Consider the following 288,358-nt stretch of genomic DNA (forward strand, 5'->3'; position numbering starts at 1 on the left):
GATTCACCAGATGCAGAAAACTCAATTCCTGTGAGAGAGAGAGTTAAACTCTCCATGTTAAACTTGCTTTGTGTTAGTTCTTCAGAGCATTTGGGGCAAGATATTTAATCAGATTGTCTCTCCCAGTTTAACCTGTGTAAAATAGCCCCCACTTCTCTCTTATTGGCCCTGCTAAGTGTCACACGTTTAACGTGACAAAATTTGCATTTCGAGAATTTTCCTGCAAAGTGAAATGGGACAGATTCGCTCATCACTGGTAAAAATACCATAAAATCAAGATAGATGTTTAATTAAGAATTTGAAAAATGAAACTTGTTCTGCTTGGGAGTTCCATGGGCCCAGTGTGGCTCTCACCTGTCCTGTCTTCTGTAACTGAGCCCGTCCCCTCCACTCTCTTCACATAACTTCTCAACTGAAGACTGAGGTTAGAAGGCTTCACATCCAACATGGAGCAGCCGGACTGATTCAGCTGAGGGAGAGAAACTGGATTAAGGACAAGTTGTATTTCCCTGTAAGCCATATACAGGCTGGTCTGCTAAAACTGCCAACAATGTGACCTTTTCAAGTTTTTCCCTCAGGGACCATAAATATATTTTCCTAAGGGTAATATTGAGCATTTTCAACCCCAGTAGGTTTGTGTCTGTATTTAAGGGGGAGTAAAGTATATTGGGGTGATGGTTTCAATGGTGCAGGAAGGGCCAGAAGTAGTGATGGGCGAAATGTTTCGCCAGGCATGGATTCGCCGCAAATTTCTGTGTCTTGCCATTGGCGGATTGTTTTGCAAAATGGATGAGAAAATTTGCCGTAGAAAAATTTGGCGTGTGTCCAAAAATTGTTGCCCGCGTCAAAAGAATTGTCGTGGGCGTTAAAATAATCGTTGTGCATCAAAAGAATTGTCGCGGATAACAATTATTTTTTGATGTGCGTCATTTTCGCCATTTCTCAAATCTTTTGAAAGATTTGCGAATTTTTCGGGGACAGATTCGCTCATCACTAGCCAGAGGGTCAGTGCGGCCAATGTCATGGCAAAGATCTCAGATCCCAAATACTTCAGGGTACTGAGTTAAATAAGAGGAGCACTGCCCTTGGCAGGAACATTAGGCCCCTAACTTGATAAGAGCAACCATCCTCCAACTATGAGAAAACTACAGTTAGGGGCATAAGAAGAGGTCCTGATGGCCCCAACAGAAATATGTTTCTCGGTCACATACCCCACATGCAACATGACTAGGCCATAACATGGGAACCCCTCTGGGTGTGCCAATAATTATTACAAATGCTTCTTATTTTCAAATTCCCATGAAGACAACGCTAGGGTCCATCAAACTAGCTTCACTTTCTGGCCTAACACCAGAACTTACTGGTCATAAGTGTCTCCAACATCCCCTGACCCCCTGACTAGAACATATTCTTTCCATATAATATAATAATATAATAATATATATAATATAATAACATCCGCTGCATGTTTCCTCACCTTCCCACTGAAATCAGCACACAGATCTTGTTGCCGTACCCACCATGAGTATCTGTAAAACTTCCCGCACACCTTGACCTTATAGGTTCCCTGCACTGGTTTCCCATAAGTGTACCTGCAGGAAGAAACACAAAACCCTTTCACAATAAAGTCCAACTATCCTTTTAAAAGAATGCATAAATATCTCAATATCTAGGAAACAGACTCCTTGTGAATTTTGCATCCAGATATTACTCATACCTTGGCACTGCCCCTATCTTACTAGAAGTCATTAACTTTAAATATGGCAAGAGCTTGAATTGGGTGGGGCTACTTGTGGCGCTGCCCATAAATATTCCAGTTATTAAATCAGGTCTGGTTTCATTTAAAACTGGACTTTCTCTAGTAGAGGTTAGTAGGGGATGCTGGGAATGTCCTATAGGCTAATTCTGATGAAAATTAGGATACATGGTGTCCCAGGTACCAGTGGAAAAAGAGTGAGTGACTGTGAAGACAATAGTTCTCATTCTTCTTTGCATTATATCCATGGCTTTCTTTCCCCAGCCACACTTAGGCGGACACTTTATTACTGTATATACAGTATATTGTTAGTAAGCTTGAATACAGTTTAGGGCGGTTTCTGCAAAGGAAGCAAACTATGTTGAATTTCCCAGCTGTGAGTGTATTGGGCAATCCAAGAATTTCCCCAGATCTCACCTGGCACAGATCTTAACAGGGATTGGTCAGAGTTAAATGCAATAACTCTTGGGAGTTGAGTGTGACCTCAAATCTGGGCAGAACTGTGGAAATAAATGGTATAACCGTGAGAATAAAGTAAAATTGTATGTGAGATAAGGTTGGGCTGGTCCTTACCGTATTCTTCCACACTGAAGCCATGGACAGTGTCCTTTACACGAATGGAATATTCTCCTAATGAGGGCTCGGAAGAGAGGGGCAGTGAGAGCTCAGCGATTCCTTGCTGGAGACTCACGTTCAGCCACTGGCCAATACGGTTCTTCCCTGGGTCCTTGAGGGAACAGCAAATCATCATTCATCTCTAGTCTTTGTAGAAGCCACTTTCATGTAGCACCTCATTCATGTAAGGGCAGTGTCTACTGTAACGTACGTCTACTAACTGGCCCCAACGTCTGGTCTCACTGCAAACATGGAACTCGGACAAGAGATGATCATCTCCAGCACCATGAGTGGGGCACGTGTTTACCTGAGAACCTCAACTAGGGTCATATTTATTGATTATAATAAATTATTTTAATTTAAATTATTCATATATTAAAATCAGTCATTTCTCCTGACCTTTTCCTTAGGTAAATTTTAATTTCTCTGGCATTTACCATTGTTGGCCTTGATTACTAGGAGTGAGAAGGTGCAGAGTTCAAAAACCACTGCAATTTTTTGCGTTTCTTCCTACAATCCAGTGTTTTCAAGTTTCTAGTATTTTTGCTCCAAGAGAGCTAGGGGCAAATTGTGTGTGGGTTGGTGCAGTATCAATATGGGCGCCACTTGGATGTATTGTGTGGGTTCTTGTACATGAACTGTAGCTATCATCCATACAAAACATGCCCCAAAATGCAGGCAGGGAAAAGCTGATCCGCTTCCATCCTTCTTACAAGTGCGCTCATACATGGAATGGACTACAGGAAGGGAATGTACAAATATGAATCTTCACACCCAAATTCCCTCCTTGTGTGCTCACAGGCTGACAATGTGTCTGTCCTTGTAAGGATCTGGATCTGCAGCCAGATATACAGCCCTATGTGCCACTAGCCCAGTATGTATTGTATTGTGCATACCTGTAATGTGATGGCTGGCAACTGCAAGAAAGAGAAAAAAAAGAGCATATTACAATTATTCTTCAATAACTAATATTTCCAGTGTTTTTGTGACCTGCACAGTCTGTGACTCACTGTTACCTGTACTGCCTGCCCCTCCCACTATTACCTGCACTGCCTGCCCCTCCCACTATTACCTGCACTGCCTGCCCCTCCCACTATTACCTGCACTGCCTGCCCCTCCCACTATTACCTGCACTGCCTGCCCCTCCCACTATTACCTGCACTGCCCTGCCCCTCCCCACTATTACCTGCACTGCCTGCCCCTCCCACTATTACCTGTACTGCCTGCCACTCCCACTATTACCTGTACTGCCTGCCCCTCCCACTATTACCTGCACTGCCTGCCCCTCCCACTATTACCTGCACTGCCTGCCCCTCCCACTATTACCTGCACTGTCTGCCCCTCCCACTATTACCTGCACTGCCTGCCCCTCCCACTATTACCTGCACTGCCTGCCCCTCCCACTATAACCTGCACTGCCTGCCTCTCCCACTATTACCTGCACTGCCTACCCCTCCCACTATTACCTGCACTGCCTGCCCCTCCCACTATTACCTGCACTGCCTGCCCCTCCCACTATTACCTGCACTGCCTGCCCCCACTACTATGTGCACTGCCTGCCCTCCCACTAAAACCTGCACTGCCTGCCCCTCCCACTATAACCTGCACTGCCTGCCCCTCCCACTATTACCTGTACTGCCTGCCACTCCACTATTACCTACACTGCCTGCCACTCCCACTATTACCTGCACTGCCTGCCACTCCCACTATTACCTGCACTGCCTGCCACTCCCACTATTACCTGCACTGCCTGCCACTCCCACTATTACCTGCACTGCCTGCCACTCCCACTATTACCTGCACTGCCTGCCACTCCCACTATTACCTGCACTGGCCTGCCACTCCCACTATTACCTGCACTGCCTGCCAATCCCACTATTACCTGCACTGCCTGCCACTCCCACTATTACCTGCACTGCCTGCCACTCCCACTATTACCTCTTTGAGTGCAGTTGTTACCGGATCTTTAGGTCACTATTAATCCTGTTCTTACCAGACTTTTTCCTGGTTGGAGGTTTTCTTTAAGGGAAACCACTCGGAATCTCACTGCAAAGAAAATGTCAAAATAAATCTCTGCCCACATTTCTTTTATGTCATTTTGTCTTGTGTTTGGGATCAGTTTCCTCCTAAAGATGAATTTCCATCCAAGCTTCACATTTGTTGAATTGAACTTGGTTCCATCAAACGACAACAAAATGGCCGCATTGCCGCTGGCTCCCTTGTGCTTTGTGCAGTAGTTGCAGTTACAACAGACAAAGATGGAGTTAGAAAATGTGTGTTTTATCATTTCCAACTACCTATTAACCTGTTGTATTCATGATAGTTACCCTTTAGCTCACTCTGCTCACAAAATGCAGATCATAGCGAGTATGAAGTTATATAGAGATCCGCCATATTGCACCGTGCCAATAGATGGGTAAGATATTGGGCCAACTCTGAGCCCAGAAGCCTTTTCAGAGATAATATTTTGTGACATTTAGAATGAAAGTGACCTGTTGTGACTCTTGGCTAGAATGTCCATGGATTTCATATCCATTAAGAAGGCTGTTATGTCCTGTTGGAATCTTATGAAGCAAAGGAATTGTAGTGAAACCAAATTTACCGGTAACCGTGCCTGGATACATGAAGTGGGCACCATATTGAGTGTGTGATTGGTGGACAAGGGTAAGAGAGAATCAGATAAATACAAAGACAATATTTAGTTACTCATGGCTATGTATTCCAGTAAGCCCAACAATAGTCTGTAGGAATCTCCCCCCATGGTAGGTTACCTGTCTGGCCTGGTTTGTATACAGCTTTGTCCGTCTGAACAAAAACACTGGTTCTTGCTCTCTTCACCAGAACTTTACTGCTGTTGCTTATTGTCTCCCCTCCACTCTCAATGGCAACCTGCATGGTGGCCACTTCTTCATTCCCATCAGAGGGAGGCGGCACCTGAATTAGACAAATGGGATTAAATTGCTGTTATTATTAAACTTTCTATACTAAATCCCATCTTCTAGAAAGATAACGAGAGGTTAAAAGTATCAGGCGCATTTAGGAAGCAAGTGCAAAGGGAAAGTTGCACAATTTGGATGCATTTGGCCAAAAATACGTAACAAAGGGGAAAGACTGGACCCTGAACCACATATTTATGGAGGGGATTGTCTATGCCAACCACAGACAAGATTGGCATTGGCAAAAATTCAAGATTTTACCCTCAGCATTAATGGTCATGAAGAGACACAGTACAGTACCTGTACTTGATCCCAACTAAGATATAATTACCCCTTATTGGGGGCAAAACAGCCCTATTGGGTTTATTTAATGGTTAAATGATTCCCTTTTCTCTGTAATAATAAACAGTACCTGTACTTGATCCCAACTAAGATATAATTACCCCTTATTGGGGGCAGAACAGCCCTATTGGGTTTATTTAATGGTTAAATGATTCCCTTTTCTCTGTAATAATAAAACAGTACCTGTACTTGATCCCAACTAAGATATAATTACCCCTTATTGGGGGCAAAACAGCCCTATTGGGTTTATTTAATGGTTAAATGATTCCCTTTTCTCTGTAATAATAAAACAGTACCTGTACTTGATCCCAACTAAGATATAATTACCCCTTATTGGGGGCAGAACAGCCCTATTGGGTTTATTTAATGGTTAAATGATTCCCTTTTCTCTGTAATAATAAAAGAGTACCTGTACTTGATCCCAACTAAGATATAATTACCCCTTATTGGGGGCAGAACAGCCCTATTGGGTTTATTTAATGGTTAAATGATTCCCTTTTCTCTGTAATAATAAAACAGTACCTGTACTTGATCCCAACTAAGATATAATTACCCCTTATTGGGGCAGAACAGCCCTATTGGGTTTAATTTTTGTTTACATTTTTTAGTAGACAAGATATAGAGATCCAAATTACAAAAAGAAACCTTTTCAAAAGCCTGAGAATTCTGGATAATAGGTCCCATACCGGTATAAAGTTACCTTAAGATTTACTAAACCAAAAATAAAGACCAGGGGCACTACTCTAGTTTTAAAATACACATAGAGCCTGGAAAGCCCCCAAAAAAGGTGGTGCTTAGGTCACAACATAAAAAATAGCAAAACACAAATATTTGCCTCTAAAATAAACCAAAAAGAGCCCCTATTACCAAAGCATTTCCACATATAAAGATTCTGTGACACAGTTTAGTGAACTGGTATTTACTTTCCTGTAGTGAGGGTTCATAACTGATTCACTAAATGCCTCTTCCAAAGAACACACTTCAAAAATATTTACCCCTGAGTGCCCCCTGATCCTCACCCACGTAGTAAGAGATGGACAAACAGACATTTGCACAACTTCTGGCTCTTTATCAAGTGAAAAATATACCAAAATCTTCTGTACAAAGCAAATGTTCAGGATGAGCAAAAGACTGATTGCAAGATGCCTATAATGGGCCGACGCTGTAGCGCTGTTACAGGGAGCCCCCAATGATGGCTTTAATCATAAATCACAGATCATTTAGCCCCGACAGGCAGGACACACAGATGCAGCCGGCAAGTTTTCACATTCTGTCTCACCATGTCCAGACACCATTTTTTGAGTGTTAAATCCTGCCATTAGATGGTGCTAGAGTGCAAAGACTTGCCAGCAAAACAGAATAGATAACGCCATAGACTCTGCGCCACCTGGTTGTGAATTTTGTTCCTCCCCTGTGTTAACTGGAAAAGACATAACTTGCCGACATGGTAAAGGGGCTTGGCTGCATCTGTACCTCGTTCTGGCACAGCAACACATGCACCAAGGACTGGGGAAGTGTAAAGGCTAACTAAAGCTGGTGTCATGGACTTTGCTTTGCAGTATATGGGCTGCCATTCCATGCAGAGTACCTCAAATGTAACACAGCTGAAGTAGGATTTCTGCTCTGATGCCTTCTCCAGCACCGTTGTGTTACGTTTGCCCATCTCCAGGGTGATCTGTATCCTGCTGCCTCCATCTGCCCCCTCCAGGTGCACACAGGCTTGTTCCGAATGGGGGGAGACCATCTCTGAGGGGAAGATGACTGCATATTGCCTGTGGGAGGGTCAGAAGTTATAGGGATTCTGTCAGGATTTTATGGGGCACTTTTTATTTCTAAATGACACTGTTACACAGCAAATAATTCCCTCTGCCATTAAACCTTTTATTCTTGTACCAACAAATGTATTTGTAGCTGCAATATTGGTGTGTAGGCGCCATCTCAGTGCCTTGTGCCTGAGTCTGAGCTTTCAGCCAGCGCTACACATTAGAACTGCTTTCAGCTAACCTATTGTTTCTCCTACTCCCATGTAACTGGAGGAGTCCCAAGCCGGACTTTGATTTCTTACTATTGAGTGCTATTCTGATACCTACTGGGAGCTGCTATCTTGCTCCCTTCCCATTGTTCTGCTGATTGGCTGCTGGGGGTGAGGGGGGGATATCACTCCAACTTGCATCGCAGCAGTAAAGTGAGACTGAAGTTTATCAGAGCACAGGTCACATGAAGAATATGGCTAGCCCCATGGGAAAAACAGATTACAATGCAGGATTCTGCCGGAGAAGCTCTATTAACTGATGGGTTTCCCATGAGCCCCTTCTCCCTCAGGTACAGTGCACACAAAGCATCATTACATATACATACAGTACCCAGATACAGACTAACAGTGCAGAAAGGTGCAATACATTGTATATCACATTGGGAACCAAAGAGCCATTTACAACACAAGACATGCAGTTTTGTTCCATACACTACAGACTCATAGCCAACTCCATAGAGATACTCACAGCTTTGCCCCCAGTGCCCCAGAGAGCTGCAGCAGGAGGAGCCCCACATGGAGGGCCCTTAGCAGCATTGTGTCTGTAGCTCCGTGCTGTCTGTCCTTCTGGGCCCCCAAACGGCACCGTTCTACTTAAACACCCAGCCCACCCACGTTCCAACACAACTCACTGTCACACACAGGGTGAGCAATGACTGCAGAATGGGAAGCGAGTGTTGGACTGGCCGGGTCAAGGTAATGAGTGGGGACATGGGGGGGGGGAGCGGCCAAAATAAACAGAGCTGTGTTATTGCCCTCCTTGTGTACTAAAGGTATCTGTGCAGCACAATAAGCTGGTACAGGTATGGGATCTCTTATCCGAAAATCCGTTATCCAGAAAGTTCCGAATTACGGAAAGACCATCTCCCATAGACTCCATTATAAGCAAATAATTCTAATTTTAAAAAATGATTCCCTTTTCTCTGTAATAATAAAACAGTACCTGTACTTGATCCCAACTAAGATATAATTACCCCTTATTGGGGGCAGAACAGCCCTATTGGGTTTATTTAATGGTTAAATGATTCCCTTTTCTCTGTAATAATAAAACAGTACCTGTACTTGATCCCAACTAAGATATAATTACCCCTTATTGGGGGCAGAACAGCCCTATTGGGTTTATTTAATGGTTAAATGATTCCCTTTTCTCTGTAATAATAAAACAGTACCTGTACTTGATCCCAACTAAGATATAATTACCCCTTATTGGGGCAGAACAGCCCTATTGGGTTTATTTAATGGTTAAATGATTCCCTTTTCTCTGTAATAATAAAACAGTACCTGTACTTGATCCCAACTAAGATATAATTACCCCTTATTGGGGGCAGAACAGCCCTATTGGGTTTATTTAATGGTTAAATGATTCCCTTTTCTCTGTAATAATAAAACAGTACCTGTACTTGATCCCAACTAAGATATAATTACCCCTTATTGGGGGCAGAACAGCCCTATTGGGTTTATTTAATGGTTAAATGATTCCCTTTTCTCTGTAATAATAAAACAGTACCTGTACTTGATCCCAACTAAGATATAATTACCCCTTATTGGGGGCAGAACAGCCCTATTGGGTTTATTTAATGGTTAAATGATTCCCTTTTCTCTGTAATAATAAAACAGTACCTGTACTTGATCCCAACTAAGATATAATGAATCCTTACTGGAGGCAAAAAAATCCAACTGGATTTATTCAATATTTACATGATTTTTAGCAAATTTAAGTTATGGAGATCCAAATTACGGAAAGATCCCTTATCCAGAAAACCCTAGGTCCTGAGCATTCTGGATAACAGGTCCCATACCTGTACTAACTAGGGAGAATAGGCACAAGATAAGGATTTTACACAATAATCAGTTCATATAATCTGTAGATAAAGTGAGGGAATAGGGAATAGTGCCTTCCTCCATCTGCAAAGCCTCCCCTCCCTCTAGGGAAAGTAAATAGGAAATCATTTTCCCACCAGGCATTTCCCAGCGGCGGATTTCTTTGCAAAACTGTGGCAAGAAGCATTCTTGACACCGATAAGGGGTAATTATATCTTAGTTGGGATCAAGTACAGGTACTGTTTTATTATTACAGAGAAAAGGGAATCATTTAACCATTAAATAAACCCAATAGGGCTGTTCTGCCCCAATAAGGGGTAATTATATCTTAGTTGGGATCAAGTACAGGTACTGTTTTATTATTACAGAGAAAAGGGAATCATTTAACCATGAAATAAACCCAATAGGGCTGTTCTGCCCCAATAAGGGGTAATTATATCTTAGTTGGGATCAAGTACAGGTACTGTTTTATTATTACAGAGAAAAGGGAATCATTTAACCATGAAATAAACCCAATAGGGCTGTTCTGCCCCCAATAAGGGGTAATTATATCTTAGTTGGGATCAAGTACAGGTACTGTTTTATTATTACAGAGAAAAGGGAATCATTTAACCATGAAATAAACCCAATAGGGCTGTTCTGCCCCAATAAGGGGTAATTATATCTTAGTTGGGATCAAGTACAGGTACTGTTTTATTATTACAGAGAAAAGGGAATCATTTAACCATGAAATAAACCCAATAGGGCTGTTCTGCCCCAATAAGGGGTAATTATATCTTAGTTGGGATCAAGTACAGGTACTGTTTTATTATTACAGAGAAAAAGGGAATGATTTTTAGAAATTGGAATTATTTCCTTAAAATGGAGTCTGTGGGAGATGGCCTTTCCATACTTCTGGTTAATGGGTTTCCGGATAAAGGATCTCAAACCTGTACAACATTTGTGGTGCTTTCTTTGTTTTGTGTCATAACCGTGCTGCTAGTCATTAACCAGAGCCATTAGTAATCACAGGCCCATACTATTAAAGGAAAACTATACCCCCATATAAAATATATTGCATAAACAGCTCATATGTAAAACCCCGCTTCATCTAAATAAACCATTTTCATATAAATATACTTGTTTAGCAGTATGTGCCATTGGGTAATCCTAAATAGGAAACTGCCATTTTAAGTACTAAGGGCCGCCCCCTGGGATCATAGGAGTCACAGTGCACACAAACAAGCCAAGGCACACATACATGCTAGGCCCCATCAGCCAATGAATGGGCAGAGTTCTGCCTTTTGCCCCCACACTACTTCCTGTTACAGTTAGAGCTGCATCACTTCCTGTCAGCTGATCTCTGAGGGGGCACACAGCCCATCACTAAATGGCGGCTCAAGGGAAAGGATGTAAAAGGGCAATATTTACTGATATATATATTCCAGTTTGGGGAGATTCTTTAATAGGCCACTTAACATAATATAAACTGTCTGTTGGTTACGTATTCATTCTGTTACTAAAGCAGCAAGACCCAGTGGCGACCGTCGGCATACATTGGGTTTGTACCCACTTATAGTAAAAGAGACAGATGTTTCTATTGATGACCACAAGAGAGCGCTGTATATTAAGGGATTTAAACATTTGCATTTGTGATGCTGATGTTTTAAAGGAGAAGGAAAGTCACAATGACAAAGTGTTCGGCACCCCCAGTGATTGTTATTGCTCACCTTAAACCCCGGTCGGGTGTGTGCAACAGAGTGGGGGGTGCCTAACATTTGGTACCCCCAGTGATTTTTACCTTTCCTTCTCCTTTACCCAGGTCTTGTTACCCATAGCAACCAAGCTGATGACCAGTAAATGCTACCTGCTCACTGGCTGCTGTAACAATACTTAAATATTTTAATTTATTTGTAAAATTATTGCCCCCATGAGTGCAAACAAGGATTACAGATTAAAAATGGGATCAGGGGGCTCTGCTTAAAAGAGATTACAATTTAAAGGGCATATATTACAGAGCAGTACCAGTCAACATGTCTGTCGTCCAACCTCGGGTCAATAAGTCCAATTTGGTCTTCAAAAGTGCCCAATTTGTTTTTGTCCCTCAGAAAGATTACATTGGATACCCATATTGTAAACTGCTTATCAGGAGCAAATAGCCCTCAGCATTAAGGATGAAGACACACAGAGCTACTAGTAGCAGCTACATGTCATGGCTACAGAAGCAGACGATGCTGATCATTTACGGATAATTGTCCCTACGTGTGTTTAGCAGAGGCAATTCTCAGTGTTGTCTATGGCAGGGGATTTTCTGGTCTGATGATATATTTTTTTAAGGTATACATAATAGATCTTCTGAGCAAAGTCCTGAAGGTATCCATAATAGATCTTCTGAGCAAAGTTCCTTCTGTCTCACTAGAATGAGATGATATTTCTCAGTAGACCCCAATGTAGTTCACAATCCGGGTACAGATGCCCTATGATGACAATTAGACAAAATCTAGGGTCTACAGCAGTGATCTCCAACCACAAGAGAGCGCTGGGATGTTGCTCCCAGTGGCCTCAAAGCAGGGGATTATTTTTGAATTATGGAAATTTGGTTGCATAAATCCCAAGATGTACTGCCAAACAGAGCCTCGTGTAGGCTGCCAGTCCACATAGGGGCTACCAAATCACAAATCAGAGCCCCTATTTATAACTCCAGGAACATGTTTCATGCTTGTGTTGCTCTTCAACGCTTTTTACATTTAAATGTGGCTCACAGGTAAAAAAGGTTGGGGATCCCTGGTCTAGAGGACCCTGGTACATGACAATTCCTAGAGGTGTGTGAAGCCAATGTCCCACTCTGACCGACAAACAGAAGCTGCACACATACAAATAAGCACTCTTGGTTGCATTCATTCATAATATCCTAATAATGAATCTGCCATAAACATTGACATTCTCCACCACTGTGAGAAGCACATTTTGATGTCTGTATAGGGTTCAATCAGACCAGTGCATAAAGCCATGGATAGTGTCCTCATACTATGGCTTTATACAGTCTCCTGTGGCTCTCAGGCTACTTGGGTAACAAAAAAGGGCAACGATACAATCATTTGGCATCATGAACACATGAAGAGATCCTTTAGGTTAGGTATCCCCAACCTTTTTTTACTCATGGACCACAATTAAATATAAAAAGAGTTGGTGAGCAACACAGGCATGTAAAGGGTTCATAGGAGTGCAAAATATGGGCTGTGATTGCCCCTATGTGGACTAATAATATTGAGGAGGCTCTGTTTGGCAGAACACCCAAGACTTATGCAACCAAAACTTGCCTCCGAGCCAGGAATTCAAAAATAACAACCTGCTTTGAGACCACTTGGAGCAACATCCAATGGGTTAGTGAGCAACATGGTGCTCGCAAGCTACTGGTTGGGGGATCACTGCTTTAAGTGTGGGTCCATTTTTATCTTGGCTTATAGGTATTGCAGACATGGAATGAATTTCTTCTAGTTGTGCTGCTCCTCAACCCTATGGTACTTGTGCTGCTCCTCAACCCTATGGTACTTGTGCTGCTCCTCAACCCTATGGTACTTGTGCCGCTTCTCAACCCTATGGTACTTGTGCTGCTCTTCAACCCTATGGTACTTGTGCCGCTTCTCAACCCTATGGTACTTGTGCTGCTCTTCAACCCTATGGAACGTGTGCTGCTCCTCAACCCTATGGTACTTGTGCTGCTCCACAACCCTATGGCACTTGTGCTGCTCCTCAACCCTATGGTACTTGTGCTGCTCCTCAACCCTATGGTACTTGTGCTGCTCCTCAACCCTATGGCACTTATGCTGCTCTTCAACCCATTGGTACTTGTGTTGCTCCTCAACCCTATGGTACTTGTGCTGCTCCTCAACCCTGATAGAGGTTAAGGTACTTGTGCTGCTCTTCAACCCTATGGTACTTGTGTTGCTCCTCAACCCTATGGTACTTGTGCTGCTCCTCAACCTATGGTACTTGTGCTGCTCCTCAACCCTATGGTACTTGTGTTGCTCCTCAACCCTATGGTACTTGTGCTGCTCCTCAACCCTATGGTACTTGTGCTGCTCCTCAACCCTATGGTACTTGTGCTGCTCCTCAACCCTATGGTACTTGTGCTGCTCTTCAACCCTATGGTACTTCTGCTGCTCTTCAACTCCTCTAGTGTAAATGAACAAACACACACAGAAAAAATGTTTACCAACATCATACAAGGTTACTAGTATTAGTGTGTATCATAATGTGTTGACCCGAGGCTTTGGTCACTGTTTTTTGCCTTCAACTACAAGAATATGGAGCTACTACTATGGAACACATGGAGCTACTTCATAGCAGCTACTTGTTGTGGCTACTAAACTCCAGAAAATCCCCTGCCATAGAAAATACTGAGAATTGCCTCTGCTAAACACACGTAGAGACAGTTATAAGTTAATGATCAGCATTGTCTGTTTTAGTAGCTATGACATGTAGCTGCTTCTAGTAGCTCCATGTGTCTTCGCCCTAAAGCGCATAATGTGAGTATAATAGAGAGTCAATACATGGTGATGTTCATGGATTGTCATTGGTGACGTGAATGGAGAAATAGTTCCTTCCAAACATTTCCCAGCACTCACCCTACCCACACACCAAAGTCACTGCCCATTTTCTTGTTTATAAGCACAGCAAGAGGTTAATTAACAAAGTGGAAAGCCTTCATCACCCTAGCTCACTTACAGGTGTCCAAACAAACAGTGTTTCTCACAATGCAGATGAAGTTTGTTCATGGCCCAAGGCTTGTTGTGACAGTAACTCCTTAGTTAATCCAAGTACAACACCTGTGTGGCAGCAACTGTTATTGGTTTCCATTGTTTTGGCCTCCAGCTGCTCTCATTGGCTTCTTACTGTTTTATTGCCAGGACCTTTCCTGGGAATCACGGTGATGATCCCAGTCCCAGTTTGTAGACTGTTATGTTTTTGGGTAAGACTCCCCCACGTGCCCCTATTGCAATGGGGAACAGACATGTTGGGGAAGCACTGGCAGAACAACATTGTTTTGTTAGTATTTGGGGTTAAAAGAATGAAAGTTAAAGACTTGTTGATGGGAAGGGACATGATGCTACACATGGAACCAACCCAACTCAAGGCGGCATTTGATGCAATACTGTAGGAGTATCATTGAGAAATCTACAGATATCCGATGAGTCAGAACCAGTAGGATGAACATGTGGTTTCAGTCATGACCATGTGGCATCAACATATTAAGAACAAAATGATACATCTGATTTAAAAGACCTGACTAAGCCTGACTCTTAGTTTGGGTTTAAACATAGTTACTGCACTCTGCATGCACATCTTTTTTTAAGGGTTTCATACTTCAAAATTGTGATTTATTTACATATAAACATAGTAACATAGTAAGTTAGGTTGAAAAAAGACACAAGTCCATCAAGTTCAAACTTATTTTTCTATATACAGTATAACCTGCCTAACTGCTAGTTGATCCAGAGAAAGGCAAAAACCCCATCTGAAGCCTCATTAATTTGTCTGACTACAAGATGTCAATGGGACCAGTCCCTGAATCAGCTTCTACTAAGAGCTATCGCCCCTACCCCTGTATTCTCTCACTTGCTAAATACCACCCAACCCTTAACTTTCCCCATAACTGAGACTTTCCATGCCCTTTACCAGATTAGTTGCCCTTCTCTGGACCCTCTCTAACTCAATAATGTCCTCTTTGAGCACTGGAGACCAAAACTGAACAGCATATTCTAGATGGGGCCTTACCAGCACTCTATAAAGGGGAAGAATAACCCCCCTCCTGTGAATCTATACCCCTTTTAATACAGCTCAATACCCTGTTTGCCCTACAGCTGCTGCCTGGCATTGCTTGCTACAGCCAAGTTTATTATCTACAAGGCTCCAAGGTCCTTCTGCTTTATTGAGCTGCCTAGTTCAGTCCCATTAAGGGTATAAGTGGGGGCATATCTTTACATCCCAGGTGCATGACCTTACATTTATCCACATTAAACCTCATCTGCCACTTAGCCGCCCAGATTGCCAGTTTGTCCTGCTGCACATACTTTATGTGAAAATATGGAAATTGGTAGTGATTTCCTGCTGATTCCTCCATACTCCTGGGCGGCCCACCGGCCTCTGAGTCTTTCTTTTATGTCCCAACTTGGGTTTGATTGATTGATATGCAGGACTTTATAGAAATAGGAAGCTAAAAGATAATTACATTTGATATTATGAGTTCAATATGCCTTATCTGGATAGTTTTAACCATCATTTAGCACCATCTTCTTTATTTCATGCTTAAGAACATTTTATTGGTCCAATTGTCTGTTTTTTTAAATAAACTTGCCCCACATAGTGATAAATGGTTGGTGACAAGTGGTTGTTCCCCTTCATTGACCTTTATGTTAGATCCTTTCTCTATAGTATAACTGACATTGGACTGTAGTTGATCTCTAACTGAAGTGACTACCATTGGTGTGTAAGGGTAAATCACTGGTTAGTGCAAAAATGAGGGGGTCTGAACCCCCAACCTTCACAATCACTCAGCACTAGGCCTACATTATCTGGGCCAATCTAGCTGTGCTTCCCACCTCTGTGGTCCAATGTCTTGTTCTTGTTATATGGACACTGGGCCAAACAAAGGAGTATTCTGTTGGTCAGTACATATATAGGGGCTTGAGGTTCTTTCTCTCCTCAACTTTAGAAAACACCCCATGATGCAGAGAATTAAACCATATTAACTATTCCTGCTTTGAAAAAAAAATACTTTTAGACACTCATGTTTGGACCCTTGGCAGGACAACCTGTGATCTTTGGTGCCCAACTGGACTGTCTGCAAGGGGATCCCATATCAACACCAAGGGGGAACTGGAATGTGTATCAGGAGTCAGATACATACAGCTGGGAAGTATTTCCAACACACAGTTTGTGTTCACTTTTTCAGAGAGGGGAAACTTTGCAGGTTGAGGTTTGTGCACTTTATCTACAGATTATTATCTTGTGTCTATTCTCCCTAGTTGTAAGGGTTAATCTCTTTAACTCCGTCTGTGCTTCTCTGCACTATATCTAAGCAGTCACGAACCGGTTCGATTGAATCTGTGCGTCGGCGAAACATCTGATATCGTCTGCGCATGTGCGCTGATCAGGGAACTTGTACAAACGATACAACCAGTATGTGTATTGCAAACAAGTTCAAATTTATTTTGTTTTGAAATTACTTATATAGTAGATAGAAAAACACATCCCAATATGCTTACGTATCATGGGTGGGTACATATGCCTTGCAATTATTAGTAGAAATACAGAAATTATTTAATTAGCTGCTGAAGCTTTATTATGATCTCTTAGCCTTGAATATTAGCTGAGATAATCAAGGCCGGAGCAACTTGGACAAGGAACAAGATAATGAGGATAATCATAACAACTGAAGTAATACATACACAGGTCTTCATGATTCAAAACAAAATTGTGTAAATTCAGCATTTAGCAATTTAAACCCTATCACTAGTTAGTACCAGCTTATTGCTGCTGCACAGAAACCTTTAGTACACAAGGAGGGCAATAACACAGCTCTGTTTATTTTGGCCGCTCCCCCCCCCCATGGCCCCACTCATTACCTTGACCCGGCCAGTCCAACACTCGCTTCCCATTCTGCAGTCATTGCTCACCCTGTGTGTGACAGTGAGTTGTGTTGGAACGTGGGTGGGCTGGGTGTTTAAGTAGAACGGTGCCGTTTGGGGGCCCAGAAGGACAGACAGCACGGAGCTACAGACACAATGCTGCTAAGGGCCCTCCATGTGGGGCTCCTCCTGCTGCAGCTCTCTGGGGCACTGGGGGCAAAGCTGTGAGTATCTCTATGGAGTTGGCTATGAGTCTGTAGTGTATGGAACAAAACTGCATGTCTTGTGTTGTAAATGGCTCTTTGGTTCCCTTTAGCCCTTCTCCCTCAACCATGATGGTTTCTGTGCATTTGTTTCATTTGACCTGAGTACTTGTCTCTCATTGTGCGATTTTCCCTTTAGTTGCCTTCAAGGGGCTGACGTTTAGTATGATATAGACATTGATATTGTGAGACAGTTTGTAATTGTCTATGAAGATTCTCATTCATCCAGGTCATTATATACAGTACAGGTTTGGGAACCCTTTTTCGGAGACCCATTCTCCAGAAAGTTCCAAATATCTTCCATTAGACTGTGTTATAAGCAAATAATTCAATTTTTAAAAATAATTTCCCTTTTCTCTGTAATAATAAAACAGTACCTGTACTTGATCCCAACTAAGATATAATTACCCCTTATTGGGGCAGAACAGCCCTATTGGGTTTATTTAATGGTTAAATGATTCCCTTTTCTCTGTAATAATAAAACAGTACCTGTACTTGATCCCAACTAAGATATAATTACCCCTTATTGGGGCAGAACAGCCCTATTGGGTTTATTTAATGGTTAAATGACTCCCTTTTCTCTGTAATAATAAAACAGTACCTGTACTTGATCCCAACTAAGATATAATTACCCCTTATTGGGGCAGAACAACCCTATTGGGTTTATTTCATGGTTAAATGATTCCCTTTTCTCTGTAATAATAAAACAGTATCTGTACTTGATCCCAACTAAGATATAATTACCCCTTATTGGGGGCAGAACAGCCCTATTGGGTTTATTTCATGGTTAAATGATTCCCTTTTCTCTGTAATAATAAAACAGTACCTGTACTTGATCCCAACTAAGATATAATTACCCCTTATTGGGGCAGAACAGCCCTATTGGGTTTATTTCATGGTTAAATGATTCCCTTTTCTCTGTAATAATAAAACAGTACCTGTACTTGATCCCAACTAAGATATAATTACCCCTTATTGGGGCAGAACAGCCCTATTGGGTTTATTTAATGGTTAAATGATTCCCTTTTCTCTGTAATAATAAAACAGTACCTGTACTTGATCCCAACTAAGATATAATTACCCCTTATTGGGGGCAGAACAATCCTACTGTGTTTATTTAATATGTAAATCATATTTTAGTAGAAACCCAGGTCCCGAGAATTCTGGATAACAGAATCCCATACCTGTAACTAGTAGAATTAAGTCTAAAACAACTAGACTTTTCTGAGTTTTCTTGAAAACATTTTGCCACTCACAGTGCCTAGACCTAAATACGCCCCTGCTCCTGGTGAGTGAAATGACCCTGGAGTTCTGGGAAAACGTTGCACTGTGGGGGGAAAAACATGGCGATTGCACCCAATGTTGCATTTTGCTGCACTTGCAGTCGTAAATAGCCTGTGTATGTATGTATATATAATTATGCACTTTGTGCCCCTTCTCCTAAGTGTTCAACTACATTAACTTCTGACCCTCCCACAGGCAATATGCAGTCATCTTCCCCTCAGAGATGGTCTACCCCCAATCTGAACAAGCCTGTGTGCACCTGGAGGGGGCAGATGGAGGCAGCAGGATACACATCACCCTACAGATGGGCAAACATAACACAACGGTGTTGGAGAAGACATCACAGCAGAAATCCTACTTCAGATGCATTACATTTGAGGTACTCTGCATGGCTATATGATATAGACAATATACAACCCATACACTGCATAGTGGGGCAGAAGGGGCAGGTTCAACACCTACAAACACAGCCCCACTCTCTTTTCCTGGTGGGCTACATCTCAGTGTGTCCCAGAGGTCTCAATAAAGCCATGTACTTAAATGTAACCAATCCTTGCCAGATATTTTAGGGCTCCATTCATTCTAAGTGACACCAATGGAAGCCATCAGTGAGCCTTCAGTGATGTTGTAGAACTGGGCATTTTCTCTGGTATACTTGGCACCTTGTCTTCACACATGCAAAAATAGGTCTTGACAATACATGTTCTTTATCAGTTGTTCTGAACGCCAGATTGCCACACCAACAGGAGGAGAATAGTCTAGTCCGACCGACCGACCAGGAGTTATTTCATGTATGATTAAAGGAATACTGTCAGGGGAAAACATGTTTTTTTCAAAACCCATCAGTTAATAGAGCTTCTACAGCAGAATCCTGCATTGTAATCTGTTTTTCCCATGGGGCTAGCCATATTCTTCATTTCCCAGGGTGCCACAGCCATGTGACCTGTGCTCTGATAAACTTCAGTCACACTTTACTGCTGCGCTGCAAGTTGGAGTGATATCCCCCCCCCCCCTCACCCCCAGCAGCCGATCAGCAGAACAATGGGAAGGGAGCAAGATAGCAGCTCCCAGTAGGTATCAGAATAGCACTCAATAGTAAGAAATCCAAGTCCGGCTTGGGACTCCTCCAGTTACATGGGAGTAGGAGAAACAATAGGTTAGCTGAAAGCAGTTCTAATGTGTAGCGCTGGCTCCTTCTGAAAGCTCAGACTCAGGCACACTTTACTGCTGCGCTGCAAGTTGGAGTGATATCCCCCCCCCTCCCAGCAGCCGATCAGCAGAACAATGGGAAGGGAGCAAGATAGCAGCTCCCAGTAGGTATCAGAATAGCACTCAATAGTAAGAAATCCAAGTCCGGCTTGGGACTCCTCCAGTTACATGGGAGTAGGAGAAACAATAGGTTAGCTGAAAGCAGTTCTAATGTGTAGCGCTGGCTGAAAGCTCAGACTCAGGCACACTTTACTGCTGTGCTGCAAGTTGGAGTGATATCCCCCCCCCCTCCCAGCAGCCGATCAGCAGAACAATGGGAAGGGAGCAAGATAGCAGCTCCCAGTAGGTATCAGAATAGCACTCAATAGTAAGAAATCCAAGTCCGGCTTGGGACTCCTCCAGTTACATGGGAGTAGGAGAAACAATAGGTTAGCTGAAAGCAGTTCTAATGTGTAGCGCTGGCTGAAAGCTCAGACTCAGGCACACTTTACTGCTGTGCTGCAAGTTGGAGTGATATCCCCCCCCTCCCAGCAGCCGATCAGCAGAACAATGGGAAGGGAGCAAGATAGCAGCTCCCAGTAGGTATCAGAATAGCACTCAATAGTAAGAAATCCAAGTCCGGCTTGGGACTCCTCCAGTTACATGGGAGTAGGAGAAACAATAGGTTAGCTGAAAGCAGTTCTAATGTGTAGCGCTGGCTGAAAGCTCAGACTCAGGCACACTTTACTGCTGCACTGCAAGTTGGAGTGATTCCCCCCCCCCTCACCCCCAGCAGCCGATCAGCAGAACAATGGGAAGGGAGCAAGATAGCGGCTCCCAATAGGTATCAGAATAGCACTCAATAGTAAGAAATCCAAGTCCGGCTTGGGACTCCTCCAGTTACATGGGAGTAGGAGAAACAATAGGTTAGCTGAAAGCAGTTCTAATGTGTAGCGCTGGCTGAAAGCTCAGACTCAGGCACAAGGCACTGAGATGGCGCCTACACACCAATATTACAGCTACAAATACATTTGTTGGTTCAAGAATAAAAGGTTAAATGGCAGAGGGAATTATTTGCTGTGTAACAGTGTCATTTAGAGATAAAAAGTAGCCTATAAATATCATGGCAGTGTCCCATTTGAATTCATTGTCGGGGGCTTTCTCTCCCAGTACTGCCACTCAGGTTACAGACATCTTGCAATCAACTGTGTGCCCATTACTAAACACAATATGCCAGCTATTATGCAAATGTCTGTTTGTACATCTCTTACTACATATTTAAAGATCAGGGGCACTAATGGGTAAATAGTTTTGAAATGTGTTCTTTGGAGCATTTAGTAAATCAGTTATGAAGTCCTCACTACAGGAAAGTAAATACCAGTTCAGTTCAAACAATCCAGTGACATCCAGTGAAATCTCTTCTCCAGCTGAACTTTTAGTATGTTACAGAATGGCCAGTTCTAAACACACCTTTTCAATCGGTCCTCACTATTTTTTTTTTTTTATAGATTTTTAAACTATTTGCCTTCTTCTTCTTACTCTTAGCAGCTTTCAAATGGGGGTCACTGACCCCGGCAGCAAAAACACTATTGCTCTGTGAGGCTCCAGTTTTATTGTTATTGTTTCTTTTTATACCTTCTTTTTCTATTCAGGCCTCTCCTATTAATTTAAACCCTTTCATTTAAATGGTTGCTAAGGTAACTTGGATCCTAGCAACCAGATAGCTGCTGAAATTCCAAACTGCAGAGCTGATGAACAAAAAGTGAAATAACCAAAAAAAATACAAATAATATCAAATGAAGACCAATTGCAATAATACTCTCTACATCTTACTAACAGTTAACTCAAAAGTGAACAACCCCTTTAATAGATGTGTTTCTTTTGATAGAGGACTCAGTGCAGCGTTTCTGTGAGTGCTTATGGCTGTATTTACATAGACCTTTCTGATAAAGCTTATTGAGTTTTTTACCTTTAGTATAGAACAATATAATAATGACATTTGTCCAATACAGGTGCCGCCTCCCCACTAATGGGAATGAAGAAGTGGCCACCATGCAGGTTTCCATTGAGAGTGGAGGGGAGACAATAAGCAACAAGCCGTAGAGTTCTGGTGAAGAGAGCGAGAACCAGTCTTTTTGTTCAGACGGACAAAGCTGTATACAAACCAGGCCAGACAGGTAACCTACCATGGGGGGAGCTTCCTACAGACTATTGTTGGGCTTACTGGAATACATAGCCATAAGAAACCTCAGGCCACATTCATATTATGCCCCATTGGATGTAAAGATGGCCCAGTAACATCTATATTCCCTAAGGATAAGGGCAATATGGTGGACCTCTATACAACTTAATGCACCCTATGCTGGATATACTGCGAGTAGAGTTTCTTAAATGGTAACTACCATGAATACAGCTATTTATAACTAGTCTAGTTGCAATGTGACATTTTGTTTTGGTTAAAATGGGATCGCTTTCAATGCCAAACCATAATATACACCATACCTGCAGTGAAGTATAGTGGTAGTGTCATAATGCTGTGGGGCAGCTTCTCATCAGGGACTGGGCATGATGACCAAGATGACCAAGATCAGCAAGATGATCACCATGATGATGGTCCATGATGATCATAATCCATCTCCTTGATCACCACGATGATCATCTTGGTCATCCTCAAGATGGCACAAGTATGGATGGTCCAAAAATCCCAGTAAAAACACTTATTTCAGGCTTTGAAATAAAAAAAAGATCCAGAAGAACAAACCTTTACTTTACAATTCATTATTCAGTATTACAAAAGAATTCAATACGGACCTTTATACTTTTGCAAGGTTCTGTATATAAGAAATATGGAGCCGTCACTATATTAATTTGACATTTTCTTATTTCTTCCAGTGAGATTTCGAGTGGTTTCCCTTAAAGAAAACCTGCAACCAGAAGAAAGTCAGGTAAGAACAGGGTTAAGAGAATATAATATATACAAGAATATAATGTAACAGACAGAGTTATAGACATTAGAGGAAACAGCAGAAAGCTCTCAAAGCAAGAGGTATTGGGTACATGAGTCTGAACCAGCAGTGACTTACATAGATGTCTAACCCAAGTGAAAAGATCTTTTTTTTTTAATGCTCTTCTTTTTTGTCTTTATTACAGGTGCCAACCATTGAATTACAGGTATGTATAAAGCTATAAATATACCGTGAATCAGTAGCCATTGTCTGATGGGGGAAGGTTCCTGTGAATTTCTGGAACTGAATAATGAACTGTAGAAGGTTTTTAGTCTCAACAGTGAAAAGTAAAAGATAAGTCTGAAGGTGTAACTGTTTAGAGAGATCCCCAACCAGAGGTTTAGGGGCAACATGTTGCTCACAATTTCTTTTGCCGTTGCTCCCAGTGGCCTCAAAGTAGGAGCCATTTTAAAATTTCTGGCTTGGAGACAAGTTATGGAAGCACAGACACAGTTTTACTCCAAGCAGAGCCCACTGCAGGCCAGCTGCCCACATGGGGCTACCAAATAGCCAATCACAGCTCTTATTTGGCATTTTCAAATAACTTTTTTCATGCTTGTGTTGCTCCCCAACATTATTTGCATGTGGCTTGCAAGTAAAAACGATTGGGGATCCCTGCTTTAGATTATATTTATCATATAGTGAAACAGATCTCTTCACTGTCCTGCAATACTGGGAAATACCCCTGCACTGTTGGTAGAAACATGACCAATTGCCAATTTGTGACCTTGGCCATTTGGAGGACTTTCATGGCACTGAAGATCATTATCTTGTGCCCATCTTTGAAGTGAGACCAGGCTTTGTGGCCAGTTAGTAGACGTACGTTACAGTAGACACTGCCCTTACATGAATGAGGTGCTACATGAAAGTGGCTTCTACAAAGACTAGAGATGAATGATGATTTGCTGTTCCTTCAAGGACCCAGGGAAGAACCGTATTGGCCAGTGGCTGAACGTGAGTCTCCAGCAAGGAATCGCTGAGCTCTCACTGCCCCTCTCTTCCGAGCCCTCATTAGGAGAATATTCCATTCGTGTAAAGGACACTGTCCATGGCTTCAGTGTGGAAGAATACGGTAAGGACCAGCCCAACCTTATCCCAAATATAATTGTACTTTATTCTCACATTTATTAATTTATTTCCGCAGTTCTGCCCAGATTTGAGGTCACTCTCCAACTCCCCAGAGTGGTTGCTGTTAAACAGTAAACAATTCGCTGTTAACATCTGTGCCAGGTAAGTTCTGGGGAGATTCTTGTCCAATAGTCACAACTGGGAAATTCAGTAGATTTTACTTCGTTTACTGCAACTGCCCTAAAATGTTAACGTTTCTCTGTAGAGTATGTGCTAGCAAAGGTGCAATTGGCACAAGGTAGCAATGTGTAGCAGCTGGACTGGGCACAACATAAAGCTGATGGGTACTATTTGGCACCCATAAAGGTACATATGACTGCAAAGGTAAATGAGCCACGTTGTCTTCACAGACACCAGTTCCACTAGTACCTGGGACAATAGTCACCCCAGTTTCCATCTAAATTAGCCTATGGGCCATTCCCCCCAATTTGGGAATGTCTACAAGTATAACATATACAGTATAAGCCCCCTTTTAATTGAAACTGGGACTTGATCTGATTTACATTGTTTGCCAACTTTGTTATCTTTTTTTTTTATTTTTAATAAGCCCTAGCCCTGTTTAAAGATCATGACTTCAGATATTTGGATTCAAAATTCAGAGGGAGGAAATATTCCTGGATTTCGGCATTCTTGGAAAGGACTGTGGGACTTTATTAAAGAAGGTTTTTGTGTCCCCCTCCTGCAGGTATACTTATGGGAAACCAGTGCAGGGAACCTATAAGGTCAATGTGTGCCGGAAGCATTACAGCTACAGAACCATGGTTGCCAGTGACCAAGGGAGAGATCTTTGTGCCGATTTCAGTGGAACGGTGAGGAGACGTAGTGGAATTATTGTTAAACCATAGTTCTAGGTACTAATAACATTTGTATGTGTAGGATTCTCATACAGTCCCCACCAGTATCTCTATATCATGGATATCGATTGGTTTGTTGAACCCTAGCAACCAGACAGCTGCTGAACAGAAAGCTAAATAATTCAATAAACACAAATAATCGATTGCAAACTGTGTCAGAATTCATTTAAGGGCGAACAACCCCTTTAATTCAGTTTCTGCCCTTCAGCTGAGTCAGTCCGGTTGCTCCACCTTGGATGTGCAGTCTTCTACCTACAATCTTCTATTAAGCGAATGGCAGTTGAACCTGGAGGGGACTGGCTCAGTTCTAGAAGATGGGACAGGTGAGAACCACACAAGGTGCATGGAACTCCCAGGTAAAGATGGGGCGCAGGCTGTACAGGTGCATTCTTAGTGCTCATATGGGACTTGCAGTCCCACTGCCCTCTCTACCCTGAGTGACTGATGGAAAATCCAGCATTTAAGACGGCAGCTTGTTGTCCTCTTGGAACATTATATTGTATTCTTTCACTACTTCTCAAGAGCAAGAGAAGAGGCTAAATTCTTTGAATGTCATGCCAAATTGGTGACATTTGGCCAGTAATCCCCAACCAGTGGCTCGGGGGCAACATGTTGCCCCCAACCCCTCGGATGTTGCTCCCAGTGGCTTCAAAGCAGGTGCTTATTTTTGAATTCCTGGCTTGGAGGCAAGTTTTGGTTGCAAAAAAACAGGTGTACTGCCAAACAGAGCCTTCTGTAGGCTGCCAGTCCAAATAGGGGACTACAAATAGCCAATCACAGCCCTTATTTTGCACCCCAAATACGGGTGTTGCTCCCCAGCTCTCTTTACAATTGAATATGGCTTACGGGTAATAAAGGTCGGGGACCCCTGCACTTGGCAGAACTGAGAAGGAAGAGTTAATTTAACATAGGGTTTAATTGGGAGAGACAATCTGGTTTAATGTCTTCTCTAAAATGTGCCAAATGCGCCAAAAAAACCCAACAAGGAGCAATTTAGAGTCAAGTTTATTGAGCAACTCGATATTGTTTGGCCACAGGTCTCAAATTGTGCTTCTCTCTCACAGGAATTGAGATTTCTGCATCTGGTAGATCCCAGATTTCAAGCCAACTCACCACTGTGACCTTCCTGGATGCTGACGATACTTACAAGCCTGGAATCTCATATATTGGCACCGTAAGACTTTTATTGCACTAATTATTATTATAACATTTCGCTGCAGCTAAAATGTACAGGTGTTTTTCAGAATATTCTCTAATCCCTAATCCCTCAATTGTGGATACTAAAAGGAGGGTTACTTAGAAGTGGGCAGGTTTTCAGGCAGAATGGGATGTATCAGGGCATTTTTCAGCAAACCTAACTTTCCATCTTGCCCTCCCTGCAGGTGAAGGTTGTAGATGCCAGTGACACCCCATCCACCAAACAGTGTATCTGACCAGTTTAGATGGAATGGTGAACCAGACCTTGGAGACAGATGAGAATGGACTTGCTCCCTTCAAAACTAAGAGAACACAGCAGAGTGGAAGGTTAAGGTGTCCCTGACGGTATGTACAATGCCATGGGAATGTAATGCAGCTCTGTTTGGGAAGAAAATTACAAGCTACATTTTTTATCATCATCATCATTTATATATGTTTTGATACATTAAACAGAACTTTGCATGCTGCCCGACCAACAGCAAGTGCTGGGAGTTGTATCTGTACAAGACCTGACCTGATATAGATGTTACTGTAGTCATCTTGACCTACTGTGTCCATCTTGCCGTTCTTTACCAGCTGTCCCACAATTTCTTAATTCACAACTGCTGGCTTGCAAGACCCACTATGTAGGAGGCTACAGGCAGTCATTCCTATTGAAATCTGGATCTTCTAAGACAGCTTAAGACTCTGCTCCAAGAGGAGCTTACAATCTAATTTGCCTAGAAGAGCAACTCTCAAACATCACACTGTGGTCAGTTTAATTAGGAACCAATCAATATGCCAGTGCAGTTTTGGACTGGGGAGGAAGCTGTTTAAAAAACATGCTCTACATCTGAAAGGTAATATCTCCAAGATCAAACTGCTCATATTCCCACCTAAACCTGGACCCCAACCTCCATCCAATATTACATAACCCTGCATCCTATTTTTTTCAAGTCAGGTGCCTAGGTGTCACCTTAGACCCCTCATTACTTTCCCAGTCCACATTGGGTCCCCGACCAGGACAAGCTTGTTTATTATACCCTTGTTTGTACATCTTCCATAGCACTGTGTACATCTGAGGTGCTATAAAAATAGATGAATACAAATACAATCTAATACAATACAAAAGTGGGGGGAACATAATGACTCAACATACCCAACATACCCAAATCTCCCAGTTTACCATGAATTCGCCCACTATTTCTTGCTTGTGCCAACTAGAATAGGAGAAGAACTACAGAAGAACTGCCCTAATTGCTATTATCAATGGAAAAATAAAAAATAAAGACCAAATTCAAATTTTCCTATGCTACTGTCTACATATTGTCTACATATCAGACCCAGTGGCCAAGCGTAATAAGGAAGGGGGATTGTTATTATTATTATTATTATTAACATGCATCTATATGATAAAAACATTACAGTATTTATATCTGTAGACATGAATATTTCCCATACTCTATGGCACTATGTCCTACACCTATAACACTGTGAAAAATAGGATATGCTTTTGTTGTATTGACTTAGCTGTGTTTTTACTTTGTTCCTTCCACAGGCCAAGATACAAAAAAGAAGAGCCTTTAAGAAAGTATCAATATGGTGTCATAAACCCATCACATGGGTCAGCGTTTCTTACAATCAGCCGCTTTCATTCCCTCAGCACAGTTTCCTAAAACTTTACGCCCAGAAGGGGGAGCTTCTCTGTGAAGGGCAACAAGAAGTCCGGGTGGAATATCTTATCAAGCGCACTGTGCTGGAAGAGGGGGCAAAGCACTTGGAGTTACACTACTTGGTAAAGAGCACTGTTGTGGTATTGTCACTAACACACAGGCAGATCAACTTGGACAATAAATTCCTAAATATGTTGTTCTGGATAGACATGAGTTTATTGGATACATTTTCTGTCTACAGATCTCAGAAGGGTTCCAGGGGCTGGTGTTAGATGAGTTCTTAGCCACTCGCAGTGCATGGTTTGTAAGGAATTAGGAGTCTTCAATCTCTGGTGGCTTCAGTTGGTCATTTTGCCCCAAGACCAATTAATAGATCAAGCGGTCAATGTGGTCCTCTTTAATTTGACACAAAACACTATTGTTATATGGCCCAAAATTTGGTACTATACAAAGGCAAGTAAGCCTGTGTACACGACTGATTATATTTTTCACATATCAAATGGGTTACTTGTGGGTTACTGATTATCCCAGATGGTTTGGGTGCCATCATGGAATAGGAATGTGTTGCTGATAGTTAGCTTTATGTCTAATTAAACATACCTTTGTACCAATGATGGATGTGGAGTTTAGAAAATTACACCATACTTGTTCCCATAGATGTAGTAGATGTCTCCATTTTCTCCAGACCAAAGAGAAATGATTATGTATAGACTCTCAGAGGTGTAATATGGCGTAAACTGGATGGGGACTTCATTATCTTCTCCTCATTCAGGGAACTGCCTCTCAGGCTGTACTGATACAACTGGACTGCGCGACACTCCATTCTTCTCAAATGAGGAAAAGTGCATGGTTACAAGTCCCATCAATCCCGAAAATCAGTTGTTTTCTAACTAGAGTAGAACTCTAATTTTTATGTTTTCTTGGAAATTGATGCCCGTTGTTGTCCCAATACCATTCAGACAAGCTGCATTTTCTTTCCCGGATTTAACATGGGAAACGTAAATTTGCGGTTCTACTGGATTTTTTGTGGTTTACAACACTGGTTTAATAATGAAAAAAATTGTTTATTAATTGGATCACTAAACAGATGGTTCAGGTTCACATCATGAAGTGATGGAGGGTTTGTAGTCATTTTTGTCTAAAGTCTGTAGGCTTCACATTTCTCCTTTTATTCCCACTTATTCATTTTAGTACTGCTCAGAAGAACACATTTCTATAACCAAGTTTATTATGTATTTTTCAGACAGTTTCTAAAGGGGCCATAAAGGATTGTGACTTTTTGGAAGTTTCCAATAAATAATGGAAGATGAAGGTGAGAGTGGTTTTTTTTTACAAAACCCCCACCAATTAAATACCTATTGTGTGTATGTAGGAAACTGTGGTAGCTGGTAGAGTTAGAAAATACCTACTCAGGTTAGTCTTTAGCCTTTCTTCCTGTTTGCCTTTCAGACCCTAACTATTCCCTATACCCTGCCTGTTATAGGCCATATAGAGCTTATGGGCAGCATTAAGCTCTGAATCCAAGAATTACTGAAGCTGTTTTCTTCCCTACCCTTCTTCTTTCTTCCCATTCCTCACAGTCCTGAGGGGTGAGGTCTCCATCAAAGCTCGATCTCAGCGCCGACGTCTCTCCGACTCTTCGAGTTCTTACCTACATTTTACTCCCTGGTGGAGATATGCCGGCAGATCAGCAACGTTCAAAGCTACAAAGGTGTTTTAGGAACAAGGTGAGTTATTATTTGTAAAAACATGGCTGTGTCAGTTATTCAGCCATTACTCCAAGAAATATCTAAGGTAGCAAATGAAGCTTTTACAAAATATCTCACTTTAATTTGGGGGTCTTCAGGTGTATCATGGAGAACAGATTTGCTTTCTCCTCAAATTTTACCCCAAGTGGACATCACGTTGGGCATCTCAGTCACTATGACCCACTACTTTATTGAAGCTTAAACTTCACTTCTGTTGTAATCACTTTACTTTAGATCAGCATTTTTCAACCACTGTTCCGTGGCACACTAGTGTGCCGCGAGATGTTGCCTGGTGTGCCGTAGGCAGGGCCGCAATTTTTACTTTAAAAAAAAAATCCGGGCCCTGTCATTGGTTTGCGCCCCGTGTGTACGGGTGACGTCAGTACGCACGGGGCGCAACGTTATAAAAGGGCCTGTGTGCGGTCGCGTGTAGGCAGAAGTGCAGAGGCGGCGCGCGTGAGGGGAAGATGCTGCTGAAGCCGCCCGAAGAGTAAAATGCTGCTGGGCACCAATGTATTAAGGGGGCCACGGGCACACTGACTTATGGGGGCCACTGCTGCTGGGCACCAATGTACTAGGGGGCTGGCTCTTGGCACCAATGTACTAGGGGGGCACTGCTGCTGGGCACCAATGTACTAGGGGGGCATGCTCTTGGCACCAATGTACTAGGGGGGGCACTGCTGCTGGGCACCAATGTACTAGGGGGGCACTGCTCTTGGCACCAATGTACTAGGGGGCACTGCTGCTGGGCACCAGTGTACTAGGGGGGCACTGCTCTTGGCACCATGTACTAGGGGGGCACTGCTGCTGGGCACCAATTACTAGGGGGCACTGCTCTTGGCACCAATGTACTAGGGGGGGCACTGCTGCTGGGCACCAATGTACTAGGGGGCACTGCTCTTGGCACCAATGTACTAGGGGGGCACTGCTGCTGGGCACCAGTGTACTAGGGGGGGCACTGCTGCTGGGCACAGAGTTACATTTTTTAAACATTTTCTAATGGTGGTGTGCCTCGTGATTTTTTTTCATGAAACAAGTGTGTCTTTGCCCAAAAAAGGTTAAAAAACACTGCTTTAGATAAACTCACTGCTCAATGTAATGTTGGAATATTAGAGCAATCTGAGATTTTACTGGTGTCAGATGTACAGAGTGGAACCATTTCTGTGTTAGACTCTGGGACTGGCACTGGGATATCCAAATGGAGACTGAAATATAAACAGTGATGTTGATAGCCTTTCAAACTAGCCTGCACATAGGCCTGCAACAAGGGCTATCAACTTATAAATCAGACCATTTGGTATTGCAATGCTAAGGAAGCATCGTTACATGATGTAAGCTGGTAACAAAAACCAACTCCAGTTAGTTTCCAGAAAAGTATAAATAAAAATAGAAGTGGCCATTATGATTTGAATGAGTCATGGGGGCAATGGGCAAATAACACTGGCAGGTTAGTAGACCTAACAATGGCTCTGGAGATAAGCAGATACCTCAGAGCTGGGATTTATCAGAGGTACAGAAGAAAAGTGGTTAAAAAATTACATTTGGAAAGAAAATGGTAAGGAGTTCAACAAAATGAAGATCAAAATGAAGATAAGATCTTTATGGCCATGAGTTGGAGAAGTGCGCTTGAACTTGGCAGTGAGCAGGTCTTGTGTAAGTCATGTAGGAGTGTGGAGTTTGTGGCGTGTGGTGGGCATGACTGAATCAGTAGGTGCTCCATCACAGTAAATGGTTATACGCCGGCCGCTCTTGTAGCATGGAGGCTGTAGGGAGCAGAAGAGAGGTCAGGTGACAGTATAGGGGTGATAACTGCAGTTTTAATAGGGAGGAAAATTGTTCATTTAGAGTGGATAGTGATTAGCTGGACAAGGTTAAATATGAATGATTTGTCCCCCTGCCCAGGTATCAGTTGGCTTCTCCCCAGATGAAGTTCTCCCAGGAGCTGATGTTTCCCTACAAGTCCAGGCAGCCGCCGGGTCCCTGTGTGGCCTGAGAGTGGTGGATCAGAGTGTGGTGTTAATGAAACCTGACAAAGAACTGACGGCCAATAAGGTAAGATGTATTCTTATCTTTAGCTTGCAACAGTACAACTGTAGGCCTATATTGGCCCAAAATGTACTTTACCAGCTAGTGATGGTAGTACATGGGTCACTCTGGTCTCCTTTAAATGGAGGAGGAAGGGAGAGGGTGTTGGAAACATTCTCAGTAATAATGTAAATAGGATGCCAGAGGTTCATCCTGAACATAAAAGGTCTATTTCCTAACACAACGGGGTTGTACTCACTGATCTTTTTGAGGTGGGATTGGGGTCAGATACAATAAAGACACAACTTAGCAATATGACCACTGCGGAGACACTTGGATTAAGATACACCTTTAGGTTTCCAGCTTGTGGTCTGGATCCCCTCCAGTGGAATTGTTCAGGTACTAAATTCTAAGTCTGAATTCCTACAGCACTGTGGTCCTTCAATCTATGCCAGTTATGCCTAAGGGAGAGCTACCTACATCTATCAATCCTTAGGTGGAGCACAAGCTTGCACTCACTATCCTTTGTTCCTAGAACTTACCTTGACAAATCTAGTCCTATATCTGACTGAACTATTCAATTACATGTGACGTGATTACATGTGACGTGCAAGCTTTAGTGCACTCAGGCTTTCTGCAATATACTTACCACCAGATTTTATTTTTATGTACTTACCACTAGATTTTATGTACAGTGGTACCTAACCCCCCCCCCCCCCCCCCCAACAGTGGAAATTGTAACAGATACCGCAGATCCAATTATTAAAAGTACATTAACATTGGTGTTAAAAACAAACGAAAAATAAAATATATATAATAGAGTTTGGTCATTTCCCTATGGGACCAAACTGCAAATGATATCCTTATAATATCCCTATATTTTACAATAGGGGGTACTTTATTCACTATATATTATAAGGAACTCCTCGGGGGCTTATAATATCCTTATATTTTACAATAGGGGGTACTTTATTCACTATATAATACAAAAAAGCCATGAATATCCTGTAAATTATATTCTTGTACATGGGGCTTAGTGATGTCATCAGTTATACACCCCCAAACCTAACAGACCCTGCCCACTATTAGAGAGTGGGGGTGTCTAAGCAAAACAGGGAGTGGCTGGATGGCAGGAATGCACAATGCTGTATAGCATCCCACTTAGCAATGGCAAATAAATACCCCAGAATTCTTTACAACTTTCAAGTCACCAAAGTCAGACTGCAACAGTAGGGGACAATGGCCTGTAACCTGCCTGTGTTTCCTTGTTTTTCAGATTCATGATCTCTTCCCCTCCCGTGATTTTGGGTATTATGATTATCGGATTCAGGAATATGATGATCACTGTCCGTTCTTTCCTTATTGGCGACCTTGGAACCGATTTTTCAAACGTTCTATTCAACCGTGGCATATTCCAGAGGAACGTGATGTCTACAGTCTCTTCAAGGTACCAGGCTTAGCACATAGATATATTTATATATATGACAGAGAATTACTATTGGCCGCTAACTGTGCACCTTTTAACCATAGAAAATGCGGATAAAAATAATCACCAACGCTGACATTAAGAAACCTGTGGAGTGTCAACATTATGATTTTAGGGGGCCAGGGCTTCCGGGGATGCCAGGGATACCAGGAGACCGCAGAGTTGGTAAGGCCATTTCACTCTCTACATCATAACTTTAACTCAAAGGTGAACAACCCCTTTAAGATCACTATTAGAGAAAATACCAGCGGCCATCTTAGTTGAGAGCAACTGTACATAAATTATACTAGCGCCCTCAAGTGGGGGGGAGGGCAGACAAGACTCATCAACAGCACAGATGCTGCTTCATTACATGCATTGCCAAAATCAGGGCACTGTACAACCCAATATTTCTTTATATAACTTTTGTTTTCTCTACCTGAGCTAAGCTTTCCTATCACTGTCACTCTCATTGAAACAACAAATACGTGGCCCCCAGGCACCCCAGACAGAAGTGCTGTAAAAGTCAGTGAGCCTTTAAAGTGCAGGGCAATTGAGCCTGCCATAAAGCACAACAGGACTGCTGTGTTCTCTCCACAATGTGGATACAGTCCTGGGGCAACGCATTTAGTAACTGTAAACATCTGAGGAGTAGAATAATGAATATCGTTTAAAGGGGACATATTCTGTAAAAAACAATATTGTGTGAATGAATTGTACTTATATAAACATAGAATAATAGTAGTGTTTTGGGCTGATTTATTGAAAATTTCTCCAAAAACCCCACTGGCCCCGCCCATCTGTTCCACTTCCTGCTGCCTCCTTTCCCACGTTGTGCAGGGGGGCCAGCGGCACTCAGTGCTTCTGGCAGGGACCATTAGGACACGCCCACCCCTCATTTGAAACACAGACAGGGACCTGAGAGGATCTATAGGGAGCTCCAATAAAGGGGCCATTTTTACCGATAGGGTTAATGTTTAGCCCAAAGTGAATCCAGCACCGGATATTATTCATAATTTCCTACAGGATTAGAGGGTTTATGCATTTATCCTATATGTCTCCTTTCACAACCATAAAGCATTTGTTTATTCCCTTCCCTGTGCAGTAATGGCTTCTCCTAGTATTGAGAGGGACGTCATGGTAGGGGCAGCTATGCCAGACACGATCCAACAACCAGAGCCGGAGGCGGCTGAAATTATCCGAACGTACTTCCCAGAGACGTGGATATGGGAGCTGGCGCCTGTGGGGTGAGTGCCATGGGATAAAGGGAATAAATGAAGGAATGATGGGGTACGGGAGGGAAATGAGATAAAGTAGACTTATATGGTGGAAAACATGAAGCTTTATATAATGTCGATTTCCTCATTGTTTATTTTAACTTTTTCTTCCGAACCCCGTGACTCTCTTTTTCCTCTTCTCCCACCACCTGCTTTCATCCATACCCTCATTTCCTTGCGATTTTTCCTCCGTTTGTTACACCACCCTCCTCAAGTCACCACCTGTTGTTCTGATTTGCCGCCCATAGTATCACTGCACCATTTCGCTTAATGGCGCCCCATTATCTCTCTATTACTGGATCAGCACCTGTGCATTACAGAATGTGCCAATATGGTAGTAGGGATGTCCAAGACCTTCCATGGCAGTGGCCAATGGGTGAGCATTTGAGTGAACAAAAAAGACATTTGCACCCCTAGTGGTGTTTCCCCATGGAAGTTGCTGCCCTAGGCTCTGGCCCACAGGTAACTCTATGGCAATACATTTCTGCCTCTGATAATCTAGCTCTTTATTTCCTCCTTCCCTTTCGGTCTCCTCCATCCTTTCCTTTTCCTCTTCATCCTTTTCAAAAGATATTCAACCAACCCTAAACATTACAGATACACAAAAACATCTTCCTATCAGTCTACACCCCAGAACTAAATCTAAAAGATCTTCAGGTTGGAGTTACGGTTTATGGGTAGGAGTTTGATTGTTGGCATGTCCTGGTCATTATATATGGATTTAATATGAATTTGTGCAAAGAAAGTAATATATTTATATATTTACTTGATATTTATATGGTGCAACTTTCTATGGTTTCTCCATATATTTTTAAATTTTTATAAACCTTATGGGATTTGAGCATCAGACTCATGATCTCTAGGATTTCGTTTATTTCTCTGTAACATCTTCCTCTCCCTCAGTGAGTCGGGTAGAGCCGAGGTCCATCACTCAGCCCCAGACACCATCACCGAGTGGAATGCAGGAGCTTTCTGTATGGGACCCAGTGGGTTTGGCATCTCCCCACCAACCTCCCTTCGAGCCTTCCAGCCCTTCTTTGTGGAGCTCACTCTGCCATACTCTGTGGTGCGAGGGGAGTCATTCACTCTCAAGGCCTCTGTGTTTAACTACCTCAAGCAGTGTATAAAGGTGACTGCCAAACATCTAATTTTTATAAGGATTATGTTTGTGAAGTTCTCATTCATCCAAGTCATGTTAATTGAGAAAAGCCAGTTGGATGACTGGTCTTCAAGAAAAACACAGCAAGTTCAGTTCTTATCTGCCTTTTCTTTCCAAGTTTTTTTGCGATCACCATGTTTGGCCACATAACTTCTGGTCCCAGGCTCCCCGGCAATGACCATCACACATGAGTGTGTACAGAGGCAGCCAGGCCGAGATTGACATTCACTACACATGCTTATGAAGGCCTTAAGCCTTTAAATAACAATGATCCATATGTTTTTGGTGCCTACACACTTTCCATGGACATTACTCCTATAGTCAAGGAACAAATGCACACTTTCAACTGCCCATTTATTTTAAACAGACATGTAACTTTTATTTGATAAATTTGTCTTCTTTTTTTGAGTTACTACAGACTGACAGTACCATGGGAATATTTTCTAATGATTTCTAATAATTCTTTTAGCCTCTAATAGACTTATGTATAATACCCTTTAATGTAATTAATTTACAATAAATCACAGCATAAAATCGGACCTGGTGGAAATCCTTCAGGAATCCCCATTTAAAATGTTGTAAATCTGCCTCACAATCATGTGTGCGATCTCTTAACAAACATCTTAAATACTTTCCCCACTTCAGATGTCAGACTTGCAGGGCTATAATTTCAGATAGAGAACATTGGATGTGCTTATTTATTCAACCAGGTCACTTGTTTACAATAATGTTGTAGTTGATGCTTTTGGATCACATGCTGATATCATTCAGCGGAAATTAAACTGATCTCTTTCTTGCAGGTTCAGACCACCCTGCTACCTTCACAAGAGTTAGAGCTGGAACCATGTGCCGACTGTCAGTATAGCAGCTGTCTCTGCGCAGAGGAAAGCAAGACCTTCTACTGGAACCTTAAAGCCTCCAACCTGGGTGAGATATGGCTCAGGGGCGCCGCATGTGCCATCCCACCGGCGACTTACATTTTCGCCGGTGGGATGGCAGGTGAAGGCAACGCGGGGAGATTAGTCACCCGCGAATAGGGAGTTTTGCCACGGGTGACTAATCTCCCCATGTGCCAGAGCCCTAAAGCCTCCAACCTGGGTGAGATATGGCTCAGGAGCTCTCACACACACATATATAGAACCTTAAAGCCTCCAACCTGGGTGAGATACGGCTCAGGGGCTCTCACACACATATATATATAGAACCTTAAAGCCTCCAACCTGGGTGAGATATGGCTCAAGAGCTCTCACACACACATATATAGAACCTTAAAGCCTCCAACCTGGGTGAGATATGGCTCAGGGGCTCTCACACACATATATATAGAACCTTAAAGCCTCCAACCTGGGTGAGATATGGCTCACGGGCTCTCACACACACATATTTAGAACCTTAAAGCCTCCAACCTGGGTGAGATATGGCTCAGGAGCTCACACACACATATATAGAACCTTAAAGCCTCCAACCTGGGTGAGATATGGCTCAGGAGCTCTCACACACACATATTTAGAACCTTAAAGCCTCCAACCTGGGTGAGATATGGCTCAGGAGCTCTCACACACACACATATTTAGAACCTTAAAGCCTCCAACCTGGGTGAGATATGGCTCAGGAGCTCACACACACATATATACTGTACATATAAGAAACATAAATGAATTCAAGTCTTAATACTGATGAACAGTAAAAAAATTAGGATGTGGTTGTCTAATTTCTATGAAAATGCCAGCAGAATAACCCATATGCTGGAAGATTAAGTGATGTTGAAAGGTGAATGAGGCCTTAAATCAAACAAAAAGTCTCAGTAGAAGAAAGTGAGATGATAAGGAAAGTCACAAACAGCGCCAGTCACAAAACAAAGGTCACTAAAGTTAATTTATTATACTCTGGTACAACATGTGTTCACCTGAGAAAGGGAAAATGTTGTGCCAACTGTTTAAGTTATAATAAAACAAAAACCATGTATTAAACATTGCAAAGTATAAGTCTACTGAGCTATTGCCTCTTTGGTCTTGGTTATGGAACCTGAACCAGGTAGCTGTAAAATTAACATGGCCTCAAATTGTAAGCAGTAATGACAGTGCTAATCCCAAAAGGTCAGTCTAACTTATGGCCCGTCTGGTGTTGTTAAATTGATGTAACACAAAGGTGGCCATACATGTTATGATCTGCTCGTTTGGCGAGGTTGCCAATATTGGTTGGGAAGGCCTGTTGGAGGGCCCCATATATGGGCAGATAAGGTGCTGAATTGGTCTGAAGGAGTCGAATTGGCAGCTTTAATCTGTTGCCATATTGTCCATCTCTTTCTTGTTCTGCTTGACCTGCAGTTCCCAACAAAATTAGCTCTGCATGGTCCCTCAATGTGCATGGGCTGCTTTTGCAGGGCTAAGTCTTCTCAGTATGTATCTGTATATGGTTTTGATGACAATAAAACCAAATCTGAGACACTGGGAGGGGTAAATGTGGAACTGGTTCTCTTCTTGCAGAATGCCCCTGTTACACTGCTTATCTCTCTGCCTTCCCTTCCCTTATTCTCTAAACCATCTCATTATATTTCCTCTCAATGTCACCAGGGGAGGTGAATGTGACGGTAAAGACCGAGGCTCTGGATACTCAGGACTTGTGCAATAATGAATTCCCTATTGTCCCCAAGCAGGGGAGGTCAGACACTGTGGTTAAGCCACTACTGGTTCAGGTACGGCTCCTGGGGGGCTCTGGGTTCTGGAATGATCCTAAGATGTACAACCAAAATGTCGTTTTTTGTAGCACCTGCTACACCTGAAAATTGATAAATAAACTGTTTATGGTGTATTTTATAAATGATGTAAACCCAACATATTTAAGTTTTTAGATAATTTTTATATCTATATTTTAACTGATTAATATATATGTATCGGCAGCCGGGGGGAGTCCTGATAGAGAAATCTCACAGCTCTCTGCTCTGCTGCCAAGCTGGAGAAGGTAAGTTGTTCATTGGATGAATATGCATCTCCCATATGCCAACCCCCACTGCTTCGGACCTGTCACCAAGGAGAGGGTGGGAGACAATGAGCCTTGTGGGCCTAGGAACACCCACTGTTTAAATCTGGGCCTGGTTGATAATTGCTATATGTGCATGGGAGGCCTGGTCTCCATTTTCCTGAATATACAATATTTCTGTGATGTTTTGTTCCAGATCATCCTAAAACAGAGGAGATATCTCTTAAGGTTCCTGAAAATATTCTGAAGGATTCAGAAAGAGCATATGCGACAGTCCTAGGTAAGAGTCCCCTCTACATTTCTCTAACAGTTTCAAAGTCCTCAAATTGTGGGGCTCCAGGTGGGGGTACAGAGCAGAGGCTAAAATGCAATCCTTGATACACCTAGAAGCCCATCTTGATTAACGAGCGGGAACTTTCAGGTAAATAGTTATATGCTGATCTAGATATTCTTGAAACTTTGGTTGTAACAGTTTTTATATATCTGAAACATTTTTATGAGCTAATTTGGACCTAATGCAATGTTGGACCTCACAGTGGGGGCTTGAACCAAAAGTGCCCCCAAATCAGTGGTGTTAAAGCTTTAGTGGTCTCAAAGAGGCACTTTATGTTTTCAAGAGGTTGCGAAAAAAACAAAGGATAAACTGGGCATACACTGCCAATTTGAACACTCCAATGTGAGATGAGAACCAATTGGCTATTGTATGGGGCCAAATCAATTGGCTGGCTATCTGGCCATTAACCTGTCCCTTATCTATCAGGGAAGCTTAAATGTCCCATTGGGTGAGGACTTCTTTTTGGAATTTTATTTAAAAAAGACTAGAACTTCAGTAACCCGTGGGAGAAAAAAACAGGTAAGTGTTGATCTTGTCAAGCACCTGTTGGATTCTCATCTGTTTCCTACAGGAGACCTGATGGGAACAGCCATGCAGAACCTGGGCCGGCTTCTGGCCATGCCATATGGATGTGGGGAGCAGAACATGGCCCTCTTTGCCCCCAATATCTTCATTCTTCAGTATCTGACAAAGACTCGCCAACTGACCCCGGAGGTCCAGAGCAAAGCCAAAGGATTCCTTGAAAGCGGTGAGGGATTTTGTTTTTCCCAGTTTATTTCAATTCCCACAATTCCCTGTTCTCTAGCCCTGTTTGTCTTTACTATCTTAATTAAGTCCTAGTTATATTTCTTAGTTTATTGTGTTTTATTAAATTATTTACTATATTTAAGGAAAGATGTTTAGTGATGGGTGGATTTTTTCGCCAGGCAAGGATTTGCAGCGAAATTTCACATTTTACCACTGGTGAATTGTTTTGCAAAACTTCAGTGAAATTTTGGCACAAAAATCTGCGGTCGCATCAAAAAAAAGACGCATTAGCCCAAAAAAGTAGCGTGCAACAAAAAAAAGTTTTGCGACGCCCGCGTTTAGGGAATTTTTCATACTTTCGCGAATTTGTCAGTGAAGTGAAACGGGACAGATCTGCTCATCACTAAAGATTTTACCTGTAAGAGTCAAAGTTCACTCTATTGAGCAGGGTCTCTAGTTTTTTCTTCAAAAAAAGGGAACATTTCTTACTAGTATCTTACTAGTATCATTAGAGCTAATGTATAATTATTTATATTGGATTATGAAACTTGTTCCTGCTCAGGGTACCAGAGGCAGCTGACATACAAACGCAATGACGGCTCATACAGCGCATTTGGACAGAGGGACAAAGAAGGAAACACATGGTGAGTACTTGAACCAACTTGAAGGACACAATCCTCATACAGTCTGTACATATCGTGGTAAGAAGATATTGCCTTGTTCATTGCCCTTTCATTTTATACTGGTGGGGGAGTTTAAGCAAAAATATTACATCTGCAGATATAACGCCAGCCATTAACTTTTACAGGTTGGAATCTACTCTAGGTAGCTTCTTCATGCCCATATTTTTACCATAAAAGATATTTATGAATTCATATTAAGGTTCATGAACATGTATCATGAATGGTATCAATAGTTCTATGGTCCATCTTCTGAATCCTAACTGCTTCCCCTTTGTGTTTTCTATGATTTTATTCTCCCCGCACAGGCTGACTGCATTTGTAGTGAACTCCTTCAGCAAGGCTCGTCCCTACATCTTCATAGATGAAAGCCACCTCAACCATTCATTCTCTTGGCTGAGGGACAATCGTAATGAGAACGGCTGCTTCCGGAGTGTGGGGAGACTCTTCAATAACGCTTTGAAGGTACTTCAGCCATGATACACCTGCCAGTAACAAGTGTTATAGTGTTGGCCTCTGTGCCGGTATCACTGGTACCAACACCATGTGTGTGTGTTACAGGGAGGAATAGATGATGAAACCTCTCTCTCTACTTATGTAACAATGGCTTTGCTGGAAGCTGGGGTATCTGTACAGGTAAGTGGTCCAGATGCAGGAAGTTATTCCCAAGTTATTGCCTAGTCCCTACAAGGTGCTCCATGGCTATGGTGTCTCTCTGCTCTATATATTGGCATAATTATATCATTTATCTCTGCACAGGCAATGAACAAACATCCTGTTAACCCTGTCTCTTCCTATAGGACCCAGTGGTGGCAGATGCTTTATCCTGCCTGAGGAAGGCTGCCAAAGATGTGAGCAGTGTGTACACCCAGGCTCTACTGGCCTACACTTTTACTCTGAGTAAAGATATTGAACTCAGGGAGATGCTACTGGCTAAACTGGAGGAGAAGGCTGTGAGGAATGGTATGTAGCATCTCTTACCTCTATATATTTCAGAACAACTGTGGTATTTTTAGAGTGCACCAATGGGCCATCAAATTTTGATATACTCAGCAAACTTTATACATCACGCTGTATTAAGTTCTGTGCTGGTGGGGTAAAACAGGCCACTTACACCAGGCTCTGCATTCTTCTGTGTCAGCACCAGCCATGCGCTTCTAATGTATTTAATACCCCCTGCCTTGTAAGTGTCAAGAGAAGCCCAAAAACAAGTTGTCTTCACAGTAAGGACTACAGCGGAGCTTTGTAAAAATGTCATTTATGTGGCATAAATGTAAAGAAGATCGACAATGGACGAGTATCTAAGTGATATTCCTGGGGTGGCCTAATTAACTGCAGACAAAAGAGATTCAGCCAAATCTGTTAATCCAAAAATAATAATGAAGAAGGGGGCAAAATTGTGTACACAAAACCCTATGAAATGGGCCACTCCCACCCCTTCCCTCTGCCTTTCCAATGAAGCCCAGTCCATCCAAGTGCTAGCGAGGGATGGAATCATCTCCTAAAAAACAGCACACAGACTCATAATCTTCTGATCTTTAGTTCCTAAAGGTCTATCCTCGGGACCATCTAGAGTGGCTATTTGCAGCCCCTACAGGAATTCTACCAGTTCTTCTTATGAGATTCAGAATTCACAGTTGGAAGGAAACATACTGTGATGGGACCAATATAAAGCTTTTCTAGTGGGGCACTTTAGGATCATTACATGCTAATATGAGTTGCATCTCATGTGCACCTCATGAGAAGGAAATGGGCTGACTTTAGAAAAAATCGATTAAGCACTAGAACTTAGCAGCTTGCAACCTGTAGTAATGGGAGACCAAGCTCATATATCATTGTTATTTTACAGTCCTACAAATAATAAACTGATTCAGAACTGTACTAGAAGGCAGTGTATGAACATTTCTTGACCCCCTACCTGCACCCACTCTGAAACAAGGAAAATGAGGCAGGAGAAGAGGGTGAGGAGCAGAATTGAAAGGAGACGCAAATGACTGGACAGACTAGAGCCAACTTGCAGATAATTCAGGCTGCGTTATGCTGTGGGGGGTTGTTAGATGGTTATGGGCAGGTCAAGTTTTTGAAAACTACTGTGTCCTGCTGAGAAGAAAGAACAGAATGTGCAAGGACAGCAATAGTTATAATGGCTGCAGTATTATATATTCTGCACTTGGAGGCTTAGGTGGCACTTGATATCATGTAAAAATTCTAGTGAGGACCACAGCACAATCCAAGATTTTAGGTTGGCCTTTGTTTGCATGTAGGCTATATATATATATATATATGTATATATATATATATACCCCTTTAATGTTGCGCCATTTCTCTACCTTTAAATTCTGACAATGATGGTTCCCTTTTCTATCCACAGAAGGACAGTTACACTGGGAGAGGAAACCTGCCACAGTGCCCTCTGCCCTCCCATACTGGTACCGGGCTCCCTCAGCCGAGGTGGAGTTAACCTCCTATGTGCTGCTGGCCCATCTCTCTGGCCCCAACAAGGACCTGGGCAAAGCTTCTGAGATAGTCAACTGGCTGAGCAAGCAGCAAAATCCTTATGGGGGGTTCTCTTCTACTCAGGTAATTGTGGAAAGCACCAATTGAGTGTAATGATACCTGCAGTTATAGAAGCACAGGAGAGACCTCTTCCACACACCCTAGCACTCCAAAACACTTTTGCCCGGTGCTCACTGCTGGGGGGATCGGCACCCACCCAAAAACTAATTGTAGAAACAAAAAGCAAATGGCACTCAGAGCTGCAAATAAGGGAATAAACACTTTAAAAAGTTTATTGCGGTGATGCAACGTTTCGGGGCAAAGTGACCCCTTTTTCAACCTGCAGTTATAGGCAATTGGATTACTTCTATTATTTCTGTTACATTTCATCACACTTATTTACATCTCACATTAATTTAAACACTACATTCGATTATAGTCCAGTGCAAAAATGCATTATTCATCATTCGTAAAAATGTTTCTTAATGTTCCCAATACCCATATTCAGATTCTACCACTGATTTATCTCAGTTGTCTTCATTCCTAAATAAATCCTTCAACTTTGTGTCTTTGTGTGTGTGACTTTCATCATCAGCTCTTTCAAATCAGGCAACTTGTGTTTTGTTTTTTTATTATCTACACCTCTATCTATCAGGACACGGTTGTAGCTCTACAGGCTCTTGCTAAGTATGGTGAGGCCACATTCACTGACAAGGGAGATGTCACAGCCACAGTTACTTCCAAGACTGGGTTCCATCAACAGTTCCATGTGGATCAGACTAACCGGCTCCTGCTACAGAAAGCCTCACTGCCAGATATCCCTGGGGAGTACTCTCTGTCAGCCACTGGGAGCGGCTGTGTGTATGTACAGGTGAGGGGACACTCACTCTTTTAAGGTGGCCATACACTGTAAGATCTGCTTGTTTGGCTAGGTTGCCAAGTGAGAAGATCTCTCCTGATATGCCCACCAATGGGTGGGTGATGTCAGGCTAATTTGAATGTTTGGCAGGCATAGGTACTGTCAGATTGAGCCGATGCAGTCCTCGATCTGATGGAAAAATCAAACCTGCCCAATAGAAATCTGGCCAATTTCTGGCCAGATGCCAGACGAAAAAGGCCCATCAGTGGTGCTCAAACATGGGCAGATAAGTTGTTGAATCAGTCTTAAGGACCGATAGCAGCTGAAATCGGCCCATGCATGCCCACCTTTACTATTCCTCAATCTGATAGATTGATTCCCAGTCTGATTTAGTCTCTTGTTCTTGTCCCACAGACTGTCCTGAGATACAACATTCCCCCACCTAGAAGTGATGCCACCTTCTCAGTACGAGTGGAGACAGAACCAGACAAATGTCCTCAAGATCAACTAAAAGTGCTGAAGATAAGCATGACTGCCCAGTGAGTATTCTTTTTTTATTGATATTTGTAAACTCCCTTAAAAAGGAACAAAAAAACATGGTTTCCTTGGAAACAATCTTAGAATGAAACATCCCTCAGATATGAGAATACCCTTCTTTTTATTAGACAAGAAAGGACTTACATTACCTAGTACCACAGTTGGCCATTACTATATTTCTAATGCTACATACGCCATGTGATGCACTAATATATGGTGTAAATCAGTGCTCTGTGTCCAGCTGTTCCTATTTATTGCCTACCCATACCCATGTCCTGCCTACTGTTTAGATAGAGAAGAGGTTGTTGGACCTTCACCTGAATACGGCCAATTATTACCATTTAATGTCTTTACTGTAACTGACCTTAATATGACGTTTCATGCAGATATACAGGATCTCGGGAGAAATCCAACATGGCGGTGATCGAGTGTAAGATGCTCTCTGGATTTATCCCAGTGAAGAGCTCAGTCAGAGAAGTGAGTCCCAGTTCTCTGAAGCCCATTTGGTAGTCCTATTTGGGTGGGCAGATTGTGTGTCTGTGTACGAATGTTTGTGAGGACAGGGGGGCTGAAATGTAACAATAGGGCTGAGATATATCCATGAAGGTAGTCAGCATGGATTATCAGTGATTTCCCATTGTGTGTGTGTGGTTTTTTTAACTGTGCTCTTTCACAGCTGGAGAAGAGCAAAACCATAAAGCGGAGTGAGATTCTGACAGAAAAGGTGACATTATACTTAGATGAGGTGAGTGACTTTAGAGTTTTTCTTTTCTAATCTTACATCTCTACACTCAAATCAATTGAAAATACCGCACTTCCAGATATAGGAGGATTAAAACCCTCCTAAATGTGTTGCACAACACAGCAGAGCATCACTTGCCTACAAACCTACAGCCTCCATTATATTATTTCCATGGTTTGTGTTTGTTTGTTTTTTTAAATCTTGCCCCATCACAAAGTTTTCAACAAGTGGATCTCTCCCAGGGCAGAGCTACATGGGGCAACACTTGGACTCTGTGTCATAGTAGGGGTGAGATTTGTAGTGTTCAGGACATATGTGTCTGCCATGCAGGTATGTCAGTGGATTATTATACAATTCACGGCTTCCAGAACCATCTCATAACCATAAAAAAAGCTTTATTGTAGAACGGGAATAGTCACTGGCAATTAATACTTGGTGTCCTGTCTCTTTTTAGATCATGTGTTCATAGTCCCAGCATGGCATAACTTGGATGGGGTTATCATATTGTACCTACAGGGATCATAAACAATGATATTTACCCACAGTTACTGGTCTTCCCCACCATTCTGATGTAATTGTGGCCCGTGTATCCGCTTGCACACCCCTCACTCGTTCATTATTCCATAGGCTAAAGATTCAGCCAATAGGGGCACTAGGAACACTAGTGTAAGAGCAACAGGGTATAGTGCATAGGAAGCAAAGGTGCAAACACAAGCTAAATATCATTTAATGGGCACAAATTGATTCCCATAAATACACCCGCAAGCTATGCCTACCATAAATCAGCCTTAAAGCTTATAGAAAATCCTCTCCAAACAAGGAACTTAAAGAAGATTTAAAAAATTACAGAACTCAAGCAGTTCTCTCAACATCTCCAAGGGTTTTTTGTTGTTGTTCTACTTTTCTACACTCTTCCTTTACACCTTTCAATCAGGTAGACTCAAGAATAAAATATGCTGTTATCTTTTATAATTCAATTTGCAATGTGAGATGTTGGTGTCTCCCTCACTCTCCCCCAGCTGGGACATGAGCCGCTCCATCTCTCCTTCATGGTGGAACAAGACATTGTGGTGAAGAACCTAAAGCCGGCCACGGTGAAGGTCTATGATTATTATGACACAGGTAAGAGCAGTGATCCCCAACAAGTTGCTCACCACCCCCTTTGATGTTGCTCCCAGTGGCTCCAAAGTAGGTGCCTATTTTCAATTTTTTGGCTTGGAGACAAGTTTTGGAAGCACAGTGACCAGATTTACTCCAAGCAGAGGCTCCTGCAGGCCACCAGTCCCCATGGGGCTTCTAAATAGCCAATCACAGCCCTTATTTGTCACCCCCAAAGAACATCTGTCATGCTTGTGTGGCTTACCAACACTTTTAACATCTGAGTGTGGTTCACAAGTTAAAAAAAGTTGGGGTTCCCTGGGTAAGAGGCTTCTCAGGGACTGAAACTAAACCCCAACCGTAACATATATGTTATGGATTTGCAAAGTTCACAAGGAAAACTAGATCATTATCACACCTTTGTATTGCCGCAGTAGGGTAAAGGTGGCCATACACTATAAGATTTGCTTGTTTGGGTGAGGTCACTAAATGAGGGGATCGGGGGCTTTGAGTTGCAGAAGTGAGGTGTTCCACCAATGAGCCGATGCACTCCTCGATCTGACGGGAAAATTAGATCTGCCCAATCGACATCTGGCAAATTTTCCTCCAGGTATCGGTTGGGTAGGCCTGCCGGACAACCCCATATACAGGCAAATAAGCTACCGAATCAGTTTGAAGGACCCAAATTGGCATCTTAAATCTGCCAATGTATGGCCACTTTTAAACAATGGGCAGAGATCTGTCAAACTAACAATTGCCCCCGCTCCTATGACTGATGTGGGTTGGACTGAGATAACTTGCTGGCAAAGTCAAGATTTTGAGTAGTGATGAGCAAACTGTGCTGGAAATTTTGTTAAAAACTAAAAAATTGTTTAATAGTTAAAGGGGGTTTTCACCTTTAAATTAACTAGACCTATTGGTCTTCATTTTTATTATTTGGGGGTTTTGAGTTATTTATCTTTTTGTTTAGGCAGCTCTCCAGTTTGGACTTTCAGCAGCAAGCTCGTTGCTAGGGTCCAATTTAACCTAAAAACCAGAAAATGGTTTGAGAGACAGGAATATAAATAGAGGAGGGTCTAAATAGAAAGATAAGGAATAAAAAGTAACAATAACAACAAAACTGGAGCCTCACAGAGCAATAGGTTTTGGCTGCCGGGGTCAGTGACCCCCATTTGAAAGCTGCAAAGAGTCAGAAGAAGGCAAAAAATTCAAAAACTATAACAAATAAATAATGCAGACCAGTTAAAAACTTGCTAAGAATAGACCATTCAATAACATACTAAAAGTTAACCTAAAGGTGAAAAACTCCTTTTAAAAACCCATATAAATCTTACTATGAGCAAGTACATGTATAGGATCCATTATCCGGAACCAGTTATCCAGAAGGCCAGAAAACCCCAGGTCCCGAGCGTTCTGGATAACAGGTCCCATACCTGTACTCCCCTTTCCCATTCGTTGGCTCAGCCATTCAAGCTTGGGTTAATTGCAAATGAAACAATGATACGGCTCACTGATATATCATTGCAGAAGGGCAGTACCGGCTCACACTCTTTCATGGATTTTGTAACTGTTATACATTATTGGTTTTTGAATGATCTTTTAACCTAAGTTCGATTGTTGAATTTTGAACTATTAGACAGACACAGGGATATGGCCCAATGATAGCGGGAATTGGCCGGCAGGATAAGTACCTGTATAAGGCGAAATTTTAAAAACTAATGACAGTGACAGATCATGAATTAAATAGTATTTTTTCACATTTCTCATCCCACTGACTCCACTGTTAGACTGTAAGCTCTTTGGGGCAGGGACCCCCCCTCCATCCTATGTCTCTTACCACAAAGCACATCATCTCTGTATATTTATATTGATTCATTACACTGTGACTCCCTCGTATATACTGTTACTGTATTGTAAAACTGTACAGCACTGTGTATACTAATAGCATTATATTAATTACCCCACATCCCTGCTGTTTCAGAAGAAGAGGCAGTTGCCGAGTACAACTCCCCCTGCGGCTCCGGTAAGAACCCCCTGCCGATGGCATTTATGTATTTGTGTATTTAGTGGCATTTATGTACCAACAGAGCAGCCATTAATCTATCTATCTGTATTAGGCTCCCTATAGATCCTCCCCAGTGCCTGTGATACAGATGATTGGTGAGGGGATTGGTTATCACCCTGTGATTGGCCCTGTATGCCCCATTTAGAGGTTGCACCTTGTTCACTACTTGTTCATTGAGTTATTTTCCTTTTAACAAAAAATTGTATTTTTATTTGGTCTCCTTATCCTCCAGAAAGGAATCCCACCATTTCTTAACTATCACCCCCCCCCCCCCCCATAGTAATAATAGTTGTGTATACTGTATTTTTGTACTTCCCTCCCCTGTCCCCTTCCAGCCCTCTCTAATAACTTTCTCTCTCTCTCAGTCCATTCATCTCTCACATTTATCAATATTTTCCCCTCATCTTATTTCCCTACATTTATTTTCCAACCTATTGTCCCTTTTCCACTTTTACTCCCACTCGTTCACCAATGTAATGTTAAAATTTAGACTTTTTGACAGGAACAGTAAGACCAAAAATAGAACGTTTTAAGTAATGAAAATATAATATATAGGTATTTGGATCTGTTTTATCCGAAAACCCATCATCCAGATAGCTCTGAATTATGGGAAGACCACCTCCCATAGACTCCATTTTGGTCAAATAATTCTAATTTTAAAAAGCAATTTCCCTTTTCTCTGTAATAATAAAACAGTACCTGTACTTGATCCCAACTAAGATATAATTACCCCTTATTGGGGCAGAACAGCCCTATTGGGTTTATTTAATGGTTAAATGATTCCCTTTTCTCTGTAATAATAAAACAGTACCTGTACTTGATCCCAACTAAGATATAATTACCCCTTATTGGGGGCAGAACAGCCCTATTGGGTTTATTTAATGGTTAAATGATTCCCTTTTCTCTGTAATAATAAAACAGTACCTGTACTTGATCCCAACTAAGATATAATTACCCCTTATTGGGGCAGAACAGCCCTATTGGGTTTATTTCATGGTTAAATGATTCCCTTTTCTCTGTAATAATAAAACAGTACCTGTACTTGATCCCAACTAAGATATAATTACCCCTTATTGGGGGCAGAACAGCCCTATTGGGTTTATTTCATGGTTAAATGATTCCCGTTTCTCTGTAATAATAAAACAGTACCTGTACTTGATCCCAACTAAGATATAATTACCCCTTATTGGGGCAGAACAGCCCTATTGGGTTTATTTAATGGTTAAATGATTCCCTTTTCTCTGTAATAATAAAACAGAAATTTGTACTTGATCCCAAATAAGATATAATTACCCCTTATTGGGGCAGAACAGCCCTATTGGGTTTATTTAATGGTTAAATGATTCCCTTTTCTCTGTAATAATAAAACAGTATCTGTACTTGATCCCAACTAAGATATAATTACCCCTTATTGGGGGCAGAACAGCCCTATTGGGTTTATTTAATGGTTAAATGATTCCCTTTTCTCTGTAATAATAAAACAGTACCTGTACTTGATCCCAACTAAGATATAATTACCCCTTATTGGGGGCAGAACAGCCCTATTGGGTTTATTTCATGGTTAAATGATTCCCTTTTCTCTGTAATAATAAAACAGTACCTGTACTTGATCCCAACTAAGATATAATTACCCCTTATTGGGGGCAGAACAATCCTATTGGGTTTTATTCATTTTTAAATTATTTTTTAGTAGCCATAAGGTATAGATATCCATTTTACAGAAAGATCCCTTATCCAAAAAAACTCAAGTCCTGAGCATTTTAGATAACAGGTCCCATACCTGCATGCTGTTGCCCTGCACTGATCTGTTTCTGTGCTGAAACACCACTATAGCTGATATAAACCAACTGCTATTCTGCAATGGAGGAAAATGAAATAGGGCTAAATGGAACAGGTTCAATAGCAGAAAAGCTCTGTAGAACACCATTATATTCTACAGATCTGCTATCTGCTCTGTAACCTGAGCTTTTTCTCCTGTAAATGGCTGCCCCCATGGCTATTCAGCAGCTGATTTATACACAATTATATATCTATTGTAGTGTTTCTGAAGCAAATAAATCAGCTTGTACCAGTGCAGGGCAGCAGTACATTGTATTTTATTTGATGTAAAACACTTTCATCTTTTTGATGTTACTGTTCTTTTAAAGTCATGAGTGCAAAATAACTCATCGTTCTGAGATTTCTTCATGACAATTTTGACTTTTTGAAATTATCATTTCAAAAATATGTCGGACTAGCTCTTTATTTCCCTATCAGTGTTTATGACTGGTCATCTTCTAAATGTTCTTTTCCGGCCCAGCCCGGCCCCTGGGAGTCAGCCCAGTAACCTATAGCTGTATGGGCAGTATCTGTCTCACTCACCCAGGCTCTGTTTCTCCCTAGATGGAGACAAAGGCAACGCAAAATGAGATCTCTACAGGCAGATGCATGAGTGGAACAAAAACGTTACAATATATTTGCAAATCATGAAATTAAATATTTTTGTCGCTTTCTATCTGTGTCCCTTTTATTTTCTTGAGAGTGAGGATTTATACAGAACTAAAGCTCAGCACTGAATATTCAGTTCTTACAATATATCAGAGCTGGCGCACAGCAACCTGGGACGCTGCCCCTGGGGTGGGGCAAATGATCAGTCTCTCAGATGAGGCGGCACTCTTACAATTTGTTGGAGCTGTAAGATATAGACATTAGCTTTTCCCACATCTCCCTCTATAGGGGCTGAGGTCCCCACCATTGACAAAGGTTCTCAGCAGACTGGATGCTTAGGTATGAATGATCACTTCTGATCTGGTCAGATCTCTCGCTGACCAATTAGATACAGCAATTCACTCAATTTCGATAAAATTAAACCTGACGACGATCACTGAACCTGATCCTACAAAATTCCACCTCCATATACCTCTGTTGACATAGGAGATCAGGGTCTGATCTAAGGGTAGGCAGAAGAGGCATGTGCCTAGGGGGCAAAACTGGGGGGGCACTAGGCATGCAACTCTTGTCTGCCTACTCCTAGACCAGGCCCTTCAGTTCCTCTCATAAATCCTGTGGCCCCACTCCCTGCTGATCCCTCTATTCACAAGTGTGTGCATAAGCGCTTATGATAGGGGGGCGGGGAAGGTTGTATAAATGACTATTGACTGGTCCATCCCTTAGATCAGGGGCTCCTCTATGGGTTAAACTGGGTCGATCCCCTACATACTGTAAGTTTGCAGTAAGAGGTTGACTTTGTTCTTATCTCAATCAGGGGTTACTGATCTTAGCCAAGGGGCTGTGCTCCAGGTGCTGAGGTATGAATGGTAGCAGGCACTGGGGGCAGAACTGAGAATAGGCTTGAAAGTGACTTGGAGTGTGAGGGGGTGGTTGGTGCTGGGGTGATTTTAATATATGTGACACTGGATGACACCAGACCTAACTGAGCTGCATAATTTACTTACAAATGAAATCCCACTAATTTAGACCAGGGACTGGGATCTACCAGCCGAGGTACTAATTGGCTGCAGGCTATGGGAAGTGCACTGGGAATAGCTCCTAGGAGATTACGGTATAGAGGGGAGAGGGCTGGAGCGGTGTTAAGGATGGCAGTATATTGTAACAAGTGGGACCAAAACTGCACATACATATTTATAGAGTGTGGTATAGAGAATATATATATATATATATATAGCTTGCACTGGGTAAGAAGAGAGATGAGGGTTATATAGTGATCGGGTTAAACCCTTCATTTTCACCCTTTTATATCTATAAAGACAAACTCCTTACCTGCAGGGGAGGAACTAGAAAGTAGGAACACACATGGTAGACTTCCTTCAGGTAGCTTCTAAAGATAGACGGATATGTGGAATACAGACTTTCACTTGTCTTCTTTCTCCCCAAACATAATGCAGAGGACATTGTCTTTTCAGCTTGCTTAAGAGCCCTGGATAGGTAAAGAGATGACAGTTATAGAGTGGCCTTGTTCAACTCTTAATTTTTCAATTTTTTGTATCTATAAAGACAAATTCCTTACCTGCAGGGGAGGAAACAGACAGGTGTTACTTGTTAGAGTTGCATGAATGGATGTGTGAAGAGTTCTGAAACTGCCGGGGTACAGATGTTAGAACAGCATTGTATGTAGCAGACAGATGATGTCGAAGGCCCCCACCTCTGTTTTGGGATGGTTTCTACACTTTAACCTGAATAGCCTCTTTCACACCTCTTTCAAACCAGCGGTCTTCAACTGCTCTCTTGGAGAGCAGTTGCTTTGTCTCCCCAATGTAAAGGTCTGTGCACTCCTCGCTGCACTGGACTGCGTATACAACATTTTTGTTTTTCTTTTGGTGTTGGATCCTTTGGCTGTACAAGTTTTTGTCTCAGTGTGTTGCTAGATTTGAAAAACACAGGGATGTGGTGTTTATTGAAAATTCTCCTGTTTAAAAGTGCAACCCAGTGTATTCCCTGTAAAATAAGATAAATACTTTATTAGTAGGAGAAACTGCCTTTTATTACTTACAGTTCTAGATAATAGAAATGTTTGTGCCTCTATTGCACAGAGACAGCTGGTACCTGAAATCACAGACCTCCCCATCATTTGGGGTGATTATAAGAATGACAAGAGGGGTTCTTACAGAGGCTCATAACAAGTGTATATCTTGGACTTTTACACCCACACAATTTTTCTAGTAGTAGTCTTTTTTGTAGAAATGTATCAACATTTGGTGTGTTTGATACTTTAGCATGACAATAAAGATATTTAGTTATGGAACTCAGGCCCATAAAAAAAAAAGCTTGCACACATTTAGAGCAGTCCCCTTTGGTGTTGGCAGCTTCCAAGTGAATTTTGATTATATTAATAATCTGCCCTCTTGCTTAGGTAGGTACTAACATTGTCGGGCCTAAGTCTGACCCAACCAGCACTCAACTGTACTTACAGTCAGACCTACAATGGCTCCTCTAGTAACGGCTAGACATAGCAAGACAACTAAAATATGAACCTACCTTAAAGAAAGGACTTCTCATGACTTCCTCAGCATCTTGTTGGCTTGACCCAAGGTGGTTTTGGGGCTCTTTGCACAACTACAAAAAATGATCATTGGTTATGCACATCAGTATAAAGATAATCAGAATATAAACACACAATGAGCAGAGTGCATGTCACTCATTGCTATGGCCACATACGTTTCTTATAATCAACTTGGTGTCTTCATCTAGACCATCTGGATACACTACATCTTCATTGACAATTTTCTTGATTGTTGTCTCTCTAAGTTTTGCTCCAAATGGTGTCTGTAAATGGGAAAATGTGTTTGTTTCGGAAGCCACTGGAGTAATGGAACCCATTTAATATGAAGATGTCTAAGCGGTCCCAATTTAACATAACATATTTACATAGAAATAGAAATGGTCACTGTGAGAATGGTAAGAACAATTTCAACCAGGTAAAGCTGTGTCCCAGCACCACTCCCTGCCTGATCATGAGCATTCTGTAAATAATGATTCCCATGGACCACCAGTCCACTGCTCTAGTATAGGAATCATTTCTGAATATCTCTGGCGCCATATAAGCTATAAAGTTCCGCACTTGCCTCCAGTCCTGTCCATGTAACCAATAATCATTAATTAGCTGTATATTATGTACCCCTGAGTTAACGGTACATGCACCAACAGTGGCCCATAAAGTACTAAACTGATCCCGTATATCAGTGCTGTCCAACTGGCGGCCCCTCTGTGTGGCCCCCCACCTGTCTGGCTGCTTTGATGGCTTACTCTTGTGTAAGCATTAAATGGTATCAGTACTGTGATTAACTGCCCCCCTGCATGGTTCCACCTCAGATTCAGGCTGCAATCAGGCTGTATTGTTTAAATATGTAATCCCCTGTGTTGTTCACACCTTTTAATTTCTGCATTGTTCCCCCCCTGCAGTGTTCACACCTCAGGCTCAGGCTGTAATCACTCCCATTGTTCCCCTGTTCACACCTCAGGAGCAGTAGAAACCCACAAATAATCCCTGCACACTACAAAAAGAACATATACTGAGGTGGTACTGCAATTATAAAGTTTTTTAATATATAGTTATTGTGCAGACTGTAGGAGCAGTGCCAGCATTGTGTCACTGTAGGTTGCCTGTGTGTGCCATACACACAGGCAGCATAGGGCAAGCAGAGTATGGCACACACAGGCAGGGTAGGGAAGGCAGAGTATGGCAGGTTTTTGCTGTACTACAACCATTAATATGGGTATGGTCATGTGATAACATGGGTGTGGTTTCAAGTGGGTGCAGTTTCAAAAAGGGGAGTGGTCAAAACTGGCTTCCATTATCAGCCCTCCACCACGCAGGTCGGAAAAATTCTGGCCCTCGGTACAACAGAAGTTGGACAGCACTGCCGTATATTATCATATGAGAAAATTTTACCTTCTTTACAGAGGCCAAAGTCTGCTATTTTTGCATATCCTTGGCCATCCAGCAGTATGTTCTATGGCTTTAAATCTCTGTTTTAAGAGAAGTAAATATTTATATAAATTATTTGATTATAACACAGGCTGGGCATGATGGCTAATCTCTTACAAGGTAGAGTGTAACCAGCCCTCTAGAGACATCAGTTATTACTAAAACCAAGGATAAATGCCCTACTTACCTGTGAACAACGTTATAATCAGGCAGGAATTTCAGTCCTAGGACTGAGCAGGCCGAGTAGAAACTACAGAGAGTTGAAAAGAGAAAACTCCGTTTTTACTTTATGAACACAGGGTTATACATCTATATGGCAACACCAATGCTTACAGATAATTACAGCAGCAGAAAAAAGAAAACATTTGTACACATTTGTAGTGCACTAATAGTGCTACAATAGCAATTCCATAGTCAGAGTCATATTCCAGTGGGAATAAAGCGCCACCCATGCCGTGTCTATTAATTAGCCAATACTAATAATACCATTTAGGTGCATTGGTCAGGAATAAGGATATCACCCATGTGACCCTCCCTAAAAGCCCAGTAGCACTTACATAGTTCTCTCCAGGGATATCCCTCATCTCAGCTGGAATGCCAAGTCCCCTCCTTCTGCATATTCCATCACAAAACAGATGTGATGGCCAGTGTTAAAAAAGAGGTGAATAGAGACACAACAAAATCATTTTTTTTCGCCAGCAGGAGAATGCACTGCTCTGAGAGAACACTGGGAAATAACACCATCAAAAAGTCATGCAATGAAAAATATAAAGTAAATACATTTATATTGTAATGTGTCTGCACATGTATTGTCATTGTAATTTAAGTAAATGACTCTTCTCATACAACATTGAAAATTTTACTGGGGCTACAACTAAGGAAGTTTAATTCAAAAACAGTATAGTTCTGTTTAACCCACTTCCTTAATCCATGGAAGGTGTTCAGTTCATTCTTCTTTATTAATATATATATATATCCAGATACAGAAGCCTATTATTAGACCCTGTCCTAATATCTCACCAATGCTTTCTCAGCAGCAGCCTCTTGAACATTGTCTTCTCCATCCTGTGGCTTTTCCTCCTCCTTCTGACTCTTCGGGATCACAGACCTAAGAATGGATCCATCTGGGGAAGGATCAGCAGGAATTGCTAGAAATGCAACAAAAATAAGAGAACAATTTTTTATTAAAACAAATATCACACCACCCTATATATATATATATATATATATATATATATATATATATATATTTATTTATTTTATATGAAGTTTAGGCATGGCATCAGTGTTGATCATGATGTTAATGGTTATGGGCACCTTTAGAACTCAGTAAGTACATACAATACAACTAATTATTTAATAAATCTATCTGGAGGAGTCTGGACTTCTTTCTCTTCCATGTTATCCTTTGCCTTTGGGATTGACTCATTATCTGAGACCTGAAGGAGAAGATAGATAGCACTTGATTGGTTTTCGGCAGAACAACAGTGATGTGTATTTTATTCATAAATTAGTTAGTACAACAAATGCTGCCAATATATTGTACTTACTCTAAAGGCCCTAATGGGAGCAACACACCAATTAAACAAATTGAGTGCTTTCTCTCATTTTCTATCTCACTGGGCTTCTCTCCATGCAAGTCCATATCATGGGAAGTATCTGAATAAAAATGATACTCAGTTATAGGTGGGCTTGCAATAGTAATCACTATCACTAGTGGCTTGGGTCCTCTGATCGGTCATTGAACAGTATATAATTGGTGGAATAGTCACTAAATTAATTATCCATTTACTCTAGTTCAGATTATAGGACTTGAAGCTCTTTTTATCTTTTGGAGGTACAACTTGATACCCACATTTGACTCCCCAAAAAAGAGAAGTCTATTCCAGGTTTGGTTATGGCTACTCCTTGACTACTGATGTTTTCCTATTAGTTATATTGCCAAACGAACACCAGGTATAATCATCAAAAATTAGAAAATAAAGGATGATATTTGTAAGCAAGTTATTAAATACTGTACCTGAAAATTGCTGGTCTTCAGAAGCCCATGCTTCATGGGGTCTAAAATTATCTTCTTTGTCTGTACTACCCCACGTGGCAATAAGGTCCTGTAAACGCAAAATGTTAAAAGACATTTAGCATTTTGTACTATAAAATATAAAGCTTATGAAATACAGTCAGTATTATAAAAGACAAAGACACTGAATGCAATGTATATACATCAATAACATCAATATATATAGTCTCAATACTGCTTTGTGAGAATTCCATCCTTTCTCCAATTCCTACAGGCACATCAGCTCTGTCGTTGGCAATGGAATCCTCTTGTTCTTTTAAAAGACTTAGGTCCTTCACAAACCCATGCTTCAAGGGGGGGTTTGATAACCTATTATGGCCTCCTTGACAACAAGCTCAGCCCACTTGGCAACAATGTGCTGTAAATGTAAAATTTTAAAACACATTTAGCATTTTCTATAACTATGAAATATAAAACAGCTGAAATACAGTCAATATTATATTCCCCCCTCCCCCTGAACAAAACCTGCCCTTATTCTGAGTAGGCAATAACTGGGCCCAAACATAGACCATCGTTCTGTGTTTTTCTAAACAGAATGGAAAGCAGATTTGTTGGATTATGGGATGCAGTCTGGCAATGCAGGAGAATATGAATGGGAGTGAATTCTGGAAGCTGAATGTTATGGGTTATGAAGCTCAAAGAAGCATCAGGAGCCAATTGGCTCTCTGGGCGCTTCTTTCTGTCTATTTCATCAGGCTTCAGCACCGGCTGTGCCATGGGGAAATCTCCATCGCTTAAGTAAGAAGCAAGGTCATATTTATACAATACCTTTTTCCCCTTGGCAACTAAAATTACCGCTGGCACAGGTCCTGCAAAAATATAAAAGAAAATACTGTATATTATTTACTAAGAACATTTTATTCAACTGTTTCCTTCAAGGTTAATTAAAAGAAATCACACTTTAATGTCCCTATTACTTGGCGAATGGAGCACCCCAAGACATATAAAGAATCAGAGTTTGATGACCCCAAAAACATGGAACCACAAAACCCCTTTTTTCAGCCCTGAGAAGTCTTCAAAAAGGGCCCCACTAAGTCTGAAATGTTGCCTTTCTGTGGAATGCTTTTGGGCTAAAGTTCCCAGATGGCATGTTACACTTGTCTATGGGATACCAACTTTGCCTTTAATTTTGGGCAAGGTTTAATATTTACAGTTCCCTTTAAGATAAAGTGTAATGTGTAAATCCACAGCACTGGGCAAAGGGCACTCATAAACGCATGCACTAATTGTACCGTGCTGTGGAATATGTTGGTGCTTTAAAAAATATGTTTTGAGAAAAAGAAGAAAAAAAAGTAATTGGTATCTCTTTAATACTGCACCTTTGGGTTCTTCGGCTTCTTTCACGTGTATTAAAGTAACACACGGCCTTGTACAAATCTTCTTGGGAATAATAAGTTCGTCGCTTTTGGACTCCTGAGGAAACATAATAACGTACCAGATATTACTATGGATTTCATAAATACATTAAGATTGGGGGGCTGATTTATTAAGGTATTGAGGTTTGGGATTGGGGTATAGTTTATCACAATTGTTTTGATAAACAATACACCTACAACACTGCCCTGTTCTACACATCCCTACAATTCCCCTATCCCTCCCATGAACCCCTTAAAGCTTTATATCCTGGATAAAACTCATACAGGATGTAGAATGAGTGGTTGTATTATATGGATCTCATATGTCTAATGATTTATTTTTTAGTCTCTACTAGGATACAGATATTCTGATCATTTGTACCCACCAACATCACAATCATTTCAGAATAATGAACACTAGAATCAACAACAGTCATATTCTCTGATTCCTCCAATTCTGACTCTTGAGCATTTTGAATTACAGATTCTAGGGGGCAAAACTGGGGGGGGCACTAGGCATGCAACTCTTGTCTGCCTACTCCTAGACCAGGCCCTTCAGTTCCTCTCATAAATCCTGTGGCCCCACTCCCTGCTGATCCCTCTATTCACAAGTGTGTGCATAAGCGCTTATGATAGGGGGGCGGAGAAGGTTGTATAAATGACTATTGACTGGTCCATCCCTTAGATCAAGGGCTCCTCTATGGGTTAAACTGGGTCGATCCCCTACATACTGTAAGTTTGCAGTAAGAGGTTGACTTTGTTCTTATCTCAATCAGGGGTTACTGATCTTAGCCTAGGGGCTGTGCTCCAGGTGCTGAGGTATGAATGGTAGCAGGCACTGGGGCAAAACTGAGAATAGGCTTGAAAGTGACTTGGAGTGTGAGGGGGTGGTTGGTGCTGGGGTGATTTTAATATATGTGACACTGGATGACACCAGACCTAACTGAGCTGCATAAATTACTTACAAATGAAATCCCACTAATTTAGACCAGGGACTGGGATCTACCAGCCGAGGTACTAATTGGCTGCAGGCTATGGGAAGTGCACTGGGAATAGCTCCTAGGAGATTACGGTATAGAGGGGAGAGGGCTGGAGCGGTGTTAAGGATGGCAGTATATTGTGTGGGACCAAAACTGCACATACATATTTATAGAGTGTGGTATAGAGAATATATATATATATATATATATAGCTTGCCCTGGGTAAGAAGAGAGATGAGGGTTATATAGTGATCGGGTTAAACCCTTCATTTTCACCCTTTTATATCTATAAAGACAAACTCCTTACCTGCAGGGGAGGAACTAGAAAGTAGGAACACACATGGTAGACTTCCTTCAGGTAGCTTCTAAAGATAGACGGATATGTGGAATACAGACTTTCACTTGTCTTCTTTCTCCCCAAACGTAATGCAGAGGACATTGTCTTTTCAGCTTGCTTAAGAGCCCTGGATAGGTAAAGAGATGACAGTTATAGAGTGGCCTTGTTCAACTCTTAATTTTTCAATTTTTTGTATCTATAAAGACAAATTCCTTACCTGCAGGGGAGGAAACAGACAGGTGTTACTGTTTGAGTTGCATGAATGGATGTGTGAAGAGTTCTGAAACTGCCGGGGTACAGATGTTAGAACAGCATTGTATGTAGCAGACTGATGATGTCGAAGGCCCCCACCTCTGTTTTGGGATGGTTTCTACACTTTAACCTGAATAGCCTCTTTCACACCTCTTTCAAACCAGCGGTCTTCTTTGTCGGTCTTGGAGAGCAGTTGCTTTGTCTCCCCAATGTAAAGGTCTGTGCACTCCTCGCTGCACTGGACTGCGTATACAACATTTTTGTTTTTCTTTTGGTGTTGGATCCTTTGGGTGTACAAGTTTTTGTCTCAGTGTGTTGCTAGATTCGAAAAACAGGGATGTGGTGTTTATTGAAAATTCTCCTGTTTAAAAGTGCAACCCAGTGTATTCCCTGTAAAATAAGATAAATACTTTATTAGTAGGAGAAACTGCCTTTTATTACTTACAGTTCTAGATAATAGAAATGTTTGTGCCTCTATTGCACAGAGACAGCTGGTACCTGAAATCACAGACCTCCCCATCATTTGGGGTGATTATAAGAATGACAAGAGGGGTTCTTACAGAGGCTCATAACAAGTGTATATCTTGGACTTTTACACCCACACAATTTTTCTAGTAGTAGTCTTTTTTGTAGAAATGTATCAACATTTGGTGTGTTTGATACTTTAGCACGACAATAAAGATATTTAGTTATGGAACTCAGGCCCATAAAAAAAAAAGCTTGCACACATTTAGAGCAGTCCCCTTTGGTGTTGGCAGCTTCCAAGTGAATTTTGATTATATTAATAATCTGCCCTCTTGCTTAGGTAGGTACTAACATTGTCGGGCCTAAGTCTGACCCAACCAGCACTCAACTGTACTTACAGTCAGACCTACAATGGCTCCTCTAGTAACGGCTAGACATAGCAAGACAACTAAAATATGAACCTACCTTAAAGAAAGGACTTCTCATGACTTCCTCAGCATCTTGTTGGCTTGACCCAAGGTGGTTTTGGGGCTCTTTGCACAACTACAAAAAATGATCATTGGTTATGCACATCAGTATAAAGATAATCAGAATATAAACACACAATGAGCAGAGTGCATGTCACTCATTGCTATGGCCACATACGTTTCTTATAATCAACTTGGTGTCTTCATCTAGACCATCTGGATACACTACATCCTCATTGACAATTTTCTTGATTGTTGTCTCTCTAAGTTTTGCTCCAAATGGTGTCTGTAAATGGGAAAATGTGTTTGTTTAGGAAGCCACTGGAGTAATGGAACCCATTTAATATGAAGATGTCTAAGCGGTCCCAATTTAACATAACATATTTACATAGAAATAGAAATGGTCACTGTGAGAATGGTAAGAACAATTTCAACCAGGTAAAGCTGTGTCCCAGCACCACTCCCTGCCTGATCATGAGCATTCTGTAAATAATGATTCCCATGGACCACCAGTCCACTGCTCTAGTATAGGAATCATTTCTGAATATCTCTGGCGCCATATAAGCTAAAGTTCCGCACTTGCCTCCAGTCCTGTCCATGTAACCAATAATCCTTAATTAGCTGTATATTATGTACCCCTGAGTTAACGGTACATGCACCAACAGTGGCCCATAAAGTACTAAACTGATCCCGTATATCAGTGCTGTCCAACTGGCGGCCCCTCTGTGTGGCCCCCCACCTGTCTGGCTGCTTTGATGGCTTACTCTTGTGTAAGCATTAAATGGTATCAGTACTGTGATTAACTGCCCCCCCTGCATGGTTCCACCTCAGATTCAGGCTGTAATCAGGCTGTATTGTTTAAAAAGTAATCCCCTGTGTTGTTCACACCTTTTAATTTCTGCATTGTTCCCCCCCTGCAGTGTTCACACCTCAGGCTCAGGCTGTAATCACTCCCATTGTTCCCCTGTTCACACCTCAGGAGCAGTAGAAACCCACAAATAATCCCTGCACACTACAAAAAGAACATATACTGAGGTGGTACTGCAATTATAAAGTTTTTTAATATATAGTTATTGTGCAGACTGTAGGAGCAGTGCCAGCATTGTGTCACTGTAGGTTGCCTGTGTGTGCCATACACACAGGCAGCATAGGGCAAGCAGAGTATGGCACACACAGGCAGGGTAGGGAAGGCGGAGTATGGCACACACAGGCAGAGTATGGCACACACAGGCCAAGTATGGCACAAACCAGCCAAGAATGGCAAACACATTGAAAGTATGGCACACGCAGGCAGGGTAGGGAAGGCAGAGTATGGAACACACAGGCAGGGTAGGGCAGGCAGAGTATGGCACACACAGGCCAAGTATGGCACAAACCAGCCAAGTATGGCACACAGGCAGGCAGAGTATGGCAGGTTTTTGCTGTACTACAACCATTAATATGGGTATGGTCATGTGATAACATAGGTGTGGTTTCAAGTGGGTGCGGTTTCAAAAAGGGGAGTGGTCAAAACTGGCTTCCATTATCGGCCCTCCACCACGCAGGTCGGAAAAATTCCGGCCCTCGGTACAACAGAAGTTGGACAGCACTGCCGTATATTATCATATGAGAAAATCTTACCTTCTTTACAGAGGCCAAAGTCTGCTATTTTTGCATATCCTTGGCCATCCAGCAGTATGTTCTATGGCTTTAAATCTCTGTTTTAAGAGAAGTAAATATTTATATAAATTATTTGATTATAACACAGGCTGGGCATGATGGTTAATCTCTTACAAGGTAGAGTGTAACCAGCCCTCTAGAGACATCAGTTATTACTAAAACCAAGGATAAATGCCCTACTTACCTGTGAACAATGTTATAATCAGGCAGGAATTTCAGTCCTAGGACTGAGCAGGCCGAGTAGAAACTACAGAGAGTTGAAAAGAGAAAACTCCGTTTTTACTTTATGAACACAGGGTTATACATCTATATGGCAACACCAATGCTTACAGATAATTACAGCAGCAGAAAAAAGAAAACATTTGTACACATTTGTAGTGCACTAATAGTGCTACAATAGCAATTCCATAGTCAGTAGCACTTTTTTTAGCCCTGAGAAAGTCTTCAAAAAGTGCCCCACTAAGCCTGACATGTTGCCTTTCTGTGGAATGCTTTTGGGCTAAAGTTCCCAGATGGCATGTTACACTTGTCTATGGGATACCAACTTTGCCTTTAATTTTGGGCAAGGTTTAATATTTATAGTTCCCTTTAAGATAAAGTGTAATGTGTAAATCTACAGCACTGGGCAAAGGGCAGTCATAAACGCATGCACTAATTGTACAGTGCTGCGGAATATGTTGGTGCTTTAAAAATATGTGTTGAGAAAAAGAAGAAAAAAAGTTCATTGGTATCTCTTTAATACGTCACATGACTCACTAAAACTTTTTATTTACCGTATATACTCGAGTATAAGCCGAGTTTTTCAGGCCAAAAAAATTTGCTGAAAAAATATATACAGTAGTCATCACTGCGCGCTCCCACCTCCACCCCCCGCATCATGCGCGGCACGAATGAATGCGGCGCGGGACGTCTTCATGCGCGCGCCAGTGTTCCGGTACTTTGAAGCTGTGGGGTAAGCAGTAACAGCCTGAGTATACCATGCGCACGGGATGCGCGCACTACACCATTAAGGGTCATTCAGTCTGCGATTGATCTCTAATGGCGTCCATTATTCAAGCGAAAATCACTTCTGCTTCTGCTGAACGATGCCTGCTGCTGATCCAGACTCTGCCAAATCCTCCACGGACACCGATCCTAAACAAGAAACAAGTAAGAATGAATCTATGTGTCAGCATATGGCTAAAAGGGGGCCTAGCCTAAATTCATTTCAGCCCTATTTGGGCTTCATTCACACTAACTTGGCAGGCTTTATTACAGTTCTTCCTTCGTGGAAGCAGCTATAATCATATCATCTGCAACTTCTCTGCTGTGTTTTGATAAAAGTCCTGGGTAAATTCAGATTGTTCGTCAATATTTGATTCCCTTTTGTGATACATGGCTTCCAAGAAGATTTTGGACATTTTGTACGCATCATGTACCGCTTTCTGGTACGTCTTTAAAAACTCAATAAAATCCTTGGACACACAGTCAGTTTCCAAGCATAGGGCGGCTCAGAGAAGGGCTTGGGGATTTTGCGTCTTTTATATCTTTCTTTTGGAGGCTTTTAGTGGATGCGGTAAATCATTTTTTCACTGTAGTTACTTTTCTGGTCTTTTCATTGGATTTCTTTTCTTCAAACTTTGAAAACGTAAGAGATTGTGGCCCTGCCTGGGCTCCCTGGCCGCTGGCATATGCCTCCTCTTCTTCACATTGTAGGCGTTCTGCAAGTTCCCGGTCATCCTGGATTTGCTTCTGCCGAGCTTTCTGGTTACACTCCAACTTCTGACACCATGTGGCAGATTTACAAATCCACGAATTCGAATCCCGAATGGGAAAAATTCGGATTGGAAACGAAAATTTCTGAAGATCGCAAATATTGCGAAAATGCTTACGAAAAAATCTTATTAGTCACGATAATATCGTACTGGCGATCCGAAAGTCACAAAATTTTCGTACCGAACCATTGTAAGCAGCGGTAATACCTTTCGAAATACCTTACGAAAAAGTCGTGCGGTATACGAAAAAGTCATGCGGTGTACGAAAAAGTCGTGCGATGTACGAAAAAGTCATGCGTGTACGAAAAAGTCTGAAGCATGTGGGTAAGACAGTGAACCAGATCACAGGCACGCGCAGGAACTGGTCTTGTAGAGAATAACTTTTACTAAAGGTTAACACAGCAACATATAACAGTACACTGCAAAATGGCGGCTCTTAGACTTCCACACACACAGTACAGGAACAGGAAGAAGAGAGCATGTGACCAGCTGCTGTCCCAAGCTTAAGGTGACAGCGTAATATATTACAGTAAACAAACAAGGACAAACCCCTGTAGTATCCCATTAAGCTGCCAAGCAATGCCCTCCTCTTTAAGCAATGCCAGGCAGCAGCTGTAGGGCAAACAAGGCTTTGAGCTGTATAAGGGGCATAGATTCACGGGTGGGGGGGTTATTCTTCCCCTTTACAGAGCGCTGGTAAGGCCCCATCTAGAATACGCCGGGCAGTTTTGGCCTCCAGTGCTCAAATGGGACATTACTGAGTTAAAGAGGGTCCAGAGAAGGGCAACTAAGCTGGTAAAGGGTATGGAAAGTCTCAGTTATGAAGAGACTGGCTAAGTTAGGGTTGTAGAAGAGGTGCTTAAGGGGTGGATATGATAACTACACTGAATGTATAAATATATAAGGGGATCATATAATAATCTCTCTAATGTTTTATTTACCAGTGCTGTGAAGTTGTGGGATTTTCTCCCTGAATCAGTGGTACTGGCTGATACATTAGATAGGTACAAGAAGGGGCTGGATGGCTTTTTCGCAAGTGAGGGAATACAGGGTTATGGGAGATAGCTCTCAGTACAAGTGAGGGAATACAGGGGTATGGGAGATAGCTCTCAGTACAAGTGAGGGAATACAGGGGTAGGGGGGATAGCTCTCAGTACAAGTGAGGGAATACAGGGGTAGGGGAGATAGCTCTCAGTACAAGTGAGGGAATACAGGGGTAGGGGAGATAGCTCTCAGTACAAGTGAGGGAATACAGGGTTATGGGAGATAGCTCTCAGTACAAGTGAGGGAATACAGGGGTAGGGGGGATAGCTCTCAGTACAAGTGAGGGAATACAGGGGTAGGGGGGATAGCTCTCAGTACAAGTGAGGGAATACAGGGGTAGGGGGATAGCTCTCAGTACAAGTGAGGGAATACAGGGGTATGGGAGATAGCTCTTAGTACAAGTTGATCCAGGGGTTGGTCCAATTGCCATTTGGAGTCAGGAAGGAATTTTTTCCCCTCTGTGGCAAATTAGAGAGGCCTCAGATGGGGTTTTTTGCCTTCCTCTGGATCAACTAGCAGTTAGGCAGGTAATATAGAGGCCTTATGGTTGAACTTGATGGACATATGTCTTTTTTTTTTTCAACCTAACTTACTATGTTAAAATAAATATATATATATATTATTATTATTTTTATTAGCCAATTTGTAGGGAAGCTTTTATTGTGAGTTTGTCTGGGATGTTACAATTCGTTGCGCTTATCCATACTGAGTTAACTGACAGGAAAGTATTTCCTCTGTGATGTATGATTTTTACTTTTGTATAAAGTGTGTTTTTCCTGCTTTTCCATTGTGATTAAGTGCACTTGCGCACAAAACGCGTCAGGCGTGGTGCAAATTAAGCTAAGTTTTTAATCAGTAGCCTATTAGATGTTGGTGCAGAAAAGCCGGCTAGTGGTTAAAGCCTAATGATTGCACACAGGAGCCTGTTTGTGTCTGCACAACATTATGTACATTGGGTGACTCTCCTTTCTGTTAGTTTATTACTGTCACAATCTGGAATTCTGGCACTAAAAAGAGAACTCTTGTCCTCAGCCAGCTGTGGCTAGACCATGCCCATGTCTGTTCCCGAGGGTATAAGGCTCAGGGGGCAGAGCAGAACCCAGCAGTATGGTGGAGGTGCATGAAGGACACACCATGAAGGTTCTTCTGATCTCAGTCTGTCTGTCCATCCTGGACTTTGGCGCTGCAGAACCATCACAAGCGTAAGGAGTTCTTTTAGTTTTAGTCACTAAAGTGACTCCAGACACAGGGGTTTATTAAGGAGGCAGAGATTATCAGTGCATCTGAGCCTCTGTCATTTTTAGGGAGTCTAGGAGGTATAACTATTCAGCACTGGTGACCATGCCATGTACAGAGTAAGCAGGTTTTTATGGTTTATACTGTTAAACAATAGTGAAAGGTGGTGTTTTTATAAATTGCAGCTAATGATGTCCATTTTCCTGGGTGTTTGGTAATTTAGTTGTGCCCACCTTGGTGCTTGAGACATGAGGTGTGTGTTGTGGTACCAGGTGTTAATACACAGCCATGTCCCAGCCATGTGCCATCCCACCCACTGCATGCACCAGTTGATCATTTTCCAATTCCGTGGATTGCACCACAAAACAAAGTTCTCCAACTATTTGCACTTATTTATAACATGTGCCCTTGTGTGTATGTCCCCCTCTGAACTTAAATGGGGCAATGATAAATATTGTAATTGAGTTTATTTACATCAAATGCTCTTTACCCTTAGGCTGCCTTACAAACCTGTATGAGCCGCCTCTGCCTGGGTACTGGGGATCGGCAAGCCCTTAGTAAGTAGGCAGAGATTGGCTTGTTGGTGGTGGAACAGGAGGATGTGTTGGCAGCAAGAACTACCTCTTCCTTGAGACCAGTGAATACCAGGCTATCTGTGCAGCAAGGGGTCGCCGACCCTAGCAACCAGCCAGACACTGCGCCTGCTCTCTGCTAAGCAGCCGATATTGAATGCTAAATTTCTAAAACATTAAATAAACAATTACATTGAATTTCATTTGAATATTTAAAAAGGAATAAAGAAAAACAGTGAAAACACATTATTGCAAATAAAAGCTCTGAGGGCTCTGGAGACTTCTGGAAGTTGGCTTTAGCACCTTTAGCAGAAATGCCCCCACGCACCTTGCACCATGCACCGCAGCAGTGATCAATGACCCCAAGGTTCTTGGTTAGTTTCATCATACAACCCGGGGTGCAGCCCATAGATCATAGCATGGGGAATGTAGTTTCTATAGCAATCAGCAGAATGGCTCAATGTTCTAAATAATCAGTAACAAATTAATTAATATGTACATCTCATTCCCAGAATGGAAAACACATATGTAGCTGGTCATAGGCAGACTGGTCATTGTGTGGGTACAAGTGGCTCCTGGGTAGAGATGCCCCTTAGGTTTCCATTGGTGCCATACAGTCCCACTCGCACAGCTCACACTCATTCCCCAGACTGCCCTGGGTCTATGTGCAGAGACATATAGTTATACTGTGGGGCACACACTGGGTACTGTTGTGTTACTGACCCTCCTGTGATTGTGTTGTGCCCACGCAGCCATTTTATGATCACAGTTCCAGCTCAGCTCATTCACCCCTCCAAGGAAGAAGCCTGCGTTACCTTACTCCAGCTCAAGGGGGCAGTGTCTCTCAGGATGGAGCTGCACAGGAATGACCATCACCAAGTGGTGGCTGATGACAAGATAACGACTGAGAGTTTTAGCCACTGTTACCCCTTTCAGGTGAGTACTTACCCTCCAATTAAAATCCTGCCACTTTCTCAGTGACCCACAACATATGCCTTTCTGTAAAATGTTATCCTTAACTTTGTGTATATTTATGTTTATGAATTTGTAACATGTAAATATTCAGCAATGGCTATGCTCTTAGGGTGAAGGCAATGTATACATTTAAATCACTTATGGGAGTGCCCTGTTGTTTGAGATGCAATTTGAATGTCCTCCTTGTAGACTCCATGTCTATGCCCTGAAATCATCCATTATTGTTCTAGTCTCACTCACTTCTTGAGTTACAAACCCACTGCAGCTCCCCCTACAAGCCCCCATTAGTATCTTGCAGAGCCACCCACTGCTTAGACTCACTGCTGCTCCCCCCAAAAGTCGCTATTAGTGTCCTCCAGACCCACCCACTGCTTAACTTACAGACTCACTGCTTCTCCTGTTCAAGTCCTTTTTCCTACTTGAGCTAGACCACCTACCCAAGCTCTGCACAAGAGTCTTAAATTTAGATGCACAGCTTAACTCTCCAATTGTATAGCATCTAATTAAAACAAGGACACATAATAATCTAAGTATCTTCTAGAAATGGCATCATTATGCAGTAAACACTCCAGTGCCTCCCAATACAAACAGAAATAGCGTAAAGCATGGGTTTCCTGTCTAGGACAGTAGAGACAACTGACCAAAATCTCTGAATATCTTCAGTTTCAGTCAACAAAACAAATCATTGGAGTTAATGAGTAATTAGAGATGACGTCACAAGTCTGTGTTGCCTGTTTAGAAATGCAAGACTCTCTGAAGTAGGATATATTATGTTGCACGATATTAAGCCAAATGCACCAATGTGGCTGTGTAAGATGAACGGATTAACCTACAGCAGGGATTCTCAACCTTTTATACCCGTGAGCCACATTTATATGGATAAAGTGTTGGGGAGCAACACAAACATGAAAAAAGTTCCTGGAGGTGCCAATGAGAACTATAATTGCCTATTTTATAGCCCCTACGTGGACTGGCAGCCTATAGAAGGCTCTGTTTGGCAATTACACTGGGTTTTATGCAATCAACACTTGCCTCCAATCTAGAAATTCAAAAATAAGCACCTGCTATGAGGCCACTGGGAGCAACATCCAAGGGGTTGGGGAGCAACATGTTGCCCCCGAGCCAATGGTTGGGGAAAACTGCCCTACAGCTTATGCCTCAACCGATCATGATCCTGGGCAAGACATGCCAAATTCATGGTGACTCCATTGCAGACAGCAGAGAATGCTGCCCAATGTGCTGTAGAGTGTAGAATACTGTCCTTTCACTAAAATAGACAGTACTATAGTCATGGAGAACCTTATGAGATCCACCTTTATGCCTACATATCTTGGCAGGTCCCTGCTGCAGAAGAAGACAAAGAGGTATGGCTCTTCCATGTATCAGCAGAAGGAGACAATATTATCATCAATCAGACAAAGAAGCTTCTCATAATGGGGGAAATGTACATCACCATCATCCAGACGGACAAACCGATGTACAAGCCCGGCCAGATAGGTACGATTTTATATAGCAAAAGGATTTTAGAGAGGGAACATAGAGTATGGCATTACTTATAGCAGACCAATGGTACTTTTCATAAAATTATTTCTGCATATGGGCAATAGAGAATTAACATGTGGAGCATCTTGTCCTCTCTGCTTTTAAAAACTCTACAAAGCAGAACCGATTGGCCTCTGTGAAAATCATCTAAAAACCTTGTAGCCAACACTTTTAAGGTATTCAGAAAGGGCATTGGAGAGCAAGGAGAAAGTTCACGGTGCACACTGATACAATTATCCAGGGCTCAGCCTTTTACTTGGACACAACTCAAATTTGCTAACCTTGCAAGAAAAAACAGCAGCACTATTCGGATTTCAGATTTAAGGGGTACAACCCTATTGTACACCTGACGAAGAGGTGTTTATTGGCAAAAAAAATGAAAGTAATGGAGTTGTACCCCTTACAAGAAATCTAAATGATGCAGTTTCTGCTTATAGGAATACTGTCATGGGAAAACATTTTTTTTTCAAAATGCACCATTTCACATGGGGCTAGCCATATTCTTTATTTCCCAGGGTGCCACAGCCATGTGACCTGTGATAAAGCTCTGATAAACTTCACTCACACTTTACTGTCAGCAGAACAATGGGAAGGGAGCAAGATAGCCGCTCCCAGTAGGTATCGGAATAGCACTCAATAGTAAGAAATCCAAGTCAGGCTTGGGACTCCTCCGGTTACATGGGAGTAGGAGAAACAATAGGTTAGCTGAAAGCAGTTCTAATGTGTAGCGCCGGCTCCTTCTGAAAGCTCAGACTCAGGCACACTTTACTGCTGCGCTGCAAGTTGGAGTGATATTCCCCCCCCCCCTCACCCCCAGCAGCCGATCAGCAGAACAATGGGAAGGGAGCAAGATAGCAGCTCCCAGTAGGTATCAGAATAGCACTCAATAGTAAGAAATCCAAGTCCGGCTTGGGACTCCTCCAGTTACATGGGAGTAGGAGAAACAATAGGTTAGCTGAAAGCAGTTCTAATGTGTAGCGCTGGCTGAAAGCTCAGACTCAGGCACAAGGCACTGAGATGGCGCCTACACACCAATATTACAGCTACAAATACATTTGTTGGTACAAGAATAAAAGGTTAAATGGCAGAGGGAATTATTTGCTGTGTAACAGTGTCATTTAGAGATAAATACAGTCCCCCATAAATATCATTGCAGTATCCCTTTAAGAGGAGAGCAACGTCAGCCCTTTGAGCTTGGATTACTAACACTTTGGCAAGCAAAATACCCCCGTGTACCCCCCAGAGGCTGTAGATACCAACACAACATACAAACCAATAGAGCATGAACAGCAGCAGGAGAGAACAATTCCTAGTGTTTCCATACTATCTTGTAGCTTGGTAGAAATTCAAATTTTTCATTTTATTATATTATTCCAGTGAATTTTCGAGTGGTGACTCTGGATAAGGATTTTCATGCTAAAGACAATAAGGTGATTTTTCTTTTGCCTTTATATTTCAGCACAAGGAAAATTTAAGATAAATCTTTATAATTTCTGGCTAAAACAAATGAGATCTTGGAGAAAATGGTATAACTAAGAGGGAGAAAAAAATACATGGGGATGAGGCTTGAATGGCCACTCCAGTACTGAGTATCAGAGAGATTCCTTGGCATATACTCACTTACTGGGGGGTTCAATATATGTTGAACTCTTTTGGTATGAAAATATTATCCTGATTTAAATGGAATAAAACTCTAGGAAGAGAGCTTAGATAATATAACTGGTATACCCCAAGAGATCACTTGGTATAGCCAGGGCTCCATCTCATAATCACAAAAAAGAGGACCATGTCATAAATTTAAGAACATTTGCACCAGATGAGGTATCCAACCCCTATCAACCAGCTATTTGCTTTCAAACAGGTAACAGTAAATGCTACTCCCTGATTGGCTGATATAGGTTAGTCGGTGCCAAGACTTTAATTACATTGCGCCATTATGGGATGCAAGGCAATAGTGTAGGGACACTGTACTGTATGTAAGAACACAATGCAAACTAGATGCCAATTATAAAAGTGAAGATGTCTAGGGGTGTAGGACAGTATCAAAGCTCAGTGTTTATCAGACTCTTCCCGTGATTAATATGAATAATGTGGGTTTATTGAGCTTGCCTGGTGCTTCTGTATTAATGTAATGTATAGTAACACCTTGCTCATATAATATCTTCCTCTCTTGCAGTACCCATTGGTGGAGCTGCTGGTAAGATACAACATATTTTGAGGCTCTCTGTTGACCATGAAGTGCATGATTTCCCAGTGGGTAACAACTCTCCACCTGTGCTACTGCACAATGGCCAATCAGTTTTTCAAAAAGCAACCCACCCCAGTATTTAGTTTTATCCCACCCAAAGTGTATTCTGATGTCCTTCTTCTGCAAAAACCTACAAACCCATAGACCACCCCCATTGTTCCTTCTGCTACAGTGCACAAATATTGTTTTCCATTAACAGGACCCAAATGGCAACCGTATTGGCCAATGGTTGGATGTGGCTCCCACCCAGGGAATCGCAGACTTTTCATTTCGCTTAGCAGAAGAGGTGGAGCTGGGACGGTACAAGATCAATATCCCTTCCACTGAACGTTCAAGCCAAAGCTTTATTGTGGCAGAATATGGTAGGTTGGATTTCAACTAGACAGGGGGAAAGGAGGCTTAAACATAGGAAGGGGAGAGCAGGGAGGCAGCTCCAGTCCAGGTGGGTAAAGAAAACAATTCAGCAGCCAAAATGAGGGAACAGTTCAGCAAGTTCAAAAACATTGCGAGAAAAATCTCCCAAAATCTAAAGAAGGCTTAGCAAATATAATTTACAAATTACAATTTTTATATGTTTTTTGAGGTATTCCATTTCCAATGCAGTTTCTCCTTCAGGACAACATATTTTCCTCTCAGACTGGTGGCTTGGTCAATAGGTTGTTACAGTGGAAAATTTGTTAGGTTGTTAGAGCAGCGATTTGGAATAGGCAACAACCCAGTTGTTTGCAGCAGGAAAAACATTTAGAGATCATACAAATTATTTAATATTTGAGAAAAAAATCTACAGTGGAGGAAATAATTATTTGACCCCTCACTGATTTTGTAAGTTTGTCCAATGACAAAGAAATGAAAAGTCTCAGAACAGTATCATTTCAATGGTAGGTTTATTTTAACAGTGGCAGATAGCACATCAAAAGGAAAATCGAAAAAATAACTTTAAATAAAAGATAGCAACTGATTTGCATTTCATTGAGTGAAATAAGTTTTTGAACCCCTACCAACCATTAAGAGTTCTGGCTCCCACAGAGTGGTTAGACACTTCTACTCAATTAGTCAACCTCATTAAGGACACCTGTCTTAACTAGTCACCTGTATAAAAGACACCTGTCCACAGAATCAATCAATCAAGCAGACTCCAAACTCTCCAACATGGGAAAGACCAAAGAGCTGTCCAAGGATGTCAGAGACAAAATTGTAGACCTGCACAAGGCTGGAATGGGCTACAAAACCATTAGCAAGAAGCTGGGAGAGAAGGTGACAACTGTTGGTGCGATTGTTCGAAAATGGAAGGAGCACAAAATGACCATCAATCGACCTCGCTCTGGGGCTCCACGCAAGATCTCACCTCGTGGGGTGTCAATGATTCTGAGAAAGGTGAAAAGCATTCTAGAACTACACGGGAGGAGTTAATTAATGACCTCAAATTAGCAGGGACCACAGTCACCAAGAAAACCATTGGAAACACATTACACCGCAATGGATTAAAATCCTGCAGGGCTCGCAAGGTCCCCCTGCTCAAGAAGGCACATGTGCAGGCCTGAAGTTTGCCAATGAACACCTGAATGATTCTGTGAGTGACTGGGAGAAGGTGCTGTGGTCTGATGAGACCAAAATAGAGCTCTTTGGCATTAACTCAACTCGCTGTGTTTGGAGGAAGAAAAATGCTGCCTATGACCCCCAAAACACCGTCCCCACCGTCAAGCATGGGGGTGGAAACATTTTGCTTTGGGGGTGTTTTTCTGCTAAGGGCACAGGACAACTTATTCGCATTAACGGGAAAATGGACGGAGCCATGTATCGTGAAATCCTGAACGACAACCTCCTTCCCTCTGCCAGGAAACTGAAAATGGGTGGTGGATGGGTGTTCCAGCACGACAATGACCCAAAACATACAGCAAAGGCAACAAAGGAGTGGCTCAAGAAGAAGCACATTAAGGTCATGGAGTGGCCTAGTCAGTCTCCGGACCTTAATCCAATAGAAAACCTATGGAGGGAGCTCAAGCTCAGAGTTGCACAGAGACAGAAACCTTAGGGATTTAGAGATGATCTGCAAAGAGGAGTGGGACCAACATTCCTCCTAAAATGTGCGCAAACTTGCTCATCAATTACAAGAAACGTTTGGCCTCTGTGCTTGCAAACAAGGGGTTTTCCACTAAGTATTAAGTCTTTTTTTGTTAGAGGGTTCAAAAACTTATTTCACTCAATGAAATGCAAATCAGTTGCTATCTTTTATTTAAAGTTATTTTTTCCATTTTCCTTTTGATGTGCTATCTGCCACTGTTAAACCTACCATTGAAATGACAAACTTACAAAATCAGTGAGGGGTCAAATAATTATTTCCTCCACTATATATGTATATGTATGAAAAAAGACATACGTCCATCAAGTTCAAAATTAAAGCCCATATATATCCTGACTAGTTGATCCAGAGGAAGGCAAAAAACCCCATCTGAAGCCTCTAATTTGCCGCAGAGGGGAAAAATTTCCTTCCTGACTCGAAGATGGCAACCGGACCAGGTTTTGGATCAACTTGTACCAAGAGCTATCCCCCATATCCCTGTATTCCCTCACTTGCTTAAAGGAACAGTAACACCAAAAAATGAAAGTGTATAAAAATAATTAATATATTATATACTATTGCTCTGCACTGGTAAAAGTTGTGTGTTTTCTTCATAAACACTACTACAGTTTATATAAATACCCTGCTGTGTAGCCATGGGGGCAGCCATTTAAATTGAAAAAAGGAGAAAAGGCACAGGTTACTAAGCAGATAACAGATAAGTAGCATAGATTCCCATTGTATTCTACAGAGTTATCTGTTATCTTCTTATGTAACCTGTGCCTTTTCTCCTTTTTTCAATTTAAATGGCTGCCCCCATGGCTACACAACAGCTATTTCTATTAACTACAGTAGTCTTTCTGAAGCAAACACACAACTTTTACCAGTGCAGGGCAACATTACATTATATTTTAATTATTTTAAAGCATTTTTATTTTTTAGTGTTACTGTTCCTTTAATACCCACCCAACCCTTTCTTGTACCTATCTAATGTATCAGCCAGTACCACTGATTCAGGGGGGGATCCCACAACTTCCCAGCTCCCCCTGTAACTCCCCTTCCTTGTACCTATCTAATGTATCAGCCAGTACCACTGATTCAGGGGGGGATCCCACAACTTCCCAGCTCCCCCTGTAACTACCCTTCCTTGTACCTATCTAATGTATCAGCCAGTACCACTGATTCGGGGGGGGGATCCCACAACTTCCCAGCTCCCCCTGTAACTCCCCTTCCTTGTACCTATCTAATGTATCAGCCAGTACCACTGATTCAGGGGGGGATCCCACAACTTCCCAGCTCCCCCCTGTAACTCCCCTTCCTTGTACCTATCTAATGTATCAGCCAGTACCACTGATTCAGGGGGGGATCCCACAACTTCCCAGCTCCCCCTGTAACTCCCCTTCCTTGTACCTATCTAATGTATCAGCCAGTACCACTGATTCAGGGGGGGGGGGAATCCCACAACTTCCCAGCCCCCCTGTAACTCCCCTTCCTTGTACCTATCTAATGTATCAGCCAGTACCACTGATTCAGGGGGGGGATCCCACAACTTCCCAGCTCCCCCTGTAACTCCCCTTCCTTGTACCTATCTAATGTATCAGCCAGTACCACTGATTCAGGGGGGGGATCCCACAACTTCCCAGCTCCCCCTGTAACTCCCCTTCCTTGTACCTATCTAATGTATCAGCTAGTACCACTGATTTGGGGGGGGGATTCGGGGGGGAATTCCACAACTTCACAGCTCTTACAATAAAAAAATCCTTTCCAAATATATAAACAGAACCTCCCTTCTCCTAAACGGAGTGGGTGCCCTCGTGTCCATTGGAAGGACTTACTGGTGAATAAAGCATTAGAGAGGGTATTATATGACAAATGTATTGAACATACTCCTTAACAGGACACAGGCCTTGTAATCTGGTAAAATATGAACTGATAGTTGAGAGAGCTGAAACCAGCCAGTAGCCAAAACAACCCAATAATGGGCCAGATTCAATTCAGTGAGAAAAAGTTATCTTATGGTTTATCATGTGAAAACTTATGGACGAGATTCAATTCAAGGAGAGAAAACTTTTTTCCTAATTCAGTTCCAGTTTTTTTCCCATAGACTTCAATAGAGTAAACCGCAAGATAATTTGTTCTGAACACAATTGCATCTCAAATTAAATCTTATCCATGAGTTTTCATGTGATAAACCATGGCTCCCATGAGATAAACTTTTTCTCACTAAGTTGAATTTGGCCCAATGTTGGGATTTCTCATCGCAAACTAACAACGTGAGGAGGAATCTATGAAAGATTTGAGGGCTTATTTTCAAGGCCCCACGCTGTGTGCAAAGTGCAAAAAAAGCTGATTATACAGGAGATTTGGCTTTTCAATGCATAGTTTCCTGCCAATACCCTTTTCTTTTTATCCTCTGGATATACCATATGGATGTATAATATTATGCAATATGATCAAAAAGTGTTTCATGGCTCCACCATATTCCTTCATCTCAGAAGCCCTCTCTGTACTCCCTAGCAAGCAACTCATTGCCAATATTTGTCTTTTACAGTGCTTAAAAGATTTAACGTTGATATCCATATGCCAGACAAAGTCACTCCGAATGATGATTCCTTCCATTTGGAAGTCTGTGGCAGGTTGGTACATCCCGTTTTGTACAGCATTATCAGGGCTTCCACTTGTTGACACATGGTACTACCAGCTTCTCGTGGGAACACAAAGGGGCACATTTACTAAGCAATTTTGAGATAAAGTTGAATTTTTTTCTTACTTCTAAATAATTTCAAGATTTAGGAATAGGTTTTCACTAGAACTCAATTTTTTCATTATTGTTCCCTGAAAAAATCGAGTTTTTCGAAAGTAACTCCCATAATTTGTGATTTATTAATGTTTAGTTAAGTTTTTTTTTTCAACAACCAATTCAGCAGGTTTGACCTATCGAGTAACATTGAGTCCTATGGAGACTTAGGGGCTGATTTACTAATCCACGAATCTGAATGGGAAAAATTCGGATTGGAAAACGAACATTTCGCGACTTTTTCGTATTTTTTGCGACTTTTTCGTAGCCATTATGACTTTCGTGAATTGTCGCAACTTTTTCATAGCCATTACAAATTTCATGAATTGTTGCGACTTTTTCATAGCCATTACGACTTTCGCGAATTGTCGCGACTTTTTCGTATTGAGCGCTCGAAAAAGTCGCAAAATACCGATCATTACGAAAAAAACGCATTTGGACGCTTTCCGGATGTTCTTGGATTATTAGATGTGCCCCTAAGAATAGTAGAGGAATAGAATAGTCACTGACAGCCTGTCCTTGAGCTTTCAATGGGAATCCCTCATTGTTTTCAATTTCACTCAGCTTCAAGGGGAAGTTAATCCCCTCATTGTTTTCTATTTCACACGTTTTCAAGGGGAAATGAATCCCATCATTGTTTTCTTTTTCAGCCAGTTTCAAGTGAAACTTAAACACACTATTGTTTTCCAAGAATGAGCGCCAATGCTCCCAAAATGGCTTGGGAAAAATATAAAGAATTCTAGTAAATGTGCTCCAATTTATTATCACCATCAACATTTGGTCTACATGACATATCTCTGATTAAGCCTTTTTTGCTTGGTACACCTGGTAATGCCATCCAACCGAAGCAGAAGGGACACACCATTGTAAATCTTTTTTTGTATTTTTGCAGTTACACCTACGGGAAACCAGTGCAGGGCATTATGAAAATCGCATTATATCTTATGGATATTCCATGGTGGATGGTATATTATGATAGGGTTGACCCAGAAATGACTGAGGAGCTTGGGACCGCGCAGGAAATCCATGTATGTACAGCTCTGGATAAATATCTCATCCCAATGAGCCACAGTGCCTTTTTCTGACAATTAATTTCAGAAGGAACCCCTCCAACTTTAAAAATAAGAAAAACCTTATAAGACCATCTGTTAATGAGAAGAATGTAGATCAGTGATCCCCAACCAGTGGCTCGGGGGAACATGTTGCTCCCCAACCCCTTAGATGTTGCTCTCAGTGCCCCCAAACCAGGGAGTTATGTTTGAATTCCTGACTTGGGGGCAAGTTTAGGTTGAATAAAAACAAGATTTCCTACCAAAAACCAAAAGCCCCTGTAAGCTGATAGTGTGCATAGAGGCTGCCCAATAGCCAATCGCAGCCCTTATTTGGCACCTCCATGAACTTTTATGGTGCTTGTGTTGCTCTCCAAGACTTTTTACATTTGACTGTGGCTCCCGAGTAAGAAAGGTTGGGGGCCCCTCATGTAGACTAAGATGTCATTGTTTTGAACGTATCAGAGCATGTGTTGGGGTGTCAAGGGTTACTTGTAACTTGCGGTGTAAATTGCCTCCATCCCAAGCATTAGGCTCCACAAAGAACCCAGTAAAATGGTACAAATTAGTAAGTTACTGACTAGTCCTGAGTTTCAATATTTTCATACTCAGTGCCCATGTTGTTCAGCTAATTGCCTTTTATAATTTTAAAACACCTAAACAAATCCTGACCACTGTACTGTCAAACTAATGGTATTTTTTACATAAATAACCATATGCTTTCTAGAAAAGATGAAGAATTTTTGACAGCGCAGGGGGTGATTTATTAAGGTTCGAATTTGGATTCATTGACATGAAATATTAATTCTAAAGTATTCATTTATTCAGTTTCCTGTCATTCAATAGTATTAGTAATGGTAAAAGACTAGGGGATTTTGTCCCTGAAATTGTCACTGCACTTTTTTGCTCACTTCTCTTCCACTCTTTTGCTTTACAGACAGACGACCAGGGAAATCGACCTTCGTCCTTTCAATGTCTCATCGAACCCCAGAGTGAAAATAATGGTTCTTGCATCATTGACAGAAGAAAAGACTGGTAGGTGTATGTACTGTGTACTACAGGACCCATTTACTAAAGTTTTTTTTTTATCATGAATTGTGTTTTTATTGCAAAAATGTGTGGGGGGTTGTTTTAATGAAAACCATGAAAAATTTGTGATTTATTAAATGACTAATTCACGAACAAAAAAACCCTCATGCCGAAGGAGCTGTAGAATGGGGGCTGTCCTAGGCTAATGGTGGTTGGAGAGATTTTCATGGTTTTGGGTTTTTTCATGAATTGTGGTTTTATTGCAAAAATTTGTGGGGGGCGGGTTGTATTAAAGAAAAACCATAAAAAATGTGTGATTTCTTAAATAACAAATCTGCAAACAAAAAAAAGCCCTCAAAACTTTAAATGTTGTTGAGGTCATATAGAAGTCAATGGGAGCTCTTCTAGGCAAATGGTGGTTTGAGTGGTTTTCTTGGTTTATTCATTCTTCTGAATATGGTTTTTTTCATGGAATTTGTGGTTACCGAGGATTCTTTTTGTAACTTTAGTCGTACATGGTTTTTCAAAACATTTTGATAAATCATTCGGCATCTGTAGTTTTAGAGAAGATGAGTTTATTCATTCTTTTAAAAACCTCTAAAACCACTAAAATTCAAATTTTGATAAATGGGCCTCTATATGTAATGCTCTGGTGAGGATTTGGCTCACCAACACCTCTGCTCTGCTTGCTGACTATTGGGCACGTTTATATATTTTTTTATACCGTACACACACAAATAAACTCACCAACTCCCTGATGTCTCCCTTCAGGTCATAAAGAGCTTGGATTCCATTTCCTCCAGTTCATAGTCCTTGAAAATGTAGAATTTGTTAATCTTGATACCTACTATCAGAAAGGCATCCCCTTTACTGGTATGGTGAGTGAGACAAGACTGTGGGCAGACAGTTGTAGGTGAAAATTCACTGTAAATTCATACAAAGACTTCAGATGTACAGTACATGATATGGAGAGTTGTAGATCATCAGGACAGTTCATGATTTTGGAATACACAATTGGCAGGGCTTACCAAAGAAAAAGGGTCATGGGCAGATCTGAACTTGACTTTCTTAGTCCTTAGCAAGTATTATGGGAATGCTGTGCTGATATGAAATACACATAAAAAAAGAGAGAAACCATAGGCCAACCTCAGCTTGATACCAGGAATGTCCAGTCAACCTGCTGACTAGTTTAGTTATAGTTAGAAGGCTGCTGACTGGCAAGTAATGTTATCTTTCAGCCAATTATTGATGTTACAAACCAGCAAAAATATAAGATATAACTCTATAGGAGAAAATACTCCTACCACAGTGATTGCAAAACATGACAAATCATAAGGCTATGTGCCAGGTTAGTCCAAAACACCGGTCAATGGTCAAAACATGCTCAAAACACCATGATTTGTCACATTTTGTTAAGATAGTTATTTTTCTTTCTTAGATGAAGGTTTTCAACTTAAAAAAGGATCCCATGCGGAATGAAAAGGTCTACCTCGTGGTGAATGTGGATGAAGTGGACACCAACATAACGCTGGTGACAGATGAGAATGGAATGGCACGGTTTAGTCTCGACACTTCCGATTGGAACGATATGGTCTCACTGACGGTACGAATGTCACTGAAATAAATATCCCAGGATGGGTTTCTTTACTATAAGGTTATTTTTATCCCATTGTGTGTGTTATATATAGGGATGCACCGAATCCACTTCAGATTCGGCCAAACCCCCAAATCCTTCGTAAAGGATTCAGCCTTTTTCAAATTTTTAAATTCCACACATTGTCACAAAAAGTAACGTGATTTTTAGGATTCGCATTTGGTTCGGCCAGGACCATGAATTCGGCCGAATCCAAATCCTGCCGAAAAAGGGCGAATCTTGACCTAATCCCGGATTCAGTGCATCCCTAGTTATAAACCATTCATGAATGAAGGTTGAAATCATACAGGAGGACTTTCCAGCAGTAATCATAAGCGGAAGGAGGTTGCCCAAAATGGGCTAATAGTGCACTTATGAAAAGCAAAACATCAATAAGTGTCAGGACCTACTTGAGCCAGAAATGTTATACCTTGTATGGCTGAGAGTCTATGGACTTTTAAAGGGGTAGTTCACCTTTATCCTGCCCAGACAGAGGGAAAGGTGAGGGGTACATACAGAATGACTAACAGCAGATGTATCCTGCCCAGACAGAGGGAAAGGTGAGGGGCACATACAGAATGACTAACAGCAGATGTATCCTGCCCAGACAGAGGGAAAGGTGAGGGGCACATACAGAATGACTAACAGCAGATGTATCCTGCCCAGACAGAGGGAAAGGTAAGGGGCACATGCAGAATGACTAACAGCACAGGTATCCTGCCCAGACAGAGGGAAAGGTGAGGGGTACATACAGAATGACTAACAGCAGAGGTATCCTGCCCAGACAGAGAGTAATGTAAGGGGTACATACAGAATAAATAACCACAGATGTATCCTGATCGGAGTGATGGAGTGGTACATACTGTAAGAAATGAGTAACCGTAGCTGTGTAGTATAAGAGATCTCAGGGGTTGGTTCATAAGTTTGTTCTCTTGTTTTTCTGTCCAGGGGAGAATTTCATTTGAAGAAGGAGCAGGTTATTTCAGGGCGTTACAGTGGCTCTTCCCATTCTACTCTGAGAGTAACAGCTTTCTGAAAGTACAAACTGTTGCAGAAGATTTGCTATGTTCCACCAAGCAGTCGGTGTCAGTCGAGTACACGATTGATAAAAACGAACTGGACCCTGAATCAGATCACCTCTCTTTCTTCTACATTGTAAGTCTGTGCTCTCTCCCACTTGCCTTCTGAAAATCTGCTCAGATGGAATTATAGGCAATTAATTGATCTAATCAATGGGAAAAAAGAATATAAGAATACATTATCTGTATGGCTTTTACATTCACCGTATGTGCATATGCAGTTAGAGATTTCTTGAGGATGTTTGTGGTCCCTTCTGACCCTCCCCAATGCTCCAATTCACAAAGTCTTAGGCCTCAGTTTCCTTGTTAGAAGAGTTGTCCATCATTAAGGTAGACAGCACATTTAGCAACCAATCGGCCAATAGCTTGTTCTGTAAGTTAGAAGCTAAAAGCATTGGTTGATGCAATGGTGCAATGTTTGTTGGCCCCACAGTCGCAGGCCCTTTCCAAATGAGAAATGAGTCTTTGAAGCCAAATTAAACCTCTTTGCCATACAGAGTAGACCCAGGGTGGTCATTGCTGGGCAACAGTTATTAACCCCACTCTTTTGTAACCCATAGTAATGCCACTGTTATATTTTGCCATGTAAAAAGCAACAGCTTTAAGGGCTTGAAGGTCTGCACTGAAAAAAATTTTAATGTCCCCCTTGTTCTACAGCTTATGTCTAAAGGAACAATAATTACTGCCAAAGAACATAAAGTGGATGTGAAGAATCTGCCAAGTGGCCCCAGTAAGTATAAGTGGCATAAGAGTTATTGGCATGAACTGGAGAATAGATAAAATGCCCAACACCCAAAAGCAGATGGGGCAGATGTTATGGCAACTTCTACTACTTCTACAGTAGTAAGTGAAGTTGCACTGAGTGACCACTAAGAATAATATCAGCAACTTTTAACTGGTGGAGACCTGATTAGTCTCTTGGTCTGTTGAATTGTTTAAGTCTACACTCTAATATCGCTGCTGCCATCTTGATGGTAACCATTGCCAATGCTTGAAGTGTGAAGCAATTTCTAATATGTCCAGCTGCATCTGTGGTTCAGTGTTTGATGTCTTCTAGAAGACACCATGGAAGCAGCTGTGACTTTTTCAATCAGTATGACCATGAAAGAAAAACCATCCTGGATTTACTGCTCTCCCAGAGCAGATGTTAATATGCAGGTAAGGTGCTGATAACATCTACAATTGTTGCCTTGTCTTTCTCATTTGTTTAGCCTGTTCCTGTCTCTCTAGTTCTGCAGGGCTCCTTCAACGTCACATTCTTGGTCACCATGAATCTGGTACCTGTAGCAACCCTGCTGGTCTACGCTATATTCCCAGATGGAGAGGTTGCAGCCGACAGAGTGAGATACAATGTCCCAATCTGCTTTGACAACAAGGTAAGAGCCAAACAAGGGAAATCCACTGTTGGCAAGTGTATAGTAGGGGATAGAGCAGAAGGTGCAGAGGGGGCAATTCCTGAGGATAAAAACAGTAGGGTAAGAAAGTGACCCTAGAGGGTCCCAGGGTCTTCTGTTCCAACACCTGATGTTTTCTTCTGTGCCTTCATATCTGCACTAAAGAACAGAAGAGAGAATAAGTCAGAGGATATCCCTGGCATGGTAACAGAAGGGAAGAAGATGAGAGTCTGGAAGTTAAGAAGCCACTATATAAGTTCCAGCACTACTCATTTATAATATGAAAAGAAAAACAAAAGCAAACATTGACATGTAATTTTTGATTTCCCGTCAGGTTCAATTGGAATTTAGAGAAAATAATGTCCATCCTGGTGGAAATGTGAACCTGGATGTGAAAGCAGATGCGGGGTCCTTGTGCTCTGTTCGTTCTGTGGATAAAGGACTTTTACTCCATCAGGAACACAAAACAAATAAAATGGGCTCAGATATTGTAAGTCCCCTTTTGTACGCACCAGGGCAAGACTCGGAGGGACCATTGCTCATCAGTGGTTGTCGAACACTTTCAGTTCTAACACTACTTAAAGGTCCAGCCTTTGAACAGGGTCTCCCTTAGCTTGATAGATGGGTACAGATGTAGGAACATTTTCATGTGTATTAGCCCTTCATTTACTGCATGCAAGTTACTTAAACTATATTTCCACCAGTTCTGTTGATTTTATGGTGGGAGATATACAACTAATTTCTGTCCTTATCTTTGCAGCTGAGATTTTATGGGCGCGGCTTTCCCTATACTATAGAGGACTTTGAGCCTTATCCTTGCTTAGAGGATGTACCAGTCCCACCAAATCGAGCCAAGCGATCCCTAAAGAGAGCTCCATGGTACCAGAGTGAAGCGGACGTGTACAGCTTGTTTAAGGTATGGAGCTGCTTATGTCTGTACTGGCGCCTCCTACAGGCTGTGGAAGTAGTGCGAGACTAAGTCCATGAAATAAAGCAGCGATTAATGATCTGTGTTAGAACAGGAGACATAGAGTCATTTCTGAACCCAAGTTAAACTGAAAATATGCTGAAATGGATGTAAAACTGAACATACATTGCTGTTCGCTACTTAGCAACTTGCAGAGAGTGCCAATGTGCCTGTGCCAATGTGCCTGTGCCAATGTGCCTGTGCCAATGTGCCTGTCTAGAATTTTCAGCAACCTTAAATTCCAAACTATTTCCGCCATTCGCCTTACAGTTGTTGTAGGGTTATTCCAAACTATTTCCGCCATTCGCCTTACAGTTGTTGTAGGGTTTCTCGAGATCTGTGGTGGTGAATTCATTTGAATCAGACAGCTCTGTGGATTAAGGATGTTTCCTTATCAAATTTGACACCTGGTTTAGACTGATTTCCTGATGGACCCTGCCGGCCTACAGATTCTGAATCTCCCCCTCATCTCCCTGCTTTTCCTCCACTATGCTTACCAGCCTTGGCAAGGGTTCTTCATCCGATTCTGAGGAACCATCCTACTTGCCTTTCTTAACAGGCTCACTCTTCCAGCAGTTGTTATTATTGGTCTAAATAGTTCCACATTGGCAAAATACATGTGCTCCTTGGCTACACTGACTGAATGTACACAGTTTTCTTCCCTTTTTTTGCTTATGGAACCTACTAGTGGCTTCTGATTGGCCAAGGGATCTTCTTGATAACATTATACATCTTCTAACTGTCCGAACAGCCTATTGATGAACTGTATGCAACTGGGTACACATGGCAGAAGCACGGGCCTAACGATAAGTCCTGGGTTCAATGACTGGTATTTTTGCATGACTCCAACTGCACTTTCAGGATGTAAATGACCCTCATGGATTCCAACACTCACCCCCCATGCTTTCTAGATATCTCCATTGAAGTTCATTTGCCACCGAGCAAAATGTTTTCTTCTATGGCTTTTACCTTCCTTTTGTTTCTTCCTTCTATTCCTTCTGTAAATTGTTATTTTAGGCTTTAATACCATTTTTTATATAATGCCAAGAATAACTGAATTAATACAAAAATATATTTAAAGGAAAACTAGTTTATATTATGTTAAGTGACCTATTAAAGAATCTCCCCAAACTGGAATATATCAGTAAATATTGCCCTTTTACATCCTTTCCCTTGAGCCGCCATTTAGTGATGGGCTGTGTGTTCCCTCAGAGATCAGCTGACAGGAAGTGATGTAGCTCTAACTGTAACAGGAAGTAGTGTGGGAGCAAAAGGCAGAACTCTGTCCATTCATTGGCTGATGGGGCCTAGCATGTATGTGTGCCTTGGCTTGTTTGTGTGCACTGTGACTCCTATGATCCCAGGGGGCGGCCCTTAGTACTTAAAATGGCAGTTTTCTATTTAGGATTACCCAATGGCACATACTGCTAAACAAGTATATTTATATGAAAATAGTTTATTTAGATGAAGCGGGGTTTTATATATGAGCTTGTTTTTGCAATATATTTTTGCTAGGTAGGGCTATTCCCTAGCAATCATGCTCCCCCTCTGGGGTAGAAAACCCACGCTTTACCCTGGGCCGGATGAGTGTATCAGACAGTCACGCGCTTCATGGTGTCACTGTCTGTCCCAAACAGAGCAGCAGCTTAAAGGTCTTTACGAACACCAGGATCCGAAAGCCGGTGACATGCGAACTCCCGGAATATACCAGAAGGTTTTCTATAAAGGATGGAGTGGGTGCTGCCGACAGAAAGCTAGGTATGCCAGTTACTTCTGTCTATTTCATTAAAGCACCACCCTTACGTGCCACCCGTAGAAACGGGGAGATAAGCATACACTGTGTGCCATCATCTTCCCAACAAGGAAACCCGACCCAACTAGTTCTGTAAATGTCATGGGACCATGGGGGTTGCTTTACTAACAGTGCAGTAACCCATAGCAACTGTCTTTGATTAGTCTACTTTAGGTAGACTGGAAACACATTTCTGATTGGCTGATATGCGTTACCGCACTGGGGAAAATTTGCAAAGTCCTACGGTGTCTTCCAGCACAAATGAAAGAGTTCTTATCTAAATATATGTGTATATGTAATGTGAATTACAGCATATTTACATGATTCCATGACACAGATTCTCCAGGTACAGCGCCAGCATCTAAAGAGCATCCAGTGAGGAAGTTCTTCCCAGAGACATGGCTGTACGACCTGGTGTCTGTAGGGTAAGGATATGTCTGGCATGGAAGCCAACAGTTCAGCATATGTGCCCTGGGGATGGTACTGGTATATGTACTGATTGGGCTTCTGTAGGCTGCTGTGTATATGTACTGATTGGGCTTCTGTAGGATGCTGTGTATATGTACTGATTGGGCTTCTGTAGGCTGCTGTGTATATGTACTGATTGGGCTTCTGTAGGCTGCTGTGTAGATGTACTGATTGGGCCCAGTCACTAGTTGCTCATCAGTGGGAACAGTGTAAGTCAGAGCCCCGTCTGATGCATTGTTTAATGAGTTATTTTCATTTCAGCCCACAAGGGAAGAAATCGTTGAACCTGACCGCCCCGCACAGTATCACCGAGTGGGTGACGGATGCTTTCTGCGTGGGGAACTCAGGTTTCGGAGAGGTCCATGACATAAAGATGAAGACGTTCCAACCTTACTTCATTGACCTCCTCTTGCCTTACTCTGTGGTACAGAAAGAGCACTTCACCCTCACTGCTTTGGTCTACAACTACCTGAATCATTGTGTGTTGGTAAGTACGGGGGTACGGCAAGGGGGTCTGGAGAGACAAGTACGGGGGTACGGCAGGGGGGTCTGTCGAGACAAGTACGGGGGTACGGCAGGGGGGTCTGGAGAGACAAGTACGGGGGTACGACAGGGGGGTCTGGAGAGACAAGTACGGGGGTACGGCAGGGGGGTCTGGAGAGACAAGTACAGGGGTATAGCAGGGGAGTCTGGAGAGACAAGTACGGGGGTACGGCAGGGGAGTCTGGAGAGACAAGTACAGGGGTACAGCAGGGGAGTCTGGAGAGACAAGTACAGGGGTACAGCAGGGGAGTCTGGAGAGATAAGTACAGGGGTACAGCAGGGGAGTCTGGAGAGACTAGTAGGGGGGTACAGCAGGGGGGTCTGGAGAGATAAGTACAGGGGTACACCAGGGGAGTCTGGAGAGATAAGTACAGGGGTACAGCAGGGGAGTCTGGAGAGACTAGTAGGGGGGTACAGCAGGGGGGTCTGGAGAGATAAGTACAGGGGTACACCAGGGGAGTCTGGAGAGATAAGTACAGGGGTACAGCAGGGGAGTCTGGAGAGACTAGTAGGGGGGTACAGCAGGGGAGTCTGGAGAGACTAGTAGGGGGGTACAGCAGGGGAGTCTGGAGAGACTAGTAGGGGGGTACGCCCGGGGGTTCTGGAGAGACAATGACAGGCGGACTTAGATGTTGTAGGTTTTCATTCTCCATGGAGTGTTCTAGTCTCCTTTCATGACTATGTATCATGGGCTGCGTCCTCTTTACATTATCTCATACACAACTAACTATAGAGATTTGAGGGGGAGATGCAAAAGCACTTGAAGTGCCGCACCCAGCCAATAGGCCTCCCCTTACACTGCCCTTTTATAGTCAATTAATTCACTGAGATGAACTGAAAAGTGGTTATGAATTTGGTAGAAACTGTTTTGTTGGAGGAGGTTGGAGGAAATATTAACCCAGAAACTTATCCCTTTCTGGTTTTCAAGATATTAGCAGTCTTTTAATTGCCAGTATAATAAATTTGAGAAACAACAAACGCTCACTGTTCATTCTGACCGACTACAGACAGCTGAAAATGAATTTTGCAAGACAAATCTGTTTGGAAATTAAAGTAGAGTGAGCAGAGACAGAGCAACGTCACAAGAGGTTCCTTTCTCACCAAATTCATTTTCAGCCGACTGTACAAGAACTGGGCAACACCATCTTTGTGTACCAGGATACCCTAAATAGGGCTGCTACCTTCTGTCTTCTGCAACTCCAGGTGGGGGGCGGGGAGGCGACTCCAAGGGGACAGGGTGGTGGTTGACGTTGAGGGTGGGGTCAGTGATGTCAGGGGTGGGATTATGAAGTGGTAAACTGATTAGCCAATTGCCACTTCCTAATTGGGATAACCAGGCAGGAAGTTTTGACCTGGACAGCCTGGTGAAAACCATGCAACCCTAACCCTAAATAATATGGAATAGTAGAGCAGGGTCTATGCGCGCTCATATTCTTTTTATGCCACCCAACTGACTTGATTCTTCACCACATCAGACCTTCTGTAATACATTAAACTCAAAGGGACAATTTAAGCAGCAAATAAATTCTGGCATAAGTCCTGGTATACAGCTTGGTGGCTGCCATGATGCTGGAATTCTAGGGGGGAAGCACTGCAAGGTGCATGGTGAGAATTACTTTATTTTCCCACCACAAGGGGCGCTGTTGTTTTCACTAGGAAAGATTTTGGTTCTTTTCCTGCTTTCCTGCGCTAACAGGTCGAGGTGGCTCTGACCATTCCTCCTGAATTCGGCGAGCCGCGCACTGATATTGAGAAATCTGCCTGCATTTGTGGCCAAGAGACCGCCAGCTTTACTTGGAATATCACGGCTTCAAAACTGGGTACAGTACATACTGGGGTGTGTTTATAAAGTGGAGTAAACAAAAACAGAAAGCCTGAAGCCCTTCTAGAACTTTCCCATTTCGTCTGCCCCTGTATTAGTTTGCTCATAGCCTGTACAGAGAGATACCATAAAACTATGGCACATAGGGATTCCCCTGTACTAAGCACAATTCAGCAGGAACAGCCCCCTAAGTTTGCTCATAGCCTGTACAGAGAGATACCATAAAACTATGGCACATAGGGATTCCCCTGTACTAAGCACAATTCAGCAGGAACAGCCCCCAAGGTTGCTCATAGCCTGTACAGAGAGATACCATAAAACTATGGCACATAGGGATTCCCCAGTACTAAGCACAATTCAGCAGGAACAGCCCCCTAAGTTTGCTCATAGCCTGTACAGAGAGATACCATAAAACTATGGCACATAGGGATTCCCCTGTACTAAGCACAATTCAGCAGGAACAGCCCCCTAAGTTTGCTCATAGCCTGTACAGAGAGATACCATAAAACTATGGCACATAGGGATTCCCCTGTACTAAGCACAATTCAGCAGGAACAGCCCCCTAAGTTTGCTCATAGCCTGTACAGAGAGATACCATAAAACTATGGCACATAGGGATTCCCCTGTACTAAGCACAATTCAGCAGGAACAGCACCCTAAGTTTGCTCATAGCCTGTACAGAGAGATACCATAAAACTATGGCACATAGGGATTCCCCTGTACTAAGCACAATTCAGCAGGAATTTCACCTTTAAGTATGCTTAGATACTATAAAAGTCCATACAGGACCATCCCCATCACCCAGTTCACACACCAAGGGCTCGCTGAGAGCTGCAATTACAGGAGGCCCATGACATTTCAGAGAAAATGAAGATAATCATCTGAATGGTTGCCATGGGTGACTAGACCTCGGCAAAGTTTTTTTTATTACAGCTGGGGGTTTATTTCTTCAGGTACCATTCCCTTCAAGGTGACCAGTAGAGCTCTGCATGTAGAAGGAGACTGCTCTGACGTTGTTCTCGATCCAGAAACAAAATTCAAACATGATGCCGTACAAAAGACCATCTTAGTGAAGGTAAGTAAAGACTCTGACAGGTCTAAGAGGGGAGGTTAATCTAGAAATAAAAAGTGGGGAAGCCAGGGTGGCCTTGTTTTCTTTGATTTCTGCCTTTCGTAATCCAACCTGTGGTCAACAAGAACATCTCCCAGCATCTAATGATAACCCAATGTTGTGCCAGATTCTGATGTCTGCAATCTTCCTTTATGTGGGAGGGACTAGAGCCAACCTGTAGCCAATCAGGTCATTTTGTACGCTGACAATTTAACCAACTGCGATAGCAGCAGCCACAAAGCAGACATCTAACCATACATGTGACTTGTTTATTGCAGCCCTCGGGGGTTGAAGTGTTTAAAACACACACGTCTCTCCTCTGCCCAACAGGTAATTATAAACCTTGTTTATATCATGTTGGTTAAGTCTATGCACAAAACGCGTGTCAAGGCTTGTCATCTCGGGGAACTTAATTCCACAGGGTTTCTTCATATATTTTCTCTGATACAGAAGTAGTTCATGCTGGTATCAGTAAGCGGCAGCTGTAGTTCAATATAAAATAGAGATTTCCCATAAACAGACCCCATATTGATTCTTTCTCTTTATTTTGCACTATTTCCAAGAACCTGTCAGTATCAGGGAAGCAAAATAATTGTCCGCAGTTCCTTGTCGATCTTGGTGGTGGTCCCATAAGGACTTGGCCCAGATACGTTCCATTACATTACATTAAAAATCATGATTCATTTTCTTATATTTTTTGTTTATCTATAATCTAACACAATTGCACTTGCAATCTATTCCATTCATTTGTAAGGAACAACAAGAAAAATTGATTCAATTAGTTCAGATAACAAATTCATGGGGCATTAGACCCAACAAGTGTCTTGTTCATTTCCAACAGGAGACAGCGTGAGAGATGAAGTATCCCTGGTGCTTCCAGATAACGTAGTGGAAGGCTCGGGACATGCACACATCACTGTGCTAGGTTCTAGAGCTTAGGAAACTGAGAAAGACGTGTGGTACTAAAAGCTACGATTGGCAAATTGTGTATGAAATTTGGAAAAATGCGTTATGGGCCCAGGACAGTGCCGCCAGTGGTCTCTTTTTGGCCACATACATTAAAATGACCCCTTATACACAACTCTGTGGGCAAAGCATTGGTTTGGTTGAACCCAACATTTTTCGCACTTCACTGTATGTCGCGTGTGCAGGTGTTGTCATTTATAGGCCCACAAAGGAATCGGGGTTCTCTTTGTGTTCCATGTCACACCCACATAGGTTTGCAACAACTAAATAAAATGCAAAGGGTGTAGGAGGCAGCCAACTCCATACGTGTGTGACACAATGAAGGCCAAGAACAATCTCTATAGAAAAGAATCAACCGGAGAGCCTTCCGTTGAAGCACAACTTGGTACGGTTATTAGCACAGCACAACATGTTTTGGAACACGCTGGTACTTCCTCAGGTGCCAGAACAAACTCTATCATCTTTCTACATTGGCCTCGATCACACAACCACATTTATTCAGGTAGACTTGAAATCAGTATTCTGCCGGATTCTGTTGATGTCTCTGAGTGTGTAGTCTTGTCAGAGAGACCATAGATCCAGCATTTTGTTGCGATTATTAATTATGTGCCTTATTACTATGTATATTTAATAGGTGATGTTTTGGGCAACACCATCTCTAATCTGGGAGATCTTCTGCAATTGCCTTATGGATGTGGAGAGCAGAATATGGCACAGTTTGCTCCAAATGTCTATGTTCTAGAGTATCTGCAGAGCGCTAAGGCACTAACACCTGAAATAAAGGACAAGGTTCTGAATTACTTGACTACAGGTAGGTGGATGTTGGCAATGTACTACCCTGAGTAAATGGGTAAGGATCTATAAAGGGGGTATAAAGAGGGTCTGGTCATTACCTGGGTCAATCATCCCTTACAGGGTACCAGCGGCAGCTGATGTTTAAGCATGATAATGGCGCCTACAGTGCATTTGGAAAGAAAGATGAAGAGGGCAACACATGGTAAGTATGTTCTCCTCTAAGATCTGAACAATAAAAGTGTTTTGGCATTCGTTCCCTGTCAAGGCAAATCTTTTTGGTTGTTCTTCAACATTAGTCTATGTTCCACATGAGCTATGTAACTCTCTGCTTATTATTCCCCGTAGAGATAACATTGGAGAGGGCCCGGTGAGAGGAACCAGTTCTATCTCTCATAGTCCCACAGTGTGAACACCCCCACACACACAATTTGCCCTCTCCATATAGACCTGTTAGTAGTGCCCCCTTGGGGTGGAGCACTTCAGTGTTAAGAAGGAAACATCCTGGAGGTAAAAGAGGTTGAGGGTTGGGGAGGGGGGGTTGATCTAAGAACAAACAGACTTCTAGAACAGCTCTTAACTTTTTTAAAAAGAACTTTTAGTCATTCAGAGGAACTGAGCAAACACAAAAAGAAATGGCTACTAGTAAGTACATGTACATTTCATGACCGGTAATAAGAGCTTTTGTTCTTATTTAAGTTTCATTGTCCTTTAAAGGAGAAGGAAAGGTTAAAAACTAAGAAAGCTTTATCAGAAAGGTCTATGTAAATACAGCCATAAGCACTCACAGTAATGCTGCACTGAGTCCTCTATCAAAAGAAACACAGGACATTCAGTGCATTAAGCTGCTAAGCAATGCCCTCCTCTTTAAGCAATGCCAGGCAGCGGCTGTAGGGCAAACAAGGTTTTGAGCTGTAGTAAATGGGGCATAGATTCCCGGGAGGGGGGGTTATTCTTCCCCTTTACAGAGCGCTGGTAAGGCCCCATCTAGAATATGCTTTTGGTCTCCAGTGCTCAAACGGGACATTATTGAGTTAGAGAGGGTCCAGAGAAGGGCAACTAAGCTGGTAAAGGGCACGGAAAGTCTCAGTTATGGGGAAAGACTGGCCAAGTTGGGTCTGTTTACACTGGAGAAGAGGCGCTTAAGAGGTGACATGATAACTATATATAAATATATAAAGGGATCATATAATAACCTCTCTAATGTTTTATTTACCAGTAGGTCCTTCCAACGGGCACGAGGGCACCCACTCCGTTTAGAAGAAGGGAGGTTCCATTTAAACATTCGGAAAGGATTTTTTACAGTGAGAGCTGTGAGGTTGTGGGATTCCCTCCCCGAATCAGTCGTACTGGCTGATACATTATATAACTTTATATAGGGGCTGGATGGATTCTTAGCAAGTGAGGGAATACAGGGGTATGGGGGATAGCTCTCAGTACAAGTGAGGGAATACAGGGGTAGGGGGATAGCTCTCAGTACAAGTGAGGGAATACAGGGGTATGGGGATAGCTCTCAGTACAAGTGAGGGAATACAGGGGTAGGGGGGATAGCTCTCAGTACAAGTGAGGGAATACAGGGGTAGGGGAGATAGCTCTCAGTACAAGTGAGGGAATACAGGGGTAGGGGGGATAGCTCTCAGTACAAGTGAGGGAATACAGGGGTATGGGAGATAGCTCTCAGTACAAGTGAGGGAATACAGGGGTAGGGGGGATAGCTCTCAGTACAAGTGAGGGAATACAGGGGTATGGGAGATAGCTCTCAGTACAAGTGAGGGAATACAGGGGGGGCCGTAAGGGGAAGGGAGGGATAGCTCTCAGTACAAGTGAGGGAATACAGGGGTATGGGAGATAGCTCTCAGTACAAGTGAGGGAATACAGGGGTAGGGGGGATAGCTCTCAGTACAAGTGAGGGAATACAGGGGTATGGGGGATAGCTCTCAGTACAAGTGAGGGAATACAGGGGTATGGGAGATAGCTCTCAGTACAAGTGAGGGAATACAGGGGTAGGGGGATAGCTCTCAGTACAAGTGAGGGAATACAGGGTATGGGGAGATAGCTCTCAGTACAAGTGAGGGAATACAGGGGTATGGGGAGATAGCTCTCAGTACAAGTGAGGGAATACAGGGGTAGGGGGGATAGCTCTCAGTACAAGTGAGGGAATACAGGGGTAGGGGAGATAGCTCTCAGTACAAAGTGAGGGAATACAGGGGTAGGGAGATAGCTCTCAGTACAAGTGAGGGAATACAGGGGTAGGGGAGATAGCTCTCAGTACAAGTGAGGGAATACAGGGGTAGGGAGATAGCTCTCAGTACAAGTGAGGGAATACAGGGGTAGGGGGGATAGCTCTCAGTACAAGTGAGGGAATACAGGGGTAGGGGAGATAGCTCTCAGTACAAGTGAGGAATACAGGGGTAGGGAGATAGCTCTCAGTACAAGTGAGGGAATACAGGGGTAGGGGGATAGCTCTCAGTACAAGTGAGGAATACAGGGGTATGGGGGATAGCTCTCAGTACAAGTGAGGGAATACAGGAGTAGGGGGGATAGCTCTCAGTACAAGTGAGGGAATACACGGGTAGGGGAGATAGCTCTCAGTACAAGTGATGGAATACAGGGGTAGGGGAGATAGCTCTCAGTACAAGTGAGGGAATACAGGGGTAGGGGAGATAGCTCTCAGTACAAGTGAGGGAATACAGGGGTAGGGGAGATAGCTCTCAGTACAAGTGAGGGAATACAGGGGTAGGGGGATAGCTCTCAGTACAAGTGAGGGAATACAGGGGTAGGGGAGATAGCTCTCAGTACAAGTGAGGGAATACAGGGGTAGGGGAGATAGCTCTCAGTACAAGTGAGGGAATACAGGGGTAGGGGGGATAGCTCTCAGTACAAGTGAGGGAATACAGGGTTATGGGAGATAGCTCTCAGTACAAGTTGCCCCAGGGACTGGTCCGATTGCCATCTTGGAGTCAGGAAGGAATTTTTTCCCCTCTGCGGCAAATTAGAGAGGCTTCAGATGGGGTTTTTTGCCTTCCTCTGGATCAACTAGTAGTTAGGCAGGTTATATATAGGCATTATGGTTGAACTTGATGGACGTATGTCTTTTTTCAACCCAACTTACTATGTTACTATGTTAAACATTGTCTGTTTCTGTAGCCACGACAAGTAGCTGCTACTAGTAGCTCTGTGTGGCTTCACCCATATACATAGAGTACCTCATACCTGTTTTAACACCTATATTAGTGCTGGGGGTAATAATACACAAAGAATTAGCATTTACCTGTACAAATATACAGTATTAAGAGACAGGGTCGGACTGGGCCGCCGGGACACGAGTTAAATTACACACACTCGGGTGAAGACGTCGGGTGGGGGGCGCTGCGAGGGGGCCCCTCCGGGGGGGGTTGAGAGACTTAGGGGACGCAGCCGGCGGAGGCACCTGCAGGGCGCCTGGGGCGGGAGCCCCGGTGGGCCCTTCACCCCCCAGTCCAACCCTGTTAAGAGATGAAAATGGCAGGTATATGTTTGTAAAAGGAACGACCCCGGGGGGGAATTCTGTGAGGGAATCCCTTCCCCTTCCTCCCCTGCAAGTTCCTGATAAGGAGAGGTTGGTGTTTTTGTATGATTCTCTATTCGCTTATCTAATGGCTCTCCCTGTATCTGCTGCTTTCTCTGTTCAAAATTACCTCACAAACCATGTAAGCAGCTCCTCCCCTCACACAGGGAGCCCCTCCCCTAACTCCCAGGCTCCCTTGCAACAATTTCCTTTCAAAATAAAAACTCTGTGTAACCTCTATTTCAGCTCAATAGCTGCCTTCCCCGACTAGTACTAGTAGAACATGGGTTACACTGTACTCTCTCACCCAGAATGGGCCTTCGCTAAGTGGAAGAGGAAGGGGAGGGGGTTGTGCAACTACACCTCTCTTGCTGCTATGCAGAAAAATAAAAACAGAGGGCGCCAGAGTGGTTCTGGTACAGGCTACACCTGCCTGTATCTAATGCCTCATTCACAGGGCCCTGTTCCCTGCCTATAAACTAAATATTAATGTTGGTACCATCAGATTCTCCTAAATGAGCCCATACGTTATCTCTAAATTGTGGGGGAAAAAATTGTCCTATTTTTGGACTGAAATCCAAACTAACTAAAAGCCTGTTTATGGCGAAACGTGGGTGACAGCCGGTGTGGCCTAACTCCTCAGTATAACAGGGCAAACCCCTGCCAGTACCGGTCTTCACCGACGCCCTTTTGGGGCCCCGGAACTTTCTGCTGCGGAACCTGCACACGTCAGAGTAAGGGCCTGGAGAAACAAAAAAGCATTGCGTTTGGTCAGTTTAACCAATTGTTTTCCGATACCCTCAACATAAAAAAAACGTCTGGTACTGTTGGCAACTAGAAAAACCGTTTAGGAACCTGACGCCACCATTAAAAAAATAGCCTATAAATTAAATATTAATGTTGGCACCATCAGATTCTCCTAAACTAACCCATACGTTATACCTAAATTGTGAAAAAAAAATTGTCCTTGTCTTCCACGTAAAACACTGGACTGGAATTCAAAAAGTCTGTTTATGGCGAACTGTGGGTGACAGTCGGTGTGGCCCTAACTCCTCAGTATAACAGGGCAAACCCCTGCCAGTACCGGTCTTCACCGACGCCCTTTTGGGGCCCCGGAACTAGCTCTGCCCTAACTGCCTTACACCCCTATAGTGGTACTGGGGCTACAGCTGCCCCTATCTAATGCCCCATTAGGGCCCCTGCCCCGGGCTCCCAGCACCCACCCAGCCTGTTCCTTAGTCTGAAGCAAACAGGAAGCTGCCACTCCTTTCCCAGAGCTATAGCAAAGTGAGGCAGGAAGTGGTCACATCCCTGCTAGCCAATAGCACACATACGTACATGAACCCACTTAGATACATTCCCTTCTGCCCAGCGACTAAGGGAACTGAACCTGTAGGGATTTAAAGCCATAGGGGCCATTTAACCCTACGGGTCCCTACATTTGCTTTACTTCTGTTGGTCAAAATGGGAGGCAGTAAAGCTTGTGCCCATAACAGATATAAAGATACAGAGAAGTCAGTGCGCCCCATGCTAGTAGTGATAAATAAATATAACTGAGGCAAAGTGCAAACAGGCCAAACCCCTGTAGGGTCCCACTAACAACACTGCTCCAATCACTTTGTAGGAAATGTGTAATTTCCCCGCACTCTGTGTTATCTATTCTCCATCCAGTTCTATCCAACCGCAATATTCCTTCATTAAACTAACGAAGGGGCGGGACATGCCAGGCACAGAAGCCGGAAGAGGCAGCCGGCAGTGTAAGGGTGCGGGTGGGGAGGGCGAGCGGAACCCAAACCCACCCGCAAGTGATGTGCTGAGGCCCAAATCTGCCAGCCATACATCACTAATAGAAACATAGATAGATAGATAGGTAGATAGATGATAGATAGATAGATAGATAGATAGATAGATAGATAGATGATTGATTGATAGATAGATAGATAGATGATTGATAGATAGATATATAGATAGATAGATAGATAGATAGATAGATAGATAGATAGATGAAAGATAGATAGATAGGTAGATAGATAGGTAGATAGATAGATAGGTAGATAGATAGGTAGATAGATGATCGATAGATAGATAGATAGAGAGATAGATAGATAGATAGATAGTAGACAGATAGATAGATAAATAGATAGATAGAGAGATAGATAGATGATAGATAGATAGATAGATAGATGATAGATAGATGATAGATAGATAGATGATAGATAGATAGATAGATAGATAGATAGATAGATAGATAGATAGATAGACAGATAGATGATAGATAGATAGATAGATAGATAGATAGATAGACAGATAGATGATAGATAGATAGATAGATAGATAGATAGATAGATAGATGATAGATAGATAGACAGATAGATAATAGATAGATAGATAGATAGATAGATAGATAGTAAGTAGACAGATAGATAGATAGATAGATAGATAGATGATAGATAGATAGATAGATAGATAGATAGACAGATAGATAATAGATAGATAGATAGATAGTTGACAGATAGATAGATAGATGATAGATAGATAAATAGACAGATAGATGATAGATAGATAGATAGATAGATAGATAGTAGACAGATAGATGATAGATAGATAGATAATAGATAGATAGATAGATAGATAGATAGATAGATAGATAGTAGACAGATAGATAGATAGATAGATAAATAGATAGATAGAGAGATAGATGATAGATAGATAGATAATAGATAGATAGATAGATAGATAGATAGATATAGATAGATAGATAGATAGATAGATAGATAGATATATAGATAGAGATAGATAGATGATAGATAGATAATAGATAGATAGATGATAGATAGATAGATAGATATAGATAGATAGATAGATAAATAGATAGAGATAGATAGATGATAGATAGATAGATAGATAGATAATAGATAGATAATAGATAGATAGATAGATAGATAGATAGATAGATAGATATGGATAGAGATAGATAGATAGATAGATAGATAATAGATAGATAATAGATAGATAGATAAATAATAGATAGATAGATAGATAATAGATAGATAGATAGATAATAGATAGACAGATAGATAGATAGATAGATAGATAGATAGATAGATATGGATAGAGATAGATAGATAGATAGATAATAGATAGATAGATGATAAATAGATAGATAGATGATAGATAGATAAAAAAAAATGTAGGGACCCGTAGGGTTAAATGGCCCCTATGGCTTTAAATCCCTACAGGTTCAGTTCCCTTAGTCGCTGGGCAGAAGGGAATGTATCTGAGTGAGTTCATGTACGTATGTGTGCTATTGGCTAGCAGGGATGTGACCACTTCCTGCCTCACTTTGCTATAGCACTGGGGAAGGAGCGGCACCTTCCTGTTTGCTTCAGACTAAGGAACAGGCTGGGTGGGTGCTGGGAGCCCGGGGCAGGGGCCCTAATGGGGCATTAGATAGGGGCAGCTGTAGCCCCAGTACCACTATAGGGGTGTAAGGCAGTTAGGGCAGAGCTAGTTGATAGGGAATCAGGATAGAGAATTCCCTGAGGGATCCACTATGGGGTGCGGCGTGGGGGAAGTGAGATTCCTGCCAGTCTGTACTCAGGGGAGTGTCAGTCTGTATTACACTCTCTGGCGCCCTCTGTTTTTATTTTTCTGTAAGGCAGGAGGAGAGGTGTAGTTGCACAACCCCCTCACCTTCCTCTGCCACTTAGCGAAGGCCCATTCTGGGTGAGAGGTACAGTGTAACCCATGTTCTACTGGTACCAGTCCGGGAAGGCAGCTATTGAGCTGAAATAGAGGTTACAGTGCTTTGAAGTTCCTCATATTTTTGTGCAAACAAGGGGCAGAGCAAAGGCAAAATTGACTAAAACTAATCCTTTACTCTTCGTTCCTTCTGGTCCTTACTCTGATGTGTGCAGGTTCCCTGTCAGTTCCGGAGCAGAAAGTTCCGGGGCCCCAAAAGGGCGTCGGTGAAGACCGTACTGGCAGGGGTTTGCCCTGTTATACTGAGGAGTTAGGGCCACACCGACTGTCACCCATGGTTCGCCATAAACAGGCTTTTTAAATTCCAGTCCAGTGTTTTATGTGGAAGAAAAGGATAATATTTTTTTTTCAACGGCAATATTCCTTCATTAAACTAACGAAGGGGCGGGACATGCCAGGTACAGAAGCAGGAAGAGGCAGCCGGCAGTGTAAGGGTGCGGGTGGGGAGGGCGAGCGGAACCCAAACCCACCCGCAAGTGATGTGCTGAGGCCCAAATCTGCCCAACCGGGTTAACCCGCGGGTCCCTCCGTTATCGGGCCAGCCATACATCACTAATAGAAACATAGATAGATAGATAGATGATAGATAGATGATAGATAAATATAGATAGATAGATGATAGATAGATAATAGATAGATAATCGACATAGATGATAGATAGATGATAGATAGATAGATGATAGATAGATAGATGATTGATAGATAGATAATAGATAGATAATCGACATAGATGATAGATAGATAGATAGATAGATAATAGATAATCAACATTGATAGATAGATGATAGATAATAGATAGATAGAGATAGATAGATAGATAATAGATAGATAATCGACATAGATGATAGATAGATAGATAATAGATAGATAATCGACATAGATGATAGATAGATAGATAGATAATAGATAGATAGATAGATAGATGATAGATAGATAGATAGATGATAGTAGACAGATAGATTTTTTTTCTTACATTCAAAGTTTGTATTTGTCCAACCAGCAACAACATATAACCTGTTCATTGGCAACAATTGCCCTGTTTTATATGAGGAGGGTGTGGGGTTTCCACCCAGCCGGTATCTGTTCTGCCCAGCAGGCAGGCCACTAACTAGAATTACACATTTACCGGCCATGTACTCATTGGCAACCCTCCCTATAAATCCCTCCCTGAGTTCATTTGCAATTGGTCTTCACTTTTGAATTTTTTTTTTTTTTTACTAATTTAGCATTTTGTTCAACTGTTTTCCAGTTTGGATTTACAGCAGCTATATGGTTGCTAGGGTCCAATTTACCATAGCAACCAGGCAGTGGTTTGAATGAGGAATATGCATAGGGGAGGGCCTGAATAAAAAAGATAAGGAATAAAAAGTAACAATAACAATAAAACTGGAGCCTCACAGAGCAATAGGGTTTGGCTGCCGGGGTCAGTGACCCCCATTTGAAAGCAGCAAAGTGTTAGTAGTGAAGTAGGCAAACTATAAGAAATAAAAAAAATGAAGACCAATTGAAAAGTTGCTAAGTATTAGCCATTCTATAACATACTAAAGGTTAACTTAAACCTAATGTAAAACAATGTACTGGGGATTGCTAGCTAGGGAACAGGCCCACCCCGGCCATAGACTCTGCACATATAGGGCTGCGCCAGAGAGACAAACAGACTGTGTGAGTGGGCGGAGCCCTGAGTAAAGGCCACAGTCACTCACCCACATATCATTGACCCACACAGTGAGCCAGAGATACACAGCAGCCTTTACTGATCATTAGTAACAGACATGTATCTACTTCTATTTGTATCTGCAAACCACATGACTCCTCTCTTACTATGTTATAAAATGGCCAATTCTAAGCAGCTTTTCAATTGGTCTTCACTTTTTATTGTTTTTTTTTTAATTATTTGCCTTCTTCTTCTTCTGACTCTTTGCAGCTTTCAAATGGGGGTCACTGACCCCGGCAGCCAAACCCTATTGCTCTGTGAGGCTCCAGTTTTATTGTTACTGTTACTTTTTATTCCTTATCTTTCTATGCAACCCCTTTCCTATTCATATACCAGTCACTCTCTAAAACCACTCCCTGGTTGCCAAGGTAAATTGTAGCCTAGCAACCAGAAATTCCAAACTGGAGAACTGCGGAACAAAAAGTAAAATAATTAAGAAAACTAATCTTAACTAAACTAATCATATGAAATGAAGACCAATTGCAAATTGTCTCAGAATAGCACTCGCTACACTCAGTTGTAAGCCCTTATCAGTTATAGTCATTTACTATTCAATACGTTCTCAGAATCCAAGTCCCCGTGTTGCCGAGTTGCGCAGATCACATGACCGCCATCACACATTACCACCTCCGGGACTTTACCATACATGTGCCTTCCTCCTTCACAACCGCAAGCAGAACATCTCATTCGGCATAATGAGTCGTTTAGTTCCAGGCACTAATTAAATGAAGGGAACTGCACACAGGCCAGTAGTATATAGGCCACTGTTAATAGGGGGATACAGCCCCCAGTACCAAAGGGCATGTTAAATAAACTACCTTACGCGTTTCGTACTCCCAAGGTACGTAATCAAAGCCAGTAATCCATCATTGAAATAGTGTTTGATGTGTTACAGCAGAGGTGGCCAAAACGTTGATCGCCGTCCACCAGTCGATCCCCTGTGGACTTCTGGTGGACCACGTCTAAGCCGGGAAGTGCGGTGCAAATTTCACACTAATGCGCACACACTAGAGGGTTTGTCGGTGGCCAATTCACCTACCTGTGTTTTTACAATGTGAGAGAAAACCCATGTAAATGCAGGAACAATATGTAAGGAACAATATGTAAGTATGAGTAAATCTAGAGCAAGTGGATATGCTGAATAATCAAAGAAGACATTTCACTACTCATCCGAGCAGCTTCTTCAGTCCAACTGGCTGGTATGGGAAGCCCTCAGCATATGTACTCTTCCACTAACCCAATCACAATGGCACACTGGGCCATTCTGAAGAGTTACAAAGTGCCATTGTGATGGATTAGTGGAAGAGTACATATGCTGAGGACTTCCCATACCAGCCAGTTGGACTGAAGAAGCTGCTCGGATGAGTAGTGAAATGTCTTCAATGATTACTTACCAAGTCCACTTGCTCTAGGTTAAAGGTGGCCATACACGGCTGATTGTAGCTGCCTTAGACAGATTCAGCAGCTACATGTAGGGGCACAGACGACGGGCCTGCCCGACCGACATCTGGCCTGAAATCGGGGAGATATCAATCGGGCAGGTTAGAAAATTTAGTCGGATCAGGGACTGCATCAACAAACCGACTGCACCTATTACCGGGGCTCTAATTCAATCATTTGGCCCCAGAGCCAAACGACCGAATTAGCCTAAATTTACCCGATATTGCCCACCCGTAGATGGGGATATCGGGAGAAGTTACGCTCACTTGGTGACCTCGCTAAGCGAGCGGATCTTAACGTGTATGGGGACCTTTACTTATACTAGATATACCATGACCTACATGAATATAAATCTTTCCTAGTCAATATACCAAGTCCATGTTTTGGTCAGAATCAATCCCATACCCCAAGTGGTACGTGCACTTATGCTTCTCTGGCGAGTGGTGGCCCTTTCCTGTGTCCATGACCTGAAATGCTCTTTATCTGTAGTAAATCATATCTGTGAGACCCCAACATCGCCCCCGGACAGGGGCCTGTTGTGTTTGTGTAACATTATGTACATTGGGTGATTCTCCTTTCTGTTAGTTTATTACTGTCGCAATCTGGAATTCTGGCACTAAAGAGAGAACTCTTGTCCTCCCTAGACCAGTCCCATTCCCTAGACCATGCCCACGTCTGTTCCCGAGGGTATAAGGCTCAGGGGGCAGAGCAGAACCCAGCAGTACGGTGGAGGTGCATGAAGGACACACCATGAAGGTTCTTCTGATCTCAGTCTGTCTGTCCATCCTGGACTTTGGCGCTGCAGAACCACCACAAGCGTAAGGAGTTCTGGGGTTTATTATAGGGGTTGTCCACCTTTCAGTTAGCTTTTACCATGATGTAGAGAGTAATATTCTGAGACAGTTTGCAATTGGTCTTCATTTTTTATTATTTGTACTTTTTTAGTTATTTCACTTTTGTTCAGCAGCTCTCCAGTTTGGAGTTTCAGCAGCTATCTGGTTGCTAGGCTCTGTATTATCTTAGCAACCAGGGAGTGGTTTGTATGGGAGACTGGTATATGAACAGGAGAGAACCTAAGTTGAAAAAAAGGTATAAAAAGTAACAATCACAATAAAACTGGAGCCTCACAGAGCAATAGCTTTTTAGCTGCTGGGGTCAGTGACCCCCATTTAAAAGCTGGAGAAGAAGAAGGCAAATAATTAAAAAACTGTAAGAAATAAATAATGAAGACCAGTTAAAAGTTAAAAGGTTGCTTAGAATTGGCCATTCTATAACATACTAACAGTTAACGTAAGGGTAAACCCCCCCATTGATCGCTTTCGAGTTGGAAATATTGCACCATGAAAGTTCTCCAACATTTTGCACTTTGCACTTATTTATTACATGTGCCTTATAATTCCCTTGTGTGCACACCCACCTCTGAACTTAAATGGGGCAATGATAAATATTGTAATTGAGTTTATTTGCTTTAAATGCTCTTTACCCTTAGACTGCCTTACAAACCTGTATGAGCCGCCTCTGCCTGGGTACTGGGGATCGGCAAGCCCTTAGTAAGTAGGCAGAGATTGGCTTGTTGGTGGTGGAACAGGAGGATGTATTGGCAGCAAGGACTCCCTATTCCTCGAGATCAGAGAATACCAGGCTATCTGTGCAGCAAGGGGTCGCCGACCCTAGCAACCAGCCAGACACTGCACCTGCTATCTGCTAATCAGCCGATATTGAATGCTAAATTACAAAACCATGAAACAGATAAATTACACTGAATTATAACATTTGAAATGGTACTAATGAATAAAGGGAAATGGTAAAAACACTATTGCATTTAATAACCTTGTGTTGAACGGAGGCCCCCAGGCACCGCAGCGCTGATCAGTGACCCCAAGGTGCCTGGTTTCCATCGTACAACCCATAGATCATAGCATGGGGAATGTAGTATCTACAGTAATCAGCAGAATTGCTCAGTTTTGTAAATAATCAGCAACAAATTTATTCTTTTGTACATTTCATTTCCACCCGTGTATGAATGGGAAACATGTATGTAGCTGGTCATATGCAGACTAATAACAGCCTCAGTACAAGTGGCTTCTGGGTAGAGATGCCCCTTAGGTTTCCATTGGTGCCATACAGTCCCACTCGCACAGCTCACACTCATTCCCCAGACTGCCCTGGGTCTATGTGCAGAGACATATAGTTATACAGTGGGGCACACACTGGGTACTGTTGTGTTACTGACCCTCTTGTGATTGTGTTGTGCCCACGCAGCCATTTTATGATCACAGTTCCAGCTCAGCTCATTCACCCCTCCAAGGAGGAAGCCTGCGTTACCTTACTCCAGCTCAAGGGGGCAGTGTCTCTCAGGATGGAGCTGCACAGGGATGACCATCACCAAGTGGTGGCTGATGACAAGATAACGACTGAGAGTTTTACCCACTGTTACCCCTTTAAGGTGAGTACTTACCCTCTAATTAAACTCCTGCCGCTTTCTCAGTGACCCACAAACAATTTCTGCTTTAGGTCTGATTTCAAGCAATCCTTTCTATATATTTCTGTTTATGTTGACTCCATATCCTTGCCCTGTAATCAGCCACTGCTTGAGTTACTGGGGGTCATTTATAAATGCACGAGTGGTTGATTCTTCAGCGAGTACTCGCGCCAATAAGTAATGCGCTCGAGGAAGATGATGCGCCCTGTGATGTCATCGTTGGCGCTAAAATTCAAATGTTTAATCCCCTGCGCCCAGTGATTCAGTGCCCGTATAGTCATAGTTCCTGGGTGTGTTTTGTTACTGATTCTGTTACCGACCTGCCTGTTACTGAGCTTGTTTGAACTCTGCCTGGACTGACCAATTGCCTGCAACTTGACCTTGCTTGTATTCTACCCCACCAACTCCTGCTGTTTCCCCCTGCCTTCCCCTTGGCTACGAATTGGCCCCTTTGCTTGCCCAGAACCCTCGTCCTGTTCCTCTCACATTAAGACCTGGCGGCATCTGAGTAGCTGAGGGCTCCTCCCGAAGCCAAAGGCGGTTGCTATAGGCAGAAGAGCGAGCTGAGACCGGGATCTTGACATTGGTTCTGGGTTTACGGTGCCAGTCGTGACACTACCATTAGTGTGTTCTAGACCCACCCACTGCTTGAGTTACAGACTCACTGCTTCTCCCCCTGCAAGTCACCATTAGTGTGTTCTAGACCCACCCACTGCTTGAGTTACAGACTCACTGCTTCTCCCCCTGCAAGTCACCATTAGTATCTTCCAGACCCACCCACTGCTTGAGTTACAGACTCACTGCTTCTCCCCCTGCAAGTCACCATTAGTGTGTTCTAGACCCACCCACTGCTTGAGTTACAGACTCACTGCTTCTCCCCCTGCAAGTCACCATTAGTATCTTCCAGACCCACCCACTGCTTGCGTTACAGACTCACTGCTTCTCCCCCTGCAAGTCACCATTAGTGTGTTCTAGACCCACCCACTGCTTGAGTTACAGACTCACTGCTTCTCCCCCTGCAAGTCACCATTAGTATCTTCCAGACCCACCCACTGCTTGAGTTACAGACTCACTGCTTCTCCCCCTGCAAGTCACCATTAGTATCTTCCAGACCCACCCACTGCTTGAGTTACAGACTCACTGTTGCTCCCCCTACAAGTCACCATTAGTATCTTCCAGACCCACCCACTGCTTGCGTTACAGACTCACTGTTGCTCCCCCTACAAGTCACCATTAGTATCTTCCAGACCCACCCACTGCTTGAGTTACAGACTCACTGCTGCTCCACCAAAATCTCTGAATAGCTTAACTTTCAGTCAGTAGGACAAATCATTTGAGATAATGACCCATTAGAGACAGCTTCACAATTTGTACTGCCCCCTAGAGTATTTTCTAACCAGTGTTGCCCATAGAAAAGATAAATGCATGTTGCACCATGTTAAGCCAAATGCACTAAAAAGCCTGCCCCATCTGTAATTGTGGCTGTGTAGGATGATTGCCCTACAGCTTATGGCTTTGACACGTGACAACAACCAACCTAGTTTGAGTTTTAGCATCAACTGATCATGATCCTGGGCAAGTTACTGTAAAAACTCTTTGTGACTCCATTGCTTCTCAGATATTATTCTTTCTTAATAAACTCGCTAAACATAATCTAGCTATCTAGCTATGGTCATGGAGAACCTCATGAGATCCACCTTTGTGCCTACATATCTTGGCAGGTCCCTGCTGCAGAAGAAGACAGGGAGGTATGGCTCTTCCATGTATCAGCAGAAGGAGACAATATTAACATCAATCAGACAAAGAAGGTTCTCATAATGGAGCAAATGTATGTCACCCTCATCCAGACGGACAAACCGATGTACAAGCCCGGCCAGATAGGTACGATTTTATATAGCAAAACAGAGGAAGAGGGATCTCATAGCATTATGTATAGAAGAACAATGACACAATGAAAATGTTTCTGACCACATATGGGCAATAAAAATATGGAGGAGGTAAGGGTGTGCTGGGTGAACTTACCTTTGGGGCAATTTGTCCACTGTGCTTGTAATAGTTTTTAAAGGGGCAGTTCAACTTCTTGTATGATGTAGAGACTACCATTCTGAGACAATTTGCAATTGGTCTTCATTATTTATTATTTGCGGGTTTTGAGGTATTTAGTTTCTTGTTGAGTAGCTCTTTAGTTTGCGTCTTCGACAGCTATCTGGTTGCTAGGGTCCAATTTAACCTAGCAACCAGGCAGTGGTTTGAAAGGTAGACAGGGATATAAGTAGTGGAGGGTAGGAAGGTCTAAATAGAAAGATAAAGTAACAATAACAATACAATTGGAGCCTCACAGAGGATTGTTTTTTGGTTGCCGGGGTCAGTGACCCCCATTTGAAAGTTGGAAAGAGTCAAAAGAGAAAGGTATAATAACTTAAAAACTATAACAAATAAATAATGAAGACCAATTGAAAACTCGCTAAGAACATGCCATTCTATAATGTACTTAAAGTTATCTGAAGGTGAACCACCCCATTATACACCTGATGAAGCCCAACCTGCTTGACGAAGGGTGCGTTGAATGAGTCGTTTTTCATTTTATTATGTCTTTCCAGTGAATTTCCGAGTGGTGACTCTGGGTAAGGATTTTCACGCTCAAGACGATAAGGTGATTTTTCTTTTGCCTTTATATTTCAGCACGGGGAATAGATATGATGAATCCTTATCGTTCTGCTTAGGGGCTTGAGGTTGAGATGTTGGAGACCAAAAGACAGAAAGAGTTACATTGGGCAGCAAATAAACCAATAAAAAAGGGATAAGGCTTTACCGACCACTCTACTACTACAGAGGTTTCCAATGATACCTTGGGATATACTCTTACTGGGGGGGGGGGGGCTCTATATATGTCCAACTCTTGTGGTGTGAAAATATAATCCTGATATAAATAGAATAAAACTCTAGGAAGAGAGCTTAGATAATATAACTGGTATACCCCAAGAGATCACTTGGTATAGCCAGGGCTCCATCTCATAATCCCAAAAAAGGGGGTAATGTAAAGAAAAAAACATTTAAACAAGTTGGGGTATCCAACCCCAACCAACCAGTTATTTGCTTTCAAACAGGTGACAGTAAATGCTACTTACTGATTGGCTGATATAGGTTAGTTGGCGCCAACTTCATAACATTAATTACATTGTACCATTATGGGATATAAGGCAATCGGGTAACAAGACTGTAAGTAAGAACTCAATGTTTCAGGGTTCAGTGAAGACCAAGGAAGGTCTGTAGTAGGGCCCAGTTATGGAGGTGAAAGATGTTTAGGGGTGTAGGGCAGTATGAAAGCTCAGGGTTTATCAGACTCTCCCTGTGATTAACATGAATAACGCAGGTTTATTGTGTTTGCTGGTGCTTCTGTATTAATGTAATGTATAGTAACACCTTGCTCATATAATATCTTCCTCTCTTGCAGTACCCATTGGTGGAGCTGCTGGTAAGAACCACAAACGTCTTCTACCTATTCATTACTAGGGAGCCCCGTCCCTCTCTCTCCCTGTCTATCTGTCTGTCTATTTTGGAAAATATCAACAATCTATAGAATGTAATGCCTGGGGATTATATCGGGGGATTATATAGAGCAGGGCCCGGGGGTTACACCCGCGTGGGGGGGGAGGGAGCCAGTGTATGGAACCCAGGGCCCGGGGGATTACACCCGCGTGGGGGGAGCCAGTGTATGGCATTCAGGCCCTGAGGGATTAGACTGGTGGGGAGGGGAAAGTAGGTGTATGGAACACAGGGCCCAGGGGGTTAACACCAGTGGGGGGTGAAGCCGGTGTATGTCATGACAGGCCCCGAGGGATTACACCTGCAGGGGGGAAGTCGGTGTATGGAACGTAGGGCCCAGGGACTATATCAAAGGACAGTCAGTATATAGAATGCAGTGCCCGGGGATTATATCGGGGGACAATCAGTATATAGAATGCAGTGCCTGGGGATTATATCAGGGGACAGTCAGTATATAGAATGCAGTGCCCGGGGATTATATCGGGGGACAGTCAGTATATAGAATGCAGTGCCTGGGGATTATATCGGGGGACAGTCAGTATATAGAATGCAGTGCCTGGGGATTATATCGGGGGACAGTCAGTATATAGAATGCAGTGCCTGGGGACTATATCGGGGGACAGTCAGTATATAGAATGCAGTGCCTGGGGACTATATCGGGGGACAGTCAGTATATAGAATGCAGTGCCCGGGGATTATATCGGGGGACAGTCAGTATATAGAATGCAATGCCCGGGGATTATATCGGGGACAGTCAGTATATAAAATGCAGTGCCTGGGGATTATATCGGGGACAGTCAGTATATAGAATGCAGTGCCCGGGGATTATATCGGGGGACAGTCAGTATATAGAATGCAGTGCCCGGGGATTATATCGGGGGACAGTCAGTATATAGAATGCAGTGCCCGGGGATTATATCGGGGGACAGTCAGTATATAGAATGCAGTGCCCGGGGATTATATCGGCGGACAGTCAAGTGATTGACGTGTGATTTTCCAATTCCAATGCTTAACTTGGCAATTCTTTTGTGCCAAAAAGATATTTTGAGGCTCTCTTTCAGCCATGAAGTGTAAGATTCCCCAGTGGGTAACAACTACATGTGCCCTTACAGTAAAGGCCAATCTGTTTTTTTGAAAAGCAACCCACCCCAGTATTTGTTTTTATCCCACCCAAAGAGTATTCTGATGTCCTTCCTCTGCAGGAACCTACAAACCCATAGACCAACCCCATTGTTCCTTCTGCTACAACTGGGAACAGATTTTGTTTTCCATTAACAGGACCCAAACGACAACCGTATTGGCCAATGGTTGGATGTGGCTCCCACCCAGGGAATCGCAGACTTTTCATTTCGCTTAGCAGAAGAGGTGGAGCTGGGACGGTACAAGATCAATATCCCTTCCACTGAACGTTCAAGCCAAAGCTTTATTGTGGCAGAATATGGTAGGTTGGATTTCAACTAGACAGGGGGAAAGGAGGCTTAAACATAGGAAGGGGAGAGCAGGGAGACAGCTCCAGTCCAGGTAGGTGGAGAAACAGTTTCTCCTTCAGCACAATATACAGTATTTTCCTGCGTTGAGTCTCAGACTGGAGGCTTGGTCAGTAGGTTGTTCCAGCAGAAAATTGTTGGGTAGTAGGAGCAGTGATTTGGAAGCTTGTGGCACTGGGGTGAACTGAAACTTCCTGAAGTTTCCTGAAAAAAGGCGTAACCTCACTAACAATATATGGAAATGGATGGAAACTAGGAGAGTAAGAACACTTCCTTAGGAAGAATGAAGAAGCATTAGGGGCACTGGGTGGTGGTGGTTAGTGAGAGTGAAAATCTATAGAAGGCCTGGTTGATATGGGGAGGAATGGGAAATGATGCTGAAAGTTTGATGGCAGATTAGAAGAGTGAAAAGACTCAAGGGACAAATGGAGGAAACAGAGAAGCTAGTGGAACACAATGTAGAGGTTAAGAAGGGTAAAATGTTGAGGAACACTTGATGAAGGTTAGTAGGAGATGAAAATAGTGGAGAACTAGATTAACATAAATGAGAGTAAAGAGACCTAGAGAATAAGGGACATGGTCTGGCATGTGGGGCACTGGATGGGAGTTAATCAGTGCCTCATATGGAACACTGGATGGAGATAGAGTAGTGCCTCATATGGAACACTGGATGGAGATAGAGTAGTGCCTCATATGGAACACTGGATGGAGATAGAGTAGTGCCTCATATGGAACACTGGATGGAGATAGAGTAGCGCCTCATATGGAACACTGGATGCAGATAGAGTAGCGCCTCATATGGAACACTGGATGCAGATAGAGTAGCGCCTCATATGGAACACCGGATGCAGATAGAGTAGCGCCTCATATGGAACACCAGATGGAGATAGAGTAGCGCCTCATATGGAACACCGGATGGAGATAGAGTAGCGCCTCATATGGAACACCGGATGGAGATAGAGTAGCGCCTCATATGGAACACTGGATGGAGATAGAGTAGCACCTCATATGGAACACTGGATGGAGATAGAGTAGCGCCTCATATGGAACACTGGATGGAGATAGAGTAGGGCCTCATATGGAACACTGGATGCAGATAATGAGTAGCGCCTCATATGGAACACCGGATGGAGATAGAGTAGCGCCCTCATATGGAACACCGGATGGAGATAGAGTAGCGCCTCATATGGAACACCGGATGGAGATAGAGTAGCGCCTCATATGGAACACCGGATGGAGATAGAGTAGCTCTTCATATGGAACACCGGATGGAGATAGAGTAGCGCCTCATATGGAACACCGGATGGAGATAGAGTACCGCCTCATATGGAACACCGGATGGAGATAGAGTAGCGCCTCAATATGGAACACTGGGTGGAGATAGAGTAGCGCCTCATATGGAACACTGGATGGAGATAGAGTAGCGCCTCATATGGAAACACTGGGTGGAGATAGAGTAGCGCCTCATATGGAACACTGGATGCAGATAGAGTAGCGCCTCATATGGAACACTGGATGGAGATAGAAGTAGCGCCTCATATGGAACACTGGGTGGAGATAGAGTAGCGCCTCATATGGAACACTGGATGCAGATAGAGTAGCGCCTCATATGGAACACTGGATGGAGATAGAGTAGCGCCTCATATGGAACACTGGATGGAGATAGAGTAGCGCCTCATATGGAACACTGGATGGAGATAGAGTAGCGCCTCATATGGAACACTGGATGGAGATAGAGTAGCGCCTCATATGGAACACTGGATGGAAATAGAGTAGCGCCTCATATGGAACACTGGATGGAGATAGAGTAGCGCCTCATATGGAACACTGGATGGAGATAGAGTAGCGCCTCATATGGAACACTGGACGGATTGTAAAGAAGATTTAGCTTTTCATTGCATAATTTAAATGTAGTTCTAATCCTCTGCATCTTAAATAGGGATGTATAATATTATTCATGTGATATCAATAACAAGTATTGCACGACCCCATCACATTCCCTCGCCTCTACTTTCCCCTCTGTATCCCCTGGCAAACAGCTTCTTGTCATATTTGTCTTTTCCAGTCCTCAAAAGATTTAAAGTCGATATCCATGCACAAGAAGACGTCTCTCCGACTGATGATTCCTTTCATTTGGAAGTTTGTGGCAGGTGTGTACAGTCCCCGAGGGGGCATTTTTGTACGGCATTAATGGAAGCCCCACTTGTGGTCACATGGTCCTACCAGCTTCTTGTGGAAACACAAAGTATTAACAACGTTTGGTCTACATGACGTATCTTTAAGTTGTACTCCTGGTTGGTTGGTACTCCTGGTAACGACATCCGCCTGCAGCAGAAGGGACTCCCCATTGTAAATCTTTTCTGTATTTTTGCAGTTACACCTACGGGAAGCCAGTGCGGGGAGTTATGAACATCACAGTTTTTCCTTTGAATATTGCATGGTGGAGGCTTTATTATGGTGATTTTGACCGAGAACCAACTGAGGAACTTATGCCCACGATGCAAGGCCGTGTACGTAACATAAAATAGTAACATAGCAAGTTAGGTTGAAAAAAGACACACATCCATCAGGTTCAAACATAATGCCTATATATAACCGTGTATGGTGGATCAACGAGATGACCGATATTACAAGAGCTTTGGATATTGGTTGTCTCGTCAATTGGGCAGGTGGAGGTACAATCCCTATTGTTTCTACCTCCATATCTGATGATTCAGCCCTGTACGTCAATGGAGGGAACAAACGATCTTTCCTATGACCAATGGTCACAGGAAAACTAATTGGTACGTGTATGGCCACCTTAAAGCTGGCCATACACGTGGCGATCTGATGATGTTTCGTACGACCATCGGTCGCACGAAACATCGTCAGATCCGCCACACACCATTCAGGGCTGAATCGGCAGGTAAGGAGGTACAAACAATAGGATTTCTACCTCCTTCTGCCGATTCAGCTCTGAAGTGAGAATTTTGGTCAGGCACCTTCTATGGCCCCCGATCAAAATTTTCAAACTGGTCCGATCGGCGAGTCGGCCGATATCAGCAGCTTCCTGCGATACCGACTCGCCGACATACCATACACGCACCGAATATCGTACAAAACGAGGTTTCATACGATATTATCGGTGCGTGTATGGCCACCTTAAGGCACAACAAAGCCCCCACTGAAATGGTTTAGACTTTAGAAGTTGCCAACTGGTCCTGAGTTTCAATATTTTCATACTGTTGACTCAATGCCCATGTTGAAATCCAAAAATACTTTGAGGGGTGATCACAATCTTCACAAATAAGGGGTAAATCTTAGCAGTAGTAAAGATGGGCCCGGGTGCTCATGCCCCAGACCTTTCAGCTTAGGGAGCCATCATGGGAAAATCATATGAAGAGTAATGCAGGCAGGCACCCCGGATACTCAAAAAATGTAGAAAAAAGCAGCCATAATATGAGTAAAAAAAGTTGTAAAAAAACAAAGGAAGCCTTACGCGCTTAATCATAGGCTCATGGGTGCTCATAGGTGCCTCTGATTAAGTACCCTGTGGTACGAAACGCGTAAGGCTTCCTTTGTTTTTTACATATGGACTAAATAAAATTTAAACTTTTTTTTACTACAATTATGGCTGCTTTTTTCTACATTTTTTGAGTATCCGGAGTGCCTGCCTGCATTACTCTTCATATGATTTTCCCTCAATGTCCATGTTGTTTGGCTAATTGCCTTTTATAATCATTTTTATTGAAGGGACCAGTAACCCTAAAAATGTCCTTGTCCATCGTATTTTCAGCTCTCTTGTATCCAGGCGTTTCCATCTGATGCCTAAATAAGCCCTAACTAGCACTGTATTTACTTGATATAAATATATATATTTTCTTGACCTTCCCCCAAATAGCCTGCAATATAAAACTGTTCCTAAACCTAATGCTTTATAGAAAAGATAAAGAAGAATTAGTATCATTAGTATTATAATAGTATTCCATGCAATACCCTTACGCTAGCATTAGGAGTGGCAGCAAGACAGATTGCCCTGTGTGCTACTGGCCTTTTCTTTCCTCCCCCCCCCCCCCCCCCCACTGCAGTTTCTCCTTCTCCCACATTCTCTATAACAGTGATCCCCAACCATTGGTTGCTCACCAACCCTTTGGATTTTGCTCCCAGAGGCCTCAATGTAGGGGCTCATTTTTGAATATCTGGCTGGGAGGCAGGTGTTGTGGCATAAAACCCAGTGTAAAGCCAAACAGAGCCTTTCTATAGGCTACCAGTCTACATAGGGGCTACCAAATAGCCAATAATAGCTCTTATTTACACCCAAAGGAACTTTTTCCATGCTTGTGTTGCTCCCCAACACCTTTTCCATTCAAATGTGGCTCATGGGTATAAAAGGTTGGGCATCCCTGCTCTATAACAACACTCACTTTCTCCTTATCCCTCAGCCCATTTTTCTCACATTTATACATCTCTTCCACTCTTTGGCCTTACAGACAGATGACCGCGGCTGCTTTACCAAGGACATTGACCTTCACCCTTTCAATGTCTCAACGAACCCCAGAGTGAAAATAGTAATACTTGCATTACTGACAGAAGACAACACTGGTAGGTTTGTATATAAACTGTGTGTCAAGCTCTGCTCAAGGCTTTGCTCACAAACACCTCTTTGGGTTATTGGCTATTGGACATTTTTATATATCAAACTCATTGATGTCTCCCTTCAGGTCTTGAAGAGTCTGGATCCCATTTTATCGAGTTCACGGATCATCAAACTGTAGAATTTGTTAATCTTGACAGCTACTATCAGAAAGGCATCCCATTCACTGGTATGGTGAGTGAGACGAGACCTCAGGGGTGGGTGGAACAATAATCATGTGGGGGTATGACTATGTAGCACAGCCACTGTAATGACCTCAGTGAATCCCCAATATATGGCAACATGCTGGATCAGTGACTTAATGCCCCCTGCCCTGGCGCTAGTAATCTTGCAGAAACATCTTCTCAAGTTATTTCTCTCTCTTAGCTGAAAGCTAGAACCCTAAAAAGGGAGCCCAGAAAGAATGAAAAGGTCTACCTCGTGGTGAATGTGGATGAAGTGGACACCAACATAACTCTGGAGACAGATGCGAATGGAATTGCTCGGTTTACTCTCGACACTTCCGAATGGAACGATATGGTGTCACTGACGGTACGAATGCCCTTATAACAGATAAGCCCGGGTGGGTTCCACCGCTGCAGGGGTCTATTTTTCCCATTAAACAAATAATGAATGTATTGTAAAATCACAAAAGGCACTACTTTCCAAAATTCTCAGTATAGGTCAGGCAATGTGAGTGACATTTATACTAACAATAGATGTACCTGTCCAGAGAGAGATGGAGGCTGAGTGATACAAACAGAAACATGAATTAAGCAAAAAGATTAATGCTACCTACAGAAGGGTAGTCATACTCTGGTCAGTATAAGAGGATAATGCCCAAGGTGATAGAGAATTAGTAACCAGAGATGCGCCTGGCATAGGGTGGCAGAGGTGACCAGTATATACAGAATGAGTAACCACAGAGGGACCCTGTTCATACAGAATAAGTGTGCAAAGGTGAATCCCACCCATACAGATGGTAAGTGGGGTCATACAGAATGAGCAACCACAGAGGGACCCTGCCCAGACAGAGGGGAAGGTGAGGGGCACATACAGAATGGGGAGACACAGAGGGACCCTGCCCAGACAGAGGGGAAGGTGAGGGGCACATACAGAATGGGGAGACACAGAGGGACCCTGCCCAGACAGAGGGGAAGGTGAGGGGCACATACAGAATGGGGAGACACAGAGGGACCCTGCCCAGACAGAGGGGAAGGTGAGGGGCACATACAGAATGGGGAGACACAGAGGGACCCTGCCCAGACAGAGGGGAAGGCGAGGGGCACATACTTAATGGGGAGACACAGAGGGACCCTGCCCAGACAGAGGGGAAGGCGAGGGGCACATACTTAATGGGGAGACACAGGAGGGACCCTGCCCAGACAGAGGGGAAGGTGAGGGGTACATACAGAATGGGGAGACACAGAGGGACCCTGCCCAGACAGAGGGGAAGGTGAGGGGCACATACAGAATGGGGAGACACAGAGGGACCCTGCCAGACAGGGGAAGGCGAGGGGCCACATACTTAATGGGAGGACACAGAGGGACCCTGCCCAGACAGAGGGGAAGGTGAGGGCACATACCAGAATGGGGAGACACAGAGGGACCCTGCCCAGACAGAGGGGAAGGCGAGGGGTACATACAGAATGGGGAGACACAGAGGGACCCTGCCCAGACAGAGGGGAAGGTGAGGGGCACATACAGAATGGGGAGACACAGAGGGACCCTGCCCAGACAGAGGGGAAGGTGAGGGGCACATACAGAATGGGGAGACACAGAGGGACCCTGCCCAGACAGAGGGGAAGGTGAGGGGCACATACAGAATGGGGAGACACAGAGGGACCCTGCCCGGACAGAGGGGAAGGCGAGGGGCACATACTTAATGGGGAGACACAGAGGGACCCTGCCCAGACAGAGGGGAAGGTGAGGGGCACATACAGAATGGGGAGACACAGAGGGACCCTGCCCAGACTGAGGGGAAGGTGAGGGGCACATACAGAATGGGGAGACGCAGAGGGACCCTGCCCAGACAGAGGGGAAGGTGAGGGGCACATACAGAATGGGGAGACACAGAGGGACCCTGCCCAGACAGAGGGGAAGGTGAGGGGCACATACAGAATGGGGAGACACAGAGGGACCCTGCCCAGACAGAGGGGAAGGTGAGGGGCACATACAGAATGGGGAGACACAGAGGGACCCTGCCCAGACAGAGGGGAAGGCGAGGGGCACATACTTAATGGGGAGACACAGAGGGACCCTGCCCAGACAGAGGGGAAGGTGAGGGGCACATACAGAATGGGGAGACACAGAGGGACCCTGCCCAGACAGAGGGGAAGGCGAGGGGTACATACAGAATGGGGAGACACAGAGGGACCCTGCCCAGACAGAGGGAAGGTGAGGGGCACATACAGAATGGGAGACACAGAGGGACCCTGCCCAGACAGAGGGGAAGGTGAGGGGCACATACAGAATGGGGAGACACAGAGGGACCCTGCCCGGACAGAGGGGGAAGGCGAGGGGCACATACTTAATGGGAGACCAGAGGGACCCTGCCCAGACAGAGGGGAAGGTGAGGGGCACATACAGAATGGGGAGACACAGAGGGACCCTGCCCAGACTGAGGGGAAGGTGAGGGGCACATACAGAATGGGGAGACGCAGAGGGACCCTGCCCAGACAGAGGGGAAGGCGAGGGGCACATACTTAATGGGGAGACACAGAGGGACCCTGCCCAGACAGAGGGGAAGGTGAGGGGCACATACAGAATGGGGAGACACAGAGGGACCCTGCCCAGACTGAGGGGAAGGTGAGGGGCACATACAGAATGGGGAGACACAGAGGGACCCTGCCCAGACAGAGGGGAAACTGAGGTACATAAGAAATGAGTAACCATAGCGGTGTAGTGCCTGGTAACAGATCACAATAGCTAATTCATCCCTCTGTTCTCTTGTTTTTCTCTTCAGGGGAAATTTTCATTGGAAGATGGAGATGATATGTTCGTAGCATTAAACTGGCTCTTTCCATTCTACTCTGAGAGTAACAGCTTTCTGAAAGTACAAACTGTTGCAGAAGATTTGCTATGTTCCACCAAGCAGTCGGTGTCAGTCGAGTACACGATTGATAAAAACGAACTGGACCCTGAATCAGATCACCTCTCTTTCTTCTACATTGTAAGTCTGTGCTCTCTCCCACTTGCCTCCTGAAAATCTGCTCAGATGGAACCCGAGCCAATTAATTGATCTAATCAATGGGAAAACAATGTCCCATGATCTGTCATCCAATTATCTATCATCTACTAGTTCAGCCATAAACAGGTAGCTGTGGCCAGCTCGAGTTAATCTACTCATTTGGTGGGTCGTCTATAGAGAGAGAAATGGGAATAACTGGAATCACTTCAGTATCTTTAGATTTCTTATTCCTGTGGCAGGGAGAGGTGTTAGACTATTGCATTTTATTTCCCGGTAGTCTCAACTGATCCAGTGGGAAAGCAGTCTGCCCAAACTCATAGCTCCTAAGGTGTCCATAAATGGACAAATGTTTGGACAAGAAGGCCATATACGTATATCTGCCAGACTGTATAGGCGCATATATGGCAGGCACTGGAACTCAAGTAAATGTGCTCAGGTTCCTCTGCATCTTTGTAGTTATACATACAGTATGTGAATAGGAGGAGGCCATTGAATTCCTGGCTAATTTATGGACCCTATGTGTATAACCACCTGTAGATTTCTCGAGTAGGTTTCTGGTTCCTACTGTATCTCTCCATAGCTCCAATAAACAAAGTCCAAGGCCTCAATTTTTTCACTGGAAGAGCTGTCCATCATTAAGGTTCACGTTTGGGACAACATACACCATTTAGGATCCTATTATTTTTAGTTCAATTTGCAGCTCTTCAGTTGTGGTTCAGTCTCTACTGCTACCATGTCCTGACAGCCTCCAGTAATAGGTATTCTCGAACTGTCCCGCAATCGCAGGCCTTTTCCAAATGAGATATGAGGCACAGTGGAACTTCTTGCCATGCAGAGTAAAACCGGGTTGGTCATTCCTTTAAACTTCTTTTGTATGGATAAGTATCCGGTCATCTGGAAAGCGACAGCTTTCAGGGCTTGGAGGTCTAAACTAAAAGATAATTGACTGTCCCTCTTGTTCTACAGCTTATGTCTAAAGGAGAAATCATTACCAATAAAGAACATAAAGTGGACGTGCCGAACCTGCCAAGTGGCCCCAGTAAGTATAAGTCACAACAAGGGCTTTTTATATTAACACACAGGGAAGCTATACTGATTGGACAACAGTCCTACTGTGTATATATCCCAAAGATAACTCAGATGAAGAACATCACTGCTACATCCAGTTCTCTGGAAGTCTCCTTTGGAACCCAAAGCCCAATACACTGGGTTACTGTCAAATATTCTGTTATAGTTCGTTCTTTTTCCTTTGTATTTAGTATCCATCCTCCTCTAATATTCTAGGTAGGGTGATGAGAAGCTGCCATTTTGCTTGCCAAGTGACAGCTATGATTGAGGGACGGTTAGGTGGAGAGTCGCGGCAACAGGTGACTGTAAGATAGAAGCTAGTCGTACAGAAAAGTGCTGAAAAAGATACCATTTGCAAAAACAGCCAGTGTAATTGTGCAGCTACAAATTCTATAGATTCCTGCAACCAAAAAATTATACGTTTCACAAAAAGATGTCTGAACCTATTGAGACCAACACCCCTGTCTCTCCCCTCCTGATGGCCCAGAAGAAACATATCCCCAACATGGTGATGTCAACTGGCAAGTGGCTAATTCCAAGAGGTCTATGACAGCATGCCCAAATACACCCAATTATGCCCTGAAATTCCCCATTACCCCCTGACCGCACCCCTAGCTCTTTTGTATAAATGCTTCTGAGACAGAACCCGATTGTTACAGTGCTGGGGTATTCCAGAAACTGTTAAACCAATACATCAAGTGACTCTTGATCTCTGGGAATGGGCCCTCGTGGAAGGGGGTTCCAGAAATGTAACTTTCAGGTTGAGTAAATCAGTTGGGTGGTAAAAACTGATTAACCTTAATTTGCAAGAATGTAAAACAGATCTCTTACACAAAAGACAGAGATGATAAAGTACAACCTTCCAATCAGGGGCCAGTAATCAGTCTTGGGACTTGAAAATGTCCAACCCCAATCATCAGATCCTACAAGTGGAACCTAGGTGGGAAGACATCGACCCCCTAGGTCTGTACACTTGCCACCCTATTCTGGACTCTATTGTGCCTCTAATTCGTATGCTTTCCTTGTGGGAGCATCTGGATGCTCATTAACTACCATGACCCTAACTCTCACTCATTGAGTGAGCTCTAACATTCCTCACACTAGCTTTTCCCACTGGGCCTACTTCTGCCCAGGCTCATCCACCCTCCTGCACAGGTGGAATCCAAGATAGAGAGAGCAAAGACATGTTGGCTTCCCCTCTTATAGAACAGACCAATGACTTCCACTGGTCACTTACTGAACCAGGAAATGACTCTAACCCAGGATAAGAAAACAGCTTTTCCCCCCCAACTGCAAATTAGTACCCACTTAGCTGTCCTAATTTACTCAAACCTGTAGTACCCTACACAACAATGTTAAAAGCATGCTCTCTGTTTCATCAAATCATAAGCTTAACGAACCGGTGCTCTTAACATTATATCCCCCAACTAGCATAGAGTACAGCCAAAGTCACTCTGTGAAACAGTCTCCAGAAATGTTTATGCTCAACAAGAAGGGCGCCCATAGTTCAGACTGGAAAACTGATCCAATGCCCAACACCCAAAAGCAGAGAGGTCACATGTGATGGCAACTTCTACTAAAGGCAACAAGTGGAGCTGCTTTCAGGGACTACCTAGAACAGCAGTTCTCAACCTGTGGGTCCACACCCCTTTGGGGGTTGAATGACCCTTTCATAGGGGTCACCTAAGACCATCGGAAAACACATATTTCCGATGGTCTTGGGAATAAGTTTATGGTTGGGGGTCACCACAACATGAGGAACTGTATCAGGGTCGTGGCATTAGGAAGGTTGAGAACCACTGACCTAGAATAACATCAGAACCTTTCACTGATGGAGGCAGGACTGGCCCCGTGATCTGTTGATTTGCTTTATACCCTTCAATAACCCAGATGTCATCTTGATATTAAAGTGTGAATTTTTTTTTTTTTTTAATATGGTCAGCTCCATCTGTGGTTTATTGTTTAATGCCTTCCCTAGAAGGTAGCTGTGACTCTTAAATCAGTATGACCATGGTAGAAAAACCATTCCTGATTTACATGCCCACGTCTAGAGTAGACAGTTAATAGGCAGTGGAGGTGTCGATAAAACTCTTATTGGTTTAGCCTGTTCCTGTCTCTCTAGTTCTGCAGGGCTCCTTCAACATCACGTTCTCGGTCAACGTGAATCTGGTTCCTGTAGCAACCCTGCTGGTCTACGCTATATTCCCAGATGGAGAGGTTGCAGCCGACAGAGCGAGATACAGGGTCCCAGTCTGCTTTGACAACAAGGTAAGAGCCAAACAAGGGAAATGCACTGTTTGCAAGTGTATAGTAGGCCAGGGGATAGAGCAGAAGGTGCAATGGAGTAGTTACCGAGGGCAAAAACAGTAGGATATCTATGTAACCCTTGGGGCTCCTAGGCTCTTCTGTTCTAACATGTGATGTTTCCTTCTGTGCCTTCACATCCTTACTAATGTAGAAAAGAAAGGGTATGTCCGACAGTGATAGAAGGAAAGACTATGAGAGTGTGGAAGTTAAGAAGCCACTTGCAACATCATTTATGTTTAACATAAAAAAAAACAAACATCAATTTTTGCTTCACCATCAGGTTCAATTGGAATTTACAGAAAACAATGTCCGACCCGGTGGAAATGTGAACCTGGACGTGAAGGCAGATGCGGGGTCCTTGTGCTCTGTTCGTTCTGTGGATAAAGGACTTTTACTCCTTCAGGAACACAAAACAAATGAGATACTATCAAGGGTGGTAAGTCACATGTCCGGTTGCTCTTGTTGCCTATACATATTAATGGCGGGCATATACCATGTTTAATTTGGGGTTTACCACAGCGCTAAACATCTTCACGCCTTGTATAAAATATCTGAAGGTCTCAAACAAGAGGACTACGAATCAACTGAGTGTGTTTTTGAAAATGAATCATTTCAAGCAACTTTGAGATATACATCAGTTTAAAATACGCAGCCTTTTCATGCTTTTAATGTAATAATATAGTTTGGAACAGTTCCCTAAGCCCCGCCCCTGTTCCCCTGCTGATCTGGCTGGCTACTTCGAGACTCCAATAAAATGTAACAGTAGTCACCTGCCTTCAGCCTGCCTCCTCCCAATCCCACAATACCCTGCACATGTAATGTCAATAAGGAGAGGAACATCCCAGTGCAAGTGTTCCTCTTTAAATCTGTCCTTTCAAAGTCTAAAAGCCCTCACAGAACCTCCGTACTACACAACTGCTATGTTTTAGGGCTCTTCTCCTTAAGGTGGCCATACACGGGCTGATTGTAGGGGCAGAAACGACGGCCATACCTGACGGATATCTGGGCAGATCTCAATCGGGCAGGTTAAAAGATTTAGTCAGATCGGGGACTGCATCGACTTCTTGATGCGGTCCGCGAACCGGCTGTGCCTTTGCCGCTGTTAGAATTCGATCGTTTGGCCCCAGGATCGAATTAGCCTACATTTTCCCGATATCTCCCACCCGTAGGTGGGGAAATTGGGAGAAGATTTGCTTAACCTGCGACCTCGCCAAGCGAGCGGGTCTTAACGTGTATGGGCGCCTTTAGTCCTGCCCATCGCCACTTGATTCCCTGATTCTCCCTGATTCACCTCAATCATCTTCCAGTTTCCAATAAGTTTAAATTCTACTTGAAGGTCCAAACTTTAACCAGGGCCCCCCTTATCCTGAGGAATGGGTACAGATGCAGGGAAAATGGAGGGTTTCAGTCATTGGTTCAAAGTTACAAGAATATCTGGGTGTTTATAGGAGACCAAATCACTAACTGGCCTTCAGGGTGACCCCCTTCCCTTACGGGGGACCAGTTAGACATTTTTTAAACCACTACTCTACCTGGTGACAAGCAGTAAGGTCTCAAACATGCCCAGAATATGTCACACATAATGATGAGCGGATCTGTTCCGATTGCTTCACCGAAAATTCGCAAATCTTTCAAAAGATCCGCGAAACGGCAAAAAATTTGCGAAACGGCGAAAATGCTGTGCAACAAAAAAAAATTGTCGCCCGTGGCTATTGTTTCGTTGCCCGCGGCTATTATTTTGTCGCAAGGCTATTGTTTCCTCGCTCACGGCTATTATTTTGTCGCGCAGCTATTGTTTTGTTGCCCACGGCAATTATTTTGTCACGCGGCTATTTTGTCGCCCGCGTCTATTATTTTGTCGTGCGCCCATTATTTCGTCGCCCGCGTCTATTATTTTGTCGCCCGTGGTTATTATTTTGTCGCGCGGCTAATATATTCTTTTTTGACGCCGGCGACAATTTTTGGATGTACGGCGAATTTTTCCTTGGCAAATTTTTTCATCCGTTTCGCGAAACAATCCGCCAATGGCGAAATTCGCGAAATTCGCCCATCACTAGTCACACAATATAAAAATTAGGCAGGTATTGCACCCAACCTAGTGCAGAATTATCTCCATGTATATTAGCCCTTCATTTACTGCATTGCTTAAACTTTATTTCCACCATTAGCGTTGACTCTATAGTGGGAGATATAGACGATTTCTGTCCTTATCTTTCCAGATGGGCTATTATGAATATATGTTTGAAATCAATAGACGCGGCTTTCCCTATACTATAGAGGACTTTGAGCCTTATCCTTGCTTAGAGGATGCACCAGTCCTACCAAATCGAGCCAAGCGATCCATAAAGAGAGCTCCATGGTACCAGAGTGAAGCGGACGTGTACAGCTTGTTTAAGGTATGGAGCTGCTTATTTCTGTACTGGCGCCTCCTACAGGCTGCGGAAGTAGTGCGAGTGAGTAATGCTGTGTGTAGGAACACAAAGGGTCATTATAAACCCGAGTTCAACTGAAAATATGCTCAAATATATGTAAAAGTGATCATGCATTGCTGTCATTCACAAAGGTACTTGCATTCATACAGGCTACTTAGCAACTTAAATAGTTACATAGGGTTGAAAAAAGACCAAAGTCCATCAAGTTCAACCCATCCAAGTAAACCCAGCACACCTAACCCCCACCTACCAATCTATACACTCACATACATAAACTATAAATACAACCACTAATACTAACTGTAGATATTAGTATCACAATAGCCTTGGATATTCTGCTTGTTCAAGATTTCCACTGTGCCTGTTAGAGTTTTTGGTTCTGGTCCAGATTTCCCAGCTCTTCAGCAACCTTACATTCCCTGCTACTCCCACCCCCACCATGCCATTGTTGCAGGGTTTTTCATTGGTTGTAGTGGTGCATTCATTTACATTGAACTGTTATCTGGATTTGAGATTTCTCTTGCCTTATTAGATTTGATGCCAAGTTCGGACCTGGTTGTAGGGTTTCCACCTTGTTTTCACCCCGATACTCTGGTTTTCCAAGTAAAAACTGCCTCCAAATTAGGAAATACAGACAGCAATTTCAACTGAATGGTATGGCGATCAGCCAACCCTCTGAAATCCACCCTGCCCTTGATGTCATCCACCCCCTGAGGTCATCTGAACCACCCTTTTCCTGGACTTCCAAGACGCAAAAGGTGGCTACCCTACTTGGTTGACCCTGCCTGGTTACGGATTTTGGATCTTCCACTTATCTCCCTGCCTTTCCTCCACTGCCCTTACCAGCCTTGGCAAGTGTCCTCCTTCCATCTTTCTTAATAGCCTCTCTCATTCCAGCAATAGCTAATATCAGTCTGAATAGTTCCACTTTGGTCTCCAAATGCCAAACACACGTGCTCCTTGGCCACACTGACTGGATGCACATTTAGAACCCAGCAAGTGAGTCTCCAGCTCTCCGGCAGTCACTATCAGCTTTTATATAAGAACATTAGCTGCTCAGTTCTCAGCTTCTGTAAGTGGTTTCTCCCCTCTTCCTGCTCCTCAAGGCTACTACTGCCTTCTAATTGGCCAAGGGATCTTCTTAATAACATGGAACATCTTCTAATAGTGCCCAAACAACCTAGTGATGAACTGTATGACATTGGGCGCACATAGAAGAAGGAAAACTGTAATGACCATCAGCGTGGGCCTTACTATGATTCCTGGGTTACCCAAGTGCATTCATAGTTCCAAGTAATGGAGACACTAAAGCATTTATTGACACTGTGGGCGAGAAGAATCTATTTGCCAGTTGCTGTACAGAGAAGCCATTTCAGGGTTCCCCGTGAGGAGCAAGGAAGGAAGATCTGGACCTTGAAGGTTAGGAATATGGCTTAGGGTGGGTGCTTCTAAAAAATGTACACTTGGATGCAAATTGTACTCAATTCCAAGAAAATGTTGGGCGCCAGAATGTTGCATTGGATTCTTTGGACACATGTTTGCTGCAATGGGAACCCAGAGGCTACTGAAACCTCCAGAGTTGGTGGTAGCTCCAGGGTTCTCCTGAGTGAATTGTCAGACTTGTGCGCCATTCACAAGAGAAAGAGGGATGGGCTGAGCCCAGCAATACAGAGGTGCAGGTACCCCAATGAATGGCAGTTTTTGCAGGACCGCACTGGCACTTGCAGGACGTAAATGACTCATGGATTCCAACACTCGCCCCCCACCAGCTCGGTATGCGTTCTGGGTATCTCCATCGCCGTTCATTTGCCACCAAGCAAAATATTTTCTTTTGGTCAACCCTATGTAACCTGCGCTTTACCCTAGGCCGGATGTGTAGATCAGGCTTCATGGTGTCACTATCTGTCCCAAACAGAGCAGCAACTTAAAGGTCTTTACGAACACCAGGATCCGAAAGCCGGTGACATGCGAACTCCCGGAATATACCAGAAGGTTTTCTATAAAGGATGGAGTGGGTGCTGCCGACAGAAAGCTAGGTATGCCAGTTACTTGCCTCTATTTCATAAAAGCACCACCTGTAGTAACTGGGAGATAAACATACACTGTGTGCCATCATCTTCCCAACAATGAAGTGCAGTGACCCACAGCAATTGACTTGATTGGTTAGTCTATTTCAGGTAGACTGAAAACACATTTCTTATTGGTTGCTACGGGTTACTGCACTGGGGCAAATATATTTACAAAGTTAATTACAGCATATACTGTATTTATGCTTCCATGACACAGATTCTCCAAGTACAGCGCCAGCATCAAAAGAGCATCCAGTGAGGAAGTTCTTCCCAGAGACATGGCTGTACGACCTGGTGTCTGTAGGGTAAGGATATGTCTGGCATGGAAGCCAACAGTTCAGCATATGTGCCCTAGGGCTGCTACTCTGTGTCACAGGCCCATCTGATGAGTTATTTCCATTTCAGCCCACAAGGGAAGAAATCGTTGAACCTGACCGCCCCGCACAGTATTACCGAGTGGGTGACGGATGCTTTCTGCGTGGGGAACTCAGGTTTCGGAGAGGTCCATGACATACGGATGAAGACGTTCCAACCTTACTTCATTGACCTCCTCTTGCCTTACTCTGTGGTACAGAAAGAGCACTTCACCCTCACTGCTTTGGTCTACAACTACCTGAATCATTGTGTGTTGGTAAGTACGGGGGTATGGCGGGGGAGTCTGGAGAGACAAGTACGGGGGTACGGCAGGGGGTCTGGAGAGACAAGTACAGGAGTACAGCAGGGGGGTCTGGAGAGACAAGTACGGGGGTACGGCAGGGGAGTCTATAGAGACAAGTATGGGGGTACAGCAGGGGGTCTGGAGAGACAAGTACTGGGGTACAAACACACAAGAGAGGGGGAAGCGCGGTCAAGGAACGGCACTGGGTACAGCAGGGGAGTCTGGAAAGGCAATGACAGGTAGAGCTGTTGTAGTTTGTACTTCTGGGAATGTTTTCCATTTCCCATGGAGTGTTCTAATGTCCCTTCATGCCTATGATTTAGGGGTTCATTCTCTTAAAGAAGAAGGAAAGGCATTTAGGCATTTACTACTGCCAATAGATTTGCCACATTAGTTGCACCTAGAACCCTATATTTATTCTGCAGAAAGCTTTACCATACCTGAGTAAACAGCCCTAGAATCTCCCTCTGTTTGTTTAAGATAGTAGCTGCCATTTTAGCTTGGTCTCAGTAGCTTCCTGCTGCAGCTCTGGCTGCCGGTAGCTCAGATTACACAGAGTTGGGAGGGGGAGCGAATTCTGATGGAAGGGGGAGCGAATTCTGATGGGAGGGGGAGCAGTAGAGAGAAGAGAGCTGCGCAGGATCATCCTGTGTCTTGAAGTAGAAGTCTGATACAAAAGTACATGTGTGCACAAAAATAAACAAGAAATCCTATGTTTCTTTATAGTGGGCTTTTTTCTGAGAATACCTTAAATACTATGGAATAGTTGAGGAGGCTCTATGCTCACTCATTTTCTTTTTATGCCACCAGGTCGAGGTGGCTCTGACCATTCCTCCTGATTTCGGCGAGCCGCGCACTGATATTGAGAAATCTGCCTGCATTTGTGGCCAAGAGACCGCCAGCTTTACTTGGAATATCACAGCTACAAAACTGGGTACAGTACATACTGGGGTGTGTTTATAAAGTGGAGTAAACAAAAACAGAAAGCCTGAAGCCCTTCTAGAACTTTCCCATTTCGTCTGCCCCCTATATTAGCTTCCTAGCAGCAGGAACAGCCCCCTAAAATTTGCTCATAGCCTGTACAGAGAGATCCCATAAAACTATGGCAGCATAGGGATTCCCCTGTACTAAGCACAATTCAGCAGGAACAGCCCCCTAAGTTTGCTCATAGCCTGTACAGAGAGATACCATAAAACTATGGCAGCATAGGGATTCCCCTGTACTAAGCACAATTCAGCAGGAACAGCCCCCTAAGTTTGCTCATAGCCTGTACAGAGAGATCCCATAAAACTATGGCAGCATAGGGATTCCCCTGTACTAAGCACAATTCAGCAGGAACAGCCCCCTAAGTTTGCTCATAGCCTGTACAGAGAGATACCATAAAACTATGGCACATAGGGATTCCCCTGTACTAAGCACAATTCAGCAGGAACAGCCCCCTAAGTTTGCTCATAGCCTGTACAGAGAGATACCATAAAACTATGGCAGCATAGGGATTCCCCTGTACTAAGCACAATTCAGCAGGAACAGCCCCCTAAGTTTGCTCATAGCCTGTACAGAGAGATACCATAAAACTATGGCACATAGGGATTCCCCTGTACTAAGCACAATTCAGCAGGAACAGCCCCCTAAGTTTGCTCATAGCCTGTACAGAGAGATACCATAAAACTATGGCAGCATAGGGATTCCCCTGTACTAAGCACAATTCAGCAGGAACAGCCCCCTAAGTTTGCTCATAGCCTGTACAGAGAGATACCATACAACTTTGGCACATAGGGATTCCCCTGTACTAAGCACAATTCAGCAGGAACAGCCCCCTAAGTTTGCTCATAGCCTGTACAGAGAAATACCATAAAACTATGGCAGCATAGGGATTCCCCTGTACTAAGTAAAATTCAGCAGGAACAGCCCCTAAGTTTGCTCATAGCCTATACAGAGAGATACCATAAAACTATGGCAGCATAGGGATTCCCCTGTACTAAGTAAAATTCAGCAGGAACAGCCCCCTAAGTTTGCTCATAGCCTGTACAGAGAGATACCATAAAACTATGGCACATAGGGACTCCCCTGTACTAAGCACAATTCAGCAGGAACAGCCCTCTAAGTTTGCTCATAGCCTGTACAGAGAGATACCATAAAACTATGGCAGCATAGGGATTCCCCTGTACTAAGCACAATTCAGCAGGAACAGCCCCCTAAGTTTGCTCATAGCTTGTACAGAGAGATACCATAAAACTATGGCAGCATAGGGATTCCCCTGTACTAAGCACAATTCAGCAGGAACAGACCCCTAAATTTGCTCATAGCCTGTACAGAGAGATACCATAAAACTATGGCACATAGGGATTCCCCTGTACTAAGCACATTTCAGCAGGAACAGCCCCCTAAGTTTGCTCATAGCCTGTACAGAGATACCATAAAACTATGGCAGCATAGGGATTCCCCTGTACTAAGCACATTTCAGCAGGAACAGCCCCCTAAGTTTGCTCATAGCCTGTACAGAGAGATACCATAAAACTATGGCAGCACAAATATTCCACAATTCAGCTGGAATGTTACCTATAAGTATGCTCAGATGCCATAAAAGCACCACCATGGACCATCACCCAGTTCACACACCAAGGGCTGGCCGAGAAGCCCATGAAAGTTCAGAGAAAACGAAGACAGACACATAAATGAATGCAATCATCTGAGTGGTTGCCATGGGTGACTAGACCTAGACAACGTTTTATTACATCTGGGGGTTTATTTCTTCAGGTACCATTCCCTTCAAGGTGACCAGTAGAGCTCTGCATGTAGAAGGAGACTGCTCTGACGTTGTTCTCGATCCAGAAACAAAATTCAAACATGATGCCGTACAAAAGACCATCTTAGTGAAGGCAAGTAAACCTCTCAGAGTCTTCCCTAAGAGGTTTAAGAAGTTAATCTAGAAATGAATAATGGGGGGACAAGGGCGCCCCACTAGTTATCTCTGATTACTGACCTGTGGTCAACAAGAACATCTCCCATCATCTAACAATAACCCAATGTTGTGCCAGATTCTCTGTGTGTAAGCGTTCTTTAAGTGGGAGGGACCGGAACCAACCTGCCAACAAGCACAAGATTTAAACTGGCACCGGGTTAGACCAACCTGTAGCCAATCAGGGCATTTTGTACGCTGACAACTTAACCCACTGCCATAGGAGCAGCCACAAAGCAGACATCTAACCATACATGTGACTTGTTTATTGCAGCCCTCGGGGGTTGAAGTGGATAAAACACACACGTCTCTCCTCTGCCCAACAGGTAATTATACACTGACTTGTTAGGGAACCCTTGTTTATATTATGTTGGTTGTTTAAAGGTGCCCATACACGTGAAGATCCGCTCGTTTGGTGATGTCGCCAAGCAAGCGGTTCATCTCCCGATATACCCACCTACGTGTGGGCGATATCGGGAAAATGTAGGCTAATTCGATCCAATTATAATAGCGGCAATGGGGCAGTCGGTTGAGGGACTGCATCAACGAGCCGATGCGGTCCCCGACCCGACTAAATCTTTTAACCTGCCCGATCGATATCTGCCCAATTTCAGGCCAGATATCAGTCAGGGAGGCCCCTCGTTCCTGCCCCTACACGGGCCGTTAAGCTGCCGAATCGGTCTAGGGGACTGATATTGGCAGCTACAATCGGCCCGTGTATGGGGACCATAAGTCTATGCACAAAACGCGTCATGTCTCCAAACCAATATTTGTTAAAGAGCCCCACACAACACAGAAACCCCTAATATCCCTATCCCTGTAATCTGTTCCTGCAAACAGTAGGAATAAATCCCATTTATATGCTGAAATGTAGCCACAAAACAGTTATACTCTTTCTGCATCATTGGAAATACTGGCAGGGGAGGAGGGACTAAAACACTGATGTTACAAATTGTAACAAGTTCTCCCCAGCTTACAGACAGCATGCAGTAACTACATAACCCATAATGCATTGCACTGTGATATTCTTTTTCTTATTGAGATCACGTTTGCAGAGGATTTCTAAGGAACAACAAGAATGATTTGTTTAATTAGCTCAGATAATAAATTCATGGAGCATAAGAGCCAATAAGCCGTGTCTTGTTCATTTCCAACAGGAGACAGCGTGAGAGGGGAAATCTCCCTGGTGCTTCCGGATAACGTAGTGGAAGGCTCGGGACACGCACACGTCACTGTGCTAGGTAAGAGGTTCTAGAGCTTAGAAATTGAGAAAGACTTGTAAACCCATTTATCAAGCTGCCCTGTGGTACTAACAGAAAAAAATGGCAAATTATAGAGATTTTGGAGGAATTGGGAAAAATGCCATATGGGCCCAGGACAGTGTTCCCCGTATTGTCTTGTTGGCCACATGCACTAAAATGACCATTTGTACATATTTGTCATAAATTTTATGGGCAAAGTGTTGGTTGGGTTGAAGCCAACGTTTTCAGGTTCAATTTATGGGCACAAAGGAATATTGGTTTAGGGTTCTCTTTCAGTTCCATGTCACACCCACGTATGTTTGCAACAACTAAATAACATGCAAAGGGTGTAGGAGACAGTTCACTCCATATCCGTGTGAAGGCCAAGAACAATCTCTATAGATAGAGTCCACCAGAGAGCCTTCCGTTGAAGCACAACTTGGTACGGTTATTAGTGCTTAGCACAGCACAACATGTTCCGGACCAAGCTGGTCCTTCCTCAGGTGCCAGAACAAACTTTTCATCGTTCTACATTGGCCTCAATCACACAACCACATTTATTCAGATATTGTGGAAACTAGCAAAGGATTCCACCGGCTTCTGATGACGTTTCTGAGTGTACAGTCTTGCCTGATTGGACCATAGCTCTAGCATGTTATCACTAGTAGTAATTATGTGTAATTAAATGTACCATGTACATTTGGTAGGTGACATCATGGGCAACATTATCTCGAATCTGGGAAATCTTCTGCAATTGCCTACTGGATGTGGAGAGCAGAATATGGCACTGTTTGCCCCGAATGTCTATGTTCTAGAGTATCTGGAGAGCGCTAAGGCACTAACACCTGAAATAAAGGACAAGGTTCTGAATTACTTGACTACAGGTAGGTGGATGTTGGCAATGTACTACTCTGGGTGGATGGGTAAGGATCTATAAAGAGGTTATTGTATACAGCCATTAAAATATCATAGATTTACAGCCTATTTTGTAGGCATGAAAATATTCTCAGTATCATTCCTCATCAAGAGAGTTTGAGCTGGTATCAAAAGTTGAAGAGGGTTAAGTACAAATGGGAAATCTGTTCAAAATATCTTTCTGGTGAAGATACAAATAAGGTAATGCTGGATACAGATTTTGATTCAAGTAGCCATTATGCTCAGGGAAAGGACTGTGTAGATGAGCTGATTACTTTATTGGTGGAATGGAGGGTCCGGTCATTACCTGGGTCAGTCTTCCCTTACAGGGTACCAGCGGCAGCTGATGTTTAAGCATGATAATGGCGCCTACAGTGCATTTGGCAAGAAAGATGAAGAGGGCAACACATGGTAAGTATGTTCTCCTCTAACATTTGCATCCATTGACTGGGGAGTCCAGGGCAGCCCTGTCAGGGCAAGGTTAGTCCTCACCATTAGTGTCACTCGAGCTATGCAACTCTCTGCTTCTTATTCACCTTAGATCTAAAGGTACCCATACACAGGCCTATTCTTGCTGCCGATATGGGTCCCTTAGACCGTTTCGGCAGCTAATCGGCCCGTGTATGGGCACTACCGACGGGCCTTCTCAGACTGATATCTGGCCAGAAACCGGCCAGATATCAATCGGGCAGGTTAAAAAATACAGTCGGATCGGGGATCGCATCGGCTTGTTGATGCGGTCCCCAAACCGACTTTGCCTATACCCTTCGTTATAATTTGATCGTTTGGCCTACACTTTCCCCGATATCGCCCACCCGTAGGTGGGGATATCGGGTGAAGATCCGCTTGCTTGGCAACCTCACCAAACGAGCAAATCTTTACATGAATGGGGACCTTAAGAACCTTAAAAAGTCTGAATACCTCTTCTGTAAGCGGAGTTGGAAATATGGTAGTAGTTTATGTCAATTTGGAATTTTGGAACCATGAAAGTTTCACAGAGTGGTGCTCCTCAAGAAGCAACTTCCACAGATCCCCTTGTGACTGGTTAGGCAAAACCTGGTTTGCCGGTGCCTGTCATCTGTGGGTGTCAACTGACCAACCAAGATATAAAGGGGATCTGAATACATTCTTATCTCTCTTGACTAAAAGAGAGGAGTTGAGATTGGCTATCTAGGATGTGACCAAACAGATCATGACCCCATGTTTGTTCACCACTACTCTACATTGGAAGAAGTGGTCTATATGTTCACTAACTCCTTTCTACTTTACTGGAAATTGGCAGTCAGATGGTACATTACATCCACCGCTTCTACAGTCTATTATGCAGAACATAGGTTCTCAAAGCTGCCCTCAGGCGTTACTAACAGTGTAGGATTTCCAGATGTCCTTATAGGCCCACAAGTTATCCTTAAGCAAATAGACATCTCCTAGGGTCACTCACTAAATGATCAACCTGCGCTGCAGGATGTGTATATCCACCAAACATTTACTGCGAGAAAAAGTTGGACTGCACTAATATAGAAATCACTATTAACACGGGAACTTATGGTAAAAAAAAAAAAAGTCTATCAGCCTCTCAAATTTGCCTTGACTCCAAGATGGCAATGGGACCAGTCCCTGGATCAACTTTGCGCCAAGAGCTATATCCAATGATCCAGTATTTCCTGACTTGCTAGAAAGCCATCTGACCCCCTTTTGAAGCTATCTAATAAGTAGAGCGCCTGATGCTTCTGGTGTCTTTCTTCTTGTAATAAATCATATTACTTATTGCATTCAGTAACCTCCTTACACCTGTTTTTATTACCTTCCCGCAGGCTCACAGCCATGGTAGTGAGATGCTTCAGCAAAGCACAGAAGACTGTTTTCATAGATGAGAAGCACATTCAGGATGCTATAAAATGGCTGGGGAGCCACCAATTGGACAACGGCTGTTTCAGAAGCGTCGGCAAACTCTTCAACAATGGACTGAAGGTGCCAAGTTCATTCATCTTCATGTACTTCAAGCATTGTTGGATGCTACTCAGGTGTCCAACAAATGCCACCCAATTGGTTTTTAAATATATCTTATAGAAATGGGAACCCTCTGCATCACAATAACAACCTTGTTTCCCTCTATTTTCCATGGAATAAGATAGATGATGAATGTGTCTTGTCCTTCTGTGTCTCCACAGGGTGCGGTGGATGACGAGATGGCAATATCTGCTTACATTACAGTCGCTCTCCTGGAACATGGCACAGTCCATAATGTAGGTTCTTCAAATATGTTTTATAAGTAAAGTTTCCAGCAGAGGGATTTTCCAGCAAGCATCTTCTGTTTTGTGACACTTGTTGGATGAAGTGCCACAAAGCAACCCCATTGTTATATCACTTTACCATGTTATCATGTTATGTCTTTTTTGAGCAGAGGGAGTATTGAAAGCTGGAGGCTCAGCCTCCATGAGATTTGGAGAAAATACTTATTTGCTCTTCTAGACACCCCTGGAAGCCAAGCTAGAAGGTCAATAACAACCAGATCTGGAGTTGAATTTCTTATTAAACCCAAAATATTTTTTAACATATTGATGAATGATTGATACAGTAATGTTCCCCCATATCTGTAACCTTGTTAGGTGCTAAGGGAGGCCCTGAACAAAGGTTGGTCCCCCAGGAGGGGTTCAAACCAAAACATCAAACAAGCACTGCCATGGGGAGTAGAAAATAAGACAGCATGAAATGTCCAAATTATTACACTGATATACCACTTGATAAAATGACTACAATTATCAAAATGGCACAATCTGGCCATTTCTGAAGGATCAACCCCAGCAACTTCATGCAATGCCAGTTGGTTACCAGATCATGGCCCCTTCTGATGGCTCGTACAACTCTATAGTGAATATGTTGCTCTGTAGGTCCTGTCTTGTGTAAAGGCTACATTTGGTGCCCAGAGTCATTGATTAGCAAATGCATTTCTGATTAAGTGTTTGATGTCCCATGTTTAGAGCAGCCTCGTGGAGAACGCTTTGAGGTGTCTGAAGGATGCAGCAAACACGGTGAACAACACTTACAATGAGGCCATCCTTGCCTATGCCTTTACGTTATCAGGAGATAAAGACCTCAGGCAGCACATGTTGGATGAGCTGGAGAAGGAAGTTATAGAAGAAGGTGAGCTGATTCTGCAGTTGTGGTTGGGGAATGAGTGCAAAAATGCTCCCTGCACCAATAACGCAAAGTCCTTAAAACTAGACAGAGCTGCACCTATGCACTGAGATCCAACAGCCTGGCCAAGACGTGGAAAGAAGGTGTGGCCATTGCCATTTACTTTTGCTTATAAAAGCTCCCAAACATGCTGATGGGAAAAAATTGCTCCACACTGGCCAGCCGTCTTAATTTTTCTGTGTGCCCTCTTTGGGCCAAACGATCACATTACAATGTAGGGGATACAAACAGTCGGAGCAAGGATTGAAATGCTCATGTGGTTTCCTATCCAACTAAAAAATCAAACCTGCCCAATCAACAACTGGACTAATTTCAGCCAGACATCGGTCAGATGTGGCCGTCAGGGGACCGAATCGCCAGCTAAAATCTGCATATATATAAAAAGAGCATATATTTTAGGATCAAATCACTTAATTCTGCTTTCTACACATTATTTTACATCAGTTGTGTTATCACAATTATAAACAATAAGTAGAAACAAATGCCGCCGCTCCTTCCATAATCAGTTTGCTTTATGTCTATCTGATCGTTGAACAGGTGGAAGCAAGCACTGGAGTGAACAATGGAGTGGGGCTGTTGAGATCTCCTCGTATGTTCTCTTGGCTCTACTTTCTGGAGACGAGGTGACCAAGAAGGATCTAGAACTGAGTTCCAATATAATCAGTTGGGTAATAAAGCAGCAGAACCCCTGGGGAGGCTTCTACTCCACCCAGGTAATAATCTTCAAACTGGCATCCATTTATTTGGGGTATTTCTTGTTCTCAAGTGATAACAGTGGGAATCAGTGCGAGCAACTCAGGTCCGGCACATATTCAGGGTCTTAAGCTTCTCCTGTCATTCCTGTCAGCTCGGATACATTTCATGCAGAACTGTCCTTAGTATAGGAGAGTGGCCCCAAACTGTGTGGCAGGACCCCAGGGTGGGTAAGAGAGACCAGCCAGAAGGCCAGTGAGGGTTTGATTTGGGGAAAATGTCTATTTGCTCCGATACTCCTTGAAGATCAGCCAGGAGGCCAGTGAGGGTTTGATTTGGGGAAAATGTCTATTTGCTCTGATACTCCTTGAAGACCAGCTTGAAGGCCAACAACAGAGAGATTGGGATTGAACACTTATTTGTTGCCCTGGATATTTTTAAAATGAATATCTGAGTTGCTGATACCATGGTACATGGGGCCCGATTCCCATTATATAAGCTTGCAGCTGCCTTCTACTGCAACACCAATACCCAATGAAAAATGTGACATTTTCCTCTGACAGGACACGGTGGTGGCTGTTCACGCTCTTTCTAAATATGCAAGGGCCACATACCATGAGAAGAGGGATGTGGCGCTGACGGTCCACAGTGGGTTAATAGGATACCAGAACCGGTTCCATGTAGATGACAGTAACAGACTCTTATTACAGAGAGCTCCTCTGCCAGATGAACTTGGGACGTACATCATAACAGCCACAGGGACTGGCTGTGTCTATGTACAGGTGAACTTACTGCTACTTTCCTAATAATGGATGCCACATTTTGGGAAAATGTATTGGACCTGGATCCCTGGCTAGGTTTTACCGCCCCAGCAGCCTTATTGGTTGGGTGGAGTTGGCCAATCAGGGATGACTCTGCCCTGCATAAGCCCAGCCCTCCTCACATCCTGTTCTTGTTCCTGCCTTAGTCAAGTACTGCTCCAGTTTGTCACCGATTTTTCATCTACTCCAACCAGTCACCTCTTCTTCATCTGCTCCATCCAGTCACCTCTTCTTCATCTGCTCCACCCAATCACCTCTTCTTCATCTGTTCCACCCAGTCACCTCTTCTTCATCTGCTCCACCCAGTCACCTCTTCTTCATCTGCTCCATCCAGTCACCTCTTCTTCATCTGCTCCACCCAGTCACCTCTTCTTCATCTGCTCTGTCCTGTTCTTGTAATTCATTGATTCCTTGCCCTCATCACACCCTGATCTGGCTCCTGTTCCTGAACGTACTGCTACTTACCTAATAACAGACGCCGCATTTTGGGAACATATATTGGCAAAACCAGCATGTCGGGGGCAACAGAGATAGTAGATTTAGTGGCTACTGAAGTATAGAAGGGTCCAATGACAAATAGAACCTTCACCTTAACTCCAATGTTACCAGAGACGACAATATTTATTGTCTCATTCATCTGGTAGTCCAATCACCACTTAAACGTCAGCCCCAAAGGCAATGTGTAAGTACAAGAATAAAATTTGAACCCTGGCTGCTAATCTGTTTTTGGGTTGACAGGATCAGTGACCAATCAGAACCAAAAGGGAAAGAAACAGAATAGACTAATATTTTGAAAACCATATCAGATAATAAACACTAACTGAGAATAGGTCCAACTATAACATCACAAAAGTCTATATAAATGTGAGCTTCCCCTTTAAATGGCCAGTTCCCCCACCCCCCCGCTACCTTTTTACATGAGTGCATTAGGCTTGGGCCAAACATACTTTTCGCCTATTGCCATTTATTATGCGACAAAAAGCGACAAATCCAAAAGAGAAAATACACCATGTAAGAGCTGCCAAGACCGTGTAACAGCCAATGGCAGACGTCCCTGTTACAACTGGAAGATCTTTTTTCCTTCGTGGCGTTAGAGGCTTTTGACACTTAGATTTATGCGGCAATACAAAAAGTTGTAGCTGTCACATTTTCCGTTGGTGCTTTTTCAATTTGATCTTTTGATCAATGACTTGACGTTGGTAGTTTTTGTGGAAATGAGTTTAGTTGTGTTTTCAAAAAAAACTCTAAGATCACAAAAATTTGAATGTTGATAATCCTGCCCCTTAATGTTTTTTTATGGCCTTTAAATTATTTGCCTTCTTCTGACTCTTTTTGGTTCGGCCAAAACCGAATCAAAAAAAGGCTGGATTCGGCCCAAATCCCAAAACCGAATTGTTCCTTTTTATTACTTATCTTTCTATTAAGCCCTTCCTCTTTCAGTGCCTGGTTGCTAGTGGTAATAAGGACCCTAGCAACCAGATAAACGATGAAATTTCAAACTACAGAGCCAAACTATGAGACAATATACCAAAAGTTAAGTTAAAGTGAACAACCCCTTTAACTAAACAGGGAGATTGAAGTGACTCCATGTTTGGTCCTTGCGAGGGATATTCTAACTTTTTGTGCCAGTACATAATAATTGCAGACCTACATACTGCATTGCTTTATCTGCAGGGGCATTTGAAATATCACACCCATCCTGCTGAATCCTTCCAACACTTTACCCTTAAAGTGACCACCGAGCCCGACAACTGTACGGCCGAGGCAGAGAGAAGTTTTGAGATCCACATGGCTGTCAGGTGAGGTTGTTCTTGTAGCGGTGAGGTTAAGTCTGAGTACCCCGACCATATGCATTCAATTTACCTTAGTTACCTTATTATTTCCTATAATGTAAACTGTGTGTATGCCTTCAGTAAGTTTTGAGCAGACATGTTGCCCCCCATATATATATATATGGTTGGGGGTCACCACAACATGAGGAACTGTATCAAAGGGTTGCAGCATTAGGAAGGCTGAGAACCACTGGTCTAAACAGATACACTATACACCCTATTCAAGGTATTCTAAGAAGTGTCTGTCCAATTCTTCCATAAAAATCAAAGGAAAAAGTTGTTGACAAGAGAATGACTTTGATAAACTTTTTGACATTTTTGCGTTCCTATTATGCAAAAAAATGATTTCTTTAAAGTCCTGTAGGAACGATCTGGGTTGGGGACAAATTTCATGAAAATATATAGTTATAAAGTTGGCTGAGATGCCCATTCATACTCATGTACCATCAGACAGGCCAGATGGGTCTACATGGCCCATATGATCTGATTGTTGGTCAGGAAACACTTGGATCAACCTGATATAGGTCACTACTACACACATTAATGCGAGTACCCAGTGGTTAGATCTCCTGGGCTTTGCCTTTCTTCACTGATGTACTCTGTAGTTGAATTTTTGGATCTAAAGAGCTCAAGTTTCTTAGATATCTGTGGGTGTTTATGTCTTCCTTGGGCTCTGAATATCTTTGTTGCCCTCGGCAGGGTTGTGCAGTTGAGTGGTTCTATTAGAAAAAGGAAAAATACATCTGATTTAAGAAGACAGTTTGGAAGGACCATTCAATAAACTGTCTAGTGCCTTCTTAACCAATCAGATTTCCCATAGGATACAAGGGTATGCATTGGGATTAGATATATAAAGCCTATAGAATACTGTAGATAAGTTCAAGGAAGGACTGGATGTCTCATTGGGATCAGGAGTAGGATTGGCTAGGAGTTAAGAAGACGTATTGGAGCGCAAGGTTGAACCTGATGTTCTCTTTTAACCTCACTTAAAGTTTAAATATGTTCTTTTTATTTGCTGCAGCTACTCGGGAAACCGCGCCACGACCAACATGGGTATCATTGATGTATATCATGTGTCAGGATTTGCCCCAGTTGCCAGGAGCCTTAAATTGGTAAGAGTGTTTTACATGGAACAATAATGGTGTGGTGAGGTTGTCTGGCAGATAGAACTAATGGAGAGTCTAATCACATATTCTTTTTCACACCTAAAAGTTGGAGAAGAAGGAGAATGTGAAAAGGACAGAAGTGACAGATGAGAAGGTGTCTATTTATCTGGAGGAGGTAAGAAGTTACGGGAATCTCTGCACAAACTAACAGGGTTACTTTATGGTACTGAGGCCTAAGGGACCAAGCTGGGGGGTCCCTGCTGCCAACAAAACACACACATATGTATACATTAGGGCTGTCTGCATATTATTTTCATTTACATGTGAATTGCATTGAAAAGTAAGGGGTATAGGGCCCATCCGTAAGATCTACCACCCAATTTAAGGGCAAGGAAAGCCTGTATATCATGGTTTCCCCATTTGGTACATACCCCTTAGCTTTACTCAGTCGACAAATCATTTTCTCTCAATAGAGAGATAGGAAGATATGGCAAATCTAGGCACAACATGGGAGCCTCCATGTCTGCGGAAAGCTTCATTCAGTACTGTGCTTGATTGAGCCACATGAACATTCGACCATTTATTTAGACAATGGCACGACTGGCATCAACCCAACCCTCTTGCTTATGTCATTTGTATTTTATGTGAGTTGCTAACCACTCGTGGGTTCAAGAACAGTCTGTGCTGAGGGGCCTCATAACCCAATGTCAGCAGCATGAAGGCAACTGGGGGAGTCCAAAGGGTGAATCAGTTATCCGCTTGGTTGGCACATTCTGAAATGACACTTCCTATGTGCAGTAACTTAGAGGCAGTCTAAATGCCCTCGGTAATAAACCCATGGGTGAAGCCAAAGATCATTCAGGATTTGCCACTAGTTCAGAAAGTAACCAGAACACTCAGTCATACTGGGTTTATTGGTGGGGGTATTCTAGGCTTGCATACAGGGAGTTGCATAACTCATGCAATATGTAGCAAGTGATTAGCATTTACCAAAGTGGTTGGGTTTGATGTAGTTGCTCAGCTGAAATTCTCTCTGGTGTTGGTTCCCAATCTGAGGGGTTTATCCCCCTGGGCAGGAGGCTCAAGCAGTGTCGGGGATGGGGCTGAGCCTGAAATTGAGATTTGGTAATGATGCCTATATTCTGCTGAGAAGCTTTTCTGGATTCCTCAGTTCAATATTTAGTAAACCTTCCCCCTAGTGATGATTCTTTAGGGTACATTGACTTTAGATAATTAATGGCCCATCAAACAGGCTTCCTTAATAGGTGGGTCTGTAGAGCCTCCCACTGCCAGCGTGCAAGAATTTTACAGAAACCTGATATTTTATATTTTCTTTCAGCCCCAGTATTGGTCATTTAGAACCAGCACTCATTTCTAATCTCATATCTCAAACTCTACATTCTCCCAAAGCCAGTGCTAGTGTATATTACGTACCAATTCCATTCATTTAGCATCAAGCAACCGCACTTGTACTTGGCTGATCTCTCCTTGTCCTTCGGCAGCTCACACATGAAACCGAAACGTTTTCCATTGTCGTTAAGCAAGAGACGCCGGTATCCAATCTACAGCCGGCTAATGTAATCGTTTATGACTACTACGACCCAAGTACGTATATCTTCATTATGGCAAACGTGGTCAGTAACATACTTAGGCACAGATGTTTCCATATCATGTAGATTCCATGACAGGTTTCCATGGGTTTTATAGTCAGATTATATTTATAAATCAATCATCAACAAGATCTCTGTTGGCTATGTAAGAGAGAATTCTTTTGTGGACTGTAAGCAATGTCTGTCTCTTCTCGTCCCAGGAGAAAGAGCGGAGGCTGAATACCATGCCCCCTGTGCAGGTAACTGATGCCCCTTGTGGTGCTTTCGGGAGAAGGAAGGCGGCGGCGCAGAGTGCACCTACACATAAGTACAAGGTGCAGCTTTTGACACAAGAACCTTTAATAAATGGGATTTTCCACGCAACTGACTGAGGCCAATTTAGTAGCCCTGTAACTTCACTTGTGGTTGTGAGCAACCCCTTAGGTCTCCTTGACCTCTGTTATTAAGAATGCAAAGTATGTTGTCCCTCCTCTGGAGAGATATTAGGAATGGAAAACTTCTCTCCGGACGTTTAATCAGACAGCAGGCTACAGGGACACTAGCGCTCTGAAGCCACATCCGTAACTGTGCTAAATTGAATAAGCGCATGAATAGAGATCTACTTGAGGGTGAGACTTGGGTTCCCATTCCTAGAGAAAGAACGAATTGATGATAACTGGACTCTCGTTTAGCTAACACTGTTCCCAGTGAGCTTCTATTCCCATAACTGTCGAGTCCTCAATCAAAAAGTGCACAAAACTGGGGGCAAATACGCATAACGAGCTTCCACAAAGTCACATTCTTTCTGTTGGCTATAAAAATATCAGAACCCAGAAGAGAGCCATGCTGTCTACACGGGCACTAGAGAAATCCATTCTTCTTGTTGTGTTTTTATGTTCCTTCCTTTCATTTTGTAACTGCACCAGTAGTGCAGTAGTAATAACATCATTAATGGGGTCTCACAATCCTTGATGAAGACATGTGTTGCACTGAATGGAATCCTGCTGAACATTAACCTTTGGTTTAATTACTAATAATACTTGCTTTATACAGTCATAGCCAGAACTCCGTGTCATTCCTGTCTCAGACTCTTATTTGCGTCGGCCCATAATGAGATGCCACATTTGCACAGTGCCCCAGCGTTAATAAATATCTTCCATGAGATTGCTACAGGGGGAATGTGTTCAATGCCACGTGCAGAGGGAACGTTATGGAACAGTAGAATTACAATAGGGGCACATGCTTTGTGTTGAGTGTTAATTAGGCACTCGTTATAGCAGAGAGCGATCAATACAATGTTCTTGGACTTCTTGGAGCTATCACATTTCTTCTTGGAGTTATCACATTTCATAGGTGCTTTTTAAAACGTGGATTTGAGCATAAATACGTTAACATAAGGGGGAGAGATGGGAGTTAGGGAGGCCAGTTAGTAGCAGGTTACAGTAGTCAAGTTGGGATAGGATGAGAACATGCATGAGCAGCCTAGCTGTTGCAGTAGAAAGAAAGGGACGGATATTGGCAATATTGAGAAAGAAAAAGTGACAGGTTTTGACAGTGGTAACAGGGTTGATGAGGGTGCCATCAATATAGGAATGGGGGGTATAGGAATAGGCGTAAAGTTCAGTTTTTGTTAAGTTCAGTTTGAGGTGGCGTTGGTTCATCCAATTGGAGATGGCCAGGGGGCAATTCAAGATCGGAGTCTCAGTTTCAACTGTTAATGACGGGGTCGAAAATAAAATTTGGATATCATCAGCATACAGAGGATATTTAAAGTCATATTCCACAGTGCCACTTCTCTTTCCCTTGTACTGTCACACGCTTGTGTCACATGCTCTGTACACGTTCCACATCCTTGGAGGAAGACCTCTCGGAAGAATTTTGATAAACTTTTGAAAAAAAAAAAAAAAGAAATTCAAACGCAAAATGTAGCCGGACTGATAGTCAATACGTATATGCATAATCCATCTGGCCAGAGATTGGTCGCCATATTGGCGTATTTCAGCTAAGCGTGTTTCCAATTCTGTGGATCCCATAGAGTTCAATGGTATGGCGTTTCCTCAATGTATTGGCCTTTCTGCTGAAAACCGCTAACACTGGCATCATGTGGGGGATGTCAGCGTGGGAATTACTATAGTGCATATTCCATAGGGCTTCATTTTCCTCTTTGCCTTTAAACCAGTGAAGTCCATGTAAAACTGATCACACTTACAAACATCAAGGTCACTCAAGAAGTGGATTTATGCCCAGTCTGGCCTCACCGGTGGTTGGCTGTGTTGGGCTGATTTGACTGTTTAGAGGCCATTATTTTGACTCCATAGATAGACCAATAAGTTGCAGAGTGAGTTATTATTCCAAGGCCAGCTTCTCCAAACCGGGTCTGCTTTTTCTATTTATTTCCCCTGTGCATAACACCACGAGAGCCAAACCCCCTTTGTTAGATGCTTCAATATATAAAGGGATGTGCCACACAAAAGGAAAAGAAGTTTCAAGTAGAGATGAACCAGGCATAAAAGAGAGGACCAAACTAGTTTAGGATTGAAATATGCCATTGTTCTCTTACGCTGGAGGTTTGAAAAGTTAAATTCTCTTTCAATTCGTTTAGTATTAAAATGGCTTCTAGCAATGGGTGCAAAAGGTCTCGTCTTCTGGACATAAGCAGTGAATTAAAAATACCAGGGAGGCATAAGGCGCCTGCTTCATTAATTTTGTGCCTGGCACACTGATACGGATACATCTCCATCAAGTTCAGAGAGGAGTTACCAGCATATTAACAGAAACCAAGAGCCAAACTGAAGGAACTCAGTAAAGGAGAATGGTGGAGGGACAAACGGTCCCCATTCACCTTAAGATCGAGCGAGCGGATCGTCTTCCGATATCCCCCACCTACAGATGGGAGATATCGGGAGAATCAAGGCTAATTCGATTGTTTGGCCCTGGGGCCAAACGATCGAATTATAATGACGGGTATAGGAAAAGTTGGTCTGGGGACCGCATCAACGAGCCGATGGGGTCCCCAATCAAACGATTTTTTTAAACTGCCAATTTCAGGCCAGATATCGGTTGGGCAGGCCTGTCGGTAGTGCCCATACACGGGCCGGTTAGCTGCCAAATTGGTTTAAGGGACCAATTTCGGCAGCAAAAATTGGCCCGTCTATGGGGACCTAAAGAGATCGGAAACAATTTCACAAAAGAGAGAATACAAGTTCAAATCAGGAGGCCCAGTTTAAGCAAATACATTCTGTATCAAAAAGCCATAATTTCTTATAGGGTCACAGTGACTTTCCTAACAAAATGTCGACAAGGAAAACCACTGTTCTTGAGCGGGCAGTCAGTGCCATCCCATGAATGGCCATCTTAGGGCATGCAGAAATACAATCAATGACCAATCATACATTGATCTGATGAGGTGACTTCCTTCAGAGACAGTTTGGGTTCACAAATCAGTAAAACAAGAACCAGCAATGCCCCGCAGAGCACTCTCTAAGTGGGATTTGTGAATTCACTTTTACGCATGATATACCATGCAACTAAAGCATACAGAACTGAGCAGTAATGAGACAGTTGAAAGAACAACCATACCAGTCTTGTAGTACTAAAAATGTAGAAAGAGAAAGGAAAAAAACACTTAAATCATAAAATAGAGGTTTATTGAAGTGCTGGCCTTCCATGGTATAATGGCGAGACACTCTACTGCAACAGGTCCCGCAGTGCTACGACAGAGTGATTGGCCAAGTATAAAATTTACAGTACGTGGCAGTGACAAATAACGAGACAGACCTGAGAGAGAGTCAAAGTGCAGCAAAATCATGATACTGGCAGGACGTCGGGCAGTTACAATACACAGAGAAACGTAGGGGTGTCCCAAAAGTTCTTCAGGAGTCTACCTCCTGGAGTATTATACTGCCATAGGAAATGGATCTTTGAAAATTACAGAATACACACGGCTGACATTAGGTTGAGTGGATCCTTGTTTAAAAAAACAAACAAACCACTGGCTTGATCTGAAGGGATCCTGGAACAGAAGAAATCCTCTGGATTAGAGAATACACATCTCCGGCTTTGGGCTGAGGGGATCTTGGGATAGCGGAATACATGCCTCCAGCTTTGGGCTGAGGGGATCTTGGGATAGCAGAATACATGCCTCTAGCTTTGGGCTGAGGGGATCTTGGGATAGCGGAATACACACCTCCGGCTTTGGGCTGAGGGGGTCTTGGGATAGCGGAATACATGCCTCTAGCTTAGGGCTGAGGGGATCTTGGGATAGCGGAATACACGCCTCTAGCTTTGGGCTGAGGGGATCTTGGGATAGCGGAATACACGCCTCTAGCTTTGGGCTGAGGGGTTCTTGGGATAGCGGAATACATGCCTCTAGCTTTGGGCTGAGGGGATCTTGGGATAGCGGAATACATGCCTCTAGCTTTGGGCTGAGGGGATCTTGGGATAGCGGAATACATGCCTCTAGCTTTGGGCTGAGGGGATCTTGGGATAACAAAATACACATCTCTGGCTCTCGGCTGAAGCAATATAAAAAAAACATTATACCCACTGCTGGGTTTTGGCTGAACGGATCTCAGGCAGTGGCTTTATCTTACTTATAATATGGTCCAAAATACAGTCTTTGGAATGGAAAGACATCTTGTTCAGGCAAACGTCTGCAACACCAGAAACGGTAAGGAATTTTAAAAAAGTAAAATGATCACAAATATGGAAGACGAGCAAAAAACATGTAAATCTTCTGTAAAAATAAACCATTTATATTACATTAAAAAAAAATGTACAAAAGAAGTGGCTGGTTCCTGGGCAGTAATGCCGGGGGAATCACTTGGGGGGCCCAATGCCAGGGAAGAGATACAGGTCACGGCACAATGTGCTGCAATATTCTGACATCTCTTTGCACCGGTGGAACTCAGTGCCGGGAGCATGCCCCTCGCGCTCCTTTATAAGTGCATTCACCTGAAATGAGACATATCAGTGAGAGCCTAGAACAGGAAGGTGCCTTCTGAACCAAAATTTTCATTGGCAATTTTAGATCAACAACATCTGAAGTGCCACAAAGCATGTGGGCCTTGCTACAAATGAAGCCAATACACACCTTGACCAACATGTCGGCTACATGAGTGTTTTTGGAGTACTGGGAGAACACAGAGACGAGATCCTGCACAAACCAGGAACCTCGCTTGGTGTTACGCAAGGACACGGTGCCTGGGGAAATAAATGAAGAATAAGCAGTAGAGAAATACTATTAAACTGCAGGAGCCAGACAGGGGCCCCAGCACAAACAAGAATTTACCTTTGAGACAGGCATAGGCACAGATCATGTCTGACTGTGTGGGGAGCCGGACTTTTATGTCCTCCCTGCCGGCATCGCTCTGCTCGCAGCCTGGAGAAGCCGACTGCTCTCTCCCATCCCGCTGATCCACCCCACGGTCAGCCTCCTCTGGAACACAGAGATAGGAGTTGTAACAACAAGATTCCATGGGCACCAACCAAGTCCCATAATCCCAAGGATAGCTCCACTGTGGTCATTAGTCACAGTCTCATAGGTATTGGCCAGAACTGGGATAATGATCAATCGTTACAGAAGGCAGGAATCCAGGAGTCAGTTGCTATCTTAAACAAACAGAGGGAGCTTCTATGGCTGTTTACTCAGGTATGGTTATGCTTTCTGCAGAATAAATATACCATATATACACTAGTATAAGCCGATCCGAATATAAGTCGAGGTACCTAATTTTACCTAAGAAAACGGATATGCTTTCCTATACCCAGACAGGCTTTGCAGCGCAATAAAGCTAATGAAGCGAATACGAGCGGGAATAGGGGTCTTGTGCAGGTCAGGCTTTTTTTTATTTTTAAAAAACAGCGTTTATTTCTCCTGACTCAAGTATATAGGTATTGGCCGGAACTATGCACCATGACTACCCTACACTGACAGTAACGAAGGGGTAACATTGTGCCCATACTGTGCCTCATACCACAGGCACAGTAATAGTTAACCTGCATTTCCTGCAAAAAATAAGCAGTGTTCATTTCCATAAAGAATCCCACCACTGTGAGAAAGACCCCTGTCTTGTACTGTTGGGGGGCTTCAGTGGAAAAGATACAAAGCTCACCTCCTCGGCAGGCCTGAATGAAAAACATCTTGGGCTTGTTCTGCAGCTGCGGGCAGTGAGCGTTGTCCATCGCTGTGAATACGTCCTGCAGCTACAAGACAGAGTGCAGAGGCTCAGGCACACAACCAGTCACAATATCCCTACCAACCAATTAAAGCTATCTCACACAATTCTATACCCAGGAGCTCTAGCAGACAAGCAGTTTCTGGGAAATGGGATAATGATAATTCGTTATAGAAGGCAGGAATCCAGGAGTCAGAAGACCTACATGTTGTATAAAATGGCAGCTGCTATCTTAAAACAAACAGAGGGAGCTTCTAGGGCACTTTACTCAGGTATGGTAATGCTTTCTGCAGAATAAATATAGTGTTCTATTTTGCACTGATGTGGCTAATAAAATGCCAAAATGACTTTTCCTCCTCCTTTAAAGAGTCATATTCTGAGACAATTTGCAAATGGTCTTCATTTTTTAACATTTGTAGTTTAATTATCTCACTTTTTTGTTGAGCAGCTCTCCAGGTTGGAGTTTAAGCAACTATCTGGTTGCTAGGGTCCAAATAACCTCAGCAACCAGGGTGTGGTTTGAACGAGAGACTGGAATATAGTTATAAAAAGTAAAAAATAATAAAATTGTAGCCTCACAGAGCAATAGTTTTTTTTTTTTTTACTGCTGGACTCCCATTTGAAAGCTGCAAAGAGTCAGAATAGAAAGGCAATTTAAAAAAAACTATAACAAATAATAAATGAAGACCAATTAAAAAGTTGCTTAGAATTGGCTATTCTATAACATACTAAACAAAAAATGTACTTTTTTACTTTAGCCTGTATGTTGGAGTTTGCACGTTCTATACAGACTACCTGGCAGCCAGACCAGAAGCAGCCAAACTTTGTAAAATACATTAGTGAATAATGGAAACTGCCAGCAGGGGGCAATGAAGACCTGCCATTTCTCCCAATTGCATTATGGTCACCTGAATCTGTGCAGCACAATGAGCCCAATGTTCAGAGGCAGAACATTCTCCCAGCCACAGCTATTTCTAATTTTCTTCTTCTAAAGAAAAAAAGGATACATTACACGGACAAGTAGTTTTGTTTTTGTTACCTGGACAAGTTTCCCATCTGTCCCGTACACAGCACCATCGAGCCCATGGGAAAGAACTGCAACGACACAGGAGTCCAGAGCGCTGTGAGCTGGCAGTGCAGAGAAGGCTCCAAGTTGGGACATCATGTTCTGAAATGTATACAAAAAAGCTTCAGGATATTGCAACAATACAGTAGGAGAGGTACGGCTTAGGGCAGGGTACATCAGGGGAGGTGCAGGGCACTATAAGTAAATGATCAGCACTGTCTGTTTTAGTAGCCGGGACAAGTAACTGCTACTAGTAGCTCCGTGTGTCTTAACCCTAAGAAGACACACAGCTACTAGTAGCAGCTTCTTGTCAAGGCTACTAAAACAGACAATGCTGATCATTTACTGATAATTGTCAGGGGCTGTGCTTTTTATTTTCTAGAATAAGGAGCTTTCTGAAAGAACTTGTACTAAATCACAGCTGTTTAACTATTGGCTTAGTGTGAAGACACACGGAGCTACTAAAATAGATGCTGAACATTTACTGATAATTGTCTCTACGTGTGTTTAGCAGAGGCAATTCTCAGTACTATCTATGGCAGGGGATTTTCTGGCGTTAAGTAGCTGTGACAAGTAGCTGCTACTAATTAGCTCCGTGTGTTTTCGCCCTTAGTGTTAGTTCATACAGATCCGGCCCCAAGTGAAATAACAGGGTGCAGGGACAGCGCCGGATACCAATAAGCACTGCAGCCAGTTTGAGAAATGCAGATTAGGATGAAACCAATGAAGGGGTAGCTAAATATACAGTGGTTAATTGCAGTAACGTATTAGCTGGGAGGGGCTAGACATCAGATACTGTATCTGACAGAGCTTTTATAGAGTCTAAATGAGAGGATACGGTCCATTGTACCTTGTTTTTACCTGTGCATTAAGGTTACGTCTAACTTCCACTTGAAAGCCCAAACTGCTGAATAACTTTTCCAGAGAGGCGACATCGACTTCCCCGCCGTATCTGTGATCAAGATCTTGGGTCTCAAATGCAACGTTGCTGATGATTAGGGCCCGGCCACGAGGGCAGGAATGCATTTTGTAGGCCTGGGGGAGAGAGAGGGTCCTGAGCATAAGATTAAAAGGCCAATAACTGATCAAGAGACTTTCTGCATATTTGCAATAGAAATTGGTCTTATTCATGGAACAAGGGGTCTTTATTCTGCTATGGACTGGTCAGCCACCCAGGTCTAATTCCCCCCCAGCAGCCGGTCAGCAGAACAATGGGAAGGGAGCAAGATAGCAGCTCCCAGTAGGTATCAGAATAGCACTCAATAGTAAGAAATCCAAGTCTGGCTTGGGACTCCTCCAGTTACATGGGAGTAGGAGAAACAATAGGTTAGCTGAAAGCAGTTCTAATGTGTAGCGCTGGCTGAAAGCTCAGACTCAGGCACACTTTACTGCTGCGCTGCAAGTTGGAGTGATATCACCCCCCCATCACCCCCCCCTCACCCCAGCAGCCGATCAGCAGAACAATGGGAAGGGAGCAAGATAGCAGCTCCCAGTAGGTATCAGAATAGCACTCAATAGTAAGAAATCCAAGTCCGGCTTGGGACTCCTCCAGTTACATGGGAGTAGGAGAAACAATAGGTTAGCTGAAAGCAGTTCTAATGTGTAGCGCTGGCTGAAAGCTCAGACTCAGGCACAATGCACTGAGATGGCGCCTACACACCAATATTACAGCTACAAATACATTTGTTGGTACAAGAATAAAAGGTTAAATGGCAGAGGGAATTATTTGCTGTGTAACAGTGTCATTTAGAAATAATACTGTAAGTGCCCCATAAATATCATGGCAGTACCCCTTTAATGACACTCAGACACCTTTCTTCAGCCAAAACAAAATAGATGACATTATCCAATTAATGGTATGCTTATCATACATGGTAGACAAAATCTCACCTCTACAACTGTAGACTAATTTGTTTTCCCAGAGTTTTCAGAGTGCGTGAAATAGACTGTTACAGGCTGCCACAGAACAATGCTCTATATTGGGCCTGTCTGGAGCTGATCAGGACATTGTGTACTTGAAATTCTGTTTTAAATCTCAAACATGTTCGTGATCAACAGGTCTGGGACAAAGGTTGGTAAAGGTTTGTAATGAGAGTGCCCACCTGCTGATGGTGGGAAAGGTAGAAGTCGACGCTGCATAGCTGAACTGTGCCTGGACCATCTCCATCATCAATGGACTCTTCATTGTACTCTGAGGGACACAGGGAGAGACAGACAGGAGAGTTACTAAGTGCAGCCTAGTGCTGATAAATCAAGCACAATCCGTGGAGCAGTCTCACCTCTGCAGAACTGCCTCCTGGGCCTACTGGGAGTGCTCTCCTGCACAGGTAACGGGAAGCTGCGCTCATGTACCTGGGGGTCAGAGCAAGGAGGAGAGACAGTGTTATTGGGAGGTGAACTGAACTAAACGTTTACAGAATTCTTGCCTGTGGTATCGGCACTGGGAAATAACAACTGATGTAAAACACAAAAACAAACAGTTTCTTTGCTATTTCACATTTGGGGGCTGAATTATTATAAAACAATGCTTTCAAGTCACTGTATATATTAAGTAGGTTGGGCAGATGAGTTTCTAATTACTATCACTCTGCCCCACTCCTGAATCTGTCAGTATATACTAATGGCTTGTGTGCATCTAACTGCTGCCCTACCCCTTAGAAGGCAGGATAAGCCTAACATTAGCAAAAAAAAAACAAAAAAAAAAAACATTTAATTGTTATGGAATGTGACTGTGCCAACTGCAGTTTAACTGCCTGTAGTTTTTCCTGTTTGTGAGTACCAACTGCGCATTACTTTGTGTACACAGACTTGTTTCATGGAAATAACATGACTTGCATTTGCTCCCAGAAACACTGTCTTGTTTTCATTAAAGGCTGGGCCCCTACATGGAATTCTGCTTCCTCTCACTCCCACAATACAGGCAGCTCAGCATGGCTACAGGACTCACTCGCACAATACAGGCAGCTCAGTACGGCCCTGAACCCAACTGTCTCTCACTCACACAATACAGGCAGAGAAGCAAGGCCCAAAGCCCCACTGTCTCTCACTCACACAATACAGGCAGAGGAGCAAGGCCCAAAGCCCCACTGTCTCTCACTCACACAATACAGGCAGAGGAGCAAGGCCCAAAGCCCCACTGTCTCTCACTCACTCACACAATACAGGCAGAGGAGCAAGGCCAAAGCCCCACTGTCTCTCACTCACACAATACAGGCAGAGGAGCAAGGCCCAAAGCCCCACTGTCTCTCACTCACTCACACAATACAGGCAGAGGAGCAAGGCCCAAAGCCCCACTGTCTCTCACTCACTCACACAATACAGGCAGAGGAGCAAGGCCCAAAGCCCCACTGTCTCTCACTCACACAATACAGGCAGAGGAGCAAGGCCCAAAGCCCCACTGTCTCTCACTCACACAATACAGGCAGAGGAGCAAGGCCCAAAGCCCCACTGTCTCTCACTCACACAATACAGGCAGAGAAGCAAGGCCCAAAGCCCCACTGTCTCTCACTCACACAATACAGGCAGAGGAGCAAGGCCCAAAGCCCCACTGTCTCTCACTCACACAATACAGGCAGAGAAGCAAGGCCAAAGCCCCACTGTCTCTCACTCACACAATACAGGCAGAGAAGCAAGACCCAAAGCCCCACTGTCTCTCACTCACACAATACAGGCAGAGGAGCAAGGCCCAAAGCCCCACTGTCTCTCACTCACACAATACAGGCAGAGGAGCAAGGCCCAAAGCCCCACTGTCTCTCACTCACACAATACAGGCAGAGAAGCAAGGCCCAAAGCCCCACTGTCTCTCACTCACACAATACAGGCAGAGAAGCAAGGCCCAAAGCCCCACTGTCTCTCACTCACACAATACAGGCAGAGAAGCAAGGCCCAAAGCCCCACTGTCTCTCACTCACACAATACAGGCAGAGAAGCAAGGCTCAGAATCTCACTGTTACACACTCAATACAAGCACCTCAGAACTCCACTGGGCTGGTAACAGAGGCATTTAGCAGGGATGCTCAAAATTACAGCCGGGGAGCTGAGCTGTGTTTTCATTAGAGTGCATGCAAGCAACAGGGTTTGGCTGCTTAGCTGGAAAGGAAATCCGAAAGCTGGCAGGGAAACAAAAAAAGCTGCCAAAGGAAAAGAAACAAAGCATTGTGGGCTGTGTGTGTGGCTTACACGAGAGAGCACCACTAGCTGGATTTCTTGTCTGGCTGATGGCAGAAAGGTGGCTTAAGGTTTCATCTGGTTGCAAGCTGAGAATTTTCTAAATCAAATTAGTTGGTTAGGCCAAAGCATGTGCCTGGAGTCATTCCGTAACCCTAGGGAAGTCATGGCCCGGAGCCCAGGCTCTGTTTGCTCCATACAGATCTGTGCAGACAATTCTCTTTTCTTTGCAAGGAGTAAGAAACGGGCCTGAAACCAACTGTTACGGCAAGTTGCCAGTTATTATACCATTAAGTATTTTAGGGGCTGTAACATTTGGGCTTAACTGTGTATCCAATGATGTGCCAGTCTTCTCCGTCACTGGCAATTTTAGGGTGTTCAGAGGTCACATGATTTCAGCAGTCTGTTTATTTACACTACATGGCAGAGAATGGGTTTCAAGCTCAGGAAACCTTAACAGGCCCATATCTGGTTACCCCATACTCACTTCCGGCGTAACAGACTCCATCTGCTGCTGCTGCGCCTCCTCCTCTAGCTGTTCAGCTAAATGTCTCTGGCCTGTGGCGTGCAGAGCATTGCAGAACTCTGAAAATGCACGTGGGCCCCTTTTAGGAAGCTGGGTCAGTAAGGTGACATTTTGCTTATATTCACTGCGGTGAGCCTGAGGGACAGAGAAGGTAGGTATTAATGTCATTATCACATGTAATACAAACAGAATAAACCAAAACACTATCCTGAGTTTGCTCATAGCCTGTACCGAGAGATTCCATAAAACTATGGCACATAGGGATTTCCCTGTACTAAGCACAATTCAGCAGGAACAGCCCCCTAAGTTTGCTCATAGCCTGTACAGAGAGATACCATAAAACTATGGCACATAGGGATTCCCTTGTACTAAGCACAATTCAGCAGGAACAGCCCCCTAAGTTTGCTCATAGCCTGTACAGAGAGATACCATAAAACTATGGCAGCATATGGGATTCCCCTGTACTAAGCACAATTCAGCAGGAACAGCCCCCTAAGTTTGCTCATAGCCTGTACAGAGAGATACCATAAAACTATGGCACATAGGGATTCCCCTGTACTAAGCACAATTCAGCAGAACAGCCCCCTAAGTTTGCTCATAGCCTGTACAGAGAGATACCATAAAACTATGGCACGTAGGGATTCCCCTGTACTAAGCACAATTCAGCAGGAACAGCCCCCTAAGTTTGCTCATAGCCTGTACAGAGAGATACCATAAAACTATGGCACATAGGGATTCCCCTGTACTAAGCACAATTCAGCAGGAACAGCCCCCTAAGTTTGCTCATAGCCTGTACAGAGAGATACCATAAAACTATGGCAGCATATGGATTCCCCTTTACTAAGCACAATTCAGCAGGAACAGCCCCCAAAGTTTGCTCATAGCCTGTACAGAGAGATACCATAAAACTATGGCACATAGGGATTCCCCTGTACTAAGCACAATTCAGCAGGAACAGCCCCCTAAGTTTGCTCATAGTCTGTACAGAGAGATACCATAAAACTATGGCACATAGGGATTCCCCAGTACTAAGCACAATTCAGCAGGAACAGCCCCCTAAGTTTGCCCATAGCCTGTACAGAGAGATACCATAAAACTATGGCAGCATAGGGATTCCCCTGTACTAAGCACAATGCAGCCCCTCTCACCATGATGGTACTGTGCATGATGGGAGTCAGAATGCCACTGGACACGAGATGTTCAACCAGTTCCTCGATGATCATATCATGAAGCAGAGTAACCCGCAGCCGCTGCAGAGCATCTTTGTGGTGTTTCTGCATCCCTCCCAGCATCCTGAGGGGCACAAATACACATAGGGTTGAATATACAGACAGAGAGTTAATATAATGACTAAAATAACATTTATAGGAGAGGATCTAAACAGAAAGTAATAAAAAGTAACAATAACAATAAAACTGGAGCCTCACAGAGCAATAGCTGTTTGGCTGGCGGGGTCAGTGACCCCCAGTTGAAAGTTGGGAAGAGTTAGAAGAAGGAAATAATTTAAAAATGATAGAAAAAAAAAAATACTGAACACCAATTAAAAAGTTGCTTAGAATTGGCCCTTCTATAACATACTAGAAGTAAACTATGAAAGATGAAGCTACCTTTTAATGTATTTTTTTTTTTTGTGGGGAGTTCTGGTCACACTTTCTTTAATCTCCCCCCCCATCATTATTCAGTGCCACATACCAGGAAGCATCTCAGTCTGACACAGAGCCTTACAGAAACAAGAGATGATATAAAAGGGAAATGATATGAGCACACTATGCCTTTTATAGTTCAACCACAACACCAACCGCAGGCATGTTCACTTCCCCCCCCTGCGAGCAGTGTGACCCCAGATGGACTGAATATGAACACAGCATCCATGATGGTCAATGACCCCCCCTTTAAAAGCTGCAAAGATTTAGAACAGGGCAAATAGATGGAAAACTAATAAATACTGACCAACTGAAAGTTGCTTAGAATAGGCAATAGAGTAAAACAAAGAGCTGCTGTACTGGAAATGGCCTGTACCCAAGGTGTGAGTCACTGGCTGCTTTGTGTTTGTATACAAACAGCTGCTCTATGGGGAGGGAAAGCAATCAGCTCTATACGCCTTTGTTACGGGCTGGGCGCCTTTGGTTAACCAGGGGTGTCTGGGGAGGAGTCACCCTTCCCGCGGGTGCCTGGGGGGGGGGGGGCAGCCCCACCCATTGTGGGTGTGGACACCAAAGTCACCGCTCCTACACAAAGGACTTGAATTAGCTGTTGTTTTAATGGCAACTATTTGTCTTTTCTTAGAATGTGTTGCTGGTAATACCAGGAGGGTCTAATAACAGAGAGATGATATTACATGTGTTACGGTGGCCATACACGCGATGTCGCCAAGCGAGCAGATCTTCTCCCAATATCGCCCCCTACGGGTGGGGCGATATCGAATTAGAACAACGGGTATAGGCTGGTTTGGGGACCGCATCAACGAGCCGATGTGGTCCCTGATCCGACTAATTTTTAAACCTGCCCGATCGAGATCTGCCGATTTCAGGCCAGATATCTGTCGGGCAGGCCTGTCATTAGTCCCCATACACAGGCCGATTCCAGTTGCTGATATGGGTCCCTTAGACAGATTCGGCAGCTAATCGGCCCGTGTATGGGGACTACCAACAGGCCTGCCCGACCGATATCTGGCCTGAAATCGACCAGATCTTGATTGGGAAGGTTAGAAAACCTAATCGGATCGGGGACCGCTTCGGCTCGTTGATGCAGCCCCCAGACCAACTTTGCCTATGCCCATCATTATAATGACCCCAGGGCCAAACGATTGAATTATCCTGGATTCCCCCAATATCGCCCACCTGTAGGTCATCGCCTGTGTATGGGGGCCTTAAGGGACTGATATTTGGCGGCTACAATCGGCCCGTGTATGGGCACCTTAACTCATCACCTTTTGGGCCAAGCCAACACTTAAGTTACTGACATAGGGGCAGTTACCCATAGCAATCACACGTTTCATTATCTAACTGGTAGTTGGCCAATTTCAGGCCGGTTGCTATGGGCAATGGGGGATGTAGAGTTTAGCATCTGTTAGTAAAAAAGCCCTTAGATGGGGAAATAGCCATAACATACTGTAATAACCAGCATTCCCCAGAGAATCACTATGGGTGCAAAGTGCGCTCTCCCATCCTCGTATCATTCGTACACATGAAACATATTTTGGCATAAAACCCAATAGTATCTCTATCTGCGTCAGGAAAAACAACCGTCGTGTAAGAAGACGATAAGCGGCAATATATATATTATTCACTTGTATAGGGGGGTACAGCCAGGCTCTATTAAACAACCAGTACAGGTATAAATTAGTCGCCGCTACCGACTCACTAATTACCCCATGTGGCTTCCCATACAGGAACCAGTCCCATTGGCCCAGTGCCTATAGAGTATGGGTCCAGAATATCAGCCCCAGTAACAGACTCACTGGCACCATTACCTGTAACACGATGGAGCGTAAGCTCTACGGGGCAGCTGTACTGTGTATTTGTACCTATTTATGCCCATAGGAAATGTACAATTCCCCTGAAGTGTAGGGTAGCTAGGGGTACATATAAGGGTATAGGTAGGTAGGTAGGGATATTGGGGTACATACACACTCTCTCAGTAGTATATAAGGGTATGGATAGGTAGGTAGGGATATTGGGGTACATACACACTCTCTCAGTAGCATATAAGAGTATGGGTAGGTAGGTAGGGATATTGGGGTACATACACACTCTCTCAGTAGTATATAAGGGTATGGGTAGGTAGGTAGGGATATCGGGGTACATACACACTCTCTCAGTAGTATATAAGGGTATGGGTAGGTAGGTAGGGATATTGGGGTACACACACACTCTCTCAGTAGTATATAAGGGTATGGGTAGGTAGGGATATTGGGGTACATACACACTCTCTCAGTAGTATATAAGGGTATGGGTAGGTAGGTAGGGATATTGGGGTACATACACACTCTCTCAGTAGTATATAAGGGTATGGGTAGGTAGGTAGGGATATTGGGGTACATACACACTCTCTCAGTAGCATATAAGGGTATGGGTAGGTAGGTAGGGATATTGGGGTACATACACACTCTCTCAGTAGTATATAAGGGTATGGGTAGGTAGGTAGGGATATTGGGGTACACACACTCTCTCAGTAGCATATAAGGGTATGGGTAGGTAGGGATATTGGGGTACATACACACTCTCTCAGTAGTATATAAGGGTATGGGTAGGTAGGGATATTGGGGTACATACACACTCTCTCAGTAGTATATAAGGGTATGGGTAGGTAGGTAGGGATATTGGGGTACATACACACTCTCATTAGTATATAAGGGTATGGGTAGGTAGGTAGGGATATTGGGGTACATACACACTCTCTCAGTAGTATATAAGGGTATGGGTAGGTAGGGATATTGGGGTACATACACACTCTCTCAGTAGTATATAAGGGTATGGGTGGGTAGGTAGGGATATTGGGGTACATACACACTCTCTCAGTAGTATATAAGGGTATGGGTAGGTAGGTAGGGATATTGGGGTACATACACACTCTCTCAGTAGCATATAAGGGTATGGGTAGGTAGGTAGGGATATTGGGGTACATACACACTCTCTCAGTAGCATATAAGGGTATGGGTAGGTAGGTAGGGATATTGGGGTACATACACACTCTCTCAGTAGTATATAAGGGTATGGGTAGGTAGGGATATTGAGGTACATACACACTCTCTCAGTAGTATATAAGGGTATGGGTAGGTAGGTAGGGATATTGGGGTACATACACACTCTCTCAGTAGCATATAAGGGTATGGGTAGGTAGGTAGGGATATTGGGGTACATACACACTCTCTCAGTAGCATATAAGGGTATGGGTAGGTAGGTAGGGATATTGGGGTACATACACACTCTCTCAGTAGCATATAAGGGTATGGGTAGGTAGGTAGGGATATTGGGGTACATACACACTCTCTCAGTAGTATATAAGGGTATGGGTAGGTAGGTAGATAGGGATATTGGGGTACATACACACTCTCTCAGTAGCATATAAGGGTATGGGTGGGTAGGTAGGGATATTGGGGTACATACACACTCTCTCAGTAGTATATAAGGGTATGGGTAGGTAGGTAGGGATATTGGGGTACATACACACTCTCTCAGTAGCATATAAGGGTATGGGTAGGTAGGTAGGGATATTGGGGTACACACACACTCTCTCAGTAGTATATAAGGGTATGGGTAGGTAGGTAGGGATATTGGGGTACATACACACTCTCTCAGTAGTATATAAGGGTATGGGTAGGTAGGTAGGGATATTGGGGTACATACACACTCTCTCAGTAGTATATAAGGGTATGGGTAGGTAGGTAGGGATATTGGGGTACATACACACTCTCTCAGTAGTATATAAGGGTATGGGTAGGTAGGTAGGTAGGGATATTGGGGTACATACACACTCTCTCAGTAGTATATAAGGGTATGGGTAGGTAGGGATATTGGGGTACATACACACTCTCTCAGTAGTATATAAGGGTATGGGTAGGTAGGTAGGGATATTGGGGTACACACTCCCCCACTAGTAGAAAGAGTAGAACGTTACTCCTGGTTACTATGGTTACAGCGCTTGGGAATCACGGCGGGTCGGTGACGTCACACTCACCTGGCGCAGGTCCCTCAGAGAGTATAGGCTCCGCCTTCTGGGGGGCTCATTGGGGAAACCAGGGAAACACAACAGGCCCGTGTGGGGGAGGGTTCGGGCCGCTACAAGAACAGAGCATGGACCCCGGTACCGTGACCCTCCCCTCACCCGTAACACCGACACCCACACGGAACCCCGACCTTCTCCCCAGCCCAATAGCTGCCAGGCGCATGCGCGCCCCCCGGCCAATCGGAACAGCGCGACGTCACCAGGATTTCCCGGGCTTTTTCCTAATTGGTAAATTCTTATATGGGTTTCGCGGGAATTCCTCACAGAGATCCGAAACAAAACATGGCTCCTCCGGTTGTTAGCAGCCTGAGCTCGGCCGGTGAAAGGCAGGAAGTAGAGCAGAGTGAGGCAGTGGGGCACGGAGCCCCTCCCCCTCCCTACAGCCCGGAGCTGAGGGAAGCCCCGCCCCCGCCATTCAGCAGTCACACAGCCTGTCACTTGTTTCCCCTCACACCTCAGGCAGCGCAGCTCCTTTCCCCCAGTGCACACTATATACTTTTTATTGGTACTTTTTAATGTATGAATTTCTCATTACTGTGTAACAAATAAATTGGTTGATTTTATCACTGGCAGTGTTTCATGAGCGCCAACTCTTTAAGGGTTAATATATTTATATTCTGACATAAGGGATTAGGTACAATAAATGTTACTAGCTGTGGGTCCATATTGGCCTGAATTAACTCACAACATAATACAGGTATAGGACCCATTATCCAGAATGCTCGGGACCAAGGGTGTTCCGGATAAGGGGTCTTTCTGTAATTTGGATCTCAATACCTTAAGTCTACTAAAAAATCAATAAAACATTCATTAAACACAATAGGATTGTTTTGCATCCAATAAGGATTAATTATATCTTAGTTGGGATCAATTACAAGGTTCTGTTTTATTTCTACATAAAAAAAGGAAATCAGTTTTAAAATTCTGAATTATTTGATTAATATGGAGTCTATGGGAGACGGGCATTCCGTAATTCGGAGCTTTCTGGATAATGGGTTTCCGGATAAGGGGTCCGATACCTGTACCGGCAACATCCAAAGATCCATCTGGCCCCATACAGGAACATTTTACAAAAAGAAGCCTACTTGGCCCAAGGATAACTCTACTAACATATAAAGGCTGCCATTTTTGGCACCACATTAGCTGCTGCCTTGGCCATTCCAGTACTGCCCATATATAGGGCCCAAATGACAGCCTCCCCAACTCATATCCAACAGGGGAATGGGCAGTTGAGAAGTTCCAGTAGGTCAGCGGCTCATAGGCCTGTTGATGCAGTCCCCTCTCGAGGATCTACACAAACCCCTATTATGGCCATACTGCCAGTTCGGTATAGAGTACTGGCTGCAGGGCCGGATTTGTAATCCTGCCGCCTCCCTCCGAGCATGCGCACGATCGGCACACACCCCCCCCCATGCGCATGTGCGAACATGCGATCGGCACCGCCCCCTCCCCAACGTGCATGCAGGGTGTAAACATTCGCATATGGAGCAGTGGGGGAGAGGTTCCCACTGCTCCATATGGATGAAAAAGCTCAAGATTGCCGCCCCCAAATTTGTGCCGCCCTATGTGACGGGTTTATTTTAAACAATGGCGGAATTGATTTAATTTCTCTCTGATGAGATTAGGGACTGATACCCAAAGGCTCCAACATGTCTGCCCCGGCCTGATTGGTAACAGTAGGCAGATAATCCAGTTACCCTGGCACCTATACGTCTCCCCACCCCTGCATAGAAACAATAGGGGCTTGCTGGGAGAATGGGCCCACAGGGACATAAAAAGAGCCCCAAAGAGATCTTGGAAGTCAGTCTTCAGAGAGAGAGAGAGAGGAAAGGATTCCTGCACTTCGGATCAACTTCTTCAGTGATTCTTCGGCCATTATTTTCTTCAGACTGTGGATTTACTTCTGTGGGACTTTGGAACTGCCTTTTTGCTATTTTACGATTTGTCGCTGTGTGATGTCATTGGACTTTACAAAAATAAAGTGCTGGAATGCTACACGGTTTCTCTCCAGTGGTCGAGCATACGCTTGTTAGGTCATTTTCATGACACCCTAGGCCCGGGCCTTTGTGGCCTCTCCACAAATCCGGGCCTGACTGGCTGGTGTATTGGCCCAGCTGCTACGGTATTCGATGCCAAGTGCCATTGGCAGTACAGGTCACAGATCCCACTGGAGTCAGATTTAGGTAGGGGGAAAGTTTTTGTAGGAAAGGTGGCAACCTTATTTGAGGTGACGCTCCACTTGGTTAAACACAGTCTCACCTATTATGTCCCATAACAAAACAGTGCTGGAGATCCGTGTACTCCAGAGATGATTTTAATTAAAGGATAATCACAGTAGGAACTACACTGATTAGACCATGGAGTTGCTGTAATAAGCTGCACGACAAAAATATTTTGTTTGTAAAATGTCCAAATCTGAGGTATCTAAGGAGCCTTTGTTCATGACAAAGGGACGAATGGTGGAAACAGCTGGCGCCAGTCACACTATGACAAAGCATAGACTCCTCATGCACTGCCTCCACTTTCCTGTGGCTCCTCCTTGTCCTTAACCATGTCCCTATGTGAGACACAACGTTTCTGTTATTCTGGGAATACGTTATGATTTTGTTATCCTCTTAGTGATCCCCAACGAGTAGCTCAGGGCAACATGTTGCTCCCCAACCCCTTGGGTGTTGCTCTCAGTGCCCCCAAACCAGGGAGTTATGTTTGAATTCCTGACCTGGGGGCAAGTTTTGGTTGAATAAAAACAAGATTCTCTACCAAATAAAGCCCCCTGTAAGCTGATAGGGTGCATAGAGGCCCCTAATAGCCAATCACAGCCCTTATTTGGCTCCTCCATGAACTGTTATGGTGCTTGTGTTGCTCTCCAAGTCTTTTTACATTTGACTGTGGCTCCCGAGTAAGAAAGGTTGGGGATCCCTGCTCTTAGTTATATAAATGATCACAAACACCTGCCATTAATGTTTCTAATTCAGTAATTGCTGGACCAAAGCTGGATGTTTAGATAGCAACATGTGGCATATTTAGGCACAACAAGAAGGCCTTTTGGTTTACGAGAAGCTTAATTCCATATCGTGTTTAATTCATCCATGCAAGCATTCTGCCATTTTGCTAATTTGGACAAAGACTGACCCCAACCCAATCCAATTGCTTATGTTATTTGTGTCTCATGTTAACCACTAGCAGGTTCTAGAGCAGTCTAGAACACGAGGACAACGGGTAGATTTTCATGGGTGGATCTTGGAAATCCATTGCTTGCAACTGGTTTAGCATTCTGAAATACACCATGTACAATACCTAGAGAAAGTTGAAATACCTAGAACATCAAATCATACTGGGTTGATTAACTGGGGATTTCTAGGCACTCATACAGAAGCAGTTTGTCTTGAAGTTGCTGGGCTTAGATACTGCACGGTGTTTGTTCCAAAGCAATTAGGCTTGTTCCTCTGGGTGGGACACAGAAGCAGTGGTGAGGAAAAGAGGGTGGAAATAATGCTTATCCTTTCTCCCCTAGATATAGAAGTTCTGGACCGATCCCTTGGGGCCTGATCCTTCAGACTCAAGCAGTCGTAAAGGGAACCCTGTGTGAGTTTGTTGGCTCTGGGCTTTGGGCAGATAAAGCTTGTCGGTTTCCATACAAAAGCCTGTTCGGGAAAAATAATGGAAATTGCAGAAATGCAATTCCCGAAACCCAGTGTCGTCGCTGGGTTTCCGTTACGATTGCTGAAGCCTGAAGGTGGTTGGTGCCTCAAGAAGGAGGTCTTGAAGCAAATACATTTGACAACCCTTGCTCTATGGCCATAAGGTGTCATTAAAAATCTTATGTTTATGGATTAAATAGGAACACCAAATTATTTTTTATTAAAACACCAATACCTGTTGTAGAGGGATCTATAAATCTGACCTGTCAAGCATATTTTGTCAGCCCCACCTCTATGCCTCAGGATACCCTTGGTCCCGAGCATTCTGGATAATGGGTCCTATACCTGTACTTACAAATGGTGTAATACATTAGGTTAGCCCATAAAAACCACTGCATTGTCAAAGTGTGTTTGAACAGGGTTCACTGCCTGAAGAAGGCACTCATCAGTCCTTATAGAGGAGAACCCCAACTTTGTTTTCCAGGGGAACTGCATCAAAACAGCATTGATTCTGGGAAAACATAAAAACTGGGTAAGTAATATTGGAGCCCAACTGTAGTAACTCCAAAGGGTGAATTGATGTTCCCAGTGAGTTTCTATCCTCACAACTGCCAAGTCCCAACCACAGAGTGCACTTACTGTAGCTGGGGCAATTACACATAACTTTGCCAAGAGAAATATAACTTTCCATGAAGTGTATCTGCTGCTGTAAACAGGGAGGAACCAAGAAGAGAGAGCCGTGCCAGCTACATGGGCATCGGAAAAGTCTATTCTTCAGCCAAGAAATAAGAAATAGTAGGTGAGTTTTCATTCATATTCATACAGTTTGTACAACGGGGATTGGATCAATGAATGAAATGAGGGTCTCACAATCCTTGATGAATACATATGAATATGGAAGATGAAAGGAAAGAGTAAAGAAGAAAAGACTGAACAACATGTCATATTGGATATTACAGTTAGTCTGAATAATGACGTCTTTGTATAGATGATCAGTACAGGCGGTCAGTTCTTATACGTTCATAGATAAATGTATAGACAACTGGACATTGTTACAGATATTTGTGCTAATAAACTATTTCCCAACTTATGGAGTGTGCTGTGGTTCCCCGGGGGGAAGGGAATGGGGAGGCAGGAGGGGGATGTAGGGGTAAGAGGGGGCTGACTCTCATTTATGGTAGTAAAGGTCCCCATACACGGCCGATCCGCTCTCTTGGCGAGATCACCAAGTGAGCGGATCTTCCCCCGATATCCCCACCTATGGGTGGGCGATATCAGGGAGCTTGAAGTTAAAAAAAATAATAATCCGATGGGCCAAACGACTGGATTATTTAAGCGGCAATGGGGCAGTCGGTTCGGGGACCACATCAACAAGCCGATGCGGTCCCCGATCCAACTGGATTTTCTAACCTGGGCGATCGATATCTGGCCAATTTCAGGGCAGATATCGGTCGGCCAGGCCGCTCGGTTCTGCCCTACACGGGCCAATAAGCTGCCAAGTCTGTCCAAGGACCGATATCGGCAGCTTCTATCGGCACGTGTATGGGGGCCTTAATGCAGGTAAGTGTTCAGTTAGTCAAGGCGTCCATACTTTGCCAAATTTTTGGGGACATCCTCTGCTTAGGTATGTCAGGGGGTATAGGGGGACTGAGCTGTTAATTAGGTCAATGTATTGTCTTTTTGGGGGGGTTGTTCTGATTTCCATTTAAGAGTAATTAATCTCTTGGCTTGTATAAAGAGAAAGCACAATAGTGTTCTTTCAGCCAGGGCGGGAGTTCTGTCCTTCCACTTGATTTAGAAACAGTAAAGTTAGGTCTAGAGGTATTATGAGTGCCAGTAAATGGCTGGTTTCTCCAATTATTTTGGATCAACACCTTTTAATTGGAGGACATTCCCACATCATGTGTATATAGTCGCCGGGGATTGCGAGCAATTTGGGCAAATGTCGGGGATTTTTGAGTTGATTCGGTGAAGTCTATGGGGGGTTAGATAGGTTCAGTGTAAAAATCTGAATTGGATCATCTTATCTTTGGAGCTGATTAGGGTTGTGTTATAGGTTTCTAAAATTTCTGTCCACATTTCAGGTGATATCTTTCTACCATTTGTATGAATTCATATGTTTAACCCAATGGAATCCTGCTGAACACCCACCCTCTGTTTATTATTAATATTTGCTTTATACAGTCACAGCCAGAACTCCACGTCATTCCCATTTTAAACTCTTATTCGTGTTGGCCCATAATGAATGAGATGCTACAGTGTGCCAACGTTAATAACATCTTCCGTGAGAGCGCTTCAGGGGGAATGTGTTCCATGCCGTGCCGAGAAGGAACATTATGGAACAGAAGGATTGCAAAATGGGCTTTGAAATTAACTTTAGATACTCGTTACAGCAAAGTGTGACTTCTTGGAGAAATCACATTTCATGGGTGGTTATTGGTGTGGCACTCCCAGATGTATTTGGGAGTTACAGTCGCACTCACGAAGATCAGTTCATTTGGTAAGGTCATCAAAGGAGCGTCTCTGTGCCCAATATGACCTGGCTGACCAGATTGTTTGGTCAAGGAGACCATCATTTTGAACCCCACAGATAAGTTGCTGACTCATCAAGGGTAGTTGGGTTGGTAGCCACTGTCATGTATCCAACAGAGTTCACTTCTTTAGGTTTCATGCCACTGTGCATATATTAAGGTAGGGGTAGGGAACCTATGGCTCGCGAGCCAGATGTTGCTCTTTTGATGGCCGCACCTGGCTCGCTGCCAAACTTTAATAAAAAAAATAACGGGGGGCGTGACCTGTGCTCGGCGGATAGAAGACGTGTTCTAAGCCTTAGAACACGTTTTCCATCCGCCGAGCATAGGCCACTCCCTCCTCCGCATCTGGCATCCTTACTGGGTTGCACTTGAACCAGGGAACTGAGAGGGACATTGGAGCAGAAACCTGTGACAGTTCGCGCTTGAATTGAAAATAAAAGGTGGCCAATATGTCTCTGTTGGGGCTACAAAGAGAAGCCAACTGTACACTGTGCTAGGTAGCCCTCTAGTAATACCGCTAACAAGCCATATTGAACAGCTAAAGATGACACCCATCCTACCTTGCCCCCCAGCATCCGCGGGCGAACGGGCCTGAAGCCGCATCGTCCTCCACAGGTAGCCGCAAATCGAGGCCTCGGCTTCGGCCTAGCTCCCATTGGCCATTGTATGGCTCTCACGGAATAACATTTTAAAATATGTGGTGTTTATGGCTCTCTCAGCCAAAAATGTTCCCGACCCCTGTATTAAGGGATCTTCCACACAAAGGAAAAAAAAGCTTCAATCATTGCAGCTTGAGATGCACCAGGGGTGGAAGAGAGGTTCATACTGGTTTAGGATTTATATCTCCCATAGTTCCATTACATTGGAGCTTTGGCCAGTGGCACAGATGATTCTCATTGAATTCATTCAGTAATGAATCTGCTCCTAGCAATGAGCGCAATGGCTCTTGTCTTCTGAGCAATGTAGTGCATTAGAAATAGTAACTACTTCTCTGCACCGAAGCACAAAAATAGCATTTCTTACAAAATGAACACAGTTTTTGGAACTCAAAAAGGTTTCAAGTTGATAAACTGGAACTTGTAACTGAATGAAAATCCTAGCAAAGCCTTGTTTTCTTGACACACACTGAAGATGGAACACGAGGCGTCTGCTTTCTTAATTTTGTGCCTGGCACGTCGAAAGGTAGAGAGACACCAAGGGATAATGCCAGGGAGGCGTTACCAGGATATTAAGGTAACAAAACCCAAGAGCCAAGCTGAAGGTACTCATTAAGGAGAACATGGGGAAGGGAGGACTGACAATGGCGTAACTATAGGTTAATAGAGAGAATACAAATACAAATTGGGAGAGACCCCAAACCAGGGGGTGGGCAGGGAAAGGAACGGATGCCAGCAGATTATTATGGAAGAAAAGCCACAGAAGTCTCAGGTATAATACAGGAGCAGAGATTGTCCTGCAGCTTCCAGACATCTGTTTCTGGACTTCTCAGAAGATGTTCCTTCTGCTGCTCTTCTGCTCTCTGATTTGGAAAGTATTCGCACAGGCTGCAGCCCCGTAAGTAATCTGGGTTTCTTCTGGTTTCATGAGAGGGAGAAATTTGGTGAGTGAAGAATAGTTTGGCAATACAAAAAGCTATAAATAACCTGTAAATATATCTTTATAAAGGCTGCTAACTCTTAGCATTTACAGTAGGAGGTACATTATCATAGTTCTCTAAACCTTGTGCCTTTATATAGTCACAGAACCCCTCAGTGACTGCTAATATCCTTATCATTTACAGTAGGGGGTACATTATCCCTTATAATACATGAGTGATACTCAAGAGTTCCCTGTATAACTCAGCCTGCAGCCTTGTGCCTTTATATGGGCACAGAACCCCTCAGTGACTGCTAATATCCTTATCATTTACAGTAGGGGGTACATTATCCCTTATAATACATGAGTGATACTCAGAGTTCCCTGTATAACTCCCTTTGCCTTTATAAGGTCACAGAACCCTTCTGTCGCTTCTAATATCATTATTTGCTTAATATTTTATAGAAGAGGTTACATTCTGGTCATGCTTACGAGTGGGTTACTAGTACGCCTGTGCTTCTGAGGTTATTTACGTGTTTAGGTGATTTGAAAACCTTGGAAATTAGTACATATCGTATCGATCATTACTACGTGTAGTACTGCCTGGCTCTGACATGAGGGCTGGTAGAAGAGAAGGAATGAATCCCAGAAAGGTAAAGCACGGATGGATGAATGTGGAATATAATGAAGGTCTTGCTGCTCCCCACAGGTACTATATACTGTTGGCGCCCGCGGAGGTTCATTATCCCTCTACTGAGAGAGCATGTGTCCATGTCAGTGGAGCACGAGAGAATCTGACTCTTACAACTACCCTACAGACAGAGGGACGAGACACAACCCTGTACCAACATCACCTAACAGAGGCCACTCAGATACAATGTTTCTCCTTTCAGGTACTTGGCACAAGCTAGACACCCTACCTCCATTCTTACCCCCACCCCAACCTCCCCTTACATATCCATTATATTACTTTCCCTTCCTAGACTCCTCCACCAGCAGGCGGCACGGAGGAAGTGGCCACTATTCATATATCATTGATGGGAAAAACCACAGAAATAACTGAGAGTAAGCAAATCTTAATCCGCAGTGTTGCTGTGTCCACCATCATTCAAACCAGTCAACCCATTTACAAGCCAGGTCAAACAGGTGAGCAAGGGGCATGGATGCTGAGTGCACCAGGAGCAGCCAATCAAGGGGATCCTTACCACAATGATGCTGAGGATATTCTCAAGGGGATTACAAGGAAATTAACAGTCCACGAGGGAGTTTTCTGGAAGCAGATCTAGGGGACACAACATGAAGATAGGTAGAGGAAATGTGATGGAATTCTCAAGGGAACTAACATAGTCCACAAGCGAAGAATTTGTGGGAAGCAAAAGGCACCTAGATCTAGGGGGCACAATATCAAGATAGATGGGGAAATGTGATGGGGAGATGAGGGAATTCTCAAGGGAACTAACATAGTCCACGAGGGGAGAATTTGTGGGAAGCAAAAGGCACCTAGATCTAGGGGCACAACATGAAGATAGATGGGGGAAATGTGATGGGGAGATGAGGGAATTCTCAAGGGAACTAACATAGTCCACGAGGGGAGAATTTGTGGAAAGCAAAGGGTACCTAGATCTAGGGGGCACAATATCAAGATAGATGGGGAAATGTGATGGGGAGATGAGGGAATTCTCAAGGGAACTAACATAGTCCACGAGGGGAGAATTTGTGGAAAGCAAAAGGCACCTAGATCTAGGGGCACAACATGAAGATAGATGGGGGAAATGTGATGGGGAGATGAGGGAATTCTAAGGGAACTAACATAGTCCACGAGGGCAGAATTTGTGGAAAGCAAAGGGTACCTAGATCTAGGGGGCACAATATCAAGATAGATGGGGAAATGTGATGGGGAGATGAGGGAATTCTCAAGGGAACTAACATAGTTCACGAGGGGAGAATTTGTGGAAAGCAAAAGGCACCTAGATCTAGGGGCACAACATGAAGATAGATGGGGGAAATGTGATGGGGAGATGAGGGAATTCTTAAGGGAACTAACATAGTCCACGAGGGGAGAATTTGTGGAAAGCAAAGGGTACCTAGATCTAGGGGGCACAATATCAAGATAGATGGGGAAATGTGATGGGGAGATGAGGGAATTCTCAAGGGAACTAACATAGTTCACGAGGGGAGAATTTGTGGAAAGCAAAAGGCACCTAGATCTAGGGGCACAACATGAAGATAGATGGGGAAATGTGATGGGGAGATGAGGGAATTCTTAAGGGAACTAACATAGTCCACGAGGGGAGAATTTGTGGGAAGCAAAAGGCACCTACAGTATACTGTATCTGGAGGGTTTGGGTCATCCTTCTGTTTCCTGTTGCAGTGAAATTTGGAATCCTAAGCTTTGACAGGGAATTCCGCGCTGTAAATGACAAGGTAAGGAGGCATGGAGACGGTAATGTTAAAATGATGTCTTTTATTCATATGTAATAACACCTATTTCTCTTTTATTCTTTTAAACTTTCTCCTAATGGTGCCTGAAACCCATGATTTATGATATTGGAAGTGTCCATTTGTCGAGCTAAAGGTAATATAAAGAAGTGTATCGTTTTGATATAAATAAATTCATTAAAAAATGGTGATTAGTGCTTTTTTTCTTGTTTTTGAGGATCCTAATGGGAACCAGATTGGGCAGTGGTCAAATCTTACCCCACATCAAGGCTTCATAGACCTGTCCTTCTCTCTGGCCCCAGAGGCAGCTCAAGGAACATACAGTATCCATACGCCCAATGGTCATCAGAAATTCCATGTGTTGGAGTTCAGTAAGTCGGGATCCCATCTACTTATACCATTCATAAATGCAGAGGAACTAGGGTATGCATGTTGTTCTGCCCAACACCACTAAAAGTATGGCTGGAAATGGCCTGGGTTCCCAATAAGTGTTGAACTGGGGTCAAAGATGAACCTCTAGTACAGGGGTCCTCAAACTTCTGAACCAAGGGGCCGTATCAAGGGCCCCTCAGACTGTTAGGGGGCAGGACCGCCATCACCAGCACTCCCTCCCCTTAGGCAGACTGTGGCATTCCACTCCCGCCCCCCCTCCGCCGTCGCCATCAAACTGTGGCCAAGGCTGGTTGCATTTTACCTCCCCGGCGCTACGTTCATTAACACTGAGTCCTACCTTTGCCAGTTCCCCCCAGTCTGCTGTCCGTCCTCCCTCTCAGCTCCCCTGTGCCGCTCCCCGCTGTGTCCTCTCTCTCCGCAGCCAGGGGTGAGGGTGCAGTGGGGGCCGGGTTTATTCCCCTGGGGGCCGTAGTTTGGGGACCGCTGCTCTAGTAATTAAAACTGCACTATTGTGTGACCTTTTCCACCAGGAGCTCACTGGTGATTGAAAGATAAAGGTGAAATGGTTTATACTCAAGAGACTCATTTACCGACATACAGTATCTAGTAGATAGATCCACTAGACTTTCTGAGTTTTTTTGAAAATAGGTTTCACCACTTATCCAAGTTTGAACTGAAGAAGCCACGTGGATGAGGGCGTGAAACGTTTTCCAAAAAAACTCCAGTGGCTTTAGACTTAATTCTACTAGATACTGTATATCATGGCCTGGATGAACGAGAATCCTTATAGACACATCTACCAACATGTTTCTCTGTTTCACAGCGATACCTAAATTTGAAGTCTTTGTCCTGCTTCCTTCCGTGGTGACCCTTCTGGATAAGGCGTTCCAGTTGAAGGTGTGCGGCAGGTAAATGTGAAGTCCCTAGTGTCCCTGTAGAAAGGAACTTACCCTGAGGGGTTTTGTGTCCACGTGGTGAAGGCTTCTTGTCTATCCCCCATTGGAGACCCTTAGTGAACATGGAACGTTTGCTGCCCCCCTTCCTATAACGGCTTTTAGCATGAAACCTCTGGGCACACATGGTGCTTACCTACTGCTACAGGCTCAATGCATTGCCCCCTCTGCCAACATATGGCCACTAAATACATGAATCATCACTTGGTTGGTAAACATGGCTGCCATTTTTATTAATGGGGTTATGCATAGGCCCAACAGTTGTATTATGGGTGTCTAATTTATCTGATTCTCTTACATTTTCATTTTTTTCTCTCATTCTCATTGACTGTCTACCAGGCACACCTTCGGGAAACCCGTTCAGGGTAATATTAGCGTCAGGCTTTGCCGCCGTGTGGTGAAATATTACTGGGGCCCTTACCCACGCCCACAAGATATATGCACTGTATACAATGGGCAGGTAATGATGGTACTGCCATGTCAGGGCATTATGTGTTCTACACTAGGCATGTGATATACAGGTATAGGACCCGTTATCCAAAATGCTCGGGACCAAGGGTATTGCCGCCAATAAGGATCAATTATATCTTAGTTGGGATCAAGTACAGGTACTGTTTTATTATTACAGAGAAAAGGGAATCATTTAACCATTAAATAAACCCAATAGGGCTGTTCTGCCCCAATAAGGGGTAATTATATCTTAGTTGGGATCAAGTACAGGTACTGTTTTATTATTACAGAGAAAAGGGAATCATTTAACCATGAAATAAACCCAATAGGGCTGTTCTGCCCCCAATAAGGGGTAATTATATCTTAGTTGGGATCAAGTACAGGTACTGTTTTATTATTACAGAGAAAAGGGAATCATTTAACCATTAAATAAACCCAATAGGGCTGTTCTGCCCCCAATAAGGGGTAATTATATCTTAGTTGGGATCAAGTACAGGTACTGTTTTATTATTACAGAGAAAAGGGAATCATTTAACCATTAAATAAACCCAATAGGACTGTTCTGCCCCCAATAAGGGGTAATTATATCTTAGTTGGGATCAAGTACAGGTACTGTTTTATTATTACAGAGAAAAGGGAATCATTTAACCATTAAATAAACCCAATAGGGCTGTTCTGCACCAATAAGGGGTAATTATATCTTAGTTGGGATCAAGTACAGGTACTGTTTTATTATTACAGAGAAATATGAAATCAATTTTAAAATTCTACATTATTTGATTAAAATAGAGTCTATGGGAGACGGGCTTCGTATTTCAGAGCTTTCTGGATAACGGGTTTCCGGATAATGGATCCCATACCTGTATTGGCTATTGTGCAAACTCTCCCAGCACCCATTAACACTCTGGAAGCATTGTCACTATCATATGAGTGTGAGTGTGTTTGTGAGTGAGTATGTGTGTAGGGCAAATTTCACTTCATTCAATAAGTTTTTGTTCCAGTAGGAACTGAGTAAAAATAGTAGTTCCCCTAAATTTTAATAATCTTCCTATTTAGGAAAAAATAAATTTGGGAAAGGTTTTTCTTTCATTTTTGCCACATGACAATTTCCTCGCAGCATTTTTTTTTTAATGGATACACCATTAAAATCTTTGCCGAAATGTTATCACAGTATCCAATCAGCAAGTAGCATATACAGAAACAACCAATGGCTGTGGGTTACACCCAGTACAGATTTTGTAAATTGTGTTACATTGGCCCACCAGTGGGTGCCATCCAGGGAAGATATTATCTCTTCCAAATAAACCCACATCAACCATTCACAGGGCTTCCTTGTACCATCTATGGACCTACCGTTATTTGAGTAGAACAATGAATGGATCTGGATGTCTCACATAGACCTATGTCTTTTCTTTTCCAAGACTGAAAAAAATGGCTGCAGGACATGGGAGATACTTACAGATTCCTTCCAGCTACGTTCCTACAACTACCAGGCTAACTTCGAAGCCTCGGCTTTTCTTGTAGGACGTGAAACAGGTAAGAACGGACCAGTACAGCCTGGAACATAACCTTCAGAATCTTTACATATCTCTATCCACCTTGCCTTCTCCGTCTTTCTTCTAATAGATATTGTATAGTAGACATTGGGTATAACAATATGTAATTATACATGCAGTGAAGGTCAGTTGGTGAAGGTTGCTAAACCATGAGAAGTTTAGTTATCTCTAAAGCAAATCATAAGACGACAAACTACGGGTCCAGTTTAGCAGCTTGTTGTGTCTTGTGGGGTTCAAAGGTTGACTTTAAGGACAAATTAGAGTTCACATAGAAGAAGAGAAAAGAATTGACAGGATTTATAAGGATGGTCAGTCCCACGTTTATTGGCTGCACTCAAACACAGTGTTTTGGAAGCATTGGGCCCTTTTACTTCTTTAGACATAGCAGCCATTTGGCAATCACAGAAAACAACTGCACCCCATCACAAATCTGGTGTGGCCCCCTGTGTGTGAGACCAGCCGTCATGAAGGCTGACAATAAAACAATGACACCATTTGTAAAACCCATAGGGGGGAACTCACAAAGGTGCACGGAGACATTTTTTGGAGTAAAAGTGGTGGGAAAACTGGTGGAAAACACTTTCTCCATATTCACAAACAGAAATCCACCTAAATTCCAACTCAACCGCCATGTTTCAGTTTGTGGTGAAAGAAAGACAGTTTACAGACACTTTTGTGAGTTTGTCTTTTAGACAATATCTTCCCAGACATTTTTAAAATGGAGTAAAGCTCAGTGTAACCCTGTCAGATAAATTCTGAGCTCTTCGGTTTTGTTTCACCCAGTCTCCATTTCCCACCTCTGGTAGGGGCCCCATTGGGGGGTCATTAACGTATTAATGGGGATTAGCCTTATTAACATTAAAGTAAAACACCGATTAAACAAAAAGATTCATTTATATCTTATATATAAAAAAGTTTTTACCTCACATTTGCATTGGTATGATAGCTTTAGCTTAATGAATGAGGCAATAATAACATTTTGTAATACATTTTTATTTAAAGGAAAAGTAAAGCCTCCCAGGCAAATTTTTAGTTTTAGCAGCAGTGCCCCCTCTTTAGGTTTCAATAATTTTTATTGGGGTATTTCAGTTTTATAAACACAATAGAGAAAAAAGAAAAAGAAAGGTTATACAATCCCACTTCTACAGTATTAGCATCACTATTTCAGTATAATACATTCACAGTATTTGTCTTCTGTCTGGTCTGTACACTTTCTGTGGCAGTGCCCCCTCTTTAATCACTTCACTGACATTTGCCCCAACGTATCTGTGCCCCCATAGCATGTCCAGAACTACAGAGCTGCTTAACAGCATTGCCCCCCACCTGTTCCCAGCAGCCATCTTGGGGATCAGCAAACAGCCCAGCACACTGGCACCCAAACTGGGATATTGGGGTACAGGGTTGGACTGGCCCAACAGGGCACTGGATAAAAACCCAGTGGGAGGGAAGTAGTGCGGGGGGTGGGCCCTTCATCCACTTTTTCCCATGAAGAAGGTATTTAGACCCATAAATCTTGTTACAGAAGTGGAATAACACAGAAATATAGAAACATTAGAAAGCCCAGCTTGTCCTAAAAAAATGATGTATAGTTTCCCTGGGCAAACTAAAATTACCCCTCAAGAAATGCCCCAAAGTGAAATGACAAATGGCAAATGAAAGGCAAAATCCTGCCGGTAAAATCCTTCCCCCGAGGCTCCTGTAGCTGTAGGACTGGGTCTGTGGCACCGACAGATTTACTAACAGCTAAAGGCGAATGGAGATGGAGGTTTGTAAATTAGGTGGAAAATCCGACAAATCTATCTCCACTTTTATTTTGTCTCAATATCAGCACTTTTGTGAATTCCCCCCTAGCTGTTCTCAGTTTTTTCTTATTAAAAATTTGAATAACATAATTTCCACGAATGTCTGACATTTACTAAAAAGTGTGAACTGAAACCGTATGTGCAGAAAAAAAAGTTGCACAAAAGTTGCAAAAGTTCAAGTTCAAATTGCCCCACAAGAAAACAGCGTCCAATTTTTTTATCTGCTGCTTTTGAAGTTTGGATGCTCAAAAAAATCCAAATCATAAAAGAAAAAATTCCGAACCTTAGTAAATGGCCCCCTTGGTGTAAGTACCCTAAGGGGCCTATTCATCAAAGTACGAGTTGGAATCCCGAAATGGGTAAAATTCGGATTGGATACAATAAATTCTGATGATTGCAAATATCACGAAAATGCTTACGAAAAAATTGTCTTAGTCACGATAATAACGTATTGGCGATCTTATTCTCTGCCCTAGGTTCAGTATCGGGGGCCCTGCCTCTGTCTATACATGCGCCGCCGCACTTTGCATAACGGTTCCAGTAGGGCCAAAAGAAAGAATAGGTCATATAGAAGAGAAGTAGAAGAACCCATCCAGTCCCACAGTGTGGGCATGCCGGCCTTTTATGCTATAGGCTTCTCTAAGGTCCCACTTTTCTACTTTGGTGCCATTTTCCTTTCCAAACTTTCCACCTGGCAAGGCCTTTAGATGTAAAAGTCATAATTACGGAGATGCTTCGAATCAGTGAGGTCAGGGTTTGGACTTTTTAAAGCACGTAATAGTTTGTCAGAAAACGTAGAGGGGAAAAAAATGCTACCAAGGAGAAAAGCCATCCTGTGGCCTCAGTAACTCTTGTCTTGACCACCGCAGGGGTTCAAATCAATGGTACTGGGAGCTGCCGTATATCAGCTATGATTGCCAAGGTGACCATCGATGGCTCAGAAATATCGGAATCTTATTACAAGACTGGCCTCCGATACAGGGGAACGGTGAGTATGGACCCAGGGACCCAATCACCTCTATCTGATGATAGAGTGCATTTTTGGGCACAAGTCCCTGTATTGGATGATTGGAGATGATGCACCATAATGTGCGCAGTTGAACCTGTGCTCTGATACCAATTGAACTCAATTGTGTTGAAAATCTTCGGTGGTCCCACATCAAAATGTCATCTCTGTCCAATTCTTAAGATGCATGTTGGCTGTGCCCATTGATGCATTTTGCTGGGGGAACTTTGGAGCTACCACCATCTTTAAGGGTGGTGGTACCATCAGGATTTTCCTGCACCAATAGTCGCACTGTGTGCAATTTGCAAGAGTAGGTGGGATGGAATCAGTGGTGCAAGGGGCAGCTTTGGATGCAAGCACCTTCAATGAATGACATTTTTTCACGTGTTGACTGCGCCCAAAGTTGACCAACCATAACCACACTTGCAGGTTATAAATGACTTCTTTTGTTTTTCATTCTGGTTTTCAGATGAGATTAGAAGGTGCGGACGGAAAACCTATGAAATCCAAGACTCTGTATCTCGTAGAAGAGTATGACTCGGAGTCCAGGGAAAGGCCGTATGAAACAGATGAATCTGGCCAGGCTCCATTTACATTGGATACAAGGCTCTGGAACGGAAACACAGTCTGGCTGTCGGTAAGTGGTGAGGATAAAGTCTGACTATTCTAGGGAACTTAGAAACAGGTATCTGGTGGGCCAACCTGAAGCTCCCCACCAAATGTTGACTTACAACTATCAGCATTCCCCACCATAATAGACTAGAAGCAGCTCAAAAGCTGGAGGACTTCAGGTTTGATCACCCTCTATGTACTGTAGAAAATATACAATAAATAATATGTGTCGTTGCAATGATAAGATGGAAAGGTCACATACTTTCTGTGCCTGTAATGCTTTCCTGTACAGAAGGTACTACCTGGAGTTAAGGTACTGCACCATATTTTGCACTTAATAGCGGTTTGGGTACCAGCTCAATGATCCAGGTTTCTTCCATTATGAGTCTTTTTAGAGATCCGTGGTTGGCAGCTACTAATATGAGAAGCAAAGGTGCTACTAGGGTTCTACTACTGGATCCTTGCCATACATGGCAGAAGCAAATGATGTCCTTGGTCTACGGATCAGAACTCTACAGAGTATCCAGGCCTGCAGGCAGTGAGCTCCCTAGGAGCAAATAGTTTTTCTTTTCAAAAGGACTCTGACACTGTTCAGTTGGGAATGTATTTGTATGTACAAAGCTGTAGGAGATAACAGCAAGTAAAAATACTAGCTCTGAGTAATGTATAGTGGTTAGGCCTGGATAAGAAACTATCTAGGGGTTTTCTATAGGGTCCTTCCATGGGAGGGAAACAAGTACTAGAAATAAATGCATTAATAAATAATCCTTAAGCAAACGCAATTGTCGCTAATGTCACACATACTGTAATGGGAGGAGTCACACTGCATTATGGGTGATTTTTGGCAATGAAGGAAGCACCAGATATGTCTTTAGATCAATGATATCACTGTTAAGAATTCTTGGGTTGGTATGTGTCAGTGCAACAGTTGATTCTGATTCTCCTTTGTCAGGCCAGATACCAGAAAGAAAATATGGAATTTGTCTATGGGGAGCTGAATCCTTATTACCAAGATGCCCATCAGACCTTGCAGCCATTTTCTGCCATTACTAACAGCTTCCTAAAGGTCCAACCAGTGGATCATACTCTGTTGTGCGACCAGCAGTACCCAATAGAGATTGACTATCTGATCCGTGGGAGCGAGCTTGGTAGAGAACAGAACTCCTTGGAACTACACTATGTGGTACAGAGTGGCCAATAGCCTGGGGGAAGTCCATATACACATATACCATATACACATATCATTGGTGTTGGAGAGCTGATTCTCCCATTTTGTTTCTTAGGTCATGGCCAAAGGGGAACTGGCATTAAATGGCAAGCTGGAGCTAAATGTCAGCAGAGACTCAGGTAAATGTAAAGTACATCGTAGATGGCATAGAGATGATGAACAGATGATTCCTCAGGATATCAAGGGTTTCTCAATGACTTTCTCATAGGGGCTAAGAGTGTAAAAAAAATGTTCCACAGCTATCTGCCACCCCAAACTGTCAGAACAATAATCCCACTCGAAAAAAAAAAAAAATCACTTGACGGATTCTTCATGGTTGCCTCAAACCATATGGTTGGTAGATGGTTTCCCTCCCGCCCTTGGATATTATAAATATCTCTCCTAGCTCTATACACCACAACCATGCTATCACTTAGAGATACACACAGCAATACTAGTTGTAGCGTCTCACTAGAGCGCCGGTCAAGATTATATTAGCACAAACGTTATACTGTTGTGTTGGGAAAAGCATTGATGGACCCTTATTGTAAGCTAACGTGCATCTTGTAACAAAGGTAACATATTGTGCTCCGTTTGGGGGGGGTTCAGTTTTGACAGGCACTATAGAGCTCCCTCTCCTGGTGACAGCTGACATCGCTCCAAAGGCACAAATTCTGGTTTATGCAATACTTGCCAACGGCTGGGTAGCAGGCGATACCGAGGAGTTCAGAGTCGACAAGTGCTTTAAAAACAAGGTGAGAAAAGACTGTCTATGGAGCTGCCATTTACCTAAAAATACCCAAGATGCAAAGCAGTTTCTATTAAGCCACTGAATGTACAGACCAAACCACCAGGACAGACACCGGCAGCCAATTGCAATCATTTGTCTATCTGGCTGCCTACAGGCTGAATACTAAATAAAATAATGTAGGGCAGTATTATGTGCACTTGGAGGCCCAACCTTTCATCAGCTTTTCCCCCCTGAGCTCATATAAAAGTTACACATAAAGGAAAACACTGTGTCAGTCATTCAGCCATGGTTCCAAGAATATCTAGGAGATGAAATACACAAATCTCAGCCTGACTGGCTTTCAAGCTTGACTTAAGTTCTCTAATATCACCCTAACTTACCTTTAGTCCCAACAACTTATTCCCTTACCCCCAGGGGGGCAGCCCCAAAATTAGGTACAACTAATGTAAACTGATCAATATATACACAAAAAACTCAGAGACATGACAACAAGGAGCCAACAACATTTGTCAGATCAAAGAGCTGATTGGTTGAATGAGGATGTGGGCAAAAAGTCATTCTTTAATTTTCATCTATCTACAATTTATAACAATCGATTGGTTGCTATAGGTTACTGCACTACTGCAGTTGCAAGTAACATTGTTAGCAAAGCAGCCTTACTTCTTATTGTGTTCTTAGGTGACTGCTGGCTTCTCCGACTATGAAAAGACCCCTGGATCAAATGTGTCCCTTCATCTACAAGCATCCCCGGGGTCTCTGTGTTCCCTGAGAGTGGTTGATGAGGGCATCATTTCTCTCCGACCTGAAGCTGAGCTCTCTAGTGATTTGGTGAGAAGAAATTCAGTCATTGGTTGAATATACGTCTATATATGTCTGAGAAGTAGGGTTTATAAGGTTACAATAAATATACTGTGATCAACCAGATCAATAACTGTGAACTAAAGGTCCCCATACACGGGCAGATCCGCTCGCTTGGCGATGTCGCCCAGTGAGCGGATCTTCTCCCGATATCCCCCACCTACGGGTGGGCGATATCGGGAGAATCCAGGCTAATGGCCCTGGGGCCAAACAATCGAATTATAATGACGGGTATAGGCAAAGTCAGTTTGGGGACCGCACCAACGAGCCGATGCAGTCGCCGATCCGACTAGATTTTTTAACCTGCCGATTTCAGGCCCGTCGGTAGTGCCCATACACGGGCCGATAAGCTGCAGAATCAGTCTAAGGGACCCATATCAGCAGCTAGAATCGGCCCGTGTATGGGGACCTTTAGAAATACTTCCAACAGATCATGCCATACAATCTGGTCATCCACACAGAGTAAAGTTGGCCATACACGGGCAGATTTTAGCTGCTGAATTGGGTCCTTCAGACCATATCGGCAGCTGATCAGCCTGTGTATGGGCCCACCTAAAACTGGGCAGATCTTCATTGGGCAGGTTTGATTCTCAGTCGGATTGGGGACCGCATCGGCTTGTTGTCCACCAGTTTAATCCAATAATTTGGCCCTGTCAAGCTGAGGGTATCAATTAGCACTGGCCTTAATGCCTCACTGTAAGGTACTCAAACTTGGAAGTGACTACCTGAGGGACAACATGAGGGCCAGCTAGCATGACATTTGTGGACAAAATCCAAAAGCTCAGTCAATCATCCCAATTCTGTTTGTAGAAGACTGAAATTCCTTTAATTGGGCCTGCTGCCATCTGTAAATTAGATCTTGCAAATACAAATGGAAGCATTCTTTGGAAACAGCTTGCAAGTTAATAGAATCTAATAGTTTGGACAATGATGTCCCATGTTGCCCCCCAAGAGTAGACAGAAGCACTTTATACAAGAGATAGAGAAGAGGATCTGCTGTAATAGAGATTATATTTCCATTAACTTAAGCCATATAACTTCACTTGTCTAGAGACTATGTTCCCAAACTGTGGGGATTGGGGTAAAGGTTATGTGTTGTGTAAACAGCTGAGGAACAACTCAACCATGCTGGGGTGGCAAAAAGTCCTGTTTAAAAGGTGGAAGTAAATAAATTTGAGCCTAAGAGGTCTACCCTGAACTCATTCAAACAGGCATCTTTCTCTGTTTACTAGTTGTACAGTTTCGTCTCAGTGAGAAATCAGTATGGGTATCCATATCGAGTGCGGGAGGATGACCCCATCTGTTGGAGTCCAAGCCCACGGTTCTCCAAGCGCTCACTGAATGGCCATGAGCGCCAGAAACGGCACATCAACTGGAGGACTCCAAGGTCTCTTGATATGTTTAAACTTATCAAGGTATAACAAAGGCAACAAAATACATTTCTGTTTCACCAACCCAATCTATTTAATTTTTCTACTTCAACAGAGGTTGCTAAGTTTCTAAAGAAAACCTTCTAATTTCCCAATTTCCATCTATAACTTGGTTTGTCTCTCTTAATTCATTACTCATTTCTCTTAATTCATTATTTATTTCCAGTAAAACAATGGAAAATGTAAAAATTATACTAGTTCATTCTTAGATAATGGGACCCATCAATCCTATTAGTATCGATTGTAAGCTTAGTGGGGCAGGTCATTTTTTACCTGTATGTTTATCTGTACCAGGTTGTTCTACATAATAATGATATTTGACTTCACTATATGTTTCTGTAAATATATTTTAGCAGAATCTGATATTTATTTTTTAGAGTAGAAAGAGAATATGAGGTTCCCTGGAGGTGCAGAAAGTCCTGGAATTATCTTTGAAGGCCTCAGACGTTCATAGCACCAACAGTTTTGTTTGTAAAGGTCACATAAACCTATGATGCAAATATTTTCTTCCTTTAGGGGAATGTATATTGGACCCTTGATAAGGATGCTATTGAGATCAACAGAAGTTAAGTTATGTTTAATTAAGAACATCTAAAGGTCCCCCATACATGGGTCGATAGTAGCTGCCGATATGGGTCCCTTGGACAGATTCAGCAGCTTATCGGCCCATGTAGGGGCAGGAATGAGGGGCATGCCCGACCAATATCTGGCCTGAAGTTATTCAGATATCGATCGGCCACGTTAAAAGATTCAGTCAGATCGGGGAACGCATCAGCTTGTTCATGCGGTCCCCAAACCGACTGCCCCATTGCTGCCAATATAATTCGATTGCTTGGCCCCAGGGCTAAACGATCGAATTACCTACATGCTCCCCGATTTCGGCCACCCATAGGTAAGGATATCGAATGAAGATTTGCTCGCTTGGCGACCTCGCAAAGCGAGCGAATCTTAACGTGTATGAGGACCTTAACAGTCTGGTACCATCATCAGCTGCTTGATAATCATGGACTGATCAGAAGCTACAGAGAGAGAAATGAGATTAGATGGATATAGACAGACTGACAGACATAGACATTGTTTTTATCAAAATGTTCTGTTATGCTGTTTTAGAGAATGGGATTAAAGATTCTCACAAACACCATAGTGAAGAAGCCGAAAGAATGTCATGTCTACCCACCAGTTGCTGCCTTGTCACGTTATGATTTATCTGGTAATGTATTTGTTCTGATTTTTTAGCCAAGTTTGTTGGAGTGAATCTAATGGGCACTCTCCATAGGTTGCAGTATGACACCAGAATGACCTTCTCTGTAACATGCACCTCTCCTTTACTTACTGTATATCAGTCATTAAGCGCTTAGTGCAAGATGTACCTCTCCTTTACCTACTGTATATCAGTCATTAAGCGCTTAGTGCAAGATGTACCTCTCCTCTGCTTACTGTATATCGGTCATTAAGCGCTTAGTGCAAGAAGTACCTCTCCTTTATCTACTGTATATCGGTCATTAAGCGCTTAGTGCAAGATGTACCTCTCCTTTACTTACTGTATATCGGTCATTAAGTGCTTAGTGCTAGGAAGGGAAGCCTGTAGATAGCGTCCATCACTTACAGATTAAATGGAGACTCTACAATGGTCCCACATGTAAGTTCCGTTGTTTTTAGAGGATATGCTTCATTTTGCCACCATTTTATTAGCGCCATGACTTTGACTGTTATTCAGTTATTCTTATTAAACATTTTATAACCCAGACTTTATGGAGAATGCAAATGGCGGCTTAATGGTCTTTGGAACCTTTTCTGTTTTTTTAGTTGATCTATTTAACCCTCCACCATCACCTCCTGTTATGGTCGATGACTTAGTGGATATTTTGGGCCAATCAAGCCCGACCCTTACTGAAGTCAAGGAAAAAATACGAAAAGACTTTCCGGAAACATGGATCTGGCATTTTATACCACTTGGGTATGTAAATACTGTGTAACTTTATATCAGGGACCTTTCTCTGATCAATCGAACTGGTCTGGCCAATCACAAATAGTATTTGCTTTATGTATATTAACGAGACCAACTCCATAGATCCCAGGACTATAAACCATTAGATGAGTATATGAGAAGAATATATGGAAGGATTCTTCTCATGTTAACGCCGACACCATTGGGCTTATTTATCTGTTTTTGAGTTTGGGAATTGGAGCGTTTTTTTCCTACTTCGAATAAACTTTTATCAAAAAAAACCAAACTTGAATATTTGCTTATGTATTAAAAAATCAAATATGAAAAACTTTGTCAGTTTACAAACTTCGAAAATCTCGAATTGAAAATATGGCTTGAGTTTGCCTAGGGCAGCTCCCATTGGCTTTGAAATAAACTTCCCTAGATGGGAAGTTTTACATTTGAGTTTTTGGTTTTCTTTTAGCACTTTATAAATATCAAACATTCGATGTTTGGATCATAATTAGAATACTGGGAGTTTTAGGGTGGAAAATTGAAATCATGGAAATCCTGTAGTTACTGACTTGGTTGAAATGTTAGTCTTGCCGTTGTAGCCATTGGGGGGAATTCACAAAAGTGGAGAGAGCCCTTTTTTGGAGTAAAAGTGGTGGAAAACACTTTCTCCAGATTCACAAACAGAAATCCGCCTAAATTCCGACTCAACCGCCACTTTTCCGTTTTTGGTGAAAGAAAGACAGTTTACAGACACTTTTGTGAATTTGTCGTTTAAACGACATTTATACGTCGTTTTAACAACATTTTTACCCCCAACATTTTCCCCCATTTTTCAAAATGGCGTAAAGCTCAGTGTAACTCTGTCACACCAATTCTAAGATCTTCTGTTTTGTTTGGTTTCCCCCAATCTCCATTTCACACCTCTGGTAGGGGCCCCATTGGGGGATCATTAACATATTAATGGTGATTAGCAGCCTATTGTTAGGGGACAAGTTTCTGTCTAACCCGAGAACAATAGGTGCAAAAAGCCTCATTAACATTTTATAAACAAGTAAAACACCGATTAAAAAAAGTTTAATTTATATCTTATATATAAAAAGTTTTTACCTCACATTTGCCTTGTTATGATAGCTTTAGCTTAATGAATGAGGCAATAATAACTTTTTGTGTGAATATATTGTAAATATTTACCCCCTCAGGAAATGCCCCAAAGAGAAAAGACAAATGGCAAATGAAATGCCAAATCCTGCCGGTAAATCCCTCCCCCCGAGGCTCCTGGCGCTGTGGGACTGGGTTTGATGGCACCGACAGATTTACTAACAGCTAAAGGCAAATTCATAAAAAAAAAAAATGTTGGGAAAATGACAAATTCTGAAAACTGTCTGTTTAAAAGACAAATTCACAAAAGTGGAGATGAAGGTTTGTGAATACGGTGGAAAATCCGACAAATCTATTATTTTGTCGGAATATCAGCACTTTTGTGAATTCCCCCCTTTGTCTCAGTTTAGCTAGTCACTACCTTCTTTTTAACCAACACCCATTAGCCTCCTATGGTTCTAAAGACTAACTTGCACACAGAAGACAAGGAGCAAAGGCCATGTTTTTACAGTTTACAGAATTTTTGTGTGAGATTTATTGACATTTCCTTATTTAGGAACTCGGGGCAAGCCAGTATGGAGCTGAAGGTGCCAGACACGATTACCGAGTGGAAAGCTAAGATGCTATGCATGGGGGATACAGGCCTGGGTCTCTCACCCACAGCCACCCTAAGAGCCTTCCAGCCGTTTTTCATATATATGACTCTCCCATACTCTGTGGTCAGGGGGGAGTCATTCCCCGTTAAAGCCTCGGTCTTTAATTTTATGAATAGGACTCTAATGGTAAGTAAATATGAAGAATTTGGACTCAAAATGGAGAACCTGGCTCAGGGCACCTACTCTTATAGAATAAAATGGGGCTGTAAAACATTAGAGAGTATAGAGGGCTGCAAACCCATAGTATGATTCCTTTGCATAAAATGGTAACATTGCACTTACAATATATGTATGTATGTATGTATGAATAACTTTATTTATAAAGCGCCACAAGGGTACGCAGCGCTGTACAGTCTTACAGAATACAAAATTAAACACAGGGAGGACAAGTGATATAATAAATAAATACAATAAATATATATATATAAGTGCCATGTGGTATGAGACACAGTAGGAAGGAGGTCCCTGCCCCGTAGAGCTTACAATCTAAGCGGTTATATATCCGACAATACAAGCCTCTCAGAATTCTCCCATCTCTGGTTCTGGATTGCTTGGAAGGAATGGGTTTGGGACCCTCTATACTTTGTATAGATCTCTGAGGCAGAACCTGAAATACTCATTCCGGCTAATTTAGAATTAACACGTACCAGTGACTTGTGGATCATTAACTCTTTCCCTTGGAATGACAGTACTAAGTGATATATATAATAATTGTTGTGGGGGGCGGCCATTAGTCTCCAATTCTCCGTTTACCCATTCTCTCTCTCCCCTCTTATTTCCCCCTGCCTGTTCCCCCTTGTAGTTCTATTAAAACAGGACTGTGTTAGAACTGGCAAAGCTGCAAACTCTGCAGTCCTAACCAATAATCCCAGTATAGATTTGTCCTAACCAATAATCCCAGTATAGATTTGTCCTAACCAATAATCCTAGTATATATTGTCCAAACCAATATTCCCAGTATAGATTTGTCCTAACCAATAATCCTAGTATATAGTGGTCGCAAACCCAATATTGCCCAGTATAGATTTGTCCCTACCAATATCCCAGTATATATTGGTCCAAACCAATATATGCCCCAGTATAAGATTTTGTCCTAACCAATAATCCCAGTATATATTGTCCCTAACCAATATTCCCCAGTATAGATTTTGTCCTAACCAATAATCCAGTATGTATTTGTCCAAACCAATATCCCAGTATGTATTGTCCCAAACTCATATTTCCCGCAGTATATATTTGTCCTAACCAATAATCCCGTATATATTGTCCAAAACCAATATTCGCCAGTATTATATTTTGTCCTAACCAATAATGCCCAGTATATATTGTCCTAACCAATATTCCCAGTATATATTTGTCCTCACCAATAATCCCAGAATATATTGTCCAAACCAATATTCCCAGTATATATTTGTCCTAACCAATAATCCCAGTATATATTGTCCTAACCAATATTCCCAGTATAGATTTGTCCTAACCAATAATCCCAGTATATATTTGTGCAAACCTATATTCCCAGTATAGATTTGTCCTAACCAATAATTCCAGTATGTATTTGTCCTAACCAAAAATCCCAGTATATATTTGTCCTCACCAATAATCCCAGTATATATTGTCCAAACCAATATTCCCAGTATATATTTGTCCTAACCAATAATCCCAGTATATATTGTCCTAACCAATATTCCCAGTATAGATTTGTCCTAACCAATAATCCCAGTATGTATTTGTCCTAACCAATATTCCCAGTATAGATTTGTCCTAACCAATAATCCCAGTATGTATTTGTCCTAACCAATATTCCCAGTATAGATTTGTCCTAACCAATAATCCCAGTATGTATTTGTCCTAACCAATAATCCCAGCATGTATTTGTCCTAACCAATAATCCCAGTATGTATTTGTCCTTCCAGGTAACTTCCACACTTAAAGAGTCTCCCAAACTGAAGCTGACAGGGTGCCCGGCCTGCCTCTATACACAGTGTGTGGCTCCTGGGGAAACCAAAGTCTTTGTCTGGGAAGCGACAGCTCTGGGACTGGGTAAGTCAAGGGCACAGTTTAGGGTTCCCATCCAGCCGGTATTTGACTGGGCTAGCTGGCAGTTAGGGCCAGTGCTGGTATTGCATATTTATAAGGCTGACAACCCTACCTATAGAATCTCTTCATTCCCTGACTCTCATTCTATAGCCAATCAGCCACTTTTAAATAACAGCAACTGCCCCGCCTATTTTCCTGCCCATTTCCCCGCCCCATGACATCATCACCCGCCTCCCAAACCCAATAGCAACACAGTATAATGTTATGCACAATGTTGGTCCCAGCAGAACTGTCCCAATGATTATGGCAGTGCATTCTGTATACTGTGTTCCCTGATATGATATAGCCAGGAACAGCAATGGGAGCGGGGTGGGGTGGAAGGGAGATGATAAATTATAAATCATATTAAGGAAAACAGATGGGAAAATAGAAGATAAAAGGGAGGGGAATAAAGGGCAAAGCATGAAACAAATGATAAGGGATGAGAGCAAAATGGTGAAAGACTATATTGCCCATCAAAATCATTTTTTTTTAGGCTCAGCGCAGGTTGAGGTCAGGGCGGAAGCCATCCCCACGGGAGAGTTATGTGGGGGAGAGGTACCAACTGTGCCTGAAGATGGCGCTCTTGATATTCTGATTAGACCACTGGAAATTAAGGTACAGAGAATGTTATTGCAGAACTCGTGCATTGAAGGTTTTACACATAGACTCCCAAGGGCTTATTTACTAGCAGTGGGCCAAACAGGGCACAACCAATCAGCGCTCAACGTTTATCGGCTGTTTGCAAGATCAAAGCAACATGATTGGTTGCTATGGGTTAATGCACTAAGGCAGTGCTGTCCAACTTGTAGAAGGCCGATTATTTCCCATATAGCATGTTGGAAACGATAATGTCATATAGTGAAGTCTATGGAGCCTTCAAACAGACTGAGGGTCAAATCCTTTGGAGGGCCACATTTGGCCACTTGTACACCCCTGCACTAAGGCATTAGTCCCAAGAGTTGTGTATATGCCGGCCACACACAGTCTGATTCCTGTGGGACTCACGAGTCGGCCAATGAGAAAACTGATTAGGCTTGCTGGTTCCTGACACTTTCATTCTAGTAAACGGCACCAGTTTAAATTGTTAGACTTGATAGGCTGATTGAAACCCAAAGTCCCATAGACAAACAGAAATCAACCCCAAACTATTGATCCTGGTCCATTTAAGTGTAGAGATAGTATCAGGCTGTGCCGAGAATCCCTTTGGCTCAGGACTAAGTCAGGCTGATGCAGTTTATAGACAATGATACTGCTGATCCCCATGTGGTCAGGGTTGGACTGGGGTGTGGAGGGCCCACCAGGGCCCGCGCCCATAGCCTCCCCGACCCCCGAGGGCCCCCCACCCGACGTACATCCCCGAGTGCGTACATTTAACGCGCCGGAGCAGGAGCAGTTGGGCAGGGGGAGCACCGCAAGGGTCGGGCCTGGGCCGCTGGGGCCTACCGGGATTTTTCCTGGTGTCCCGGCGGCCCAGTCCGACCCTGGATGTGGTCCACTCACTGGCACAAAGGCCAAACCTTGCAATTTTTTTGGACTACCACTTGAGAAGCCACATTGGTCAAAGAGTTTTGGAGAGGTGGCCAAAAGACTGGATGTTTCCATGTATATCCAGCTCAAGGCTACCTATACAGGCAACGTTTTACTAATGTGGTCCTTTCATGGAAATTCAAAGTGGTTCAAGTGCCCTTCCCTGCCTGCAGCCGCTTCCTATGTATCTGAGCTGAGAATGTGTTGCCTATGGTAAATGATGGCACTTTCACATGAGGATCATTCTATTAAATACTCATGATACAATATGTAATTGAACTATATTGATTATGCCTTCCATTGTCTCTGTGTTATCCATAGCCAGAAGGGATGCCCGTTGAGAAATGCCAGAATTTCCTGCTCTGCGCTGAAGGTACAGTCATCCAAACCATAGAATTGTAGGCATTATGTGCCAGTAGCCTCTATAAAGAACTATGAATATACAGTATCTATAGGATAAATCTACACCCTCCTGTTCTGTTTTCCTCCCATGTAGAGAATCTCTCCTCCCAAGCGGTTTCCATCAGCCTGCCCCCAGATATGGTGCCGGACTCTGCTAGAGCCGAGATTTCTATTGTGGGTGAGAATGTGATTAAATGTCCCGACAATATAATCAATGTTTGCTTCAGTGGCACTCCCATATGCCCTTCTCCATGGCACCTGACTTGATTAGGACTGAAAATACACCGATTTTATTTGTATTATTTGTATTGTATCAGGGGTCCCCAACCTGTTTTACCCATAAGCCACAAAATCTGAATATCTAGCCTGTGTGTCATAAGTCTTAGCTTATCAATCCTTTTCTCCTTAGCTCATTAATGTTAAAGTTACATGTGAGTAAGAGAAACAATAGGGTAGCTGAAAGCAGTTCTAATGTGTAGCGCTGGCTCCTTCTGAAAGCTCAGACTCAGGCACACTTTACTGCTGTGCTGCAAGTTGGAGTGATATCCCCCCCCCCCTCACCCCCAGCAGCCAATCAGCAGAACAATGGGAAGGGAGCAAGATAGCAGCTCCCAGTAGGTATCAGAATAGCACTCAATAGTAAGAAATCCAAGTCCGGCTTGGGACTCCTCCAGTTACATGGGAGTAGGAGAAACAATAGGTTAGCTGAAAGCAGTTCTAATGTGTAGCGCTGGCTGAAAGCTCAGACTCAGGCACAAGGCACTGAGATGGCGCCTACACACCAATATTACAGCTACAAATACATTTGTTGGTACAAGAATAAAAGGTTAAATGGCAGAGGGAATTATTTGCTGTGTAACAGTGTCATTTAGAAATAAAAATTGCCCCATGAATATCATGGCAGTGTCCCTTTAATTAGGCACAGTGCTGTTTTTAGCCCCCCTGAGAAGTTTACCCTTAAGGGACCCAGGGGAATCATCCTTAAATCATATCTAAAAGCACTGTATTCTCCTTGCAACCCCCTCCGTCCATCGCAGAGTCACAGAGCCACCTCTCTCAGTCCCCCAGTAGACAGAGTGTCCTTTCCCAGTCCCCTGGCAGACAAAGCGCTGGGAGTTACCCGCTGCCACGTGGCTATATCCCTATCCCTGTATTCCATGAGGGAAATGCACCGCGGCCTCCATCGCGCACTTTCCAGCAGAGGCCGAAGACTCAATACCCAAAAGGAACAGGTGATTACCAGACGCATTATCCAGTGTTTCACAAAGTTCAAGATGAGAGGGACTCGAGGCCAGTACCGGTCCAGTCCACCAGAACCACAGCCAAACCAACTCATCCAGACTATGTGCATGGAAACTTAGTTGAGAAACCAGTAAAGAACCCCGCTGTAAAATAAAGTAACAATTGCCTCTTTAATGCAAAATTAGTTTAAAGACTACTGTGATTCAGGTTCTGTATTTGTAAGATATTGTGAAAATCCTAACAGGGGACTTGATGGGAAAACCTCTAGAGAATGTAGAGAACCTTCTTGATCTTCCAACTGGCTGTGGAGAACAGAACATGGCGAAATTTGCTTCAAACCTATATGTATTGAGATACCTTGAAAATACGAATCAGCTAACGGACACTGTGAGAGTAAGAGGGGAGGTCTACCAGGCGCATGGTGAGTAGTGGATAAGTTTCTTATGAACAGAATGGAGAAAGAGTATGGAAATACTTGGGAATAATTAGCCGGTGACCACTAGCAGCAGATGACCTTATGGAATAAGGGACTATGGTGAAATAGTCATTAGGAGCCTGAAGATTAAATGGTTACTCATAGTGAGTAGAAAAGTGAGACAGACAGTGGGGTGGTGAACTTGGTGACCAAAGAATCACGGAGCAAAGAATCAGTGTTCAATTTAATTTTGTGGAGTGAACAGTCACAGTAAAGGAACATATTGTTCATAGAGAGTAGGCAACATGCTTGATACGGTGGGCAACATGCTTGGTACGGTGGGCAACATGCTTGGTACGGTAGGCAACATGCTTGATACGGTGGGCAACATGCTTGGTACGGTGGGCAACATGCTTGGAGTACAAATTAACCGATGGGTTTATACCCTAATCCTGCAGGGTACCAGCAGGAGCTCAATTACAAGAGATTGGATGGCTCATTCAGTGCCTTTGGGGAGAAAGACGAAGAGGGGAACACGTGGTAAGTGCATCTGCTTCTTCAACTAGAAACCTCAAAATGGACAGAGACCATATATTTCGTTGAGGAGATGTGAATAAGGGAAAAAAATCATCTTTCCTTTTTAAAGACGTTTAAGGTCCATTGCTTCCTTTCTCCTCTGTTGAGTAGTTTAGACCTCTCTCCTTTTCCTTCCCTGAAGCCTAATGATCTCTCCCAATCTCCTATTATCAGGCTGACAGCATTTGTCATGCAGATCTTTTATGCAGTCTCCCATTTCATCTCTGTGGACGAGAAGCACTTGTATGAGGCTATAGCCTGGCTGAAGAGCAATCAACTGCCCAGCGGCTGCTTCATACGCAGAGGGACGCTCTTCAAGTCTTCTTTGCAGGTAACGTCACTCAGTCCTTCCGCCTCCTCTAAGGTCACTGGGCTAATGTGGACTTTAAATGTCTTGGGAAAGTCTCTTTTCTAGAGACCTTGCAGTTCTAGAGACTTTACAGTTATCCGATGAACTGCCAAGGAAAGCAGTCTTTCAGGTCCAACTCCATAACATGAAATCAACGTGCTGTCCAAAGCATCAGCATTACAGAAGAATAAATGCCAATCAAACTGTCAATAATACTTAATGATATAGAGATTTGGAATAACATGTGCCTTTTTGCCTTATTACAGGGGGGTGTGAATGATGAAACCACACTGACTGCATATGTGGCTGCCGCTATATTACAGATAAAGTGGACTGAGGAGGTAAATCTCTGAAAGACTTCATGTGCTTTGATGTGTTCACTCTGGTCTATCCAAGCAAGATGGGTCGGCCCAGTTCCATATCCACAATGCAATAAGTTTTCTCCTGATAGGAGTACGATATGTGCCACCTTGAACCTCCCTCAAAAGTCCTCTTTGCTTTATTTTGCCCTGTTTGAAGGAAGTCCTTTCATAGGTATTGCAGCTGGAGGGGCTATTAGATAGAAACAAATATTTGTTGGCAGGAGGATCCACTGCAGATCACATGATTTCAATACCCATTTAGAGAAGAATTAAATCAAAAGCCCTGCACAGCAGGCCCAATGAGAAGAAAGATATTCTAGAGTCTAGAAGACTAGATTTGGGTCATTTCTCTTCAAGTTCCGTACTAAGAATAAGAGCTGATTCAAGCACATGGTCCTTTCACCTCTTCTAGGATGAAATGTTGCAGAAAGCACTGCAGTGCCTGCAGAACTCTTTGCCAAATGTGACCAGTACCTACGCCATGGCTCTTCTCAGCTTCACTTTCACTTTGGCTAAAAACTTCGAGTTAAGGAATTCACTCCTGAGAAGCCTCTATGAGAAAGCGACGATAACAGGTAAGACCCACCGTGTAATTTCCCCACTGTACTGACTGTAATTAGCAGAGTCCCTTTTCTGCAGAACGTGAATTTTTATCAAATAAAGTCAGTAAACTATCAGTGAGCCTTTGATTATTTTGATTCTAATCCTGTAAACCATTGGGGTTTGGACCTTTTCAGTTCTAACTACCCTTTCAGGAACTCCTGAGCTTACAACAGGGTTATGGAAGTTATCAGACATATAGTAAATACATTTTTGGCTAAAATCTCGCCTTCAATGACCTTTGACTTCCAGGAGTATCAAGTAGAGCACATTGGCATTCTCCACCAACTTACCATAATTGTTCTTCAAGCTTTCACTCAGAGTCACTGCTCCAGGACCCCGTATGGGTCTCCACAGGTTTGGAAGCACTTCTATAGAGCATCACATACGTGGTATGTTGATGACATGGTAAAATGATTTTGTCTTCATTTAAGTCTTAGAAAGCATCACATTTTATGTGCGGAACCTATTATTTATGCTTTTATAATATGTCTTTGTCAGAAGGGTCAATGACAGAACCATTTTGTTGGCACCAAAAGATCAAATTATTCATAGTAGATCTCAATTTTGCATTACTCTTTTTCAATACATTCACAGATGATCAAGTTTACTGGCTTTTGAACCCCAACCAAGCTCCTCCAACCAAAACCTCTCCATGGGCTCAGCCAAATTCTCTTCAGGTGGAGGCAGCATCCTATGTGATCCTGTCCCACCTCAGCCTGGAAAACCCCACCAAGAATGATATATGTAATGCATCGAAAATAGCTTCATGGCTCAGACAACAACAAAATCCACATGGAAGCTTTGGAAGCACCCAGGTGAGAAAGCTGCAGGCAGCTGTAGTTCTTCTAACCTCAGGAAGATCAGGAACCCAAACTGATTAGACTGCTGCAAGGTAACACACATTACTGGTTCCTTTAGTGTGTTCAGTTCTGGTTTAATTCACGCGTAGCCATTGGATGGCAGACTGTAGCATATTTCATCTCAGCTGGGTTTCCTTGTGTCCATTCTGTCTTTCCTTGGTATTTTGGTGCATTTGTGGGTTGAAATTCCCCATTTCCCTTTCTCTTCTTGTCCAAGCTGCCTTCTGTTATCTGTTCATGCTCCTGCCCATCATGACCCTTTGCCTAAATACGACTACATATTTGACTAATCTTTATGTGCATCTCACTATGGTAGTTAGTTCATTAAGGTTAGTGAGTTCCATTACAGTAGCAGTTAGTAAGTTCCTTGTTGGTGGAAGGTCCCAGGGCCCTGAAATGGTGTCGGTGAAGACTGGTACTATAAGGCTTTCTCCCTGCTTACCAAAGTGACTGATTGTCATCCCGACCCTTTTTTTTCTGACCATGATTACGTTTTGCCTAATCCCTATATGTACCTTGCTACGGTATTTAGATCAATAGAGTAAGTAGGTTCCTTGTTGGTATCACAGCAAGTTCTGAAGGCCCAAACGGGTTGTGATGAAGATGGGAACTAGGATTTCACCTGCTTTTTAAAGTGGTTAGCTACTGCTGGCTGAATAGTTTGAGGTCCAATCACTGCCATGATAATGGCAGTTAGTAAGTTCCTTGTTCAAATTAAAGTGGAAGGCAGGGTCGGACTGGGCCGCCGTGACACCGGGAAAAATCCCAGTGGGCCCCGGCAGACCCAGACCCGACCCTTGCCAGAGCTCCCCCTCCCGACCGTTCCTCCCCTGACGTGTTAAATTTACACGAGGTCAGGGGAGGACGTCGGGTAGGGGACCCTGTGGGGGTTAGGGGGGCCCCTGCGAGGGGGGTTAGGGGACGCGGCGGGGGCACTTGCACGGAACCTGGGGCGTGATCCCCGGTGGGCCCTGCACCCCCCCAGTCCGACCCTGGTGGAAGGTTCTGGGGCCCCAAGGGGATCAGTGAAGACCAGTACTATAAGGCTTTCTCCCTGCTTACCAAAGTGACTGATGGTCATCCCAACCCTTTTTTTGTTCGACCATGGTTACGGTTTGCCTAATCCCTATCTGTACCTTGCTACGGTATTTAGGTCAGTAGAGTAATACCTGCTTTCTAAAGTGGTTAGCTACTGCTGGCTGAATAGCTTGAGTTTCAATCACTTAGACTCTTTTATCACTTAATTTGCCCTGATTTATCTATTTCTGCTCATTATCTCCCCTATTAAACTGTGCAGGACACAGTGGTGGCCTTTCACGCTCTTTCCCGATATGCTGAAATTTCATACACTGGGCATTTGGGATTAGAAGTGACAGTGGAGTTGGCAGAAGAAGGAGGAGCCAAACACCAGTTCTGGGTGGATAACAAGACACGATTCCTGCTGCAAAAGACACGGCTTGACAAGGTTCCTGGAAATTACACTACACGGGTGAAGGGCGAAGGCTGCGTGAACCTACAGGTGAGGATAATATGGATCTATCACCCACCATTTTGTTTGTTGGTATTCTCTTTGAGGTTCCTTTTAAAAAAATTGCTTGAAATTGCACATCTGTTTACAGCTGTGTTCTTCCTCCAGGTTATACTGAAATACAACACAAAGCCTGCTGGGAAAAGCCCGGCCTTCGAACTGAGACTCCGCTCCAGTGAGGACAGCTGCCGGAATCAATCTGTATCCTGCTATAACCTCACCATCTGTGTACAGTAAGTATGAAGGGGCAAAAGAAAGAGAAAAACTTTGGTATTTAATTCCAAAGGTTTTTGTTGACCAATGTAACTCAACTAAGTGTAGTAAGGTTACTAAATGATCCATAGATCATCACCAAGGAGTTAGAAAGTGTCATAAATGCTATTTTTGCTACAGAAAGAGTGCCGATATAAGCATTTGCTCTTCTGAGTATCTCAGTAGCTACATGTTGATCACCAACCCCTTGGATGTTGCTCCTGGTGGCCTCAAAGTACTGTAGTTGTTTATTTTTGAATTCCTGAAGCCAAGATTTGGTTCCATGAAAACCAGGTGTACTGCCAAACATAACCTTCTGTAGGCTTCCACTCCACATAGGGGCTACCAAGTACCCCAGATACACATTGCATGCTTGTGTTGCTCCTCAACTCAATGGAAAAAGTTTGGGAACCTCTGGTCTATGGGATATTCTCTGACAGTTTCATGTCTGTTCCAGGTACACTGGGCAACGTCAGAAAACCAACATGGTACTGATTCAAGCGGATTTGTTGTCTGGCTTCAGTTCCATTCCAGAGACTATAAACGAGGTAACAGAAATCTAGAATGGGAACTGTATGTGTCCATCTAACAGTGCATAGTGCGTGACCTGTAGAAAGACTTGAAATGTCCTAGTGAAGGTATCACACATTAAGCGAGTATTTGAACAAAACACCCACTTTTTGGCTGAGAGGCACACCTCCAGAAAAAGTTGGGTAACTTGTGGCCTGGAAAAGCACAGAATGCTCTCCTGCAACAAAAATGTTATTTTTTCCCAGCATACATAGGTCCAAACCACAGCTGCACAAATTTCCCTGCAGCCAATAATCCAATTGATTAAAGGGACTTGCATCAAAGGGCGTTCTTTGTACATGTTTGTGCTCAGTACTTCCTTTCCAAACTGGGAGCAGTGGCAGTTACTGATGCAGGGAAACATGAAGCTACCACTATCTCTGAACCCGGTGGTAGCTCCAAGGATCCCACAGTACCCTGCATCAATTGCCACAGGGCGGTTGGGCAGAATTTAACTCCTGCCTTGTGTGTACCTAAATGTAGGGATATGCACCCCACTGCCGTGCCCCCTCCCTCCAGTACCAAGTTGTGCCATAGAGCATACAGAGAGATGGTACCTCTTTCTTTCTGTTCTGGGAGTGCAAAAGGGTTGAGCCTAAGGCTTCCAGCTGTAACAAGGTGCATTGCATAAAAATAACATGGGGCCAAGAACCTCCGAACTGGACCATGGAGTTACAGTAGTTGTCATGCTAGTGCCACATATCATTTGTTTCACTTATCTTTTTGCTTGTGCTTTTATACATTTTTTTCCTCTTTGTTTCCCTTCCTGTAGCTTGAAAACCACCACCTGGTAAAGAAGATTGAAATCAAAATGGATCAAATAGTGATTTATATCGATGAGGTGAGGGGGTGAATGACAAACACTGAGCTGATGTTTGTTCCCACAAAGTGACAGGGATATAGACCTCAGGATAAATGTTTGGAATGATGTAGACAGTGATTCAGTTTCCTTAATCATGTGGATGATAGGCCCCAGTAGGCCTTCTTTCCTAACTTCTGCTCCTCCCCTCTTGCATGCCACGCCCCCGCTCCATGGTGCTGGGCCACCAGGTAACTGCCACTGTGTACCGCATACCATAGCAACCGGGCAGATGAACAGGGGGGGGGATGATAAATGGGTAGAAAAGTAAAACCATAAAAAGAGTTGAGGGAAAAATAGCAAGTAGCGCCAATTATACCAGATGCCATGAGGTTTAGAACTAAGGTAGAACTTCATCTTCCATGGGAGGCTGGTGTTGAATGTGGATATTTGGCTTGAGGAAGGAATAAGAAGACAGAATAAGATTTATGGAATGTCTGGTGGTGCCAGGGTTATCAGGAATCCCATTTAGGCTCCATTAGAGTAAGAGTTGGACCAAATGCAGATGTTACCAACCAACTGGATCCTGAGATGTGAGGAACAAGGGCTTGTACCCATTGGAGTCAAAATAACCACAGTGGTTGACTGTGGTTGTTTTGACTCCAATGTGTACAAGCCCTTGTTCCCCCTCATCTCCATTTCTACCCCTAGAGCTGACTGCCCTCTATTCACTCACCCCCTCAACCTCTTGTTCTTTTGCAGCTCTCTCATGAAACTCAATGTTTCTCCTTCCTGGCAAGGCAAGACGTCCTGGTAGAGAATCTGGCATCACAGCTGGTGAAGGTGTACGACTTTTACCAAAGAGGTATAACTGCTATTATTATTTATTTACCCAACCCACCTATTTCTTATACTACATAATGTCTTTAAATGACACTTGACCATTTGTGGGAGGAAGAGAAGAAAAACATTTGGTCCATCAACTCATCCTCACTGTGTAAGGAGCGGTTCCTCAGGCAACGTTTCAGCCTTAGTCTTGGACGAAATGTTGCCTGTTCTGACCTAATAAAGTCTCAATTTCATATGTTGTCTGTCTAAACCCTTGGCCAAGGTCTCTGGACTGTTGGGTTGAAGCCCACACTACCTGGGGAAGGGTTCCTGTAGCCATCCTATCGCACTAGGATTCCACAGTCACAGCCCCTTGCCCGACAATATTGCCTTTATCCTGAGCTGATTTATTCAATATTTCCCCTGCGGCTCCGATTGGCCCCATTATGTGCAAAAAAATATTTCCCTCCTCCTCCCCCAGCCCTGGTGCTAATTAGATTTTATGTTAATGTCATGTTTTCTTATTACAGAAGAAGAAGTCGATGCGATGTACAACCTGCCCAGGCTTTAAGGCAAGTGTATGCTTTAATAAAAATACATTTATAGATGATATAAGTTTATCCTCCCAGTGAGTCAGTTCTGTTCAATACACATAGAACTGTTGCCTCCAGTTTTGTCCTGGACACTCTGGTTTTTGGAAGGGCTGTCTGAGCCTAAACTGCCTGCCCCCTTTTCCTGATTTGGAAAACCAAGAACTTTTCTAGATTTACTCAATGATCTGCCAATCGCCGAGTTATAGTCCCACCCTATGACATCATGGCCCTGCCTGACATCACTGTTCCCGCCATGACATCACCTCCTGTTCCTGCAGGGGAAAAGTGGCAACTGTAACATGTATAGATGGTTTTTGACCTACAAATCACATCCCGCATAGCATTACACCCTTGTTTAATAGTGACTCTGTGCCTAAAGGCCCCACAAACATCCATCTGAGGGTTCAATGAATGATCATATTTACTTCATATTTGTAAGTGACCTAACTAGCCAGGGGACTCAGCTCAGCAAACATGCAAAACGTCAACCCCCATTCACATGGAAAAACATCATTGGGCAACTGGATTTCCCATCATCCCAGTCATGTAAAAGTGATAGTGTGGAGCCAAACACGATGCCACAGAAAGTCATTTCTATGAATAATGACCAAGTTGGCCGACCCAAGGTGAACAGCCCTGACCCTTGGAGTTAGGAGGCGCCAATGCCAATCACTGCACCACTGGGCCCCCCACATAATGGCGCAATGCAGTAGCGCACCCTAAAACCCCAATATGCACCACTGGGCCCCCCGCATAATGGGACAATGCAGTAGCGCACCCTTAAACCCCAATATGCACCACTGGGCCCCCCACATAATGGCGCAATGCAGTAGCGCACCCTAAAACCCCAATATGCACCACTGGGCCCCCCACATAATGGCGTAATGCAGTAGCATACCCTAAAACCCCAATATGCACCACTGGGCCCCCCACATAATGGCGCAATGCAGTCGCGCACCCTAAAACCCCAATATGCACCACTGGGCTTCCCACATAATGGCGCAATGCAGTAGTGTACCCTAAAACCCCAATATGCACCACTGGGCCCCCCACATAATGGTGCAATGCAGTAGCGTACCCTAAAACCCCAATATGCACCACTGGGCTTCCCACATAATGGCGCAATGCAGTAGCGCACCCTAAAACCCCAATATGCACCACTGGGCTTCCCACATAATGGCGCAATGCAGTAGTGTACCCTAAAACCCCAATATGCACCACTGGGCCCCCCACATAATGGCGCAATGCAGTAGTGCACCCTAAAACCCCAATATGTGTTTGTTTCTCACTACAGATGGAGACCTTTCAGGTTTAGTTTCCTGGGAGGAATGAATAGTGGGTACCAGCCAGCATGAAGAGCAATAACTGGAGGATGGGGCAAGATGGTTGAGGAACTGACTGGTGGAGAAACCCTGAGAGGGAAGACAAAGGATCCATTGAGTCAAAATCATTTTTGTATTAGGGAAAAAGTGTGTGGAATTACTGTAAATTACTGACTAATAAAATATTGTCTTTGTCTACAATCATTTTGTTTTTCTGGCTTCCTGTCACAGAGAGGGAATGAGGGAAGCAGCCAATCCTGGTTTGGCTTTGGGATTTGCCCAAGATTCTCTCAAGGTTCTCTTTAACTCTTGCTTGTCTTAATTTGCACATGCAGATTCGGATTCAGTATGCGGCTGAATCGTTCACTAAGGATTCGGATCCTAAAAGTGCCCTAGAGGGTATATTCCTATTTATTTGTTTATAAAAAATTTTTAAAAAAGTTTTGGGGTTTTTTTCAGTTCAACACACATCTCTCCTTTATCCACAGATATGAATTCCCGCTATTTGGAAAGTATTACTTATAGTTCCTGTGGAATAGGGATGCAACAAATATGCAATTTGGCCAAGATTCGGCCGTTTTCAGCAGGATTTTGATACGGCCCAACCCATACTCCTGGCCAAATCCATTTACTAACCGTCCAATTTTATTTCTTCCCATTTCAGATTTTTAGCCTTAAAAGTCACTGGGGAAAAAACTTGCAACTTTGTTGAGATTTACTATGCGTCCAAACGGCTAAAAATCTGAATGTGACAATTCCCCAGCTAAAACATGCTGAGATCATGTAGAAGCCAATGGCAGATTCCCGTCCCTGGAAGACCCTTCTTTTGCTTCAAAACTCAAGACGGTGTTTTGTGCGACAAATTGAAAAAGTCCCGGTTTTCATGCAACGTTGAAAAATGTGGGATTTTCAGAACTTTTCTACAACTTTTTCAGTTCAGACTTTTTAGTAAATGTAAGATGTTTGTGGAAACGAGTTTTAAAAGCTAAAAAATAAGAAACGTTAGAGTTTAAGTAATTCTGCCCCTATAAAACATTTCTCCTTTTTTTTAATTTAAAGAAGCCCCTGTGGGGCAGAGATTGACTAAAATTCAAACATTTCTATTTATTTTTTATTTTAAAATTCGAATAAACTCATTTCCACAAATATCCGGCATTTACTAAATAATTTGAAATGAAAAAGCACATGTGGGAAAAGTCCCAAAAATTCAAAATTTTTCAACTTGTCACATGAAACCTGCAACTTTTTCAACTTGGCACACAAAATCCAGCATCAAAAAAGCGAAGCGGAAGAAGGATCCTCCGGGGAAGGGACGTCTGCCATTGGCTTCTACGTGATCTCGGCAAGTTTAACCTGGCGAATTGTCTGATTCAGATTTTTTGCCATTTCAATGCTTCGTAACTCTTGTAAAAGTTCTTTTTTCCGGTGATTTTTAGCGTTAAAAAAAATTCTGAAGTTAGTAAATGGCCCCTTTTTTTCAATAAATATGAGAAAACAAAGTTCTTGGGGACTGTCCAAAATACTTTTATTTTTACTCACAGACGCTAATCCCCCCCCCCCCCGTGCATAGGGACAATAATAGGACTATATGTAAGGACAATAATAGGTGAGTATCTGTTTCTAAACGGCATCTGAATAAGCAAACCCAAGGTAAAGCAACAAAAAAATAAGTCTTATAATTTATCCAGGGGTTTTCAAGTTCCAGCCTGGCGTTTTCCAGATAAGGGGTCTTTCCATAATTTGGATCTTCATACCTTTAGTCAACTGCACAGTTGGATCATTTACTACCCCTAGGCAAAGTTGCCCCTGGGCAGAAACCCATAGCAACTGGTTACTAGTTTACGGTCATTGTTCCACCTGCAGCTGGTTAAAAAGAGAGTCACTGATTGGTTGCTAGGGGTTATTGCCCTTGGCCAAATTTGCCCAGTGTTTTTTTAAATAAACCCCACAGTAAGATGTGTAACAAGGGACCACAAACAGTAATTCTAGGGTTTTGTTTTTGCTCCTTATATTATTCAAGGCCCAGCGACCATGGTGTCAGACCAACTGTTACTATATACATGCACATGTATGTATATATGTATATTATATATATACACACACACACACTGTATGTTTATATGTATATTATATTTATATATATATATATTTATATATATATATATACACTGTATGTTTATATGTATATTATGTATGTATATTATATATATATATATATATATATATATATATATATACATATAAACATACAGTGTATGTGTGTGTGTATATATATATATTAGTTCCGGTACTGGAAGCAGACCACATACAGAGTGGTAATTGCCCGGGTGCTTATGCAAAAAAATACAAATATAAGAGCAATACAGGCCAGCACTCACGGGTCTTTGAGAAATAACATGTCAAAATAAAAATTAAACAAAAAATATATGGCTACATGGTTTTTTATTGATCCGACGTTTCAGTTCCTAACAGGAACTTTTCATCCCTGATTGATGAAAGTTCCAGTGGGAACTGAAACGTCGGACCAATAAACCTTTCGTTTATTTTTCTAAAAACTTTGACTCCTGAGTTCAAATTCCTGATGAGTGCCGTCACCTCCTATCTATATATATATATATATATATATATATATATACACACACATACACTGTATGTTTATATGTATATATATATATATATATATATAATATACATACATAATATACATATAAACATACAGTGTATATATATATATATAAATATATATATATATATATATATATATAGATAAATATATATATATATATATCTATATATATATCTATATATATATATATATAGTGACGTACTGATAGGAGCACTCAAATGTAATTAAACAGCTGCCTGGGTGCAAATGAAAATAGCGATACAAATAGAAAGCAATTGCACTCAATGGGACTTGTGCAAGAAATCAAAAAGGCTTTATTTAAATCCCAACGGACCAAAACATTGCGGTTAAATAAAGCCTTTCTGATTGCTAGGTATGAGTCTGGCCCCTCGGTGGGCCCAGTACATGGGCTACTGACAGTCTGAAAGGAGCAAGTTGAGCGATTTATTGGCCCACACATGGCCACCTGCTTCCCATCACTGCATTGTGTATAGAGAGTTATCAGCCAGAACCCATATACTCTCGGGGCCCTGAAGCTGCAAGGACAAGATGGCGGCCCTGGGTATTGAGTTTCAGCCCATCTATAGGGCAGAGGGAATGTTGGTATTTGCTATTCTAATACAGTGACTCTTATATCTGTAATCTGATTAGAAACCAAGTTGAGGGAAACCAAGGAGCATGAAAGCCTCTGCTTTATTAGCTATGGGAAATGTTACCCTGCGTGTATGGTTCAACTGCATCTCCCCGCATCCCCCAAAGAGGGATGGCATGTGGCATTTCAACTGTATTACCCCCCCATACACTTATGTACTGTCTGAACTGAGCAACACTCCAGCCAATGGGCTGATGGGGATTCAGGCTGTGCTGCCATGGCAACAGGCACTGTCATTCACTGAGAGTTCCAGTATCCAGTATTCCAGTTTAAACTTTATCCCTAAATCTCTAACTTACTGCAAGTTTTATGTTTTACTGGTGAATTTAAACATTTGCACTACAGTTTCTCCCCATATTCTCCCGCTTTATTACTTGTATTCTCTCCTTCCGTGTGATTATATAACATTACACATCATTACAGCATGAATTATTTACTCTGTTAAACAGACTCTTGGCTTAGTGTATCTTTGCCACTGGGATACTAACTAGTGGGTTTGTGTTCTGCTACCATGGCAACAGGGACTGCACTGTGATCCACAGCAACAAGAAAGGCATTGTGATGTCATCAATAGCAACAAGAAAGGCATTGTGATGTCATCATTATCTAAGCTGACTAAGTGACGTCTCTGCTAGTTTAGTGACACTTGCTTGTTAGTCACTGAGGAGCCGACACTGTCCCTCTTCAGTGCTAATAACCATTTTATTTTACGATCTATTTTTAATATTTGTAAGTAAATAATTACTTTTATTATGTAATAACATATATATTTAAACCTGATATTTTATACTATATGGTTCATGTTGATAAAACCTGGGGGGCCAAATATAATATAGCAATAGTATTCAGCGGGGGGGGCTAATATATTCCCCTTCCCTCGTAATATGTTTTCTTGTACTTTGGTTCAAAATCCCAGACTTTTCTAGGGGGCACATTTACTTACCCACGAACGGGCCGTTTTTTTCGTAATGATCGGTATTTTGCGATTTTTCGGAAAATTGTTGCGACTTTTTCGTAGCCATTCCGAAAGTTGCGCAAAATGTTGCGATTTTTTCGTAGCGTTAAAACTTGCGTGAAAAGTCGCGACTTTTTCGCAGCTTTCGCGCCGAGTACGAAAGATTCGGATTCATTCAAGCTTCAGTATGGTGACTTTTCTTGGGCCAGGTTGGAGCTGCAGGGTGCCATTGAGTCCTATGGGAGGCTTCCAAAATCATGCTAAGTCTGAAAGTTTCAATACGAAAAAGTCGTGACAAGATACGAGCGAATCGTAATGGCTACGAAAAACTCGCGTTTTTTCGCGCAAGTCGTAATGGTTACGAACAAGTCGCGACAATTTCCGAAAAGTTGTAAAGGCAACGAAAAAATCGCAAAAAATACGAAAAAGTCGCAAAACGTTCGTTTTCCAATCGGAATTTTTCCAATTCGGATTCGAATTCGTGTCTTAGTAAATCAGCCCCTAAGGCTTTTTGAACTTCCTGAGTTTGATGTGTTACTTATAGTTTCAACACAGTTTGCAATACATTTCTAGTGGTAAAATGCAGAGTTTTGTCGTCGCTATAAATTTCATCCTGAATTATCTGTTTTCTCATTTAGAATTTATCATTATGACACAAATATTTCAAAAAATCTTCAGAAAAATCTTTAGAAGAAAGATCAAGGTAAGGGCTGAACCTGCTTTCAGGGCATTCGGGGCATTAGGCAGGTTTGTGGGACTTGCTGATACGAGGGCAATAGACTTTTTTACCAACATTAATAGTATTTGTTTCCCAAGCTGCTATTTCAGTGCTCTCTTCACAAGACCCACCCGGGCCGGGGCCTTCTATTATCTGAATATATTGTATCGCCATGTGCCATCACTATGGGACCCCTACAGAGCAGGGCTACATTACTTATTTATGTTGGGATTACACAAAATGGCTGATATTGTGTTTATTTTACTTTCTCCTGAAATGCCTGACTTTGATTTGTTCTTTTTGTAGAAATGCAGTATTGATAGTGAAGCTGCACCTGAGGAAATTCCAGAGAAAGTTGTTGGAAAAGTGAAGGACAAGGAGCTTATTAGTCCTCTCACTCCAGAGAAGTTCTATGAAGAGAAAGTGGATGTTCCTGCTCAGAAGCAGACGGTGAGTGTTGGGTTTGGGGAGGATGAAAATATACTGCTGTATTTAGGGCTATTTAGCCTCCCCTTGCCTTCTACTCTAAGTTATTTCATTATTACAAGTAACAAGGAGATCTACGACCATAAAAAAGACAAGGCCCCGGGGAACTACCTTTATACAAGTGATGGGACTTATGTGATACCAGTGCAATATACAATATTGATACCCATAATTATTTTATATTTGTACAGTGAGTCCCCTTGATGCCTCCTCTTTATCAGTCTTTAGTAATCATAATAAAAACATCATAACCCCTCAATTATTAATACCGACATCACGTTTGGAAGCTCATGAAACTCTCGATTATTATTAGAGCGGGTCCTGTAGAGAGTTCCAAAGTGTGCTGTTATATTTGTATAATTATAATAAATGGTAACATTTTACCATAAGTTTACCATTGAGTTTTCTCCTAAATGTTTCTCTTATTATATTTCTAGGAATCTGGTGATAATGGCATGGAAGCCACACCTTCAATTCCCCCAGGACCCAAACCTGAGGATGATCTAGAGCGTGCGCTTCAGGGCAATAGCGTTGAAGACACTGCTCTAGAACCTGAACATATCGAAGCTATAAAGAAGAAGCTTCAGGAAGAAATAAAACAAAGAATGGAAGAGAAATTAAAACAGAAGCGTGAGAAGGAAGCTATAAAGAAGAAGCTTCAGGAAGAAATTGAACTGCGAACGGAAGAGAAATTAAAACAAAAGCGTGAGATGGAATCTGGTGACCAAGCGGCACCGAGAATTCCTCCAGAAGCCAAAGAAGCTATAAAGAAGAAGCTTCAGAAAGTGATTAAACGAAAAATGAAAGAGAAATTGAAAGGAAAAGGTGAGATGGAATCTGGTGACCAAGCGCCACCGAGAATTCCTCCAGAAACCAAAGAAGCTATAAAGAAGCAGCTTCAGGAAGAAGTGAAACAGCGAATGGAAGAGAAAGTGATAGAGAAGGAAAGGACATGGGCCGAGCGAACCGCTAAGGAAACTCCCACTCAGATGGTGAAGGTGAGTTTGGATTTGGGGCTGAATGATTGGCTGCTTTATCCGGGCATATCTAGTTATTATACAACGATAAAACACTGTAAAGCAATGTACCCAATGTTACAGTAACTCCGGAGACCCCATAAATAACCACGGCCAGAGGCCGGAGCCTTCATATGGGTCACAGGGTCGTCCAGTAGGAACTTTCCCCTCTGTTCCTGACGTCTTTGCTAAATTACATTCATTCTTAAACTTATCTGATCAGAAATTATTACACTTTCTATTGGAGCTAAAGGGTTTTTTAAACACTTTACCTACAAATCCCATATATTATATCGTTTGTGTTATACAATAGTCATTAGTCATTGTTTGTAACAATTATTTTTCTTTTTTACATTTTAATAGGCCTTTAATTGGTATGGTTCACTTGATTGGCTGTTTAAGTGCTGCCAATACACAGGAATAAGTGGAAAGACTCAGGCAGCGAATGGAAAGATAGAATTCAAGTTTCCTACAGGTGCAGTTTTAGAGCAATAAATCTGATTTTCCTCCTTTATCTTGAAGCCCAGTAATGATTAGAATTCCCCGCTAATTAAACTATAAGTATTAGGGAGGTGCAGGTATATGTTAGGGATCTGCCCCTCTAAGGCAGGAGTCGTGGGTATTTGACTGCCCATTTAACCAGATAATCCATGGGTAGAAATTAGATGGGCCATTAACTAGTTTAAAAACCTTTTTTTAATGATTCTGTAATGGGTGTAAGTTAGAGGCGACTGTTATATAATGGGATACAAACCAGCAGGCTCCGGCCTTCATTCATTTAGGGAGTGGTAGCGGCTCATTTCTGAACCGTTTGTTTTTTCAGGACCTTCAAAGAGACAGAAGACATTCGCTAACCCTGAGAAACAGGAGGTAAGTTGTTAAACCTGGAGGCTGAAGGAGGCTGCCAGGAGAATTTACTCACACGTGGAATAATGATCAGAAATTAATGGTATTTCTTTCCCTTCTCTAGAATCCTCGCTTTGATTCTACGATTGAAAGGGTTAATAGAATCACGAGCCCCCCGAATGTCATTACAAGGTAATTATTTTATGATGTTTGTTACTCCGTTTGTTTCCCCTTTAGTATCTGTGTTCCCATTTAGGTTGAGATTTCCTACTATCAATAAGGGTCTTGGTCCCATGAAAACATTAGTAACGATACAACCATTAATTGGGTTACTCTAATGTATTTACTCTCTTTCAGGTTTGTGCCCGGAACCGCACCGACGATTGAGGACTTCAGGCTCCAATCACTTCTCGGTGAGGGAGCATTTGGAAAGGTGAGTTACTGGGTTTGTAACGAAGATTAAGATTTTGATGTATGTTTGAAGCATGTATGTAACCCTATGGCCCCTCTCATTGCAGGTCTATCGAGCGCAACACAGGAAGACGGGAAAGACTGTCGCCATTAAGGCTATAGAGAGCCGCTGCCTGGATATTACATTTGCGTATGCTGTGTAAGTTACTCTTAATCATTGAGTTGAAGGCTTAACAATCATTAAGACCTGTAGGGAGTTGGCTGGGAGTTTTCCTGTATTAACTCTTTGATTTTATTTCCCAGTGTTCTCCGAGAGCAACGCATCCTGCAGCTGGCGAAGATAGAAAATTGCCCCTTCCTGACTACACTATTTGCCTCCTTCAGAACAGAACATTATATCTGCCTTGCCATGGATTTTGCTGAAGGAGGAGACTTGTTATCCCTATTAGGGGACCATGCAATATCCCAGGAGAGAGCTGTGTAAGTACCAATGGGCTTATAGGGCCACACACTAACCCGCTAGTTCCCTCCCCACTGGGCCTAACTAGCACCATTACTATTGCATTTATACAACTGATATCATTGCTTTCCTATTCCTTTGCAGATTCTACTCAGCCTGTATGGTCCTTGGGCTGAAGTTCTTGCACGATCGCAACATCGCCCATAGGTAAGTACTGAATAATACATACCCGGTGCCTCGCCCCGAGATAGTTCTGCCTTATTTACATTATTAATACTAAATGGAATTGTTTCCTTTTATTTAAATATGTTCTTTTGTGTTTTTCCACGCAGGGATATAAAACTAGAGAATGTCCTACTGGATAGAGATGGATATGCCAAACTTACTGACTTTGGCATCAGCAAGGAAGGTAAGATCCATAGATATAATTACTGAGCAGCCATTGAGTCAGGGACTGATGTGACTGACAATCTCTGTCGGCTCTATAGGAATAAAGACAAATAATAACTGCACGGATAGAATCTCACTTACTCTTCTCTTTCTGCTTCAGGAATTGGATTTTCGGACATTACCAAAACCCAATGCGGAACTGCATTTTATATGGCCCCAGAAATCTTTACATTTCCCCAGTACACAAGATCAGTGGACTGGTGGGCACTGGGAGTGGCCATTTATAGAATGCTTGTCGGCAAGGTAAGTGCCCCTTGGTAACAAATTACCAAGCTCTTAAAAATGAATCATTTATTCCCGTGAGTTACTTTAATCCCCCTGGAAGACGCAAATTTCTAATTATTGGTTTTCTTTTGCAGTTTCCCTTTGAGGGAGAGAAAAAAGACAGGATTATTATAAATATAACCTGCAGGCAGCCGACATACCCACCCGACCTGCCTGTGGAATCCCGCAATATCTTGGTACAAGTAAGTGTCTAATGGGATTTATCCATAGAGAAACCCCTTTCCCCAAAGCCATAGGCCTTAGTCTGGAAAAGACTGAAATAATTAGAATTCCCACCAGTATTAGGGTTGGTACTGGGTTAGGTATTTAGGTTGGCACGGCCTACAAACCATTATAGCTACTAATATGTATTTTAGGCCCATTTACCTGGCTAGCTCCTACTCCTCATTTAATACCTGCTGACTTGGTGCTGTCTGGCTAGTATTTGCTAACCCTTTGTATAACAATTTCTATTGCAGCTGCTGAATAAATCCCCAGAGGAACGCCTTGGGTCGGGCATAAACGGCACTGAGGATATAATGAACAGTGAGTTCTACAAGGTAAGTTGTTTGGGCATCTTGCTTAGCGGCCATGTTTGGGGGAATGTAGTGTCTGTGATTCCCTCATTATTGCTCCCCTATAAAGTTTCCCTGTGCCCCATGTGTATGGATTTACTGTATGTATCAGCAGGGAATAGTATATCTGTAGCCTGTAAATACTCTAATAACCGGCATTTGTATTTCTCCTCTTTTATAGGGATTTGACTGGGAGGCTTTACAGAGAAGAGAAGTTCAGCCTCCATTTGTTCCTACAGTCAAAACTTCATTCTTCAGTTACTTCAGCTTCGGAAGCCGTGCGCTGCCTCCACCAATCTGGCCAATAAGGCTGTTAGAAGACACCAAAATGGCCTTAAAAGAACTAGATTGTGGAGAAATGTCATCTGATACGGAGACATGAGGCGTCAGCGCGAACTGAGCGGCGATACGGACTTTACCCTGTAGTTGCATAAGAAAAGATAAAGCAGACCCCACGATTGTGGGGGGGACCCGGGCTGGCCATTTAGGACAGAGAAAGAGCGCCCCCCGGGACCCTGCCCGTGCCACGAAACGGACAAGCACGGGGGGGTGGTGGAGGGACTGCAGAGTGCAACTCAGGGTGCAAAGGTGGAAGGTGATTGGATCAAGGGTGATGCCACAGAGGACAGAAATCAGTTTCAAGCTGCTGCCAAGTAGGAAAAGGCATCTAGTTGAATGAATCGTTAATTAAAGATCACTTTTTAACAGATAAAACTATGGTGTTTATGCTTTCTACTTAATGCTTTAATATACCCTGCAGGTATGGGCTTAGTATAGACAAATACCTACAGTTTTATACCTCTCTGTATAAGCAATTTAGGGGGCTGTTCCTGCTGAACTGTTCTTATGCATTAAGGCTAATGCCAGACGTGGATGTTTCTCAGCCTGTGTATAAATGCAGGCGGAGAAACGAGCCGTCCCCTGGATGACTGAGCTACACTGACACAGGGTTAGACTTGGGTGTGCGGGGCCCAACATGGCTGCCTCCCCAGGGGCCCCCCACACCCCCAAGGGGCGGGGAACCCCTCTGTACTGCGCGGCAGATATATGGCAGGTCGGCACACAGGGGAACTTTTAAAGAGAATATATGCTGAGGGGAGCAGTGGAGGAGGACTGAAAATGGGCTAAGGTTTAGTTCTCCTTTAAAATAATTAAAACATATTTATTATAAAGCATTAACCCTTTCACTGCCAGCTGTTTTGGTCAAAGCGGAACTTGCATTGCCAGTTTTTCAACATTTTGAACTGTTTCACTTTAGGGGCCTTTCCTCGGGGGAACTTTTAGTTTACCCAGGAAAACAATATATTGTTTTTTTCAGGACAACCTAAGCTTTCAAAATATGGTAGAATGTTTGTGTAATTCCAATTCTGTAACAAGATATCGGCTTCTAAATGTCACATATACCAGAATGACACATATACCAGAAACGAAAATACAAGTGATTTGGAAAGTCCCATGTCTCCTGAATGCGCCAATACCAAATATATATAGTTTTATGGAGATTTCTCACTTGTATAGGTCACAAACTCCCAGCAGTACCCTAGGAACCTCCCAAAGCGCTGCTCCAGAAAGCCGCACACTCTAGATTTCAAGGCCAAAAATTCCACTAACAGAAGGTTTATCCCAGAAACGTTATACGTTTTTGGAAAGAACAGATTCTGGGGAATCTAGAATAGGTAGAACTGTCTGTCTGCTCCAAACTACCAAGTTGCAATGCTTTCCTAAAGTTACTGGTTTTTATCAAAATTTGTGATTTTTTTTAAAAAGTCACTTCAAAGCTTCCAGTCTATAGTATCTTATCTCCTACAGGCCATAAAGTAACCAAACAAAACCCCCTGGAACAGTTTGATGCCCAATATGCGCAGGTTTAGCTAGGTATGTGCCATGTAGGGCCCCAAGGTAACATACCCCCATATGTACTGTCATTTCAGCTCCTGCAAAATCAACACATTTACATCATTTTTGTGGGATACAAAAATGTACACTCACCCCCGAAAGCCATATATTTTTGGAAAGTTCACATTCCCCTGAATTCAAAATGAGTACCCGTGTCTTTCTACTCCAAAGTACCAAGTTGCAAAGCTTTCCTAAATTTGCAGATTTTATGACATTTCCAAAAATCACCTCAAAACTTCCCTTATGCAGCACCTTATCTCCTACAGGCCGTTAGGCAGCCATATAAACCCCCTAAATATGAACCCCAGAGGCTACTGAGCAGTTCCATGCCCACTGTACATAGGTTTATCAAGGAAGTGCTAAAGTGAAAGCGGCTTCATATAGGCAAAAGGAATGTTCAGTACAAGCCCCATTCATTGGCTCATGTTGAACAGGGCTGCAGTCTGTCTAACTCTCCCACCCACACAGGGGAGAACCAGGGGGAAAAGAAGCCTATGGGCAGGGCCGGAACTAGGGGAAGGCAGAGGGGGCACGTGCCTAGGGGGCGACACTTGGGGGGCACAACACAAACCCTTTCTGCCTAGTTACCCCTAGTTCTGGCCCTTCTCCAGAGGTTCCAGAGAAAACTTCTGCTCCCTACCAGGGAAAGGCGGGGGCAGGGCAAGACAGATTTCTGGAACTCTCCCGAACTCTCTGCCCTGCCTCTACCTGTGGGGTGCAGTGAATCAATTGCCTGCCTAGGGTATATATATATATCTGCTGCACCAATACTCCAACCTAGGTGTGGGCTCCTTGGCCATGGATTTAACCCCATCAGGTTAGTTATTTAGAACTGGTTGTTGCTCCCACTCAGGGCCATATCTACTGTATAGATAAGCACCCGAGAGCCCGTGCCTAGGGGGCAGCCTTGGGGAGCGTACCTCGGGTACCTATATAATTGATAATAAAAACCCTCCCCGGTCACCTCCAGATGCTTTCTGGCCAAATCCGGTGACAGAACTGAGGGTTTAGGGCTGATGGGTTAGGGTTCCCACGGCGATTACTGGCGCATGTTACGTCACATCTGTAACCTAGGGGAGTAGTTAGGCCTGGTGCCTAGGGTGGCACCATCTGGTCTCTTGTCCTGTAACCAACAGTATTGTTGCCCAGCTACTGCTTTCTGTAGGACAGCGCTGATTTACTGCCCCGACCCGTAACCGCTGATATTCTAAAGGTGCCCATACACTGTAAGATCCTCTTGTTTGGTGAGATCGGCAAGCGAGCGGATATTCTCCCGATATGCCCACCTATGTATGGGGGATATTGGGCTAATTCGGTCTTTTGTCCCTAGGGCCAAACAAATTACAATGGTGGGTATAGGCACCGTTGGTTCAGGGACCGCATCAACGAACCAATGTGGTTCCCAATCTTAAGGAAAATTCAAACCTGCCCTATCAAGATCTGTCGGTTTCAGGCCAGATGCCAGTCGGTGGAGGCCCGTCGTTCGTGCCCATACACGGGTGGATAAGCTGCTGAAGCCATTCATGTCCTTTCAAAAATATAAGTCCGTGGATCTCACAATCGGATATTTGATCACAGCTGGTGCTTCTTCGTTCCTTCGCAAAACTTCCCCGTTACTCATTGTTCCCACCATCTAAGGAGAGAAGGAGCAGAATGAGATATACGCCCTCTGTGAGGCGCCAACAACTCTAATGGGAAAAAAATCATCAGTTAAAAGGTGGGGGTGGGGTTTATGTAGTAGCCAATGGGGGGTGTATATTCCAAATAAAAGTTTATATTTAGTTTGGTATTTGGCCCTTTCTTCTGGAGAGGATTCAGCATTTGGTTGATCCCTACTGATAATACAAAGCTCCTTATATCTCTGTGCTTTGACCCTGTAAGTCCCACTATGAGTAAAGATGGCCGCACATGGGTTAATATAATTGTATGAAACCAAATATAATTCAATACACACAGGCTAAAAAAGAAAAGTATTAGTTTTACTGGTTGCTATGGGGAACTGAACTTTACAATTTAGAGACAGTGCTACTAAATATAATATATTGCCGTTTGCACTGCAGGGGGCGCTATACTTGGTCACAGCAAAATCATGTGTAGGGGTAAAAAAAAACCAAAAAACGGAAAAGTTTCACTTCAACCTGGGTGAAATAGAAAACAATCAATAAAGGGATTAAGTTCCCCTTGAAAGTGTGTAGTATTTGAAGCCCCCCATAGGACTCAATGGTACTTGATAGATCAAACCTGCCAAATTTTTATTTCTGCGTAAAAAGTAACCGAAGTGTTAATAAATATCAAATTATTCGAGTTTTTCTTTTAAATTTGTCAAATAATATCGGAAAGATGGAGTACTGGCCAAAACCCAATCGGAAATCTTGAAAATATCTACATGTAAAAAACAAATTGGCTTCATGGAAACATTGCTAAGTAAATCTAGTACAGGTATCGGACCCCTTATCCGGAAACCCGTTATCCAGAAAGCTCCAAATTACGGAAAGCCCGTCTCCCATAGACTCCATTATAATCAAATAATTCAGAATTGTAAAACTGATTTCCTTTTTCTATGTAGAAATAAAACGGTACCTTGGAATTGATCCCAACTAAGATATAAATAATCCTTATTGGATGCAAAACAATCATATTGGGTTTAATTAATGTTTTATTGATTTTTTAGTAGACTTAAGGGGTTGAGATCCAAATTACAGAAAGACCCCTTATCCGGAATACCCTTGGTCCCGAGCATTCTGGATAATGGGTCCTATACCTGTATAAATAAATTTAAAGCAACTGGACTTGTTTAGTAATCATTGAAGACGTTTCACTACTCATCCGAGCAGCTTCTTCAGTTCAACTGACTGGTATGGGAAGTCCTCAGCATATGTACTCTTCCACTAATCCAATCACAATGGCACTTTGTAACTCTTCAGAAAGGTGACATCTGAAACTCACAGAGGTGTGAATGCTGTGGAGTTACTTTGAAAGGATTACCCAAGTATCATGCAACTCTTCAAAGCAGGTGTTACTTGTTAGAGTTGCATGAATGGATGTGTGAAGAGTTCTGAAACTGCCGGGGTACAGATGTTAGAACAGCATTGTATGTAGCAGACAGATGGTGTCGAAGTCCCCCGCCTCTGTTAAGGGATGGTTTCTCCACTTTGACATGAATGGCCTCTTTTACACCTCTTTCAAACCAGCGGTCTTCTTTGTCCAAAATTTGGACGTTGCTATTTTCAAAGGAGTGTCCCTTGTCTTTTAGGTGTAGAAATACAGCAGAGTCCTGGCCTGTAGTGTTCGCCCTCCTATGCTGAGCCATTCGCTTGGAGAGCAGTTGCTTTGTCTCCCCAATGTAAAGGTCGGTGCACCCCTCGCTACACTGGACTGCGTATACAACATTGCTTTGTTTTTCCTTTGGTGTTGGATCCTTTGGGTGTACAAGTTTTTGTCTCAGTGTGTTGCTAGGTTTGAAAAACACAGGGATGTGGTGTTTGTTGAAAAAACCACATACTTCAAATACAAGGACCAATTTTACAGGCAAAAACATGGCTGTGCAATGGGTTCACCAGTTTCTCCCATTGTAGCAAACTTGTATATGGAGGAAGTGGAAAGGAAGGCCCTACTCACATTCAATGGAACTACACCAAGTCACTGGTTCAGGTATGTAGATGACACGTGGGTTAAAATCAGATCCAACGAAGTGGCAGCCTTTTCAGAACACATTAACTCAGTGGACAACAACATCAAGTTCACAAGGGAGGATGTCCATGAGAACAAACTTGCTTTTTTGGACTGTTTGATATCCATTCAAGAGGGGGGTATCTTGAAAACAGACGTATACAGGAAACCCACTCATACGGATCAATATCTGTTGTTCGATTCCCACCATCCGCTGGAACACAAACTGGGTGTCATTAGAACTCTACACCACAGGGCGGAAAGTGTAACAACTGATACAGAGTCCAAGGACAAGGAATGTAAACATCTCAGAGGAGCACTGAAAGCTTGTGGCTACCCAGACTGGGCTTTTGTCAAAACAAGAGCAACTAAGCCCAACAGGAACACCAAAAGGAATAACCGTCCTGAGGCAGAGAGAAGGCGCAATATAGTCATCCCATATGTAGCAGGAGTGTCGGAGAAACTCAGGAGAATTTTCAACAAACACCACATCCCTGTGTTTTTCAAACCTAGCAACACACTGAGACAAAAACTTGTACACCCAAATGATCCAACACCAAAGGAAAAACAAAGCAATGTTGTATACGCAGTCCAGTGTAGCGAGGAGTGCACAGACCTTTACATTGGGGAGACAAAGCAACTGCTCTCCAAGCGAATGGCTCAGCATAGGAGGGCGAACACTACAGGCCAGGACTCTGCTGTATTTCTACACCTAAAAGACAAGGGACACTCCTTTGAAAATAGTAACGTCCAAATTTTGGACAAAGAAGACCGCTGGTTTAAAAGAGGTGTAAAAGAGGCCATTCATGTCAAAGTGGAGAAACCATCCCTTAACAGAGGCGGGAGACTTCGACACCATCTGTCTGCTACATACAATGCTGTTCTAACATCTGTACCCCGGCAGTTTCAGAACTCTTCACACATCCATTCATGCAACTCTAACAAGTAACACCTGCTTTGAAGAGTTGCATGATACTTTGGTAATCCTTTCAAAGTAACTCCACAGCATTCACACCTCTGTGAGTTTCAGATGTCACCTTTCTGAAGAGTTACATAGTGCCAATGGCACTATGTAACTCCCAACTGGCTGGTATGGGAAGTCCTCAGCATATATACTCTTCCACTAATCCAATCACAATGTGATTGGATTAGTGGAAGAGTACATATGCTGAGGGCTTCCCATACCAGCCAGTTGAACTGAAGAAGCTGCTCGGATGAGTAGTGAAACGTCTTCAATGATTACTTAACAAGTCCAGTTGCTTTAAATTTATTTATACTAGATTTACCATGACCTGGATGAATGAAAATCTTCATAGACATTGCTAAGTAAATGTGCCCCTAGTATCTCAGTAGCCACAGTGTTAGTATTACCACTGGGGGGCTCCCTTCCTATAACAGCCTAAGGATAATGCCCCAGCTGAGGCAAACAGCCTCCTGCAATATGAACAGATGCAAACGTGTGAGACATTCTATGTTTGCGAGCTACATCTTTACCCCTTACCGCCAATTTAAAGGTATAAGAAGGAGAGAGACCCTCTGCTCTATTATCAGTGATTAATCTTTCCTTTATAAATGGTACGTTCCTGTTTCAGTGCAGCAGTGCCACCAAGCAGTGGGTAACAGAAACCATTCTGGGCGCCAGTATTAGTTGGATTCCACGCCCCTGGGTGTGTCAGGATTCCGCTATCAGTATCATTTCCTGGATTTCTGCCTACTCACCTTACATTGGCCATGTAAGAGATACCATAAACCTATGGCAGCATAGGGATTCCCCTGTACTAAGCACAATTCAGCAGGAACAGCCCCCTAAGTTTGCTATTTGCCTGTACAGAGAAATACCATAAAACTATGACAGCATAGGGATTCCCCTGTACTAAGCACAATTAAGCAGGAACAGCCCCCTAAGATTGCTCATAGCCTGTACAGAGAGATGCCATAAAACTATGGCACATAGGGATTCCCCTGTACTAAGCACAATTCAGCAGGAACAGCCCCCTAAGTTTGCTCATAGCCTGTACAGAGAGATACCATAATACTATGGCAGCATAGGGATTCCCCAGTACTAAGCAAAATTCAGCAGGAACAGCCTCCTAACTTTGCTCATAGCCTGTACAGAGAGATACCATAAAACTATGGCACATAGGGATTCCCCTGTACTAAGCACAATTCAGCAGGAACAGTCCCCTAAGTTTGCTCATAGCCTGTACAGAGAGATACCATAAAACTATGATAGCATAATGATTCCCCTGTACTAAGCTAAATTCAGCAGGAACAGCCCCCTAAGATTGCTCATAGCCTGTATAGAGAGATACCATACAACTATGGAACATAGGGATTCCCCTGTACTAAGCACAATTCAGCAGGAACAGCCCCCTAAGTTTGCCCAAAGCCTGTACAGACATAACATAAAACTACGGCAGCATAGGGATTCCCCTGTTCTAAGCACAATTCAGCAGGAACAGCCCACTAAGTTTGCTCATAGCCTGAACAGAGAGATACCATAAAACTATGGCAGCATAGGGATTCCCCAGTACTAAGCACAATTCAGCAGGAACAGCCCCCTAAGATTGCTCATAGCCTGAACAGAGAGATACCATAAAACTATGACAGCATAATGATTCCCCTGTACTAAGCAAAATTAAGCAGGAACAGCCTCCTAAGATTGCTCATAGCCTGAACAGAGAGATACCATAAAACTATGACAGCATAGGGATTCCCCTGTACTAATCACAATTCAGCAGGAACAGCCCCCTAAGATTGCTCATAGCCTGAACAGAGAGATACCATAAAACTATGGCACATAGGGATTCCCCTGTACTAAGCACAATTCAGCAGGAACAGCCCCCTAAGTTTGCTCTTAGCCTGTACAGAGAGATACCATAAAACTATGGCAGCATAGGGATTCCCCTGTACTAAGCACTATTCAGCAGGAACAGCCCCCTAAGATTGCTCATTGCCTGAACAGAGAGATACCATAAAACTATGGCAGCATAGGGATTCCCCTGTACTAAGCTAAATTCTGCAGGAACAGCCCCCTAAGATTGCTCATAGCCTGTACAGAGAGATACCATAAAACTATGGAACATAGGGATTCCCCTGTACTAAGCACAATTAAGCAGGAACAGCCCCCGAAGTTTGCTCATTACCTAAACAGAGATATAATATAAAACTATGGCAGCGTAGGGATTCCCCTGTACTATGCACAATTAAGCAGGAACAGCCCCCTAAGTTTGCCCATAGCCTGTACAGACATAACATAAAACTACGGCAGCATAGGGATTCCCCTGATCAAAACACAATTCAGCAGGAACAGCCCCGTAAGTTTGCTCATAGCCTGTACAGATAGATACCATAAAGCTATGGCAGCATAGGGATTCCTCTGTACTAAGCACAATTCAGCAGGAACAGCCCCTTAAGTTTGCTCATAGCCTGTACAGAGAGATACCATAAAACTACGGCAGCATAGGGACTCCCCTGTACCAAGCACAATTCAGCAGGAACAGCCCCCTAAGTTTGCTCATAGCCTGTATAGAGAGATACCATAAAACTGTGGAAGCGTAATGATTCCCCTGTACCAAGCACAATTCAGCAGGAACAGCCCAAGTTTGCTCATAGCCTGTACAGAGAGATACCATATAACTATGGCAGCGTAGGGATTCCTCTGTATTAAGCACAATTAAGCAGGAACAGCCCCCTAAGATTGCTCATAGCCTGTACAGAGAGATACCATAAAACTATGGCACATAGATTGTAAGCTCTACGGGGCAGGGACCTCCTTCATCTTGTGTTTCTGACTCTTATTGCAACTGCACTTTGTATTTATTGTTGTACTTTGTATTTATCCATTATCTTTAACCCCCTGTCTGTATTAATGAATTCTACTGTACAGCGCTGCGTACATAAGTAGCGCTTTATAAATAAAGATATACATACATACTTAGGGATTCCCCTGTACTAAGCACAATTCAGCAGGAACAGCTCAAGTTTGCTCATAGCCTGTACAGAGAGATACCATAAAACTATGGCAGCGTAGGGATTCCTCTGTATTAAGCACAATTAAGCAGGAACAGCCCCCTAAGATTGCTCATAGCCTGTACAGAGAGATACCATAAAACTACGGCAGCATAGGGATTCCTCTGTACCAAGCACAATTCAGCAGGAACAGCCCCCTAAGTTTGCTCATAGCCTGTACAGAGAGATACCATAAACTATGGCAGCATAGGGATTCCCCTGTACTAAGCACAATTCAGCAGGAGCAGCCCCCTAAGTTTGCTCATAGCCTGTATAGAGAGATACCATAAACTACGGCAGCATAGGGATTCCCATGTACTAAGCACAATTAAGCAGGAACAGCCCCCTAAGTTTGCTCATAGCCTGTATAGAGAGATACCATAAAACTATGGCAGCATAGGGATTCCTTTGTACCAAGCACAATTCAGCAGGAACAGCCTCCTAAGTTTGCTCATAGCCTGTAGAGAGAGGTACCATAAAACTATGGCAGCATAGGGATTCCCCTGTACTAAACACAATTCAGCAGGAACAGCCCCCTAAGTTTGCTCATAGCCTCTATAGAGAGATACCATAAAACTTTGGAACATAGGGATTCCCCTGTACTAAGCACAATTCAGCAGGAACAGTCCCCTAAGTTTGCTCATAGCCTGTACAGAGAGTTACCATAAAACTATGGAACATAGGGATTCCCCTGTACTAAGCACAATTCAGCAGGAACAGCCCCGTAAGTTTGCCCATAGCCTGTACAGAGAAATACTATATAATTATGGCAACATAGGGATTCCCCTGTACTAAGCACAATTCAGCAGGAACAGCCTCCTAAGTTTGCTCATAGCCTGAACAGAGAGATACCATAAAACTATGACAGCATAGGGATTCCCCTGTACTAATCACAATTCAGCAGGAACAGCCCCCTAAGATTGCTCATAGCCTGAACAGAGAGATACCATAAAACTATGGCAGCATAGGGATTCCCCTGTACTAAGCACTATTCAGCAGGAACAGCCCCCTAAGATTGCTCATTGCCTGAACAGAGAGATACCATAAAACTATGGCAGCATAGGGATTCCCCTGTACTAAGCTAAATTCAGCAGGAACAGCCCCCTAAGTTTGCTCATTGCCTAAACAGAGATATAATATAAAACTATGGCAGCATAGGGATTCCCCAGTACTAAGCACAATTCAGCAGGAACAGCCCCCTAAGATTGCTCATAGCCTGAACAGAGAGATACCATAAAACTAGGACAGCATAATGATTCCCCTGTACTAAGCACAATTCAGCAGGAACAGCCTCCTAAGATTGCTCATAGCCTGAACAGAGAGATACCATAAAACTATGACAGCATAGGGATTCCCCTGTACTAATCACAATTCAGCAGGAACAGCCCCCTAAGATTGCTCATAGCCTGAACAGACAGATACCATAAAACTATGACAGCATAATGATTCCCCTGTACTAAGCACAATTCAGCAGGAACAGCCTCCTAAGATTGCTCATAGCCTGAACAGAGAGATACCATAAAACTATGACAGCATAGGGATTCCCCTGTACTAATCACAATTCAGCAGGAACAGCCCCCTAAGTTTGCTCATAGCCTGTACAGAGAGATACCATAAAACTATGGCACATAGGGATTCCCCTGTACTAAGCACAATTCAGCAGGAACAGCCCCCTAAGTTTGCTCATAGAATGAACAGAGAGATACCATAAAACTATGACAGCATAGGGATTCCCCTGTACTAAGCAAAATTCAGCAGGAACAGCCCCCTAAGTTTGCTCATAGCCTGAACAGAGAGAAACCATAAAACTATGACAGCATAATGATTCCCCTGTACTAAGCACAATTAAGCAGGAACAGCCCCCTAAGTTTGCTCATAGCCTGTATAGAGAGTTACCATAAAACTATGACAGCATAGGGATTCCCCTGTACTAAGCACAATTCAGCAGGAACAGCCCCCTAAGATTGCTCATAGCCTGAACAGAAAGATACCATAAAACTATGGCAGCATAGGGATTCCCCTGTACTAAGCACTATTAAGCAGGAACAGCCCCCTAAGATTGCTCATTGCCTGAACAGAGAAATACCATAAAAATATGGCAGCATAGGGATTCCCCTGTACTAAGCTAAATTCAGCAGGAACAGCCCCCTAAGATTGCTCATAGCCTGTACAGAGAGATACCATAAAACTATGGAACATAGGGATTCCCCTGTACTAAGCACAATTCAGCAGGAACAGCCCCCTAAGTTTGCTCATTGCCTAAACAGAGATATAATATAAAACTATGGCAGCGTAGGGATTCCCCTGTACTAAGCACAATTAAGCAGGAACAGCCCCCTAAGTTTGCCCATAGCCTGTACAGACATAACATAAAACTACGGCAGCATAGGGATTCCCCTGTTTTAAGCACAATTCAGCAGGAACAGCCCCCTAAGTTTGCTCATAGCGTGTACAGAGAAATACTATATAATTATGGCAGCATAGGGATTCTCCTGTACTAAGCACAATTCAGCAGGAGCAGCCCCCTAAGTTTGTTAATAGCCTGTACAGAGAGATACCATAAAGCTATGGCAGCATAGGGATTCCTCTGTAATAAGCACAATTCAGCAGGAACAGCCCCTTAAGTTTGCTCATAGCCTGTACAGAGAGATACCATAAAACTATGGCAGCATAGGGATTCCTCTGTACTAAGCACAATTCAGCAGGAGCAGCCCCCTAAGTTTGCTCATAGCCTGTATAGAGAGATACCATAAACTACGGCAGCATAGGGATTCCCATGTACTAAGCCCAATTGAGCAGGAACAGCCCCCTAAGTTTGCTCATAGCCTGTATAGAGAGATACCATAAACTACGGCAGCATAGGGATTCCCATGTACTAAGCCCAATTGAGCAGGAACAGCCCCCTAAGTTTGCTCATAGCCTGTATAGAGAGATACAATAAAACTATGGCACATAGGGATTCCCCTGTACTAAGCACAATTCAGCAGGAACAGCCCCCTAAGTTTGCCCAAAGCCTGTACAGACATAACATAAAACTACGGCAGCATAGGGATTCCCCTGTTCTAAGCACAATTCAGCAGGAACAGCCCCCTAAGTTTGCTCATAGCCTGAACAGAGAGATACCATAAAACTATGGCAGCATAGGGATTCCCCAGTACTAAGCACAATTCAGCAGGAACAGCCCCCTAAGATTGCTCATAGCCTGAACAGAGAGATACCATAAAACTATGACAGCATAATGATTCCCCTGTACTAAGCAAAATTAAGCAGGAACAGCCTCCTAAGTTTGCTCATAGCCTGAACAGAGAGATACCATAAAACTATGACAGCATAGGGATTCCCCTGTACTAATCACAATTCAGCAGGAACAGCCCCCTAAGATTGCTCATAGCCTGAACAGAGAGATACCATAAAACTATGACAGCATAATGATTCCCCTGTACTAAGCACAATTAAGCAGGAACAGCCCCCTAAGTTTGCTCATAGCCTGTACAGAGAGATACCATAAAACTATGGCACATAGGGATTCCCCTGTACTAAGCACAATTCAGCAGGAACAGCCCCCTAAGTTTGCTCTTAGCCTGTACAGAGAGATACCATAAAACTATGACAGCATAATGAGTCCCCTGTACTAAGCACAATTCAGCAGGAACAGCCCCCTAAGTTTGCTCATAGCCTGAACAGAGAGATACCATAAAACTATGGCAGCATAGGGATTCCCCTGTACTAAGCACAATTCAGCAGGAACAGCCTCCTAAGATTGCTCATAGCCTGAACAGAGAGATACCATAAAACTATGACAGCATAGGGATTCCCCTGTACTAATCACAATTCAGCAGGAACAGCCCCCTAAGATTGCTCATAGCCTGAACAGACAGATACCATAAAACTATGACAGCATAATGATTCCCCTGTACTAAGCACAATTCAGCAGGAACAGCCTCCTAAGATTGCTCATTGCCTAAACAGAGATATAATATAAAACTATGGCAGCGTAGGGATTCCCCTGTACTAAGCACAATTAAGCAGGAACAGCCCCCTAAGTTTGCCCATAGCCTGTACAGACATAACATAAAACTACGGCAGCATAGGGATTCCCCTGTACTAAGCACAATTCAGCAGGAGCAGCCCCCTAAGTTTGTTAATAGCCTGTACAGAGAGATACCATAAAGCTATGGCAGCATAGGGATTCCCCTGTACTAAGCACAATTCAGCAGGAGCAGCCCCCTAAGTTTGCTCATAGCCTGTATAGAGAGATACCATAAACTACGGCAGCATAGGGATTCCCATGTACTAAGCCCAATTCAGCAGGAACAGCCCCCTAAGTTTGCTCATAGCCTGTATAGAGAGATACCATAAAACTATGGCACATAGGGATTCCCCTGTACTAAGCACAATTCAGCAGGAACAGCCCCCTAAGTTTGCTCATAGCCTGAACAGAGAGATACCATAAAACTATGGCAGCATAGGGATTCCCCTGTACTAAGCAAAATTAAGCAGGAACAGCCTCCTAAGATTGCTCATAGTCTGAACAGAGAGATACCATAAAACTATGACAGCATAGGGATTCCCCTGTACTAATCACAATTCAGCAGGGACAGCCCCCTAAGATTGCTCATAGCCTGAACAGAGAGATACCATAAAACTATGACAGCATAATGATTCCCCTGTACTAAGCACAATTAAGAGGGAACAGCCCCCTAAGTTTGCTCATAGCCTGTACAGAGAGATACCATAAAACTATGGCACATAGGGATTCCCCTGTACTAAGCACAATTCAGCAGGAACAGCCCCCTAAGTTTGCTCTTAGCCTGTACAGAGAGATACCATAAAACTATGACAGCATAATGAGTCCCCTGTACTAAGCACAATTCAGCAGGAACAGCCCCCTAAGTTTGCTCATAGCCTGAACAGAGAGATACCATAAAACTATGGCAGCATAGGGATTCCCCTGTACTAAGCACTATTCAGCAGGAACAGCCCCCTAAGATTGCTCATTGCCTGAACAGAGAGATACCATAAAACTATGGCAGCATAGGGATTCCCCTGTACTAAGCTAAATTCTGCAGGAACAGCCCCCTAAGATTGCTCATAGCCTGTACAGAGAGATACCATAAAACTATGGAACATAGGGATTCCCCTGTACTAAGCACAATTAAGCAGGAACAGCCCCCGAAGTTTGCTCATTACCTAAACAGAGATATAATATAAAACTATGGCAGCGTAGGGATTCCCCTGTACTATGCACAATTAAGCAGGAACAGCCCCCTAAGTTTGCCCATAGCCTGTACAGACATAACATAAAACTACGGCAGCATAGGGATTCCCCTGATCAAAACACAATTCAGCAGGAACAGCCCCGTAAGTTTGCTCATAGCCTGTACAGATAGATACCATAAAGCTATGGCAGCATAGGGATTCCTCTGTACTAAGCACAATTCAGCAGGAACAGCCCCTTAAGTTTGCTCATAGCCTGTACAGAGAGATACCATAAAACTATGGCAGCATAGGGATTCCTCTGTACTAAGCACAATTCAGCAGGAACAGCCTCCTAAGTTTGCTCTTAGTCTGTACAGAGAGATACCATAAAACTACGGCAGCATAGGGATTCCCCTGTACCAAGCACAATTCAGCAGGAACAGCCCCCTAAGTTTGCTCATAGCCTGTATAGAGAGATACCATAAAACTGTGGAAGCGTAATGATTCCCCTGTACCAAGCACAATTCAGCAGGAACAGCCCAAGTTTGCTCATAGCCTGTACAGAGAGATACCATATAACTATGGCAGCGTAGGGATTCCTCTGTATTAAGCACAATTAAGCAGGAACAGCCCCCTAAGATTGCTCATAGCCTGTACAGAGAGATACCATAAAACTATGGCACATAGATTGTAAGCTCTACGGGGCAGGGACCACCTTCATCTTGTGTTTCTGACTCTTATTGCAACTGCACTTTGTATTTATTGTTGTACTTTGTATTTATCCATTATCTTTAACCCCCTGTCTGTATTAATGAATTCTACTGTACAGCGCTGCGTACATAAGTAGCGCTTTATAAATAAAGATATACATACATACTTAGGGATTCCCCTGAACTAAGCACAATTCAGCAGGAACAGCTCAAGTTTGCTCATAGCCTGTACAGAGAGATACCATAAAACTATGGCACATAGGGATTCCTTTGTACCAAGCACAATTCAGCAGGAACAGCCTCCTAAGTTTGCTCATAGCCTGTACAGAGAGATACCATAAAACTATGGCACATAGGGATTCCCCTGTACTAAGCACAATTCAGCAGGAACAGCCCCCTAAGTTTGCTCATAGCCTGTATAGAGAGATACCATAAAACTATGGCACATAGGGATTCCCCTGTACTAAGCACAATTCAGCAGGAACAGCCCCCTAAGTTTGCTCATAGCCTGAACAGAGAGATACCATAAAACTATGGCAGCATAGGGATTCCCCTGTACTAAGCAAAATTAAGCAGGAACAGCCTCCTAAGATTGCTCATAGTCTGAACAGAGAGATACCATAAAACTATGACAGCATAGGGATTCCCCTGTACTAATCACAATTCAGCAGGGACAGCCCCCTAAGATTGCTCATAGCCTGAACAGAGAGATACCATAAAACTATGACAGCATAATGATTCCCCTGTACTAAGCACAATTAAGAGGGAACAGCCCCCTAAGTTTGCTCATAGCCTGTACAGAGAGATACCATAAAACTATGGCACATAGGGATTCCCCTGTACTAAGCACAATTCAGCAGGAACAGCCCCCTAAGTTTGCTCTTAGCCTGTACAGAGAGATACCATAAAACTATGACAGCATAATGAGTCCCCTGTACTAAGCACAATTCAGCAGGAACAGCCCCCTAAGTTTGCTCATAGCCTGAACAGAGAGATACCATAAAACTATGGCAGCATAGGGATTCCCCTGTACTAAGCACTATTCAGCAGGAACAGCCCCCTAAGATTGCTCATTGCCTGAACAGAGAGATACCATAAAACTATGGCAGCATAGGGATTCCCCTGTACTAAGCTAAATTCTGCAGGAACAGCCCCCTAAGATTGCTCATAGCCTGTACAGAGAGATACCATAAAACTATGGAACATAGGGATTCCCCTGTACTAAGCACAATTAAGCAGGAACAGCCCCCGAAGTTTGCTCATTACCTAAACAGAGATATAATATAAAACTATGGCAGCGTAGGGATTCCCCTGTACTATGCACAATTAAGCAGGAACAGCCCCCTAAGTTTGCCCATAGCCTGTACAGACATAACATAAAACTACGGCAGCATAGGGATTCCCCTGATCAAAACACAATTCAGCAGGAACAGCCCCGTAAGTTTGCTCATAGCCTGTACAGATAGATACCATAAAGCTATGGCAGCATAGGGATTCCTCTGTACTAAGCACAATTCAGCAGGAACAGCCCCTTAAGTTTGCTCATAGCCTGTACAGAGAGATACCATAAAACTATGGCAGCATAGGGATTCCTCTGTACTAAGCACAATTCAGCAGGAACAGCCTCCTAAGTTTGCTCTTAGTCTGTACAGAGAGATACCATAAAACTACGGCAGCATAGGGATTCCCCTGTACCAAGCACAATTCAGCAGGAACAGCCCCCTAAGTTTGCTCATAGCCTGTATAGAGAGATACCATAAAACTGTGGAAGCGTAATGATTCCCCTGTACCAAGCACAATTCAGCAGGAACAGCCCAAGTTTGCTCATAGCCTGTACAGAGAGATACCATATAACTATGGCAGCGTAGGGATTCCTCTGTATTAAGCACAATTAAGCAGGAACAGCCCCCTAAGATTGCTCATAGCCTGTACAGAGAGATACCATAAAACTATGGCACATAGATTGTAAGCTCTACGGGGCAGGGACCACCTTCATCTTGTGTTTCTGACTCTTATTGCAACTGCACTTTGTATTTATTGTTGTACTTTGTATTTATCCATTATCTTTAACCCCCTGTCTGTATTAATGAATTCTACTGTACAGCGCTGCGTACATAAGTAGCGCTTTATAAATAAAGATATACATACATACTTAGGGATTCCCCTGAACTAAGCACAATTCAGCAGGAACAGCTCAAGTTTGCTCATAGCCTGTACAGAGAGATACCATAAAACTATGGCACATAGGGATTCCTTTGTACCAAGCACAATTCAGCAGGAACAGCCTCCTAAGTTTGCTCATAGCCTGTACAGAGAGATACCATAAAACTATGGCACATAGGGATTCCCCTGTACTAAGCACAATTCAGCAGGAACAGCCCCCTAAGTTTGCTCATAGCCTGTACAGAGAGATACCATAAAACTATGGCAGCATAGGGATTCCCCTGTACTAAGCACAATTCAGCAGAAACAGCCCCCTTAATTAATACACAGTGCCCCCAATGGTCCAATAGAGAGTACCCCCCCCCATACACAGTGCCACCAAAGACAGTACCTCCGATACACAGTCCCCCCCTATAGAAAGTACCCCCCATGCACAATGCCCCCAATACACAGTAACCCCATACAAAATGACCCCCATACACAGTAACCCCATACAAAATGACCCCCATACACAGTAACCCCATACAAAATGCCCCCCATACACAGTATCCCCATACAAAATGACCCCCATACACAGTATCCCCATACAAAATGACCCCCATACACAGTAACCCCATACAAAATGACCCCCATACACAGTATCCCCATACAAAATGACCCCCATACACAGTATCCCCATACAAAATGCCCCCCATACACAGTAACCCCATACAAAATGCCCCCCATACACAGTAACCCCATACAAAATGCCCCCCATACACAGTAACCCCATACAAAATGACCCCCATTCACAGTAACTCCATACAAAATGCCCCCCATACACAGTATCCCCATACAAAATGCCCCCCATACACAGTAACCCCATACAAAATGCCCCCCATACACAGTAACCCCATACAAAATGCCCCCCATACACAGTAACCCCATACAAAATGCCCCCCATACACAGTAACCCCATACAAAATGACCCCCATTCACAGTAACCCCATACAAAATGACCCCCATACACAGTAACCCCATACAAAATGCCCCCATACACAGTAACCCCATACAAAATGACCCCCATTCACAGTAACCCCATACAAAATGACCCCCATACACAGTAACCCCATACAAAATGCCCCCCATAAAAAATGCCCCCCATACAAAATGCCCCCCATACACAGTCACCCCATATACAGTAACCCCATACACAGTCACCCCATACAAAATGCCCCCCATACACAGTAACCCCATACAAAATGCCCCCCATACACAGTAACCCCATACAAAATGCCCCCCATACACAGTATGCCCATATAAAATGCCCCCCATACAAAATGCCCCCCATACACAGTAACCCCATACAAAATGCCCCCATAAAAAATGCCCCCCATACAAAATGCCCCCCATACACAGTCACCCCATATACAGTAACCCCATACACAGTCACCCCATACAAAATGCCCCCCATACACAGTATCCCCATACAAAATGCCCCCCATACACAGTAACCCTATACAAAATGACCCCCATTCACAGTAACCCCATACAAAATGCCCCCCATACACAGTAACCCCATACAAAATGACCCCCATTCACAGTAACCCCATACAAAATGCCCCCCATACACAGTAACCCCATACAAAATGACCCCCATACACAGTAACCCCATACAAAATGACCCCCATTCACAGTAACCCCATACAAAATGACCCCCATACACAGTAACCCCATACAAAATGACCCCCATTCACAGTAACCCCATACAAAATGACCCCCATACACAGTAACCCCATACAAAATGACCCCCATACACAGTAACCCCATACAAAATGACCCCCATACACAGTAACCCCATACAAAATGACCCCCATACACAGTAACCCCATACAAAATGACCCCCATTCACAGTAACCCCATACAAAATGACCCCCATACACAGTAACCCCATACAAAATGCCCCCCATAAAAATGCCCCCCATACAAAATGCCCCCCATACACAGTCACCCCATATACAGTAACCCCATACACAGTCACCCCATACAAAATGCCCCCCATACACAGTAACCCCATACAAAATGCCCCCCATACACAGTCACCCCATACAAAATGCCCCCCATACACAGAACCCTGCTCCGAGTGCCACTCACCAGCTGCAGGTCCTCCTCCGTCTCAACTTCCCCTACTCGCTTCTGGCCCGCCCCTCTCCTGCCCGTAACCCCGCCCCACTCCCGCCCGTAACCCCGCCCCTCCCCCGCCCGTAACCCCGCCCCTCTCCCGCCCGTAACCCCGCCTCTCTCCCCGCCCGTAACCCCGCCCGTAACCCCGCCCCTCTCCCGCCGTAACCCCACCTCTCTCCCCGCCCGTAACCCCGCCCCTCTCCACAGCACAATACTATAAAAGCGCATGCGTGCCGAGCGCATGACAAAGGGATTCGCGGGCTTTTCTCAGATCTCAGGGGGAATGTGGCGCTGGGACTGGGTTGCGTCTGAGGGGGGAATGTGGCGCTGGGACTGGGTTGCGTCTGAGGGGGGAATGTGGCGCTGGGACTGGGTTGCGTCTGAGGGGGGAATGTGGCGCTGGGACTGGGTTGCGTCTGAGGGGGATCTGCTGGGACTGGGCCTTGATCTGTGGGGGAATGTGGCACTGAGACTGGGCCTTGATCTGAGGGGGCAATGTGGCGCTGAGACTGGGCCTTGATCTGAGGGGGCAATGTGGCGCTGGAACTGGGCCTTGATCTGAGGGGGGAATGTGGCTCTGGGACTGGGCCTTGATCTGAGGGGGCAATGTGGCACTGAGACTGGGCCTTGATCTGAGGGGGGAATGTGGCGCTGGGACTGGGCCTTGATCTGAGGGGGGAATGTGGCGCTGGGACTGGGCCTTGATCTGAGGGGGGAATGTGGCGCTGAGACTGGGCCTTGATCTGAGGGGGGAATGTGGCTCTGGGACTGGGCCTTGATCTGAGGGGGGAATGTGGCTCTGGGACTGGGCCTTGATCTGAGGGGGCAATGTGGCGCTGGGACTGGGCCTTGATCTGAGGGGGGAATGTGGCTCTGGGACTGGGCCTTGATCTGAGGGGGCAATGTGGCGCTGGGACTGGGCCTTGATCTGAGGGGGGAATGTGGCTCTGGGACTGGGCCTTGATCTGTGGGGGGAATGTGGCACTGAGACTGGGCCTTGATCTGAGGGGGGAATGTGGCGCTGGGACTGGGCCTTGATCTGAGGGGGCAATGTGGCGCTGGGACTGGGCCTTGATCTGAGGGGGGAATGTGGCGCTGGGACTGGGCCTTGATCTGAGGGGGGAATGTGGGGCTGAGACTGGGCCTTGATCTGAGGGGGAATGTGGCGCTGGGACTGGGCCTTGATCTGAGGGGGGAATGTGGCACTGAGACTGGGCCTTGATCTGAGGGGGGAATGTGGCTCTGGGACTGGGCCTTGATCTGTGGGGGGAATGTGGCACTGAGACTGGGCCTTGATCTGAGGGGGGAATGTGGCGCTGGGACTGGGCCTTGATCTGAGGGGGCAATGTGGCGCTGGGACTGGGCCTTGATCTGAGGGGGGAATGTGGCGCTGGGACTGGGCCTTGATCTGAGGGGGGAATGTGGGGCTGAGACTGGGCCTTGATCTGAGGGGGGAATGTGGCGCTGGGACTGGGCCTTGATCTGAGGGGGGAATGTGGCACTGAGACTGGGCCTTGATCTGAGGGGGGAATGTGGCGCTGGGACTGGGCCTTGATCTGAGGGGGGAATGTGGCGCTGAGACTGGGCCTTGATCTGAGGGGGAATGTGGGGCTGAGACTGGGCCTTGATCTGAGGGGGGAATGTGGCTCTGGGACTGGGCCTTGATCTGAGGGGGGAATGTGGCTCTGGGACTGGGCCTTGATCTGAGGGGGGAATGTGGCGCTGGGACTGGGCCTTGATCTGAGGGGGGAATGTGGCGCTGGGACTGGGCCTTGATCTGAGGGGGGAATGTGGCGCTGAGACTGGGCCTTGATCTGAGGGGGGAATGTGGCGCTGAGACTGGGCCTTGATCTGAGGGGGGAATGTGGCACTGAGACTGGGCCTTGATCTGAGGGGGGAATGTGGCTCTGGGACTGGGCCTTGATCTGAGGGGGGAATGTGGCGCTGGGACTGGGCCTTGATCTGAGGGGGGAATGTGGGGCTGAGACTGGGCCTTGATCTGAGGGGGGAATGTGGCTCTGGGACTGGGCCTTGATCTGAGGGGGGAATGTGGCTCTGGGACTGGGCCTTGATCTGAGGGGGGAATGTGGCGCTGGGACTGGGCCTTGATCTGAGGGGGGAATGTGGCGCTGAGACTGGGCCTTGATCTGAGGGGGGAATGTGGCGCTGAGACTGGGCCTTGATCTGAGGGGGGAATGTGGCACTGAGACTGGGCCTTGATCTCAGGGGGGAATGTGGCTCTGGGACTGGGCCTTGATCTGAGGGGGGAATGTGGCTCTGGGACTGGGCCTTGATCTGAGGGGGGAATGTGGCGCTGGGACTGGGCCTTGATCTGAGGGGGGAATGTGGCGCTGGGACTGGGCCTTGATCTGAGGGGGGAATGTGGCGCTGAGACTGGGCCTTGATCTGAGGGGGGAATGTGGCGCTGAGACTGGGCCTTGATCTGAGGGGGGAATGTGGGGCTGAGACTGGGCCTTGATCTGAGGGGGGAATGTGGCACTGAGACTGGGCCTTGATCTGAGGGGGGAATGTGGCGCTGGGACTGGGCCTTGATCTGAGGGGGGAATGTGGCGCTGGGACTGGGCCTTGATCTGAGGGGGGAATGTGGCGCTGAGACTGGGCCTTGATCTGAGGGGGGAATGTGGGGCTGAGACTGGGCCTTGATCTGAGGGGGGAATGTGGCACTGAGACTGGGCCTTGATCTGAGGGGGGAATGTGGCTCTGGGACTGGGCCTTGATCTGAGGGGGGAATGTGGCTCTGGGACTGGGCCTTGATCTGAGGGGGGAATGTGGCGCTGGGACTGGGCCTTGATCTGAGGGGGGAATGTGGCGCTGGGACTGGGCCTTGATCTGAGGGGGGAATGTGGCGCTGAGACTGGGCCTTGATCTGAGGGGGGAATGTGGCGCTGAGACTGGGCCTTGATCTGTGGGGGGAATGTGGCGCTGGGACTGGATCTGAAGGGGGAATGTGGCGCTGGACTGGATCTGAAGGGGGAATGTGGGGCTGGGACTGGATCTGAAGGGGGAATGTGGGGCTGGGACTGGATCTGAAGGGGGAATGTGGGGCTGGGACTGGATCTGAAGGGGGAATGTGGGGCTGGGACTGGATCTGAAGGGGGAATGTGGGGCTGGGACTGGATCTGAAGGGGGAATGTGGGGCTGGGACTGGATCTGAAGGGGGAATGTGGGGCTGGGACTGGATCTGAAGGGGGAATGTGGGGCTGGGACTGGATCTGAAGGGGGAATGTGGGGCTGGGACTGGATCTGAAGGGGGAATGTGGGGCTGGGACTGGATCTGAAGGGGGAATGTGGGGCTGGGACTGGATCTGAAGGGGGAATGTGGGGCTGGGACTGGATCTGAAGGGGGAATGTGGGGCTGGGACTGGATCTGAAGGGGGAATGTGGGGCTGGGACTGGATCTGAAGGGGGAATGTGGGGCTGGGACTGGATCTGAAGGGGGAATGTGGGGCTGGGACTGGATCTGAAGGGGGAATGTGAGGCTGGGACTGGATCTGAAGGGGGAATGTGAGGCTGGGACTGGATCTGAAGGGGGAATGTGGGGCTGGGACTGGATCTGAAGGGGGAATGTGGGGCTGGGACTGGATCTGAAGGGGGAATGTGGGGCTGGGACTGGATCTGAAGGGGGAATGTGGGGCTGGGACTGGATCTGAAGGGGGAATGTGGGGCTGGGACTGGATCTGAAGGGGGAATGTGGGGCTGGGACTGGATCTGAAGGGGGAATGTGGGGCTGGGACTGGATCTGAAGGGGGAATGTGGGGCTGGGACTGGATCTGAAGGGGGAATGTGGGGCTGGGACTGGATCTGAAGGGGGAATGTGGGGCTGGGACTGGATCTGAAGGGGAATGTGGGGGCTGGGACTGGATCTGAAGGGGGAATGTGGGGCTGGGACTGGATCTGAAGGGGGAATGTGGGGCTGGGACTGGATCTGAAGGGGGAATGTGGGGCTGGGACTGGATCTGAAGGGGGAATGTGGGGCTGGGACTGGATCTGAAGGGGGAATGTGGATCTGAAGGGGGAATGTGGGGCTGGGACTGGATCTGAAGGGGGAATGTGGGGCTGGGACTGGATCTGAAGGGGGAATGTGGGGCTGGGACTGGATCTGAAGGGGGGAATGTGGGGCTGGGACTGGATCTGAAGGGGAATGTGGCGCTGGGACTGGATCTGAAGGGGGAATGTGACGCTGGGACTGGATCTGAAGGGGGAATGTGACGCTGGGGACTGGATCTGAAGGGGGAATGTGACGCTGGGACTGGATCTGAAGGGGGAATGTGGGGCTGGGACTGGATCTGAAGGGGGAATGTGGGGCTGGGACTGGATCTGAAGGGGAATGTGGGGCTGGGACTGGATCTGAAGGGGGAATGTGGGGCTGGGACTGGATCTGAAGGGGGAATGTTGGGCTGGGACTGGATCTGAAGGGGGAATGTGGGGCTGGGACTGGATCTGAAGGGGGAATGTGGGGCTGGGACTGGATCTGAAGGGGGAATGTGGGGCTGGGACTGGATCTGAAGGGGGAATGTGGGGCTGGGACTGGATCTGAAGGGGGAATGTGGGGCTGGGACTGGATCTGAAGGGGGAATGTGGGGGCTGGGACTGGATCTGAAGGGGGAATGTGGGGCTGGGACTGGATCTGAAGGGGGAATGTGGATCTGAAGGGGGGAATGTGGGGCTGGGACTGGATCTGAAGGGGGAATGTGGCGCTGGGACTGGATCTGAAGGGGGAATGTGACGCTGGGACTGGATCTGAAGGGGGAATGTGACGCTGGGACTGGATCTGAAGGGGGAATGTGACGCTGGGACTGGATCTGAAGGGGGAATGTGACGCTGGGACTGGATCTGAAGGGGGAATGTGGGGCTGGGACTGGATCTGAAGGGGGAATGTGGGGCTGGGACTGGATCTGAAGGGGGAATGTGGGGCTGGGACTGGATCTGAAGGGGGAATGTGGGACTGGATCTGAAGGGGGAATGTTGCGCTGGGACTGGATCTGAAGGGGGAATGTGGGGCTGGGACTGGATCTGAAGGGGGAATGTGGGGCTGGGACTGGATCTGAAGGGGGAATGTGGGGCTGGGACTGGATCTGAAGGGGGAATGTGGGGCTGGGACTGGATCTGAAGGGGGAATGTGGGGCTGGGACTGGATCTGAAGGGGGAATGTGGGGCTGGGACTGGATCTGAAGGGGGAATGTGGGGCTGGGACTGGATCTGAAGGGGGAATGTGGGGCTGGGACTGGATCTGAAGGGGGAATGTGGGGCTGGGACTGGATCTGAAGGGGGAATGTGGGGCTGGGACTGGATCTGAAGGGGGAATGTGGGGCTGGGACTGGATCTGAAGGGGGAATGTGGGGCTGGGACTGGATCTGAAGGGGGAATGTGGGGCTGGGACTGGATCTGAAGGGGAATGTGGGCTGGGACTGGATTGAAGGGGGAATGTGGGGCTGGGAGTGGATCTGAAGGGGGAATGTGGGGCTGGGAGTGGATCTGAAGGGGGAATGTGGGGCTGGGAGTGGATCTGAAGGGGGAATGTGACGCTGGGACTGGATCTGAAGGGGGAATGTGACGCTGGGACTGGATCTGAAGGGGGAATGTGGGGCTGGGAGTGGATCTGAAGGGGGAATGTGGGGCTGGGAGTGGATCTGAAGGGGGAATGTGGGGCTGGGAGTGGATCTGAAGGGGGAATGTGGGGCTGGGAGTGGATCTGAAGGGGGAATGTGGGGCTGGGAGTGGATCTGAAGGGGGAATGTGGGGCTGGGAGTGGATCTGAAGGGGGAATGTGGGGCTGGGAGTGGATCTGAAGGGGGAATGTGGGGCTGGGACTGGATCTGAAGGGGGAATGTGGGGCTGGGACTGGATCTGAAGGGGGAATGTGACGCTGGGACTGGATCTGAAGGGGGAATGTGGGGCTGGGACTGGATCTGAAGGGGGAATGTGACGCTGGGACTGGATCTGAAGGGGGAATGTGGGGCTGGGACTGGATCTGAAGGGGGAATGTGGGGCTGGGACTGGATCTGAAGGGGGAATGTGGGGCTGGGACTGGATCTGAAGGGGGAATGTGGGGCTGGGACTGGATCTGAAGGGGGAATGTGGGGCTGGGCCTTGATCGGAGTAAACCTGGTTCTGCAGAGGTCTCAGTGCACTTTGGCTCAGCCCGTGTATATAAAGAGTGCTAGTTAAAGGCAAAGGAATGGGAGATGAGCCAATGGGAATAATTGATATAAAAAGCAGGAAATGTAATGCTTCCTTATAGGCCGGGCCGGGAGTAGCCTCATTCTCCATGGGTATAAAGACAAATCAGACGGGAATTGTTGAGCACAAGGAGTGTGAGTTTGGGAATTACATCTGTTCTAACATGGGGGGGGGCAGCAATATTTCCTAAAAATTTAAACAGATGAACAGGGGGAGTACAGGACTGGGACTTGATCTGAGGGGGGAATGTGGTGCTTGGACTGGGTCTGAGGGGGGAATGTGGCACTTGGACTGGATCTGAAGGGGAATGTGGCACTGGGACTGGATCTGAAGGGGAATATGACACTGAGACTGGATCTGAGGGGGGATGTGGGGCTGGGACTGGATCTGAGGGGGGAATGTTGCGCTGGGACTGGATCTGAGGGGGGAATGTTGCGCTGGGACTGGATCTGAGGGGGGGATGTGGGGCTGGGACTGGATCTGAGGGGGGAATGTTGCGCTGGGACTGGATCTGAGGGGGGAATGTTGCGCTGGGACTGGATCTGAGGGGGGAATGTGGCGCTGGGACTGGATCTGAGGGGGGAATGTTGCGCTGGGACTGGATCTGAGGGGGGAATGTTGCGCTGGGACTGGATCTGAGGGGGGAATGTTGCGCTGGGACTGGATCTGAAGGGGGAATGTTGCGCTGGGACTGGATCTGAGGGGGAAGGCCACTAAGCATAACATTGGGGGGCTTGTTATTAGCCAAAGTAAGAAGGGAAAATTGAAGGAAAATTGCAAAGGTCAGTAGCCGGGCAGCAGCTCTACTTACTTTATTGCCCCCCTGAGCAGGGGTGACTGTATGCCGCATAGCCATTTTGATCTGTAAGAAACAATACCAGGAGTATGAGCTGAGGAGCCCTCATAGGAAGAACATTACAAGTCTGAACCCTTAAACTCCATCCAGTTATCTGTCAGCCCCCCCCCCCCAGCAACCCCACTTTACCTGTGTCGTAATAGTTGTAAGCATAAACCGAGCTGGGCGCCACATTCAGCACCCGGTTACCCATCTCCATCTTCAAAGGGAGCTCAACTGTCTTGCTGGAAACCTAGGGGGAACCACACACGATTGGGAAAGGTTATTTGCATGGCGAGAGCTCCCACGTGGCCCACGTCATTCTGTATTTTATAACTGCTTGTGTAAATAATCCATATTCCTGAAAATCCATATTTACACAATTATAAACCCATTAATGTGGATATCTGACCGCCATCTTTTTTTTATCATCAATTACCTACCTGCTCGTATAAATGCCCAGGTTTATAAAGCATAATTACTTCTTTTTAGGTTAATAAGTCCTAAAATAGAGAAAACCCACCGTGCTGTCTATCTGACAAGCTCCCCAGGCTCCTGTCAGCCCATTACATTCTGAGAGAAAAGAAGTCATTCCCTTACAGTAACACTGAGCAAACTGGGTTAGTTACTTTACAGCACGGATGGGATTAAGCTACTGCTTATAATGAGTGTATAATCCCCGTCTGTGTATTTTATACAATAGATACATTCAAGGGGTTGTTCACCTTCAAATTAACTTTTATTACAATGTAGAGAAAGATATTCTCTCAGTTTGCAGTTGGTTTTCATTTTTTATTATTTGCGTTTTTTTTTTTTTTTTATTATTTAGCTTTTTTTGTTCAGCAGCTCTCCCGTTTGGAATGTTAGCAACTATTTGCTTACAAGGGTCCCATTTAACCCAGCAACCAGGCAGCGGTTTAAAAGAGAAACAAAAATATGAATAGAGGAGGGACTAAATAGAATGATAAGTGCATTTCATTATATTAAGGTTGGGCAAATAAAGAGTAAATATAGCCTTTATTTGTATATTAATATAACAGGACAACAGTCAGTAGGCTGAATGCCAGTGGATATTCCCATGTTCGCTGTTTGTGGGGCCCAGAGTTTCAAACCTGTGGGTTAAATATGGATTGGATTTTACATGGGCACGTATAACCGGCGTTATTTACTAAAGGGTCGTATATATCATTATACTGAAAAAATAAACTTTCCTACAGCCTCTGCCTAAAGGGGTTGTTCACCTTGGAGTTCACTTTTAGTATGGTGTAGAGAGCCGTATGCCGTATGAATAGTCTCTAGTAGCCAAAGGGCTATGGTTCGCTTAGATACGGCCTTTCCTTTGTATGTCGTAGCATATGATATCAGTAGACTATCCGACTGTCTGTAGTCAGCTGATCTCTTGAGATAGATGCGAAGTGCCCTGACCACATCCAACTTATGGAGTAGTTTCTCCTTCTCATTGGTTGGGTTTGGGCAGAAGGATGGTAGGATGATGCCCAATTAGAGATGCACCAAAGCCAAGCTTCCGTTTGGGACTTGGCGGAATCCACGCGCTTGGCAGAACCGAATCCTTAAAAATCAGGTGACTTTTCATCATATAACTCTAACTGCCCCTGCCCTTCTGGGATGGTTTGCTCTGATTGGTTGTAGCACCGCTGCATGTTCCTCTAGTTGCCCTGCCTTCTCCCAGTTGCCCTGGGTTCATTTACCCCTTGACTGTGAATCTTGTCCTGCCCCCTGTGCAACTGCAATAAGATCCAGTTTCCCGAATGTAAGCCATCAGCGCGCCCTATGGCCACACGAGTTAATAAGAGAACACTATGAATAGAGGTAAAACATAGAACTGTTTATTTCATTAACAAAACTTTTTACATCCTTAAAATAGAATTATTAAATTCTGTTTCCTCCTCCCGCCCCCAGTCCTCCCCTCCATTGGGCTCTTCGGAAGACCGAGGCCTTGAACGACACAGAAAATCACAGTCGTCTTTAATAAGAGAAAAAGAAAAGATACTATTAAGGAGATGCGCCCAATTAGCGATGCACCAAAGCCAAGCTTCCGTTTGGGATTTGGCAGAATCCACGCGCTTGGCAGAACCGAATCCTTAAAAATCAGGTGACTTTTCATCATATAAACTAGGGATGCACCAAATCCGCCATCCTGGCTGAACCGAACCCAAACCCTGGGACTTTTTGCCATTAGGGATGCACCCAATCCACTAGTTTCAGATTCTGGGAATTTACAGGAATCAACTGAAATCTGTTACAGCTGCAACGGCAGTGGGATTTGGGGGGAAATTCTGCAGTATGAGCCTTTTATTTATGATCTGTGTTTAATACCTGACAGAAACCCTATTTATTTCACTTTTACACACACGCGCTTTATGGCCGACCCATTGGGTCACTACTCACCGCCAACATGTTGCCGAACTCTTGCCAAAATAAAAGATTAGGATACCTGACACATGAACACAACAACTATTAAATGCAGCAAGAACCTTAATCCCGAGACACTGGAAAGCTAGAGACCCCCCAACGTTTCTAGAATGGATCCATTTAGTGGAAGAAATAAGAAAACTGGAAGAGATCACCTTTATGAACCAAAACAAGAGCTCAGACTATAAAAGGCTGTGGGAACCATGGACCACATACATAACATCTCACCAGACATAACACACCCGTTGACCAACAACATAGATACTCATCCCCAAAATATGAACGCCTTTAATTATTGAAATTCATTGTTTAGGAATATCTTATTGTTATCTCCTACATTTGTATGCTGATTGTAACTGAAGATAAACAAAAAATACTTACCCCTTACCCTTCTTTTTTCTGTACCCCCCTTTTTTTTCCTTTACTCTGCAAAAATTTAAATAAAGAATATTTAAAAAAAATAAATAAAAGATTAGGGATTTGTTCCTTGCCTCGGGCTCCCTTTATGCACCTCTGGTAGAGGAACCCACCAATGAGATACACAGCCACAATAGTGGCGAACCTGCGGGTTAAACATGGATTGGATTTTACATGGGCACGTATAACCGTCGTTATTTACTAAAGGGTCGTATATATAATTATACTGAGGATATAAACTTTCCTACAGCCTCTGCCTAAAGGGGTTGTTCACCTTGGAGTTCACTTTTAGTATGGTGTAGAGAGCCGTATGAATAGTCTCTAGTAGAAATTGAAAATGATCATTAAACATTGTCTACATAATCAAGTATAAAAAGGTTTTGGAGCAACAACAAGTATGGAGACAGCTCCTGGAGGTGCCAAATTGGGGATATGATTGGCTAGTGGAAGCTCTTTATGTGGACTGGCAGCCTATGGGAGGCTCTGTTTGGTGGCAAACATGGGTTTTTATGCAACTAAAGAAAGGAAGAAAATACGTACATGTTTTGAGGCCACTGGGAGCAACATCCAAGGGGTTGGGGGTCTACACCGTATCAAAGCTTCATTCATGGGTTAACTGGCCCTTTAAAATAGCAGCCCATGCAGGTGGTTTGTGGTTTATTGTGAAATGTAAGCAAACAGCAGGACACAGTGGGTTTGCACAAGATAAACAAGCTTCGTTACAGTCACAGAGAATGGATGTCACAATTCAGTGGGTGATTTAGTGATCCCGGCTGAGAAGAATGGAGACTTAGGCAAGAGCGGAGCCGGGAACAGCTTCCTACAGGCAAATGGAAATGAGCCAAAAGGCTGACGCTTTACTCTCTATTCTCTCCTCACTACTGATATCGGGAAAACAAAAAGGGGAACATTTCGAAATAAAGTTTGGGACAATGATCTGCAGTTTCCAAGGCTTTACGGCTGCTGGGTATTTGCTGGCTGTGAGCAGCCCCTTTGCTCTCTATGGGATAAATACACAGAAAGGCTCTATGGGATAAGCAGCACTTAGGGTATACAGGACCGGCTCAGAGTGACAAGTACGACCGGTTTCTCTGCTTCTCGTGATGCAATAGGGACTGCGCGATGATCAGGTTCCTACATAAACAGGTGAGGGAGGGGGGGCTGCGGCTTCATGGGAAAAGCTGGAGATTATGGGCCCTATTTGAGAATAGGGGCAGTTAAATCTCTAATACCCATTGGTTATTTAAAGCTGGACCCCAGTTGCTTTTCTGTTTTTCACTGTGCCTGTAAACGGGTTATTCACCTTTTAGTGTGATGTAGAGAGTAATATTCTGAGACCATTTGCCATTGGTCTTCATTTGTTTTTATTCATAGTTTTTTAGTTATTTTATTTTCAGTTCTCCAGTTTCAGCAGTTATTTGGTTGCTAAGGTCCAAGATACCTTAGCAACCAAGAAGTGGTTTGGATTAGAGACTGGTATATGAATAGGAGAGGGGCTGAATAGAAAAGAAAGCTATAAAAAACTAACAATAAAACCGGAGCCTCACAGAGCAATAGTTTTTTGCTGCCGGCATCAGTGACCCCCATTTGAAAGCTGTAAAGAGTTGGAAGAAGGCAAATAATTCAAATTAATAATTAAGACCAGTTAAAAAGTTGCTTATAACATACTATAGGGTGACCCACCCATTTGACACTGAATTCCTGCTGCCTGTACCTGCCCACACCATTAGCAGGCCCCCAGTCCTGAACCTCTAGCATCACTTTCATTGGCTGCACATTGCAAGGAGGTACCAAAATACATATATGTTCTGACCCCTAATGCAGATGGGCAGGAGCAGAACTAGGAGTAGGCAGAATAGACAGCTGCTTGGGGACAATGGCTGGGGGGGGCACCATTTGAATGGAGGGAGCAACGGGTGGGGGAGAAGGGCTGTAGCAGCCGGAGGGATTATGAGAGCGATTGGTGGTGGCAGTGGGGGGGCTTCAATGATCAGTGATGGATCTGTATACATGGACTGTGCCCAGGGTGCTACTATTGCCACACAGATGAGCATGGATTAAAGGGAAAGTTACACACGTTTATTACCCTCCCTTGCAGGACTGGGTTAATATATGTAACTCAATACATAAAAGTGCCATTATCTTCCCAGACCAGTTTTTCCCTGACAACTTTTCACACGTTGGATCTTGTTTCCTACAGAACAAGCCGCAGTGCAAATGGGTGGATATACATACGCCGACTTTAATTTCCATGGGGATGTTTATTTGATAGAGCCGAGCCAATCCAATGGCTATATATGCGGCACATAAACTGTGGTGCATTGATTTACTGGACCCCATCGACTGCCAGATCTATAATTGTAGGCGCCGAGATGCATCGCTGGGTACACTGGCTTTATGGAATGATCCTCCCATCTAATTCCCATCTCTGCTCATCATTAACTTGCACCGACATTACCCCTGTGTCGGGAAAGGGGCCGCGGGGGTCTTTGCCTTGGGTTTCTCATAGATTGAGGATATTGGTCGTACATAGTGTTCAGCGAATTAAAAAGTCACAAAAGAGACAAAAAGGCACCATAAAAAAGCCCATTGACTTTAATAGATTTGTAGTGAGAAAAACACCCAATGACCAAAAAGTCGGCAAGAAAAATGTCACGACAAACTTTAACAAATTTGGAGTAAGAAAAAAAAATTGCACGTAAAACTTTGTTGCGCGTATAAAGTCTCCTATTGGCTTTAATGTGATTTGAGAATTTTTCACCGTTCAATCTATGATGTATTTATTAATAGTTACGATCGTTTGCACGCTGATCATACTAAAGTTTCAGATTTTGTGTTTTTTTTATGCAAAATGTTCAGCCTTTTTTTTAAAAATAAAAAAATTGAAAGTGAAATTTAAACGGAAGTTCATTTTTGTGAATCTGTGAATTTTCCCAAAGAGTAATTGCTCGACCGGCCATTGTAAGTGCATTTTCCTCACTTGCATCTTGGAAAACAATAGTGCATTAACTTCCCCTTGAAAGTGTGTGAAACAGAAACAATAATGCGTTAACTTCCCCTTGAAAATGTGTCAAGGTCACTGACTATTCTATTTCTTTGTGGTTTTCAAAAGTACAGGTATAGGACCCATTCTCCAGAATGCTCGGGACCAAGGGTATTCCGGATAAGGGGTCTTTCCGTAATTTGGATCTCAATACCTAAAGTCTACTAAAAAATCAATAAAACATTCATTAAACCCAATAGGATTGTTTTGCATCCAATAAGGATTATTTCTATCTCAGTTGGAATTAGTTACAAGGTTCTGTTTTATTTCTACATAGAAAAAGGAAATCAGTTTTAAAATTCTGAATTATTTGATTAAAATGGAGTCTATGGGAGACGGGCATTCCGTAATTCAGAGCTTTCTGGATAACGGGTTTCCTGATAAGGGGTCCGATACCTGTATTTTAATATTAAAAGCCACCATAGGACTCGGCATTTGTGCCAGTCTAAAAAAGTCACATAAAGTTTTGCGAATCTCAAATATTTGTCGTTTTTTGTAAAAAAAATAAAAAAGTTATGCACATTTTTTTTTTTTTTTTAGAAAATACTCCAAATTTTTCAAGAAAAAAAACGAAACATAGAAGAAAATCCAAACTTTTCTCAAGGAACTTTAGTTCACTTTAGTGACCCATTTTGTTGTATAGGGGTCTGTTCAAAGGAAAGGAAGCTTTGTACCAGCAAGAAGCCATGTATGAATGTGCCCTCAAGTTCAGGTGCTCCAGAAAAGATGAAATGGAGACAAGCTCCATGCAGCCAACGGTCGCCAGTGTGTCCAACCCGCCTCCTTAGTTCTGTTTGAGCAACTGTGTCTATTGATACCATCCTGGCTTTGGCCCCAGGGGCCCCTCTGAGGGTTGCACATTAGCGGATCTTGGCTCCGTTTATGATGGACACTCCATTCTAGTATAGAAATAGGTCAAAAGGGTTGAGGAGACCCCCTTATACGTATGCAAATAAGTCAAAAGGGATTCTGGGAACAAATTCCTTAAGGCTCCTAGAAACGTTCCATTTACATGGGTTTATCCTATAGACTAATGCTTTCCCACTGGGTTTTGAAGCAGAAGCCGGGATAATAGCTGATCAAATTCCCAACTACAGACCGTAGTGCAGGGTTTTCTGATGAGCTTAGGGAGAGCCAGGAGTGGGGATACACAAATAGGTAAAAAGGGATTCTAGTATAGAAACTCAAGTCAGGAGTAAATGAACATACAGGGAGCAGGAGTGATCCTCATAGTCTGAGGAGCAATTGTGTAGGCAATGATCCGGCACGGGCACCTCTGACAAGGCTGTGGGCTATTTTAAGATGAGACGACGTGTAATCCCAACATACAGTAGGGGCCCAATATACAGTAGGTGCCCAACATACAGTAGGGGCCCATCATACAGTAGGTGCCCAACATACAGTAGGGGCCCAACATACAGTATGTGTCCAACATACAGTAGGGGCCCAACATACAGTAGGGGCCCATCATACAGTAGGTGCCCAACATACAGTAGGTGCCCATCATACAGTATGTGTCCAACATACAGTAGGTGCAGTGAGCCTATAATTGTTTTTCGTGCAGGTTTGGACATACACTGTCAAATACTTTTGAAGAAATTGATTCTTAGAAGGGAGAAAAGCCCCAACGTTGGATTGCTGATGAAGAGTAGAGTATCCTTCTGCGCTTCTCTAAGGGTGCAGCACAATTTGCCCCATATTATACAGCAGAGGCAAAGAAATAAAATAGCATTTTGGGTAAATGTTCTATCACTTGTGGCTCAGGCTTTGGGGGTCAGGGGGAGATTGTTACCCCAAAACAGTTGCAAAAGGGTCACCTATATATTTCCATTTGAGTGGCCATGATACCAGCAGGATCAGCCAATGAGGGCCCATGGCACAGCTTACAGTAGCTTCATTAGTAAAACCACAAGGACTTTCCAGCGGTGCCATTGCACAATAATCGCTAAACTGCTGTTTTAGAAACTTTCATTATAAATTTCAGCTAAAAAGCATTTATTCTTGATTGATGAACCCTGAAATGGGCACAGGTCAATCAGCCACTTGATAGCGAGGCACCATGGATGTTCAGGTCATTTAGGTTATTTATCCAGAAACGGAATAGTCACAGAGAATAAATGGTACTCCCCTTTAACCCTAGCAGTGATTTTATTATAAGGTTTTACATGTTGGCTCTTGTTATGCGTTCCCTTGCATGTAGCCTCACTCCGCGGCACAGAAATGATGGGAAGGCCGTCTCCCGTAGACTTGATCCCAACTAAGATGTAATTCTTAATGGAGGCAAAATAATTTTATTTGTTTTATTGAAAGGCGAACTGCAGCCGAACCACAATGTGTTAAACACACAACACAGAAACCCCTAATATCCCTATCCCTGTAATCTGTTCCTTCAAACAGTAGGAATAAATACCATTTTTTATGCTGAAATCCAGCTGCGAATCAGTTCTACTCTTTCTGCATCATTTGAGATCCTGGCAGGGGAGGAGGGACTAAAACACTGATACCAATTGTAACAACTTCTCCCCAGCACACACTAGGGGCAGTTGGAGTGTTGAGGGAAACTGAAGTACCCGTAGGAAACGCATGGAGACATCTGGGGAACATACAAACTTGCAGATAGTACCCTGGCTGCAGTCAAACCAAGGACCCCAGGACTGCAAGCCGGTTAATTAGCTCAATTCTTCAAGGCAGTCAGTCAGTCGGGGGTCAACTCATGTTGGGGATTGGGGCAATACATGCATGTTTGTGTCCTGCCCCAGTGGTGGAACTAGGGTAGATTTGAACAGATGATTTCAAAACAAATATCAGGATGGAATCATGTGATGGAACATATCAGTGAATCCCCGGGGTTCATGGGGCTCACACGTTCCTGTATATATAACCAACAGGTACATTACAAAACAAGAGCAAATTATCTGTAACACTAATATCATTCATTCTGATTCACTGATGAAAAGATGAAATCAATCTATTCATGAAGTAATAATTACAGAGAGATGCACGCCCGTGTAGGCAGATATGAGAAGATAGGTTAGCGCCTTGGGCGTATCTACATTATATCTGAAATACCCCAACACAGCCAGATCTTTGTTTTCTTGCTATAACTTGTAGTTGACTGATTAACTACTAACTCCTAATTGGTTGCTATGGATAAATGAGCCCCTGTATATTACATATACATTCATTCCGATTACTTTTGTTTACGTCTTGTACAGTGGGTGCAGGTATAGTGGTTGTGTGTTTCAGTGGCATAACTTCCACTTGGACTGGAGGTGTAACTGGACCTGGGCCTACAGAGGATACCACAATTCACCATTATAGGGTATAAGCATAATGGATATGGAGCATGGGTGCCAGTTGGCTTTCCATGAGGGGTTGGTTGGCTGGGAGCAAGTGTTGTCACCATGCCCATAGTTACACACTGTAATGTTTATATAATGGCATTGCAAGGCGCAATGGAATGCACCTCTATAGATAACTTACATCACACCCCTAGCCATGTTTTTGGATAAGGCTGATAGGTATATGGAGCTGTAGTGGCAGTTTGGGGTTCCCTTTAGGATATCTGGTGAGTAGAAGGTAGTTTTCTGGTTAAATGATTAAGACTGGGATTAAGCTGCCAGTAGAGGACCATCAAAAGATGGGGGACCTGGTTTATTCATAAACTGTTGGAATGACATTGTGTTTATTATAAAATCATGTATGTTCTCTTGTATGGGTACAACTGATTTATCTAGGAGAAATCCACCAGTCATCTTGCCGTGCACAATGCTGCTCTCTTTTATACTAAAAAATCCAACCATTTGGCCCATCTGGCCAAGAGTATTAACCATAAGCCAAGCTAAATGACAAAGACCATGTTAAGCCACTTTTCCAAGCACCTCTCCCCACTAATCCCAGTTGCCTGCTTGTGTTCCCTCTTCTGGATGTGCAGGGTTGGAGTTAGTGTAGGCAGCTGAGGTATGGGCTCAGGATCCTGGCACCCCCTTTAAATGAAAGGCTTTGCTTGACCTCTATGGCATATATTGTATACAGTCTAAAATATGGTTGTCATCTGTACAGCTGATTTGCCATTGGCAAAAAGTATTGTTCCTTGTTGCAGAAATAAAATTTAATCATCTGTGACCGGCGCCAATGTAGGAGCTCAGAAAACTTGATAGGAGCCCAGTTGATGGAGGCTTATGGGAGGTTTTTTAAACAAAAGTTCTTCTATAGGACAAGAAAAGAGCTCAACAGACCCATTATTTTGTCACTAAACTGAGTTGGTGACCTTAGAACTATAGTAGGTAACCATAAAGCTTAAGAAACTCAAATCAGATCCAGAGGACTATGGAGCCTACATGAGGGATATGTTTGTTGTGAGGCCAAATACTTCTACAGAAGACAATGAAGAGCAGGATCATCAAGTAGAAAAGGAAGAACTATGTGCCGTTGTCTACAGAACCTATGAAAAACTGGTATGGCGCATTCTAAGGTGAATGGTAAAAGGGTATTGGAGTCACAAGCTGCCATGTAGCTGTTGCATTATGTGACCACACGGCATCCTGCACTTAAAACAACCTAGTAAAAAGGAAAAACATACACAAAAACAAGAACACCGTAGAGACATCTGTAATTAGCTAACAATAGCAACAGATGTTACGTCCACAATGTTTCAGCATCGGTGACTTGATTACAATTTTTAAACTTGGTTCACAGTGCTATAGTCTTAGTTTACTTATACGGTTGCTGTAAAGAGCAGCCACTTTTCAACAGTACCACAATTTATTTAGGCATTCCTTCTAAACAATCGATAACTTAGTTTGTAATTAACTATACCTGATTTACTATACCTCAAAAGTTATGTGTGTTCTTATATATGTGAGGCCAAATTATGACTTCATTAACAAATAAGTACTATCCTTTTAAAATCATAATTCCATATGCTAAATGTGATTTTCACCCTTTACTCTATTATCTGTTGTTAGTACAATTATAAGGTTTTACAACTTGTATCATCGTGTACAAAGACAAATGAATATACTGTATATCTTCATATCGTCATTATAATAGCCGACTCCTATTCAAGCCACATTAGATTTGCATCACTCTGCACTTCCTAGGGGAAATTGTAAAGCTATTTACGCTTTCGTATATGTCTGCTGTTAGGCAGTTTAGGGTAGTAATGACTTTCTTAATACAATCCATAATTTAGGGATCCTGGCATATGAAGCAAAAATACATTTAAGAGTTGCCATTTGTCAAATGGAAGACAAGCATGTCATCCAAACACCACGACCTTAAACAATATACATTCAATGCGTGTGTTAGTTTCACAAACTGAAAATTATACAGTGGATTCAAATTTTGTCATAAAAATATCAACATTTACATATTGTGATTCATCTCTGTTGATTATGAACTGCTTATCGCGTGATTGGCCAGATCATGCGACAAATTTCAGAGCACAATCATCAAAGATATCTATGTAGACTTATTTTCAACAAGAACATACTTTTCACCTTTATTACATTACATTAGCACATACAACAACCTCACTTGTGAGCAAAGTTGATTAAAATAACATTAGCTTTACTTATTTTACAAGCATATTATTAGGGATGTAGCGAACATCGCCAAAAATGTTCGCGGACCCGTTCGCGGACTTTCGGCAAAACTCGCGAATATTCGCGAACTTTGCGAACCCCATAGACTTCAATGGGAAGGCGAACTTTAAAACCTAGAAAAGACATTTCTGGACAGAAAACTGATTTTAAAGTTGTTTAAAGGGTGCCACGACCTGGACAGGGGCATGCAGGAGGGGGATCAAGCAAAAATTTCTCTGAAAAATACTTCGTAAAAAAAAACGCAAAAAAAAAAACGCAAAAAAATAACGCCAAAAAAAACCACAAGCTATTCCTATGTATACGCAAAGGCGAAAAACCAAAGCGAGAATAAAAAATAAAAATCTAGTAAATCTAGTAAATTTTTAATAATAATAATCTCCTGAATCACAAGCATGTTTGAGGACGGCCAACGTATAGTCTAGTACTCTGTTCTTTTGTGTTAGAACCTCTGTCCCCGTACATTTGCAACCTTTCTTTTTAACAGCTCACACCTATAGACCTTATCTAGTAGAATTAAGTCTAAAACAACTGGACTTTTCTGAGTTTTTTTCCTTGAAAACGTTTCACCACTCATCCAAGTGGCTTCTTCAGTTCAAATGACTGGTAGGGAATTCCCTACCAGTCATTTGAACTGAAGAAGCCACTTGGATGAGTGGTGAAACGTTTTCAAGGAAAAAACTCAGAAAAGTCCAGTTGTTTTAGACTTAATTCTACTAGATACTGTATATCATGACCTGGATGAATGAGAATCTTCATAGACATACCTATAGACCTTCATCAACAACAAACACTTGCATTTTCTTTTATCTATATAAACATATATATTTCTCAAATGTTTTATAAATAAAAATAGAAAAGGGAGCAAACGGTGCTATCTTATCTTAAACATATCACAAGGTTTTGCAATGCTAAGGGGACAACGAAAAAATTAATTTTAAAGAAATATTAACAAATATCAATTTGGGGAAAAAAGGCTGATGAATTATTTGACGTCACATAACAAAGCCACACCCCGCAATCCAATGGTCTGGAGACTGGACAGTTTTCAGATTAACTGCAGCAATATAATTTGTCAGTTCGGACTGGTTTCTTGTAAATGGGACAGGAGTAGAATCGATTGTCTTTTGTGGATGTATTATCTGCATATATTCTGATAACAGGCATTATTTCAAATAATACTTTTGGTTTAGATTCCAAAGGCAACGGATCCCCCTACCCCCTCCTCTGTGTCCCCTACCGGTCTAACCAAAAATGACACAGAGACTTCTTATGTTGGCAAAAATCTGTGGAGGTCACATTTCTTTATTTAAACAAAAACTTATAAAACTAGGTGCACCCTGACAACCAGCTGCGGCTCCTATCTTAGCAGAAAAACCATTGGCCCGCTGCCCATACCATAGCAAACAGCTATTTTAGGGAGCAGGGATCATCAGGCAGAGCGCCCTCTGCCGACCGACCAATCTGTAGCCCATCCTCCTGCTCCCCATCATGTGCAATAATGGCGCTAACCCAGCCTCTCGCGTGACTCAGACAAGACCGTGCAGTCAAAGTCTGCTCCACACTCGTGACTTCCCAAGGGTAGGCCTGCACTTCACTGAGAAACCACCGTTTTCCTGGAGCCGCTCTGCTGCCGGCGTACTTGGAGCCGCAGCTGTGCCCTGGGAGCACCGACATAACCTACACAGATAATAGTACCCCAGAGGAAGGCGAAAAAATCAGGTGCTCTCAGCCAATTAGCAACCTGATGAAAAAATTCCTCCCTGACCCCTTCCAGGCGATCGGTCGCAGGACCCTGGAGCACCTTCTTTCTTATATTTCTTCTTCACCTGGGCTGGGAGAGTGGGAGAAAGAAAAAACAAGTAATCTGTTTTTCAGGTATCGTAACTCCCCTTAAAAAGGCCCTTTCCTCCCTTGCCTGCCCACTGCTCAGCCCCCGCACCGCCCCTTCTTTTCCTGCCGAAAAAGGCCCTTACCATTGTTTTACCCCCCAGCCGTGGGGGGGGGGCTGAGCCGAAACTGCCCCAATACACATCCCCACGGGGTAGGGGGCCCTGCTTAATCTCATCTCGGCCCTAGGCAGGCCTCCTTCCCCATCAGCTTAAAATTTCGTCTGTCCCAGCCAGCTCCATCAAGGTTCCTTGAAGGGGCTCGCCATGCGCCCCAGGCTCACCTCTTTTTGTAATTTTTCTAGTACCAGCCCCGGATTAGCATTTGCTGACTTCAAGTTTTTGGATTGGCTCCCCTGTGTTCCCTCCCTTCCCGGAATTCTGAACCCGTCCCGAAAACCCTTAATTAATAGTTCAGCTTTGTCCCTGGCTGGGTATCTATTTAGCCACGGGAGCATCGCCTCTAGCCTCACTGGCGTCTGGCCCTTTTCCAAACCCTTCTCTGAACCTACCCCCTGCTCCTTTTCCTTTCTTGAAGCACCTGCTAAGTGGGTGTGCTCCCGCGCATAGGGTGCATTCATGCTTGAAGCGGCAAGATGCCCCCCATTTACATTGGCTATCGTATGCCCAGCATGCTCCTTTCTTGTGTGCTCCAGCCGGGCTGGAAGGTTGCCCGCTGGAGCTACTTGGAAAGGGCTGTTGGCCCGCCCCCCCTGGGCCCCCATACCCCTGATACCCTTTGTTGTTCATTAGCCTCATCCAGAGGCCAATGTCCCAGTGATCCCATCTGACATCCTGTCTCACTGCCATCCTCTGACGGAATTGCTCATCATACCGTAGCCAGGCTAAGCCCCCGTAGACCCTGTGTGCCTCCCAGATCCCATCAAGGTAGCAAAACAGGACTGAGCAATGCTCAGGGTCTTTTTCCCCCAGTACACTAGCCAGGATGGCAAAGGCCTGTAGCCAGTTGCCAAATGTCCTGGGTATGAGCCTGTAACGGCGTCTGTCTTCGTCCTCCTCCTTTCTGTGCTCTTTGCCTTTCTCAAATTTGTCGATGTTAAACCTCTCTAAGGGGAGCAGTGTGAAAATATCTACGTATTCTCATTCCAGATCTTTTCCCATGCCCATGAGCGCCACCCGGTTGTCCTCCCCTGTGTGTGCTGGGGCCCTTCCCAGCTGGTTCACTTGGCCACCCCCCGTTGGCCCGGCCTGTTGCATATGTGGTTGGGGAGGCCTGTAACCAGGTGAGCCCACCAGTGCTCCCCCCCCGGGTGGTCGTGGGTGGCCCACTCCCTCCCCATGGGTGTGCCATGTGGGTCCTGCTCCTGGCCCTGTGGGGGCCCCCGTGGCCTGGGCCGTCGCGGGCGTGTCCTGGACCTCTGCTACGCTTGTAGCAGGCCCGCCTGTTCCCAGTTGGCACCCTGGGTGCCAGCCCCCATGTGGGCTGCGTTCCACGCAGCCTGGGCCGTTCCTGCTACCCCTTCCCTCTCCCTTACTGCTCCCTGGGCCCAGCTCTTCCCTCCATGATCAGAAGCTTCCTCGTGGTCCTGCGAAGAGAAAGAAAAAACAAGTCTTTTGTGGATGTATTATCCTCTTCCTGCCTAATCTCATCTCGGCCCTAGGCAGGCCTCCTTCCCCATCAGCTTAAGATTTCATCTGTCCCAGCCAGCTCCATCAAGGGGCCCGCCATGCGCCCCAGGCTCACCTCTTTTTGTAACCCTGGCAACCCTGGGTGCCAGCCCCCATGTGGGCTGCGTTCCACGCAGCCTGGGCCGTTCCTGCTACCCCTTCCCTCTCCCTTACTGCTCCCTGGGCCCAGCTCTGCTGCCTCTCTGGCCCGTCCCCTGCATTTAATGTGCCTGCCCCTGGCCCTGCTGCTGCGCCCATGGCTTGGGCTGCCGCCGGCTCCCCTCCCCCTCCTGGTGCTGCGCCCTGCGCCCGTGATCAACTGCAGCAATATAATTTGTTCGTTCGGACTGGTTTCTTGTAAATGGGACAGGAGTAGAATCAATTGTCTTTTGTGGATGTATTATCTGCATATATTCTGATAACAGGCATTATTTCAAATACCGCATATACTCGAGTATAAGCCGAGTTTTCCAGCACTCAAAATGTGCTAAAAAAGGAACCCTCGGCTTATACTCGAGTCAAGTAGTACCGGCACATCAGTTGTGCGAGCATGCAGGCACGTCGAGCCGCCGGCAACCCCCCAGGCGTCGCCCGCACTCGAAATCCAAGAACTGCATACAGGCGTGACGTGCCTGCAACCGGTACTAGTAGGTTCGGTAGGATCTTGAGTGCTTGGGACAACGTCTGGCGGCGCAACAGAGGTCGGAGGTAGTAACTACAGCAAGCGGATCCCCCAGGGAGCCGTGAGTGTAAAGAGCAGCCCCCCATGCTCAGTGCGCTCCCTTGTTGCTCTTCCTAGCCCACTCTCCCTCACATGCTGTCAGTAGAATGCATATTCTCAAGCTGCTGCTCTGGGCTCCTGCGAGCGGGCGGGGGTGTTTTCGCACTATAGTAAGCCTGTCTCCGGACTCGTGTGCAATCACCAGTCCTTCAGTAAAGAGAATTTTATCTTATATGTCTGTAAGGAGTTATATCAGTGACGTTTGTCCCGTTGCCGGGCACTGAACCCCCTCAGTTTTACATAGTCTATCTGTTAAGAGCTACTTACCCACTGGTGCAAAACTAACCCATTTATATTAACTATATTAAGCTTGTGGCAGCCTAGAAGGCACAGGTAGGTCTGCAAGTGTAGTGAGCAAAATGCTATTTCCCATTATGCAGTGTTTTCCCAACAATTCTGGCATCTTTGTGGCATAACGGGGTAGTGATTTTGCGCTGTGCTGACCACAATTGCATCCCGTTTGCCAGGTCTTGGTGCAGGAGTGAGGCATTATGGGAATTTTCTTTACACAGCTCAGTGTTTTTTTTTCTATGAGGCTTCTGATCATCTGAACGGGAGAAATATGGGGAGACTTAAGGGCACTACTGAGAGAACTGAAGGTATGCCTGCAGCTTGGGATTAACTCTTTATTAGCCTTTCCTTCTCCTTTAATTTAACTGTGCGCACTTCCTCGCAACTAGGGTACAGTTGAGCTGCAACTATGTTTGCAGGACATGAGCCCTTAGGATTTTTTTGTGCAGGCTCAGTAAAGGTCAGTTTAGTTTGCAGTTGGTGTTTACAAAAGTTCACAAAAAGTGCAAGTTACTTGTTACCCACTGGTCAACAGGGTCAAGGAAGTCATATATGTGAAACAGCATCATCCAATGTATAAAGTTAAAAAGCTTTTTGGTCAGCACGATAGGATATATTTTTGGATTCAAGTTAATGGGTTTCTGTTCGTTTTTTCAGAATGTTGAACTGCTGTACAAATAAAGGATCATAATTTTGATGTTAGCCCTTTTCCTGCCAGCAGTCTGGCCAGAAACAAGTTTTTTTCTGTAGTGATACGTTGAATATGCAAACATATTATGATATGATAATTGGAATTTCTTATTGTCACGATTACGCCACTTCAGACGCACGTGACTTTAGGCGTGGCTGTCTAGAGGGTCCCCTGCTCAGTCTCCCACACCTGACACACAGGTCAGACTAGCGGCACAGCACCCCAAAGACCAAACAAGATGTTACAAAAAGGACATACGATAAAATAAGTACAAACAGTTTTAAAATAAAAGGGAAAAACATAGAAGTCCTATACTGTACCCAAAGCAAAGTCCTTCTAGTCCTGGAGGCAAGGGGAAACCACAGGATAACTTCCAATAGAAATTGGTCCCCCAAGTATATCAAAGTATAGTCAGAAGAGCTGACTATTTATCCCAGTTTGCAGGGGATCGGGTAACTGGACACTCCCCCTCCCTCAGGAATGCAAGGGGTGTCACCATTAGCAGGACACAGTGAGTTTTATGATCACCAGTGTATGGACTGGTCCAATGATAAAAATGTCCATAACTCCTTGTGGGAACATCATAGAAAGATGAAATCACATTCATCCATTCTAAATGATCCCACCGGTCCCACACAGATTAAACATGACTACTGTGTGACCTGCCCCTGCCCAGATACTCCTATCTGACACACCGAGTACCCAAATCCAGCCATGTTTGGACTTGTATGAACGGCCATAGTAAATGAAACATATACTCAGGTTTTGGTACCTCTAGTATAAATAGTATGGGTTCTGGGACAATAAATGTTTGTGAGGTTGGGTTATGGTGTGACCTCCACACCACCTATGATGGGTCCTGATCTAATTCACCCCCAGGTGGGCTTTCACTCCCCCACATGGCAGGGCCCTTATCAGCATTCCAGGATGTGAGGCCTTTACACATGGCTGGTTCCAGACCCTAGTGACCAGAGGCCTGTTATATATCTGGTTCTGGCACACTAGGAAAGATTTTTAGGATACCTTGGCCTGCTTTATTAACCCTTACAGGCCTATATCATGACACTTATGGTATCAGTTTTGCTTTTCAATGTGTACAAAAAAAGTCAACTGCCAATTCGTAGTGGAGTCATGTAAATACACAAATAAGAAGTGTAAGATGCCTGTTTCTCTGCGTATGGTTCTGTATAATTTAACATGTAAATATCTTTGTTTCTATCTTTGAGAGCTTTAATGCACTGTAGAACTCTCAGTATCATTTCTGTTACTTACACACTTTTTGTGAGTGTCCTTTTATTAAATAATTTGATTATTGAAACTTGGCAGTAGCAGCTGCATTTCCCACCCTAGGCTTATACTCGAGTCAATAAGATTTTCCAGTTTTCTTAGGTAAAATTAGGTACCTCGGCTTATATTCGGATCGCCTTATACTCGAGTATATACGGTAATACTTTTGGTTTAGATTCCATCAGCTTAAGATTTCGTCTGTCCCAGCCAGCTCCATCAAGGTACAAGCCATAAACATAGACACCCTCAGATGCTGGTGCTGTTATATCACCCTTCATCCATTTGGTGACCTCATTGCATAGTATCACACTGTCTAGTGCCCACCCTTTGTTAGCACGGGTTATTTCCTGTCTCATTGCAGTCAAAAATCGCTGAGGATTAAAAAATCCTGTCATCCAGAAACAATTTGGGCGACTTTCAAAAATCCAAGAAGAAAATTGCTTGTTTCTCTCTAGAAGTTCAGTAAACCAGAAACCTAGGGTACTTGATTCCCAAGATGCCTTTTTCCAACGCTCAGGAATTCTTGCATCATACAACAATCCAAAAGCATCTCTGAGGTTTTCACTCATTATAATGGTACCATCAATGGCAAGTTTTGGGTCGGTTAAGGTTGTTCTCACCAAACTTATGATTCTCTGCATTCTGTCAATTTCTTGCCTTAAAAATATATTCATAGGCTGAAATGGTCCCATTTTTTGTAGTCGTTCTTTGACTTCAAAGGGAATGTAATCAGCAGGCAATTTCCCCAACATATCGTCAGGCAACTACTGCCTCTCTTGTTTCACCACCTCCACCTGAGCTATCCTTGGGCTGAATACTAAGGATTGTGTCCAAAAGATCTTTTGCCAGTTTACTTTGGTAGGTTATATCTGCATTTGGATGTAAGCCAAACACTTCTGGCGTGTCATACGTAGGTAAGCCCTGTATATATTGAAGATAATGGTCTACTGTGTTACATTTAGGGATATTATAGCCCTTATAAAAACAGAATTCTTGGGTAAACATAGTTTCACTAAACCAGACTTTGGCAAACGTGTTTAGTAGCCGTTTGTCATAGTCATCGGTTACTCTTCCACCATACTGGATTTCACCAATCATATAAAGTACTGTTGTCCAGGACACCCCCTTTTTAATATCCATGTCATCAAGATGATTCTGTATAAACTGTACAGTTGCATTAAAATCAGCCTAATTTAAACTCATGTGGGATATTCCACCCCAATGGGCCAAACTTGCGTCTCTCCTGAACTGTTGAGTGCAAGAATCCAACTGCATATAGCATAGGCTTCCACTGTGTCAAGTTGCTTACATCAAGTAGATCTTGGCTTACACCACCATATGTTCTTTTGAGACCAGCTTTAAGACCTTGAGGAGGTTCATTTGTAAACTTGATCGACATTTGCAGAAGTGTGATGGGGAATTGCCTGTGGACTTCAGTGGTCATCCATAATCTGAAGATTCATGTATGTTATCAGTCTCTACGATGGTGTCCATCAATTCATCTAGAAAGACTAGGTCTAGGTGGCAGTTTTGCAGAATAGCCCAACCTCCATTGGCCATTGTTTGTTGCAAAAGTTTCCAAGCATGGATTTCTTGACCCTGTCCCATGGAAACATAACGTGTCTCAATTTTTTGTTTTTTTCCAAGGGCAATAATAGAATCTGTTGGGTCAGATCCCATTGAAAGAAAGCAGATAAGTGGGGTTCTTGGATTAGATTCTTCCCAGGTTTTTTCCAAAAGGGAGAGAGGGCCGCACAGGCTAGCTAGCCTCAGCACCCTCTACTTTCTGCTTGCTCTGCATTAGCATAGGGAGTGAGGGCCGCACAGGCTAGGTAGCGAGGGCCGCACAGGCTAGGTAGCCTTGCCGGCTAGCAATCCTCAGCATCCTCTACTTTCTGCTTCCTCTGCATTAGCATAGAGAGAGAGGGCCACACAGGCTAGGTAGCCTTGCCGGCTAGCAATCCTCAGCACCCTCTACTTTCTGCTTGCTCTGCATTAGCATAGGGAGTGAGGGCCGCACAGGCTAGGTAGCCTTGCCGGCTAGCAATCCTCAGCATCCTCTACTTTCTGCTTCCTCTGCATTAGCATAGAGAGAGAGGGCCACACAGGCTAGGTAGCCTTGCCGGCTAGCAATCCTCAGCATCCTCTACTTTCTGCTTCCTCTGCATTAGCATAGAGAGAGAGGGCCACACAGGCTAGGTAGCCTTGCCGGCTAGCAATCCTCAGCACCCTCTACTTTCTGCTTGCTCTGCATTAGCATAGGGAGTGAGGGCCGCACAGGCTAGGTAGCCTTGCCGGCTAGCAATCCTCAGCACCCTCTACTTTCTGCTTGCTCTGCATTAGCATAGGGAGTGAGGGCCGCACAGGCTAGGTAGCCTTGCCGGCTAGCAATCCTCAGCATCCTCTATCTTCTGCTTCCTCTGCATTAGCATAGAGAGAGAGGGCCACACAGGCTAGGTAGCCTTGCCGGCTAGCAATCCTCAGCATCCTCTACTTTCTGCTTCCTCTGCATTAGCATAGAGAGAGAGGGCCACACAGGCTAGGTAGCCTTGCCGGCTAGCAATCCTCAGCATCCTCTACTTTCTGCTTCCTCTGCATTAGCATAGAGAGAGAGGGCCACACGGGCTAGGTAGCCTTGCCGGCTAGCAATCCTCAGCATCCTCTACTTTCTGCTTCCTCTGCATTAGCATAGAGAGAGAGGGCCACACAGGCTAGGTAGCCTTGCCGGCTAGCAATCCTCAGCATCCTCTACTTTCTGCTTCCTCTGCATTAGCATAGAGAGAGAGGGCCACACAGGCTATAGGTAGCCTTGCCGGCTAGCAATCCTCAGCACCCTCTACTTTCTGCTTCCTCTGCATTAGCATAGATTCTTCCCAGGTTTTTTCCAAATCCAAGACAACTCCTTCTACATATTTGCTACCCATTGAATCCATAATATACTTCCTGGCCTGAGCAATAGTTCTGTCTGGACACCAAGATCGGATAAGCAGTGGGCGTCTGAAACAATCAAGTGCCTGATCACATCCGCTAGGAACAACCTCCTCCTCTGGATATTCTTTATCAAACCATAGTTTCCATAGTTTTTCATTTCTTGCAATCTGTTCAAGTATGTCAGAAAATTGCCTCAGTTTACTTAAAGGACCAGTAACACCATTTAGACATCCCAGCCCCAATCAACTTACAGTTTTTACTTGAAATACTCTGCTGCATACTGCTTTCCTATAAAGTATCAGTAAAAAATCAGAATCGCCACTTTTCTGTGCAGTATATAGGGTCTTCGCCATCTTGCAGGGCTGAAAAGTTTCTTTCCCCTACGTGCGCGCTGCCGTCAGCTTCTTCCTGCTTTTGGTTTTGAATATGCCGCCTCTGAGCGTCGCGTTGCTTAGCAACCAGCTTCCCTTCAGCAGCCTTCCCTCCCAGCGTGTCTCCCCTCCCAGCGTGTCTCCCAGTCCCCTTCTATTCAACCAGCCTTCGTTCATTTTAGTAGCCTTCCCTTCCAGTGTGTCTGCCCCACAAGCCCTCTTCCTCTGCATACCTCTCACCCAGCGTTCGCGTGTCTATCCCCCTCAGCTGTTCCAGCAGCATGTTTCTTCCCCCTCCTCTTACCGGCAATAACTGAACTTCCGGGTTACTGCCGGATGTCATGTGAAGAGGGAGACATCGGGTGCGCGCTCGTAGAGAGGGGAAGTCGCCATATCGCCTTTCTTCAAAAATGTCTCCATAGCATGGAGAGGAATTTTATTAAGGATTTTTTGGCTAAATGGTAGGTGAATAAGTACAATGCAGCTGGATGTAGGTATTATTTAGAGGGTGTAGTTTTAATTTTTTTAATAAAATATTTTGCTGTTACTGTTCCTTTAACTCTACAAGGTTAAACCATGTCATGTCCAGGATCCACTTTGAAGGTTTAGCCGGGCAAGCTTTAAGGTCTAAGGAAGCTCCACCTTTAATAAGAGTAAGAAACTCTTCATGTTTCACTCTATTGCTCTGCATGTCAATCTTTAAAGTGAGTAGCAATGTGAACAAAAATTTATGTTCCTTGTATAGTCCCCTTGCTGCATATTTATAGACCTCATATGTCATGTGCTCAATAATGTTTGCTATTCTTTTGCTGGTAATAGGACTTTTTGCAGACCTGGCTAATGAGAGGTCAAAAAGAAGAGAAGTCTGGTACATCACGTTTACCATGCTCATTTCTGTTATCAGAAAATACAAAATGCTTCCTCTAGTTGCCACTGGTCTGTACTCTTCTCGAGCAGAGTTAATCTGTATTTCAGTCTCAGCAGATATCTGCAATTTCTGGGTAACTTCTTCAGCGGTCTTTTTTGTATTGCTAAGCACTGTAATGAGACTCATCTTCCACTAGAGAACCCTGTGTGCTTGTTAGCCTGAAAAGCAGATTATCTTCTAGCTCCTTCATTTTTCCCTTGTTGGCAGTCACATCTTCAATAAGATCGGTTCTTTCCTTCTCAAGTTCCTGTTCTTCAGTAAGTTTAACTCTTCCCAACAGCTGGTCCTCCAGGCCTTTCATGGTGACAGTAAAGTCAATGATAGAGGTCCGGGCACTTATTTCAGGAGTGTATGCAGGATTGGGCAGTTTAGTTGTAATGTAGAGCCTAAAACCATTCAATACATCCACTTCCTTATCACCAACTTTTACTTTGTATGTGGAATCTGTTTTGATTAAATTCTTTTCTAAAACATTATCAAGAGCAGGGTCCAGTTCTTCTCCAACATCTTCAATTAGTAGTGGTCTTCCAAGAGAAAGACTGTCCTCTAGATAGTTTCTAAAATATTTGTGTTTGAGTGAATTGCCCCTTCCTGACTACACTATTTGCCTCCTTCAGAACAGAACATTATATCTGCCTTGCCATGGATTTTGCTGAAGGAGGAGACTTGTTGTCCCTATTGTCCCTGGAGATTCCATTCACTGATGGTTGGTGTGTCAATTAACATTTCATTCAGATTCAAATTAGCTCCAAATGGGATTTTTCTTGCTTTCATCTCTCTTCGCCAGTCAGTTAGCACAAAGTTCCGAAACTCCTGATTAAACGGTCCAGAACAGGACAAAAATGCTGTTGCAAGAAGCACATCCCCAACAAGTCGTTTTGTCTGTGCAGCAAATTCTTTACTTTGTTCAGTCCATCTTTCTTTTTTACCTGCCAAGCCACTAATCAAGCTAGATGCTGTTTGCATCTTATGTCTGCAACGATCTGCATCTTCTAGCAGAGTTTGCTTTTCTATCATTGCCTTTTCATACTCAGCTTGTTTAGCATCTAATTCTGCTTGTGCTTTCTGCAAATCCAAATTAGCAGTAGCGAGTCTGCTTTCCTGAATTGCTAAATTAGCCTTTAGTGGCAAGACTTCTTTGTTTATTGAATAGAAGGATGCCATAGCTTTTGTCCAAGAACAGAGACCAGCTACGTTTCCACACACGCGTTTGGCAGTCTCAATGTTGTAGTCTTGCATTTCAAAGTATGGTTGCAGAAGCTCTACCACTTCTTCATTAATAGTGTCTTTTGGAAATTGCTGCAGATTTTGCAATAAGTTTCCTATCATGAGTTTTAAAGATTCTTGCCATGATGGGATTGTGCATGCTTTTTCTTGGTCAAGTTTCACTGGGTTTACTTTCCTCTGAAACAGCAGGAGTACACAGTCCATAATGCGCATTATGAGATGTGGAGGTCTTCCCAGAGTTCGTACAGTAGCAATATCTGTGGGCTTTATTGTCTGTAGAGCTGCTTCTGCTTCCTCAAGAGCTGGCTTGGCAGCCTCTAGCTTTTCTTCTGCAACAACTTTGTCAGCAGAAATGTTGTCTACAATTGCCTGAGCTTTGTCCTTTACTGGATATTGGATAAACAATAGACTACAATAACACAAAAGGGTAATACAAAACAATAAACTACAAATATACACAATACTAACTTAACTAAATACACTCAAATGAAACACAGGGACGCAACCACCTAAATAATAATAATATCCCACACCACACCTTATAAACACACTCTAAGAAACCTTAACTCTAGAAGATTATACAGCCTAAGTATACCTCTCCTTAGGTTTAATAAGTGCCTGGTCCGTGATGTCAGGATTCCCTCTGATCTGGTACTGTGGTCACTCCTCTCCTGGCCCTGAGTCTCTCCTATGCCCCACTGAAACCAACCTATATACAGGAAAGAGGGGTGGATTCTAGAACTAGAAGCAATCCTCAGCATCCTCTACTTTCTGCTTCCTCTGCATTAGCATAGAGAGAGAGGGCCACACAGGCTAGGTAGCCTTGCCGGCTAGCAATCCTCAGCACCCTCTACTTTCTGCTTCCTCTGCATTAGCATAGATTCTTCCCAGGTTTTTTCCAAATCCAAGACAACTCCTTCTACATATTTGCTACCCATTGAATCCATAATATACTTCCTGGCCTGAGCAATAGTTCTGTCTGGACACCAAGATCGGATAAGCAGTGGGCGTCTGAACAATCAAGTGCCTGATCATATCCGCTAGGAACAACCTCCTCCTCTGGATATTCTTTATCAAACCATAGTTTCCATAGTTTTTCATTTCTTGCAGTCTGTTCAAGTATGTCAGAAAATTGCCTCAGTTTACTTAACTCTACAAGGTTAAGCCATGTCATGTCCAGGATCCACTTTGAAGGTTTAGCCGGGCAAGCTTTAAGGTCTAAGGAAGCTCCACCTTTAATAAGAGTAAGAAACTCTTCATGTTTCACTCTATTGCTCTGCATGTCAATCTTTAAAGTGAGTAGCAATGTGAACAAAAATTTATGTTCCTTGTATAGTCCCCTTGCTGCATATTTATAGACCTCATATGTCATGTGCTCAATAATGTTTGCTATTCTTTTGCTGGTAATAGGACTTTTTGCAGACCTGGCTAATGAGAGGTCAAAAAGAAGAGAAGTCTGGTACATCACGTTTACCATGCTCATTTCTGTTATCAGAAAATACAAAATGCTTCCTCTAGTTGCCACTGGTCTGTACTCTTCTCGAGCAGAGTTAATCTGTATTTCAGTCTCAGCAGATATCTGCAATTTCTGGGTAACTTCTTCAGTGGTCTTTTTTGTATTTCTAAGCACTGTAATGAGACTCTCATCTTCCACTAGAGAACCCTGTGTGCTTGTTAGCCTGAAAAGCAGATTATCTTCTAGCTCCTTCATTTTTCCCTTGTTGGCAGTCACATCTTCAATAAGATCGGTTCTTTCCTTCTCAAGTTCCTGCTCTTCAGTAAGTTTAACTCTTCCCAACAGCTGGTCCTCCAGGCCTTTCATGGTGACAGTAAAGTCAATGATAGAGGTCCGGGCACTTATTTCAGGAGTGTATGCAGGATTGGGCAGTTTAGTTGTAATGTAGAGCCTAAAACCATTCAATACATCCACTTCCTTATCACCAACTTTTACTTTGTATGTGGAATCTGTTTTGATTAAATTCTTTTCTAAAACATTATCAAGAGCAGGGTCCAGTTCTTCTCCAACATCTTCAATTAGTAGTGGTCTTCCAAGAGAAAGACTGTCCTCTAGATAGTTTCTAAAATATTTGTGTTTGAGTGAATTGCCCCTTCCTGACTACACTATTTGCCTCCTTCAGAACAGAACATTATATCTGCCTTGCCATGGATTTTGCTGAAGGAGGAGACTTGTTGTCCCTATTGTCCCTGGAGATTCCATTCACTGATGGTTGGTGTGTCAATTAACATTTCATTCAGATTCAAATTAGCTCCAAATGGGATTTTTCTTGCTTTCATCTCTCTTCGCCAGTCAGTTAGCACAAAGTTCCGAAACTCCTGATTAAACGGTCCAGAACAGGACAAAAATGCTGTTGCAAGAAGCACATCCCCAACAAATCGTTTTGTCTGTGCAGCAAATTCTTTACTTTGTTCAGTCCATCTTTCTTTTTTACCTGCCAAGCCACTAATCAAGCTAGATGCTGTTTGCATCTTATGTCTGCAACGATCTGCATCTTCTAGCAGAGTTTGCTTTTCTATCATTGCCTTTTCATACTCAGCTTGTTTAGCATCTAATTCTTCTTGTGCTTTCTGCAAATCCAAATTAGCAGTAGCGAGTCTGCTTTCCTGAATTGCTAAATTAGCCTTTAGTGGCAAGACTTCTTTGTTTATTGAATAGAAGGATGCCATAGCTTTTGTCCAAGAACAGAGACCAGCTACGTTTCCACACACGCGTTTGGCAGTCTCAATGTTGTAGTCTTACATTTCAAAGTATGGTTGCAGAAGCTCTACCACTTCTTCATTGATAGTGTCTTTTGGAAATTGCTGAAGATTTTGCAAAAAGTTTCCTATCATGAGTTTTAAAGATTCTTGCCATGATGGGATTGTGCATGCTTTTTCTTGGTCAATATCTGTGGGCTTTATTGTCTGTAGAGCTGCTTCTGCTTCCTCAAGAGCTGGCTTGGCAGCCTCTAGCTTTTCTTCTGCAACAGCTTTGTCAGCAGAAATGTTGTCTACAATTGCCTGAGCTTTGTCCTTTACTGGATATTGGATAAACAATAGACTACAATAACACAAAAGGGTAATACAAAACAATAAACTACAAATATACACAATACTAACTTAACTAAATACACTCAAATGAAACACAGGGACGCAACCACCTAAATAATAATAATATCCCACACCACACCTTATAAACACACTCTAAGAAACCTTAACTCTAGAAGATTATACAGCCTAAGTATACCTCTCCTTAGGTTTAATAAGTGCCTGGTCCGTGATGTCAGGATTCCCTCTGATCTGGTACTGTGGTCACTCCTCTCCTGGCCCTGAGTCTCTCCTATGCCCCACTGAAACCAACCTATATACAGGAGAGAGGGGTGGATTCTAGAACTTCCTAGAAGTCTCTCCTGATTGGTCCATTGGTCTGCATCTTCTAGCAGAGTCTGCTTTTCTATCATTGCCTTTTCATACTCAGCTTGAACAACATCCAGCTCAGCTTGTTTAGCATCTATTTCTGCAACAGCTTTGTCAGCATGGGGCTAGTAGCACGTAATGTGTTCGCATGCCATAACTATATAACCACATAAATAAAGACACCAGAGCATTGGTGGAGAAAGGCCGCAGCTGTTTTTATTAACAAAAAAACGTAAATAACATTTCCATAACTTTTCTAAAAACTTAAAAAGAAGTAACCCCCAGCCAGCCTCTGCTCACACACCAGCAGGCCGCCTTGAAAATAAACTGAGCATTTCTTTGACCCTGCCAAAAAGCCCAGGGCTTACCTCCACGCCAAGACCATTTAAAGCCTTAAATTGGTCTTGGCACCTTCCAAAAACAAAATAGCGTTTTCAAGGGTATCCTGAATGCCCATGTTAAAAATATTGTTACCAGTGTCTGACAAGTGCACTCTATCGTGCCAATAAAGGCCTTCTCCACCAGACTCAAGCTCCAAGTGTCTATGGACAAAAATATTAGCATTCTTTGTAAACTTCGAAATATTATAATTAAGTTTTTTCCTGCATTTTTCCAGTGGTTTCACTGCAGTATCCTGTAGCCAGATAAGCCTAGGAATAATCTCGGACCAAATAATAATACTATCAGGCAACATAAAGCGAATCTGGGCCAGGTCACGCCTAATATTTCTAATAAGGTCAATCAATCTTAAAGAACCTAAATCGTTGCCCCCAAATGAATAAAAACTATGTTGGGGATGCCCCACTTAGTAGTCATCTTAATAATGACTGGTAATAAGTCATCCCATTTCAAACCTCTAATGCCCATCCAAACAGCCTTTTTTATGCCGAGACTGCTCCCGTAAGGACGCTTCTGGGCTCTTTTCCTTGCATGGAAAACAAAAGAGTGGCCAATAATCCAGCCCATAAGAGGGTGCCCTAGGAAAAAACAAAAATATAAATTGCCCAAATTAAAATTCAACTAAACTGGGAGGAATATAAGAATGATAGCGCTTTGAAGACCACCTACCCAACTGCATAACAGATTGTTCATTAAACCCCATAAGAAAAGCTTGCGTAGCAGCGCCAATCCTAAATTAGTGAGTGCTATAATTACTGGCAGATAAACCTACAGCCACCACGGCTTTTTTGAGGACCTGCCTGAATTGAAAAGCTGACAAAGGTGAACAAAGAGCGGGCCAGGAATATTGGGGCGAATAGAACTATATTCGCCAAATGACTTTATTGGGCACAAGTTTTTGAGCTCCAGCTCACCAAGCCAAATAACCGTTCCCTTTCCCAATAAATCGGTTTTAGACTTTCTGACAAGAATCCTGAGTTTCCCCTGCACTAGGATCACGTCCTCCACCCCGAAACCTCCTGGCTTTACTTTGGACAGCGACACAGCTTCGCTGACTCTGAGAGCAACGAAAAAGGATAATATAAACAAGAATTTGAAAAGGATACTCTCATAATGAGAAAAACAAATTGAAGGAAGAACACTTATTAATTTACTCAACAATAACATAGTTATAGGTTTTCTATGATCCTCCGATCGGGAAGACCTAGCTAAACCCTTTAAAATTGTTTGATCAAAAATAATTTGGTAAAATCGAATAAACCTTGCAGCTTCAAAAAATAAGAAATGCCTGCCACATTTTTACTGATCTTTGACTGTGAATACTGAGCCTCAAAAAGCTCCAGTATATACCACGCAAATAAATCCTTCTCTTGCCAAGCCTCTTGCATATTGTTATCTTTAAATATAGACCAATTTAACCAGCTTGTTGCGTATTCAAATCAATATTTAGTACTTCAGCACAAAAATGACGGTGAAGAGTATTTGCGCCTAGTCTCAAGTCCAGTACCGACAAAATTTACAAAAACCGAAGTAAATTTTTTTGAGGTTAATAGAAACCCTGTGCCTACAACTCAGTTTTTCTTTACCTCGGCACAAGGGTTTAATGGCAAAAAGGTGTGCCTAACAGCCAGTCACAAATTCAGTAACAGAGGTTCAAAAATCAGTCTCAACTTTAAGTCAGCAGAATCCTTGTGCCTACAACTCCATAGTGTATACCTCGGCACAAGGATTAGTGGCATAGGGTGTACACGCCGACGCGCGTTTCGCTCATAGGCTTCGTCAAGGCAAATCTTGCTTCTTTCCCTGACGGGTTCTTTTTCAACCCTCCTTAGCCAATCACATTGCTTACTCCTTATACCCATCTCTCAGAATATAGAAGGGGAGGATCCAATAGTTGGTTTTCAGATAGAGGGCAGAGTTTTGTTAATTATATAATAGACATTTCTAGTGTGGAGTTAGAGTTAGTGTTCCATAAAGCCAGTGAAACGCAGACTTTCATGTAAGAACGCTAAAGAGAAAATTATAAATAAACCAAAATTATTTGGCAAGAACTCTAAAAAGAAGATTGTGAATAAACCAAAAGTATTTAGCGGATGGATGAATGCTAAGCTATACAAGAGAATGAGATGGAAAATACTTAAAGAATTGCCCATGATGTAGTTCATGGGAAATTCAATGTGTATACTAAATACTAAATAGTGGTAAAGGGTATGAAAAATAATAAGTCGTGAGGATTAGAAGTGAGAAAAAGTGACCAAATAATCTAGATCATATACGTGAGAACTGAGTGAACGGACATGTCAATTAAGGTCTCTGTAAGCAGAGACAAATAAATCGTGTGTGAGTGTGGGGATTAGAAGGAGGATTGGAAGTGAGAAAGAGTAACCAAATAATCTAGATCAAATACGTGAGAACTAAGTGTACGGACATGTCAATAAATGTCTTTGTAAGCAGAGACAAATAAATAGTGTGTGGGTGTGGGGAAAAAATTAAAAATATATTAATAAGGTGAATTTAATGCTTCACCATAAGTGCTTGAAGACTGAATGCTCCGTGTCCAAAAAAAAGGAGTGACAAAAGACTGTGCTCCTTCAGTGACATAAACACAGTGTAATTGAAGAAAAAAATCTAAAGTCACATAGATCATTCATTCCCTTAAAAATGTACTAAAATCAATATTTTCATTCATCCCAAATGGGGAAAGGGAGTTAAGAAGAAAAATCCATCTACTCTCTCTCCTGAGCAGGTGTTCAACAATATTACCTCCTCTAATTCCCAGGGACACATGTTCAATTGCCCACAATCTAAGATGACTAGGGCAGCAGTTGTGATGTTCCAAAAAATGGTTTGCTACAGTGCTTAGAATTTTCTTATTTTTACGATCTTGTTCTGTATTGTACTGGTGTGCTTTTGTATTCGTTTATTTAATGGTTGGGTCGTCATGCCCACATATTTCTTATTACATGGGCATTCTAGGCAGTATATAACGTTTGTAGTTTTGCAATTAATGTAATCGTTAATAAAATGTAAATTGCCAAAACAGTCTCTAAAATTTCTTTGATTTTTTTACTAAACTGCAGGATACACAATTCCCACATTTAAATGTTCCCTTTACTATGGGTTGTCTCTTTTTATTAATGAAATGACTCTTTGTTAAGTGACCTTGTAAGTTCCGAAATCTTTTATAGCAGAAGGACACCTTTTCAGGTAGAATATGCTGTAGATCTGGGTCCTGTCTGACTATAGGCCAAAATTTATTAATGATTTTTTGCGTTTCTGAGGAGTGTGGGCTAGTGATGGGCGAAATGTTTCGCCAGGCATCGATTTGCGGCGAATTTCCGCGTTTCGCCATTGGCGGATTGTTTTGAGAAACGGATGGAAAAATTCGCCGCACGTCCAAAAATTGTCGCCGGCGTCAAAAGAATAGCCGCGCGTCAAAATAATAGCCGCGCGTCAAAATAATAGGCACGCGACGAAATAATAGGCGCGGGCGACGAAATAATAGCCGCGTGCGACGAAACAATAGCCGCGCAACAAAATAATAGCCGCGCGACGAAACAATAGCCGCGGGCGACGAAACAATAGCCGCGCGACGAAACAATAGCCGCGTGCGACGAAACAATAGCCGCGTGCGACGAAACAATAGCCGCGTGCGACGAAACAATAGCCGCGTGCGACGAAACAATAGCCGCGTGCGACAAAATAATAGCCGTGGGCGACAAATTTTTTTTGTCGCACAACATTTTCGCTGTTTCGCTAATTTTTCGCCGTTTTGCGGATCTTTTTAAAGATTTGCAAATTTTTCGGTGAAACGGAACAGATTCGCTCATCACTAGTGAGGGCCAAAAGTGGTTATGAATCTGAGGTGTTGGTCTTTTGTGGGTCCCTTGCTATTTGTTCTCAGTAATTGATCACGATTGGTCCTAGAGGCCCTGTGGTATGCTCGTTTTAATATTTTATTGGGATAGACTCTCGCCTTAAGTCTTTCCTGCAGTTGTTTCGCTCGGACTTTGAATTGGTCATGTGTTGTACAATTCCGTCTTATCCTTAAAAATTCCACTATAGGCAATGATTGTTTCACTGTGTGTTTGTGAAAACTGTTACAATGCAATACAGTATTGGTAGCTGTTTCCTTTCGGTAGAGATCCGTAGTGATATTCAGATGTTCATCTATAGCCACAGTAAGGTCTAGAAATGGAACTGATTTTTGTGAAACGGTTTTAGTGAGTTTGATATTAAGTTTATTATTATTTAGGATATCGCAAAAATCTTCTAGGAGATCTATAGGGCCTTCCCATAAAAACAGGATATCGTCAATATAACAAATCCACAAAGGGATATAGTTAGTATACAGGCTTAGATCATCACAGAAAACATGGTCCTGTTCCCATTTGCCCGGGAAAATGTTGGCATAAGTAGGGGCACAGGCCGTGCCCATCGCCGTCCCTTGTACTTGTAAGTAGTAAGCATTATTGAACACAAAATAATTGTGATGTAGAATAAAGCTTAGTAACCGTAAGAAAAGATTCATAGCAGGGATCCGTAGTAACAGGAAGCGCATGAACGCTGACATCACTGAACACGCTGTTTGAGTGAGCGGTGCGGAACCCGTGATCGTACCCACTACATCCTAAGTAAGTTCCCGGCCGGGACTTTATACGTATGCACCGTGAGATTTCCCTGAGAAACTCTCAGTATCTGTTTAGGGGAGCCTGAGTGAGATTGTGATGAATATATTGGGGGACACGGTAGTGTACCGAATGTGTACCTCCCCACTTGGGCTCATATAGTACCCCTGTCCCTGATAAACACTCCTTATGATGGGATTTTGAGCTTATTAACTTTCTATATGAATTTAGGGATGCTGTATTTTTTTTTTATTATATTTTATATATTTTTAATTACTGAATGAATCTGTGTTTTAATTGTGGGATTCCTTTTAATTGATTGGGGCTAATACTATGTTTTTACTAATGAATTGTGGGGTTCTCTCCAATTAGATTAGGGCTAGCATTACGTTTATCCTACTGGGATTAGTGATAAGGTATACATTTGGAATCCAGTTCATTTACTAGTGATTAATTGGGGATTTTAGAATGATTAATTAGTGTATAAATGTGTTCTCCTCTCTTGTATGTCTATATATAAATTGGTCTTTTGAACTGTATATTGTATATTTTATTAAGTCTTTTGCCTCTATCATGCATGTTTCATATTGAAAATAGAAATAAAAGTGATTTGAATGAATTAATGAATTGCACTTTCTATGAGTGGTAAATAAGAGCGCTAACTCACTGGTGTTTAAATTTTGGGTTTAGATTGGGATTAGGTGGAGGAGGGCTGCTCTAGTATTTAAGTTTTACGCAAAATTCCTATTAAAGGCCAAATAACACTTCCCTTCCCTTTCTCACTTTCACTTAATAGATTGACACATTATTTAACTTAAGTTAAGTTTAAGGTTTTAGAGCGCGGACAGAGGTATTGTATAATGTCCCGGATTCAGTCAAGAATAAACCAGACGAAGACTTAAACGAGACGCTAATGGTGCACTCCAGTGAGCATACAGAAATGGAGGAAAGTGGACGGAGCGCCACTCTTGTATCGGTTATTGGTTGCTTTATATGTTGTTCTGTATGTCCAATGTATGTAACCCACTTATTGTACAGCGCTGCGGGATATGTTAGCGCTTTATAAATAACTGTTACTAATAATAATAATAGGGCCGGTGCCAGAATTACACATTTACCAGCCATGTACTTGTTGGCAACCCTACCTATAAATCCCTCCCTCCCTCAGTTAATTTGCAATTGGTCTTCACTTTTGAATGTTTTGGTTTTTTTACGCATTTTGGATTTACAGCAGCTGTCTGGTTGCTAGGGTCCAATTTACCCTAGCAACCAGGCAGTGGTTTGAATGAGAGACAGGAATATGAATAGGGGAGGGCCTGAATATAAAAGATAAGGAATAAAAAGAACCCCCATTCGAAAGCAGCAAAGTGTTAGAAGAAGTAGGCAAACTATAAGAAATAAAAAAATGAAGACCAATTGAAAAGTTGCTAAATATTGGCCATTCTATAACATACTAAAGGTTAACTTAAACCTAATGTAAAACAATGTACTGGGGATTGCTAGCTAGGGAACAGGCCCACCCCGGCCATAGACTCTGCACATATAGGGCTGTGCCAGAGAGACAAACAGACTGTGTGAGTGGGAGGAGCCCTGAGTAAAGGCCACAGTCACTCACCCACATATCATTGACCCACACAGTGAGCCAGAGATGCACAGCAGCCTTTACTGATCATTAATAACAGACATGTATCTACTTCTATTTGTATCTACAAACCACATGACTCCTCTTTTAATATGTTATAGAATGGCCAATTCTAAGCAGCTTTTCAATTGGTCTTCACTTTTTATCTTATATCGTTTTTTAATTATTTGCCGTCTTATCTTCTTCATCTCTTTGCAGCTTTCAAATGGGGGTCACTGACCCCGGCAGCTAAAACCTATTGCTCAGTTTTATTGTTATTGTTACTTTTTATTACTTATCTTTCTATGCAACCCCTCCCCTATTCATATACCAGTCATTCTCTAAAACCACTCCCTTGTTACTAAGGTAAATTGTACCCTAGCAACCAGAAATTCCAAACTGGAGAACTGCGGAACAAATAGTAAAATAATTAAGAAAACTAACAGTAATAAGAAAAGCAGACCAATTGCAAATTGTCTCAGAATAGCACTCTCTACACTCAGTTGCAAGCCTTATCAGTTCATTATATAAATAGGGGAAAGCAAAACTGATTCACTATGAATTTTATCTGTTTATTTACATTGATAATAAATGAATGACATATTACATTAATTCAGCCTGTTAGCCCGTATAATTAAGCCAGCCATTACAATCCATATACTCAGCCCAATTCATCCTTATGGTGCTTGCACGCAACTGTACAGCATAACCGAGGAGGAGTAAAATAATGTATTATTAAAGGAGAAGGAAAGGTAAAAACTAAGAAAGCTTTATCAGAAAGGTAAATACAGCCATAAGCACTCACAGAAACGCTGCACTGAGTCCTCTATCAAAAGAAACACAGGATTTATTTTCTTCCTTTGTGTACACATGTTCTTTTGTGTCAGACTTCCGACTCTCAGACAAATCCTTCAGGGCACGGCACGAGTCTGCGCAGTTTGCTCCTCTCTCCCTCCCCCTCCTTTCTCCTGCTCCCCCTCCCATCAGAATTTGCTCCCCTTCCCATCAGAATTCATTCCCCCTCCCATTAGAATTCACTCCCTACTCCCAGCTCTGTGTAATCTGAGCTACCAATAGCCAGAGCTGCAGCAGGAAGCTACTGAGACCAAGCTAAAATGGCAGCTGCTATCTTAAACAAACAGGGGGGAGCTTCTAGGGCTGTTACTCGGGTATGGTAAAGCTTTCTGCAGAATAAATATAGCGTTCTAGCTGCACTATTGTGGCTAATCTATTGGCAGTAAAATGTCAAAATGCCAATCCCTCTTCTTTATAGTCACAAAGGTATATGGAGGCAATGGCACTTAGTGTCCTGAAACAATATGGCAGTCAATATGTATTGGTGACCAAGCAACCATTGTAATGCGCTTCCAAGCAGGGCTTAATTATGTTGCTTCGTATGTCATATCATCCAAAGGCAGGTTTAATCCAGCCCCTATACAATGGCTAGTTTGCTGATAAAGTCATTTACTATTCAATACGTTATGAGAATCCAAGTCCCCGTGTTGCCCAGTTGCGCAGATCACATGACCGCCGTCACACATTACCACCTCCGGGACTTTACCATACATGTGCCTTCCTCCTTCACATCCGCACCCAGAACATCTCATTCGGCATAATGAGTCGTTTAGTTCCAGGCACTAATTAAATGAAGGCAACTGCACACAGGCCAGTAGTATATAGGCCACTGTTAATAGGGGGATACAGCCCCCAGTACCAAAGGGCATGTTAAATAGACTACATTTATTTACCATGCCATAAGCTTACATGTTATTATGAGTTATAAATATAGAAGCAAAGATTGCATAAAGGGAAGACAGTGTGGGGAAATTGCAATCTCGTATTTATCATACCATAATCTCACACATAGGCGCTGAAACTATAAATAAAAATGAATGGGAATTGTTGGTACAGAGGAAGGGTCCCACCGCGAGGGGAGGAACAGAATGGAAAAGTTGCGTTATTAAGTAGAACATGCCAAACGCTATACTTATTGTAAAAATGGCTTAATATTCCAGTTTTCATTGAACCCCAATGGTTCAAAGGTGTTTAAAGGAGAAGGAAAGGCTAATAAAGAGTTAATCTCAAGCTGCAGGCATCCTTTCTGTTATCTCAATAGTGCCCTTAAGCCTCCCCATATTTCTCCTGTTCAGAAGATCAGAAACCAAACAGGATGAAAAAACGCTGGGTAAAGAATATTCCCATAATGCATCGCTCCTCCCCAGACTTGGCGACTTGGGACTATAGGCGGCACAGAAGCAAGAGCGCTCCCATGGCGTCTGGTTGCCATGGCGACACCTATATAAGAAGTGGCTGCAGCGGCGAGGGGGGCTATAAGAAGAGGATGTCGGCAAGTGCTGGGGGCGGAGCTGACAGGCGGGGGGTCCTGTGCTTCTTTACTGTGTGGCTGGCAGGCAGAGCGGAGCGGGGGGCGCAGGCGACGGGTGCTTCTTTGCTGTGTGGCTGGCAGGCAGGCGATGTATTCACTGCTTGTGGCTGAGCAGGCTGACGGGGGGGGAGGAGTCGGGTGGTGTTAGAGAGCTGCCGGGAGCTGCTTCCATGTGGAACTTAGTCACCTTGTTCCGAATAAGCCAAACCTGCTGTGACTCATCACATGGGACCCGGCACCCAGGTAACACGGATCCCTGTATTCCATTGGGATCAAATCTCTAGGGGGGATGGGCACAACATGGGGATTGTGGTCGGGTGCTTGTGCACTTATTTGCTGTGTGTGTTCACTTGCAGGCGGAGGGGGAGGAGTCGGGTGGTGTTGGAGCATGTGCAGTACAGAGTAGTGGGGGAAAGGGAGTGGGCATCCCTACTAAAGATGGCGGTTTACCAGAAGTATAGCATTTTTACACAGCAATAGTAGTACTATTTAATAGTGTGCTTAATAGGTTTTGCCTTTCCTTGTCCTTTAATGCCACCATCCAATATGTTTCCCTCCTATCAAGTGCTGCTATTCTGTCCCCTCCCTTTCTACTTGTTCATTTGCCCATGCGTTTAGATGCCTCACGTCGGATCCATGGGTTTCATAGAAATGTTTATACAGTGGTATCTCAATGGATCCTATCCTAATCTTTCTGATAAGTTCGTAGAGTCTCGTGCGGAATGACCTAATAGTCCGCCCAACATATCTCTTACTGCAACTGCATTCAGTTACATGAACAACGTATTGAGACCAACACGTGATATGTTTTTTAATAGTATGTTTCGTGCAATTCCCCATTGCCCCCATCTCTAACATTTTTTTTAGGACAATACTTGCATTGAGAGCACTTGCCACAGATATGCCAGCCTCCAGAGACCCCCCCGTTGCCTTTACTATACTGTTCTCCCTCCTAATAAAGGGTTCCATACTGCAGTTTCTCAATATCTCCTGATTTCTCCTATGTTGTCTTAAGACCGTAGGTGCTAGGATCTCCCTCAGTGTTTTATTTTTCTTATAAATCACTGGTATTCTGTTTGGTAGAATATCTTTAAGTTGGGTTTAATAATATTGGCCAATACTTCTCAAGTTTGTTCAAAATTTCTTTCAACCTATAGTTATACTTCACCACCCATGCCAACTCGCCATACCTCCTGGACGGCTCATTGGCGGTGGATTGTATGATTTCGGTTTGTTCTATTTTTATTAATGTAAAACTTTTTGTATTTATGATTATCACAGGAATTCTCTCTATTTCCTTTAGTAACTTTATTCATCTTTACTCTTTTTTCTGGTCGTTCTCGGGCTAGGTTATTTTCCCCTACTTCTCTACATTGTCTGGGGGCGGGCATATGAGTATTTGCAGGTGGTTTCTCTTCATATCCTCTGTCAAGAAAGAGGTCAAGGGCATTTTTCGCCGTTATTTTCAAGTCATGGAGTTGTGATAGCGAATCTATTTGATCTGCTCAATAGCTATCCCCCAGGCTCTGCAGATAAACAGAAAACCTTTCCCCTGCTACTCTCACAAACTCTTTCGTTAGGTGGTCCTTATCATAACCTTTCTCCCGAAATCTCCTATAGATGTAGGCGTTAAGCCATATGTCTTTATGATGGCTGCTTTTTAATATACACACACCAAAAGGATTATTAGGAACGCCATACTAATACGGTGTTTGACCCCCTTTCGCCTTCAGAACTACCTTAATTCTATGTGGCATTGATTCAACAAGGTGCTGAAAGCATTCTTTAGAAATGTTGGCCCATATTGATAGGATAGCATCTTGCAGTTGATGGAGATTTGTGGGATGCACATCCAGGGCACGTAGCTCCCGTTCCACCACATCCCAAAGATGCTCTATTGGGTTGAGATCTGGTGACTGTGGGGGCCATTTTAGTACAGTGAACTCATTGTCATGTTCAAGAAACCAATTTAAAATGATTGGAGCTTTGTGACATGGTGCATTATCCTGCTGTAAGTAGCCATCAGAGGATGGGCACATGGTGGTCATAAAGGGATGGACATGGTCAGAAACAATGCTCAGGTAGGCCGTGGCATTTAAACGATGCCCAATTGGCACTAAGGGGCCTAAAGTGTGCCAAGAAAACATCCCCCACACCATTACACCACCACCAGCCTGCACAGTGGTAACAAGGCATGATTGATCCATGTTCTCATTCTGTTTACGCCAAATTCCATTTGAATGTCTCAACAGAAATCGAGACTCATCAGACCAGGCAACATTTTTCCAGTCTTCAACTGTCCAATTTTACATAGTTAGTTACATAGTTACATAGGGTTGAAAAAAGACCAGTGTCCATCAAGTTCAACCCATCCAAGTAAACCCAGCACACCTAACCCACACCTACCAATCTATACACTCACATACATAAACTATAAATACAACCACTAGTACTAACTGTAGATATTAGTATCACAATAGCCTTGGATATTCTGATTGTTCAAGAACTCATCCAGGCCCCTCTTAAAGGCATTAACAGAATCTGCCATTACCCCATCACTTAGAAGGGCATTCCCCAACCCCACTGCCCTCACCGTGAAAAACCCCCTACGCTGCTTCAAATGGAAGCTCCGTTCCTCTAATCTAAAGGGGTGACCCCAGAGGCTGATTGCGCTGATTGTTTTTATGGGAAAAAAGAACATCCCCCATCTGCCTATAATCCCCTCTAATGTACTTGTACAGAGTAATCATGTCCCCTCGCAAGCGCCTCTTTTCCAGAGAAAACAACCCCAACCTTGACAGTCTCACCTCATAGTTTAAATCTTCCATCCCCTTTACCAGTTTAGTTGCACGTCTCTGCACTCTCTCCAGCTCATTAATATCCTTCTTAAGGACTGGAGCCCAAAACTGCCCCCCATACTCAAGGTGAGGCCTTACCAGGGACCTATAAAGGGGCAAAATTATGTTCTCATCCCTTGAGTCAATGCCCTTTTTTATACAAGACAGCACTTTATTTGCTTTAGTAGCCACAGAATGACACTGCCTGGCATTAGACAACTTGTTATCAACAAAAACCGCCAGATCCTTCTCCATTAAGGAAACCCCCAGCACACTACCATTCAGTAGATAGTTTGCGTTTATATTATTTCTACCAAAGGGCATAACTTTGCACTTATCAACATTGAACCTCATTTCCCAGTTTGCTGCCCAGTTTTCTAATTTTGTCAAATCGCTCTGCAAAGCGGCACATCCTGCATGGAACTTATAGTTTTGCAGAATTTTGTGTCATCAGCAAAAATAGAAACAGTACTGTCTATGCCCACCTCCAGGTCATTAATAAACAAGGTAAAAAGCAAAGGACCAAGGACTGACCCCTGCGGTACCCACTAACCACACTGGCACAATTAGAAAATGTTCCATTTACCCCACTCTGTGTAATCTATCCTTCAGCCAGTTCTCTATCCAATTACAAATATTATGTTCTAGGCCAATATTCCTCAATTTGATCATTAACCTTCTGTGAGGTACTGTATCAAACGCTTTAGCAAAGTCCAAGTAGATGACATCAACTGCCATTCCAGCATCAAGGTTCCTACTCACCTCCTCATAAAAGGCGACTAAATTAGTCTGGCAAGATCTGTTACGCATAAAACCATGGGGCACAAACTAATAGTATTGTGAACTGCAATGTATTCAAGTACCCTACCCTTATTACCCCTTCCAAAAGTTTTCCTACTACTGATGTCAGACTAACAGGCCTATAGTTTTCAGGCTGAGAACGGGATCCCTTTTTAAATAACGGCACCACATTAGCAATCCGCCAGTCTCTTGGCACCATGCCAGACCTCAATGAATCCTGAAAAATTAAGTGAAGAGGTTTGGCAATCACAGCGCTCAGCTCATATAATACCCTGGGATGAATCCCATCCGGCCCTGGACCTTTGTTTACCTTTACATGTTCAAGTCTCTTTTGAATTTCCTCCCGAGTGACCCATGCGTCAGTAGCTAAATTACTAGCACTGGGCATATTAAAAGGGAAGCCTTCATTATCTGGCTCCTCAGATGTATAGACAGATGAAAAATAAGAGTTCAAAATTTCTGCTTTTTCCCCGTTCTCATCAACCAACGTACCCCCCCGTGATAATAAAGTTCCCACCCCTTCTTGCTTCATTTTTTTACTATTCTCATAATTAAAAAATAATTTAGGATTCTTTTTACTCCTAGCAGCAATATCCCTTTCCATCTCTATTTTAGCTGCCTGATAGCTTTTTTGCTGCTTTATTTGCCCCCTTGTACCTGATGAAAGTCCCCGCTGTCCCAGCTAACTTGAATGCTTTAAAAGCACGTTTTTTCTTACCAACCTCGACGCTAACACTTTTATTCAGCCATAAAGGTTTTGCTTTGCGATGCCTCTCCTTGCTTACAAGGGGGATATACTGTTGTGTATACCTGCAAAGCAATGTTTTAAAGATGTTCCATTTTCCTTCTGTCTAACCCCATGAAAAGCCTTTCCCAGTTGACACATTGCAGAGATGCCCTTATACTGGCAAAGTCTGCACGTCTAAAATTGAGCGTTTTAGTTCCTCCCTTATAGAGCTGTCTCTGCAGCATTATCTCAAAGGAGACCATGTTCCCCAAATGCCCCCCCCCACAAATGTTAGAGATGAGTTCATTATTATTAGAAATCACCAGGTCCAAAATAGAGTCATTCCTAGTGGGTTCTTGAACCGTCTGAAATAAAAAGTTGTTATTTAGCATATTTACAAACCTACTAGCTTTTTCTGACTCAGCCCCCCCATTACTCCAGTCAATGTCCGGATAATTAAAGTCCCCCATAATAACAACTTGACCCAGTTTTGAAGCCTCTTCCATTTGCAACAATAGCTGGGCCTCATCCCCCTCATCTATACGGGGGGGTTTATAGCATACACCAATGATCATTTTCTTTGTGACCTTCAGCCCTACTGAAATTTCTACCCAAAGAGATTCCACGTTTTCATTGTTAATGTCTTTATTACATGGCTTTAAATCTGACTTTACGTAAAGACAAACTTCCTACAGATGCAGCTGGGAACCCAATGAGCAATGAGACCGTGGTGGTTTATGTGGGGAATGATGGAACCAATTTCACCTATACAACTGGGCAGGATGGAACAGCAGAGTTCTCCATTGATACCAGCTCTTTCCAACTGTCATCTGTCAGGATCAAGGTGATGCTCCAATGAGGGATTATGGTTCTTCTGTGGTTCTTCTCTATAAAACACAAGAAATTATCCTCTGCTCTGTCTATGTCCTAGGCCAGCTACAAGACTGGAGACTACTGCTCTGGGCACAGGTGGCTGACTGCATCGTATGAAGAGGATACACGCACCGTTAACCATTTCTACTCCCGGAGCAAAAGCTTTCTGAAACTCCAGCCTATCCACAGGACTTTGGAGTGTCAAATAGTAGAGAAAGTCAATGTGCATTACATTCTGACTCCTGAGGGTGTTGGCGAGGCAAGAAACGCAGTGTTTCACTACCTGGTGGGTTCTCATTCCCTCTGTAGTCCCTTGGTTTACTGTGGACTGATGTTTGTTCTTTTTGAAACAAATATACATTAATATACAATATTAGACCCACTAAATATTTTTTAAAAGGACACCTATTTAGGGTCTAGTCTGAAGGTTGGGGATAATGTAAAATGAAGGTGTTCTCTATTCACAGGTAATGGCAAAGGGACGTATAGTAGAAAATGGCAAACACACATTGGCACTTATCCCTAATCAAGGTAAGTAACTGGGCAACATTGATGGTCTCATTTGGGTTTGCAATGGGCTGTTCAGAAATATACAGAGTTTAAAGGAACACTGTCATGGGAAAACATGTTTATTAACATCAGTTAATAGAGCTTCTCCCGCAGAATCCTGCATTGTAATCTGTTTTTCCCATGGGGCTAGCCATATTCTTCATTTCCCAGGGTGCCACAGCCATGTGACCTGTGCTCTGATAAACTTCACTCACACTTTACTGCTGCGCTGCAAGTTGGAGTGATATCCCCCCCTCACCCCCAGCAGCCGATCAGCAGAACACCAATATTACAGCTACAAATACATTTGTTGGTTCAAGAATAAAAGGTTAAATGGCAGAGGGAATTATTTGCTGTGTAACAGTGTCATTTAGAAATAAAAAGTGCCCCATAAATATCATGGCAGTGTCCCTTTAATAAAATCTGGGGTGCTTTAAAGTGCCACAGACAGTCACTATTTATTGAGCTGGGGGGGGCTGTTTGTGCCTCTGGGTACTGGGAATGCCAGGGGGCTGTAAGGTGCCACAGACAGTCACTATTTATTGGGCTGGGGGGGCTGTTTGTGCCTCTGGGTACTGGGAATGCCAGGGGGGCTGTAAGGTGCCATAGACAGTCACTATTTATTGGGCTGGGGGGGGCTGTTTGTGCCTCTGGGTACTGGGAATGCCAGGGGGGCTGTAATGTGCCACAGACAGTCACTATTTATTGGGCTGGGGGGGGGCTGTTTGTGCCTCTGGGTACTGGGAATGCCAGGGGGGCTGTAAGGTGCCACAGATAGTCACTATTTATTGGGCTGGAGGGGCTGTTTGTGCCTCTGGGTACTGGGAATGCCAGGGGGGCTGTAAGGTGCCACAGACAGTCACTATTTATTGGGCTGGGGGGGGCTGTTTGTGCCTCTGGGTACTGGGAATGCCAGGGGGGCTGTAAGGTGCCACAGACAGTCACTATTTATTGGGCTGGGGGGGCTGTTTGTGCCTCTGGGTACTGGGAATGCCAGGGGGGCTGTAAGGTGCCACAGATAGTCACTATTTATTGGGCTGGGGGGGCTGTTTGTGCCTCTGGGTACTGGGAATGCCAGGGGGGCTGTAAGGTGCCACAGATAGTCACTATTTATTGGGCTGGAGGGGCTGTTTGTGCCTCTGGGTACTGGGAATGCCAGGGGGGCTGTAAGGTGCCACAGACAGTCACTATTTATTGGGCTGGGGGGCTGTTTGTGCCTCTGGGTACTGGGAATGCCAGGGGGCTGTAAGGTGCCACAGACAGTCACTATTTATTGGGCTGGGGGGGCTGTTTGTGCCCTGGTTACTGGGAATGCCAGGGGGGCTGTAAGGTGCCACAGACAGTCACTATTTATTGGGCTGGGGGGCTGTTTGTGCCTCTGGGTACTGGGAATGCCAGGGGGCTGTAAGGTGCCACAGACAGTCACTATTTATTGGGTTGGGGGGGCTGTTTGTGCCTCTGGGTACTGGGAATGCCAGGGGGCTGTAAGGTGCCACAGACAGTCACTATTTATTGGGCTGGGGGGGCTGTTTGTGCCTCTGGGTGCTGGGAATGCCAGGGGGGCTGTAAGGTGCCACAGACACTATTTATTGGGCTGGGGGGGCTGTTTGTGCCTCTGGGTACTGGGAATGCCAGGGGGGCTGTAAGGTGCCACAGACAGTCACTATTTATTGGGCTGGGGGGGCTGTTTGTGCCTCTGGGTACTGGGAATGCCGGGGGGGCTGTAAGGTGCCACAGACAGTCACTATTTATTGGGCTGGGGGGGCTGTTTGTGCCTCTGGGTACTGGGAATGCCGGGGGGGCTGTAAGGTGCCACAGACAGTCACTATTTATTGGGTTGGGGGGGGGCTGTTTGTGCCTCTGGGTACTGGGAATGCCAGGGGGGCTGTAAGGTGCCACAGACAGTCACTATTTATTGGGCTGGGGGGGGCTGTTTTTGCCTCTGGGTACTGGGAATGCCAGGGGGGCTGTAAGGTGCCACAGACAGTCACTATTTATTGGGCTGGGGGGGGCTGTTTGTGCCTCTGGGTACTGGGAATGCCGGGGGGGCTGTAATGTGCCACAGATAGTCACTATTTATTGGGCTGGGGGGGGCTGTTTTTGCCTCTGGGTACTGGGAATGCCAGGGGGGCTGTAAGGTGCCACAGACAGTCACTATTTATTGGGCTGGGGGGGGCTGTTTGTGCCTCTGGGTACTGGGAATGCCGGGGGGGCTGTAATGTGCCACAGATAGTCACTATTTATTGGGCTGGGGGGGGGCTGTTTGTGCCTCTGGGTACTGGGAATGCCAGGGGGGCTGTAAGGTGCCACAGACAGTCACTATTTATTGGGCTGGGGGGGCTGTTTGTGCCTCTGGGTGCTGGGAATGCCAGGGGGGCTGTAAGGTGCCACAGACACTATTTATTGGGCTGGGGGGGCTGTTTGTGCCTCTGGGTACTGGGAATGCCAGGGGGGCTGTAAGGTGCCACAGACAGTCACTATTTATTGGGCTGGGGGGGCTGTTTGTGCCTCTGGGTACTGGGAATGCCAGGGGGGCTGTAAGGTGCCACAGACAGTCACTATTTATTGGGCTGGGGGGGCTGTTTGTGCCTCTGGGTACTGGGAATGCCAGGGGGGCTGTAAGGTGCCACAGACAGTCACTATTTATTGGGCTGGGGGGGGCTGTTTTTGCCTCTGGGTACTGGGAATGCCAGGGGGGCTGTAAGGTGCCACAGACAGTCACTATTTATTGGGCTGGGGGGGGCTGTTTGTGCCTCTGGGTACTGGGAATGCCGGGGGGGGCTGTAATGTGCCACAGATAGTCACTATTTATTGGGCTGGGGGGGGCTGTTTTTGCCTCTGGGTACTGGGAATGCCAGGGGGGCTGTAAGGTGCCACAGACAGTCACTATTTATTGGGCTGGGGGGGGGCTGTTTGTGCCTCTGGGTACTGGGAATGCCGGGGGGGCTGTTTGTGCCTCTGGGTACTGGGAATGCCAGGGGGGCTGTAAGGTGCCACAGACAGTCACTATTTATTGGCTGGGGGGGCTGTTTGTGCCTCTGGGTGCTGGGAATGCCAGGGGGGCTGTAAGGTGCCACAGACACTATTTATTGGGCTGGGGGGGCTGTTTGTGCCTCTGGGTACTGGGAATGCCAGGGGGGCTGTAAGGTGCCACAGACAGTCACTATTTATTGGGCTGGGGGGGCTGTTTGTGCCTCTGGGTACTGGGAATGCCAGGGGGGCTGCTGTAAGGTGCCACAGTCACTATTTATTGGGCTGGGGGGGCTGTTTGTGCCTCTGGGTACTGGGAATGCCAGGGGGGGCTGCTGTAAGGTGCCACAGTCACTATTTATTGGGCTGGGGGGCTGTTTTGTGCCTCTGGGTACTGGGAATGCCAGGGGGACTGTAAGGTGCCACAGACAGTCACTATTTATTGGGCTGGGGGGGCTGTTTGTGCCTCTGGGTACTGGGAATGCCAGGGGGGCTGTAAGGTGCCACAGACAGTCACTATTTATTGGGCTGGGGGGGCTGTTTGTGCCTCTGGGTACTGGGAATGCCAGGGGGGCTGTAAGGTGCCACAGACAGTCACTATTTATTGGGCTGGGGGGGGCTGTTTGTGCCTCTGGGTACTGGGAATGCCAGGGGGGCTGTAAGGTGCCACAGACAGTCAGTATTTATTGGGCTGTGGGGGGGCTGTTTGTGCCTCTGGGTACTGGGAATGCCAGGGGGGCTGTAAGGTGCCACAGACAGTCACTATTTATTGGGCTGGGGGGGGGGCTGTTTGTGCCTCTGGGTACTGGGAATGCCAGGGGGGCTGTAAGTGCCACAGACAGTCACTATTTATTGGGCTGGGGGGGCTGTTTGTGCCTCTGGGTACTGGGAATGCCAGGGGGGCTGTAAGGTGCCACAGACAGTCACTATTTATTGGGCTGGGGGGGCTGTTTGTGCCTCTGGGTACTGGGAATGCCAGGGGGGCTGTAAGGTGCCACAGACAGTCACTATTTATTGGGCTGGGGGGGCTGTTTGTGCCTCTGGGTACTGGGAATGCCAGGGAGGCTGTAAGGTGCCACAGACAGTCACTATTTATTGGGCTGGGGGGGGGGCTGTTTGTGCCTCTGGGTACTGGGAATGCCAGCGGGGCTGTAAGGTGCCACAGACAGTCACTATTTATTGGGCTGGGGGGGCTGTTTGTGCCTCTGGGTACTGGTAATGCCAGGGGGGCTGTAATGTGCCACAGATAGTCACTATTTATTGGGCTGGGGGGGGGCTGTTTGTGCCTCTGGGTACTGGGAATGCCAGGGGGGCTGTAAAGTGCCACAGACAGTCACTATTTATTGGGCTGGGGGGGCTGTTTGTGCCTCTGGGTACTGGGAATGCCAGGGGGGCTGTAAGGTGCCACAGACAGTCACTATTTATTGGGCTGGGGGGGCTGTTTGTGCCTCTGGGTACTGGGAATGCCAGGGGGCTGTAAGGTGCCACAGACAGTCACTATTTATTGGGCTGGGGGGGCTGTTTGTGCCTCTGGGTACTGGGAATGCCAGGGGGGCTGTAAGGTGCCACAGACAGTCACTATTTATTGGGCTGGGGGGGGCTGTTTGTGCCTCTGAGTACTGGGAATGCCGGGGGGGCTGTAATGTGCCACAGATAGTCACTATTTATTGGGCTGGGGGGGGCTGTTTGTGCCTCTGGGTACTGGGAATGCCAGGGGGGCTGTAAGGTGCCACAGACAGTCACTATTTATTGGGCTGGGGGGGCTGTTTGTGCCTCTGGGTACTGGGAATGCCAGGGGGGCTGTAAGGTGCCACAGACAGTCACTATTTATTGGGCTGGGGGGGCTGTTTGTTCCTCTGGGTACTGGGAATGCCAGGGGGGCTGTAAGGTGCCACAGACAGTCACTATTTATTGGGCTGGGGGGGCTGTTTGTGCCTCTGGGTACTGGGAATGCCAGGGGGGCTGTAAGGTGCCACAGACAGTCACTATTTATTGGGCTGGGGGGGCTGTTTGTGCCTCTGGGTACTGGGAATGCCAGGGAGGCTGTAAGGTGCCACAGACAGTCACTATTTATTGGGCTGGGGGGGGGCTGTTTGTGCCTCTGGTACTGGGAATGCCAGCGGGGCTGTAAGGTGCCACAGACAGTCACTATTTATTGGGCTGGGGGGGGCTGTTTGTGCCTCTGGGTACTGGTAATGCCAGGGGGGGCTGTAATGTGCCACAGATAGTCACTATTTATTGGGCTGGGGGGGGGGCTGTTTGTGCCTCTGGGTACTGGGAATGCCAGGGGGGCTGTAAAGTGCCACAGACAGTCACTATTTATTGGGCTGGGGGGGCTGTTTGTGCCTCTGGGTACTGGGAATGCCAGGGGGGCTGTAAGGTGCCACAGACAGTCACTATTTATTGGGCTGGGGGGGCTGTTTGTGCCTCTGGGTACTGGGAATGCCAGGGGGGCTGTAAGGTGCCACAGACAGTCACTATTTATTGGGCTGGGGGGGCTGTTTGTGCCTCTGGGTACTGGGAATGCCAGGGGGGCTGTAAGGTGCCACAGACAGTCACTATTTATTGGGCTGGGGGGGGCTGTTTGTGCCTCTGAGTACTGGGAATGCCGGGGGGGCTGTAATGTGCCACAGATAGTCACTATTTATTGGGCTGGGGGGGGCTGTTTGTGCCTCTGGGTACTGGGAATGCCAGGGGGGCTGTAAGGTGCCACAGACAGTCACTATTTATTGGGCTGGGGGGGCTGTTTGTGCCTCTGGGTACTGGGAATGCCAGGGGGGCTGTAAGGTGCCACAGACAGTCACTATTTATTGGGCTGGGGGGCTGTTTGTTCCTCTGGGTACTGGGAATGCCAGGGGGGCTGTAAGGTGCCACAGACAGTCACTATTTATTGGGCTGGGGGGGCTGTTTGTGCCTCTGGGTACTGGGAATGCCAGGGGGACTGTAAGGTGCCACAGACAGTCACTATTTATTGGGCTGGGGGGGGCTGTTTGTGCCTCTGGGTACTGGGAATGCCAGGGGGGCTGTAAGGTGCCACAGACAGTCACTATTTATTGGGCTGGGGGGGCTGTTTGTGCCTCTGGGTACTGGGAATGCCAGGGGGGCTGTAAGGTGCCACAGACAGTCACTATTTATTGGGCTGGGGGGGGGGCTGTTTGTGCCTCTGGGTACTGGGAATGCCAGGGGGCTGTAAGGTGCCACAGACAGTCACTATTTATTGGGCTGGGGGGGGGCTGTTTGTGCCTCTGGGTACTGGGAATGCCAGGGGGGCTGTAAAGTGCCACAGACAGTCACTATTTATTGGGCTGGGGGGGCTGTTTGTGCCTCTGGGTACTGGGAATGCCAGGGGGGCTGTAAGGTGCCACAGACAGTCACTATTTATTGGGCTGGGGGGGCTGTTTGTGCCTCTGGGTACTGGGAATGCCAGGGGGGCTGTAAGGTGCCACAGACAGTCACTATTTATTGGGCTGGGGGGGCTGTTTGTGCCTCTGGGTACTGGGAATGCCAGGGGGGCTGTAAGGTGCCACAGACAGTCACTATTTATTGGGCTGGGGGGGCTGTTTTTGCCTCTGAGTACTGGGAATGCCGGGGGGGCTGTAATGTGCCACAGATAGTCACTATTTATTGGGCTGGGGGGGGGCTGTTTGTGCCTCTGGGTACTGGGAATGCCAGGGGGGCTGTAAGGTGCCACAGACAGTCACTATTTATTGGGCTGGGGGGGCTGTTTGTGCCTCTGGGTACTGGGAATGCCAGGGGGCTGTAAGGTGCCACAGACAGTCACTATTTATTGGGCTGGGGGGGCTGTTTGTGCCTCTGGGTACTGGGAATGCCAGGGGGGCTGTAAGGTGCCACAGACAGTCACTATTTATTGGGCTGGGGGGGCTGTTTGTGCCTCTGGGTACTGGGAATGCCAGGGGGGCTGTAAGGTGCCACATTTATTGGGCTGGGGGGGTAATGTCAGGTGATGTCTCTGGGGAGGGTCGGTGGCTCCCGTGTGTGCGCCATGTAGAGTTTAGAGCCATATTTGCTGCTTGTGGGAAAAGGGGTGGGAAGAGCGGTCCGGCTTGTGTTTGTGTGGTGGGGGCCTGTGTGTGTAGGAGCAGGACATTGTTATTAACTTGTAATTATAAAGCGCAAGAGAAACGAATCTTCACTTTTAAAAGTTTGGGTACTGGGGGTGTGTGTCCTGCCCCCTGTATGCGGGGAGGAAGGGTTCAGTATAGTGTTTGGGGGCGGGAGGGCTGGTTACTCGGTGAATTGCCCCTGTCCTCTCGGTGGCGGAGTTGTGGTTTGTATGCTGTATGAGGGCGGGGGAGAGGTTTTTCTTCTGGAGGGGGTGTGGCCTGTCCCACCTATAGGGGTATGGGGGAGTGCCCATTCTAATTGGAGGGAGGGTCCTGTCTTATGTTGGGCAGGGTAAGGGGTGTGGCATGTAGTTAGGGGTGTGTCCTACATGTGGGGGTTAGGGCGAGTGTACTGCTGTTGGGGGTGTATGGGGGGGGCAGAGTGTCCTTTCTCCATTGGATAAGGAGGGGGAGTGTCCTACTCTGTGCATGGGTGGGGGAGGGGCTGGGGATGTGCCATATTTCTATGTGGCAGGGGATTTGGGGGTTCCTGGCCATGTCTCCTGCATGTTGGGGGACATTAAGGACCAATCCTGACTTGGTGTTGTTGGGGGGGCGCGTTTTCTTCTACAAGTCATGGGGCTAGGGTGCTGTGTCTCCTTAGGGTGCAACTGGGCTACCGGAGTGCCATTGCCTCCTCCTATACCATTAGCACTCTGTATGGAATTGCTGTGAGAGTGGGCCTAGGTAGGGCCGCCATCTTTTCTTGAAAAAATAAATACCGGCCTTCCTATATGTTAATCTAATTTTTCTATTAATCCCATTGGGGTAAAGCATTGCTTTTACTGGTCAAGCCAGTAATTACTCTCCAGGCGGCAACCCTCGCCCTAGGGGCCCATTCCCCCATCCTCTGTATGAGGGTGACAGTAGGGGGCTTTTGTTGGGTGAGGGGGGGAGAGACATGTCTCCTGTGTTGGAAGGGGGGGCAGTGGGTATGTATGTGGGGGGCAGGGGGAATGGGCAGTTTCAAGCCTTTAATAGGCACAACATTGTTATATTGTTATAAACATTCATACAAATTGCACCGGTGGTTTCATCTTTCTTTTTCCCATGTTTTATTCAATTTTGCTCATAGATTGAGAGATGTGTTTTATGAACTTAACATTAATTTCCTGCTGCAAACATGCTGTGTCAGTAGCACCTTCCAGATCACTGGCTCGTGTTTAAAGGGAATATTGTCATGGGAAGCCATGTATGTTACAAACCCATCAGTTAATAGAGCTGCTCCAGCAGAATCCTGCATTGTAATCTGTTTTTCCCATGGGGCTAGCCATATTCTTCATTTCCCAGGGTGCCACAGCCATGTGACCTGTGCTCTGATAAACTTCACTCACACTTTACTGCTGCGCTGCAAGTTGGAGTTTCCGGCCAAGTCCGGCTTGGGACTCCTCCAGTTACATGGGGGTAGGAGAAACAATAGGTTAGCTGAAAGCAGTTCTAATGTGTAGCGCTGGCTGAAAGCTCAGACTCAGGCACAAGGCACTGAGATGGCCCCTACACACCAATATTACAGCTACAAATACATTTGTTGGTACAAGAATAAAAGGTTAAATGGCAGAGGGAATTATTTGCTGTGTAACAGTGTCATTTAGAAATAAAAAGTGCCCCATAAATATCATGGCAGTGTCCCGTTAAATGTTTTGCAGGAGTACTTTACTTTGCTTCCTGGCTTAGAAATATAAGCTTTATGTAGTATTTCCGTATGTGATACACTGCATGTTCCTCCCTCCCTTTTATATTGTGTGTGAAATAGTTCAGCCGTGTCTCTGTTGTGCATCACTCATTGTACAGATGCTTGGGATACGTTGGCGCCGGTGTGTAGCCGCTCTAGCATGGGCTAAAGTAATGTAGTGTTGATGGTTTGATGTAGTGAGCGGCAGGGATATCTAAAGGTCCCCATACACGGGCCGATAGTAGCCTCCGATATGGGTCCCTTGGAGCGATTGGGCAGCTAATGGGCCCGTGTATGGGCACTTCCGAACCCATCGACTCGTTGGTGCGGCCCCCGGACCGACTTTACCTATGCCCCTCATTATAATTGGGCCAAACGATCGAATGACCTTGGATTCTCCCGATATCGCCCATCCGTAGGTGGGATCTCATGGTGTATGGGGACCTTAAGAGAGCACTGCATTGTGTGATTGCCGCTCTGTTATGTTGCCTTTGTGTTTGTCACAGCAGCAAAAATAAAACAACAAATACCTGATTGTTCCTTTGCACTTTGCCTGTTTACAGAAGTGTAAGTTATGATACATGAACGTTACGTTCAAAATGATGGATCTTCTTAAAAAGATAAACTGGGAACCCATGGGGTGCCCCCGTGTCCAGCAACAGCTTAAAGGGGATGCCCACCTTTGAGTTAACGTTTAGTGTGATGTAGAGAGTGACATTCTGAGACAATTTGCAATTGGTCTTTATTTTTTATTATTTGTAGGGTTTTTTTGTCATTTTCAGTTCAGCAGCTATTTGGTTGCTAGGGCCCAAGTTACCTTAGCAGCCAGGAATTGGTTTGGAAGAGAGGCTGATATATGAATAGGGGAGGGGCTGATAGCAAAGAAAGTTACAACAAGTAACAATAACAATAAAACTGGAGCCTCACAGAGCAATAGTTTTTGGCTGCCGGGGTCAGTGACCCCCATTTGAAAATTGCAAAGACTTGGAAGAAGAAGTTGACAAATAATTAAAAAACTATAACAAATAAATAATGAAGTCCAATTGAAAAGTTACTTGGAATTGGCCATTCTATAATATAATAAAAGTTTACTTAAAGGTGAACCTCCCCTTTAATATTTGTTTCTTTGGGAGTCTGTTTTTTTTTTTGGGTCTTGCAGCTTTAATGAAACTCCCAAGGGCCAAGTTACACTGGTCAAATTCCAGTTGTACCAGGGCAGGGAACTGTTAGCGCTGAACTCTTACAATTCAGTTTTGCTGAGGGCCGGCGGCACTGTAGGACAGGAACCAATCCGCTGCTAGACTGACCTGATAGGGAACTGAAGTCTGTCTGTGTGACTTCAGTGCTGTGATTCTGGCAGGAGCCGTTAGGACACGCCCACCCCTCATTTGAAACACAGACAGGGGCCTGAGAGGATCTATCGGGAGCTCCAATTAAGGGGCCATTTTTAAAGATAATGTTCATTTTTAGCCTAAAATGCAACCAGCATCATATTATTCATTGTTGCCTACAAGGCTGGGGAGGTTCTCACTGGCTAAATGCTTTACAGTATTCCTGTACGTGTAAGAATCCTTCTTTGTATAAATTATGGAACCTTTCACCTCATTGTAACATTTCTTCTCTTCTTCCCTTCTCTCTCGGCTGAATCTCAAGGAGAACACATTTATATCCCACGGGTGTATCAAACACAATGGGAATAGAGACACCAAGTGACAGAAATGCTAATGTAGCTAATGTAGGTAAGTATTTATACAATTAGCCCGTTAAAGGGCAAGTTCAGTGTTATGTTTATTCTGGAGGCCTAACCATTGCAATCAGATTCTTTGTGGCTGGCTGATCAGAACTCATTTCTTCATGGTTGCATTGGCTTCCTACACCATTGTGACATTATAGCTGTTTGGTGAGCACCCCCCTAAAGGGCCCCTATATTTTATTTTCTGTTTAAGCTGCTTTGTTTACAGACAGGCTTTGAATAACGTTTGCTGTGGCTAAACTTGGAAATAGATCTGGGTACACCAAGAATGTGTCCTGATAGAATTGGTTACACTAGTCTGAATACTGGTGAGGCAGGCTGCACTAGCATGGGTTCCACTGGTCCTGGGTACACTGGCAGCTCAGCCATTCATATTGTTGGATGGGGGTGCATTTACCATGCATACTACTGCATTTGGATAAGGTAAATGGGCATATTGATGGCTCTGGGTGCACTGGGCTTATATACTACACATACTGTTGGCTCTGGGTACCCTGGGCTTATATACTACACATTCTGTTGGCTCTGGGTGCACTGGGCTTATATATTACACATACTGTTGGCTCTGGGTGCACTGGGCTTATATACTACACATACTGTTGGCTCTGGGTACCCTGGGCTTATATACTACACATTCTGTTGGCTCTGGGTGCACTGGGCTTATATACTACACATTCTGTTGGCTCTGGGTGCACTGGGCTTATATACTACACATTCTGTTGGCTCTGGGTGCACTGGGCATACATATTACACATACTGATGGCTCTGGGTGCACGGGTAGGTATGCATATTGTTGGATATAAGGTCAGTGGGCAGGCATACTGATGGATGTGTGTACCTTAAGCTGAATAGCGCTAGTTGGTGTATGCTGTTAGTTTTGGGAGGCATATATACAATAGGCTTTGCTTGCAGTGCAGATTCATCACAATGAGTCTGGCCCATTCATACTGGCTACACAAGGGAAACACTATGAACTCCACTGTTTGCTGGCTTAGGGCACTAAAAGAATAGTTATTGTATAACCGTATAAAACCCTTTTATTTTTTTAATAGAGTCTGATTCTGAACTAAGTGGAGCAGAGCAAAACAAATATGAAGAAAATGGAAATGTGGCAGAATCTTCTATTACTGAAGCCAGACTTCACTCCAAAGCAAAGCGCCGCCTGAGGAAGAATTCCCCCCGGGACTCGGGGAGAGGCGACTCGGTCAGTGATAATGGGGAAAGCACGAGAGTTCGGGAGAGTTCCAGAAATCTGTCTTGCCCTGCCCCCACCTTTCCCTGGTAGGGAGCAGAAGTTTTCTCCGGAGCCTCTGGAGAAGGGCCAGAACTAGGGGTAACTAGGCAGAAAGGGTTTGTGTTGTGCCCCCCAAGTGTTGCCCCCTAGGCACGTGCCCCTTCTGCCTTCCCCTAGTTCCGGCCCTGCCCATAGGCTTCTTTTCCCCCTGGTTCTCCCCTGTGTGGGTGGGAGAGTTAGACAGACTGCAGCCCTGTTCAACATGAGCCAATGAATGGGGCTTGTACTGAACATTCCTTTTGCCTATATGAAGCCGCTTTCACTTTAGCACTTCCTTGATAAACCTATGTACAGTGGGCATGGAACTGTTCAGTAGCCTCTGGGGTTCATATTTAGGGGGTTTATATGGCTGCCTAACGGCCTGTAGGAGATAAGATGCTGCATAAGGGAAGTTTTGAGGTGATTTTTGGAAAAGTCATAAAACTTCCCCTCTGCCCCTCAACTTCTCCTCCACCCCTCAACCACATGAGCAGATAAACTGCCCGTTATGGGTTTGTGCCAATAACAAATGGCAGATCTATAGTGCAGCCAATTTTGCCATTATTATACCATTGCGCACCATATAATATTTATCCCATGGGAATTTCCGTAGGGCACATCTGTAACAGGCAGTGTAATACAGCAACTGAATTGATGACCTTTTTGGAGAAGCCCCTCCATTTTTTCCACATTTGGGTTAGGGGGGAATTTTTGCAGATAAACAATAACTGTAGTGTTTTACTTATATGCTATATATCGGCTGTGTAACATCCTGCCTGGAATTGAACCGGAGACCTGCAGGCTGCTGGGCAGTATCATTACCACTGCTCTATATGAGCTGACAGATCCTGGTTCCCTGCTGTGTAACCCGTGTATATACATGTAGGCAGGGTTAGTTGTGTATTTGGGTCTGACCCCTGCCTGTATCCTGACTCCGAGTGAACTCCGCCTGGACTGACCCCTTGCCTGTGTGACTTCTGGATCCTGATTCTGTACTGCACTCCTGTTCCGGTTCTGACCCGGCCTGCCTGACACCGACCCAGTAAGCTCCCCCAGTCCTTCTCTAACGATCTGGTACCCTTGCTTGCCCAGAACCTTTGCCTTGGTCCTCTCACTGTAAGACCTGGCGGCACCCGAGTAGCGGAGGGCTCCACCCGAAGCCAAAGGTGGCTGTTATAGGCAGAAGCGTGAGCCGTGACCGGGCCCTTGGCTATTGTTCTGGGTTTTGGGTTACCGATCGTGACAGCAGCTCACACACAAAATAGTAGATTTTTCCTTGTCATTAAGCAAGACGCACTGGTATCCAATCTACATCCGGCTAATGTCATTGTTTACAACTGCTGTATATTTAGATAATTCGGACATGGTCACTAAGACACACGCACACAGGTATTGGACAATAGTAATAAAACATATATTCATAGATAACAGAGGAATATTAAACAGCGGATAAAGCTAAAAGGCGGTTCAATATCAGACCTAAGTCCAAGATTTTCGTTAAGTCCACGTGGGGACACTGCCCAGATGGTATAACCTGCAGGCTTCCGGTTCATGTAAGGCAAGGTCACTATTATATATATAATAAATATCACCATGTCCAGCTCAAACATCAACTCGCCAAAAGTAGAACGCGCTCCAGGTCCATTTACTTGATTTAAGCAACTTCTCTATTGCCTTATGGTCTTGGAGCACAAAACGCGTAAGGCAATAGAGATGTTGCTTAAATAAAGTAAATTGTTTCTAAATTATTATTACGGTGACCTTTGTGGTTTTTCTCCTGTTTTGATGTTGAGGGACAAGGCTACGATTGCTTCATTTTGGGAAAATTGGAAATCTTTCGCCATACGGTGAAATGCGAGTAAACCATAGCCGGTATTCTAAAGTTTCTTGCCCTATTTTGGCCCAGTTTCCAAACGAGAGAATCTTTCACCTGAGATATGAGATTCATCTGATTGGATCACGTTGATGGGATGCAGCCATTGCGCCATGGACTGGATGAACAAGGCAATGCACTCTTTGCCCCGATAGGATCTTTAAACCTTCCTAATCCACATCTGCTCATGTATGTGGAGCCCCATACACAGACCAATAATCTGCTGATGCAGTCCGTTGGCAGATTTTATCAGCACTTTAAGGGCAGATCTGTGGCTCCCAATTCTTTCATTCAAGGAGTAATAGTCTT

At 44.0% G+C, this 288,358-nt stretch overlaps 8 protein-coding genes and 2 pseudogenes across 15 annotated transcripts; 8 read left to right on the forward strand and 2 right to left on the reverse strand.

Moving 5' to 3' along the window:
• LOC100494685 overlaps positions 1–8,274 on the reverse strand; it is a 36,494-nt pseudogene extending 28,220 nt beyond the window's left edge.
• Positions 8,275–17,215: 8,941 nt separating this feature from the next.
• LOC116412055 lies at positions 17,216–50,386 on the forward strand (annotated as a pseudogene). The gene is made up of 36 exons (XR_004223501.1): positions 17,216–17,336; positions 18,855–19,038; positions 21,860–22,024; positions 22,740–22,792; positions 22,998–23,018; positions 23,771–23,924; positions 23,997–24,082; positions 24,666–24,789; positions 25,043–25,157; positions 25,899–26,008; positions 26,217–26,376; positions 27,569–27,805; positions 28,927–28,995; positions 29,264–29,410; positions 31,334–31,483; positions 32,733–32,903; positions 32,987–33,107; positions 34,027–34,168; positions 35,102–35,327; positions 36,158–36,284; positions 37,931–38,052; positions 38,258–38,318; positions 38,533–38,616; positions 39,242–39,418; positions 39,980–40,061; positions 40,406–40,562; positions 40,659–40,733; positions 40,898–41,060; positions 42,469–42,677; positions 43,249–43,464; positions 43,867–43,991; positions 44,376–44,466; positions 44,666–44,734; positions 45,751–45,853; positions 47,811–47,852; positions 50,277–50,386. The product of XR_004223501.1 is annotated as an alpha-2-macroglobulin-like protein 1 (transcript).
• Positions 50,387–65,822: 15,436 nt separating this feature from the next.
• On the forward strand, positions 65,823–77,237 carry LOC116412043 (alpha-2-macroglobulin-like protein 1). Its single transcript, XM_031905406.1, has 8 exons — positions 65,823–65,910; positions 67,269–67,452; positions 68,829–68,988; positions 70,411–70,463; positions 71,210–71,230; positions 71,481–71,643; positions 75,892–75,976; positions 77,030–77,237. The coding sequence occupies exons 1-8, from the start codon at positions 65,843–65,845 to the stop codon at positions 77,220–77,222; spliced, it is 927 nt and encodes a 308-aa protein (XP_031761266.1). The 5' UTR covers positions 65,823–65,842; the 3' UTR covers positions 77,223–77,237.
• Positions 77,238–77,654: 417 nt separating this feature from the next.
• LOC101730404 (alpha-2-macroglobulin-like protein 1) lies at positions 77,655–91,035 on the forward strand. Its single transcript, XM_031905742.1, has 18 exons — positions 77,655–77,680; positions 78,124–78,221; positions 78,987–79,093; positions 79,654–79,818; positions 80,797–81,003; positions 81,585–81,657; positions 82,158–82,303; positions 82,656–82,811; positions 83,082–83,237; positions 84,926–85,046; positions 85,418–85,505; positions 85,810–86,035; positions 87,788–87,911; positions 88,867–88,988; positions 89,303–89,354; positions 89,866–89,949; positions 90,625–90,801; positions 90,906–91,035. The coding sequence occupies exons 1-18, from the start codon at positions 77,655–77,657 to the stop codon at positions 90,989–90,991; spliced, it is 2,214 nt and encodes a 737-aa protein (XP_031761602.1). The 3' UTR covers positions 90,992–91,035.
• A 10,859-nt stretch (positions 91,036–101,894) lies between these two features.
• LOC100487578 (alpha-2-macroglobulin-like protein 1) lies at positions 101,895–140,508 on the forward strand. Its single transcript, XM_012953710.2, has 35 exons — positions 101,895–102,063; positions 103,508–103,691; positions 105,449–105,608; positions 106,328–106,380; positions 107,182–107,202; positions 108,552–108,714; positions 110,826–110,910; positions 111,135–111,270; positions 113,230–113,341; positions 113,461–113,567; positions 113,760–113,924; positions 116,338–116,544; positions 117,529–117,601; positions 119,753–119,898; positions 120,218–120,373; positions 122,157–122,333; positions 124,285–124,405; positions 124,656–124,743; positions 124,844–125,069; positions 125,907–126,030; positions 127,854–127,975; positions 128,330–128,381; positions 129,213–129,296; positions 130,004–130,180; positions 130,541–130,622; positions 132,026–132,182; positions 132,383–132,457; positions 133,193–133,355; positions 133,947–134,122; positions 134,666–134,884; positions 136,598–136,722; positions 137,777–137,867; positions 137,968–138,036; positions 139,364–139,466; positions 139,672–140,508. The coding sequence occupies exons 1-35, from the start codon at positions 101,996–101,998 to the stop codon at positions 139,716–139,718; spliced, it is 4,314 nt and encodes a 1,437-aa protein (XP_012809164.2). The 5' UTR covers positions 101,895–101,995; the 3' UTR covers positions 139,719–140,508.
• Positions 140,509–143,075: 2,567 nt separating this feature from the next.
• Positions 143,076–157,669, reverse strand: casp2 (caspase 2). Its single transcript, XM_012953709.2, has 11 exons — positions 157,065–157,669; positions 152,534–152,678; positions 151,347–151,520; positions 148,972–149,044; positions 148,795–148,883; positions 147,554–147,727; positions 146,666–146,794; positions 145,564–145,654; positions 144,741–144,887; positions 144,543–144,652; positions 143,076–144,403 (listed from the first exon to the last, which is right to left on the reverse strand). Exons 2-11 carry the CDS (start codon positions 152,675–152,677, stop codon positions 144,269–144,271), a joined length of 1,266 nt encoding a protein of 421 aa, XP_012809163.2. The 5' UTR covers position 152,678; positions 157,065–157,669; the 3' UTR covers positions 143,076–144,268.
• A 6,906-nt stretch (positions 157,670–164,575) lies between these two features.
• LOC108644844 (alpha-2-macroglobulin-like protein 1) lies at positions 164,576–196,526 on the forward strand. Its single transcript, XM_031905383.1, has 36 exons — positions 164,576–164,841; positions 165,572–165,755; positions 165,846–166,008; positions 167,234–167,286; positions 167,417–167,437; positions 167,519–167,672; positions 168,518–168,602; positions 168,987–169,107; positions 170,519–170,633; positions 173,325–173,443; positions 173,931–174,098; positions 175,026–175,256; positions 175,357–175,420; positions 175,890–176,035; positions 176,710–176,859; positions 178,122–178,304; positions 179,430–179,529; positions 180,126–180,276; positions 181,916–182,141; positions 183,929–184,055; positions 184,588–184,709; positions 185,943–185,994; positions 186,118–186,201; positions 187,510–187,686; positions 188,139–188,220; positions 188,431–188,587; positions 188,872–188,946; positions 189,380–189,542; positions 190,165–190,385; positions 191,728–191,949; positions 192,067–192,191; positions 192,668–192,758; positions 193,553–193,621; positions 194,342–194,444; positions 194,938–194,979; positions 196,295–196,526. Exons 1-35 carry the CDS (start codon positions 164,780–164,782, stop codon positions 194,976–194,978), a joined length of 4,407 nt encoding a protein of 1,468 aa, XP_031761243.1. The 5' UTR covers positions 164,576–164,779; the 3' UTR covers position 194,979; positions 196,295–196,526.
• Positions 196,527–201,032: 4,506 nt separating this feature from the next.
• On the forward strand, positions 201,033–204,216 carry LOC116412042 (stress response protein NST1-like). 6 transcript variants are annotated; one of them, XR_004223496.1, is made up of 7 exons: positions 201,033–201,258; positions 201,580–201,723; positions 202,197–203,250; positions 203,599–203,645; positions 203,746–203,813; positions 203,979–204,054; positions 204,140–204,216. XR_004223496.1 is itself a non-coding variant. In XM_031905405.1 (3 exons), the coding sequence occupies exons 1-3, from the start codon at positions 201,136–201,138 to the stop codon at positions 202,860–202,862; spliced, it is 933 nt and encodes a 310-aa protein (XP_031761265.1). In that variant the 5' UTR covers positions 201,033–201,135; the 3' UTR covers positions 202,863–203,835. The 6 variants fall into 6 exon arrangements, 1 of the variants encoding a protein (XP_031761265.1); XR_004223494.1 differs by having other exon boundaries at positions 202,197–203,645; XR_004223495.1 differs by having other exon boundaries at positions 203,599–203,813.
• A 37-nt stretch (positions 204,217–204,253) lies between these two features.
• On the forward strand, positions 204,254–206,495 carry LOC116412044 (serine/threonine-protein kinase N2-like). Of its 2 annotated transcripts, XM_031905411.1 has the most exons (7): positions 204,254–204,512; positions 204,637–204,699; positions 204,825–204,901; positions 205,043–205,185; positions 205,302–205,409; positions 205,686–205,766; positions 205,963–206,495. In XM_031905411.1, the coding sequence occupies exons 1-7, from the start codon at positions 204,442–204,444 to the stop codon at positions 206,161–206,163; spliced, it is 744 nt and encodes a 247-aa protein (XP_031761271.1). In that variant the 5' UTR covers positions 204,254–204,441; the 3' UTR covers positions 206,164–206,495. The 2 variants fall into 2 exon arrangements, with proteins under 2 accessions (XP_031761271.1, XP_031761270.1); XM_031905410.1 differs by having other exon boundaries at positions 205,686–206,054.
• A 67,167-nt stretch (positions 206,496–273,662) lies between these two features.
• Positions 273,663–274,500, forward strand: LOC116412048 (alpha-2-macroglobulin-like). The gene is made up of 3 exons (XM_031905417.1): positions 273,663–273,806; positions 273,894–274,121; positions 274,303–274,500. The coding sequence occupies exons 1-3, from the start codon at positions 273,675–273,677 to the stop codon at positions 274,372–274,374; spliced, it is 432 nt and encodes a 143-aa protein (XP_031761277.1). The 5' UTR covers positions 273,663–273,674; the 3' UTR covers positions 274,375–274,500.
• Positions 274,501–288,358: the final 13,858 nt, after the last annotated feature.

The sequence above is a fragment of the Xenopus tropicalis genome, chromosome 7, assembly GCF_000004195.4.
Source record: "Xenopus tropicalis strain Nigerian chromosome 7, UCB_Xtro_10.0, whole genome shotgun sequence".
Classification (NCBI taxonomy): domain Eukaryota; kingdom Metazoa; phylum Chordata; class Amphibia; order Anura; family Pipidae; genus Xenopus; species Xenopus tropicalis.

Excerpts from the sequence above, each read along its gene's own strand:
- casp2 (XM_012953709.2), bottom strand. The coding sequence starts at position 152,677 with ATGCTGGGAGGGATGCAGAAACACCACAAAGATGCTCTGCAGCGGCTG. Across the intron at positions 146,795-147,553 it reads GACGTAACCTTAATGCACAG|AACATGATGTCCCAACTTGG; the intron begins GTAAAAACAAGG and ends TATACATTTCAG. Across the intron at positions 144,404-144,542 it reads TAGCCGACATGTTGGTCAAG|GTGAATGCACTTATAAAGGA; the intron begins GTGTGTATTGGC and ends GTCTCATTTCAG.
- LOC101730404 (XM_031905742.1), top strand. The coding sequence starts at position 77,655 with ATGTGTTGGGGTGTCAAGGGTTACTT. Across the intron at positions 85,047-85,417 it reads TGCTGCCGACAGAAAGCTAG|ATTCTCCAGGTACAGCGCCA; the intron begins GTATGCCAGTTA and ends TCCATGACACAG. Across the intron at positions 87,912-88,866 it reads TATCACGGCTTCAAAACTGG|GTACCATTCCCTTCAAGGTG; the intron begins GTACAGTACATA and ends TTATTTCTTCAG.
- LOC116412048 (XM_031905417.1), top strand. The coding sequence starts at position 273,675 with ATGAGCAATGAGACCGTGGTGGTTTATGTGGGGAATGATGGAACCAAT. Across the intron at positions 273,807-273,893 it reads TGTCATCTGTCAGGATCAAG|GCCAGCTACAAGACTGGAGA; the intron begins GTGATGCTCCAA and ends TCTATGTCCTAG. Across the intron at positions 274,122-274,302 it reads ACGCAGTGTTTCACTACCTG|GTAATGGCAAAGGGACGTAT; the intron begins GTGGGTTCTCAT and ends CTCTATTCACAG.
- LOC108644844 (XM_031905383.1), top strand. The coding sequence starts at position 164,780 with ATGTTCCTTCTGCTGCTCTTCTGCTCTCTGATTTGGAAAGTATTCGCA. Across the intron at positions 187,687-188,138 it reads GGAGGTCTACCAGGCGCATG|GGTACCAGCAGGAGCTCAAT; the intron begins GTGAGTAGTGGA and ends CTAATCCTGCAG. Across the intron at positions 188,221-188,430 it reads GACGAAGAGGGGAACACGTG|GCTGACAGCATTTGTCATGC; the intron begins GTAAGTGCATCT and ends TCCTATTATCAG.
- LOC116412042 (XM_031905405.1), top strand. The coding sequence starts at position 201,136 with ATGCAGAGTTTTGTCGTCGCTATAAATTTCATCCTGAATTATCTGTTT. Across the intron at positions 201,259-201,579 it reads TCTTTAGAAGAAAGATCAAG|AAATGCAGTATTGATAGTGA; the intron begins GTAAGGGCTGAA and ends TTCTTTTTGTAG. Across the intron at positions 201,724-202,196 it reads TTCCTGCTCAGAAGCAGACG|GAATCTGGTGATAATGGCAT; the intron begins GTGAGTGTTGGG and ends TTATATTTCTAG.
- LOC116412044 (XM_031905410.1), top strand. The coding sequence starts at position 204,442 with ATGGATTTTGCTGAAGGAGGAGACTTGTTATCCCTATTAGGGGACCAT. Across the intron at positions 204,513-204,636 it reads ATATCCCAGGAGAGAGCTGT|ATTCTACTCAGCCTGTATGG; the intron begins GTAAGTACCAAT and ends ATTCCTTTGCAG. Across the intron at positions 204,902-205,042 it reads CTTTGGCATCAGCAAGGAAG|GAATTGGATTTTCGGACATT; the intron begins GTAAGATCCATA and ends TTTCTGCTTCAG.
- LOC100487578 (XM_012953710.2), top strand. The coding sequence starts at position 101,996 with ATGAAGGTTCTTCTGATCTCAGTCTGTCTGTCCATCCTGGACTTTGGC. Across the intron at positions 124,406-124,655 it reads TGCTGCCGACAGAAAGCTAG|ATTCTCCAAGTACAGCGCCA; the intron begins GTATGCCAGTTA and ends TCCATGACACAG. Across the intron at positions 125,070-125,906 it reads ACCTGAATCATTGTGTGTTG|GTCGAGGTGGCTCTGACCAT; the intron begins GTAAGTACGGGG and ends TTATGCCACCAG.
- LOC116412043 (XM_031905406.1), top strand. The coding sequence starts at position 65,843 with ATGAAGGTTCTTCTGATCTCAGTCTGTCTGTCCATCCTGGACTTTGGC. Across the intron at positions 67,453-68,828 it reads GCCACTGTTACCCCTTTCAG|GTCCCTGCTGCAGAAGAAGA; the intron begins GTGAGTACTTAC and ends ATATCTTGGCAG. Across the intron at positions 70,464-71,209 it reads TTCATGCTAAAGACAATAAG|TACCCATTGGTGGAGCTGCT; the intron begins GTGATTTTTCTT and ends CCTCTCTTGCAG.